General features: G+C 42.7%; 15 protein-coding genes across 30 annotated transcripts; 10 read left to right on the top strand and 5 right to left on the bottom strand.

The window, feature by feature from the left end:
* The first annotated feature begins 11,565 nt into the window (after window positions 1-11,565).
* ddr1 (discoidin domain receptor tyrosine kinase 1) lies at window positions 11,566-50,696 on the top strand. 3 transcript variants are annotated; one of them, XM_070912449.1, is made up of 20 exons: window positions 11,566-11,772; window positions 23,954-24,111; window positions 26,707-26,809; window positions 29,579-29,654; window positions 30,334-30,486; window positions 31,292-31,439; window positions 32,636-32,738; window positions 33,596-33,782; window positions 36,528-36,777; window positions 39,685-39,837; window positions 40,510-40,566; window positions 41,760-41,926; window positions 42,790-42,997; window positions 43,984-44,103; window positions 45,369-45,670; window positions 45,757-45,884; window positions 46,732-46,929; window positions 47,029-47,296; window positions 47,968-48,117; window positions 48,523-50,696. In XM_070912449.1, the coding sequence occupies exons 2-20, from the start codon at window positions 24,012-24,014 to the stop codon at window positions 48,661-48,663; spliced, it is 3,012 nt and encodes a 1,003-aa protein (XP_070768550.1). In that variant the 5' UTR covers window positions 11,566-11,772; window positions 23,954-24,011; the 3' UTR covers window positions 48,664-50,696. The 3 variants fall into 3 exon arrangements, with proteins under 3 accessions (XP_070768550.1, XP_070768551.1, XP_070768552.1); XM_070912450.1 differs by lacking the exon at window positions 40,510-40,566; XM_070912451.1 differs by lacking the exon at window positions 43,984-44,103.
* Window positions 50,697-51,041: 345 nt separating this feature from the next.
* Window positions 51,042-57,684, bottom strand: flot1b (flotillin 1b). Its single transcript, XM_070912452.1, has 13 exons — window positions 57,585-57,684; window positions 56,742-56,792; window positions 56,164-56,239; window positions 55,762-55,852; window positions 55,012-55,155; window positions 54,797-54,916; window positions 54,325-54,420; window positions 54,034-54,186; window positions 53,720-53,901; window positions 53,501-53,546; window positions 53,180-53,317; window positions 52,670-52,834; window positions 51,042-52,571 (listed from the first exon to the last, which is right to left on the bottom strand). The coding sequence occupies exons 2-13, from the start codon at window positions 56,782-56,784 to the stop codon at window positions 52,542-52,544; spliced, it is 1,284 nt and encodes a 427-aa protein (XP_070768553.1). The 5' UTR covers window positions 56,785-56,792; window positions 57,585-57,684; the 3' UTR covers window positions 51,042-52,541.
* Window positions 57,685-60,313: 2,629 nt separating this feature from the next.
* Window positions 60,314-64,859, top strand: tubb5 (tubulin, beta 5). Of its 11 annotated transcripts, none has more exons than XM_070912553.1 (6): window positions 60,314-60,371; window positions 62,989-63,097; window positions 63,316-63,426; window positions 63,522-63,612; window positions 63,716-63,717; window positions 64,351-64,859. In XM_070912553.1, exons 1-6 carry the CDS (start codon window positions 60,315-60,317, stop codon window positions 64,707-64,709), a joined length of 729 nt encoding a protein of 242 aa, XP_070768654.1. In that variant the 5' UTR covers window position 60,314; the 3' UTR covers window positions 64,710-64,859. The 11 variants fall into 11 exon arrangements, with proteins under 11 accessions (XP_070768654.1, XP_070768648.1, XP_070768653.1 ...); XM_070912547.1 differs by having other exon boundaries at window positions 63,522-63,665; window positions 63,897-64,859; XM_070912552.1 differs by adding an exon at window positions 63,897-63,968 and having other exon boundaries at window positions 63,522-63,766; window positions 64,470-64,859.
* Window positions 64,860-66,555: 1,696 nt separating this feature from the next.
* mdc1 (mediator of DNA damage checkpoint 1) lies at window positions 66,556-78,085 on the top strand. Its single transcript, XM_070912542.1, has 13 exons — window positions 66,556-66,578; window positions 67,234-67,371; window positions 67,493-68,098; window positions 68,189-68,267; window positions 68,423-69,708; window positions 70,761-70,811; window positions 70,910-71,524; window positions 71,573-74,295; window positions 74,814-74,951; window positions 75,139-75,321; window positions 75,476-75,601; window positions 76,241-76,351; window positions 76,482-78,085. Exons 2-13 carry the CDS (start codon window positions 67,236-67,238, stop codon window positions 76,683-76,685), a joined length of 6,258 nt encoding a protein of 2,085 aa, XP_070768643.1. The 5' UTR covers window positions 66,556-66,578; window positions 67,234-67,235; the 3' UTR covers window positions 76,686-78,085.
* A 391-nt stretch (window positions 78,086-78,476) lies between these two features.
* On the top strand, window positions 78,477-90,334 carry LOC139290121 (uncharacterized). The gene is made up of 12 exons (XM_070911814.1): window positions 78,477-78,539; window positions 84,111-84,176; window positions 84,522-84,542; window positions 84,672-84,947; window positions 86,349-86,378; window positions 86,799-86,919; window positions 87,041-87,216; window positions 87,455-87,597; window positions 88,131-88,278; window positions 88,537-88,718; window positions 88,827-88,919; window positions 89,639-90,334. The coding sequence occupies exons 2-12, from the start codon at window positions 84,131-84,133 to the stop codon at window positions 90,332-90,334; spliced, it is 1,932 nt and encodes a 643-aa protein (XP_070767915.1). The 5' UTR covers window positions 78,477-78,539; window positions 84,111-84,130.
* Window positions 90,335-94,827: 4,493 nt separating this feature from the next.
* Window positions 94,828-97,272, bottom strand: LOC139290119 (E3 ubiquitin-protein ligase TRIM39). The gene is made up of 5 exons (XM_070911813.1): window positions 97,207-97,272; window positions 96,897-96,992; window positions 96,517-96,750; window positions 95,573-95,636; window positions 94,828-95,381 (listed from the first exon to the last, which is right to left on the bottom strand). Exons 1-5 carry the CDS (start codon window positions 97,270-97,272, stop codon window positions 94,828-94,830), a joined length of 1,014 nt encoding a protein of 337 aa, XP_070767914.1.
* A 2,134-nt stretch (window positions 97,273-99,406) lies between these two features.
* On the top strand, window positions 99,407-102,922 carry ino80e (INO80 complex subunit E). 2 transcript variants are annotated; one of them, XM_070912086.1, is made up of 8 exons: window positions 99,407-99,466; window positions 99,776-99,858; window positions 99,978-100,048; window positions 100,142-100,194; window positions 100,328-100,409; window positions 101,081-101,198; window positions 101,527-101,625; window positions 102,180-102,922. In XM_070912086.1, the coding sequence occupies exons 1-8, from the start codon at window positions 99,439-99,441 to the stop codon at window positions 102,384-102,386; spliced, it is 741 nt and encodes a 246-aa protein (XP_070768187.1). In that variant the 5' UTR covers window positions 99,407-99,438; the 3' UTR covers window positions 102,387-102,922. The 2 variants fall into 2 exon arrangements, with proteins under 2 accessions (XP_070768187.1, XP_070768188.1); XM_070912087.1 differs by lacking the exon at window positions 101,527-101,625.
* Window positions 102,923-104,472: 1,550 nt separating this feature from the next.
* Window positions 104,473-107,515, top strand: LOC139290118 (uncharacterized). The gene is made up of 3 exons (XM_070911812.1): window positions 104,473-104,787; window positions 105,554-106,489; window positions 107,000-107,515. Exons 1-3 carry the CDS (start codon window positions 104,473-104,475, stop codon window positions 107,513-107,515), a joined length of 1,767 nt encoding a protein of 588 aa, XP_070767913.1.
* Window positions 107,516-108,821: 1,306 nt separating this feature from the next.
* Window positions 108,822-120,280, top strand: vars1 (valyl-tRNA synthetase 1). The gene is made up of 29 exons (XM_070911613.1): window positions 108,822-108,876; window positions 109,433-109,788; window positions 109,879-110,022; window positions 110,193-110,400; window positions 110,485-110,600; window positions 110,754-110,829; window positions 111,146-111,246; window positions 111,353-111,480; window positions 111,578-111,742; window positions 111,847-111,928; window positions 112,017-112,136; window positions 112,844-112,952; window positions 113,054-113,233; window positions 113,401-113,525; window positions 113,669-113,772; window positions 113,869-114,027; window positions 114,393-114,483; window positions 114,610-114,715; window positions 114,956-115,026; window positions 115,303-115,428; window positions 115,533-115,637; window positions 116,114-116,261; window positions 116,434-116,561; window positions 116,822-116,977; window positions 117,136-117,360; window positions 117,532-117,643; window positions 119,064-119,239; window positions 119,638-119,787; window positions 119,873-120,280. Exons 2-29 carry the CDS (start codon window positions 109,435-109,437, stop codon window positions 119,939-119,941), a joined length of 3,834 nt encoding a protein of 1,277 aa, XP_070767714.1. The 5' UTR covers window positions 108,822-108,876; window positions 109,433-109,434; the 3' UTR covers window positions 119,942-120,280.
* Window positions 120,151-127,517, bottom strand: abhd16a (abhydrolase domain containing 16A, phospholipase). Its single transcript, XM_070911614.1, has 20 exons — window positions 127,377-127,517; window positions 126,733-126,789; window positions 126,582-126,648; window positions 125,221-125,307; window positions 124,867-124,952; window positions 124,610-124,683; window positions 124,297-124,404; window positions 124,101-124,215; window positions 123,880-123,981; window positions 123,696-123,759; window positions 123,517-123,566; window positions 123,076-123,199; window positions 122,837-122,941; window positions 122,692-122,755; window positions 122,493-122,549; window positions 122,030-122,092; window positions 121,841-121,917; window positions 121,535-121,633; window positions 121,375-121,421; window positions 120,151-120,805 (listed from the first exon to the last, which is right to left on the bottom strand). The coding sequence occupies exons 1-20, from the start codon at window positions 127,515-127,517 to the stop codon at window positions 120,722-120,724; spliced, it is 1,671 nt and encodes a 556-aa protein (XP_070767715.1). The 3' UTR covers window positions 120,151-120,721.
* Window positions 127,518-127,647: 130 nt separating this feature from the next.
* Window positions 127,648-138,977, bottom strand: g6fl (g6f-like). Its single transcript, XM_070912536.1, has 11 exons — window positions 138,905-138,977; window positions 137,533-137,865; window positions 136,152-136,418; window positions 135,814-135,849; window positions 135,129-135,458; window positions 132,424-132,678; window positions 129,343-129,465; window positions 129,061-129,134; window positions 128,749-128,775; window positions 128,334-128,380; window positions 127,648-128,021 (listed from the first exon to the last, which is right to left on the bottom strand). Exons 1-11 carry the CDS (start codon window positions 138,975-138,977, stop codon window positions 128,000-128,002), a joined length of 1,587 nt encoding a protein of 528 aa, XP_070768637.1. The 3' UTR covers window positions 127,648-127,999.
* A 2,650-nt stretch (window positions 138,978-141,627) lies between these two features.
* Window positions 141,628-214,556, top strand: LOC139290428 (nectin-2). 2 transcript variants are annotated; one of them, XM_070912209.1, is made up of 10 exons: window positions 141,628-142,032; window positions 169,622-169,731; window positions 170,606-170,855; window positions 173,052-173,345; window positions 173,518-173,635; window positions 174,275-174,423; window positions 211,739-211,874; window positions 212,038-212,095; window positions 212,341-212,421; window positions 213,613-214,556. In XM_070912209.1, exons 1-10 carry the CDS (start codon window positions 141,945-141,947, stop codon window positions 213,817-213,819), a joined length of 1,491 nt encoding a protein of 496 aa, XP_070768310.1. In that variant the 5' UTR covers window positions 141,628-141,944; the 3' UTR covers window positions 213,820-214,556. The 2 variants fall into 2 exon arrangements, with proteins under 2 accessions (XP_070768310.1, XP_070768309.1); XM_070912208.1 differs by lacking the exons at window positions 211,739-211,874; window positions 212,038-212,095; window positions 212,341-212,421; window positions 213,613-214,556 and adding an exon at window positions 182,165-182,751.
* Window positions 214,557-234,586: 20,030 nt separating this feature from the next.
* Window positions 234,587-255,196, top strand: atp1a3b (ATPase Na+/K+ transporting subunit alpha 3b). Its single transcript, XM_070911298.1, has 23 exons — window positions 234,587-234,699; window positions 234,845-234,937; window positions 245,153-245,269; window positions 245,794-245,853; window positions 246,116-246,319; window positions 246,555-246,668; window positions 247,169-247,303; window positions 247,402-247,519; window positions 247,711-247,979; window positions 248,383-248,581; window positions 248,699-248,943; window positions 249,049-249,241; window positions 249,921-250,096; window positions 250,214-250,350; window positions 250,452-250,602; window positions 251,260-251,428; window positions 251,592-251,746; window positions 251,863-251,986; window positions 252,219-252,364; window positions 252,452-252,582; window positions 252,767-252,868; window positions 252,978-253,069; window positions 253,611-255,196. Exons 2-23 carry the CDS (start codon window positions 234,932-234,934, stop codon window positions 253,637-253,639), a joined length of 3,072 nt encoding a protein of 1,023 aa, XP_070767399.1. The 5' UTR covers window positions 234,587-234,699; window positions 234,845-234,931; the 3' UTR covers window positions 253,640-255,196.
* Window positions 255,197-257,011: 1,815 nt separating this feature from the next.
* Window positions 257,012-260,508, bottom strand: rabac1 (Rab acceptor 1 (prenylated)). The gene is made up of 6 exons (XM_070912170.1): window positions 260,439-260,508; window positions 259,512-259,647; window positions 258,888-259,100; window positions 258,533-258,630; window positions 258,249-258,350; window positions 257,012-257,988 (listed from the first exon to the last, which is right to left on the bottom strand). Exons 2-6 carry the CDS (start codon window positions 259,631-259,633, stop codon window positions 257,900-257,902), a joined length of 624 nt encoding a protein of 207 aa, XP_070768271.1. The 5' UTR covers window positions 259,634-259,647; window positions 260,439-260,508; the 3' UTR covers window positions 257,012-257,899.
* A 444-nt stretch (window positions 260,509-260,952) lies between these two features.
* Window positions 260,953-273,372, top strand: dedd1 (death effector domain-containing 1). Of its 2 annotated transcripts, XM_070911652.1 has the most exons (7): window positions 260,953-261,016; window positions 261,339-261,532; window positions 262,056-262,563; window positions 262,735-262,863; window positions 263,337-263,480; window positions 271,439-271,813; window positions 272,108-273,372. In XM_070911652.1, the coding sequence occupies exons 3-7, from the start codon at window positions 262,089-262,091 to the stop codon at window positions 272,119-272,121; spliced, it is 1,137 nt and encodes a 378-aa protein (XP_070767753.1). In that variant the 5' UTR covers window positions 260,953-261,016; window positions 261,339-261,532; window positions 262,056-262,088; the 3' UTR covers window positions 272,122-273,372. The 2 variants fall into 2 exon arrangements, with proteins under 2 accessions (XP_070767753.1, XP_070767752.1); XM_070911651.1 differs by having other exon boundaries at window positions 271,439-273,372.
* The last annotated feature ends 7,235 nt before the right edge of the window (window positions 273,373-280,607 follow it).

The raw sequence follows: 280,607 nt of genomic DNA, 5'->3' as shown, positions 1-280,607 counted from the left end.
TCTACAGTATTTAGTGCAGGATTTTGGCAACACTCATTCAGCAAGTTTATATTGCTAATGGCAGTACAGTGGGTTAGATCCAACAAACTGCTTAAAAATCAATTACAGGAATAGTTCAACATTTTGTGAAATACACTTATTTGCTTTCTTCACTCTTGTATCTGTCCGGTAAATATGAATTTGGAGACAGGAGAGCTTTGCACGAAGACTGGAAACAGGAGGAAACAGCTAGCCTATCTCTGTCCAAAGGCAACAAAAAATGCCTACCAGGACTGCTAAACATCACCAATTACCATGTTTTTAGTTACACCAAAGTGTGAAAATTAAAATAAAAGAAATGTTTTTATAGGGAGAGTTTGTATTTTCTATTTATGTTTTTTTTTTTTTTTTTTCATATTTCTTTGCCGTGTGCAGTTACTGCCTAGACTCTGCTGGTTGCCTGGTAACCTCGCGGTGATTTAAGACTCCAGGAAGTTAGTGGCCAAGATATAGTCCAGCATATCACGCCCTGGAAAACAACAATATGCCATTTTACACTTTTGTATGGATTAAACAAAGAGATAATGATTCATGTGTTAATTGGTGAGTTTTAAAGGAGTTGGCAGGCAGATTTTGTTACATTTGAACAGAACCAGGCTAGCAGTTTTCCCCTGTTTTCAGTCTGTGTGCTAAGCTAAGCTAACCATTTTCTGGGTGTAGCTTCACATCTACCATACAGACTTGAGAGTGGTATCGATCTTCTCACCTAACTGCATGAAAGCGAATCAGTGTATTTACGAAAATGTCAAACTATTCCTTCAACCACACAGAAAGAGAGACTGGCCATCTTAGCTTCCATCTGTCCATCATTATAAATAGCATTACACACTGCATCTTTGCTGTGTTGTTGATTTTATGAACTCTTACTTCGACACAGTGCTTAATTACAAGGTCAGATCTTGTAATGCTGTTAAAGACACCTGCTGCAAACAATTCTCAGTGTTCATCAACGCCATGTTTTCATCTAATTTTCGGACTATTTCACCGGTCTCTCTCTCTTTCTCTGAAATGTGTGATGGCCCCGCTACAATCCTGAGTGCTGTATTATTGCGTGCTGTTGTCGTACCTCATTCATGGGTTCACTGAGGGAACTCTACAGCACAGTGCTGTGTTACTGTGTAATACATCACACTGCAGCCACATGCAGGCATTTTTACCATTGGTACAATGTAAAGCAATTACTCAACACTACCATGCTGTTAGAAACACAACACACTTTTAGTTGTGTTGATGTAGTTTTTTTTGGAAATATTAAAACTGACAGTGTCTGGAGAGTGTAGTGTGAAGGCTTGAGGTGTGTTCAGGCTATTGGCTGTGTTCCTCATCTCATTCCTGGTATGTCTAACGATGACTGGACTGCTTTCTGCAATAAAAGAAAATAATCCTCTAAACCATAATGTTGTCCATGACTGTTTTTGTATTTCATTTAAAGACGTCTTTAAGGTATTGGCTTGTGACCTGTGTGAGATAATGCATGTAGATTATTAAATGCATTGTCAGGGAAAGATCTCAATGAGATTTCAATGACAAACCCTCACACACACACCATGCCAACTCATTTTCAAATGAACACAATCAAACAGAACAGATGATGTGTGAACTGTTCCTTCTTTAGAGGAGATTTGTGGTCAAAGTGGACAGCTTGGACATGTTTGGGTGAGCTTTGTCAGACTAATTACACTTGCTGCCTGAATGCCAAACAGACAGAGTTATAAATTCAAATGGTAGTGCTTTATGGTTAGAGTTGTCTTGTAATTAGTCAGAGGACTTCCATTTGTGAATACTAATGACAGATAATTACTGCAATGAGATTTACTGATACTAACAATCAGCTGCAGCATACTCGGATCTGATTAACATCCTAAACTACTTAATTGGTCAATATCCAGATTGGCAATATATGAAGCAGATAGCATGAAATGAAGTAATTTCCCCCCAGGGATCAATAAAGTATTTCTGATTCTGATTCTGATTCTGAAAATGTACCCAACAATAAAAACATTAAGAATTCAAGTTATTAGCAAGCTTGGGCTGTCGTGGTATCATTATTTGTAAATGTTCTGTTTAATTACATATAAAACTAATGTTATGCTAAATATTTATGCACATGCAGACACTATTATTAGCTCTAGCTCTGCCTTTAGCCTATTGCATTATGGGATAGACTCCAACCTAACCTGTGTGGGAGGTATAGCTGATGGATGGATGCATAGTCCAATTATTAAAACCTATTCGCTTCTGCAATGCCAGTGTAAACAGTATTAAAGAAAAATATTAAAACAATCACATATTTTATAATAAGAAATGCTTTAAACACACTGCAGTTGATTTATTTGCCGAGTCGTCTGAACTCCTCAAGAGTGAAGAAGAGAATCAACAGTTACTTGAAAAGATGCTGCAGTGGGATATGTTGAGAGGCTGCTTTCATTATGATGGTGTTTGTTTTTCAGAGCACTTCCAATTTTCATTTTAAATCCACTGTGTGTCTTATATCACAACATTTAATAAAAGAGGATATGCATGGGAAGAAGAGTGGCTCAAGTAATAAAACATAACCCCAAGCATTGTCCGCTGCGCCACTGCTTTTATTAACTGTGAAGCATATTTCCAAAGTGATGTGTTAACAATTTGAAACCCTTGAGATTTATGTCCCATCTGAGTATATGTATTGACAGTGTTTGTCAAATCATTCACACCCTTGACGCCTATCCAGTCCTCCTGTCAGAGTAAATCTGGCTGCAGCTATTATCTCATTATGTTTATTGTGACCCATTGGGCACTGTTCATGGGCGAGCTGAGGCAGTGTGATGATAATCATACCATAATCTGCTATAATCATTATTTACGGGATGGAAGTGGGTGGAAATTCCCTCGTCTCGCATAATTTGGATTCAGTGCCAACTTGTATGGCACTCAGAGATGCTATTTGCTGACTAGATAAACTCAGAGGGGGGAAGAGAAGAATCATCTGGAATTGTTTCCGATTTGCAGCCGGAGCCATGAGCTGCTTAATTTCCCCAGCAAGAGCTCTAACTATGTTGCGGCCCTCAAACCTGTATGGCAGTAATTACAGCCAGACAAAGACCCCAGATTTACTGGAGCATGACACCATAAATTTCAAAACTGTTAATTAAATTCTGCTGTGCTAAATGTCTTTGCTGCCAGCATCGGTCACGCCTATAATGCCCATGTGGTTTGAATTTGATCTTTTCTTTTTTTTCTCCTTCTTGGAAAGCTTTCTCATGATGCAATCAGGTTGTTGTGGGGACTCCTGCCCTCCCCCCTCCTCTCTTTTATTTGTCCCATTCTTGCTCCCTATGTGACCCTAACACTAACACATGGGTGAGACCAGGGAGTAATGAATTGGTTTCATATGAGAGCTGGAGCAAAAGCAGAGCAGAAAAATTCATTAGTCTGGTTTTATGTGCTACCCTGGGTGCTGCAGACACACACACACACACACACACACACACACACACACACACACACACACACATGCACGTGCACACAGACACACGCGCACACACACACACACACACACACACACACACACACACACACACACACATACAGGTGACATAGAGAGTGAGTGGGAACTTTTAAAAAGCCTTCAAGATGAGGGAGAACAGCAATAGCCACAAGTGTGTTAGTGTTTCCCTTAAAGACAAAAGCTAAAATCAAATGTCCCAGTTGGCTTTATAGAAACAACCAAACTGCAATAAGTCTTATTATAGTAAATTGTACTTCTTTATCTCAGCTGGCAGGTACACCTCTGTGGTCACTAGAGGGCTATCAAAGCCAGCATAAGTATGAGTCTGTGCTGCAGTTAATAGTCAGGTGCACCAAGCTGATTGTGCACAGGCATTCTCATTTGTGGTGTTAATAGTGTGTATGTGCAGTATGTGTTACATGATATTACAACCATGTTCAGTTTTATCACCTTTAGAAAAGGTGGGTCACAAACTATTACGAGGGTCTGTGGTGGAAGAAGTATTCAGATCTATTACTCAAGTAGGCTACCAATACAACAATCTAAACTTCAGATTCTAAAGAATACACCCTTTCAAGCTGAAGTCCTGCAGTGTCAATCCTTCTGCTAAGTAAAAGTACAGAGGTGTTATCAGCTAAATATACTTTAAGGATCAACAGTAAAAGCTCTCATTTGGTAGGAAAATATCCTGTGAATGATAAATGATTACTATTATTAGGTGGAGCTACTATATATATACAGTGGGGTGACAAGTTAAATCTGAGGGGTCGTGAGATGATTAATGGGAGAGGAAAGAAGAAAAAACAAAGTTCTGCTTCTCAAATCTGAATTCATTTTTTGTACTTTTCTGTTGCTTTTTTGTGAAATATTAGATAATTTGATTTGAGAAGTTTAGACGTGAATTGGCCCTTTGGGTGGAACTGCTAACAACTCATAGACATCCCACACATTTGACAATCCTCAACCAGACGCTTGTTTAGTATTTTCTGGTTTTAGAAGCTTATTACATGTTTTTTAATGTAAAACAGTAAGAAGTACAATATTGAGATGTACAGTTACCATGCATGTTGGAAATGGTGCCAGAAACCCCTATTTTGCTTTGAGAGCAGAGTCACACACCTTTCACTCATATGCAGAGACCACACACACACACACACACATACACACACACACACACACACACACACACAAACTGATTTACAGCTCGGGCAGTTGTCCTTCCAGTCAGCGTCCTGGTGCTCCCGCAGCGCTTTGAAGGGTGACAAGGCCTCAGCCCCGAAGACTGGATGTCCTCCTCTGCTTCATCTCATGTTGGTTTCCACTACCATCATCTGCAATGGTGGAAAGTAACTCACTAACTAACTACATCAACTACAACTCAAGTACTGTATGTAAGTACAATTTTGAGGTACTTGTACTTTAGTTGAGTATTACATTTCAGACTGAAATATATTTTGTTTTTATTTATGTTATCTTATATTTGCTGGTTACATTTCAGATTAAGATTTCACATAAAACAACTGGTCATTGTCGAAGATTAAACCAGTGATTCCCATCCTGTTTGGCTTGTGACACCTTACAGAAAAAGTGTCTAGCTGGGGCCCCTTGTCACGTTAGCAGTTCACAGTTATACCAAAGAGAGATTTCCCCTCTAAACTCTTTATTTTGAATAACTGTTTGAGGCCCAAATAGGTAAAATTACCCATTATTTCACAAAAATGATAGTGAAAAGTCAGAAAAAATGAACAGAAATTTGTGTAGAAGACATTTCTTTGCACCTTTTCTTCCACCACTGATAATCTGTCAAGGCCACAGATTAAAAAGAAAAAAGAAAAAGAGAGAATTTGAATTAAGTGCTGGTGACATCTAAGCGCAGAGCTGAGGTCCCTTGAGGTCACGTCTCTCTTTATCAGGCCAAATGTGCAGACAGTAGAAACAGATTCATCTATACTGGGTGCCATAAACACATCATTGTCACAGAAGAACTCACCCAGGTGAACGCCACACCCATATTTACTGATAATAGCTGTGAAAACTGAGCACAATGAAATGAAAAAAACTGTTAGCGTCTCTTTTCTTCAGGTGATCAACGCTTGACAAACTGTGTACAGAGCAGCTTTCCCATATTCCTCCTGCAGAGGGTCACAATATGGCAGCTGGGTTTGTTTGTTCAGAGGACTTGTGCTTGAGTGTGGAAAATGCCGGCTCTCTGTTTGACATGGAGCTCTCCAAAACACAAAGCACTGCCAATGCAAACTTGGAGGGATTTGGTATTTTATAGTTAAGCTATATGCTGTAAATAGTGGTGGCTTTATTTGTTTTAATTGTGACATTGATGTGTTGTATGTGTGTGTGTTTTCAAATGTATGCTTGTGTGTGTGTGTGTTTCACTCTGCCTGCTGGTGCATGAATGAGACCTCTTTGGTCACTGGCTTGTGTGTTTGTCTGTGACCCTGTTTGTGAGTTGGAGCCCATGTGTCAATAGGTATTTTTAGCACCACCTCTCACTTCATTGCAATGGCACTCATTCGCACCCCTTTGACTCCCCCACCACCACCACCACCATCCTCCTCACCCACCCGCCCCGTCCTCAGCGCCTTTCAATCCACCAAAACATTCACTCTCACTGGAAGCAGCCAGCAACAGTCTGCCTGAAAGTTTAAAAAAAAAAAAAAGAAAGGGAGGGAGGGAGTTTGAGATTGTGTGGAGACGGGAAGCAGATCAGGCATAGGTTACCATGGAGATAAAGTCCTCAGGCGAGGCATTGAAAATTACTCCAGTATATTAGCTGAGTTTTGTTTCTCCCTTGAGCTTTGGCCAATTTGAATATTAATTAAAATAATTAAAGGATAGCTATGATTATATGTCTTTACACACACACACACACACACACACACACACACACACACACACACACACACTAGGAACATGACATGGCTGTTTGAGCCAAGTTAAACTACTGTTTGAGCTAAAGAGCAGGGGTGTGGAAAGGCTAAACATGTAATTTGTAAAGACAGTAGGGTGGAGGGCCAGACAAAGAAGATCAGAGCACATCCGATGGTGGTTATAGTGTACAATTCCCAAAGCTCTATTGTTAGCAGCACAGAGAGACTAGAGAAGAAGAAAGGGAGGCCATTCACTCCACGGCTGGCTCAGACAGGTGAGCAGAGGAAAAGGGAAGTAAAATCCTAGAGGGGCTGGAGTGACAGTTTGAACAGAAGGCGACAGTTGTAGAGGAGCCTCCCAAATGCCATAGCAGAGGCTGTAGTCCTCCAAACTGTCAGATGTGTGTGTGTGTGTGTATGTGCATGTGTACAAATGAATAGCAGGGGATTTCTGAGGGGGGAGAGAAACTTGACACTCAAAAAGAGTCTGCACTCCTCCCTCCTCCTCCACCTCCAGCCATGAGGAAGAGGAGGCACAAGTGTGCTGCTACAGCTGAGAGGGTCTCCAGGGACTCCTGACTGTGTGAGGGGTCATCTGGAACACCCGACAATCCCACCTCCCCTCAGCCTCCCTCCCACCTCACCCTCTCTCCCCACATTCCCCTAACAACACTGAGCTCATCACACTTCACACACCTCCAGCTGCATTGATCACAAGGACACTTAAATATCTTTGAGAGAGTCTGCATGGTGTCAGCCAGCAAAGTGTAAAAGTGCTTTCCTGTCTTTATAAGCAATGCTTGGTTTCAAAAGAGTGAAAAGAATGCTTGAAAAGTGTAATTTCCTCCTACAAGATAATTAAAAACCCAAAATCCAAACAGGACGTTTTATTTTGACAGAATGAAAACGCTTCAAAGGTCTAAATTGCTTTAACCTCCTAAGACCCAAGCTCTATCTTAATTTCTCTTTGCTATTTGGGCTTATTGGGACCTGATAAGTATAAAAACTAAGCATCATCTGTTGACATGACTAGTTCCGCATACGGGGACAATTTTGAATTTCCATATGAGCAGAATTAAGTATTATGGTATAACCCAAAATGTGATGTCCAAGCATGTGGATGCCAGGTCTTAGGAGGTTAAATGAAGACTTTGATGTACTAAGATGGAAATGTCTACTATGTTGGTCTAGTCTGAAATATCTCAACAACTAACAGATGGATTGCCATAAAAGTTTGTAAAAACATTCATGGTTCCCAGATGTATCCTCATAACTTTGGTGATGGTGACTTTTCCTCCAGCGCCAACATGAGATTAACATTTGTGGTTCTGAGTGAAATCTCTCAACAACTGTTTGATGGATCACCATGAAATTTGGTACACACATTCTGGTCCCCCTCAGGATGAATTATAATAACTTGGTGATCCCCTGACTTTTCCTTTTGCACCATCATCAGGTCAAAATTCCCACCAGCTTTCTCTGTAGTTTGTGTTTAGTGGTCATTTGCAAATGTTAGTATGCCAACATGCTCAATCAAGGTGTTTTAGCATTTAGCTCAAAGCAACGCTGTGTCTCACAGAGCTGCTAGCATGGCTGTAGAGTCTTAATCTTGTTAAGGAAATATATCAACAATCTTGAATCCAAAAATAGAAAAACAAACCGAGACGGCAGAAAAGTCAAAGAGCTCAGTGGAAAGCGAGAGAAGCTGACACAATGTTTTCCTCACGAACACCTAAAAAGAGCACTCCAGGGCTGTGATGCACACCCTGACCCCCCAGTCAGGATCCTCCCCCTGGGGCAGACGTTGACCCCTTCACCCCTGACACCTCCACCGCTCCCAGATCCTCTCCAGGGGCCAATCAAATACAACCTGCCCTGGGCCTGTGACACTGATACTGACAGAGCACAGATGAGTCACAGTAAACAGACATTGGGGGGGCGCATGTAGAGTTGTACATTTACACAGACACACACATGCACACTTGCACACACGCTTACATATATGTTTAAACCAAACCTGGACCTGAAGTCACACACACATGAGAAAAAAGAAGGTATTTTGTAGTAAGAGGAGCGGTAGGGTCTCTGGGGGTTTCGTTGACCATTGCAAATCTGAGACATTTATTGGTTTTGGATATTCCCAGTGAAAAAGACACTGGCAGAGAGGTTTCAGAGGGTAGTATGCTTGGTATGTGGTTTTACGCCGGTTCCCAACATACTGCAAGCTTCGCATTCTGCAACTGATCTGTGTTGTCTGAATCCTGCAGCCCTGCACAGCTGTCGGGCCATGACAGGGGGTGGACAAGCTGCCTATGTGTGTGTGTGTTGTCCCATGCCCCTGAGTTGAACACTTCCATTTCTAATTCAGATGTTTGTGTTTTTTGACTAAAGAGAGGTGATAAATTCAAGCTGCGCATTCAGAATGACAAGGCAATAGATCATCTGTCATCCCTCCTGAATAGAAGCTTTGGATGAAAATAGTAATTTTCTGCTGAATGCAATAACCTTTTTATAAAAAGTAGTTTCAAGGAGACTTTCTTTTAACTATTAACACACTTTTTCTCTTTGTTGAAAATACCCTTTCTTCTCCTTGAAAGATCATTCACGTTTTGTGCAACTCTTTCTTTTTCTCTCTCTTTATCTTTCCTTAACTATCGCACTAAGGGCTTTCTTGTCCATGCTGACTCATAAGTATAATACAACTTGAACTTCTCTCTTTCTCTCTCTTTCTGTCTCTGTTGGTCTCTCTCTCTCTCTCTCTCTTTCTCTCTCTCTCTGTGAATTCCTCACAGGATCAGACCTGCTTTTTATGCTCCACTGGTTTTCACTCAAAGCGAGATTGAGTAGAGAGGGAGGAGGGAGAAAAGGGGCTTTAGTGACAACAAACCAAAACTCCACGGAGGAACTGAGCATATTTGGTGAAAAACGAAAGAAATATGAAAAAGGTACTGAGAGTGAAAGTGAGACACAAAAAGAATAGGAGAGAAGAGGCACGGGGTAGAAAGGAAATAATACTGAAAAAGGTCATTATTTCTGCCAGGGGATTTGCAGTTGCCCGGACAACGAACAAAGCAGAGCCAGTTGGACGATGTGCACAACAGAAAAGGCTGAAAAGAGAAGGGAAAGGCTCTGGAGAGTGAGAGAACAAGAGCTGAGAATTACTGTGCTCATCAGCAGGATAATTTCAGGGAATCAGTTGGTGAACGTTGTGGATAATAACCAACCATGATTTCTCCATTATCCCTTTAATTTCAGCTTAACTTCATCACCCTTTTTTATTTGTTGAGCATGATTGGAAGACAAAGTTTAGAGAAAAAAACAACGTCTGTACAAAACAGACTCAAGAGGACCAGAAAACATGAATAAATCATGATCACATCGCAAGCTTAACAGAGAGAAAATGCATAAGATTATTTTTTATGTACCGCACTAAAGGAGGGAAGCTGAACCATTAAACACAAAGAGAGAGAGAGAGGCGTGTTTTGGTTTGGCTTGGCTCTGAATTGAAAAGTGGTGAGATAATGTTAATGACATGCAGAGAGAATGAGGCCAGGCCAGATGAAAGTCTGGCTAAAGTCTTTAAACTTTGAGAGAGAGAGAGAGAGAGAGAGAGAGAGGGATGGAGGGTGGAGGGGTGAGGATGGGGGAGTGGAGAAGGGTGGGTTGAGGTAAAGGTGGCCCAAATGGAGCAGAAACAATCAATTGACAATTGATTGACAAATAGAAAATATTTTTGATTTGGCTTACACATGCAGCTAATGTAGCTTTTGTATCATCTTTCTATTTCTGATTAACTTTTATTTGATTTTTTTCCATTTTTATCATAATAATTCATATAATCACAATAATGAATATATGGGACATCTGTTAGTTCTGCACAAAAGACAGACTTTTAATATCCTCTAATCTCTCATACATGGCGTCGTTAGTGGAAGATGTATTCAGATCATTTACTTAAGTAAAAGGAGCAAGTAGTGGAGTGTCACTGAAATGTACAGTATTGAGTTAATGTGCTTAGTTATTTTCCACCACTGCAAGGCATGAATCTATCACTCTGCTGACTTTATTTCAGTCAAAAACATTTGACTTACTTACTGCCTCATTTCAAAGAAGCCATGAGAAACACATGCACACATACATTCATACACAAAAGTGAACGTTTGGCAGCGGAGAGTGTATCAGTGTTCCTCTTGCATGTTTGTGCAAGGTGGAGCTCAGAGTGTGTTAAATGACCTTTATTGTCCCCCTGCTAAAGTTTCCCTCCTCTCAGTCAGACAGGCAAGTACCAACACATACTGTAACTGCTGCACAGCCTTTTTTTTTTTTCAAAGTCTGTCTTTGACTGACAACTTTTGATGTAATTCAGCATAAACACACACACATGTGACTCTTTTAAAACATGAATTCCCATCTCACTCCTGCCCTGCCTCAGGGTCCCATATCAACAACTCTCCTGGTTCTTGGTTTTACTGCAAACCCTTCAATCTGAGTCATTATAGCCCCGGGGCAGTAATGGTATACAGTTACACCTCCAATACTCTGTAATAAAGTTTCCTTTAGAGGTAAATACCAAGGCAGAGTGTCGTGGGTCTACATTAAATGGACCAGGCCCGATGCTGAGAGACAGAGCCGATAATTCAAGGAGTTTACAAGTTTATACTATCAAAGAATCTGCAGAGCAACATTTTCTAACCTGCAGAGGGTTAACAAGGTGAAAGCACTGTGCGTGCTGCTGTATCAAATGTCATATTCCCCAAATCTCAGTGTTGCTGTAACAAAGAAACTCCCATTGCCCCCAAAGGCTTCACATTGAATTTCATTCTACGGTGCTGTTAAGGTCACAGCGCCCGCCCACAGGGGGCTCTGATTGGATGGCGTGCCTGCTGGAATATTCAATCAGACACCTTGCTCGGGGCTGTGATTGGACACAGCCGGTGCAGTTATGTAAATGAGCACCTGGTGGCGCCTGCTGGCCCGGCAGCGGAGCCCGGACTGAGGTTGGAGCAGCTTGGCCGGAGCTCAGATTCAGAGAGGGGCCGAAGCGCAGGGACACTGGACGCTCTCTCGTACTTAAAAAAAAAGATTTCCCCTCCTTGTCGACAAGTTTTCAAACTATTCATCCTAAGAGCGTCAAGTGAAAGTCAGACTGCGGGTCTAACACCAGCCGGTGAGCTCTGCAGTTTCGGATAATTTGTTGTTTAGTTTTCAGAAGTCGTTCACTGCGCGCAGCAACTGCTCCAGAGCGCCGTTTGGATTATTCAGTGGACGTTTGTTGTTCGGGGCAGAAACACAGTCTAATACAGACTTCATGTGAAAGTTTGGACTGCTGTCAGCACACACTTCTCCGCGTCTTCTTAGGTAAGTATGACAGACTCCTTTAAATCCCTCGCGCGTTTCCTCTCCGAGCACTTCACTCCAGAATAAGCGGCTATAATAATATTGCAGCGGATATTTCCAGCTGTCTGTCTGTATGTCTGCCTGCCTGTATGTCTGTGTGTCTGTCTGCCTCTCACTCTGTGGCTTGGCGTCTACAAGTCTCGGTGTGAGGCGGGCACGGCAGCCCTGGACGCTGGCCACGGGCTGTTGGGGAGCGCATATGAGGTGTAACGTTGCGCTCCGGGTCTCTGCACGTTAGTGTGGCAGATACATTGTGGCATTCAGCGACTGCGTAGCTGAAATATCCTGACGGTGTGCATCATGGTCCAGACTCAGCGCAAACTGTGCCGTTCAACATCTTGCTAAATGTGGTTTCTTGGCAACAGAGAAAACATTATTCAGAGTCCTGATTTGTGCCAAGAGTATTACTTTCACACGTGTATATGTTCACTTATTAAATCTTTATTTCTTCCACCCTGCCAGCCATCTTTTACAATCTTTGATGGCCACTAACTCCCTTACTCTTATATGGGTTTGGTTAAGTTGTCACCAGTCATTCCTTTCTTCACAGTCTGTTAAGCTCATTCTTTTTACATCGCACCTCATTCACAAAAACCTCACAAGTTCAACAAAAGTAATTATTCTTGGCATGTCAAACTTTAAAACTGTAGCCGCCCTGATGAATGGGTCAGTAAAATGTCTAATGTTTGGGATGACCTCCATGCATCCAGGTGGTGGTCATCACACCGACCATTAACCCTGTGACCTCCTATAAGACCATCAGCTCTGGTTTCATTCACCTCTGGCCTTAAATGAGGTGGTTCTCCTTTGAGAGCTAATCAGTCCAGAACCTGAGATCACCACAGGGTGGCCTGGCACCGGGAAGGAGAAGCTGTGTTGATAGAGAAAACATTTTCAGAGTCTGGCGGTGAGCTGTTTGGACTTTGAACTGAATATACATCTTTGTTTTTATGAGCCAGAAGAAAGGACATGGTGAGAGTGAATCAATCATGTGGCGTAATAAATGCTTCTCATCTGCAAGTTACGCTCAGAAACTGCATATTTCAGCTTTCTGCCTTTTGTTTATTTGTGTATGGGAGAAAGAGACAGAAGGAGAGAGGTGAAAATGTGGGTGTGATTGCATCTGTTTCTGTTGCCAGCTTGTTCCCGTGTGTTTGTGCATGCCTCAGAGCTCAGAGGAGGCGGAGGCGGCCTGATGGAGACGTTAACAATGGGCTTCAGTGGGAGTGCAGTGCAGCGGGCAGTCACCTTTCCCACCACGCGATACATGCGGGTAGTTTGTTGGCCAAGGGGGTGTAGCTGTAGCATGGTTAGACAGTTGGGAGGAGGAGGAGGCGGCGGGGGGGGGGCTATGCTATTTGCCAATAGATAGAGAGACAATAAATGGCAATTTTCTCTCTCCCCATCCCTCCCTCTCTGCCTCTGTAGCAAAGGCAGGGGCATAAAGTGAGGAGGAGCCCTGAGTGTGAGTACACAGTCCCTCACGACAAGCACAGGTCTGCTGGATCCCTGTCTAATGGGCATCTGGCGGCTCATTCTCCCTCAGCATCCCACGAGAGCCGTTGGCCCTGCGTAGCTGCTTTTTATCAGCAGTGCAGTCCAGCAGACAAGAAGCAGAATATATTAAATAGTTGGATAGACCAGTTATGTGAGTATAAATGTGCATGCACACACTCGGGGAACAGTTTTGTTTTTTATTGATTAGTCTTTGTCTTGGCACACTTAGGAGAAAATGAAATTAATTGCACAATATTATTTGTGGAGAAGTATACACAGAGCAGAGCAATTTGTCTGACAGTGTCTGTGAAATGGATGTTTGTTATTTGTTTTGTTTCGGGCTCTAGAGGTTTTTAGTCTTGAAAAGCCATTTCTTATGTACAAGACAAGAAAAAATTACTGAGTTCATGCAGTTTTACATTATTGCTGTTGTTTTGTGATTGAAGACACAATCTGTCTCTCTCTCTCTCTCTCTCTCACTCACACTCACACACACACACACACACACACACACACACACACACACACACACACACGAGAAGCGCTGGTTTGTCTTGTCTGGCTGATCATTGACCTCAGTCTCTTGTCCTCTATCTGGGTCATTGTGTTGGTGGCAGCCGGGCTTTGTGACTTTGTCTTTCTGGTTGTTGACCATTCTGAAAAGACTTTTCGCAGGTGGATACGCATTCAAAACCCAAAGGCAGATCTTGCACAATAACTGAATTGTATGTTTTGCACAGTTGTCCGATCTTTATGGCTCGATGTGGCTAATGTGGCTAGTTAACAACATGAAAGAGCGTGACGATAATGGTGTCTTCAGTCCTCGAGAACGGTCTTTTTTACGTCACTGCTCTCACGGCGATCATGTATTAAGCAGCAACTCCACTAAATTCTGTGTTTGCTCGTAATTGGCTCCCAACAGACTGAGCGGGAACCTCGGGGCCAGTGGAAGAATTCATTTAAGTCCAAAGACACGACACGGTTACTTGCCTCCCCTCTCTACAGTCCCCCTCTAATGGGAAATGAAACCAATTGAAGGCAGGACTCCACTGTCCACCCTGTTTTCCTAAACCAATTTCCCCTCAAGTCTAGACAGTTGGACTTTGCAATTGCATTTGCCGTATGTGTGGTCACATGCAGAGCGAGCTCGACGAAACTGACAGAGAAACAGATTCATCGAGTAATGGGTGGTGACACTTCAAAGCGTGATCCCGGGTGTGCTTGGGCTTTAGTTGTCAGTGAGTTCTCAAATCTCTATTTGATTTCCTCCCTGTGAATCTCCATCTCCAAAGTCCTACCTTCTTTCAGATTATCCCTCCCCACCCCTCCAGCACGCCTTCATCCCCCCTGTCCCTCCATCCCACCCTGACATCCAGCATACCTTTGATCCCCTAATTGATCATTCTGGCAATCTGTCCCTCTCTCTCTCTCTACATCTAACATGGCACACACATTCTCCTTCTATCTCTCCATTCCCTTTGAAGCAGCACTAGATGTTTCATTTACCCCCCCCCCCCCCCCCGCCCTCCCCTTCCTCCGCTCATCCATCTCACCCTCAGCCTCCCTTCTGTTATCGTCCCTGAGAGTCTCCTCATTTATCTGTTTGCTCTTCCCGTCGAGGGTGCCCTGGTTAGATAACAATGCTGCTGCTTGGATGTAAGCAAACTGGGGTCGTACTTTGGCTGCTGAGGTTTCTTCTAAAAATGTGTCACAGTATCTTATCGCGCTATAAGCTTTGGCTTGATGCCTCAGGAACCTGCAAAAATGCCTTTGCATATATCCCAAAATTAAAGGTGGCCTATTTTGGAGTTGCTAATGTACTTATGTGATATAATGAATTAACTCTCACTGTGTGGCAAAGTAGGTTTTTACAAGACAAAAGTACAAAGATGTTGTAGAAAGAAAGTTGGCAAGTAATACCTCCCTAATGTATAATTTCTCAACTGTAATGCATGTTTTATGACTCACTAAAAAAGTACTCCACTGATTCGGCACTGCACTGCTATAACACTGTCAGACTCAAGATGGACAGTAAAAAAGTATCAAAATTAACTGAATTTTATTCCATGCATTCTTCTTCTTTGTCAAAACCTGCCTATATTACCCACAATGCAACTCACCGCACTTGACTGTGACTTATGCTAGTAGCAGCTAATGTAGCTTCAAGCTGCTAGCCTCGAGCAGAGATGAGGAGTGGGCTGCAGACGTCTGGTAACCTCACTTTTTTCTCACTCCACACCCCTAGATTTCTTTTCATTTTCAAACTTGCAGCCTTCAACAAACATCGCCTCAAGGACTTCACTTGAGGCAATTCATCAGACTTGGTTTATCTCCCCCTGGAGCTGCGAAAGGCTTTATACAACTTTTTTCCCACATATGCAGTAGTCCTCCCCAACACACTTTGATGTGTAAGATTGGTGGAGTTCCCCCTTAAGTCATATGATGCTTAGTTAATGATCTAATGAGCAAAGGTTGCTGAATCCAGTGAGCTGAAACTGTGAAACACGTCAAGCTCCTTCACACGTCTCGCCAACAACTGGCAGTTGAAGTTATGCCTTCTGGAAAAAGTAGACAAACCTTATGAAAGATGGAAACTCTCACAAACTTGAAAGCCAGTGGGCGCTCTGTTCTCTCCCTCTTGCTTCTTTCTTTCTTTCTTTTCAGTTTTTTTTCTCATCTCTGTTCAAATCCTCTCAGTGTGGTGGTGCTTTTCAGCTGAGTTTCTAGCACAGACCGTGCCTCTAGTGGCTCAGTATATCACTAATAATTACTAATGGCTTCTGGCAAAGTAAGTGCTTTTCAAACCTTGTTGGAACAGGGAAGAAACTTGTGTACAACATCAAAGGTGAATTTCTTTTTTAATATGTTTTCTCTTTGTATGATGAATTTGAGCTGTAACGACATCCACGTTGAGTGGGACGGACCTGTCTGTCTTTCCCTCACAGGGGTTTGAAGGGGCACATTAGCATCAGGAAACTGTTGTGTGATATGTAATTTAGCTCTTTTTAAGAGGCTTTTTTTCTGCCGAGAGGGAGGAGGAGGAGGAGGAGGAGGAGGAGGAGCAGTGTGATAGAGGTAAAGCGCTGACACAATTCTTGGATCCTAATTTGCTTTTATGTGAGTGTATTTTTTTTTTGTTTGTCCACTGCAGTAGCTAAACATTAAACAGCTCAAAGATGGCCTGAAATCTTCTGCTCAGCTGTCGTTCATTAGAAATGAGAAGAAGACATCTGTTAGAGGGCTGGATTCAGCCAGACTGTTTTTCTCACTTTGACTCAAAATGCTGAGTCTGGCTGAACTCATTCCTGTTTGACCTGATCTCTCTGGTTTTCCTTTCTGCTCTGTTCTGTATCTCGAGGCCATCCCTCCTTCTTTCCCTCCCTCCATCCCTCTCTCCCATCTCCCGTTCCCACTCTGTTTCAGTTGCTCCTCGCTGGATGAATAATTGTCATCCTCCTGCGGGCAAAGAGTTGCCTTTGTCCCACGCTCGCTCTGTCATTCTGAGTCTCTACGTTTGATTACTGGAGGGAATTTTCTTCCACCATGACATTCTTCTGCCTGTCTGTCTTCATGTCTCTGGCCGTTTTCTCTCTGCCCGTTGTGAGAGTAGCACTGTGCTGTCACATGCCTCTCCTTTCTCCTTTCACCCCATCCTCCCCTCTGCTTCTCACTTGTTCTCTGACAGGTGGCAGTGAGACTGTGCAAATTGAATTCAGGGAATTGGGATGCGGCTTGCCATCAACGGCCTCTTGTGTCACACCAGAGCCAGAGATCCACATACACTCTGCTGCCATGCTGCCATATTAACATGCTAATGCTGCCACATATCTGCAGGATTCTCATTATGATTTTTACACCTACGCTTCAACTGAGGTCAAACTCAGAGCACATGTTCCCTCACTATAGCGGTGAAGGTTTGTTTTCATGCAGCAGATAACTCAGGTTCACTTTTAGAGAGGAGAAAGGTCTGTCATTAACTCACTTTCACCAGAAAGTGAAATGGCACTCCTTTCATTCCAGATGTGTTATACAGAGAAGAAAGAGCTGAGCACAGTCTAACTACATGTACGGACATGTGTGAAGATTCAAGCCCTGAGAACCTGAACAGAGTCCCAGTTTCTGCCAGTCAAAACCAGTTTCCCAGAAGAACTTATAATACACTTCTACAGTTTTTCCTTTGCATGCGCAGAGAGAGAACTTCACTCTTTGATTCACACGATGCAGCTAATGAACAGCTGACTCATTGTAGATCCCGCTGATTGCCAGAGGTGCTAACAAGGCCTTCGCTTTGTGGGATCTTTTTGGTGTTGTGCTCACCGTTCTTTGTTGTATTTCAGTTCTCACAGAACATCTTCTTTTGTTTTATTTCAGTTTGCTCTTAGTTGTTGTGCATATGGTACAGGCAATCTGCCTCCTTCTGTGCTGTGTGTTGTTACCGCTAACGTATCTGATCAGGCTTATTTCCTTTTGATTGCCTCTGCAGATGCCATAATGTTAGAGCACAATGATACAGCTATAATTAAAACGATCCAGACTAAATTACGTTTGTACTGCAGGCCTGTAGCTTCATAGACAAATTCTGGATCTACCTGGTTGCAGCTTTTTGATTAGTAGCTCACTGTTTTCTTTGATGATTGACAAAAGACAAACCTGCAAACGTCACCTTTTCCACACGCTTTTAATTGTCACAAAGTTTGGAGTGCAGAAGAGGTTCTGGATGAACTGTATTCTGTAGAAAACCAATTAGACACATAGACCTATTTAAAGTGAGACCTCGATGCATTGTGTATTTTTTATTGTGTATCATTTGCAACATGAAGCCTGTTGAAAGAATGCTTAAAAATGCTCATTAAAGATTTGTGACCACGATATGTACTGACCAGAACATTTTACAGTTTACAGAAACATGTTTATTATTACTCATACATATTACTGCAATAAGCTAATACCAGCTGATATATAAACACATCCAATATGACCCCCTGGCCGTAGGCACAGATGACTGCCCACCAGACTCTTAAATAACTAGTTCTTTTAATTGCTCTGGTGTTGGTGCCACCTTGTGCTTTTGAAAGCATTGTGGTTTTAGATATTTGTGATTATTTATATATTTCATAGTTTTAAACTTGTCTAGATGTGTTTTTGGCTGTAATGTGTGCCCAAACAAACAACAAAAAAAGTAAAAGAAAACAGAGAAAGAAAGTACACATGTTTCTGGCTGCCACCTTGGTGTAGTGCTTTGTCCCTACACTTACAAATAGGTTTGTGTGGCTGCTGTTGATAAGGGCATTCTTCATTTGCCAGACCAACCTGTGGTAATCAGTCACCATTTGTTTCTGTCCGCCATGCAGATATGCTGAGCAATGCTGCAACTGGTATGCGCTGAGTAGCCAAGTGGACCTGCTTCCAAGTGAAAAGTAGGCAGCGAAAAAAGAAAAAGATGGAAGTTTCACTCTTCAGTTATGATTGATCAGCTTCAGCTTTTGTGTAGCCGCATGCTAATGAACCCAATTTTATTACATTCATTTTTTACCCGTTTTTGCACTACCCTCGAGCATGGGCTCATGGGTCTCGGTGCTAAACTGACGCCAGTGTTAGCTTGTGAATTAGGTTTGTTGTGAGCTCTGTTGTTGCACAGCACTGCTTTATGATACTGCCCTGCTGTGTCTGTGCCGCCAGGATGGTGTGTTTTGAATTGGGTATTTTTTTCAGTGAAAGCTGAGCTGTCTTAATGAGTCATGCAATGTTTAGCACAAACTAAACTATTCCTGGAAACAGGTTTTGTCTTTTACAATCCCCTTACCATGCTTTCTTCAGCGTTTCATCATGATTCACCACCTCCTTCAGTCACATGCTACACTTTCTCCTTGCCTTGTTGCTGCTGTTTAATTAGTTTCTCTGACTCGGCCACTGTCGCCGTCTTCTCCTTCAACTCTCATTACCCTGTGTAAGTGACTCATCCATTCTTCCCTCCTGCTTCCTCAACCTCTGGTAAAACTCCTTAAAATCAGATTCCACAGTCATGACTGGCACTTCCTTGTGTAGATGAATATTGTGACACACGGTTGTACAATTTGATGACCAGTGTATGACCAACACTATGACCAATAGTAGGGCAAAACACCAGACCATAGCTTCCTGATAAATCATGGATCATCTGTAGATGTTAGTGTAGGTAATTATTACAAGTGCACTGACTGTATAATCAGTTTTAAGAGTGAATAGTTAGTTTCCATCCTCACTGATTAAGGGGGAGTAGTTGTGTTGTTACCTGGCTTAGAGTGAAGGAAATATAACACTGAGGGATATTTTAATATATAACCAAAGTAAACTGAAGGAAGTTCTTTCATGATGAAAAAAGGAACCCCATGGACAGATCTGTGCAACAACTTCTGGCTGCCCTTGAGTGGGTCTTCAGTAAAAACAAGGAAACAGTGGTTCCGCAGGGAACAGCACTTCTCTCACAACGTCCCTGAGACTCAAAGAAACAAGCCTGTTTTCAGGAAAGCATCAAATGACCTTGTTTCTGTGGCTGTTTCACAGTCTCACCCTTCACCAAGTGTTGTGAAGATTGAAGATTAATTTGCACTTCCTTCTCTCCACGACTCAGAGGATAGTGGAGTGTGTGCATGACCTCACCAGCTTCCTCGCACACTGACGGAAATCCAAAACAAAGAACTCACTACTCTCTGTCTCCCAGCAGCTATTAGTCATATCTAACTGAGGCAGTGTGTTACTCTATCTGGTTCTGATTGGAGACTTCAAATGTTGAGGTCTGTGTATGGACAAGAGAGCATATTATCTACAAATGGTCTCCTATATATCACGGCTGACCATTTTCCAAATGATACAATACATTTAGTACAATACACAAGAGCTGGGTAAGTTTTAACAAGACTAAGAGTCTACTTTGGCACAGTATTGCTAAGAGGTAAATGCTATTATTAGCATGCTAACTTGCACACAGTCACAATGCTACCATGCTGATATTTATCAGGCAATGGTTACCATGTTCATCAACTAAGTTTAGCATGTTAGCATGCTAACATTTGCTTATCAGCAATTTGTAGACAAAGTACAGCAGAGGCTGATGGGAATGTCATTCGTTTTACAGGCATTTGGTTATAAACCGAAGTATTGGCCAAATAAAAAATTTGACCTGATGATGGTGTGAGAGGAAGTTAAAGGATCTCCAAAGTGATTCATGAATGTCTGTGCCAAATTTCATGGCAATTAATCCAATAGTTATCAAGACATTTCACTGAAAACCACAAATATCAACCTTATGGTGGAGCCAGAGGAAAGGTAAAGGGGATCACCAACATCATTAGGATATATTGTCGGGGGGGCCATGAATGTTTGTACAAAATATTGTTCCAGTCCTTCCAGTAGATGTTGAGATATTTCACCAGCTAAGTGAAACCTTTTACCTTCCACCTTCGTCAGTGGATCACTAAAGTCGATATAATTCATCCTCTGGGAACCATGAATGTCTGTACAACATTTCATGGCAATCCATTTAGTTGTTAAGATATTTCACTCTGGACAAGGGGTGGACTGATCGACTGACAGTAAGTTTGGCTGCTAAGAATCATGGCATTCAAATGATATGTTGTTCTAAAATCTCAATGGAATAATAACCAATCATTATGAAAAGCATATTGTAAATTTACTAGTTTCTGGCTTTAAAAGTAATGCTCTCTTGAGTCTCCGATGTTGATTATGTAACTGTAACAAAATAATGTGGACTAAATATTGACTGTGATTGATTACCTCTCTTAAATTTCAAGTCTCTGCAAGTAGATGTTTATACTGTTCTGACACAGACTTAAACTAATGGCTGTCTGGAGTGTAGGAAATCACAAAAAAGCCAAAGAGTTATGATATACTTTGGAAAATCCTCAGCGGTGATGTTAAGCATACACAATTCACAATTACTGGGCTAAAACGTGCAGAGCCACCTGAATAATCCTTTAGGTTACTACTGACATTTGGACTGGCTTTATTATACAACTGGAAAGAACAACGAATGTGGACATTAGGTTCCAACACCAGGGGCTCTCTAGAAAAGACGCCAACCCGTGCCAAGGCAGTCCTGCCAGTTTTTCACTGAAGCAATCTAATTATAGAGACTCTGGCAAACTATCTTTAATGATGCAATGGCAGCTAACTAAAAAAGTTTCTGCGTGTCTCCTGGCTCTTGACCCTGCCTCTCTCTTGTCAGTTGTGTTTTGTTGTGCGGAACAGAAACAGCAGCTGTTCGTGCGTATTCATTATTCCTGCTTATGGATTAGCTGAGACAAAATTTGAGAGTGTAGATTGGGCTCCACACTGTGCTGCCTCCTCCAGAACACAGCGGGCCCTTCTCCCTCTCTCAGAGCGCTAACCACAGCTGTTCAACACCACTTGACTTCTCCAACAACAATGTTCTCTGAGGGCTGTGGCCACTTTTGTTCCTGTTCTCCAAAACATTTGTCTGACTGGTTTTCTTCTCTTGTTTGTAATGTCTTTGTCTTTCTCTGTGGTGCACTGGATAAAAATTTGTTCCCGTTTCCCCCTCGTTGACAAAACGGTGAGACGTCGTCGAGGATAATGTTTGTTGACATTGGTTGTTATGGCGATTGCCTCGGATTTGTGGCCCCAGTCATCAGATTCTCAGCTCTGATTTTGCACATGCAGCTTAGTCCATTAAGCCCCATATTTCAGCATTTTGTCATCTGGCATACTCGCACACATACTTACTCATTTGGACAACTTGGGTGTTTTTCTCCAAAGAGAGAAAAAAAGTCAGCCTCTCTTTCTCTCTCCGGTTTTTCCCCACTAGGAACACATGCACCATGTATCGGTTGCGTTGTGGGTCCCATTCAGGACAGCTGCACTGGCTGGCTATCCCTGAGATCTCCTCTATGCCCGCATACGTGGCCCTCGCACCCATGCATACACACACTGCGAGGCCATAAGTCACCCTCTCTACACCACCTCCCCCCTCCCAAATACAGACATGTACCCATGTCATCGCAGCTCTTGTTCCATCGTCTCGGTCCTGTTGTGCCTGAGCTAACTCCACCATTCACTCTGTTTCCATACATTCCTCCTCCCCGACCCCCCCCCCCCACCCCCCGTCCCCCATTTTTCTGTCACTACAGCTGTGTGTCAGCTGTCGGCCTGTCCCAGTCTAGTCAGAGATGAAGCCGAAACACAGAGGGTCTACAGGGAAGACAGCCTGGCCCCTCTGTCTCTCCCAGCTGTCACACCCACTTCAGACTTCCACTTATCATGAGGTTTCTTTCCTCCCTCTTGCTTCACCACTGGAAGTCTCCCTCGGACACGTTCAAAAGTAAAATATGCGCAAGGGATAGAGCAAATACATGTGTTTGTTTTTGCTGTATGATTCACTTATTTGTTCGGTAAAATTATGTTGGTGTTGTCAGACAAAAAGCACACACGTTTTTTGGGGAGGAAAGCGGTAAAGTACATCTATGCTCATTCACCAGTTTATTAGGTACACCTAGCTAAAACTAATGCAGTTTAATCCAGTAGCCTTGCAGTAAACTGATGAAGAGATGTTGATTCACCTTATGGTCATTTTGGAGGCTGCAGTTTGTTGTTTTGTTGAATTGTATTGCATTATACTGAGAGGTGTTTTAATATTTTGTCTTATTTTCCACCTCTTTGTATATCACAACATAATTCAACAGCACCACAGACTGCATCCTCCGAAATGATCATTTAGTTGAATCGACACCTCGCTAAAACCTTCATGAAGGTAGGATTTACTGCAAGGCTGCTGTATTAGACTGCATTAGTTGCAGCTAGGTGAACCTAACAAACTGGCAACTGAGTGTAGGTGTTTTGGTAAGTTTTAAGCTTTAAAGGATCTTTAAAGTCACACAGCAATACATGCAAAATCTCTTTGACGCGGTGTTACGACCAAGTCATTTACTTTGTACTAAACTAGCACACACCATGTCTGTGTCCCCATTAACTCAAGAAAATGACATCTGTCTGTTCTCTCTCGCTCATTGGCTTTCATTTCTTCAGTCTTTCAGCTTCATCTGTTTATTTATTCCAAACAAGCATCTCCAACCGGGTGCTCTAAATATGCTCTGCCCTATTAAGGGAAAGTAGGTTTGAAATCAGTGATTTGGAGAAAATATCGGCATTTCAAATACAGAAGGAAGAAAATTCTCTGGGAGTAAATGGGGCCGGCTAATTATACCATCCTCAATTACCAAGCTGGTTGCACCCTTTGTAAAGGCAGCAAAGTATTATTGTATCGCGACATTCTGCTGCCAGAGAGAAAAACAAATAAGCGTGTGAAAGTGGCCTTTGTTGTATGGCTTTGTGCTTGCTCCTCTGGGGTTTGGCCCATTGCTGAGCAAAACGCTGAGAAGCAAATGACTGTGAGACATGCTACGTGCTTTGGACTAAGAGGATTTGATTGAGAGAGTTGAGTTATCGATGGAGATGGCGAGTCTGTGAGCCCAGCAGCCTCAGACGACAGATGTATGTGTGCGAGTGAAATGTATATGTGGGCATGAAATTAAAATCATTTGCTGTTCGATGTTGGTTGGTACAGTTTCAACAAGCACAGAGAAGAATCTGCATGTGGATGTAGATCTAAATATATGTTTTTCTGCGACAGGTATGCCTGTGGTCATCAGCGCGTCTCCGGACAGGTAACCAGGTGTGTTGCTGCTGTCATGGCCTTGCCAAACCTGCTGCTGTTTCCCGTCACTGTGCTCACAGTCCTGGTGGCGCTGGTGTCGTCTTCAGCGGACCATGAGTGGCACTTTAACCCAGGTAGGATGTCATATACACGCATGCAACAGAGAAAACGTCTAAATTGGTGATGGATAAATTGCTCGTCGTTTTTCTCCCAAAAAAACACCACATTTGAAACAGCTTGGCAGCTGGCACTTGTTTTTTATTCCCACAAACTCAGACATGATTGCATTTTCAAGCCTCTTGCCCTCTTCTTCCCGTCGAGTCCTCGCGTCCACGGGCACAGCAATCGTCCACCCTGCTGCTCCGACATTCTCCTCACATTCTCAGATCAGTAAGGCTCATTCTCCGTCCGCTATCAACAGGCTATCCTGTGTCCTCTCCCTGTCTGCCAGCCATCCGTGTGTAATAGGAGAGTGAGATAGCTGGGCGGTCCCCCCCCCCGGCTCGTCAAGACCGCTAATGCACAGGCAGCTCATGAAAGTGTCAGTCAAAATGTTGGGGAAGGGAGCGCATGAGGGATTAGTCAATGAGAGCCAACCAGGTGTAACCAGAGGAGACTGTTTGCAGTGCGGTCGACCTTCTGACTGCAGCAGCTAGACTGTGAATGAGACTAAGGCTGCAAGTATTGATTATTATTTTAATTATAAGGTGATTTTTTTCCCCGGTTCATTGCTTAGTCTTTAAAAGAGAGAAAAAGAAGCAAATTCTTACATTTGTAGAAACTGGAGCCATCGAATGCTTTTGCTTGATAAATAATAAAAAAAAGATTTATTGATTTGATTTTTTTTATTCCTAATTAGGGCTTAAACAATTGAGAAACAAAAGTTCAATCAATTAGTTAATCGACAAAAAATGTAGCTGCAACTGCAACTCATGTTCTGTCGATCCACCACTTTGGTCCAGGCTGAAATCTCTACTACTGGATGGATTGCCATGAAACTAATGACATCCCCAACCTCGGCTGTACTTTCTGTTCTAGTGCTAGTTACCAAAAGTTAGCATGCTAACACATTAAGGTAGTGAACATGGTAAACATGTTGTCTGCTAAACATCTGCATGTTAGCTTTGTGATTTCCTGGTTCCAGCTTCTCATTTTGAAGCGGCTTTCCTTTATCTTGTGTGATTTTAAACTGAACATCTTTGCAATTTGAAGACGTCATGTTGGTCTTTAGGAAGTGATTGTGAGAAATTATGATTTTTTACACATTATTGACATAATATAGACCAAACGATTAAATGATTAATTGATAATGGTAAATCATTTGTTGCATCGCTAATTCAAACTGTTGTCGACTGTCTGTTGAACGACTTATTGATTTATCGATCAATCCGGTCTGCATTACATTAATCTAGGATTTGTAGCTAGAGGGATGGAAAAGAAACAGTTGGTGACGGATGAACGGACTGTGACACAACATACACACAAACACAGACGACCACACAGTTTGTATTGTGGAAAGAACTGAATAGTGCTCGACAGTGTGAGCAGAGAGGTTTAGTGCGTGGGCTCAAGTTATATGAAAAATGACAAAAAGAGAAGGTGAAAGCAGAGGAGACAGAGAGAGGTGAGAAGATTTCAGATGGCGGGGTGTTGACTGGTGATGTGTGGTGATGATGATGATGTAATGAAATGGGCACCTGTCTGCAGGGCGTGGATGAACTGTGTGTGTGTGTGTGTCTGCTGCACCCGATGGGGTTTTTAGGGTTTGTCATCCAGCCCAGCATTCCTGTCCGCTGACTCAATGACAGAAACTGAGTTAGACGCCCACCCCACCCCCGCCTCTTTCTGTCACCCTCAGCCTCCCCTCCATATCACTGTCAGTACCCCTTTCCACTTTATCACTCCTCAAACCCTCCCTCAGCCTCTCCCACCCCCTCCACCATCTCCTCCTCATGACTGACTTCTGAGCGGATAGCTGGGTCGTTCGGTAATCCCTGCCTGGGACCACGCGATCTGGATCATTTGATAACGCTGCCGCTGGAGCAGAGTTAGCGCAGATATCTGAGACCTGTCTGTGTTCTTTCAGTCGCCCTTCGTCTCTCTCTCTTTTGTTCTCTTCCTGCAAATCCCACAGCGGTGGTAACAGGAACAGGGGCTGTGCTGGATCGCTGGAGCCCTGAGGAGGTGGCTTTGTGTGGGATGGAGAGGTAGCCAGAAAGATAAAAAGAACAAAAAGAAAAAAAAAGAAATGGCAAAAGTGTAGTCTCAGAGAAGACAGGTCACAGTGTCTCACAGGGGGTTGCTGGTTACGCTATATCTCCATTTAAAGATGCGGATAAATTTTAATGACTGTCTTTGATGTAATCACTTTTGACAGGACAAAGGGGACTAACAGGAATAAGTGATGCAAAACACTGCCATTACATTTTACATGAACCATTAGTACAGACGCCATCCCGAGAGATTCTGTAACAAATAGAGGACAGGAACAATTTACTGTAGAGATTTGTAGAGTTTTCCTCTCCCTCCCCTCACTGTCTGTGTGGGTTATGAAGCATGAAGTCCGGAAGTTTTCCCAGAGATGACATAACAACATTATGCTCCGTGACCAATGATGGCTGCTGACACTCTAATGGAAATATTAAGTTTCCCCTGGACATGTGCTCCATATGGATGAGAATGTTGCTCATGTCTCTTCTCTCTCTTTCCCTCCATCTTTTCCCCTACAGCTCAGTGCCGTTACGCCCTGGGGATGGAGGATGGCACCATCCCAGACTCTGACATTACTGCCTCCAGCGCCTGGTCAGATTCCACTGAGGCCAAACATGGAAGGTAGGAAATGTGTGAGTGTGTGTGAGAAGGGTATAAAGTTACTAATTACATAGCCACAGTAATCAAATGGCTTTTCTTCTACTCTTTTTTGTAATTCTGCTTAAAGAGGAACGTAACACCTGGCTGAAAAGTAGTTTTCACTGCTTCTTATCTGTGGTCAGAGATCTGCTCTGTTGCACCCGTAACCACACCCAACAGTGATGTCAAGGTGTACTGACACAACCTAGAGTACACGTCTACATCACTGCAGCAAAGAGAAAAGGTCAACCACTGAAGTTCAGCAAAAACTGAATCTTTTCAGCCTTCAGTTTTGTTCAGATGATATTTCATTAAAAGGTAATAGTGTAGTTTACATTGGTGCTGACCATTTTTGGATGCGTGCCGTATAGTTATTTCAGAAATAAATTTTCTTGGCAGTCATTCATCTGTTGTCATGAGATAATGGAGTGGAGACTTTTCCAATCAGTTTGCAATTTAAACTGCATTACCATGCAATGACGATGTAACATTGACATAAAATAATTCTGTTCACTGTGATGGATTACACAATTGAAGTAAGTTTCAAGCGTGTGCTTATTGCTAATTGATGTTCATACCATATAGAAATGAAAGGAAACCAGTGGAAGCCTGTTGTAAAAGTTAGAAACGTGGTTTGCCAAATTATTAGCTGTGATGTAAAGTGTATGTTATTGGTAGTAAATGGACTAAAACCCACAAAACCGCAGATATAGCACTTTAAATTTGGCTTGAACTTTATCTTTTTCAGTCAGTATGAGAAAGCTTCTTATAAAGAAAACATAATCCCATCATGCTACTTGATAGGGTGTATTCAATAGCTTGGTCCCAGAGCTCTGAAATGCCGCCCATATCTCTGATTTGTTCAGCAATTCATATACAGTAGAATATATTAAGTGTAACAAAATGGTAGTTTGGTCTGATTATCAGGCTACATAGTCAGTGTTGACATTAAAACAGTAAGGGTCGGGGTGTCACATTGGCCGTTTCACGTGACTAGTAACTGAGAAACCTTTAGTCAGAGTGGTCTTCAACAGAACTACTACTGTACTTCTATTTCTGATTTAAGTCAAGTAGCAGTACTTCTAGTACAGGAACACATGCACATGTCACTGTGGACTGATGTGTTTGTCTGCATGCCTTTCTTTTCAGTCTGTTGGCACCACGCTAAAGTAATTTGTCGGCGGTCTATTAGATTATGATAGAAGATGATAGTGTGTGTCTTTGCAAAACCCACTTGGTAATTATATTACCACCTTGTCTGTCTGGCAACGGGGTCGGATTTATGAGAGCCAAGCTAGGCCTGCAACATGCTACAGCCATGTGTAAAAGCATTCACAGGATTGTGTGTGTGTGTGTGTGTGTGTGTGTGTTGGGCTGGATCTCTTGGCTGAGTGTCTAACCATGTGGAAATGATTATTAGCCCTAGCTCTTTTTAAGAGACATCGGGGAGACACTGAGGGAGAAAGCAGAGCAGTGGACATTAAAAAAGAAAAAAAAAGAAAACAAGTGAATGGTGGATCACTGTGATGGTGTGCTCAAAGCTGGAGAGAAATTAATTTGAGGGAAGGTGTTGGGTGAAAGGAGGGACTGAGGGATGCCGAGTTGGTAGGTATTTTTGTCATGGCTTTTATTACTCTGGGGCACTGGTCTGAGCAACCACATATTGGTCTGAGCGCCCAATATACTGGTCTCAGCAAGTGGGGAAAAGATGGAGGGAATAAGGTAATTGAGAACAGGGGAAGAGGAATTAATTCTTGGCTGGTATTTAGGTAGGAAGCAAAACAGAGAAATAGGAGAACAATTAGGTACTTGGCAGAACAGTGTGCTGTAATGTTAATCCCGCTGGCTGGTGCTCACAGTGGACTGAACTCTGCTCAGCCACATTCCTCTCTTTTCTCCTCCTCATCCTCTCCTCCCTCCGCCCTGCTCCATCACAGGACACTAATGTGTTGATATCATCTCGCGGTTTCTGGCTGCATGATCTCACCCACCGAGGGAAGAGCGGGATTGATTCAAATACTAGCGCCACTGTCAGTGCGACCAAGTTGATACAGTGATTTGTTTTGGTGGTCTGAGCAGCAGCTTTCATTTTTAGAGAAGCCCCACAGTGGCCAGAGCGCGGCTGTGGCCTGGCGTCTGTTCCAAAGCTCCTCGTACGAGTTGATCCGACGTCACCAAGACACACAGCCAAGTTTGTGGTCTTTATGTGACCAGTATGTGGTGATAGTCAGGACTTTTCTTCTCAGGCTGGATTGAGGAAGGTCACAGTGAGTGAAAATGTTTTCGCGGTGCATGTGTGTGGTCATGGCAGGCCTGAGGAGCTGTGTGTAAAAATTGGTCCTGACGTTCTACACCAGATCTTGCTGTGAGGTTTGAAGAATGTGGAAGAGCTAGTAATTTTAACTCTGCTCCTTTCATCTCTTTTCCTCTCTTCGTGTGTTCTCTGTATTTTCCATCTGTCTGCAGCCTCTCTCTCTCCGTTGCCTACGGTGTGCCTTTGGCCATAGCCATCTCTCTGATTTTTCTCTTTCAGACAACATTGCCATATTTATGTGTGAATGTTTGGCTGCTAAGGAATCCAATAAGTACAGTGGTAGAGGAGGGTTGAACTGTTTGTATTGAGTTCCCAGTTGTACCTCTGTGGGCTGCCGGCTCAGTGTTGTTGTGCGCGTATTTTTATCTCTGGATGTGAAAGTTTGGGTGTGGGACTGATTTTGTTATTTGACATTAATAAGTCTGTGTTTCTCTCAGGTTGAGTACTGGAGAGGGGGATGGAGCGTGGTGTCCTGCAGGAGCCGTTTACCCCAGTGGATCTGAATACCTTCAGGTCAGATACTCTGTTCACTCTGCTCTGATTTGCTCAGTTACATTTGGAATTAGTACTCAGTACAATTATTACAATCACATAACATTTAATTTATAATTATGAAGCTGATATAAAATGTTGTTAAGACTATTATAATAGACATTTCTTCAATGAGGCTTTAATAACAGCTTTAATCCACTCAATGCCTTGCTTTAGAGTGATTTTAGAACAGCTATGATGTACTGTTGGCCACTAAAATAGAGAAGATTGATACCACTGTCATATCTGTCCACTAAATATGAAGCTAGAGCTAGAAAGCGGTTAGCTTAGCTTAGCATAAAGATTTTGTTAGTTTCATTATGGGGATATATGTGTTACTCTTAGCCCATAGCCAGGAAAACTGTTTCCCCCTGTTTCTAGTCTTTGTGCTAAGCTAAGCTAATGCTGCTGGCTGTAGCTTTAGTTTTTAGGGACAGATGTGAGAGTGGTATGGATCCTCCCATCTAACGCTCTGCAAGAAAGTGAATACGCGCATTTCCCAAAATGTAAACCTTTAAATCTACATTTAGAAATGTAACACGTTCAGCTGTTTATAGATTTTCTCAATCGTATTACTTATTATTATCTGTATGTCAATGTATTTGTCTATATTTTAGTGAGTGACATGTCTTCCAATAATGAATTTTCCTGTCTGCTGCAGGTAGACCTGCACAAACTCCACTTCCTGGCTCTGGTTGGTACCCAGGGTCGTCATGCCGACGGGCACGGCCAGGAGTTTGCCCGCAGTTATCGGCTCCGCTATTCCCGAGATGGAGGGAAATGGATCACCTGGAAGGACCGCTGGGGCCAGGAGGTAAGCGGGGTCTTTTAGCCCACCGTCTCCTTCATTTGAACGCAAATGAAGGAAAGTGACAATTTGAATGTCGTTAAATGAGCATGTGGGGAATCGACACAAGGAGCATATGCAGTTGAGGCTGACTCATTATTGATAGGAAACAGCTTAATATCCTGTGGCTGTTTAATATGAATGCCATATTAAACACAGAGGGCTGTATTATTCATCTGCATTTCATTTATTTATTATTTATTGGGAAGTGGAGCCGTTTGGCTTTGTGCCAGCTAAACTTTCTTTCTGTTCATAGAAAAGCAGCTTTCATTGCCTGAGTTTTCGACACTATGCAATGAATGGCTTACCTTGTGCAGATAAAGGCACCTATTGTGTTTGGTAAATGTCCAATATGTTCTGTGGTGAGTTCTGCTGTGTTTTGTACCTCTCCTACATGATTGCATAGGAATTTCGACCTCCAACAGCCAATGTTTTATGGAAGGAATCACACTGTTTGTTTTCCCCATTTAGTTATTATTTTTGAACGTTGCCACGCAACAAATATTCAGAAATTGCAAGCCGATGTAAATATTTGGGTGAAGGCTGCCCTTACAAAAACTGTGCTTGAGGCTCACACAAACCAGTCCTTCTTTATGCCTTTGTGTTTTAAAGACAAAGTTCAGTCGATTCATTTGGGCTCCTCTTAGATTAATAGAAGACACACACTGAATAATAAGTTTGAGCCTTCAGGCGAGATTCATTCAACCCTACAGACAACAGGGCAGACGAGCGATGTACTGTGTGATTTAATATTTGTACTTCTCTCCCCTAGGTGGTGTCAGGAAATGAGAACACCTATGATGTTGTGTTGAAAGACCTGGGCCCTCCCATTGTGGCCCGCATGGTGCGCTTCTACCCTCTGGCTGACCGGGTTATGAGTGTTTGCCTTCGGGTGGAGCTCTATGGTTGTGTATGGAACGGTAAGTGTTTGTGTGGAGGTGAAAGAGACTGCAGAGATACAAAATGCCCCTTCTTTTATGGTTACTTAGGTATTAATTTGCTCTGTATATTCTGAGACATGCCCTCCAAACTTCAGATCAAAATCAGATCACATTTCATATGGTGAAGGTGACTGACTTCACAGTCATCCCAGATTTACTCCGGTATCAAATGGGAAAAGGGGGATTTGTTCGATGGTAATGATTACGAGTGCGTGTTTTCGTGCCATACATCCCCTGCATTGATTCAAGGCATTGCATCAAATTTACAGCCCAAGTGGGGTTTGGCCGGATAAAAGAAGCCACATGGTGATAAATAGTGTTGGTCCCCATGTTTCCCAAAGCACAACACTGACTAACTGAGTATTTATGGCTGGCTCACCTCCTCTCCTGCTCCATCCACCTCCCTCAGACAGCGTCAGGCTGCCTGTAAATCAGAGTTGTCACAGAGGCTAAAAGCCCCAGTTCCCGGTCTGTGTCTTCAGGGAGACCATTTTTCTAAAATATGCTCTAATGTGGATTCTGAGGCAGAGAAGCTCAATTCGTCCACAAGCCAGAGATTATACAGAATCCTCAGAATGTCAAGTTTTACGCACATTGGGCCTCTTGTCTCATCCCACATCAGATATTATGGCAGCACCGTGTCTTTCCTGTGTTTATTGTTTTACATTCAGTTTGGACCTGCTTGACGGTCATGCACTCTCACACAGGTACATGTAACACACATTTAAGTGCATAATCACATCCACAGACAGAGCATACTGCACACATACTGTAAATCCGATGTGAAGCGTTTATTATGAGTAGCAGAGCGGCGAGCTGTAGTCCGTGTTGCTGACGTCACCTCTGTTCTCAGGGAGCGGGCTGATTAGCTGAATATTGGAGTGGAGAGGCTTGAGTTTCACCAGTTAATGGTGGCTGGGGCTGAGCAGGCCAGCGCAGCCGACCTCTTCGTTTGTTTTACTACTTTAAAAAACATCTGTGGCCATTTCCCCACGGCGGCGATTTCTGTTGAATGTTGGCTCAGTAAACGTGTAGCCACTCATGATGAAAATAAAAAGCTTTACAAATTCAAAAAGTTTGTCGTGCAGCTTGTGCATGTCTTAAATAGAAAACTAAAAAAGTGCATGTAAACAATCACATGACTAATACTGAATATTTTTTTCTCTGTCACTCAGATGGGTTGAAGGCTTACACAGCTCCGGTGGGTCACGTCATGCACCTGTCTGGCATGCCTGTTTATCTAAACGACTCCACCTACGATGGGAGCACTGAGCAAGGGTAAGATATTCAGCCACTCTTGGCTTTTTTATTTTTATGTATGAGTAAGCATCTCATCTCCATACATTCCCTTAAACACTTGGATTTCGTTTGCATGGAAATGTACAGACGCGGCCTTGAATTGCAACACCGCTTTGATCACAAGTGTTACGATCAACAATGTGGACTAAAATGTGGCTCCATCAATGGAATGCCAAAAAGCTTCTCTGCAGCACTCATCACATCTGTTAGCACTGAAGTGGGGTCTCAGCCAAATCCTGTCTTGAAAGTTTATTCTGGTGTCCGCCTAATCGAAGGGGGAATTTGAGGCATGGTTCCTGGCCGTAATGTTTTGGTAGGGAGCAAAGGCGGGGAGAACTAGGAATTGGAGGGGGTCCACACTTGCATGGCTGTGTGGTTAATGGGGCTGAAATGTTTTGCTAGCGGTTGAGCTAACACTGTTGATGTAATCCAGACGTATTTGTAGCAGATGTGTGTGTGTGTGTGTGTGTGTGTGTGTGTGTGTGTGTGTGTGTGTGTGTGTGTGTGTGTGTGTGTGTGTGTGGGAGAGAGTCAGAGGGTTTGGAGTGACACGACCTATTTGGTGACCCTGATGTGTTGCTTTGTGTCTGTTGGGGTGTGTGTTTACATGTGAAAGAGAGGAAGAGGAAAACGCTTTGTAGTTTGTGTCTGTGTGTGTGTGTGAGTATATGTGTGCCAGCATGTTTGCATGTGTATCTATGTATATATCCGTATTTATGCGTCCCTGTATGCCAGTACATGAATACATTTGTAAATAGAAAGTGACAGGCAGTCCACAGCATCCAGCATTCTTTTTGCACATTAACCCATGCAGTGCTGTGTGTACGTGTGTGCAGGATGCAGTTTGGAGGCCTGGGTCAGCTGTGTGATGGCGTCCTGGGAGGAGACGACTTCATACAAACTAAGGAGCTGAGGGTGTGGCCCGGGTATGACTACCTGGGCTGGAGCCGGGAAGCCCTTGGGAAAGGCAGTGTGGACATTGAGTTCCACTTTGAGAAACCACGTGTCTTCCACAACATGCAGGTAGGCAGTGGAAAGTTAGTGTTTGTTTCATGGTGTATGTATGTGTAAATTAATGTGAGAGGGTTATGTAGGACATTTTTATCCCACTGGAATCTCAGACAGCATGGAGCTGCCTGTAAATCAGAGAGGTCATTGAGGCTAAAAGCTCCAGGTCCCGGTCTGTGTCTTCAGGGAGGCCGTCTTTCTAAAATATGCTCTGATGTGGATTCTGAGGCACTGCAGCTCAGTTCGTCCACAGGAAAGCGATTATACAGAATGTCAAGTTTTACGCACATTCAGTCTCTCATCTCATCCCGTATCAGATTCTCGTGTTGTGTGTAAATGAGTGAGTGTTATGCAGGACATTGTTAACCTTTTGGAATCTGGGCATCCTTAGTGGTTAAGACACATACTGAACTTTACAAGTGCAACGTCCCTGATTTGATTCTGGCTGAGGACATTAGTTGCACATCATACCCCTCTCTCTCCATTTTTAAAAACAAAAGTACCAAAAACTAATCTTAAAAAAAAAAGAACAGCACACAATGCAAACTTTCTTGATGTTCCGCCTTCAGAGGAGATGATCTGATTAGATTTCGGAGCACCTTGATGCATAAATCTGCATATTAAATGAGTAAAATGGATTTTATTTTTGTGTAACTAATGAGGAGATCCTGTAAATTATTCCTGTGTGTTATGTGAAGACAAGTATGCAGACAAAGAACAATTTGTTCATTATTATATTGATTTGGTTAATGAATGATCTCATTAGCACAAGACAAGCATGGCATTGTGATTATGGCAGGACATTAGGCTGGTTGTTTCTTTTTGCAGCTGATACTGAGGCTCCTTTTAAATCCTGTAGCTCCAACAAGCGCGACCTCTAAAACAAACTCCAACAGCAGAGTTATGTATGTTTACCTCTTTTATTTTTTTTTTAAACAGCAATAACTTTGCTAATCTCCCGTCTCACCAGGAAGCAACATTTTGACTTGAATAGCTCTGCAGCCATTTAATTAGTTTTAATGTGCTGTTGTTTATCATGGGACAGTGCGTCTGTGCTCGGCTCTCTGGGTGCCACTGAGTTGCATCACAGTCTGTTTGTGCGTCTGTGTGGCTTTTGGGGTTAGTTTGTGGAGCAACGGGGGGGATGATAATATGAAGCAACCCAGTTTGAGTTATAACTGTGTTGTCACGTTGGACGTGGACTGGAATGTCGGTTTGGGTGGGATTCACCCTATACATGTGCATATTAAACAGCATGAATCCCCAGTCAGTGTTATAAAGTGACAAGTAATCATTTAGAGGTCTAGTTTTGACTGAGATCCAACATTTCTGGATGTTCTCGCTCAGCTTTCTTCACGTATTCATTATTATCCTAGTGTTTCTCAGTTACCTTTTTAAATCTTTCCCAGCGGTATTCCTAGTGTTTTTCCAAGGCTTATCCTGTTTTTCCTGCCTTTTCCCCTGTGGTTTTCCCTCGCTAACCTCAGCTGACATACACCGTTATGCTAGCCTGGCAGAACGGATATGTCAGACACACAGGTCAAATAAATAAAGAGTGGGAACCTGAACCTAATTCTGGCTTGACTTGTCCCTGTAGTTCCTTAACCTGCACCTAATCACTCTCCCAAAGGGAAATCTGCTCTTTGACCTTTTGTCAGCCGTAACCTGCACCTCCTACGGGGCCTTTAACAGACTGGGGACACCCTCTGATTTGCCTTTGTAAAGATCCAGTTCTGTCCTTTGGGAGTTTATGTAAAACTTTTCTTTGTGAGCTCATGTGGAAGACGGGGCAACTAAACAAAAAGATCAGAGGGAATTCATAATGTAGGTTAGATTTATGATGAAACAAGCGAAACATAATGAATGCAGTGTTATGCTCTCAAATTAAAATTTGCGCAGGTCATTGGAGCTGTATTCCCTGAAGGAGTAGTGAATTACCTTGGTTCTGTTGACTTATTAGACCCCCACCACTACCACCAACATACAGTGCATACCCTCACCCCTCATTAGAATCAGTTACACGTCAACTCAGCATCTGGTGCAGCTGTTCTTCCTTCCTTCTTCTCGTGTGTGTGTGTGCATTAACACGTGGATTAGGTTAGAGTGGCTGGCCTTGCAGTAAGTGTGAGGTTAATAGTTAACCAGTCAGAGCAGCTTTTGCACCATCCCTTCTCCCTTGGAGGAAAAAAAATCTCATCTATCTAATTTTCTATCTCTCCGATTTTGACCTCTCACTCTCTCATTTTAAACACCCTCCATCTTCCTCCACATCCCTCTCTTTTCTCCTCAAGCTCATCTTCCTCCCTCCAGCCACAGCGACGCCTCATATATTAGATCAGCTTTTATGGATTCTTCTCTCTTTGGCCTTTCCCTGCTTGTAAAAGCAGGGGAGATATATCCTCTGCTCTCCTCCATCGGCCTTCTGTCATACGCCTTCTTTTTATTCCACCCTTTCTGTTCCCATCCTGTTCTAATTTTGTTCATTGGTAGTCCTGCTCAGCTCGAAGTCGTGCCAAAGCAATTATGGTTGAACAGGATGAGAATGTGCCATTAATTTGTGTCTTAATTGAATCTCTTCCTGCCTCTACACGAGTAATGAATGATTAAAGCCTGGATTTTCCCTTAGTTTTGCACAAGGGTTGAGCTAATTCAGATGTGTGGATTGTTAAAGGTTTGTCATGTTGTCGTTTGTCAACATCTTTCATCTCTTCATTTTTCATTTCCCCTTTCTGCACTTATACACTTGTCTCCTTCCTCTAGGTACACAGTAACAACCGTCACACCCAGGGAGTCAGAGTCTTCAACAAGGTAGAGTGTCTTTTTAAGCCTGGCATCCTCCAGCCCTGGTCCTCTCCGGCCCTCACTCTGCCTGTGCCCCTCGAGGATCTAAAGGACCCCTCCTCACGACCAATCTCCCTCCCTCTGGGCGCTCGGCCGGCTCAGATCCTCCGCTGCACATTCTACTTCGCCGACCGCTGGCTGCTCATCAGCGAGATATCCTTCCTCTCTGGTAGGAAACAGAATTGGAGTGATCCGTTTTTTTTCATACGTAAGATATGTGTTTCTGTGGCTCTGACAGGCAGCTTTTCTTCTATAGAGGCTTTGCATGTCACACATATCCTAGCAACTATGTCTGGTCCTGGAGGTCCAGTAGAGATTTGGCTTTTCCCAAAAGATAGCTAAATATAGACAGCAGCAACAGGTCAAGAGATACCTGAAAAATATGTTTTTCTGTGGGTGTCCAATCAGCCTTCTTAACCCTTGTGTGGTGTTAGTATTTTTGTTACTCAGCCAGTGTTCATGGGTCTGGTGGACCCGCTAGAGTTTTGTGTTTTCAAAACAACACAATCAAACAATTTTATGTTAAAATACTCAACAGATGTTTACTTCATCCCAATTACAAGTCATATGAACAGCAAACATGGTTAATATTTGCCCTTTACCTTTGTTAGATCACATTTATGAATTAATGTGCAACTCGTTTTTTTTAATGAAATGTAATAAAAAAAGAAAATCAGTTATAATCAAGTGGAGTGAGTGGAAAAAAACACATTTACAAATGAAGCAAGATGTTTCACAACTATTGATTTTTATTCATTTGAACTTCATTAGACATATAACTGATTCAGGTCAGTTTACATAACACAAGTTGAACACATACAGTAACAATATCAGTCTCAACACATCAGGGATTCTGTGGATTCCCCTTTGGACCTGAAAACTCCAGCAAGGATAAGAACCCCAAAGTAGGCATGTAAATCAGTATGGTCCATCTCCTTCCACCTCTCTTCAAAAACATGCCTTCCTTCAAGATTAGTGCAATCCAGAATAATTTTCTGGATGGAATCTGGGATGAAAAGCTCAAATGAAGACTTGATGTCCTGCACACGAGTATCTTATCTTATCACATTAGCAGCTCTGCGGGGTGGCTCATTTCTTGGGCAAGAAGACCATTCAATTTCACCATTTTTTGACATCCATATTTCTTCACTTGCTATCTGGTGGGCTTGTTCTGGTCCTGGAGCTGGCTGCTGATGGGCTGGTCCCCGAGCTGGCTGCTGACGGGCTGGTCCCGGTGCTGGCTGCTGATGGGCTGGTCCCGGAGCTGGCTGCTGACGGGCTACTCGTCTTCGTTTTGGTACTAATTGGTGCTCAACCTCATCCTCTTCTTCAAAGTCACTGTCAGACTCTGAATTTTCAGAAATGTGATCTTCACATTCTGAAACCTCTTCCTCGACATCATCATCAGAAGCTTCTCTCTCTTCCAAAATCAATTGCAAGGCCCTCTCAGCAGATAATCTTTTGGCCATCTTGATCAGTTGTGATAAGGAACCACACTGGCAAAGCCATATTTATAGTGTTACGCCCCTAATTTGCAGGTGGGATAGGGTATGAGAAAATAAAGTTTGGTTCCCGCAAGACAGAGGGTAAAATGTGCGGGAATGTAAGAGCAGACAATGTTGGGAGTTGAATTTTCAATAATGTTGCAACTTTGTGTGGGAGCAGGAGGGGCAGAAAACACTATCAGTAGCCCCAGAAAGAAGGAAGACAAAGTGAAGGTACACAGGACCTACACTTTCCACACTTTTATTAGCCCCGGGTCCAGTGGACCCAAACACCCTGTATGTAATATAAATGCGTAGGGTGGGTGTACAGTATGCGGTCATTGAAAATGTGTTTTGATTTATGTTCTTCACAGAAAATGAGCCAAAGCCAATGAATTTCAGGTTGAAAAAATAATTAATCGTTTCATTTTTCTTTTGATAAAAACTGAAAACGGGTCCCACAGACCCGAACACCATACAAGGGTTAAATGCTCAAAGTAAAAGTCAAGTGAAGTGATACTCAGAAATCTGATGAGCTAGATTTGTGTCCAGACTTACTGTGACAGAATCACATTCAGAATGAGCTTTTTGTCCTTGCTGTGGGCTTTGAATTGCCAGTCTCTGGCAGGGGTTCAACAGAACAATAATGGTGTGCTCTTCAAAACACAGTTTGAGGAGAAAACATCAGAAGGGGTCATTTTTACCCAAATCCATTGATAGGTTAAACATGTCATTTTAGAAATAAATAGACCTACTGTGAACATAGATGTTATATCGGTTATTTTTATACCCTCCTAATTGATTTTAAAGAATCAGAATCAAAAAGTGTTCACTGGCCTCTGTTGTCTTGTCTTCACTATCTTCCTATTTACAGGCTGAAACGGAGCTAATAGAAAAGGGGGTTTGGATATCTTCTGTGAAGATGTGCCTATCTGATTGGAAGTCAGATAGAGGATTCCTCAGGTGCTCTCCAACTGTGATTGCTCTGACTAATTAAACTGTCCTCTCTACTCAAAAACACTGTCAGTTGTAGCGTGATAAGAATCAGCAAAGTGCTTTGTAATCACGTCGTACTCAGGTAGCTAAAATGTCCCGCCAGTGGTCTGGGTATGTCTGGTTGCCAAACTGTCGCACCAGCACACTGGTCTGCTTCTTGACGCTGGCAGAAAGATAGCATTAGGGCTGCAAACTGGAGTCTGCACCATCAAAACTACTAAATTCTTGCAGTCTAATGTTCTTATATGGCCCAGAGTCCTCTGGTACTAGAACGTGGTTGATTTTTGGCAACAATTGCACCGACCCAATAGTTAGCGAACTATCCACCAGACTAAATCTGTACAAAACAGCTGATGTCACTATTAAACTTAACAGCGAGTTCTCAGTTCTCAAAATCAACATAATTAACATAACCGCCTGTGATGAATACTGTTTGTCTGGAAACACAACCAGCAGTGACCACAACCACTGTTTCCCAACAGCAGAGGACAACCAGACAGTGTGTTGTGCCACACAAAAAAACCCTAAACATATAAAACATGATTCATTTTCATTAAATTGTCTCCCCCTCTCTTTCTCTTTTCCTCCTTATCCAGAGCCGTTTGAGGAGGATGGCACAGAGACTGATTCATTTCCTCCTAATCTTCCCAAGATTCCTACCACCAGTTCCTCTCCTCCTCCCGTCAACCACACCTCCTCCTCTCCCACATCGAGCCACAGCTCCTCCAACACCACCGCCGGCCCATCTGGTGAGTCCTGCTGTTGCCCTTGTCTTCTTCACCCCCCCCCCCTCCATGTATGGACTATCTTTCTTTCCACCAAGCATTCGTTCTCCATCGTCCCCTTTCATCACCCACCATGCTGCTTCATCTACCCCTCCTTACTGCTCTCTCCTGCCTCTCTAATTCTCCCTGATCTCTCCCTCATCACCTCTCGTCTCTGTGCTCGTCTCTTTCTCTCCAGTTGTGATGAGTATGAGCATGTCGGCAGTGTGTGCGCGTCTAAGCCATGTGTCTAAAGCAGAGCCAAAGGCAGGCAGTGCCAGAGGAGGCCCATGTCCAACTAGTCTCGGTCTTTATCAGGAGCTCTGAAATCCTTTGGCCTTGAGCCAACATTTCCTGAACTAAAAAGTCCTCACCAGATGCTTATCTTACAGATTTTATTATACTTAAAGGGCAGGAGAAATCTGGCTTGAAATTAAAGGTCAAATGTTTTGACTTATAATTCTAAAATAAAACTTTTTTTTATCATCCCAGTTTGGCTTTTAAAAAGTTGCGCACTTTTTAGGGATTTTTATTTTGATGGATGAAATGAGCCAGAACTCTGCTATCCATTATTTCCTCCTCCTCATCACCCTCTTCTGAGCCTTCACCACCTCTCTTCTCACACATTCCTCCTTTGTCCATCCCTCGCTCCTCCAGAAGCCCCCACCACCACCTCCTTCATGATGGACACCACTGGTAACTGGACGTTGTCAGGTGAGAGAGCAAAGAAAAAAATAGACGGAGAGGATGAACTGAGGCACAGGAGCTAGCTCCATCCGCTCTGGCCCTCCTCCAGCATCTTAAAACTGTCTCACTGCTCCGTAGAGAGTATGAAGTATAATGGAGGAGGGATTACAGGGACTGGCTTTGGCACTGGGCTCTTTCCCCTGGGTTTGAAGACATACAACTGTAGGAAAAACACTAACAGAGCTATAGTACATTACATTTATGTACAATAACAACTTGGCTTCCTGCGGTCTCACAAGCTGCATGTTATTTTGCGGGGGAACTGGCTCTGTTCTACACAGTTAAACAATAACAGGCCTTTTAAAAAGCTGGAAATGGTTTTCTGTGGCGTGTATGCTGCTTTGTCCTTGTTACTGGCTGTGGTTGAATGGCTTTGTTTGGGTTTATTTATCACCCGCATGGTGTTGAACTGGCCTAGAGAGAGAAAGGGGTTGTTTTCTGTTTTGACAATGTGGTGTGTAAATCTTTGGCTGGGAAATTAGTGTGTGTGTGAGTATGTGCTTGCAGGTGTCTGAGTGTATATGTATTAAAAGCATCATATATGGTATGTGTGCCAGTTTTTTGGTCTTTAACTGAGCTATTTGTTCCAAACCATCACTTATTCCTTTAAAGTGGTTTTAAGAAGTGTTTATGAGCAAAATGTACACTAAACTATACTGAGGAAACTAGTATAATTTCATCCCTCATTCAAATCAAGCATGCCGCATCTGACCTTCAAGGGAGGACAAATAACTGGGTGATTCAGATTAATAGTTGACTACAAAGCTGTTGAGAAGCAAAACAGTGTTAACATTCTGTTCTCAAAGCAGCCGTGTGGTATGAGTGGGCATACTGGATGCATACTCTCACAGACAATCCCCATCAGATGTTTAGTAAGCCTGATGAAACTATGTTTGTGTGTGTGTGTGTGTGTGTGTGTGTGTGTGTGTGTGTGTGTGTGACCCCAATGAGTGCGTGACTGCGCTGAAAGAGCTAATGCTCTCAGACTGAATAGTGCATTAACTCACGCCAGCGTGCAGTCATACACACAGAAGTAGACAGCGCTGCATAGTACTGCATAATACACATCACATCACACCCACAAATAACAGCAAGGTCTCAGACAATCAAGCATATACACATACAAACACCTAACATTTCCTCCTGTTTTCTTCCTCTAGATCCAGAATTTGGTGCTAACACTCCACGGGCGGGGCTTCCTGTCGCCAAGGATGACAGCAGTAATACAGCTATTCTGATTGGCTGCCTGGTGGGCATCATCCTTCTGCTGCTGGCTGTGATAGCAGTCATTCTGTGGAGGCAGTACTGGAAAAAGATACTGGGCAAGGTGAGTAAAGATTGAGGTCACATGCAATGTTTTAGTTTAATTTTCAAGCAGCCGTTCCTATTTGCAGTTGGTAATTTGGCTGTAATTTGACTTTGTTAAGTCTGTTCACCCACATTTTCTTATTCTATCTCTGAAATTTCTGTTACCACCCCAGTACAATGGAGGTAAATGAAATTTAGTTTGTGCTGCTGAAAGCTTTGAAAAACTTGTGCATCAACTCGGTGCAGACAACTCAACTTCAACTTCCAGAAACAATGTCCCAGTTTCTCTGTATAATCCATTGATCTTGCTGCTAGCAGTTTTCATTATAATTACTTTGTGCAGATTAAATAAGCCTAAATTAGAAAATGTGATCTTGTTATGATTTAGCTGAACTGTCCCTTTAACCAAGATTAAATGATTGATAGCAGGCTGAGATAACAACTGCCAGTCTTTTGGCAGAGTACCACTGTATCTCCATCTGGATGTGTTGTGGGAATCCTTGTACATTTACTTCTAATTGTTCCAAGATTAGAGGCTGTTTCCACAGTTGGATCACCATCTGCTTTAGGGATTCAAATGAAACAGTTTTAGAGGGGTGTTGAGAGGCAGTTTGTAGTGCTGTTGAATTTTGTGTTTTGTGTTATACTGAGAGGTGCAGATAATACTTAGCCTACCCTCATTGATATAAGTGGGTTGGACATAATATTAGATCAAGTTAAATCAACACCTCTCTTAAACAGTTTCAGCAAAAACATTTTAACCTTCATGAATGTAGGATTTATTGCAGTGCTTTTGTATTAGACTGCATCAGTTTTACCTAGCTGGACCTAATAAACTGAGGTCATATTACCTGCATTCAAGTGAATCCTCTGCCCTCCCAGGCCCAGGGTAGTCTATCCAGTGATGAGCTGCGGGTTCACCTGTCAGTCCCCTCGGACAACGTGGTCATCAACAACACACACAGCTACTCGAGCCGCTACCAGCGCATCCACACCTTCCCCGACGACCGCGACCACGACAGAGAGGGAGAAGGCGAGTACCAAGAGCCCAGTGCTCTGCTACGACCAAGGGATCACAGAGACAGCACAGGTGAGTTACAAACACACATATATGAGCACACAGCTATGGAGTGCGTTTATAGATATGACAAACAAAAAAGTTAGTTACGTTAGTTTACGTAACTAACTTAGCGTGACTACGTTAGCGTGACATAGAACATGTTGACATACAGTACAACATACCACATGTCAAACACATGGTGACAGATCTGTAGTCAGCCACACACAATGGAGTCAGTGTAAAATGTGAAACAGTACAACTTTACATATGTGCAGAATGTATGTATGTGGTTTGTACAGATTGCTTTGTTTGCGTGCCTGTGTTCGTGCTTTTGCAACCTCTGTTTGATGATCAATAAGCAAACTCCTTTGCAAAGGGGAAACAGCAGGAGAAAAAATGTGGCATGCATATCAAGAAAACACTGGTATTACAATGTATTTCACCACACCAAACAAAAGTAAATCAAACCAAACACCCTGCGACGAAGAGTGCCTCCAAGAAGATGCACAGCGCAGAGGGGGCACAAAAGAGCTATTGTTCTGAGAAAAAGGGAAGAAAAGGAAAAGAGGGAGGAGAAAAAGAGGAGTAAAGAGAGAAAAAGCATTCCTTCTCTTGCATTGCACCACAGGAGGTCTGCATGCCGTTTTTACTAGGCGCCTGTGTGAGTTTGAAATAACATGAGTAACAGAAACATTATTTCATGCACTGGTTTTTGTTTTGTTTGGTTGTGGCCAGAGTTGTGTTAACTTTGCCTGTTCTCACTATGCTTCTCTGTTCTGTGCTCCATGTGTCGGTGCAACCCCTCCTCCTTACCTTGTATTGCAATGGATATGCTAACAGTGTCATGCTAATCGGTTGTTATTGTGTCTCATTGTGTGTGTGTGTGTGTATTTTTGCGTCATTGCCACTTTGTACGATCTGTATGATCCATATCATGGTTCCTGCGTGTACCCCGCCTCGTCCTGTGCGTGTGTGTGTGTGTGTGTGTGTGTGTTTATGTGTGTGTGCCCTCCCAGCCTTGCTGTTAAACAACCCAGCCTATCACCTGCTCCTGTCAGATCACAGAAAAGGCATGAGACCCCTAGTCGTCCCCAGCACCACTCAGGCTCAGGAAAAGAGCCTCAATGTGCCCCAGGGTAAGAGACCTCAGACTGGGCCAACACAGTCAGGAGGGGCCCCTACCTCACTACCTACCTACCTATCTATCCAGGGCTGGGGCGGTAGAAGTGCTCTCACAGCAGCGATATGATCCGTCTATTTTGCATGTGTTTGACCTTCTTCATCCCTTCTGTTACTCACATAGTCACTCTCATTCACTCACCTCTCGAAATAACTTTGTTTGAAGGGATACTTTGGTATTTGGGGAGTTGGACACATTTTCAAACTTAACCCAGAGACTGATAAACTCATAGATGCCTTTGTTAGTGTGACTCGCTACTGTGAAGTGCAGCCTTACAGAGCCGCTAGCATGGCTGTAGACCTGTAGTCTTATTGTCTCTAATATGTTCAGTGGTGAGCTTAGTTTAGCTCAAATCTTGGCTATCTGTAGAATCACAAAGCCACTGCTTGAAAAAATAGCCAGATACTGTACATTAAGGGTTCAGTACTTTGTAGGATACTTTTAGTTCTGGTGTTTTAGTTTTTGTTCAATATTTTTATAAATACAGCAAATGCAGAATTCCTGCTATGGCAGTGTGCGCATTGAAGTGGACTGGGAAGTCTCCTCTCACCTGCATTATGATTTTAACAAACGTATAACAACTTAGTATTCAAAAGCCACTCTCTTTACAAGGTTTTGACTTATGTGCGCTGTCAAAACCTCATGGAAGCTGATTGTGTTGAATGTTAAGTTGTTATACCTTTTGTTGAATTAAAACTGTTGGAGAGAGGTGCTTAAATTGTATCAGCAAGTACAGCAGTAGACCAATACAATGTCCCAAAAAGATTTATTTGAAAACAAACTCATTCATCACAATAAGTGCAGTTATGCATTTTCCTGAGATTAATACGAACAGACATCCAGGAATTAAGTAGGAAAAATAGTAATAGGCACTGCAAGTCAGATCCCCAGTATATGTGTTGTGGTTACGGTCTTTTAGTTGTCCCTGTCCTTTAGTTCAAAACTCCAGCAGATGACAGTTTTGTCTGTTTTAAACTTGTATATTCTGTACAGAAGTTGTTTTTGTAAAGCGTTCAAAAAGTTTTGTTATTGTCAAATGAAATTCCCCCAAATCCAAACTATCCCTTTTATAGCAAGTTGTCTGAATATGTGATATAATCTGATTCTTTCACTCGCAGACCGTGTTAACGCAAAACAAAACTGTTTTTAATCACACACTTCTTCTCTCAAAGCAATCTCTCCATTTCATCCACCCTGTCTGTCTCTTCCTCCTCCCTTCAGCCTGTGGTTTGGACATGAACATGGAGAAGGATTTCCCCCCGACTCTGGAGGAGCCTCCTCCCTACCCCGGCTCCCCTCCTTACCCCTCCCTGTCTCCCCCCGTGTCCCCACCACTGCCTCCCAGCGTTCCTCATTATGCTGAGGCGGACATCGTGAGCCTGCAGGGTGTCAGCGGTAACAACACCTACGCCGTGCCCGCATTGGCCTCCTCGAGCCCCGGGGCAGACGCCGCCCCGCTGCCGGAGCTGCCACGCCAGTGTCTCATCTTCAAGGAGAAACTGGGAGAGGGACAGTTTGGAGAGGTGAGGAATGACCTGAAAAAAGGGCGTGTGTGTGTGGGTGGAAGGGTGATTGTGCTTTAACAATGTCTGCATTTCTTTGGTGAAAGGTGCACCTGTGTGAAATTGAGAGCCCTCAGGACCTTCCTAACTTGGAGTTCCCCTTTAATGTGAGAAAAGGTCGCCCTCTCCTGGTAGCAGTGAAGATACTGCGCCCGGACGCCTCCAAGAATGCCAGGTCTGTACCATCATATACAGCTGAGCCTGGCTTCAGTGTGGTTCACAGTTTTTCTCCTCTTCTCCCCATTCGAATGTGTTCCCACTGGTCACTGAATTTCTGGAATATCAGGATATATTTATAGGCTTGTGTCAGACAGAGGAGTCAGGACATTTGATAGATGGGGATTCTTACAAATAGATTGTACCATTCAACACTATAGTCTTTAAAATCTTTCTCCTGAAATTTTACTTTTCAGGTGATATTTGACCTCTAGGCGGCAGAATGTGGACAAAACAAATTCAGAGCATCCAGCCTCCATGTTCTATCTCACCTTATCAATTCCTTATAGCTAATGTGACATCAACTACCTGACATTACTTACATGTTCAGCAGAAGCAGGGCAGAGACTATTTTCAACTGTCAAACACAAGTCCAATATTTACTCACTTTTGAGCCCTGTTTCGGTCCCCCAGCTCCTAAGAAAAAATATCTGGGCCTCTGTGGTTTTCTAGATGTTTGACTCTTTTCACCAGCTGCTTGTTTGCTTTGGCTCTCTGGGAGTGTCTGTCCACAGGTTTATATGGAAGGTTAGTGAGAGAAACACAAACATATTGACCAGCAAAACAAGTCAATGAGGTGCAGACTGGGATGTTGATCTTAGGGAATCAGCAACCTCCTCACTTGACTCAGTGGTAACATAAAAAATGTTGCTCAATGAAGCTTTAATATTAAAGTAATTTAATTTTACATTAGGTTGAAGAAAGAACCTAAAATCAGTTTCACTCTTTATCCCTTCTGTTCTTTATCTCTTATCTTCTTCACATCCAATTTGATTCATTTTACTCTTCCTCATTCGTGCTGGTAGGAACGACTTCCTGAAAGAGGTGAAGATCCTGTCTCGCCTGAAGGACCCGAACATCATCCGTCTGCTGGGAGTGTGTGTGAGCAGTGATCCCCTCTGCATGGTCACTGAGTACATGGAATGTGGAGACTTGAACCAGTATCTGTCCCACCGAGTGCTTCTGGACAAGACAGGGCCTTCACACAATACCCCGACCATCAGGTAAACCAGAAACACACATATACACAGATGTAAATGCACACACAGTCATAGTTTTGATTTATTTATTATTCCCTCTATCTGTCAACATTTTTCCCCCAGTTACCCGGCACTCATCGCCATGGCCAGCCAGATTGCGTCAGGAATGAAGTTCCTCTCCTCCCTCAACTTCGTGCACCGAGATCTGGCCACACGCAACTGTCTGGTCGGGGGTGAGAAGGGTGAGAGCGGAGAGGATCGGGGCGGAGAGCGTCACATCAAGATAGCTGACTTTGGCATGAGCAGGAACTTGTATGCTGGAGACTATTACAGGATCCAGGGCAGAGCTGTGCTGCCAATACGCTGGATGGCCTGGGAGTGCATACTCATGGTGAGAAGACAGGAATGTGTGTGTTTGTGCATCTGATGGGGTGCCATCATTGCAATATATATGTTATATTGTTGATCAGAATCAACTATATTGTTTTATACTGGTAATGATTTGGGTTTTTTTGTATTTTGAAAGAAAGTTTGTTTAAGTAGTAAAGAAACAGGTAAAATTTGGATTTGCTTACTTGACTTTTCTCCCCCTTTTTCTCTTTGCTTTGTGTTACGGAAAAATTTTCTTGTTTGAACTTGCAACAACAGGGACTTGTTTACTATAAACGATGGTGGTTATGCCATCATGTGGCAGGAAATACAACTTTTGGGTTCAGACAGGAAATCCAGGGGGAAATGTGTTTAACCCCTTCTGTTCCTTTTTTAAAAAGTCTCAATCAATCAAACTTAATTTGTATTGTAGCTTTCCTACAGGTCAGTGCAATTCAGTGCTTTACAGGTAACTGACAAGCTAACAATGAAACATAAAATAGATACAAAGATATAAATATAAACCGTAAAAACAAATGGAGACTGAGCACCTGAAAATCTGTAAAATGCCAAAAAAGTTTTCATGTCAAATAAATCTAGTAAACGTGTCATCCCTTACCTATGATAATGATGCTGATAATCATTTACATACTGATGGTGACAGTGTTGGTCTGTGTGGTCGTGTGTTCCCAGGGTAAGTTCACCACGGCCAGCGATGTGTGGGCGTTCGGGGTCACTCTGTGGGAGATGCTGAGCGTTTGTCAGGAGCAGCCGTACTCCAACCTCACAGACGAGCAAGTCATCGACAATGCTGGGGAGTTCTTCAGAGACCAGGGCAGACAGGTACAACACACACACACACACACACACACACACACACCGGTTTAGGGGTATAAAGCAGCCCATTTTCTCCTTTGAACTATTGATGGACCTTTTATGCTCTAAATGAATCTGTGTGTGTCAGAATTTACTGAAACTCAGAAAACAGTCACTTGATGTGAATGTCTGCAAATCACCAAACTCAGTAATCAGGAATCCAGAAACCTCGAGTATAGCCCGTGCCCATATTGATTAAAAGCAGGAGACAAACTGTGTTAGACCGACAAGAAGTGAAATTAGTGATAGTAAATGTGATAAAATAATGATCCATTTATTTTTCTCTCATATTTACATGTCAGGGTTTAAACATGTTGGGCTTTAACACATGTGAAAAGTCTCACCACCCCTCTCTCGCCCTCTCTCTTGCAGGTTTATCTGAACAAGCCGGCTGTGTGTCCTCAGGGTCTCTACGAGCTCATGTTGAGTTGCTGGAACAGAGACTGCAAGCTCCGCCCGTCTTTCGCCTACATCCACTCCTTTCTTACCGAGGACGCCATGAACATGGTGTAGAGAGAGAATCAGAGAAGCACAACAGGGAGAAAGGCAACGCTAAAGAGGGGAAACGTCTCGTACGTTTACGCATCATTGCTACAGCGGGAAGGTGTGGTGGAGGTGCTGCACAGTGGAGGCAGATGTGGAGGGGAGAGTGGGTTGCTTGCTTTTATACTTTTTTGGGTGGATGGGGCTGAGACACCGCTGGTTCGGTTTTATTTCCACATCAGACCCCAACCCCAAAGGCAAAACTAACCCCAGCTTTAGATAGGAAACAATCAGCTACATTTCTCAGTGGGTTGGTGGTGGGTGCAGTCTGCATAGGAACTTTCTCACTTCTCAGATACTCAACATGCAAGGAGGGTTTGTGTGACTGGTGATTGTAGAGTTAATGACACAGCAAGCTGCAGAGGCTAACTGACATTAAGTTTATTAAGTTTCATGACTTTTGTTTATTCAACATTTCAAATGCAACATGCAGGGTAACAGGTGAAGGTGCACATGACACACAAACATCTCTCAACAGAACACAACCCTAATATAACAGAACATAACCCTAACCCTACACACACAGGGATTGTCTTAGTATTTATAGTATATACACATGTTAATCAGTCTAATTCAGTAAGATTACTCAAAGCTTCAGCCCCTTTTGCCCATCTGAGACACAAAAAATGATAATCCACAAAAAAGATTTGAACTTTTCACACATGGCTAACTTTTCTGTCTGGAACGTGAGTGATAAGATCTCACCATGTTTGTTGACCCTTCATCAATCCTTTATCTCAACTCCAGAATCTTACACAGTGACCCAAAGTTATTGTGGACTAATGTGAAATGATGTGGACCAGACAACAGCAGTCCCCTCTCTGCAGTGCGATTAACCCCCGACCCCCACCCATTGTAGTCAAAAAGTCCAAGCAGTTTTTGAACCCCATCTTTCAGCCACAGAGAGGAGAACTGCATCCCTGGTGCCAAACAGACTTCTCAAACCTGAGGAAACAGGCACAGAAGAGATGAGATGTGACCCACAAACTGGAACGGCGTTTTCCAAGCAGAGAGACAATGCTGCCAGCCAAGGCCGTGGACGGGACATCTTCAGATGTGCCTGCTCAGGTGTTTTGGTCTTTTGTATCTGGCGGTGACCCAGACGCAAAGGATAGATGTAAAATTCCACAACCAGCTGCACTTTAAATCCTACATGCATATCCCTGGCCATGATGAGACTCTTCTCGGCCCGATATGATTCCTGTCGATGTGGATTCTAATTGCATTTTACTTGCAGTGACTTCAGATATTTGCCAAGGGAGATCAAAATTCGGGACAGTCTGTCTGCCTTTTTAAAATCCTCCCCCCACAAGGCATTGCCAAACCATTAAAGCTGTAAAATATTATTTTTAAAAAATGGAATGGCACCATCAATTCATCTCATTTTAAATGTACGACAACCTTTTTGTTCTGAAACTATCTGTTTTGATGTTTTTACTCATCGAACAATCAGACATCGCTCATCCATATGCATTACTGTATTTTAAAATCACACAGTTGTGGTCTGGTAAGTGGGAGTGCTGGGAGTCCTGATTTTAGTGTGAATGTCAACATCAACCTCTGCATTATCCCATGTTAGTACATTAAGCTGATCGTGGTAGAATCAATGCATCTACCTTACTGATTGTATAGCACTGTAAATCAGTCCTGAGGTGATCAAGATTATCAATACATGTTTACCGATTGTGAATGGTTGTGCCATTTGAGTCATTTTTGATACACTGTAGGTCAACTAAACCCATATTTTTATATATACTGTATGTACTCAGACACTCCTTGGTGTCAGATTTTGTCCTTTTGTTTCTTTTGAAGTTGAGCATAATAGTATGTACATATTTTGAGGACAGAATTGTAATTTCCTTTACTAATATATGGAAAACTCTTTGTTACATTCGGGGTCTTCTGTATTTCTGTAGGACGCTTGCTACCTTGATGCCATTGTAATTCATTGTTGTCTATTTTTGTAGATGTTTTAATAAAGTTAACCTTTTCAAATAAATCAAGATGGGCTCTTGAGCTGTGACTAAATTATTTCGTTTGGTCTATAAAACATTAAAAAGTAGTACAAATAATTAATAATTTCCCAGAGCCCAGGGTGACAATTGCTTATTTTGACAGTCCAATACCCAGAGATTCAATTTACAATGATATAAAACAAAGAAGCGCGGCAAATGTTAAGCTTTTTTCCTTGAAAATTGTCTTGAATTATTAATAGGTTATTAAAATAATTGCAGATAAATTTTCTGTCAATCGATTAATCTCTACTGGGCTCTGGTCTTAAATGAAACTTCAGCCTCTTCAATGAAGTAATTTGATGGAAAAAAAAACCCAACTGCAACAGATTTCAGTGATTAAACCATATTTTATTGTCTATAGAACATTTCACTACAGATAAATCTTAGAATATTTGAAACGTGTATACAACTTCCACACTAAGTAAAAACGAATAACTGTACGCCACATGCAACAACACATTTTTAAAGGAAAGTACAAGATTAGTAAGAAAAACATAAAAAAGAAGCAGAGACTGATTTGGCTTTCATGTACAGCTGTCGATAGCGACGGCCGATGGCTTATAATCAGTTGCATATGAGGAAATATTACCTGACAGAGAGGTGTAGGCTTGACTAGTAGTAAGTCAACCTGACTTGACTTTTGTTCTGAGTTCTGACCAGGCACTTGGCGGTAACGAAATGCATAAGGCTTGGCATTTGGAAAACTTTTGACTGTTAGTAAAGAATCTGGAAAAACAAAATTAGCATCCAAGCTCCAGATCAGAGGTACTGAACATAACTTTCAACATTCAAAACACTTCCATAACTGCGAGAGCTAAAATCAGTCAAAATCTACACTCAGCATCGCATTATCATGTAGAGTCAGGACACTAAATTAAAAAGACAACAAAAACCATACTGTCTACCGTACGTCAGTTTAAATTCAAGGCAGCAAGCACATCGAAGCAGCAGGCTGGTTAGTGGGCTAGTTAGTGAGGATCCTTCTTTACTCACGCCAGATAGAGGCTGAGACTCCAGAAGACACTGTAGCAAAAAGTCAGCATTGTTTATTCCACCACAACATACTTTCAACATTTTCAACAGGAAACCACTTGAGCTTATTCCCATCAACCACTTGCTTGACCTTCTATTCTGAAACACAAAGAAACTGCTTCCACTTACAGAACCACTGATACGATTTTTGGGCCCAGAAACACGCAACACATGAAGCTAGTCGTGTTAAGTCAATAGTATAGAACTACAACGACAGCCTTGAAATGCCCACACAGAAAGCTATGAGGTGATGCTGTGATGAAGAGCAATGAATTGAAAGGCACAAAAACACTTTCAGATGAACGACAGCCATAAACACTTTCTACATTAAAAAGTAAAACAATGAATAAAAGTTAATTGACCCGGTCCCTATGCAGGGAAAATGAGGCTGATAGCAGTGAGATAAAAAATAAGAAAGATAGGAATTCCTACTTGCACTATCACTGGCTAGAGTGAGCTGAGGCTTTTTGTCTCCTCCTGGCAAAAAAAGTAATTTCATCAATAACTGTATTCCTCGCTGCTGCTTTTGCTATCACCCACTGCAGAAAGTAAGAGCTCAGATCAAGGTCATGAAAAGAAACCACATACAGGAGGATGTAAAATCCAGTTTAGATGGAGGAGGAACCAACAAAAGAGACACACAAGTGAAACACAAGTGAAACACATGCATGCACACAGACGATCAGACAGGACTACGGTGCTGCAGAGTCGTTACAGTGGTTATAGGCACGAGGAGATGTGGAGCTCCTAGTCTGAATATTGGTGACACCTCTCCTGATTTCTTCAACTCTCCTTCTCTTCTTAATGCACCAAGGCGGTCTTTCCTGCAGCCTGTGAGGTCAATGAGAGACACATGAGATCATTTCCACCGGCGGCAGTTGTTCAGTCTTACACACTTGTCTATTTGCTTTTCACACACATACACGTACCTGAGAGATGTTGATTCCAGTGAGTTTCTCCACAGTGACGGGCAGCCTGGTCATGATATCTAGCACCTCTCCAGCAAGTTTGGCTGCTCCCACCTCTGAGCCGCCACTGGATACCATAGTGACCTTCTGGGCCTCAGACAGTGGCCTGCTGATCTCCTCTGCCATCTGCAGGACAAGACAGAAAACAGAGGAATTAATACAGTGAAATGTTTAAAAGGCTTTGAGGCTGCTTATTGACAAAATAATAATAAAACTCTTCTTATTCAGGAAGCTGCAGTTGTGTGTGGTTGTAATAAAGGATTGTGATGTAAGAAATGATCTTAAGAAGAACTATTATAGAAAATAAATGAAATGAATAAGCTTAATGTGGATTAATCACCTTAAACTAATTTAGAATAAAATAACACTTATATCACATGCTTTACAAGGTTCGATAATCACATAGTATGTCATCACACAGTTCTAACATTTATCTTCATCTATTCTTTCATCCACGAGAGTCAGACTGACCAGTGGCAGTTTCTCCAGCAGCATGTCCACCATGGCTCCCTCTTTGTACTGCTTGAAGGCCTCTGCTTTCTTGGCCATCTGCTCCGCCTCGGCACGACCCTTAGCCTCCAGAGCAAAAGCTTCTGCCTCGCCCTTCATCTACATGGACACACACACACACACACATAAATGTTAAATTAAGATTACAATAGAATTGCACAGGACTACATGTCCTGATAGAAATAATGCTTAGTAAATGTAATATGGTTAACAGGCAGGAAGGGGGGAAATGAGATCTGGAGGGAGTATCCCAGAAGAAAGGAAACATGCGGCAGGACTCACTCTGATGGACTCGGCCTCAGCCTCAGCCTCCATGATAAGCTGCAGGCTGCAGGAGTGAAGAGCGATTGCAAGTTGTTTAAACTGTCTTAAGTGATTTTATATTTAATGTTGTCCTTATTGATGCTGATCAGGTGTTGGATGCACATCACTTGATTTTTATGTGTTTTGTAGATGATCAACTCTCATCAGAAGAAAACAGTATTATGCTCCACTGCTCACCGCTGCGCCTCAGCCAGCCTCTCCAGACGGTATTTCTCTGCCTCTGCGGGCTTCTTAATTTTGGCCTCCAGCTCCTTCTCCTTGCGGGTGATCTCCTGCTCCTGCAGCATGATCTGCTGTGTGCGCTCCACCACCTGGACCTGCATCTTCTCCTCCTCAATGCGCTGCTTGGTCTTGGCCACCTGACGAGGGAAGAAGAGGAAAAAGGAAATTCCAACCTTCAATCATGGAAAAGTAATCAGATATTATCTTTCACAACTTTTAACAACTTTCACAAAACAAAAACACAGCCAACGTAAAGCCCTTGACTGTACCTGAAGCTGATAGGCCATTTCTGACTCAGCCTTCTTGGTGTTGACCTCAACATCATAGGCAGCCTTTTTCAGCTCGTAGTCTCTCTGAGCTTTTGCCATCTCAATCTCATTCTTGTACTGAGCTGACACCTTCTCCTGCATCGCATGAGCCTCCTGTATGTAGAACGTAGCAGGACAGAGACATTTTGGTATTTCTTTTCAAATGATGGATTATTCTTGTTTTCAGATGATGCATATGAGAAAATACGCTAAATGGCAGGGACGAAAAAAGAACAAAAGAGCTTATTTTACCCTCATGACAGAATCTCGTTTGTACTGAGCCTCTCCGATCCTGGCATCCTTCTGCACCTGGGCTGTTCTGGCTTTACCCAGGGAGTGAAGGTAGTCCTGCGAGAGACAGAGAGACAGAGAGATAGAGAGGGGGAAACAGTGACAACACAAGTCAAGCAATGATAAGTGCATTAGGCAAACAAAAACAAGAGATGGTGTGGTTACCACTGAAGCACTTAGACCTAATTCATCACTAATGTACAAAGCGGTTGGGGGGTCTGTTGAGTCAGAGACAGTGAGTCAATATCAATCACGAAAGTGCATTACTGTAGCAGAGGAAAGCATACGAGGCTAAAAGCTTTCATATAAAAAAGATACAGGCTCACAGCGACACTGCAGATTCCTGCTGCTCCAGTAATTAATGTTTGGTGCAGTGTTTTGATCATCAGATTTTAGTTTTAGTACTGAAAGAACCCAAACAGACATAAAGTACCTGATCATCATGAACATCTTTGAGTGTGTAGCTGACGACGCCAATCCCCATGTTGACCAGGTCAGAAGAGGCCACCTTAAAGACCTGCTCGGAGAACTTCTTGCGGTCCTGGTAGATCTCCTGTACACAAACAGAGATATATTCATCATAGTTGTAACATACTGTATAGTGATGAGTCATAAATATAAAGCCCCTGACAATGTCAGTACACCAACCTCCACAGTCAAATGGGCAATGATGGCTCTCTGGTGTCCCTCCAGTGTTTCTAGTGCAATATTGGAAATCTCAGCCTCAGACTTGCCCATAAACATTTGGCAGGCGGTGGCCAACATCTCCTTGTTCTGGCCCTGGATCTTCACCTGGAAAAAGACAGAAAAAGAAAATGTGAAAAAAGCGAGTAGAAGGTTGGACTTGAAATAAACGGTTCTCAACAAGACACAATCACAAAAATAGTAATAATAATTTTCTTCTTTTTCTATTTTGCAGATGTCTAAAACATGCAACTTCCTTCACAAATAACAAACTGCTTACTACTATAGAGATGTCCCATTGACCCTTTCCCTCCAGTGTGGGACCTTTTTTAAGAGTCATCTTCCTTTCCCTTATTTGCTTGAACATGACCTGAATATGAATGCTCTGGGTGTATATATAGTATTGATGAGTCTTTTGCTCTGACAAAAGCAGTTGCACTAGTTAATTTGGTTCTGTTTCTGTGTTTCCTCATAATGTAAATCCTTTGTTACTAAGTCAGTCATACAGTGATGTATGACTGACTTATTAGAGTATGTACAACAACCTGTTTCTGTATTAAGGTGTTAAATGACCCCCTTCCTTTTCCTTTGGTGCCTATGCAAAATATTTTCAATCTATTATAATAACTTTATTTTTTGTGGAAACATGCACAGCTTTTTTATTCCATTTAAAAATAAGCCTTATGGTATTTAAATCCAATTCTCAAAGCATACCTGTGCAATGCCAGTGACAGAGATAGGGACACCATGGCGGGTGTAGACTTTGTCACTCTTCACATTTAGAGTCAGGGTGTTGAGCGTGATTCTGAGAAGAAAGGGCACAAAATAAAAGGAAGAGTAGAACGGATGAGCTTTAATAACAAAGAGCAAGAATGAAAAAGCATAGCTAAAGAGAGACAGAGGAAATTAAGTCAATTATCAGGCGCAAAGACCACTCCTCCATGCAGCTAATGAGAAGCAGCCCGGTAATGGATACAGCATTCATAAAAGAAATCAGTAACATGTGTCTCTTCTATCAACATTTGTTTCCCTTGTTTATAGACAATTACATAAAAGCAGGCAGTTACATTGTGCTTAATAATAGAAAAGAGACATAGAGAATGAAAATGGGATCACCTCTGGATCTGCTGGATGCATGGGAGGACAAATACTCTTCCTCCAGCAATCATTAGAGGAGGAGAACGGCCAAAGCCTGGAAGTAAAGAGAGGAGGTGAGAACAAATAACATTCAGTAACAGCTAGTTACTCATAGAGTAGCTAGTTACTCATAGAGTAACTGGCTCAAGGACATAGTTCACCTTGCAACCCCGTATTACAACAGAGTAGTGCAATTTCTTCATGACTGCTTGAGCTTACATACTACAGCAAGCTGGAAAATCCCTAGTTTACTCCAAAGTCAATAAGTGTTGTTCAATACCATCTTATCACAAGACATGAGATGATGAAATCACTCACATGACACAAGGTTACTAGTCTGCTGTACACATGTCACTTTTTATTACAGAATTATTATGACACATTACATAGTACAGTGACCTCCTGACAGTTTGTAACAATATTACAGCGTCATCGAGGCTGGAGTGTTTCCTTACCCAACAGGAAATATTCTGGTTTTCTACACATTCTGTTTCATTGTGAGAAATAATCATGCACCCATGAGCTGTAGGCAGAGAGAAATCAAGAAAATATCTTACCAGACACCACCATGGCTTCATTGGGTCCACATGTGTAAAACATTTTGCTTCCTGATTTGAGGCAAAAATGAATGTAAGACCATGTCAAAGTATGACATTACATTACCACTACAGTTAGTAAAGAAAACAAAAAAAGTTAAGACAGTATCATGATTTCGTGGATATCATCGGGGTGTATTTGGGTTGTAAAGAAATTGGTAAAATTAGAAAACCAATATATTACATATATGAAACTAGAAAAGCTGGATACCAACGTGTTTTGTAGTAAATATGCACCACCGTCCAATGTATCCGTAAACATGATCAAAAAGACAGAGCCCATTGTTTAGCCCCCGACCACATAAAAATACGACATAACATATGATTATAGATTTGTTCATATTTGAGCATCATGATCTCAAAAGTTTGTTATTGACAGTCAGTATGATAGTAACTAACCTACAACTGGCACATGTCTATGTCAATCATTCAAGCCAAACCCTTTAACAGGCTTCCATATTTTCACAGTGAACGTGAATGCCCCTCCTCCCTCTAACAACCCCCGATACGGAGCAGCCAAGTCGGTATGACTACAACTTGTTCCCCTTTTGCAAAAACCTAACAAGGAGCTATGTGTTGTCAAATATTAGATAAAGAAACACATCGGTGCTCTAAGAATGACGAACATGCAGCATATTACATGTAAAATAACGAATAACAGTCCGCAAAGAAAACTAGCTCGCATGCTAACCTTAGGATGGGTCGATAGCAAAGCTTGTGGAAAACAGGCCTGTGTTTATACTACAGCTATTAACTACAACTACACGATGTCACACATCGAACTGATCGCTCCGTTTAACTTACCGATATCCGGCGATGCAAAAAGCAATCCTTTTTAGAATAAGTCTAGGTCAGTCTTCCGTTGTTACGGTCAAGCAGTTTCCCGTCAACTGGAATGACAAAAATGTCTGTTTGGAGCAGTGTGCACTGACCACGCCCATCAACACCACAATAATGACGTCTTTCTGTCGCCATCTGGTGGTTGATCGTGACAATGGCCCTCCACTGTTGTCGCAATGTAATCACGTCTTGCAGCTACATCAACTATATTATCTATCTAAAAGTTAGAAACACCTCTCAATATAATGTAGTCCAGTAAAACACCACCTTTAACTATGGCCTCATTAATAACCATATAATTTAATTTCACATTTACAACAATGTCAACAAAAACTGAACATTATAAACTACGCAAAGAGAGTTTATGGCGTGGTGGTGTTGTATTGGATTACATTAGATTGTACGGTGTACATATTAAAGTGGTCACTAAGTGGATTTATTGTTTAAAAGAATACCAACACAGACAGGCACATAGATAGAATAGTTAATTTAATAGGTGATAGTTTGAAAATTTCCATTGACCTTGGTCTCTTTGCATCGTCAAAGCTTCAGTTGCTATCTGCCACTAAAGTCTGCAGCCCTCCCTGAATCTACAATCTTCCATAATAATTTGAGCATTGAATGTCTGATTAAGGATACTGCACGTAGCAGACAGAGAACACACCACACAAAACACATGGTTACAGGTCAGGAATACTGATAATTAGGCTTATGTTGTGGTTTTGAAAGTAGTTGCCCATACATTACATTACCTGTCCGAGATGACGACCTTCACCCTCAATGGTGACCTAGACAAAATAAAAACAATTTTGTACATAGCCTCTGTTGTATGTGACTGCACACAATTGATAGAGACATATTAATCATCAACTAATCACTAACGTATCTCAACAGTACTCCTCTACATGACTGATGACTGTCTAAAGTAGGTGCACACCAACATATGTAATGTATTTAGATATGACAGTAATAATGTGCACAATTGCAATGGAGTCTGGCATTACAATTAGACTTAGTTGTACAACTATACTGAGAGAAAAATAAATTCTGTTGAGTAAAATATATTTAATTGAAGTCATTTTAACAAAATATCATCAGGATTTTTTAAACCTGACAAGGCTATTTCATATAAATAAAAATCCCCCAGCAGCAGAGTTCATACTCTGTAATCCACTGTTAAAACTCTAATCTGATTATTTTATAGGCATGGATGGTTTTGGATTTGCTCCTGTTTTTCCTCAGTGTCTGATGGGAGCTGGGAACAGGGGCCTGGCTCACCCATCCTATCCACTCTGACCTGATATCAACCATCAAGCCCAGGCTCTTTGCCACAGGTGTGGGGGTTCCTACTCTTTTTTGTACAGGTCTTTGAGTCAAGGATGAGTGAAATTATTTCCTTACTCTTACGGCACGGCATTGTTTCTGGGTGGTCTGGAGCAGTAAAGGGTAACTTTTATGCAGCTTAATCAGGGAATATATCACACACAAACAAAATGGAAAGCTACAGAACAGCTACTAAATGAACCTTGTAGTGAGATTGCTGTTTTCAAGGCTAAAAATTAACTTCAGCTTTTAAGCCAACATGGACGGGAAGTCCTTTAAGTGCCCAGAACAAGATAAAAGGAAATATGAACTTCTAACTCCTCATCTGCAGATGAAGATCTGATTTGATTTCACTGAAATGTGTCTTGCATCAGAAGACATACACTGTTTCACATAACAAAACACAACATTTATATAAACATATATATCAAATCCAGTGGTTGAACCCAGATAAAACATTTTTAATCTTAACCAGAGTTTAGTACTATTTCACCATTTCTGTGTGTGCTGGTGCCCTACCGCATGCTGCTGGGGCCCTTTTTATTGTCTCCGCCCCTGCCCCTCAGACAGCCTGAGTCCACCACTGATTACATCAGACATTATGATTAAGCAGCTGCAGTGCAAATTGTTTAATCGCCTTCTTTCACATTCATTGCTTAGCATACACGGGTCTTAAAAGAAAAAAAAGCACATCCGTTGGATGCACCAGAGCCCAGTGTAACATGAGTACTGGCCTACTGAGGCCTCAAATTCTGACTTAACAGTTTGACAGACTGAGGAACAAAATAGTTTTAATCGTCAAGATCATGATAAAAAAAAAAGCTCCAGAACAGTTACTAAAATTACCTTGAGGTGAGACAGTTTTTAAACATATAACCCCAGATGTTTCCAAATATTGCCAAAGGACCCCGAGGAGAGGGGCATGAGCTGACTGACCCCATCTTGTCCAGACTTGACACTGAAATTTCTGCCATCTGTCTGCGCTGCAGGGAGTGTTACAGTAAGGAGAGTGATTTAAAACGGCTGATTGCTTATTCGCTTCTGATATCTGAAACAAAAAAAACCCTGTAATACATCTTACTGGGTGTTTCTCGGCACCAGCTGCTGTTCGGTCTCTTTATCTAATTTCCACTCCCTGATCTGCAGCAGCGCCCCTCCTCATCCCGGCTTGGGGTCGGACTTCTCAGCCAATCCCCGTGCGCAGCAGCTGAGTCGGGGTCTAGCCACGCCCCCTCTCCGGCCCCAGCCTCGTTCTGGAAACGCTCCAACATTATAAATACATTGTCCGGCTCTGTCTCAGAAGTCTGCGGTCGGCTCATCGTCCCTGTAGGGTAACACGTCTGCTTGTCATTTTAAACTTTAGCGTCCACAATGAGAGAAATCGTGCACATCCAGGCCGGCCAGTGCGGTAACCAGATTGGTGCTAAGGTAAGAAAAGACATGTATTATCATTTATTTAATCTTTGACAAAATTACGTTTTCCTGTCACTGTTGAAAACGCCTCGGGCTCATTATGCAGGACATACTCTTTAGGCTTCATTTCTGAAGTCTTTATGTAGCCGATTGTTTGATTGTGTATGAAGACAAAGGACTCCTTTTGTCTCACTGTGCGTAAATACAAAATATTCCTTTCATACATGTAATACCTTTGTGTATTTAAACACATCATAAATCAGAAAATATGACTGATAAATAGTAAAAGCTCCCTGCTGATGTTAATTTGTGCGCTTTTCTGTCTGAATCTTGTGCACTGCGGTAACTGGTGGGTGGGTGTGGAGCAGCGGACCGTGCTTGCTCTCATTGACATTACGGTATAACGGGGTTTTTGTGTCTCGACGGGTTTTTTTTCACACAACACCGGGCGTGTCTGCGTCTCAACAGCGAGGATTCAGCTGACCTCAAGACAATGTCTGGGGAAGAGAAAGAAAGGAAGAAAAAAAAAGAACAGTCTATTCTTCACTTGTCAGAGCCCTTCAGTCAGTGTATTCCGCACTCCTCTGGTTTCTTTGTCTTGCACAGGCAGGGATGGCTGGCATTTCAGACAATGACTGGGAGCTGGGGATGGGAGGCCTACCTCATTTTTTTTTCTCCCCCAAATGACAGATGGATCAATATCCCATATTGATTAGATTTTATTTCTGCGGGCTGTGGATGCAGACTGCTGTTTCAGTTACTGAGAAAGCAGGGGAGCTGTGGAAAGGGTGTGGCATGGATAATTGGTGAAGAAAGAATTGTTCCTTTTTAAAAATACTGAAGTGCATTTTTCTGAGAGACATCATCAGTGCTTTTAACAATGGAATACACTCATATACTCGCTTTTGTCAATGTATATATAATTTTAATGCATTTGATACTATAGTCTTCTTACCAGTGCCCTGCAGTCTGCCTGCCAAGTACAATGCATCAATACATCACCCACCCATTCTTACATTAACAATTGCAGTCTGCTACATACATGTCTTTCTGGACCATTATTACCACAGTCTTATTACCTCCTTTTGTTTTACAACGGATCATTTGTTGCAGACAGCATATGTTTAAGTGGGACCTCTCAAATACACACACACACACACACACACACACACAGGAATCTTGCTCTAGTATTCAAATACCACATTAACAATGGCCCATATTTTATGGGATACATCATTATCATAGTGATGCTCTGCTGACAGAGATTTTAATGTTGAGTAAAGCAGGGCCTGTCTTTGTAATCAATTTCTTTCCTCTCCTAACCAAATTAGGGGTAGGGTGGGGGAGGAATGGAGGAAACAGCTGATGCACAGTGGGTGAAGTCACTGGGCCCTGACTTCATATGCATTTGCTGCTAGTGTCTTGGAAGAATAGCTATAGGAAATATACACAACATATATCCATTATATATACTATATATATGTACATATTATATAGATATACAATTTTTATAGCAGTTGCACCACAGAATGCCAACTGCAGTAAATACGTATAGGGTTGGGCAATTGGAGCTAATGCAGTAAATTTATATCCATCTTCTTTTAAAGCGTGGAGTTTCATTTGTGTTTGCCCAATATGGTGTTAAAATAACTACTGGTGTCCTGGCAGTGAGGATCTCCATTTGTTTCCATTCCCCCAGGACTCATTGACTCAGATGTCCAGTGGATATGAGTGACAGATATGCTGAAGGGCTATATTGTGGTGAATTGGGGTCAGGGTGTGGCATTGCTTTCCTGCGTATTGTCCTCATTCTTTCACTATGATTACTTTCAGTCTTTACTGATAGCCATCTATCGTGTCACTGTCAAATATCTGTCAATTTCTTAGTCTTTTGGTTGTTCTTTTTTCAACCCTTTGTTCTTCTCTTTATCCTCCATCATATTAAGGTCACTTGGTCAGTTTTGTTTTACATGGTCTTATTTAAATGTCACGATACTTAGACCACAGCTGACTCCCAATCTCTTAAGTACTGAGCTGCAATACAGCCCGCTTATCCAGATTACTCTAAATCCTCCTATTGCTGCTGTTAGCAGAAAATCACAGGCTGTATAATAAAAATTAAATCCGGAATTGGAAAATATAACAAAAATATGTGCATGCAAATGACTGCCTGCGTATGCTGCAACAGCCACCCGCTTATGGGATTTAATGCATACACGCTCTGAGTGTGGTCTTTAAAGAGTGAACAAGACATGAATACAGATCTGAAGACAATCACCGTCTTCAGTGTAGTATGACAGCCTGCAAATGGAGTTTATTCTCAGTTTTGCCTGTGGAGTGATCTGTAGCCCCTTTGTGCTTCCTCCTTTGCATTTTGCATCTATAAGAACTGCATTCTGCTAAGTCATCAGTCGATGACTCTGGAGAGCAGCTGCGTTGTATTAAATGGGTTAAGATATGGCTTGGTGAAAGGGGAAAAATCCTGTTATTTTCATCAGAATCCAAAAATGCAAACTCACTGCTGTTTTCCTCGTTTAAAGTCCCCAGTCCCATAAACCGCATTGCTGATGGATAGATGTGTACTTTCTTTGCAAGTAACTGTCATGTGATACCTTCCATTTTGTGTCTGCAGTTCTGGGAAGTGATCAGCGATGAGCATGGCATCGATCCCACAGGGACTTACCATGGAGACAGTGACCTGCAGCTGGACAGGATCAGTGTCTACTATAATGAGGCCACAGGTTAGCTGCTGTCCTAACTGATTTTTAGATAAATAAAGGGTATATTATGTGAACATATCTTTAGCTTTGCCATGTCATTTTGAAGTATAACTTAAGACATGTTATTGTTTTCTCATGTTATATATCCTGTGTGACATCCAAGACTGTGGTTTCCTGCTTTATTGAGTTGGTATGTTTTCTCTCCTCTCTCTTTCTCTCTCCTTCTCTTTCTTGCGGAGGAGGTAAATATGTTCCTCGTGCCATTTTGGTGGACTTGGAGCCTGGCACCATGGACTCTGTGAGGTCTGGACCCTTTGGGCAGATCTTCAGACCTGACAATTTTGTTTTTGGTGGGTGGAATAAAGCCATATTCTCATGTTACTGAATTACTTTTATGAACAGGGGGAAAGAAAGGCTCACCTGTATATCATTCCTTCCCCTCCAGGTCAGAGCGGTGCTGGAAACAACTGGGCCAAGGGTCACTATACAGAGGGAGCTGAGTTGGTGGACTCAGTTCTTGATGTGGTCCGCAAAGAGTCAGAGAGCTGTGACTGCCTGCAGGGCTTCCAGCTCACCCACTCTCTTGGTGGTGGAACTGGATCCGGTATGGGAACCCTTCTCATCAGCAAGATCCGTGAGGAGTATCCCGACCGTATCATGAACACCTTCAGTGTGGTGCCTTCCCCCAAGGTAACATACCCTTGTGATAGAGCATGAGAATTTTAATTTCAAGAGTTTTAATTTTAGTTTCTCTTGCCTTAGGTTTTCTCCTCTAAGATCATGAGGCTGAAGAAAGATTCTGTGTGTTTTCTGTCCTCAGGTGTCAGACACAGTGGTTGAACCTTACAATGCCACCCTGTCAGTCCACCAGCTTGTAGAGAACACAGACGAAACCTACTGCATTGACAACGAAGCCCTGTACGACATCTGCTTCCGCACTCTGAAACTGACCACACCCACCTACGGAGACCTTAACCACCTTGTTTCGGCCACCATGAGTGGGGTCACCACCTGCCTGCGCTTCCCCGGTCAGCTCAATGCTGATCTCCGCAAACTGGCTGTCAACATGGTGCCTTTCCCACGTTTGCACTTCTTCATGCCTGGCTTTGCTCCCCTGACCAGCAGAGGCAGCCAGCAGTACCGAGCCCTCACAGTTCCCGAGCTCACCCAGCAGGTGTTCGATGCCAAGAACATGATGGCTGCCTGCGACCCACGTCACGGCCGCTATCTGACCGTCGCCGCCGTGTTCCGTGGCCGCATGTCCATGAAGGAAGTTGACGAGCAGATGCTCAATGTCCAGAACAAAAACAGCAGTTACTTCGTCGAATGGATCCCCAACAATGTCAAGACCGCCGTCTGTGATATTCCACCCCGTGGCCTCAAGATGGCCGTCACTTTCATTGGCAACAGCACAGCCATCCAGGAGCTGTTCAAGCGCATCTCTGAGCAGTTCACAGCCATGTTCCGTCGTAAGGCCTTCTTGCATTGGTACACAGGTGAAGGTATGGATGAGATGGAGTTCACTGAAGCAGAGAGCAACATGAATGATCTGGTGTCTGAGTACCAGCAGTACCAGGATGCCACTGCTGAAGAAGAGGGTGAATTTGAGGAGGAGGCTGAAGACGATGCTTGAAGATAAAAGATGTGAAGGTCAAGACATCAATGCCAAAACAAAAAATAATAAAAGGAACAACCACAATAGTAACCAAGGAACAAACATAGTGTCATTGCTAGAATTAAACTTTAGCATACATTAGATATCCCTTGTGATTCACTTCAAATAAACTTGTCAAATGAAAACGTGTTTGCCTTTCATTAATGCTTGCTCTTATTTGTCTGATAAAACATTAACTACAACTCAGCCATTACATTTCAATCACATTTCAAAACAGTGCAAATGTAAAAGACTGGATATCAAGGCGGGTTTTCAGAGATGGATGACCGTTACCTCTGTTGAGGTCAGCAGTTTCTGTAGAAGAGGATACTTCATGCATTCATGTGCTGTTTCCTGCAGCTATGGAAAATAGCTGCATCATTCACTTTTGTTGTGCATAGATAAGTAGGTTTAATGTGTGTTCCATGAGCAGCAAGCTATAAAACAGTTAAGTGAACCCTCAGTGCAGACATGCAATAGGTCAGATGTGGCTACCAGACATTATTGGAGTATTAAATGAGGTGTAACATCTAGAGGAGTGTCTACTCCGCAAGTAATATGACGGTTAAGGGCGTACAACCAAGTTTTTTCTCTGCTTCAAGCCACATTCCCACAACTATCCCAGTGTTGGGCATGAGTCAAACCTATGAACATATGTTCACTGAACCCTGCAGCTTTTAGATGATGTTCATATACAACTGAAGAAAAAAGAAAATTTGTTGGTTGGGTAGAATACAATTCCACATATTTAGACCCACAAACAATGTTGCATTTGCTTAATTTTCAATTCTTAAATATTTTTGGGACTCAACAAATAAAAACAATTGTATGTGTTCATAGTTTCTTGTAAGGTTTAAGATTAAAATTCATGTACAGAGTGCAAGCTCACATGGACGTTTAGAAGGTGGAGATGCAGAGGCACCAAACACTTTATTATTAGGCCATATGAATATAAGACTTCAAACTATTGCATTGCTGACTTAACATGCAAAGTGTCCCCAGGGCAAAAATGAGCTGCTGGGCCCAAATACCTCCAACATAGACTGCGAGTTTGCTGTGCTGTTGCTTATGCAAAGTATGAGCCCAAAACTGAAATAATGATGGTCTTGCATTACCTTTTGACACAGGAACCCTCTTCAAGACAGGGCCTCAAGGTTTAGGGAATAATGCATCATCCACCTCAAGGGTTAGGGTCAGGTTATGTTATGCTTTAGTGCTGCATATATTCACATACAAATGTTCATATCAATTAGAACAAACCTTAGTTTAGGGCCCTTGATTTCTGGGAGCCAGGGCCATTGTCCTGTTTTGTGTCAAGGTTATGAAAATATAAAATGAACTGTATCGGAGCTGTACTGAAGAATGGAATCACTTCAGACCACTTCATGAAATGTACCTGACAGCAAACTTAAAAGGAAAAACTTCAAGAAGTAAGCTACCAGTGCTACTTAATGATGTTACATTGTTTATAAAGCCTTTACTGTTACTCTTTAATTTAACTATCTGTGAGTTTATTTACCATAGGATATACAAATCTGCGTAAGAGACAGTCGACCAGTTTAGACCAGTTTAAAGTCCAGACCAGGTTGTAATGGTTTCACTCAATCCACTATGTCTGCATGGTCTCTTTAAGAAAAGGGTGTACAGCGCGAAATGTTGGTCCAATCAGAGATTTTTTTTAAGTAAGGCTGGTTTAAATGTCCAATAGCAACAGAGTTCAACTTGAGTGACAGGTGTATCGGCCAATCGCTTGACGGCTAACCCCCCTGTTGTGGGCGTGGTCAAATCTTTCCAGGATGTGAAGTTACATTTTGTTTATCTCCACCGAGCAAGGCAAAGCGTGTGAAGGTGGGTGTCACAGTATAACCTTTCTTTTTCCGTAGTAGAAAAATCATGAAAAAGTATATGTGTAGACACAATCGCAATGCACCCACGATGCAAATTTACATGAGCTCACTTCACCGTAATTCACCCAACTGCATGGCAAAATTGTTCAAGCCAATCGCGTTACTCACTTTCACTTCCTTAATAGTTTTCAATGTAATTGTCCTGATAGTTAATTGGGCTTCCCCCCCCCAATTAGCAACTAATTGGCAATAAAGACACATTTATACAATGAGTAGTTAGGTTTGTTGTAACATGAAATTGTGACGTTGACGTTTGAATTACCCAAACTAGCGATGAACGTCTTCTCCGTTTTGTTTTCAGTTTTGTATTTTATGCTGACCGGAAGTGTGATTGCTGTGAAATGAGGTGGTTTTTACATAAATGTTCATACACGTTCAATGAAAGTTGTATCAGCGTTGCTTAAAGCTTTTTAAATCATTGCAACAAACTGGATGTTAGCAAGAATACAGCGGTAAAGTATAGCTGAAGAGCTTGTCTTGTCTGACGTTACTAACGCGCATACAAGTTCTCAAGGCCAGTTAAGCTAACGTTGGTCGAATTAGATATTAACATCACATACTAAATAGCCATTTTTCTGTGTCTTACCCGGTGTGAGGAATGGATGCAACTCAGATGATCAGTGACTCAATTTTGGAGTCAGATGAGGAAGAAAATGAAGAGCAGGATGAAAATAAGAGGGGACGACCATTGGCTAAACTGTGCATCCTAAAAAATGAACACATCCCTGAGACAGGTGAGCGGTTTACTGCTGCTGTTACACTTACAGTTTGTAAATGTATAAATAATGTCTGCCTAACTTGTATGAACAGGTCTTGTTAATGTATTTCTTATGATGGACGTTCTCTGTCACACAGAGTTGCCCCTCTTTTTGGGAGATAATGTGCTGGGCCGTGACCCCAACACCTGCACCTTACCTTTGCTAGCACCCTCAATATCCAAGCAGCATGCTACCATCTGCATCTCCGTCTACCGTAGAAGAGGTTGTCACAATGAAGTGGACACAGAGGCTTTGGTTTGGGACCTAGGAAGCATGAATGGGACCCGCAAGGGTCGCTTAAAGCTGACTCCTAATGTACGCTATGCCCTCAGTGAAAGCGACAGTTTGGTGGTGGCGGACATCCCATGTCAGTATATCAGCTGCGCTGTAGATGGAGTCTCTTCTCAAGGGGACATGAGAACTCCTGTGAGCAGTAATTCAGGAGTAAAGGCCAGCTTGGCAGATGCCTCAGGAGAAAAAGGAGGTGACACAAGCACAGGCAGCAAGAAATGTGTCAACAGAGGTACAAAGGCCAGGGTGTCCTTACCTGATTTGAAGGACAGAAGGACGACTCCTGTCATAACCAGTTGCCTGTCCTTTGAGCAAACTCCAACCCAGCCACAAGGGACCCTGGTCCCAGAATCTGACTCGGACTCAGACGGAGATAGACGGGGAGGAGGAGATAGGTGGCGCAAGGCTTTAGGTATGTAAATTATGTATATACCTATAAAAATGGAGCCCTGATTTTTTTATATCTGATGTTTTAAAAGTTCATATTTATTATCTTTTATAGTGTCCGATTCTGACTCCTATAAATCCAGTCCCACCTGTTCAACATTCCTGAGTCCCACAAACAAAATTGTCCCTGAAAGGTATATTAGCAACCTCTTATTTTGGGCTTTTTAAAATATGTATATTCATAACACAGGCATAACCAATCCCTGTAAGTATGTACTTCGATACAGTTTATTCCGTCTTTCACTTCTGAATTATAATGCTTGTCGTGTTGTTTTCCACTGTTTTACAGTGAGGACGAAAGTCCCATTACACTGTCCTCCACTAAAAATAGGCCTTACAAACATGTCAGCTTCAGCAAGGAGGAGACAGACAGAGATGTGGGGCGACAGCAGCTGAAGGAAAAAAATGCACTTGCGATTGTGGACGATAGTGAAGAGGAGGAAGAAAGAGCAGCGCTGGGAGGGAGAAAGTCTGAGGAAAGTGGACAACATGTGCCATTGAAACAGGAAAGCAATGTCAGTCTTACAGGAGAAGATGAATTGCCTATATCTACACCGGCAGTCTTGACAGATGAGATTCCTGCATTTAACATGGACAGTGACACTGATATGGAGGGAGAGGAGGGTGGGGAGGGAGAGGAGGCAGAGGAGGCATCTGCGGCTCCTGTGACCTTGAATACAAACCAACAAGCTGATCAGCCACCAAACACAGCCCAGTTTCACATGGACAGTGATACAGATGTTGATGAGGATGATGATGCCTTAAACAAAGTTTCCAAATCTGTGCCTTCCTCCGCTGACCACACCAAACCTCCTCATGTTATTTCAGTTATTCAGCCAGAGGGTATCACTATGGACAGTGACACTGATGTGGATGATGATGCTTTTGTGTCAGACGGTGCTACAAAAGCAAAACCCATGTCATTTCAGAGCACACACACAGCTGACTCTGCTCCTTTGACGCAGCTGAAAGATTTCCACCTAGACAGCGACACAGATGTTGATGAGGAAGAAGAAAAGGATTGTGGAGCAAATAATACGTGCCCTAAAATAGATGAAACCCCGACAAGATTAGCCATGAAGCCAACTGGGGCTGAATCCACCCCTGCTGCTCCTCACAGCCTGCATCCAGACAGTGACACAGATGATGAAGCTATTCCTGCCCCTGCCATCAGTGAAGCCTTGGTGGTGTCTGCTGTCGCAAAATCATGCACCACTGCAGACACAGGAGCTGATTTGGGTGTTCTGTCAGACAGTGACCCAGATGTGGAAGACGATTCTCCTCTGGTTATACCTGTTGTTGTCACAACCTTGTCTGTTGCTCCTGGTGCCACGTCAGAAGCTTTTCAGTCAGATTCTGATGCAGACACAGATGTGGATGAATCCAGTGCGCCCCCTGCTGGGGATGTGGCCAATCCAGCTGACCTTAGAGTGGACTCTGACACAGATGTGGAAGATACGGAGGTGGATTTTGGAGAGGGAGCTGAGGGCCAGATTCCTAGCCTGCGCAGAAAGAATACACCTGGGTTGCTGGCTCCCCTTCTGCAGAACTGCTCTACTCCTGTACAGCTGTCAGGTAATCAGTCAGTCAATCTTCAAATGAGAAATGAATGTTAGGCTGAAACTAAAGATTATTTTCATTATTGATTAATGTGTCGGTCATGTTCTCAAATCATTGGTTCATAAAATGTCATGAAATAGTGAAAAATTGCCGTTATGATTTCCCACAGCTGAAGGTGATGTGTTCCGATAGCTTATTTTGATCGACCAACAGTCCAAACCTCAAAGATATTTACTTTACTCTCATATATGACAAAGAAAAGCATCAAGTCCTGACATTGAAGAAGCTGGAACCAGAGAATGTTTGGTACTTTTACTTGAAAAATGACTGCAATGATTAATGAATTACGTTTAGTAATGGTCAATAAATTTTCTGTTGATCAATAAATTGACCATTTGTTGTAGCTCTAGAATAAATGTCGTAGTCATTTATTTGTATTATTGTTGCAGTTTCTTGCTGTTTTGCTGTTTAAATACACATTATTTACTAATTTATCCCAGTTCAGCAAAACAGCATCAACAGCATAAACAATGACAAACATTAATTACAGACTCCCCATGAGTAAAGGTGTGACATAAAACCTATTCATAATTTAATTAATTTAAGGCCTGTTATATTGCAGTGGGCTCTTTATACTACAACCTCTCGGAATCAGAATCAGAAATACTTTATTGATCCCCTGGGGGAAATTAGACGTGGGATGTGGGAGTGTATTGCAGAGATTCAAGGATCAAGGCAAAAATAAATAAAAATGAATAAAGCAATAACGACGACATGTTGTCGGTGCTCAAACTAGAAAGAGGGTAGAATGTCTGCTTATGAATGACTTCAGCAATCAAGAGATGCTGAGAAGGATAGATTCTCCAAATAATCAATGGAGGGAAACCAGATTTTATTATATTGTATATATTTTTAAGTGATGCATTTAAAGTGGACCTCGGCTTCCGATTTGAAGATGCTTCATGACCTCCTTGATCCAATGATGAATTGTTTGGTTTTACCATGAGATATAAGCATGTTTAAATTGTCTTTTTAATTCTGTTATTTTCACTTTTGGATGGTTCCAGAAGGAGAAGTGGAAGATATGGATACTCAGGCTTTCCTGAGTCCCTCTTCAGGTCCATTTAGACGTGAGTAAATTAATTTAATACAGTCACATTGCACATAACTTTGTGTCTGTTTCTAAGACAGTGGGTATATCCTCTCTGTCTCACAGGTGCAGTAGCCCCTCCTGTAAGATCTAAAGCTTTGTCTTCCTGCTCAGACAGCGAGGAGGATGAGGACTTTGTTGTGGCTGAGACGCAGTCTTTCATTCTTCAGACCAGAGACTGCCCGGACAACCCTCTGGGGGACCACACCATAGACCCCACCCAAGCCTTTGGCCTTGAGTCTTCTGGTGATGAAAAAGGTGAACAGTCCAGCAGAGGAGGGTCTTTCCAACTGGGATTGTCTGACAGCAGCCACCTGCAGTGTCAAGCCCAAGCTGTAGCCATGGAAAGCACCCAAGCTTTTATCTCTGTGGGAGGGGGTGTGAATGTGGAAGACACTCAATCATATGCAGCTATCTCAAATGCCGAAAGAACCTCCTCAGAGAATGATGAGGATGAGGAAACTACCAGATGTTCAGTAAAGTCTGTAAAAGAAGGTTCGGTAGATTTGGCCCTGGAAGCCACACAGGCATATATTCCAGAGTCCTGCTGTGATTCAGAGGATGAAACAGATGAAGATGAGAGAAAAAACACAGCTATTGCTGAGACTCTTCCCACCTCATCTATTCTTGTTATGGCTGAAACCCAACCAATGTCTGCCTTTGAGGAAGAGGAGAGTTTGGATGAAGAAAATCCTGTTTCCTCTGTATTACAAGTTAAGGTAAAACCACAGAATGAAACAGAAGAGAGGGAAGAACATGGGGAGGCAGCTCATCCTCAGGAGAGGCACCTCAGTGAAGCTCTGTCTATAGCTGAAACTCTGCCCATGCGTACAAGTGACGATGAGGACTCCATTCCAGGTCTACGAAAAAGAAAAGCAAAGCAACTGTGGCTCGAAGAAGAGTCGACAAAAACACTCACAAACTCTGAGCTCTCTGCTGTTCAAACTCAGCCAGGTGAAGATGGAGAAAGTGATGAAGAGGACTCAATTCCAGGTCCACGAAAAAGGAAAGCAAAACCACTGCAACTTGAAGAGGAGCAGACACAGTCCCTCACTATCTCTGAAGTCTCTGCTGTTGAAACTCAGCCCATGGGTGTATGTGAAGGTGATCAAAGTGATGAAGAGGACTCAATTCCAGGTCCTCGAAAAAGAAAAGCAAAGCCTCTGCAACTTGAAGAAGAGCTGACACAGTCCCTCACTATCTCTGAAGTCTCTGCTGTTGAAACTCAGCCTATGGTCACGGGTGAAGACGGGGAAAGTGATGATGAGGACTCAATTCCGGGTCCCCGAAAAAGAAAAGCAAAGCCACTGGAAATTCAAGAAGAGGAGACCCAACTGCTCACAAATTCTGAGGCCTCCACTGTTGAAACTCAGCCATTGGAAACAAAAGCTGGCCTGCGGCCTCAGAGGGGAAAGGGGGGACAGTCTGAAGCTGGGACCAGTGACATCACTGTTAGAGGTAAAAGAGGACCAAGAGCTAGACTAAGAGGAGAGGAGGAGCAGGCAGATTGTTCTGAACCTCCCAAGAGACAGACAAGAGGAAAGAATAAAGCTTTGCCAACTACCAGAGGAAGAAGAGGAAAATCAAGGCCTGATGAGAGTGAGGAAGAGGAGGAGGTAGAGCAGGCTATGGGAGCAAGAAGGAAAAAATCTATGAGGCTACAGAAAGATGAAGAGGAAGAAAGGCTTGAAAGGTTAAGACTTGAGCGGGAGAGAGCAAAACAAGAGATAATAGAGAGAGAAAGAAAGGAACAAGAAGAAAAGGAAAGAGCTGAGAGGACACAAAAGCAAAAAGAAGAACAATTGGCGAGGGAGAGATTGGAGAGAGAAGAGAAAGACAGAATAGAAAAGGAAAGAAAGGAACAGGAAGAAAAGGAAAGATTGGAGACGACAAAGAGGGAACTAGATGAGAGACTGGAGAGGGAAACAAAGGAAAGGGAAGAAAAAGAAAGATTAGAGTGTGAAAAGGCAGAAAGAGAAGAGAGGGAGAGATTGGAGAGAATTGAGAAGGAGAGAAAGGAACAGGAGGAAAGATTGGAGAAGGCAAAGAGGGAGCTAGAAGAGAGACTGGAGATGGAGAAGAAGGAACAAGAACACCAAGCAAGACTGGAGAGGGAAGCAAAGAAAATGGAAGAAAGAGAAAAATTAGAGCATGAAAGGGCAGAAAGAGAAGAGAGGGAGAAAATAGAAAATGAAAGAAAGGAACAGGAAGAAAAAAAAAGATTGGAGAAGGCAAAGAGGGAAGAGAGGCTTGAGAGGGAGAAGAAGGAACAAGAACACCAAGCAAGACTGGAGAGGGAAGCAAAGGAATGGGAAGAAAGAGAAAGATTGGAGAAAGAAAAACAAGAAAAAGAGGCCAATGAAAAACAAATAGAAGAGCAACCAGAAAACAAGGAGGAAGAAAACGAGCCCAAAATACCCGCAAGAAGTCGAAGAGCAGCCAGAAGAACGATTGCTGCCCCATGTACAACAGAGCCAGAAATAGACTCGACCATATCAACCAATGAAGATGTCCCAGCAAGGAGAACCAGATCTCGCTCCAACTCTTCCAACTCTGTCAGCTCAGAGAGGTCTGCTTCAAGTGTTAACACCCAGCAGAGCTGGGGGAAAGGCCGAGGAAGAGGAACGAAGAGGACCAGTGAGCCACCCCAGGGCAGCTCCCTCAACTCTGACATTTCCAGCTGCAGCTTGAGCTCTCAGAGCAGAGGAAGAGGACACAGGCAGCGAGGAAGAGGGAGAAAAACAGAGGCAGGCCCCATCCCTCCTATCAATAGTCAGAGTGATCAGAATTCAGCTCCCAAACCTACAGCCAGAGGTAGGAAGAGCAGGAAAGTAGAGGAATCCTTTACTGAGGGTCCCCATGAAGATGATGTTGAGAAGTCTCAGGCTAGTACCACAAGGGGGCGACGGCGAGCCAATGGCTCTGAACCCGTAGATGAGGTAGACCCTTCAAATCAGGAGGAAGGCTGTGCCAGTGAAGAATCACTACTCCCTAAAAGAAATGTTGGGGGCAGAGGCCAGAAAGCAGTAACGTGCGAGACTGTGGAGGCACCAGTTGCTCCTGCAGTCAGTGATGGCGATGCGGCTAAGGAGAAAAGAAAAGGAAGAAAAAGAGAGTTGGAGGCAAATACAGAGGAGGATTCCAGCAGCAGGTCCAAAATTAACAAAGGGAAGGAGAAAGCCCAAATGACAGAGGCAGCAGAAGAGGAAGCAAAAGACGAGATTCCTGTCCAAGGTAAAAGAAGAGGTAGAGCATCAAGCGCTCGTGCAAAGAAGAATGCAAAAGATCCCCCAACTGAAGTGGAGGTGCAAGAAGAGAGTGAGAAGATGGAGGAGGAGACTGTTGGGAGGAGAGGCAGAGGTCGGCCATCAGCGGTCCAGAAAAAGAAGAAAGAGGAGCAGGAAGAAAGTGGAACATCTGTTGACCAGGATGCACATGTGGAGGCATCAGAGGTGACTTAATTACTCCACTTTTAAACATGCAATTGTACGCTTTGAGGTCTCAGGATCTGTTTTGATTGAGACAGAAATCGGTTAGGGCTGAAACATCAGACCAAACAGAAAGCTGAGAGGTATGTAATTAGTATCCAGGAACCTTTGTCCTTGAAAAGGAAGGCTTTTACCTTGGCAAAAGGCCCCAGTGCATTTCTCTCTATGAGTCAGCCTTTCCAACCATTATAATGTACTGCGATCAACATCAGGGACTGTCTCGGTCTCTCTCTCAGCAACAAGAGTGGTCTGACCTGCTCTGCATCACCATTAATACACTCATGAATTAAGTAGTTTAGCGGCCACACAGTCACTTCCTACTCTTCCGTTTTATGATCTTTTCTTTCGTTACTCCGTCTATCCTCACCATTGTCCTTGTGTGTTTCATGCTTTGTCCTTGTCTGTCGTAATTCTTGCACTGTTTTGGTTCTTCTCTCTTAATCCCCCATCCTCCCCTCCCCCCTTCCTCTCCCATTTAACAGCCCCAGACTCCAACCAGCAGTGTATCCCGGAAGCGACAAGCTCCTGTGGACTCCTCGCCTGTGGCCAAGACCCCTCGCTCCTGCTCCGCTTCCCCGGCAGCCGGCGGTCGATTACGAGTTGCCAGCCAGGCCTACAAGGTTTTATATGTCTTTATACACATGTGTTCATATTTGTCAGGGAAATTATGCACAGGAGGGTAATGTCAGCGTGATGATTAACACATTCTAAGGGTGACTTCACACCGATGAAGATTAGAGCGATTCAGTCGATCTTTACTTCTGAAGTTGACTTCTGAACAACGCAGTGTGTCTGTCATTGTCTCAGGCGCTGTTCACAGGCGTGGTGGATGAAGCAGGGGAGAGAGTGTTGGCTCGTTTAGGAGGCAGCATGGCTAAAGGTGTGGCAGACATGAACTGTCTTGTGACCGATAAGGTGCGCAGGACCGTCAAGTTCCTGTGTGCAGTGGCAAAAGGGGTCCCTATTGTCACCACTCACTGGCTGGAAAAGGTTAGTCGCTGTATTACCAGTTAAAACTGGCACCAGTCCATTTTTCTCTCTCTGACAAATGAATGTGGAAGTAAATACACGAATATTGCACTCACATACAGAGGCATACTCCAATAGACACTCACGGCTCTTGTTGTCTTTCTCTGTGTTTCAGAGTGGTAAGGCTGGGAGCTTCCTGTCTCCTAATGCTTTCGTTGTGAAAGATTCGGAGCAGGAGAAGAAGTTCAATTTCTGCCTGCAGGAGTCTCTGAGGATTGCCAGCAGTCAGCCTCTCTTACAGGTACTCTTTACTCAGTCATACCATTTATTTCTGTGCTTATATTTTGCCTCTGAGTGAGGAAGTTGAGTTGAGTGTTATTGTGGTATTTCCCTTGGTAGATGGCACAGGGGTGGTGGATAATATTGACAGTGAGGAATAGTGAGTCATGGTGGGAATCCAGAAATGTGTGTGTCAGAATCATCCTCAGCCTATTAGAAGATCTGAAATCCTTGACTGTTCTACCTACAAGCACCTTTTATCTCAGCCACTTTGTTGTTGAACATATTCACATCTTTACAAGAGCACAGTGTTTGCCATTACACTGTGGCTTGTGGGAAGTAATTTAACATTTATTGTTAATGTACTGGTTATGTTTTATGGGCAATTCACATAGGGAAGCAGCCAGTAATGTTTCCATTTCTGTTACATACTCCTCCTACACTGCACCGTCTCATCAAAGCTGTAAAGGGATAGTTTGATACCACATATTATGCTGATACTGGCTAAAAGTGGGGACCGGTATACTCGTGTAACACCAACTTCCATTCCCAAGAATGTATTGATTTCCTGCGGCTTTGTTGCAGAGATTAAATAAAAATAGAGAGAAATTTGTATTTGTTTTCATGTTGTGTACTGCTACTCTTGTCTTCTTTCTCTCAGGGATATGAGATCCACGTTACAAAGTCAGTGAAGCCAGAGCCAGTTCAAATGAAAGACATAATCACCTGCAGTGGAGCTACATTTCTTCCTAAGATGCCCTCTTGTCACAAGGTACCAGTCAAACTTAAAGCCCTTCTCCGTCAGGTCTCACACACAATAAAGTAACATCATTTTTTGGTCATTTGTCTTCACAGCTCATCATTCAACATATCTGTAATTCCATTCCCTTCCTCCTTTTCAGCCTCAGACTGTAGTGATTTCCTGCGAGGAGGACTGGCCACTGTGTGGCCCGGCTCTGTCCGCATCTCTCCCAGTCGTCACTGCCGAGTTCATTCTCACAGGGATCCTTCAGCAGAAGCTTGACTTTCAGACTCACTCACTCTCTGGCCCTACAAGCAATCTACAACCTGCAGGAGGCAGAGGAAGGGGCAGGAAGAAGACTTAGCACCACCAGGTTAAAAAACATCTGCCACAGTGGGGGGTTTTCCATCGCTCTTAGATTCCCCTTCAAATCAGAGACCGGTAGAAACACTAGTGAGGTCGCTGTTTGTATGAAAGACTTGAAGAATGTATTTGCCGTCGATTGTTTTCTTACATGGTTGTAAACACATGTGGATGTAGCATGTGTGTGATTTTACTGTGTTAGCTGTCAAACGTTAAAAACAAATGGGTGGGAAAGTGGGAAATAATTACCCATTAACTGTCCATGTCACTTTCCCCCTCTCTTCCTCCCCTGTGCTGCACCTTTCTCTTTGTACAACGATAACAAGCAGAGCAGGAATTAACGCTTAATGCTGCTACTCTGTGTGCTGAGTGCTTCAACTCCATCAGCCAGTTTGGCAGGTAACCAGCCATGAAGTGGGAGTTGTATAATCATGTTTTGGGTGGTGAAACAGGGGAACCGATGAGGTCTGTTTAGAAATCCATCAGCTACGGTGGTCAGTGGATGAAAAAAAAGCTTCTTTCCTGTCCTGATAAGAAGTGCATAGTGCCTTTTTATACCGAGGTACTCATGAACCTACCAGTGTGTATGTTCCTCTGTCTCCATTAACCATCACCACCTACTCCATTAAGGCTTCATCCAATCCTATTACCTCCAGGGATGAGACACACAGATAAAGGCACCTGAATGCTGACGCTGCTTCTACATCAATATCTTATAGTGTTTGTCCTTGCCATACATTTACCTATCGTGTGTTCATTTTATGTATACATGTCGTTACGACGACAAAGAACAGTATACAGAACTCGCATCTGGTTTCTTTCCTGACTCACCGTCAGACTCTTTAGCTTGTAATTAAGTTTGATTTTAGAAATGTTAAATAGCTAATATCTCTACACTCAGTTTGTATTAGCATCAGATCATGAAAACTGTCTGTATTACCAATGAAGACATTAAATATTTCTACTATATGTGTATTACTTTTGCTTCTGCATATTTTGGTACTTTTGGATGATGTATTATTATCTATTAGTATCTGTATTGTTTAGGCTTCCATGTGTTGCTCAGTTGAGGAAAGCCTCAAGATTTGGCTGAAAGTGTTGGAAACATTAAGTTGTTGTTGTTTTGAGATTTGTTTTTTTGCCATTTCCAAAGTCAAGAATGAACCTTCAAGCCCAGAAGACAAAAACTTTGTTACTGAGCTCAGGACTTGAAAACCTGGACCTGGCCTGAAACTCATCAACGAAGACCCTTACCTGAGGAGGATCTCGCTTTATCTCTTTACCCTCATATCTTCTGAGGTCCTCTTGCTTGAGGAACACTGATCACCTTTTTGAAGAGGTCTTAGTGAGAGTTTGGGTTATACTGGACAGGAATGATCATTCCTTTATTTCTGGTTTCTTATTGGCTAAATAAAATTTTTTTTTTAGTAGTAGTAAAATGCTTTTGTTGTCTATTCGGAACACATTATCGTTCACTTTTCGCATCATTTGCTTAACTTGTTTATGGACGCGTGACTTTGTGCTGAATCAGCATCCTCTGCGGATTGCCTGTCTATTACCTCATTAAATAACACCCCCTCCTCACCGTCAGATGACCATAGGTGTCGTTTTGGGGGCGAAGGGTGGCCGGTGTTTCCCGACACTAGTCGAGTGGCTCCGAGAGCGAGCCCGACATATTCTGAACATCTTCCAAATGTTGAGCCCGAGTCGTGAAGTGCTGCTCTTGAGGGGGGCGAGGTTGAGAGGGAGGGAGACGGCGAGGCAGAAAACAGGCATCATCCACACAGATCTTCACCTCTGAAAGCATCCCGACGTCTTCGCTGACTGCACCGAAGCTCCAAGCGGCCAGCTGAAGGTAGGTGAGCTTTCTGAGCTGCGATTTTCTTCTCCTAACATGCATGTGCGGATGTGTTGTTCTACATTGGACTGGTGCGTGACGGGTTAAATTCTGCAGTTTTTTGGTTGATGCGCTTATCGGCTATCCCGGCCCGGAGGTGACTGATTAGACTTAGAGCTGTGAGGTTTGTCACCAGCACATTATACTGTCAATGAGGAGAGGTGTGAAAATATGTTCATCATACTGACTGAACGGTCCCGGGATGCAGCCGACGTCGCCCTCATTGGATATTTTAGGTTAATTTCATTGATTCCTCAGCCTCCTGGTGGGGTTCAGGTGGTCTAAAATATAATGCAATGATCTATTTTGTAGGATGCATGATATCAGATGTTTCTAATCACCTTATACCTATGTGATCAGCTTAAATTAAAACAGGTATGTTCAGTCTAAACCGGCCATTAGTCCACCTTAATTGAAAAATTTAACTATTATTGTCACTGCTACCATTATTATCATCATATGAAAATAATATATGATATTTTATAGTCTTATGTCATTCTTCTAATGCTACCTTCTCTTCATACAAGGAAGTTATAGTCCAATAGGCTATATGTTCTTTACAGTTAACACTTAAAAACCTTAATAGCATCCATTATCTGAGAGGAAGCTCCAGGCTGAAGGCTCTCCGGCTGTGTTGCCTTCGCCTGCAGTGTGCTGCTCACAGACTGTGGCCCGAGCTGCATGAAGGCCTTCAGGCACATGAGAGCAATGACTATATTATAAATAATCTTTGAACACCATGAACAAATTCCACATCCTCTGTGCTCTCATAGCGTGTTTGTCAATACTGCACATAGCTCCACCACCCTTCTCGCTGCTCCTCTTTCATGTCCACTGATTTTAATGAATCTGACAGGTGCAAGCAATATGGTGGAAATCTGTCTTATCCTTTAGTTCATTGCAGCCAGCTTTGGAGGAAAATAGGTCAGCTAATGGCTTCCTATCAAAGATAAACTTTACAAATTATACATTTGGATTTTGTCTAGACAAGAGTTTTTGGTTGTTTGAGCCTCTTTTCTCTGCATCATGTCTTTCTGCTGTGCGGATCTGAAACAGGATATGGGTCGTGGTGATGCAGAGGTTGCCAGTTTGGACATTTTGGAACATCAGAGTGGAAAATTTTAAGTTCCTGAATTTTGAATGCACCTCATTTCTGCGTATTTGCTGCACATGAAGTAAACGTTCACCCATTTTCACGTGTGTCTCTTTGCGCAGCAGTGCTTTTTTTCCTCCTTCTTTTTGACGCCTCATGATTTATAAATGTCTAGCGCTGTGAGAAGAGGGTACAGTATGTGTATTTGTGTGTGCGCCTGTAAATGTGTGTTTAAGCTCACTTCTAGCATGCCTCCTCATCGTCGGAGGGACCTTACCCCATGTAGAGCCATTTCTAGTCATCACTAGTGCAAAGGAAAAGAGTAAAGTGAAAATGATAGAGAAATGATGAAGGGAGAGCACACAGAGTTTGCTTTGTTGGGTCCCCACATCTGCAGTCATTGAAGGCATTTCCGCCTCTTTAAAGCCCATGGACAAAGACCTGTCTGTCCTTCCAGTAAGTAGGGAGTTTGGAGTTAGAAGGAACACAGGCACAGGCTTTGATTTCAGAGTGGGATGCACTGGCTTGGATTATATAAGATAAGGAGGAGGGGAGGATGAAAGAGACATAATAAGAAGAGAAAGAGATCCAAAGAAGAGAGAAATGCAAAGAAAAAGGGAAATGCAATAGATGCCCCGAGATAGGGAGCGGAGGATTCGGTTGAGAGGAGTCATACTGAGAAAACAAACTGTGGTGGAAAGAAAACAAGAAATGATACGGAGCTGTCAAAAAGAGACATAGAAAGTTAAGGAAGGCAGCAGAAGAGGACAGGCAGACTCGAGCAGGGTCGTGATAGTGGTAGAAAGTAACACTTGGAGATGTGAGAATGGTGACAGAAGTGTGAAAATGGAAGAAAAGGAGGAAGAAGAAAGAGTGGAGAATCCAAAGTGAAGGGAGAGAGAGTCAGGGAAGGATAGCAGATGGCATAATTGTCTGTGTCTTTACAGCCCAAAGGACAGTGAGTGAATAAGCTTATAATACAGCTTGCATGTGTTTTCATCAGCTTGCATGTTTGTGCTCAGTGAGGCGGCCCTTGAAGTGGCCTCAAATGCTCAAAATTACACAGAAATGAAGGAGAAGATTTTAGATTTCTTGCTTCACAGATCTTGCGTAGAAACACCAGATTGGCTGTGGTGACTCCTTGAGGCCTACTGCTGTGACAAACAGATGGACTCCGTTCACTTTTCTCTTTCTTCAGAGCCAACCAAACATCTCAGATTGCTGTATTAATTAGCTGCCGACAGCTGCAGGGGTCAACAGCCAGTATTTTAGTCGGAAGTTATGATCAGTGCACGATGCAGTGGCCTCAAATGAAGGTTCAAAGTCTGAGGCAAAAATTCCCAAAACAAGGACGGGGACTGCAGTAATAAAAATACAGTGTAATATGAGTTATATAGATGACTGTAGCAAAGGCCAAGAGACACTGTTCAGTGTGATGCAGCTTTGTTCCATATTTTGTTTCAGGTGCAATAAAATCAGTGGGCTTTTAGGCTTTCTGCCCGGAGTGTGGTGTGCAGATGTGGCAGACACAATGCAGAGGGCCTTCTGTGAAATGGCAACTTTGGTGGTCAGATTATGACACTGTGAAATGTTTATTATTTCCATTAAACAATGAGAGGAAATGGCCTCTCTGCTGTTGCTCTTAAAATATGTTCATATGACACGTATACAACAACAGACAGGTGTCAGACATACAGAAAGTGCAAACGTAGGCTCATACACAGTGTGAAGATGGCTTAATGCGTCATCATTTCCAGCAGGAAAGTGATGTCTTATAATGTCTCCTGTGTTACAATGAGACACTTTAATCTTTACTGCATGTTTATTAGCTGCTGCAAAGTCTGACAGTGAACACTGCAGGTGTTCCCTCCCAGTCCCCTCCTGGGCCTTGTAAATGAAAACTGCAGCAAAATCTGCCTTGCACAAACCCTCTTGATGTGTTGTCTGAGTGTAGCAGAAGGCGGTTCACATCATAGTAACCCCCTCACTGTTGCCATTAATCACGATTCTTCTCAGTAACCGTCATAGGAAAATGAGTTTGCCTTGCAGTCCTTCTTGTTCTGGACATTTCCCGTTGGAAAAAAACCAAGCCAAGTCATCATTCAAGGTCCCATATTATGCTCATTTCCAGCTCCATATTTTTATTCTGGGACTCCACAAGAGTAGCTTTGTATGATTCACAGTTCAGAAAAGTCTTTATTCATCTGATACTGGCCCTTTATGCAGCCCCTCTGTTCACCCAGGCATCGCTGATTACTGTATAAAACCACACAACTTTTATAACTTTATTCATTGATTTTGGTGAAACTAGATCATATTTTATGGGGACAATGTTTCTGGTTTTCCCTCTGATGTCCTCCGGCTGCTCTGCCTCAACTCTCGGTTTTCAAGTTTCCTGATGGACAGATAGCTTTAAAGTAACCACTAACTGCTGCTAACTGTAGCTGCCATCAGCTCACAACCGAAAAAGCACTTTCTGCAAGACATACTGAACGATCTCCAAAACCTTGACGAGTAGTCCTGAGCAGAGCGGCCGAATAACTAACAGACTGAAGAAAATATGGCATGAAAGTAAAATGTTAGAAACGTAGTGCTTTTGGCTCACAGGGATTACTTTTACATATGTTTACCTCATTATTTGAAACTTTGGCAATGTTTAATATGAATATCTGACTGTGTAAAATTATATATATGACAAAAAATAGTGAATAGTGAAATTAAAGTTTAATAAAATAATATAGTAATAAAATAAGGAAAAGCATAATATGTTCCCTTTAAGAACCTCACGATTTGATTTATCTTGAGACTCCTGAATTATTCTGTGTTTAAATTCAGGCACATAATAAATAAACAATCCTTCCCAGTGATCCAAAGCCAGGTGGCCCTTGTAAACATGCACATACACTTAAAAGGAAAGGGCCTATTTAAGACATAAATGCCTGTTGGTATGGCCTTTAAACAACACCAACTTTGACTCATAAATCTACGCATGACCCTGATTTTAAATCGAGCTCAGGTATGCTATTAAGTTATACTGGCATTGTCATTGGCTTTCTCAACACAAGTTGCACCACAGGCTGTTTTTTTATGTCTGAAGTCCAATAATAACCTCCAGGCAATGGCTATAAATTGAATTTACCAGAACTGTCTGCAAGACTCCCTGCAGATAGTCTCTTCAGGGAGGTTTTTTAGATTTATAGTGTGATTAGATAGCCAAATTGAATTCTTAATGCACCTTAAAGAACAAATACAGGATAAGGCAAAATGAAGAAAGATAGAAGGAAAGAAAGAAAGACAATGCTGGCCTCAAAGGTATGCAAGTTTAAAAGACAGGACACTTTTGTGGCATGTCGATAACCTTGACTGCATGCTACTTTCTGCACTGTCTGACTGTGAGCACTGCAGGTGTTTCCTCCTGGTCCCCTCCTGGGCTTTTAAAATGAAAACCACAGGAAAGTTTCTTTTGCTCCAACCCCTTGATGTGTTGCCTCTGATGTCTCAGCACAGACGAAAACTGTTCACATCATCAATATTTCCCCTCAGTGCTGGAATTAATCAGGATTCTTCTCGGAAACCTTCACAGTTTCGTGGAAATAATGTTTTTGTCCCAATCCCCTTCCAGTTCTGGACGTTTCCTGTTTGACAGTTACCCAAGCAAAGACTTTTTTAAAACAACAATATAAAAGAGTATTCTTCTGCTGCGAAAGAGATTCATGTCCTTGAATCTTTGTAGCAAGAGGTTTATACAGTAAGGAACATTACTACTTAGATTTACTACTTAGATTAATGTCAGTGACCACTGAATGAAGGAGGACTTCAGAATATGTGTCGTTCTGTTGTTTATTGGCTGCTGACAATAATTTAGCAATATTTCTCAGAGATTCTTGACAGTAAACCTAATTTTACCTCTGTTGTGTGTGAGTGTTTGTGAATGTAAGCAGGAAATCTTCAGAACCATTGAACAGATTCCCTTTATATTTGGTGCAACACTGATCCAAGAAACTACTGATTACATTTAGATCTGGATGTAGGATTTGAGCCAGAAGGTTGTTATTGTATTTTGACACAATGTCCCTTCAAATTAAAAAGTGACTGCCTGCTTCCAGAGAATGGAAAGCAACAAAATCAAACAAAGAAACACTTCCAGTTTCTAAAAGAGTGTGAAGTTCACTGTATGTGTGTCTGTGGACGCTTCAGTCATCATAGGGTGATATCATCCAGGGATGATGTCATACACCAGTTTCACTGTGAAAAAGCAACAGGGTCAAGCTTGTCCTAATAACCGCTCTCTACTGATTCAGAATACACCGAAATATAAAAGCTGAATAAAGTAAAAAAAAGAGTGATACATATGTACAATTCTGAAGGCAATAACATAAGCCTGCCTATTATGTTGACTTTCTATGAAGACATACACCTTCCTTTTTTCTTTCTAGGCACAAAAGCATCAGCCAGGATGGCGACAGTCAGTGTGATCATATTCAGCTTTCTGCTCACCGCAGGTATGTTAGGGAAAATTTCTGATTCTTCTGGTACTGATCTGGAAACATGGAAATTGTGTCTTTTTCTGCGAATGTCAGTGTGCAGTCTTTTGGCAATCTGCTACTCATGTTAGACTGTATTGTGTGCTCAGGAAACACAGTTTTATTTAATGGGTTAAGGTTTGAGGGTGCTGTTTAACAAACAACATGTTAAGTAATTCAGAAGAATATGTGAGAATAAGCCTTAAAGATAGAAAAACAAAATTGTTTTAATGGAGAACAAAAACTCAGACACTGTATTGCTGTTTAATGAATGAAAAGAGAGTCATAACATTACTTAATGTTTATTTTCTTCTTTGTTTAAAGCTCTTTCTGCCCCTGTGAAAGGTAAGACTATAGTGTGCCAGTGCATCATATATAACTCTGAGTTTATCACTCATCAGTTATGAATTACTTTCTTGCCCTCTTATGTGTTTGTCAATGCTTCCTCCTTTCTTGGTCCATCGTATAATCCAGTCACTGAGGACAACATTACCTTGTTCCACGGGGAGGATTTCCACATCTTGCTGCCCTCACTCACGTTGGAGGTCACGTTTCGGAACAGGTCTTTGCCGCGGTCGGCTGATGTGGTCCTGATGCGGGGCGGCATCGTGATCAACAATCGGGCCAAACTCAACCGCCACCTCAGCCACCTCGTTATAGACGCGGTGGGTGAGGGAGACGAGGGCATGTACACCGTGAAGAATCCAGACAAGCCAGAGGACGTCAAACGCATTATGCTTGTAGTTCGAGGTATATATTAGGAATCGTAATGAGGAATAGCCTCAACTGTCAAAACTGAGGTTTAAAATCAGCTGACAGACTCAAATTCAAGGAATTCATATTAGTACCAGTTCCCTTTGGATTACTTTGTCTGTGATACCAAATGTTACACATAGTAAACTATACATTTAATAGTGTTTTTATCCATCACTGTCATTATCATCATTATTTTCTCAATTTGTCAAGACGGAGAGAGACGTCTTTCAGTGTCTCAATGTTGGTCCAAAACCAAAAAGTATTTAGTTTACTATCATAGAGGACTAAAGAACGCAGCAAAAATGTACCTACAAGAAGTGAATTTTGGCATTTTTGATTGAAAAATGACTTGAAAGATTATTCGAGTACCAAAATAATAAAAGTTATAGCCAATTAATTTTTTCAATGGACTAATCTATTAATCGTCTATCCTTTCAGCTCTAGTTTCAAATGGCAACATGTCTAATAAATGGTTGACATCAGTGGTGGAATGTAACAAAGTACATTTACTCAAGTACAGTACTTGTAATTTACATGAGTATTTCCATTTTATGCCACCTTATATTTCTACTCTATTATGTTTCAGGGGAAAATATTGCATTTGCAATATTTTGACTTCACTACATTTATTTGACAGCTAAAGTTACTTGTTATTTTTCAGATTACACTTAAAAAACATGTTATGATCTTAAGATAAGATATGTTGTTATGGATTAAACTACCTAACAGCATATAAAATTGTTAAAATTAGCTGCGCCTTGACAAACTACAAAAGTAAAATGCTACTTACATGTACAAGTTTATTAATCCAATAATATGATATTTAACACTCAGTTTTCTGTATTGAATACTTTTACTTTTGATACTTAAAGTACATTTTGCTGATAATACTTATGTACGTTCACTAATAAATAAAAGTCATATTGTCAATGCTGGACCTGTAATGGAGTGTTTTCACACTGTGGTATTGTTACTTTTACCTACATAAAGCATTTGAATACTTCTTCCAACACTGGATGTCATCAGAGCCACAAACCCTGGGTGAAGAATAAGCCTCTTATATCTGATCTGGAGTGAGAGTCATCGTAGTGTAGGAGCTGTCATTTCACCTGCTTTAATCATGCAGTCAGCAGCCAAAGAAACCTCTCAGTTACACATCCTGTTTGTCCTCAGAGCCTTGCAAGTTCCAGCAGTGTTGACTGTGGACACACACACACACACACACACAAACAAACATGAGAGAAGGAGGGAGTGATTCAAATACGCAGAGGGAGGAGTGGGCTCAAACCCAGCATGGATAAAGGCGACTGTAGCGTAGCAATATGTGGAAGATGTGCCATATGGAGGGAGTAATGTGTTGTGAGGTGATGTGTGTGTTTGTGTGTGTGTTCTCAGAGTGTGAGAGCACACCAGAGCTGCCAGGCAGTAATTATGCAGCTCTTTAACCACCAACCCACTCCTCTCTCTTTCCCTCCCTGCTGTTTTCCTGTCTTTATCTTGTCTTTACTGTCTTTCCCTCTATTTGGTTTGTATCTCTACCCTTTCATCAGCTACCCTGATATTTCTGGATCAGTGCTCCTTTCTCTGCAATCTGTCCCCCTTTTTGCCACATCTGTCAAGCCATTCCCTCGTCCGCTCTCTCCCTCACCCTTTCACCCCTCTGTCCTTTTCCTCACGTAAACTCAATTTCAATAATTTTTTCCCTTCACCAGAAGCAAATAAACTCTCTTTCTTCCTTCACTTCTTTCTGCTTAAATGTCAGGCAATTTCATGTCTTCTGTATTAACCTTGTTGCTTCCTTTTACTCAAGAACAAACTGTTTGCCACCCTGCTTTTACCTTCTAGATTGCACCAACGAGCAGATCATTAAATATGGAGACAGCTACGTTATTCCGCTGTTAGGGGTGACTCCTCCCATCACCCTGGAGTACAAGCCCACTGCTGTGGAGGCCAACCAGACATCTAGGTAGAGTCAGTAAAATCACGCTGAAATTTAAACCAAGAGCATCTGTAATGCGACAGTGTGTCTCAGACTTACCAGGAAAAGGTTGAGGAAGGTTCATCCTCTTCAACTTTCCCTCCTGCAGACCTGCTCTGGTGCTGCTGACCAGCACAGGCATGTCCAGGGAGGGCTACCATGGTCGAATCAGCGTCAACGAGCACCGCGTCACCCTCAGTGGGGTCACGGGGGCAGACGAAGGTAGCTACACTGTCAGGGATGCCGAAGGTGACATCCAAAGGAAAGTGTGTCTCAACGTCATAGGTGAGAGCACAAATGGAGACCGATCATATACTTTTTTCCTCTCCCATACTTGACCTTCCATCAGGATGTTGTTGTTTCCTTTCTAGCTATAACGCTCCTCTTGTCTGCCATAATGGGTTTTTAAAGACCCAAATGTTAATGGGCTCTAGCAGGCTAATGCATTTTAGATGATCCATGGGCAGAGCTGTGATGTATTTATTGTATGTCCTTCCTTCTCCTCTCTCTGTCTGTGTCTCAGAGCACCAAAACTTTGAGACCCTGCCACTCGGTAAAAGATTGAAGATCAAGCTGATACTCAACAGCTCCTTGGTCCACCTCTACTACAGCCCAAACTATGACCCCACTCCCCGTCTGCTCCTGGACAAGGGAGAATTTACAAGTGTAACTGGAGCCTCTTATTTCTTTTCAGTCCCACTACCATTGTGACAATGTGTTTTCCGTATTTTACAGCAGAGATAGACAAAAATAGTGTTATCAGAAGGGCTTTTACTTTTAAATCACTGAGTTACCATTGCATAAGTTGCACTTATGTCATTTCTTTAGTTACAACTTGTGTTTCCAAAAAAAAAAAGTATATGTTTTTGGATATGAACATATAATATCGCCAGTTAACAATAGGTTTCATATACAGCTACAAAACTTATTCCAGGGTTTCCTACAGTGTTTTAGAGCAGTGGACCACCTTGTCTGAAACAAAGATCATGAAAAATGTATACACTTTTATGAAATATGACATTAAGCATTTTAGAATACAGCAGAGGCACTATTTCATGCAGCAAAATCATTATATTTCATGTGATTTTCATTGTTTAGGCTCTCATCTGTCAACTAAATGAAAGCATTCATTAATGTTATATGTATGTTTGCTGTTCAGTGTTAAGTTAATTGTATAAATGTCTGTCTTTTCATTCTAGGCTCAAGCTGAGCTGAGTCTCCAGGACCGTCTCTCTATGGAGGGTTCAATGGTTTTTCTGGATCAGGTCAAGGCTTCAGATGCAGGCCTGTTCAAAATTACTGACATACTGGGCTTCACAGTGTCCAGCATCCACCTGGGAATACAACGTAAGGATGGAGATGGGGCAGAGAAGGAATGGTTGAAAACTGGGCTGAATGGTTTATATTGCTGTGATAGCTGCTAAAGGATCAAAACATAGTAGGGCCAAAATAATACTTTAGTGGCTTCAAAAGAAAGAATAATCCCTTTCTTTTGTCAGCTGTATTCAAACACTGGAATTTCAACACGTCAGTGAAAGGTCAGTTGAATTATTTATTCTCCCACTCCTGTCCTTCTCTCCCCTTTCCCACCATGCCTCCATGCAGCCTACAAGCTAGAGTCACTGTATGTGGCCATCATTGCCCTGTTGGGCCTGCTGGTTTTCCTTCTGCTGGTTTGTCTGCTGTCCTGCCTGATCAAAGTGAAGAAGAGGGCCAAGAGGGCTGCTGCCCTGGAGAAGATTGCCCAGAACGCTGGCAAAGAGGATGAGGGAGAGGCCTTCAGACAGGTTGGAGTGACAAACATACAACTGACAATGTGGTGGAGGTGATGATGATGATGATGATATGTATCCTGACATAATGAATGACTATTGTTTCCGTGTGCATCATCACAGGTGGTGAAGAACATCACGAAACTCAGTGAGGAATCTAAGCATTCCCAGGCAGACAACACAGAGAAGTCTCAGAGCACTGAGGTGGACATTAAGGTGAGGATATGTGATATTCCTTTCTTAAAACTGAGTCTTTAAGAGGTTTTAATCATGTCTCCATCTTTATGCTGTTTTCTGCGTTCAGACAGCTGCAGCTTATTCAGAACGCTGCTGCTAGAGTCCTCACTAAGATCAAGAAAGTGGATCACATCAGTCCAGGTCTCAGATCTTTGCAGTGGCTTCTTGTGTGACAAATGATTGATTTTATAATATTACTATTGGTTTATAAAGCACTGAATGGTTTAGGTCCGAAATACATCTCTGATCTGCTGCTATGTTATGACCCGTCCAGACCTCTCAGGTCTTCTGGGACAGGTGTGCTCAGTCAAAACTAAAGATGAGATTTTATGCACCACATATCTGGAACAAACTCCCAGAAAACCTGAGGTCTGCTCCAACTCTCAGTTCTTTTAAATCTAAACTTAAAACCTTTCTGTTTGCCACTGCCTTTTATTATATTAAATTTGGGACCGATCATTCATATTTTGCACTGCACTGTAGCTACGCTGTGACTTTTATTCTCCTGTTTTATTCAATTTTAGCTTATTATTATCCTCTATTTTATTTACTCTTTTAAAATCCTATAACCTTTATATTGCCTTGTGTTTCTGTTATATCTTGTCTTAACATCTGTAAAACACAAGACTAAACTGTCTTGTTGTTCAAAGGCACCATACAAATCAACTCTCCTTTCCTTGTTGTCTGTTTGAACTCAGGGTCTGGAGGTTTCCTCTAAAGAGGTTGGGGTCGATAACCTAGAGACCAGTGACTCTGGCGTCGGCTTTAACACCGCCCTCCCGCTGGACACTGACACTGATGCCCCTGATCAAATTTCCGACTCTGTGGCTGTAACCATCTCTGCCCCTGAAACCAAACCAAGTCCACCTCCATCTGCTGCTGAGTCCAAGCCAAGTGCTCCGCCAGCTATGGAAATTAAGACCAGTCCAGTAGCTGAAACTAAAGCCTTCCCAGCACCCGAGACCAAGAAAACCCCTGATCAGACAGTGGAAGCAAAGTTGGACGTGCCCAAACCAGCAGATGTTAAGCTTAGCCCAGCCCCGAGCCCTGAGCCCAAGGCCAGGAGTCCAGCTGATCCAAAGCCTGCACCCAGCCCAAGCCCAGAGCCTAAACCAGCTGCTCCTAAAGCAACCACTCCAACACCTGAAAGTAAGAGTGCCCTGACTCCCACACCTGAGCCCCCCAAACCAACCACACCAGAACCTATCACCAACGGTACACCTGAGCCAGGCCCGGATTTCAAACCAAGCCCAGATCACGCTGATATTATCGGAGGCTCAGCTCCAAAAGCGGCTCCCCCTAAAACCCCTGAAGTGGAGCTGAAATCCAGTGGTGCAGCACTGGAGGCCAGCAAAGACGCCACTGTGGCTGAGGATTCAACCACCACCACCTGAGAACTGTCCCTGCAAAAATCCAAGGGAAGCCCCACAGATTTTTTTCCATCTACCACCACCGTAGACAATCGAACACCCCTACCAAATAAAGAAGAAACCGCTGAAACTGGGGCGAGGACTTCGGTTTAACATGTTTTCAATGCCTGAACACAATATTACCTTGATAACAGTATCTCACTTGTCTATAACTAACACGTAACCTTTGAGACTTTCTTATTCAGAAAAACTTCACTCAACAAATGCGGCTTGTTGATTGTTAAACATTTTAGTTGTATGCACCTTGCAGCCTCATGTTTTGGTAACTTCACAGTAAAACTGTCAGACTGCAAATTAAATCCTTTGCAGAGTTTACAATTAAAATGTTAACTCTTTTCTAAGATAATGAGGTAGCCAGAAAGGTTTACAACATTTCATAAAAGTAAGAACATAATAGAATTCCTCATTTGATCTTAACTAACCACTAATTAACCACTGTTTCCCATTTAAATGCTTGTTCCTCTATCAGCATGTGGATAAAACAGACAAAGTGCATGAAATGTTCAGCCAACTGAACTTCATCTCAAACCTGAACTAAAATGTGTGATGACATTCTTCTGATTGGACATCATCAAAACGGAAATGAAAACCCCTTTTGATCACCCAAACAACATTCTGTTGTTGGCATTTTGTACATAGCTGAAATGTGGATGTTATACGCTTGTGCCAGTCCTCTGCCTTCATAAACATCAATCAAACTGCAATACATTTTCACATATAGAAAAATGATTAGTTATGCACTAATTAAAGCACACAAGAAAACATACTAATAATACTAACCCCACTATTTATAGTCTCTGAGATCGAGATTCAGACTCCCAGTGGATATCTCAGATGATCAAAACGCAGACTGATCCCTCAAGTCCGGATCAACCACTTTACTGTCTGTGATCTGGATTTCCAGGTGGCTCTATAAAGAGCCCATTCCTACAGTTTAGTATGAAGCAACTCCAGGCACTTAATGGGACCACCATGTTCCCGCTGTATGTTGGGCTTTCCAAAGGTGAAACACTGAATGAGAGTGTCTGGTAAGTTCAAATAGTTCGAACATGCTTGCTTGTGTCTTTGTTTTTTTTCTTTCATTATCCTTCCCTCCTTCCTTGTCTACTTCTGGTGTTCCTTTTGTCATTCCTTCCTCTTCTTTCCTTCCTCCTTTCTCTGCTTTCCTTCGCTGGGCATCAGTTTTAGCTACTTAAAAACATGGCCCTTGACAGAAATTAGAATCTTGACTTAGTTATTTATTTAAGTATTTTGTTGTGCTGACCATGGCGGAGAGGATTTCTTGTGTCTGTGGCCCTCTAAAATTTGGCAAAAGCTTAATCATTTATGCCACGTATGTTTAATGGCTCCAAAATACTCCTGTGAGGCCTTTATCAATGCCATGACATCGTCTGCCCAGAGCTGTTCTATGTGAGTTCAGAGATGTGAGGATGTTCAGTCAACTCATATTAATCTTAGTTGAAACTCTTGTATGGTACAGAGGAGGTGTGCAGATAAAGTTTAGTGTTACAAAATGCATGTCTCTACCTCATGTTTTAACTGACCACTGAAAAAAACAACGACAGTCCGGGTTTGGTGCTGAAATCAACAAAAAGCATTTTGGATTTTTTGAGAGAAGCACAAAATGACAGCCATGAAAATTCAATCAAATGATCAGTGAAATGTAGAAAAATTGTAAGAGGTCGTACCATCTACAACCAACTGGCCTTTTCTTGGTAGCTTTCCTGACTTATAGATTTTTCTTACAAGTAAATTAATATCAGGCGATATGTCAGCCTTTTAAAAAGCCATATGACAAGATTTAGATTTAGGTTTAGATAGACAAGGTTTAGATGTCAGATTTGATACTAAGATCAATAAATACAATTTATAAAATAAAACAAAAATCAAGGGCCACAATGTTAAATGAACAAACTGTATCAGATAGTCAATCAGATGTATTACACATGGACGAAGGCATTCTAATGTAAAACGTGTAAAACATTGGATATGCACCATTCTTCTATAGCCTCGATCAGTGAAGGAACCACAAACCCATTTTGTCAATGCTAAAAAATGTGTTTATACACATGTACAAGACACACATAGCAGACACACACATTCCAGCCTTGTAAATATTGCATGTGTACGCCAGTTTAACCCCCTTAAGCCTGAATGTTCTTAGTGTATAGAATGGTCGTTGTATACTTAATAATAAAAAGAAAACTAATTTAAATTTCTCACCAACCTTAAATCCAGAATATAAAATATATACACATACAGTACTATATACTATAAACACTAATATTCACTAACCTCTTGAACTAATTTAAGAACCAAATATTGTAAAAATCCATCCAAGCCTATATTAGATCTTTTTAGATCAATTATCTGCTGTTATTGTCGTTCCAACCTGATGATACTCACAGCATACAGCATCTCTCACAGTATTTACATGTTGTATTGAAATGTTTAACCTATGTCACTTGACTGCAGCATGCCCACGACATGTCCTGAAAAAACAGGCTAAAACTGTTTTAATGTTGCCGTCATTGTGTGTTTGGGGTTTCTGTGTTTTAAGTGTGTATGCCTATGATGCACATATGTGTGAGCGTGAAAGATTTATGAGTGTTTGTGTGTGCTGAGTCAATGCATAGGCAGTTTGTACAAACAGCTGTACTTTATGTGTGCTTCTCCATCTGTTGTGAGCAAGGTATTCATGTGCCTGCTTAAATCGTCTTGCAATGTGAAGAAAACAAGTGCTGTGTTGAAGTCATAAGTGTGAATGTGTTTAAAGCCACAAACTACTGTAAAAGATATTGTAACTTTGAGATATTTGAGTGACTCTTGTCTTTGTTTAGTGCCTAAAACGTATATTGGATAGTTGGCGTGTACTCTGTCATTAGCCGACACTCCTACTGGCACCTTTTTCTTAATAGATATGGTATTCACAGACGTCGAAAGCTGTTTGCACACCTGAAGTGACACCACTGACTGGCTTGTGATGCTAATGTGTAGGAGATATGTGACATATTGCATAAAAAATGGTGAAAGTGGTTACGAAAGTCTTTCAGGTTTAACAGATGATTGATATCTGAGTAGCGTAAAGAATGCTGAGTGTGCTCTGTTTATCAGTGAAGATGTTTTCCATTTCATTAATCACGTCTGTGGCACACTCTGGAGTACGTGAGTGGAATTCATGATAGCAGCAGACGAATGACAAAGCTTTGTGTGGGTAACACTCGGGGTCATGTTGTGGTAAGCAATTGATGAGAGACTGCTAATACAGCATTTTCGTGCACCACCACAAGTGTATATTGTCAGTGATTGTAATACCAAGCCACTCAGAGTGAGTAGGGATGAGAGAGAGGCAGACAGTGTGTTGTGGGCGGGACAAGACTTTGGTTTACACATTACCAGCATCTCGAAGACGGCTTAGTCTAATGGGATTGGAATTATTGCATCTAACTGGTTTCATACCCACCTCTGATAACCCACTAATAGAAACCACTACTTTTAATACACTATGTGAGTAGTCTCTGCCCTCATCCTCTCTGTTTACTTCTGCTGTTGTGGCCTGGGTGTGGTGTGACGTCCCACATGTTCTCTCTGTACTCCCTTTTTGCACAACACTTCACACAGATGTTTTGTAAAGAAAATAGATTTTTCTTTATTTCATGTCTAAAGGAATACTAAGAATAAACAAGCGATTATGACACTTGCTGTCCTGTCGTGTTTGTTTTCCTGCTCTCCGAGCAAAAAGACAGAAGAAGAAGCGTCTGTCTCAGAGCTGTCCATTCCATCTCACTGAGTCATCTCACTCAATGTCAGCCATCATTTGTTCTGAGTGTCACGCACCACTTTCCCACTCCTCAGGCCCCGCGTGCCACTCATCCCACTGCCTCGTTTTTGAGCTTCCATAACCTCGCCAGGACGCATCATGGCAGAGCAGGCACAAGAGAGATATTTATAAACAGGCCAAAGGTAACATCATAATGCTGTCAACACCTGCTATGGACCCTGAAGCGCTGTGCTTTGTTTTCCTAAACTCTCTACAAATACAACTGCATCAGAAATCATATTTCACCATATTTATTTTCCTCAAACTCTAAAGCATTTTGTGGTTACAGTAACAGTCATGTTTTTTTGTATTTCATTTACAATCATTTAATGTGGAGTTTCTGTAGTTACAACGCTTTTTCTGCAAGTATTTTATATAATTAGGACCGCAACTAACAATTAGTTTCATTCTCGTAATATGTGTCAATTATTTTCTTAATGATTCAATGAATAATTTTGTCTATAAAATCGCAATTTCCCCAAATCTAAGGCTCCTAATAATCAAAAAAAAAAAATTCAATTGACTAGCAGATTAACTGACTAATCGTTTCAGGTCTAAATAATAATAATGATTCTACAAATATAAAAATTAACAATTTTTGTTGTAAATCTTTGTTCTTGTGACCATCAGTCCCTTGTTATAGTGAAGGGTTAAAAATCTTAATTGCCGCTGCGTTCTTCCCATCATCCAAGTCACATGGATTATAGAAGGGGAACAGACGACCCACGACCGTTTCCATACTGAAGGTGTAGATTGGCGCCATGGTAACAGCATTATAGAAAGACACCTCCTCCTTTTCACAGTCTAAGAACACACCGATGCGGACAAGATGGACAGACACGTTGACCTTGGTGGGCTTTGGGTCGGTGCAGGCAAGGACAGATCCGCCCTTCAGGGCCAGGGTCCAGAGGCCACTGAAGGTACCAGTGGCAGCCATCTCCCCTCTTGGGACATCTTCTCGTGCCACGCCCAACCTCCATGCTGTCTTACGTCCCACCTCCACCTCCCAGTAGTGTCGGCCTGTGGTGAAGCCCTGATGGCCCAACACACAGTAATAATAGTGGAACCGTCGTGGGTTGGCCTGGCAATCCCTTGTGTCCTTGTCCTCCTCAAACCACACTGAGGTGCAGGACTGGGACAGAGATAGATTAGGGTGGGCTGTCTCGGGGTCAAAGGTGACTGATGTAATATCTGTAGGAAAATAGAGATGAAGTAAGGTGAGTTTTGTTGTCGTTTTGCATGTATGCGTTTCAAATGACGTATGCGAACATACTTGGGTAAAGGCAGCTTTTCATGTGCTTCCATATCCTGTACTGTATGGGCCCCACAAACTGGCCAGAGCGCACCTCAGTGTCCACCTCCACTGGAAGAACAAAGCTGACCTGAGACCTGCTTGTACAAAACGGGAAGAGGGGAGGCCTGAATGATGAATGGTAGAATGTCAACCTGGTACACACACCATAATGAGGATTATGGAGATGGATGGAAGTGCAGAAACAAGAGGAAATACCAAGCATGCATGTACACAAGATTAATGAGATGTGGGGAAAACACGCAGAAGAGAAAACCTGCCTTTTTAAGAGATCTTGAATTTCCTGCAATGAGAGAAACATTTTGATTGTAATTGGTTGAAAAAATAGTGTACAGTACTTTAAAAATGACAGAAACGTTACATTACCACGAACAGTTGTCTGTGTTTGGACTCCAAATGCAAGCCACATCACACAGACTGCCTCGTGCTGCTCATCCCTATTTGCTGACTAATGCGTTGGCTGCCTTTTGGCCTTTCACTTTTAAATGAGAAATTGATTTTGACCTGCAAAACCAGGCAAGTCAACTGTTTAGCCAATCATTGTCTATAATTGATCACATAAGTGCCAATGAAGAGGCGCAGACTGGCTAACAGGGTTGCACTGCAGCTCTGGGATTGGGTCCCTTTGATGTAAATCTGCAGAGTCACATTGTTTCCCAGCAGCTCTAAGCTCAAAGGAATCCAAACAGGCGGAACAATTATAGACAGCTATTTTGACAAGTCACAAGTAAGGTAAATAACGCTTTGTCCTGGGACCAGGGGAATGCTTACAATGACCCTTGATAAACCCACACGTGACTCTGCTGTTGTACAAAGAAGTTTCCAGAATGTTTTATGGAGGGAGTCCAAACTATTCTGCAGCTCCTCCTCTGTCCCCACTCACACATTAGCTCACCCTCCAAATTTACATCACCACACCCCACCTTTGTATTGCCATAGTATATTCAAGCCAATAATAAGCCACACTTAATCATTGTCTGTTCACTTTTTTGTTTTGCGAAAACGCCTCCTCACTTTGAGCAGTTTAGGACTGTCCTCCTCAGCCAGTTTGCTGTTGAGCACTGTGATCGCTCTCTCCAGGTCTCTCCCTTGCTCAGCTATTTTCTTCTCTCTTTCCTTCAGCAGCTTCAGTTGCTTCTGTCTCTCTCTCCTCAATCGCTCCAGGTCCTTACACTCCTCCTCATCCAGGAAACGGTGGAGGTTCTGAAACTCGGCTCTGATTTCTCGTGCCAGGGCATCAAAACTGCTCTGAAAGACGGGACGGGAAAAGATTCAGTGTGTGGACAATATGGATTGTCATTTTCAAAACTGTCTTAAGCAGAATTGTTATGTGTATGTACTAATTTAGTTTGTGTTAAACTGGAATTACTGTGAGAAAGATGCAGCGACAGTACCTCTACTTCCACTGACTCTATGTATGTCTCTCTCTCCGCTTCTCTGCACTCATCTACCTCGTGCTTGATGCTTTTAATAGCCTGGACAAGCTTTTCCTGTAACACACACACACAGGAGACAGAGAAGTGGAGAAAAAATACAAATGGAACAGAAATCTTGCTGATTTAATATCCTATCCTAATATCCCTCCCAAACTGTATTTCTTGAAACATGAACTTTCAAATAAGTCACATCATGAAAGAAAATGTCATCTCATGTCAGCTGCTCTAAATATAGCAGCAGGTGAAAACCATAAAACAAGAAGCTTACCTTGTGATCACAGAGAAGGCTTTTATTGCAGTTGTTGTTGGTGTCTTTGGTGTGATTTTGGTACATTCCAGTTCTGCAAATTGGACAAAACAGAAATCAAGAAGACTCTTGCAACAAAGTGCAATAGAAGTGATGGAGGGAGTAAGAGGGAGGGACAAACTGGACGATATGACAACACAACAATACAAAGAGGGAGAGAGGGAAAAACACACATGCCAGCACAATGAAAACAACACTCAGATTACGGTCACACTAATAGAGCAACAAGGACATACATCCAAGCAGAAAATGAACAAGAGAAAACGTATTGACAAGCACAGATCAGTATCCACAGCCGGACTTCAGAAAGAGGAGGAGTGGAAGGGAGGCAGATGACTGTAGCTGCCAGGAGGGCTTGCTGGCTGGCTGGCTGGCTGGCAGCAGCGATTTATGGCAGCAGACACATAAGAGTCTATTTCTGTCTGCCAGTGTCTCTGGAAACAAAGCAGAATCTGGCGGTGGAGAGACTGAGGCAGCCAGTCAGTCAGATATTGCGTTTCATATCGGCAGTTGTTTTGCCTGGAAGGGAGATGATGCGTGTTTATTTTTGCTTGGTGGCTCTCTAATGTCTGGGGTTGTGAGAGGATCCAGTGTTTGCTTTGTTGCATTAAAGGATGCTGTTCAGCTCTTCGTACCCTGCTGGGTTTCATATTCTCTGAGAGGAAGGGGGGGGGGGGGGGGGGGCACTGTTTCTAAATGTACAGACAGCATTTCTGCTCTTTCCTTTTAGGAGTACATATTTGCACCCCACTGCCCAGCCACAAGCCTCTTCTCTGTCCACTTATCTAAACTTTTTATATCTCTACCTCTTCCTTTGTGTCTGCCTGTCTGCCTCTTTCCCCCCATCACCCCCACACACACAGGGGGGTCTGGCTATGGGTACGTTGTGCACTGAAGCAGCATTACTCATCCCTGCAAATGTTCCTCATCTATAATTCATTGTGCTGGGTCCTGGCAAGTGACTGTGCTGAGCTGCTGAGGTTGAGCTGCAAACTCGGTGCACTACAGAATGCGGAGGGTGGAGGGGACACTGACAGGATGATTCAATAAAATACAAAGGCCTGCTGCAAGAAGGTATGGAAGCATGCGCAGCAATTCCTGACTGAGAATGAAAGCAACTGTAAACCAGTGTTGGTTATCAAATGTCAACTTAATGAATTGTCATTTAGTTTTTGTTTATTTTTGATGTCTTTAATTCAAAAGCATATTATAAGATAAAAAAGCTTTCTTTTGGAATCCTATCATATCAACACTTAATAATCCCAAGTTCACAGCATGTGAATTCAACTTTTTATACTGACGCAGAAATATAATTATATATTATAGTATCACTGCTAGACAAAGGCACAGACACAAACACATAACAGTTCAAAATATGTGGGATATATATAGATAAAATAACAAATGTGATAGTCAGTCATAAAGACTATGTTAGCATTACATTACGGTGGTGTAGTCTATGGTCCAGCCTAAAAAACTTGTATTAAGATATGAGCACATGCTCTAAGACAGTATTGTGGAGAAGTCAACCCACCCAGCCATGCAAGTCCTTGCAGGAGAGGTGCCACCAGATATTAGAAGGACGCAGCTCTGCATTGGGTGCAGGTGAATAAACCAGGAAAAGCTTTAATCTGCTCTGACTCTGTTTCAGTCAGCCTGAGATCCTACAATTCCAGCCGTTGAGATATTCTATTCATTCCAGACTACAAGGTATGTCACTTCTGTTTGTGTGTGTTCCTGATCATGTAGTCCTGTAGGGAAATGAGGAGGTCGACAGGTTAGCAAAACAAGCTCTACAGAGAGATGCTATGTATTTTCAAGTCTCATTAAGCAAATCAGAATAGTGGAACGCTGAAGTAAGGGGAGGTTTCTGTATAATTTAAATAATAAAGTCAATCTAACATTTAGAAACTTAGATAGGTCAAGAAAAGAACAGGTCACTTTCAACAGAGTGAGACCCAGGAAGGCTGGAATTCCACATTAATGACCCGTCAAGTGGATCAGGCAGAAGAATTTTCTTCGATTTTATCAAACAAACAGGATCAATGGGTGGGTTGTAATCTCTGGTTCACACTTTGAAGCAGAGGGTGGCGCTAATGTACCGTATACTCTGCTGTTAAACCCAAAAAGAAGAAGAAGAAGTTCCCGCCCGTCACGACGCATGAAAACGACGTCACGAAAGTAAACAAGAGCATGTCGCATAGACAAACTCAAGCAAGAGGTATCAATGGCTTTTCAAGGATAAAAATAGCCTTGCAATTAATCGAAATCATGCTCGCATATTTGAAATAAATGTTGGTTTATTTTCAGACGCCTTTGAGACGAGCAGCTTTGTATCTTTAGCGAGCTAGCTATATAAGCTAACGTTCCCAACTTAGCATACAGTGTCTGATCCAGTATATCACACACCGTAGTAACGTTATGTCGTTTCACAGGCAGTCCCTGTGACGGAAATTATCTCCAGTGTATAACTTCAACTGTTACTAGACGGTAGACTTCATTGTGTCATCATTTGCATACTGTGTTTCAGAAATGAACGGTCAAGCTGACGTCGAAGTTGACTACAAGCGGAAATACAAAAATCTCAAACGAAAATTAAAATTTCTTGTTTATGTGAGTAGAATCATTTTGAGTGTGAACAGTCAGTCTTGAGCAATCATGGTAGCTTATTTTACAAATACATGTATGTGTCCTTATCTGCACTGATTTCGTGTTTGGCTTACCTTTTTCAGGAACAGGAATGCTTTCAGGAGGAGCTGAGGAGGGCACAGAGAAAACTTCTCAAAGTTTCTAGGGACAAAAGGTGAGATTACATTGTGTGTACATGAAAATGTGTGGCTGCTAAACAAAATGATGCACGTGCAGTAAACAGCAATGTAATTCACTTGTTTTCTAGCTTCCTTCTGGACAGACTGCTACAGTATGAGAGGGTAGATGAAGACTCCTCAGGTAGTTATTACACCTCGTCCCAAAGGCTCTGCTAAAGAAGTGTTTATTTCTAAGCCATGCTTTCATTTCAGTCATAAGATTTGTAACCAATCGACTGCGCTGTTGGTTCAGGTTTTCTTGTCTTCTGTTCCAGATTCAGAAGCAACAGTTTCGTCAGAAAATAGCGAAGGAGAAGGCCCCCGGGAGAGGGAAAGAGAACGAGAAGGAGCAAAGAAGTAAGTTGGGCATTTTAACATAAAATTCAGAAATTGGGCCCACTGGCTCAGGGTAACTCTTGAGTAATTAGAGTCTATACCTTGAGTAGGTCAGCACTTTGCCGTTCACCACCCACTGTTGCACCTTGGGTGGCCATTTTAAAAGAAAATATTGCTCTGTAGTAAATATAATCCTGGTACAATACACAAGAGTTTATACAATTTAAACCTTAAAAATATGGAGTCTTCAGGGGTGTAAATTGTTAAAAGGCCTCTGACAGCAAGCCTTAAATCTTGAATTAGTATGTGAAAGGAAGGTACAATAGAGAGACTTAATAATCACAAATCAATACAAATAATTTGTGGATAATTATAGACACTGTTTGGTGGCAGTTGAATTTTCTTCTTTTCTCCTGACCATGACTGTCCAGGCATCATCATTTTCCAAAAGATCTGGGGGGGGGGGGGTTTGACCACGTTAAAATATGATGCTGGCGTTTTTTGATGTATCCACTCTCCACATTAGTGTGGACTGAAGGCCAAAGCGTAGAGAAAATTATGCATTTTTTTGAATTAAGATGGCTTGGTGTGGTTGACTGAACTAAATTGACCAGTGTGGATAACACATTTTGCACTCTGAATGCTCTTGCTGTTATACCCCACACACTGAGTTTCTCATGTACTATTTTCAGGCGAAGAAGTAGTCCTGGGGCATGTCTTCCTTCATCATCCTCCCCTCATCTCTCCCTGCTGTCCCGTCCTGGTGTAAATCCCCTACAGTCATCAGGCTCTGGACCCTACCTCAACACTGTGAGTTTCCATCTCCTTTTCTCATATCTTAGTGTGGCCAGCAACAGTAACATTGCAGCCACTATCATCTCCTCATCAGCAAACATAATCCCTGTTTTTATTTGGCATTATTTATATAATTTCATTCTTTTGTCACTTAATTCATAAGTCTGTTTTATCTCTTCCTTTGTTTTCTGTTTGATGCTTGTAATGTCCTTGCATTGTTCATTCTTCTGTGTATTTTTTTTGTGTTGTTGTGTGTGTCTGTCTGGTAAATTGCCTGTGCCTGTGTGCATGTGTGTTTGTGTGGTCATTTGGCATTTTTGGGGCCTGTGTGTGTGTTGGGCAGATGCCCTTCCCACCAGAGTATTTGGCTCCCCCAGCTGAACGAATGAAGAAAGAGAGAAAAACAAAGACGCCTAAAAACAAGAAAGAGACTACGGGGAAGGTGAGAGAGGAAAAGGGAAAATAAGATGCTCAGAGAAATTATGATAATAATGCAGATATACTGGTTACTTCTCACATCTTGTATATGAATGTGCCATTTATATTAGATGGCACAGTAGGCTATTTCCAGTAGGTTATATTTTGGTCATAGTATATATGCATAAGTGCAAGGAAGTAATATGTTGCTACTTTTATGTTCTCCTCAGAGAGTCCAAGAACTCTGTATTGGATAATTTGACTTTGTGTTGCTGACAGGTTCTGATACATAAACATTTTCTGAACTGTTTTTCTGATCTTTACTCAATATAACCCTGAAAAAATGACATTTCAGGACACTGATGTTGTAGAAGATTCAGTCCCCTAAGACACTTTAAGTTTGGCACTATACTGAAATGACCTTGTGATCAGTATGTCTGTAAGTTCATATACAGGCTTTGTCCAGATTTATTCTGTACATTTGTGATGCAGACATCCATGCACACCCCTCATGCCTCCATTATATCTCCATCCCTTTGTCATTCCTAACATTTTTGCTTTATTCTGAATTTCTCTCAGGTTGTTGCCCCAATGGCAGCTAATTACCCATCAGCCCCTGCGGCTCCTCCGGCAGCCAGCGGCCCCTTCAGCTGGGTTCCCAGACAGATGCTTAGTGGAGATGCAGCTGAGGAGGAGGGAGAGAGCGATGGAGATAGCGACAGAGGAGATGAAGACAGAGGGGAAGGAGACGAGGCTGAACTAGTCATTGACATCCCTAATGAGTGAGCCTGAGTCTGTGTTTAGATGTATTTATAAGCAAGGGGTGGAGGGGCTATACTCGAGTGTGTGTTTGTGTGTGTGTTTGTGTGTGTGTGGGCGTGCATGCGTGCTTGAACAACAGAATGTGACTTAATGTATTTTGTGTATTCAGTCGCCCATTCCACATATTCAAAAGGGGAGACAAGCTCCCTCCTGTGGACTTTTGCTTAATTGCAGTATCTCTGTCAAAAATAACTCCCAGATAACAGTTTGTAAGTTTTTAAGAGAAATCCAGAGCCACTGGGATGTTTTGATACTTTACGTTTCACACAGTTTCAAGCTGCCTGCTGATTATTTTAGCAACAGCAATCTACAAACTGTGACTACAGCTAGGTGTGTCCTGCACAGAGATAGTTATTTGTTTTGCATCGTCTAAACATAATCAGACTTTAGTATGATATAGATGTTTCAATGTTAAGTCTTCTTTGCTTGTTACAGGCAGTTTTTATGCCTGTCATTTGTACTTATACTATGTTAATGTTTTTTTTAAACACATTGTCAAAATTGAAGCTACTTCATGTTAATGGAGATTTATTATTTTTGCACCTATCAAATTGTGTGTGTCAGAGAATAAAAGGTAAAATGTTATCCTTTCAGATGTATGAAGGTTTTTGTCAAGTTAAATTGTGTGTCAGGTTTCATTCTGCATGCTACCTAAAACAACTGGTTAGGGGTGTTGTATGTTTTTCTACAAATGTTTGTCATTGCACCATTTTAGATATTTAAAAAGCTGTGAATGTGTTAAACACACCGTATAGTATGACTTAATGCCCTGCCCAAAATATCACACCCTAAAACTCTCATTCCAGAGCTACAGTCAGTCACTGAGGTATGCAGTCGTTTGTGTGAATGCTTATTGTATGCAGGACGTGTGTACTGACACCATTCACTACACTAAAGCAATGAATAAGGAAAGCTCATGTAAACTTAGTTGCACATGTTTGTCTTTGCTTGCTTGACCTCTATGCAGAGGAATCCTGATACTGCTCTTGACAGAAGCCAAGGGGTACATTTGGCTCATGTTGGCCGTAACTCTTAAGCAACATGAAGGCAGTCTGGCAGGATTCCATCTCCTCTAGATGTCAAAAAGAGAGCCAGATATTTTTCTGCTCACTCTTACACATGGGCTTACACACAGGACTAGGTTATTAGATTACATGTGAATAGCTGTTTTCAGTACGTAACAGTTTTGTAAAGAACAGTCAGTGCCAACATCATGTCCCAACAGGCATGTTTCTAATATTAAGGAAAGCATGCTGCAATCTGCAAGATATGAAGAGGAGTGTGTTTTGTCTGGGAAGTTAGATTTCAAGAATCGCTGCACTCTGGGTGAGACAGTGACCCGTGACGTTGACACTGTCAGGATTAAGCTTTAATGAGGATTTCATGAACTGACGACGTTAAATTTAGAGCTCAGTTGCTCACATTTTACCTGGAGTTTCAAGTGAGAAGTCCTGCTTGATATGGAAGTATTTCAAAGCAACTGTTTGACTTCATACAGAGTCAGCACTTTCAGGAATGTGCTTTACCAAGAATGGACAACAAGAGTGTCAATCAAGGGACTAACCTAGTACAATGACCATTGCTTTGGAATGCAGACTTACAGGTAATTGACAGCTATTAATGGGTGTGAGCTTGGCATGTGTACCTAACAGCAATGGGAGTTAAAGGTGTAACCATAGAGAGTATAAGAGGGAGGGGTGAAGTGGAGGTACAGCCAGAGGGAGAGTCAAAGAGGGTGGAACTGACAGAAGGGGCGAGGTTGTCAGGGAAAGGGAAATGAAGGAGTAAGCAAGATTGTGCCTGCAACACAGATTCACTCTCTCGGAGTACAGCTGACATTAAAAGAGGACAGACATGGTTGGATACAAACTGGAGGAGAGAACGAGGAGCGAGTGAGAAAAACAACAAGCCATCAGCAGCCAACCTTGGCCACATTATCTTTTCCATCTATACACGGAAACCACTGAATAATTTATAAGCCTCTCCCTCTCGCTCTGTGTGAGTGCGAGTGTGTGAGAGAGAGGGGGGATTTGCTGAGCTCACCACCACCATGCTGTGTCCTGCTGCTGTCAGTGCAGCTGCTGCGGCTGTCTGGCTGCTGGCAGTGCTGGGCCCAGGCCTGTCTCTTCCAGCTGAGGACAACTCAGAGCCAGGCTTCAGCCTCTGCAGCCACTGCTTCTACAAACAGATGCCTCCTCGGGGAGCCTCTGAAGGGCCGCTGCTGCGACCACTCTGCCACGGACTGCCTGGGGGACTGGCGTTTGCCACTCTGTCCAAACCGACCTGTGACACAGCTGTCTACTCCGCCTTCCATCTCAGCCATGGATGGACACAGAGAGAGGGAGAGGAGGGGGGAGAGCTCGTGGTAAGGACGCATCTATCATGCTATTTAAAGTATAACCTGTTTTTGAATGATGGGATTTGAAAAATGAACAGTACAAAATCACAGAGTGGTGTTCCAGCATGCAAGCAGTAAATCAGATGTGAAAAGTAAGGAAGTAGTACATTTAAGTTCTGTACTTGTACTTTATGTTACTTTATACTTGTACTCCACAACATTTTAGAGGCAAATATTGTACTTTTTACTCCACTGTGTTTATCAGACAGATACAGTTACTTTTGAGATTAAGCTTTTATATAAAAATATGATAAGAAGAAGAAAATAAAACAGAATGCATTGTAAAACAATTAAAACCAGTGGTTCCCAACCTTTTTAGGATTGTGACCTTACAAAAAAGCTCTTACATGTTGTGCCTATGATGCCTATGAGTTGTTTGCAGTTCCACCAAAGAGACATTTCCCTGCTAACCTTTCTTTAATTTAAAGAACCCAAAGAGGTAAAAGTACCCAATATTCCTCAAAAAGCAAAGATTATAAAAGGCCAAAAAATAACAACCCCTCAGATTTATCATGTGACTAGTCCAGAGGTTCCCAACCCTCAGGATATATATAGACTAATTTAATATGACTAAAGGACCGCTGAACATTTGAAAATCATCAATTAAATCAAATGTATTGATTCATGATTGAAAATACTAGCTGAAGTATTTGTAAGGTAATACAGTGGGTGTACACCAGATTTTCATGCATTCCTATATTAACACTTGGTTTTGATGATTTTTTTCTGCCAGACAGAAGAAGAAGAAGGAGACAACATTAAAGTAGCAGTACCAGCCCTTCTCAGAGGAAGCGGGGATCCCTCTCATCCTGTCTCGCCCACAGACTCCCCGCTTCAACACTGGGACTCAACAGTCACAACACTGGTCCAGTCAAGCATCACTCCCCGATGCAGCACTGTAGGGGGTGATCTCTACATCCTCACCGGGGCGGGAGGTTTCGGGGCTGCCGAGGATGAAGACGAGGAGTGTCAGACGAAGCCGTTGTGGTCTGCAGTGTGCTGCGCTGTCCCAGAGGGGAAGAGTGGCTTCAGTGTGGGGTTAATCAGAGAGACAGAGGAAGGGGAGAGGCAAGTGAGCGTGAAGGAGCTGGAGGAGATGCTCGGAGTGGCAGAGCTGTTCTCAGAAGGCTGTGGAGGAACAGAAGGGGAGACTGTTGGAATCAGTGCGGGTCTTCACAGTGAGGGGCTCCCTGAAAATATAGAAGAGCTGGATGCAGATGTTACTGGTGAAAACACAGGAGCTGAAGATGTAGATTCAAACACTGCTAGCCGAGTCACTGAAGGAGAGGAGGTTAGTTCAGACACCACCAGCAAAGATTCAAATGGGGACATTAAGGAAAGTGCAGAGACGCTAATTGCTGGGGAACAGGCAGCAGGTGTTGATGCTCAGCCAGAGGAAGCTGGTGCTGAAGCTGATGTCGCTGATGTCAAAATTTCAGCAGATGCAGCAACTTCAGAGAGTAGCTGTGAAGAGCCGCATGATGTGACGCATTCAGGAGCTGTCAGATCAGCGTCTCCTGAGTCCTCAGCTGACTATGAAACTGTGGATGAACAAGAGACAGACGCAAATTCCAGCAGCACTCTGGTCTACATCCTTTCCACCGCCTTGTCCATCCTTAAAGCTCCACTGCAGCCTGTGTTCTCCACAATCACACAGCTACCTGGGCAGGTGATACAAGTCACTGAATCATTTCAAAATAGTTTTATTTTATTGAAACCTGAAGGGGATACTCCAGCAATTTAGCATTACACTGCCATAAGGCTCTCACAAGGGACTCATATATCTCTTGTGAGGGACTCAAAGAAAAAAATGAAAATTTGACCAATTGCAGGCAAAATACTGGATAATTAGGATAATATTTTGCAGAAGTTTGCAAAAGGCATCAAAAACACAATTGAAACAGACAAACAAACAACAACAACAACAATAGCAGCAAAAATATCAGTAATCATGGAATAAAACATTGAGATGTTTGTTCAGTGTAGTCGATTTGTAGAGAAACCTTTGCATTTTAACATGTTCAGAGTCGTTTGATAAATCTCCTCATTCCAGTTTGCTCCTCCCAGAGACAGGAATGAGGTGTGGCCTGTAGAATCATTCCCTCGGGTCATTCTGTCGTTTCATCATTCACACCTTTTTATCTCACTAAAGTGGCATTTTTGTTATATCTTTACTCAGGCGACATATGTTCTTCAGGAAGACCTTGGGGTTCTGTCTGCCCTGCCTGGAGACACCTTCTCCCTGCTCCACCTTCTGACCTCTGACCTCTTGTCCTGGATGGGCTCAGCTGCAGAAATGCTACTGGGTATCGGGGAAACATGCCTCTTTGGTGTCTACTACTGCACCTCCTCCATGCTGGGGGCCCTGCTGAACAGCTGCCACACTGGGGTCACTGGTATGGGGACCCTGGCTGGAGACACAGTGGGGATATTTGGTGATGTGTTGGATAATGGTTGGTGGGTGACAAAGTTCTTTGGAGGGCGGCTGTGGGAGCAGAGCGAGGGATATGTAGGAACAGTGGTGTCAGAGATGGGGGGTCAGGCGAAAGCTGTAGGTGGAGGGCTGGGGAGGCTGGTGTGGAGAAGTGGAAATGGGGTGGGTAATGTGTTTAGGCTGGGAGGGGGGTTAATAATGGGGATGGTGGACATGGTTGTTGGAGCAGTGAGAGGGGCTTTTGGGCAAGAGTCAGAGTGAAAAGTGGAGGAAAAGTCTAGACTCCACTTGATGCCATTAATGACAAACCTTTTCAAATGTTTTCTCCAGTTTTGGTTTGTAAATTTCTTTAGCACATAAGAGTGTGAAATAAAGGGGAACTACTTGATGTCATTTGATATGCCTTAGATGTTATAGAAGGATTGTAATCCACTACATCAAATGTTGTGGATTACACAATTTCTTATACTGTAGGTCTTACACTTCACTGTGGCTGGCTGTCTGAATAATATGCTGTATCTGAGATCTGGGATATTGTGACCCAACTGTGATTTAAAAAACACTGTGCACAAGGCTTTTGGATGTAATTATTCCAAACAATTCTTGTATGATACTTGTTATGATAAATGTTTGCTTACATGTACATTTGAATAAAAGAGATTGCTGGCTTATTGTACTGTTTTTATCTTTGTATATACTTGTGTAATGGAAATGTTTAACTCATCAAAACAAGACAGAGCTTCTGCCAAGCAGCTTGTTCTGCCAAGCAGCTATATAAAAAGCAGTCACAATTAGCTCCACCTCGACCGGCACAGCATTGCTACTTACATGTTAAAGCATTAATAATAATAATCCAATAATAGTAATAAAGATATATAATATGATAATGTAACAGTCCATTCTTCATAGTGTGTACTTTGACTTTTGATACTCTCAGTATATTTAGCTGATAATACTTAAGACTTTTACTCCAGTAAATCATTGAATGCAGGATTTTAATTGTATTTCCACACTGTGACATTGCTACTTCTTACCAGAGAAGGAAAATGACTAAACTAAGAAAATAACTATATAAAGTACAAGTATTGTACTTAAGTACATTTTTAAGATACTCCTTTATTTGGGTATTTCCATTTTCTGATACTTTCAGCTTCTTCTCCACTAATTCTCAGGGTGAAATATTGTACTTTTTACTTCACTACATTTATCTCACAGCTGTACTATAACACTTGGTTTTGATATAATGTAATTTAAATTATAACATAAAACTCTGAAAGGAGCCTTTCGGCATAATGGATACATTTTGGTACATTTTGATGATACCATTACAGTACTACATTTTATTATTTATATTCTTTAATCGATCGAATCGATATTGCTTTTACTTTACTTTTTTATGATCTGTATACTTTTTGCCCCATTGGATATTGTTGTTATTGGTGTTGTGTTTTTTTATTATTGTTAAGAAAATAATTTTTTTTTTATAAACTTCCGCTTTGTTGCGGAAGCGGCGGATCAAACCCGGAACACGTTGGTTGCATCAGACGAGAGGCAGAGAGGACTCATGTGGCTCTGCTGTGTATGCTAACTTAAGCTGACGTCTCTTTCTGTTTCTTTCAAAGGTATGGATAACTTCTTACAGACTTTTTCAATACCGAGCCACTGGCTTTTTAAACACTACATTTAAAACGAGTTTAAAGCAATGACTACGCGCGTAAACACGCGTCCAGCACAGCATGCACTTACAAGAACTCGAGTTTTAGTTTGTCTGATTAGCTAAAGCTAACTAGCCTGTTTGGCATGACACTTCATCAGCTTTTGACAGGTGGCAGAGATCAGCTTTACAGAAAGTAAAACAATTAGCTAACCAGATACTTAGCCATCGCACCGGACACTTTGAAACGACGAGTACTAAAACTTGTTTTCTTAAATACGTTTAAACCAGTTTGTTTACAAAGCTTACATTCCTTGTTAACCTTACTGTAGATGTCAGTTTGGAGTGACTCTGATGAACTAACGTGAACAGCGAACACACCCACTCCACCATTGTCAGGCAGATAAAGAATGTTTTTAATGGCATGCATACTTGTTTTGCAAAGTTACTCACTGACAGCAAAAAGAAAATATACACCAGTCAAAATTTGTTCATAGTGTACATAATTTCTGTGTCTCTACCAGGGATGGCCACTCTCTACGTGTCCCCTCACCCTGATGACTTCAGGAGCCTTCTGGCTCTCATAGCTGCAGAGTTTTGTCCATCCTCCCGCCCGAGGACCCTCACAGAGGACCCTCCTGCGTCCCTGAATGCCCGCTCCAGACCGACCCTGTTTCTGGGCGCTGGGGAAGGTGACTCCCTCCTGAGTGGGGCCAGCGCTGTGGCCTGGTACCTGGCCTTACAGGGGAAGAGGGCTGGTGTAGATACAAAGCAGCAGAGCCAGGTGTGGCAGTGGCTCAGCTTTGCAGACAATGAACTCACCCCGGTGTCCTGCGCTGTGGTCTTCCCTCTGATGGGGGTGATGGGAGTGGATAAGAAGGTGAGAGGAGTATCCAAATGCTTACTTGGACATGTGTGTGATTTATTCTTGTGAGGGTTTATTCTCAAATGATTTGTTGTGCACTCTCAGCTCCAGCAGAGTTCCCGTGCGGAGTTGATGCGTGTTCTTAAGGTTCTCAATCAGGCACTGGAACCGAGAACCTTCTTGGTGGGGGAGAGCATCACCCTGGCTGATATGGCCGTAGCTTCAGCTGTTCTTCTACCCTTTAAATATGTACGTATACTGCGCAGCAACAGGTTTTTCCACTTAGCTGATTGTCTCTCAGCATGTTTTCATAATCTCAACAATTTAGTACTGAGAAATCTCCGCCATGTTTGCCTCCTGTCAACATTTGACTGTGCCGTAATGAATATATATCGGTCAACTATAGTTTTTCTTTTTAGGTGTTGGAGCCATCAGACAGGAAGGTCTTGACCAATGTTACCAGGTGGTTCATGACCTGCATAAATCAGCCACAGTTCCTGAAGGTGTTGGGAAAGATCACTCTTTGTGAGAAGATGGTGCCAGTCACACCGAAGACAAATGCTGCTGCAAATGCTAAAGCTGCTAATGCCAGTCCTGCTGTTGATTCTGCCGATGCCACAGCTAATGGTCAGGAAGTTCTGTGCCACCGTTCATGAATATTTCCTGTTTGTGGGGACAGTATTATGATTTTTTTTGTGTTTCCTCCTTTAGGCCCACCAAAGACAGAAGCCCAACTGAAGAAGGAAGCTAAGAAGAGAGAAAAGCTGGAAAAGTTCCAGCAGAAGAAGGACATGGAGGCGAAGAAAAAGACGCAGCCACCGACAGAGGTATGGACACGTAACTTCTACAAATACAATGTCCAAAGACATTGGTGCCGCTTTGAAAAACATAAATATGGCCTATATCAACAACATAGCTTTTTTGCATAGTTTAAAATCACTTGTCATCAAATCACATGTGTTGTGATTTTTGTCTTTTAGAAAAAGGCCAAACCGGAAAAGAAGGAGTTGGGAGTGATCACATACAACATCCCGACTGCCCCTGGGGAGAAAAAAGGTGATTGATCAGTGTGGGAGTGTCTTCTCTCTTGTAACAGGAGGGATACTTGTGATATCACCATACTTGATGATTGTTTGGACAGTTCAGAGTAATATTACTTCCCCATGGTCGAGGTCCCCATAAATGCCTGACAACACATTCTAGTGTCCACAGACCGCTCATTGTCACATTTTGATGGTCTTTAGTGGTGGTGAGGGGGATATTATTATGTGACAAACTGACATCAGTGCATACTCTCTAATATTTATAGTTTTATCGCAATTAGCTTCTGGTCCATATGTCAGCCCGTTCTCTCTTTCTCTTCTGGTGTCAGATGTCATTAGTCCGCTTCCTGACTCCTACAGTCCTCAGTATGTGGAGGCTGCCTGGTATCCATGGTGGGAGAAGCAGGGATTCTTCAAGCCTGAGTACAGGGTAAGGAAGTCCTCCCCCTTACGCTATATTCATGCAACAGAAAATGACACGTTTATTGATAATTTTAGCCTGCAATAACATCCGTCTCCATCACAACTTTATGCAGAGGAAGAGTATCAGTGACCAGAACCCTCGTGGCATCTTCATGATGTGTATCCCTCCACCTAATGTGACTGGATCACTTCACCTGGGTCACGCCCTCACCAACGCCATTCAGGATTCTCTGACCAGATGGTAATGACTGCCTGAAATTCTTTTGTTGCATCATGGGATTTCTGTCTAAATCTCACTTGTTATGAATGTGTATGAATTGGTGTGCTTGTCTGTCCAGGCACAGGATGCGAGGTGAGACCACCTTGTGGAACCCGGGCTGTGATCACGCTGGTATCGCCACCCAGGTGGTGGTGGAAAAAAAGCTGATGAGAGAGAGGGGTATGAGCCGTCACGATCTGGGCAGGGAAAACTTCATCCAGGAAGTCTGGAAATGGAAGAACGAGTGAGTGAAGGAAGTAGTAGAAAGGAGGAGATGTGAGAGATTTGAACTGGGATAAATACTGGAATAAAGACACAGTAACAACTTAGCCGCTTTTGCCTTTTCAGGAAGGGAGATCGTATCTACCACCAGCTGAAGAAGCTGGGCTCCTCTCTGGACTGGGACAGAGCCTGCTTCACTATGGACCCCGTGAGTTTTCTGAAATCCCTGAACTAATTTGAATAGAATCGGAAGAAATATTCCTCATTCTCATGTCTATACTTGTTTTTCTGTCCAGAAACTTTCCTATGCAGTCCAAGAGGCCTTTATCCGCATGCATGAAGAGGGAGTGATCTACAGGAGCAAGAGGCTGGTCAATTGGTCCTGCACACTCAACTCTGCCATCTCTGACATAGAGGCAAGTATTTCTGTTAAATGAAAAGGAATGCATCTCATTAGAGTGATAAAGATCTAGGCCATTTCCTGTAAATCACAAAAGTTGCAAAAATGTGCTCTACTTGTTTCTATTCTTTTTGCATTGTATTATAATTTATTATTATATATTGAAAACTGTGAAGCGCTGAAAGCTGTCTTGGTTTAGATTCTTATATCTGCATTCTTTGATCAGATATTTCCAGATTTAATCACTAATTTTGCACGTGTACTGTATTTCCTCCAGGCAGTGTCTTTGTATGGCTGTTTGTGTTGAGACAAAATCAAACAGTGATGCGTTTGAGAAGGGAAATTAGATTTTGTGGGCATCACGGTGGCCTAGGGGCTAAGGTGCGTACCACATAAGTAATGTCCCTGGTTCAAGTCCAGCTGGGAACATTTGTTGCACACCCCCATCCCCCCCTCCTGTCTGGCTCTCGACTGCATACTGCTAATTAAAGGCGAAATGCCCCAAAATAATCCTTAAGAAAGTAGAAGAAATTGTATTTCATAGGAAAATGTGATTATACTGGGAAAAAAAGTGTTATTTTGGCATTCATAACAAATGTTATCAAATACTTTCAAACCCAGCCCTGCTTTGTTAACGTTATAAGGCTGTGATGGTGACAGATCCCAACACATTTGTCAGCACTGGCCATGCTGTGTTCTCTAAATCTTCTGGTTGGTTTGCAGGTGGATAAGAAGGAGCTCACCGGCAGGACTCTGTTGCCTGTGCCTGGTTACAAAGACAAAGTAGAGTTTGGAGTGCTGGTGTCCTTTGCCTACAAAGTGGATGGATCAGGTATGTGATCTCATAGCGAGCAGAATATTTTGAACAAGGACACCTTCTGTAACTTCTGTAATACTGTTCTTTACATTTCTCTTTCTCCTTCTGTTCCTTAGACGAGGAGGTAATTGTCGCTACAACTCGTATTGAGACTATGCTGGGAGACACTGCTGTAGCTGTCCACCCTGCTGACTCCAGATATCAGCATCTGAAGGGAAAAATGGTGCTGCACCCCTTCTGTGACCGCAAGATGCCGATTGTCTTCGATGACTTTGTGGACATGAGCTTTGGAACAGGTAGGCATGGGTACAGGAAGAGACAACCTATCAGTGGGTCTGCAGTGTGCTGAGAATAAGTAATCATAACAAGTCATTAAGCCAGGCCACTTTCCTTATTATGGCTGTTTTTTTCTTCTCTCTGCCCCTCCTGTCCCCCTTGTCCCCCTGCACCATTTTCTGTTCAGGCGCTGTCAAAATCACCCCAGCCCATGACCATAATGACTACGAGGTTGGAGAGAGACACAATCTGGCCTTCATCAACATCTTGGATGAAAATGGCCTGCTCATTAACGTGCCTGCTCCCTTCCTGGTATAGTGTCTCATTATCGTCTTTCCCCCTGCAGTGTGTGCATGTCCACTGTGACACTAAAAGTCAGGCTTCTTCATAGTTTGCTTGGTGTAGGAGTTTTATTTCCTAATTTTTCATTTTTAACTATTCTGTCTGTCCTCCAGGGCATGAAGCGTTTTGAGGCCAGGAAGGCAGTGCTTCAGGCTCTCAAGGACAGAGGCCAGTTTAAAGAGATCAAAGACAACCCTATGGTTGTCCCAGTCTGCAGGTAAAGTGTGTGCAGAAGTAGAACAAAACAGGTTATTTGTGTTTTAGACCTATTCTGGATCATCCTTTAAGCCCCGTTGTTTATCTGTCCTATCAGTCGTTCCAAGGACATTGTGGAGCCGCTGCTGAAGCCTCAGTGGTATGTGAGCTGCACAGACATGGGCAAGCAGGCCGCAGATGCTGTCAGAGAGGGACAACTCAAAATTATCCCTGATCACCACCTCAAGACGTGGTTCAACTGGATGGACAACATCAGGTAATTATCTCTTTATTTTAAATGCATTTCTTCTGTTTTATATTGTTTATATTTCAAAATGGATCTGAGTGGTTTGGCTTTTTATGGTCAATTTATTTATGGAAGACAGTGTTATCACAGTGACTACTGTTTTGATATATGCATATACCTGTATTTTAACCTGGAACCAGAGAATGTATGGCAGTTTTGCTTGAAATATTTTTTTTAATAGTTGATTAATTATCAAAATAGTTAGCAATTAATTTTCTGTGAATCAGTTAATTGATTAAACGACTAATTGTTTCAGCTGTAGAGATGGATTATTTCAAACAATCCAGTGTGTAGTGAGTTCTGTTTCATATTCCATCCATCCATCTTCCTCTCAGGGACTGGTGTATCTCTCGGCAGCTGTGGTGGGGTCACCGCATTCCTGCTTACTTCGTCACCGTCAACGATCCCTCAGTGAAACCAGGAGAGGTAAGTAGATGTCTGACACTGTCAAGGTCTAGAGGCTTTCAGATGATAGATAAAAGCTATTTGCGTGCCTATCTTTGCCTGTTTCCTTTATTTATTTACCCTTTTCTTGTTTTTATTTCCCTCCAGGACATGGACGGTCATTACTGGGTGAGTGGGAGATCGGAGGAAGAGGCCAGAGAGAAGGCAGCAAAACGCTTCAATGTGACTGCGGATAAAATTACCCTCAGACAGGGTAAACTTCAGTTTTTAATTTAGCATTACCACAATTAATGTAAAGGTTATCTAATCGAGTCAAGTCAATTGTATTTATATAGCTGTCATGTAAATAATAGTATATACAATTATGATGACAAAATGTAGATTGTTCTAGTTGATAGTCAGTTCATGTTTTGCTAATACGCAGATTTACCTAATTGAATTCATTCTACTCCATATTCATGCAGATTAGATAACTTTTGTTCCTGTGTTTCAGACGAGGATGTTCTGGACACTTGGTTCTCATCTGGCATTTTCCCTTTCTCCATCTTCGGATGGCCTAATGAGGTAAAAGACTGAGGTCAACCACCTTTCTACTGACACAAATAGGACTTTTTTTGCAGTAGATAGCAAAGTTATCCTCTGCAGTAGAAACACTGCTCTAAAACTTCAAATTATGTAATAAAGACAAGCGTATAAATTACTCTTTTTTACTTTTAGTAATATATTGAACTGGTTCACGCCCATGTCGCGGTATAGTGTTCTGTATAAAATATGACCTTTTAAACAGTGTTGTTTGTGTATTTCCATCATAAATATTGCTATTTGTGGTTTTCCTTTTAGACCCAGGACCTGAATGTGTTCTACCCTGGCACCTTGCTGGAGACGGGCCATGACATCCTGTTCTTCTGGGTTGCTCGTATGGTGATGATGGGCCTCAAACTGACTGGCAAGCTGCCCTTCAAAGAGGTGAGACCAATCACGATTGCCACAACCCAAAATGTAACATAACAGGATGTAACATTAGTGTTACTAGCAGGACGTGACTAAGTAATGATGATGCTTTTTTACAGGTTTATCTGCATGCAGTGGTGAGGGACGCCCACGGACGGAAGATGAGCAAATCTCTGGGCAACGTCATTGACCCTCTGGATGTCATTACAGGGATCTCCCTGGAGGTAAAGCCTAATCACACTTTGATGCATGTTCAGATACACAGTCACACATAGTCTTGGTTTGTCTTTTACATGGTCGCCACACACTCATTGCACCCCTGAGGCCCATATTCTTATGTAAGCTTTATTAAGCAGCCTTTTCTGCTTCCAATGAGCTTTTATTGAGGCCATCAATCTCTTTACCAGCTGGGGGGGGGGGGGTGCTCAGTCAGACGAACAGACCTGTCCTCTAGAGGGCACTGAAGGACTTTTAGTGAACTGCACTTTACCCTTTGTTTTCCTTTTTTTATAGGTCCTTTCCTGTCCGCACAATTAAAACATCAATAGAAAATCAATACATATATGTTTAAAAATAACAAACAAAAAAACATCAAGCCGTGTCTCATTCTCAAGATGAAAAGAGAAAATTGTTGAACTCAAATTGTTTTGCTTTTCAAATGGTGACATCCCTCCTAATTCTCTATCCCCCGACCCTCTAGGGTCTTCATGTCCAGTTGGTGGACAGCAACTTGGATCCACTGGAGGTGGAGAAGGCAAAGCAGGGCCAGAAGTCAGACTACCCAAATGGCATTCCAGAGTGTGGCACAGATGCTCTCCGGTTCGCCCTGTGTGCATACACTAGCCAAGGTGAACTCATTTGTTTGTTTTTCTTACTTTCTCTCTTGTGCCTCTATTGGCCCACAGCCTTGAATTTATAAAATACATCAAAACACTGTGAAAAAACTGCATTACAATCCTCTCAGTACAAGGTCAGTAATATGTACTGAAATTATTATTTATTCATGTGTGTGTTTCCCAGGTAGGGATATCAACCTGGATGTCAACCGCATCCTGGGTTACCGTCACTTCTGCAACAAACTGTGGAACGCTGTGAAGTTCGCCATGAAGACACTGGGAGACAACTTTGTACCATCAGAGAAAGCCCAGGTGAGACCAGGAGAAAACATGAAGGACAGAGAGCATAAACAAGGGCTGCTCCATACTTATTTATATTCATCCAGTGCCATATTTTAACCAAGTAAATGTTTAGTACAACTGTGTTCTTGTTACCATTATTTCTCTGGGGGTTTAGTTTGCAAATATGCTGCCCTGCTTTGTATTCATAAACTTGTACACGTTGACATTTGGGAGGTACACAGTACAGGAGTCGTGTTTACTGAACCTGAACATGCATTCAATCCTCTCAGTTGTGTGGAGAGGAGAGTGTATCAGACAGGTGGATTCTGTCGAGACTGAGTGCTGCTGTTGGTCTCTGTGACGCTGGCTTCAAGGCCTACGACTTCCCAGCAATCACGACCGCCATCTACAACTTCTGGCTGTACGAGCTCTGTGACGTCTACCTGGTAAGGAACTTTCAGTCCGCTGAGCAGCCTAGGTCCATTCATTAAATTGATTATGTGAGGACATGTAAATGGTGAATGATTTTGCAGAAGACTGTGTACTCGGGACCATTCCACTACTTTTCCCTCATCTCTTTCCTCCCACTCTTCTTGTCCTCCAGGAAAGTGTGAAACCAGTGTTCAGTAAAGCCGAGGAAGACAGCACGACCCAGAGACAGGCTCTGGTGTGCAGACAGACCCTTTACACCTGTTTAGATGTCGGTCTGCGCCTTCTGTCTCCCGTGATGCCCTTTGTCTCTGAAGAACTCTATCAGAGGTTACCACGGCGACGACCTCAGAGTGATCCCCCCAGCATCAGTGTCACATCCTACCCTGACACAGAGGAGGTGAGATAAGGAAGTGGTGAATGAGAGCCGTTAAACTCACTGATGTACAGTCTCACATATTGTCAGAGGGTGGACATCACTTATTATAAATAATAGTTACTGAAGTTCATTTTTTGCTGACGCTCTCCTTCTGTCTTTGTGAGCCCTAAGTTTTTCTGTGATTTGTTGCAGTTCTGCTGGCACAGTGAGGAGGTCGACCGTGACATGGAGTTCATAATGACTGTGGTCAAGACGATCCGGTCACTGAGGGCCGACTACAACCTGACCAAGACCAGAGCCGACTGTAAGACGACACACACAAACTAAATTATAAAAGTTACTCTGAAATAAATGTTGGTTTAAGGCCGACTACTCATCATCATCTCATTTAGAAAGGGAAACTGACACACTGCAGGAGCCTCACACTCATTGCCCTGATGAATATAATTGGTGGTGAAAATAGTACATTTACTGAAGTACTGTACTTAAGTACAGTTTTGAGGTACTTTTCCCTGACATGATTATCTCCATTTTATGCTACTTTATACTTCTACTTCACTGAATTTCAGATGCAAATATTGTACTTTTTACTTCAAAATGTAATTTAGTTACTTTGATGATAAATAATTTACATACAAGACATATGATTAGCTTGATATGATAAAATATGATGTATTGTAATAATTAAACTACAAAATGGTATTTATTATTATTATTATTATTATATTACATTAAATGCTGCTTACACGTTATTGCATCAGTACTAACAATCTAGCAACATGATATGGTGGAAGTTCCATATTTATTGCTTATATTATTCCTATTTTTATATTTCATACATTCACAGTACAGGATTGTGGCTCTTTTTCTCCTGTCTGTGTGCAGGTCAGTTTGACCTTTGGCATGGTGGGCCTTTATTCCAAGCATCCTCTCTTCTTCCTCTGTGAAGCTTCAATATTTTCTCTCTCTCACAGCGATAATTAGAAAACTCTGTCTCTCGAGGAAAGAGGAGGGATAAGACAGCCAGGGATGCTTTTGTCTGTCATTGATCTGTCCATAAAGCTTGAGTGTAACTTCATTCTGTGGTTCGAAACTCTGACAACTGCTCTTTTTGAATTCACTTTATTACTATATATGTATATATATATATGTGTGTATATATATATATATATATACATATATGTGTATATATATATATGTGTATATATATACATATATGTGTGTATATATATATGTGTATATATATACATATATGTGTATATATATATACATATATGTGTATATATATATATATATATACATATATGTATATATATACATATATGTATACATATATGTATATATATACATATATGTATACATATATGTATATATATATATATGTGTATATATATATATGAATTAGTATTATTACATGTATCCTATGATTGCTTACTTTTACCTTTTGACACTTTAAGTACATTTTGTTGATAATACTTATGTGCATTTACTTAAGTAGGATTTGAATGCAGGACTTGGCAGTAGTAAAAGAATATTACCCAGGTTGACAAATACCTGAATTTCCATTAAGCCAGTTGTACATGTAAATGCACATAAACAACAATCTGTTTCTGTTCACACTAATTGTTTCAACCACAAGCTGCATTAAATCCTGAATGTATCTAGTCAACAAGTTATCTTTTATGATGCCTAAACTTGTTCAATTTACTCATTTTCTCTCCCAGGTTACCTCCAGTGCATAGACTCTGCAACTGTGTCGCTGGTGCAGAAGTACAGTCTGCAGATTCAGACCTTGTCTTATTCTCAGGCCATCATCCCTCTGACTGCCAACCAGCCTGTCCCAGAAGGTTGTGCTGTGGCTATCGCCTCTGACAGATGTACTGTCAACCTTGTGCTCAAGGTGAGAGCTGATAGTCTTTTCAATTTTGTTCAGTTTTGTCCATCCCTCTTCCTCTTCTGATGTGCAAATGCATTCGTTCTGCGTTTGTTGGAGTTTCCTTAGGCACAAAATGGGGTAATGTTTACCATAATTTACTTGTTCTTACATTTGCAAATCAGTTAAATTCACTGGTTCTGTTTTGACAAGTTACATGATTAACTGAATAGTCTGAGAGCATGAATGCACCTCACCTACTTGTAATCAAGACAGGTAAATAGGCTAGGAATACTATTTCAACTAGATCTCCTCCACTTGAATTTGAGCTTAGTGTTTCCCCCGTCCCTCCTTTACTGACCCGAAATAACGATCTTAATTTACAACTGTTGTCCTTATCGTCACTTCACCTTTAATTCCCCCAGGGTCTCATTGATGTGGAGAAGGAAGTGGCTAAACTGATGACAAAGAAGGGAGACTTAGAAAAACAGATGGAGAAACTGAGAGAGAAGATGGCAAAGAGTGACTACAAGGAGAAGGTGCCAGTGAAGGTGCAGGAACAGGATGCTGAGAAGGTGGGAAAAATAAATTGACTCGCAGGTTTCTTGGTTTGTAAGACATGTGAATTACTGGTAAATAATTACTTCCTTTTCTCCACAGCTACGACAGAGCCAAACTGAACTTGAAAAAGTAAAAGAAGCCATGGACAACTTCAGGAAAATGATGTAACTCTCCCCTTTAGCATTATGTAAAACAAGATTTATTTCCACTTTTTTCATGTTGGTGTATTCATTTTCCAAGTTGATTATAGTATGAAGGGAATTCAATAAAGCTCTTATGACAGTGTTGTTCTGAGGTAATCTATTAATCTAAGTCTGTATATATGTGCAATTTGTTGAACACTTGTAACAAGTAATGAACAAATGAATTCAGTCCCTTATGTCAAATATTTTATTCAGCATATTTAATAGAACATGTAAGAGCATCATTTTAGATACAGCTTTGTTCATCAAGACACAAAAGAAATAAACCTGAAAAGCTTTTTTGGCTGCATTTTTAAAGATTAAAATTCCTCTGACACCATTAAGATTATTTTATATTATTTAAATTGTAACAGTGTTTCTACTTATAATTGCTTCTTTACAAACACAGCCAAAGAGGGAACAATGGAAGGAGTGAGAGATGGCTCGTGCATTCACATGAAATGCATCCGTTTTTCCTTTTTTTTAAGAGACAAAAACTAAAAAGTATGATTAACGACTAACCTTAAAAGAAAAGATGTACCATATTTACAGGTTAGATACAGGTTTTTGGGTGGGGGTAGAAGGGAGGGGCAATAATAGACCAGATCCTTCCAGATGCCACCACAGCAACACTATACATAACAAATGTCTTGAAAAGAATCTGGAACAAAATCCCTAATACATTCACACCATGCCAGGAACACGCTCTGACCACGGGCCATCCAAATCCTCCGCTGCTCATTTCCTCTCATCCATCCATCTTTCTTTACAGTCTCCAGGGTGAGTGGAACTCCGAGGCGGGGAGGGGAGTGCAGTGTGTCGTTTCAAAGTTTCGCATGTACTTCCGTGCCTGGGAGAGGGAAAAGACATCAGGGATTGAGGAAGAATGAGAGGTGTGGGAGGGCAATGAACAAAAAGTGCAGAACTTGATTATATTAGCTTTGGTCTGTCTGGCTCAGTGCCATACAAATCTCTCCCATCTCTTTAAGGGTCTACACGGGAGGTGAATAAAGCCTAATTCCAAGGTATTACCGAGGGAGGGAAAGCATAGCATTAGCTGTAATTGATGGCACTCCTCTTGTTTGATGTTAAATGACTTCAATAAGCTGAGCGCAGTGAAATATATTATACCAGTCAACCTGAGAGCGCAGGTGAGCTGGTTACTATGGCGACCGGAAAAGTGTTCCTCAGTGGTAATGATGCCTGTGAATAGCTGTGATGGGTTTTTTTGGAGTGCGAGAGAAGGGGGAAGGTAAGCCACCCTTAAACAAGAAAGAAAAAAGGGCCAATTGGAGAAAAGGAAATTAGACTTGGAGAGATGAAATAAGGACAACAGGTGGCTGTCCTTTAAACTAGACAGGAGAAACAACTGTACATCCTGAGATTGAGTGCATGGATAACAATAGATTATCTCCTTACCAAGAAAAGAGCCAGCTGCCGCCTTCCCTCTAGAGTCATATCTTCACCTGGTAACATTAAGAGTGCGTGAGACCATTTGAAAGTACTGTGAGGTAATACATGCTGTATATGTTAATTTAAGTTAATTTGCCTTGTAAATGTGAAAGACCCCGGGGCTTACCAACACTCCATGGAAACAAAACATCTCTGTCTGCTTGATACGACTGCAGCACAGACACACACCAGTCATCGTCCACCTCGTAGCCACTGTACACAGATGCTGCAGAGAAAGTGTGCTGGTATTAGTAGAAATAACTGCGCAAGTGTTCAAATCCTAAATGTAAATATAGACATTTTCTTCAGTTTAATGCAATATGTTTAATTTTAATTTACAAAAACTTAACTTAAAAGGTTAAGCAGAGTTTAAAAGGCAATTTAAAGTGTCCAACACAGTCAAATGGTGGCGTGAACACATGGGCAGCCTTACCTTCTTCTAAGTGATTGGAGGATCCCAGCCATTGTCTGACAACTCTAACCCCTTCATCTGTCATTATTTTGGGGTACCTAGGCAAATGACATCACCACTTATATATGTCTCACTCAACAGTCGAGATACATTGAGCGCCTCCAGCAATGAGAATACTGAAATTACATGTTTAAGAATCAGGAGACTGACCTGAATTGTAGCAGTTTGAGCAGGAGGTCGTTGCCTCTGTTAGACATGACATCCTCTGGACCCCTGTAATACAGTGAACAACTTAATATCATATAGTGTCAGTCTTCTGACAAGGTCAAGTGGATGCTTCTACTTCTGCCTCAACTAGCGAGACACTTAACCCTCACCACATTGACAATTACTGTGTTGTAAACAGCAAATGATTCAAGTGCTGGGTAATTTTCTGGTGTGAACGTGAGTTAATTACATTGGAGCATGAACTATGGTGTAAGGTATATTGCTATAATGTGAGAGTCCTTGAATATTTTGTATTGAATATGTGTATCACAAGTGTTATGCCCCCAATCAACATCCTATTTCAACCAAAATGTTTCCTGTTAACATTATGCATTTGTAAACCCAATGGAAAGCAAACCTGCTATACTATATATTACACATTTCAAGATCAACTGTGGGGACTCACGTTGTGGTGATGATCTCATCTCTGGTTCTCCTGATCAGCAGGACTGGTCCCTGATATCTGGAGGAGGAGTTGTGTTAATTATCAGCCACATCACTGTGAGCTACGCCAACAATTACACTCCAATATGTTGCGTAATGTTCAATGATGCAGACTTTGACTTTTATGATTAGTGTCACTATAAATAGACATTCCCACTCACTTGAGAAGCTGCTCAGCGTTGTTGAGGTTCATGTACTGCCTAACTGTGTGTTGTACCAACGGCCCTAAGAGAGAACACATATATTTCAGTTGCTAAAACAAACCTATCTGCTGAAATCAATTAAGATTTTAACCACTAGACTCACTCCAGCTGTCAGGCATGACCTTGAGGGCCAGAGGTAGGAGGTCATCGAAGGAGGCGTCCAACACTAATGATTGGATCTCTGGGTATGACATCACTGCCCAACTTGCTAATAAAGGAAATGGAAAGATAAAAGATGAAGAGTAGGGATAAATAGAACTAGCAAGGAAGGACTAAAAAACATGATTCACATGTATAGCATTAAAAAAGTGCCCATCATGTATTGTTGTTGTCTTTGTGTACCTGTGAATCCTCCTATGGACCAGGCATATATGATAGTATCGCTGAGCTGGAAGCCCAGCTTGTGTATTGCAAACTGGATCACTACATCCATGGCATTGGCCTCATTCTGGGGGAATGGCACTCCCTGGTAGAAAGATACGAGTAAAAAAGCAATATCCATGCATTATTAAACATAAAAGTAACACTCAAACCACCTACGAAACCATCCACTGCCAAAGAGTTAACAGATTTTAAAATATTTTATTCCACTCCACTGATAATATCAACCATGGGAGTGTACTTGTTCTCTTGTGCAATACTGCCCAACTGAAACCAGAATTTCAACATGGCGTTGTTTTCCACTGCGCTGTCTGTTAGGACTATGTGAAGCACAGGCATACCTTGTAAACTAATGCTGGTTTAAGGATTAAATGTAGTACCAAATCTGACAAATCTGCTTACCGTACTGCCTCCAAAGCCAGGGTGGTTCCAGCCCAGAACAGAGTAACCACCTACAGTGCACATCAACACAAGAGACTATAATAGAAATACAGCAATTTCAGGCTATGCTTATCCACAAAAAATGTAAATAGCTTTATAAATTATCTTGATTCTTGTGTGTGAAGTAGTGTATTCCTCACCCTCCAGTGGGGTGTTCATGCAGCCCACCTCATAGAAGCCTGCGTTCCCCTCACAGCAGATGACCTGTGGCAGAATTCATACATTTCAAGAATCAACTGTAATGTGACTGATGTGACACGAGTTTTTGTTGGACCCTGGAACAAGACCGACGCACAGAAACAACAAATCATTGCAGACATTTACCAGAGTCTGGCCATTCTGTCCCCCATCTCGCCTTCGATCCACAAACATTGTGTCGATCTCATTACCATCGCAGGCCACAAGCTTGTTTCTTTGGCCATCAAACTGTGAGAAAATTGATGGAAATTGACAGAGAATGACAGAGATGATAGATGATGGTACTTATTTGCAAAGTTATTTTAAGTGACAGAGAGTGAGTGAGTGTGTGTGTGTGTTTTCTTTACCTCTTCTATTAACCTAGCCTGGCCTTGCTGGAGCATGGGCCTCATGGCTTTCTGTAGTAAACCTACAGAGCCAGGGTACAGCATCCTCCTCCCAAATGAGTGGGCAATAAGAAAACTGGAGAGGAAGAAAACATGTGACATGATACAGTCAGGCTGAGCCTTCATTTTTTAATCGTGCCGCATACACTGCATTTACCTGATGATGTGGCATGGTAGAGTGCGCACAGAGTTGAGGACACTGTCTGCTGCTCCTCTTAATCTGGGCTCTGGCTTTAGCAGAGAAACTCCAGCCTTGGATAGTTTCCTGAGTCAAAGAACAGAAAACACAAGGCATAAGGCATAAGGCATAAGTCACAAGGCATTTTGACATTCAATGGATGCTTTTATCCAATGTACTTCATAGAGCTTTGAATGCATGTATTTATAATGAACTGACCCTGGTGGGAATAGAACTGCAGTGAACACATGGCCCTTTAAAATGGCAATAAAATATAAGAGCAAAAACTTACGGGTTGCTGACTTCTGTCCAGCTGAAATCCGAAGGCCAGCACGAGAAGTCAAAGTCATAGCACCTCACTTTTTTCTACAAGGAACGCACAAACAAAAAAGAAGTAGTTCCTTGAGTTAAATTCTGATGTATTAATATGGAAACTTACAAACATATTGTGATTATTCTTTTGTCCCATTGTTCCCCAGAACATTGGACTACTAATACCAATAGCAAATCCTGATGTTCAGTGTTTGTACCAAGTTGCCATGGCCTCACCTTGTTTGCTGGTGTGTGATTCTTCTTGGTTTCTTCAAGAATGGAGATAAACTGAAGATACTCTGAGTTTTTCCATCTCCCCCACCCTTGGGGAGACAAGGAAAGAGGGAAGGGAGGCAGGAAGAAAGAGATATACAGTAAGTGGAGTGCACATGAGAAAAAAACAAAAAACATTTTGCTGCAAAGCCTCAAGGGTGCATTTAGTATGCTTTGTGGGTGTAGACCTTGTCCAACTGTCTCAATGTTAATTAAATCTTATTGGCATACGGCATATACAGCATACTTTTTGATATCTAAAGATGAATGAATTGAATTAGTCATCGCCTGCCAGTAAGTTGAAATCTGTAGCCTCACCTCTGAGACAGGCCACTCCTAGAAGACACACCAGCACTGTACCCACATACTGACTCACTGGAGCCAGCTTACTGCTGCAGATGTAACCTAAAAATACACAAAGCAACAGTGACACAGACATCCACATAGCCCCCCTCCCCCTTTCTCTGCCAGACTTAAGCCTTATTAACGGGTACCACTATAAAAAACATTCACAGTCTGACAACTACCCTACAACCATATGCATAAATCAATATCAGAAGCTCAATTATACACTAAGAAGTACCACACAACCTCAAGCAATTAATTTCTATTGATGCATAGTCTTGCTGGATGATTCAGTTGATTAACTTTGTATTAATCCTGCTTGTAGGAGAACAGCAGTTCCCAAGAACATCCCCCCAATGGCAATTTTTAATGGAGGCAGAAATGTCATCCAGAAAAAACATATATACATATTTTGGCATATGTCACTGCCAAACCTTCTGGGAAAGACTTCTACTGAAACATGTCAATGTCACATTTAAAGAGTATAAAGGCACTATACACCATGAGAAAATTTGCTATTCTCCCAAAGCTGGGATTGTTTACACAGAAGTAGGACTGGGAGATGAGGTTGAAATCATTATCATAATATTAATCTCAATATTTTCCAATATACATTATATATTTATATATCATAAATATGTATGCAAAATTACACAGAAACTAATCAAACTGATGTTCAAAGCTATTTACTGCTATACATTAAATTAAACCAAATACTTCATATGTATCAAACAAAATGTTTTAATAACATCTTGCTCAGAACATGGAATTTTGTAGAGAGATAACATGATAACATCACGATTTTTACTGAAATTCAATAAGTGATGATATTGAATTATCACCCAGCTCTTGCCGAGATCTGCCCCTCTTTGTAACATCAACTCATATGATTAGTCACAACTTAGACTACAATGAACAATTATTTTCACTTTGAATTAATCTGACGACTATTTTCTTAATCAACTGATTGACCCTTTGGTCTATTAAACATCAGAAAATAATCAAAAACGTCTATCGCAGTTTCCTAGAGCCAAATGTTATATCTTTGAATGTCTTGTTCTGCCCAACCAACAGTCCAAAATCCAAACATATTAAATATATAAACATGTTATTCAATAGAGAAAAGCAAGAAACCCTCACATTGGAGGATGTGGAACGAGAGAATGTTTGTTGTTATTTCTTGATACGTGACTTATCAAAACATTTTGTGATTAATTTTCAGCTGATTGACTAATATTTCTAATTATTTCAGCTCTGGTCATACCTGCAGTAAATAGTAGAGAAGACATTAGTCTCCCTGTGTTTCCCGCCAAACATAATTAACACAAACTTACCTTTCCTGTACAGATAGCAGAGGAGAAGAGGAGAGCTGTAGTAGGACAGAGACCACAGTGCTGAAGCCTGGAAGGAGAAAACACAAACTTTACTTGACAGAACTTCTCAATTCTTTCCATACAGTATTATCAATCATACAACCATACTGACCCAGCCGAGGATGCTGTCAGTGTGTTTCTCCACACTCCTGGGTTGGTAGTTCCATCCCTGCGAAGAGTGGGAGAAATTGTTGTTCATATCAGGAGCACTGTCGCTAATGTCTGCCGTTGAGATAGCTAACGTTAGCTAGCTAGCTAGCTAGTAGCGCTGACTGTAGATACTTAACGAGACAGGGTGACAGATAATCCAAAAACACATCGTCTATACAGTAGCTCTGTTAAAGTTAACATTTAAGCTTATTCTTATTATTTGTTTTCTGTTCAGCATGTATCATTTCTCTTCCCGTCTTGGCAAAGTTTACTCTCACCTGCCTCTCACTTAGCGTTAGCATAACCAGGTTAATGTCATTGAGGGAAACAGTTTGAAGTTACAGTTAGACTGGCTGTTACTGTGACGGTGAAATGGAAGGGAATTGAACAAGAAAAGATAACGCGTTTAGATGTGCGCCAGTGATTTCATTCATTTACAAACTGCCACCCCGGCTGTACAGTGCAGTGACAGCAGGGTTTCAATAACAAACACCAGACACTTCCGGGACGCAGCGCTAGCTACATCAATGCTATCAGATGAAATACTGTTCAGTTTACGCAGTCGGCTGTACTCAATTATATGCAAAACATTATGGATATCCCTACCCTCCTCCCCGCTCTGCCTTCGGGTCGAGACGGGTCCGGTGACCGGTGAATTCGTTGCAAATGAGGCCCTAAAATACAGCGGAGCCACATCCAGCCGGCCATTCTTCCACTATGAGGACTACGGAAGCCTGTTCTAACCATAAATCTCAAACGCTAAAGAGCTCTGAAGGTTTTTGAAAAAAAAATATTGGAGACAAGCAAAATTACAGACAACAACGTTTATTTATAAATATCTATACTTAAATAAAGATATCCATAGAAGTAAAAGACACTTGGTAGAATACCACATACTTAAAAATAACTAAAACAGTGTCAAGGAAAGCAATGAAAAATACAATATAACATATTCACTTCCACACATTTGGGACAAGGTTTAGAATCTTATGTGAAAATCTTTCCCCTTCCCCTCTATATGCAGTCAAAGTAAATCAATAATAAAGAGCAATAGCTTAGAATGCAAAACCATTCAAACAATTGAGTTGCATTTCCCTGAAGCATTGATTGTTTTTCTTCATATCCCAACTCTGACATTCAGTTGTTACTTTTGTTTATAAAGGCCTTCTGCGGCAGCTGGGAACTGAGCGGATATGACAGCTGGATGATGATGAGATGTGGGTAGGTGATCAGCTCTGACACTGTTCGTATCTGAAAACAGAGCACAAAGACAAACTCGCACAAAAATCTCCAGTCCCCTAGTCTCTTTTATTCTTCCTTAAACACAAACACAGACAGCCCACGCAACAACAACACACCGGCGAAGGAGCGCTGCCTGTCAGCGCATGGCGTGATATTATGCCACTGTGTCAGAGTGATGTTCAGGCCAGCGTGATTGGTGAGTGTGAGAAGAATGTGAGGGGCAGATGAGTGACAGTGGAAACACACACACAGACATAAACACACACACATACAGTTCAATATACAAAAGCTCACACAGGTGATGCAAGGCTTTTTGCTTACCGCTCCAGTTCCTTATAGACATCATCCTCTCCTCTTGGCTTCAAATCCTGGCATAAAGAAGAAAAGGGGGAGGGAGGCAGGGAAAGAGTGGGACAGTAACGAGGTTGATAAAGAGCGAGATCCATGCTACTGAGGCCAGATTTATGTCCCTCTGCACCCTGTATTAGATTGATTTGTTAATACCACTAATGTAAGGGTGACAGTTGATAGGCAATGGGTTTATCTGAGAGCGGGCTGACAGATTGGAGGAGAGGACTGCAAGTGTGAGGGAAGACATATCTGCTGACAACTTAGGGAAGGAGCAATAGCGGGAATGAGAGTCTATATGCATTGGTGGATGTGTGTATTACAACTCCTCACACACAAACATATGCACCACGCCTCTGTGTGCGCAGGGGACAACACAATAACTCACCATGTAGACTGAGCCCTGGGGAGGAGCCTGTTGGGAAAGGAGGAGAATGGAGAAAACAGGTTTAATGAAAAACAAGTGACAGAGAGGGAGGGATAGTGGAAATCAGAAGAAAAGCAGACACAGAGGAGGAAAGCAAAAAATAAAAAGTGTACAATAGAGACAAGACAGAAAAGGGGAGGGGAGGGTTAGAGGAACAAAATAGAAAGTGCTAAATACAAGAGAGGAGCAGTGGGAGAGGGGAAGATGAGGGCAAAATGAGGAGGTAAATTCATCAGAGGATATTTAGTTATTGAAAATGTCTGAATTCGTCACCTGTCTGATATCCTCAGGATTCTCATAGATGTTCTCTGCGTCACCCGAATGGACAGACAGAGACTGTTCAATACCTGAATACAGAGAGAGAGTTACCAATAGAGCCTCACATACACACACACACACGCCCAAATGCACAGGGTTGGGAGGTGGTGGGGGCAGAATCATTACAACAACCCCAGAGGATGTCACGGCCCACATCACTCAGTGGCAGCCGACAGGGGCAGAGGATGGACGGAACACGGAAAGCTGTCAAAAAAAAGAAAACGCCGGAAGACTCACTGCGATCAGAAATGTGTTTCTGTCTCCATAGCAACACACCGACAACCACAGCAACCAGGGGCACCAGGAGTAATAAAGCAGAGAGAGAAGGGAGCCGGGAGGGGGTGGTCACACTGACACTCTCTACAAAAGGAAAAAAAAAGTGAGAGAGAAAAAAAGCATGAACGTTTCCAAGAACAGTGATAATATAAAACTTGTAGAGTGCGCATGTGATTGAATGACATGAAGAGAAGTTATTATTGTTTTGTTCTCCAGTTTGCTCTTTTGCTCAAGTCAACGGGGGGCAACATTTTCTTTACAAAGAACACTTCAAGCTATAGATTTAAAGACATGTTGCAGTCAAGATTTTCCTCAACATGTTACATGCATTTGCATCATGCTGCTGTCAGTCACAGACAATGGGCGCCGTGGAAGAAGGCGAGGAAATCCAGGCTCTGTCAGACAGAGTGAATAGTCTGTACGACAGCTGAGTAGACATCGATCTGACAGAACCTCAGTCTGGACAGTAAACGCTTTCAATTTGAAACATGGACAAGAAGAAGAAAAGCACCAGTATCAAAGAGACCAGATGCTGTCAGATCGTTTCACAAAACATCAGCAAATGCCACTTCCATACGGAGTAGTTTGATCTCACTTTTTGCAAATCCTATCTGTTCCCTGTCTCGTTATCTAAATATGTATGTAGCATAAGTAAAGTCAGGAGAGGCTTTTCAGTGAACACTCCCACACCACTCTTGACATCTGATCCTAGCAACAAACTGCCTCTAGGCAAACTGACAAACAATGTAAATAGCAGTCCTTCAGCCAAACCCTGTCAATGCAGCATGGGAAAACAGGTGGATAGAAAGCGTAGGCATGATTACCACAAACATTACATAAGCACAACATTTGCTCACTGTAGCACCAGTCAAATTTTTGTGGGAAGAGCTCACACGTGCGATCAAACTTGTCGGGTTTGTTTGCATAATGAGGATGACATCAGTCTTGCAAACACAGCCACGGGGTGACACGAGAAGCAGGAGGGAGTTACTTGTTTCCACAGAGACTGCTGTAATTTGGTGTACCTGAACAAGTGTTCTGTCGCTGCCTGCTCATTGTTCATGGAGCACAAAGCAATCAGATCTGTCAGGCATCTTTGGATTACAAAAGAGAAGCCTAATAAACAAAAAGTTACTACAGAACTACCAAAACAAAGCAGACTTTTTATGGAATCATCATTTGTAAATAACTCATACAGTGTCTTTCTGTGGCACCGGAGGTTATCTGATGGACAGACACCTGGCAAAAGTTAAGTCCACTCTCATCAACTTTCCACAAATTCTGCTTATAAAAGGATTGGCCCTCGGGCTTCACCTTAGCCCCGTTTTCACAGCTTTTAGCGGCTTCAAAATAATCAATCATTATTTGCTGTGTGAGGTGTAATTGATTGGTGAGTATGTGTAGAGGTTGCTAATGGAATATTGTGGTGAGTGCTGACCCCAAGACTGACCTGCACTATTCCCCATGCCAGCTTTAACGCATGATTTATGGTAATAGAGTACAGTGAAGTGAGGCATAAATGGTCCCAGTTTCGCACTACCACATCTCTTCTTTCTGTCTGTCCCTCGCTGCACCTGTCTCTCATCTTCCTCTATCTCACCTTTTCTTTTCCTCCATTGGCACTTCCTCCCTACCTCGTCTATTTCATCTCAAATGAGGTAGGAGGTGAATTATACCGGTGCCATTGTAGAGGAGGGTGGCTGATAGGAGGCAGACCAAAGAACTGCTCCAATGCTTTGCAAATGATGGGGCAACTCAGGATAGTAAATGATTGCAGAACATCCCTGACATTTGAAGTATTTTATGTGCTGCAGAACACACTGATTGCTTCAATTTTGCATTCTCTGAACTGTGCCACCGGTGAAAGGATTTTATATTATGCAGTGTTTTTTTTTTTTTTACTTCAACTGGCACTATACTTTTAGATATGGCTTACAGCAAATACGTTATCCTGAAATGATATATATATAACTTGTTGTATTGGTTATTTCCAGTGAACTAAAAAGTCATTTCAGTTCGTTCTTGGAGCTAACCTATTTATAAACCTTTAACAGTCACTGCTTACTGTCATATTATTCATTATTAACCAAGAACTTTTGAGCTATCTTGCACAATTGCAGTGTTTGTGCAACCTGTCACTTTTCAATAGTGCAAATGTAGGTCATCCAAAACTCAAACTCAAACTTTGAACTTCTCACTCTGCTCAGTCTAAATTCCTCATGGCACACAGGACAGATGCAACACTTGTTACCTACTATGTATATTTTTTCCTGATCCAACCTCTCCAATCAGGCGAAATCTTGCTGCCTCTTTTCCTCTCCCTGTCTTTATCACCCACTTTCTCTTTCCTCCATGTCCATTACTCTTGCAGCCGTGCCATGAGTGAGCATCATGATGAGCTCCGGGCCCCTCAGCCCAAGTGATGTATCTGGGTTCGGAGAGTGAGCTCATCTCTGCTAAGGGATCCATTCAACTGTCACATCCCCCTGTGCTCCCCCACAGCCACCAATACAATAAGCCTGAATAATTTAGTTTTTGTGGGGAGAGATGTCCTAAGGTCCTGTCTTCTTATATTCGCATATCAGCTGGGTGAGTGTGATGAGAAAAACAATAGCCTTTGTTTTATATTTTATAGAAGAAGAAGCTGAGCAGAATATTAGAACTATGGTGGATTTATATGAAAAATGGGCACATTAATGGACTGAGTTATTCTGCTGGATATTATCTGCAAATCTCTCTTGTTACACAGAAGTCCTGACCTGTGACCTCTTTAACTACATTAAGAAAGCATAACATATGGTATCTGTCAGGAGTTTGTTCCTCGTAGTAAACCATGGGCTTTTTGGCAGATGAATTGACCTGAGGTTGGCTTGAATGCACCAGAGAACGCTTCATGGAGCACATATCTGAGAATCATCCACATTCATGGTTCATTATCTCCACTGAGTTGACAGGAAGTCTGCCAGGACTCCCATGCTAGTAATAAAATAAAATAAAATCAGAAAACAGAGTAGTCTTAATAACCATAACCGTCTCTCCCACCTTCATAGGGCAGTGTGATGGCTTGGGTTGCCCAGACGGTCTGCCCATTTTTCAGCTGTAGGGTGCAGGTGTAGTTCCCGGCTGTGTCAGAGGTGATGGGTAAGGGCAGAGTGGTGGTGATGCTGCCAGGGCTGTTGCTTAACAACCGCAGCTGGCGACTCTTGTTCTGGTATTTCCAATTGGCACTCTGGACCTGGGACCGCTCTGAGTACAAGCACTCCAACTCCAGCTTTGAGGACAAACGTTTGGTTCTAACTGTAGATGTGATGCATAGCAGTGAGGGGGAGGGGAGAGGAGAGTGTGAGGATAAGGGAGGGAAAATGTTAAAGAGGGATGAAACAAAAAAAAGAAATCGAAGGAAGGATGAGTAAGTGAAAAAGACAGGCAGGAGGGACGAGAAAGGAGAGAGACGGGATGAAAAAGTGAGTTAAAGGGTAGTGTGTGAATATAGAAAAGGCCAAGGACAGATAGAGAGTAATGGGGTAAAGGGAAAGTGATATGAAAAACAAAGAACAATCCAGAGAGGGGTCAAAATAATATATATTCATTAAAGTGATTTGCTGCTAATGCATTGGTTGACTGTGACTGATGCTTAGTGTCTCATCAAACTGAAATGAGAATCCATCTGGGTGTAATCAAGCTCTGCAGACCCCCCCCCCCCCCCCCCCACACACACACACGCATAAAAACACACACATTTCAGACTTGATTAGTGTGATCAGTGTGGGCCACCTACAGCCTTGGTGGGAGGGCAGCAGGTATAATCATACATAATGATACTTATAATGAGGTGGGGTAAAAATATATGCGTCACATGATTGGTGCGTGGGTGGATGTGTGTGTGTGTGTGTGTGTGTGTGTGTGAATGAGGGATGCAGATATGTGAAGCACGGTGACAGTGACAGTGACAGTGACGGATTGGCTGGTCATGTCTGGGCAGCTTTGATGGATGCCAGTGGGACCGTGATTAGTAAAGCCTTCCAAGGCCGCCATGACAGGGCATTGTATGTGTGTGTTGGGTTTTGTGTGCGTGGGTACAAATGTATTCTGCGTGTTTCTGCAAAGGGTGAATACTCCCCAAGGCTCACTAATAAAAATCAACAGGTGTTCTGCTCAATTTCTTTCTCTTTCAATATATGAATCGAGCAAATGTTCCTTTTTATGAGCAATATAGTAAATGTATTAATTTAATAATGTGACATTTTACTAAATGGCTGTAGGAAATTCTCTTCTTGCTTATTCCACAGTGTGTGATCTGTGAGAACAATGCACTGGGAGATAGTAAGAATTCAGTGTCTTGCTTAAGGACACATCAGCATGCTTCTGGAAACATGGGTCCTTTGGCTACAGGGCAGTGTCTCTATTGACTGTGTCCCCCTCTGCTGCTTATTTTGCCACTGTCTTGTACACTGTTTAGATTAAAGGAGTAATTTGACATTTACGCCTAATACAATACGCTTTTCTCTTCCCCTCCGAGAGTTAGATGAGAGGATCGATACCACACTCAAGTCAGTCAAGTGTGGAGCTGGAACCAGAAGGCAATTAGCTTAGCTTAGCATAAAGACAGCTAGCCTGGCTCTGTCCAATGTGAAAATGTCTAACTAGATGTAACTCCCTGTAAAACTGCAAATTGTTAAATGTCCAATTGTGTGCCAATTAAACATACAAGACATGACCTGTTAATTAGCGACATATGCTTCCGACAATCCAACAACCAAACTTACTTCATGCCGTGATTCGCCTGCTGTGCGGAAGTGAGAGAAGAGCCAGGGTTTCTCTCATTCGCTGTCTTTTTTAATTCTTGCCACAACTATTTCTGTCACTTTTCAACAACACGAGTTCAACACTATGAAAATTTCCAGAAGAGACTGTCTGAAAATGATCCCCATATTCAAACATCATTCCTCCCTCTCTCTATGCCAAGTCTATTTTTTCACTCCACCTTCCAGTGTGGCCGTTCAGAACAACTATCAATACTTGATTTTCGACGTGGCCAGACAACGCGTCATACAAACTAATTCTGTTTGGGCATAACCCGACCCTTATGGGAAGCCAAGCTAATGGCCTCCTGGTTTCAGCTCCATACTCAAAGCACAAACATGAGAGTGGTATCAGTCTGCTCATCTAACTCTTGGCAAGAATGCGAATAAGCATATTTCCCTAAAAGTCAAAGTATCCCTTTAGATAAACTACAGACAAGTAACAAATTATAGGAAAAAACTGAATAAAAAAGTGGAGAAACATAACAAATGCAGATGCCTCCAACCAGCTCATGAGGGGTCAATCAATGATTTGGTGAGTATGATAATGCCGTGAGTCATATGTTATGGCTGTTGCAGGCACCAGATCTCAACCCAATTGAACGCCTAAGAAATGATTTAAGATCAGTCCCACCATCTGAGTTTAAAAGACTTAAAAAGAATCTATGCCAAGGAGCATAAAAGCTGTTCTGGGGGCTCCTGATGGCCCAACACCATTTTATGCTGGTTTTTCCTTCAATTTGTCATCCATCTGTTTATTTACCTCTTTCATCACAGGTGCTTTGCATAACAGCATCCCCAAGATGTCATGTTACATAACACAAGTACACAAGGTTATTATAAAAGTGACACCACTTGTCTCATAAATCCATCCCAGCCCCTTGTTTTATTCCTCCTAATCCACCTCCTCCTCATCTTTCTCCTCCTCTTGACCCTGATCTGTACCTTTCAACACGGTGAGCATGGTCCGCTGGCTGAAGGCATTGTCATTGACGAACACGTCACAGATGTAGAGGCCGCCATCTTTTAACTCAGGGGTGAGTAGAAAGGAGAAGCTCCCGGCCTCTGCGTTGTAGGGCGGGCCGGCGAGCTGGAGTCTCTTGCTCTGCTCAGTCAACAAGATGGAACCCCTCCAGCGATTGTATTGGTACAACAGCTTAGTCCGCCTCCTGGTGTCTGGAGGTTGCCAGTGCAGCAGGACATAGTCCCCTTGGACAACAGGACAGGTCAGAGTGAAGGATGTCTGAACCTGAGTGGCGGTGGAGATCATAGAGCCTGCAGGTAAGGAGGGAAGAGCTGAGACAAGAGAAACCAGAATGGTAAAATAGACGAGACAGATTCAAGTGAGGAAGACGGACTAGAGACAGATACGAAGACATAACAGTGCAAGCAGACATATCGACAGTAAATTCAGAATAAAAAGAGGGTGAATGAAGAGTGAGGTGAAGACAGAGAGAGTAAACAGAATAGTAAGAGAGTAGGGAAATGGAGATGGGGGAAAAATTCCTACAACAATAGGGATTACGTTCTTATATGCTGAGAGTTACTTCTTCAGTTGCATTCTGCTCTGCCTGATTAGCAAGCTGCTGACACAGGACTTTCAGACTGCTTGTCTTACAAAGTCACTCACCATGTGTTACGTTGGTGAATGAGGCCATTTTGTCAGCTGTGGAGAGAAGGGAAGCAAGACGGGGGGGCAAATAATGAATAATACATAAATGTAGCAAATATAATATTCACAGGAGGACTGGCTGAATTTGGTATTTAGTGCAGATCAACAGTAGGCTTTTGAATCTTGAAACTGCTCTGTAAAAGTAAATACTTTGAAGAACTGTAGCTACAGGATGCTTAAATAAATAATGCTGCTGCTGGAGTTTCTGGCACTGATGCCCACCATCAACAAAAGCAACAAAAAATGTATTCTATTCCTCAATGCTTTTGCTTTTCTCCCCCTCAAATCAGTCTCACCATCGACAGTCACGTTCACGTAGAAGGTGAAAAGAGTGCTGCTGCTGTTACCCGACGGGTGAACCATACAGACATAGGCCCCGTTGTCACTGGTCTGGACCTGTGGCAGTTTGGTCACTGTGCCTGTGTTTGGCTTTTTCTCGCTCTTCATGGAACTGCCGTCAGGTGCTACCCACGTGATCTTGGTGATGGCAAAGTCAGGATTAACACTGGCCATCAGCTGCAGGGTGCTGTGCTGAGGAATGGGTGCAGCGGGGACAACAGTGACTGGAGATGAGGGAGGACACAGGAAATCAGGGGTGGAAGAAATGTTTTACCATACTTGACAATACTACAATGTAAATATATTCCATCACAAGTAAAATACCTTTTTTTTTAAAGCAGAGAAGCACGCAGCAAAATATACTTAACGTATCAAAGGTAAAAGGACTCACTACGCACACTGCCCCTTTAAGAGTGTTATTAAAATATGAAATAACACGTAAAAAGTGTTTTATTGTTGCATCTGGTCGAGATGGAGCTCATTTAAACAATGTGATATTGATGGATAGTTTCATCTTATCATTATTATCAAGAAATCTGCCAATTATTTTCTTGGTTAATTGATTTTTTTGTCTATAAAATATAAAACAAATGTTTGGTACAATATCCCAAACCGCAAGGTAACGTCTTCAAATGTGTTGTTTTGTTCAGCGAGTAGTCCACAACCCAAAGATATTCAGTTTACTAGGATATAAAACTGAGAAAAACATCAAATCCTCACAGAAGCTGAACTCAGAGAACAATTCAAATGTTTGTTTAAAAAATGACTTAAAAGATTAATCGATTGCCAAAATAGTTACATATGTATATATGGTTATACAAAGTACATAGTTACATGTTGATCGACTGATAAATTAATCAAATTATCGTTTCAGCTCTAGTTTAATCTATAAAAATGCAACATCTATCATGAACTAATCATGTGATTTCGATGTAAAATGCAGAGTAATTAGTAACTTTAGCTGTCAGATGAATGTAGTACAAGTACAATATTTCTCTCTGAAATGTTGTGGAGTTTCCCTCTGAAATGAAGTGTGGCAAGTGTGATTTCTTGTGGGATCAATTTAGCAATTAGTTATTAGTTATGTAACATATCATTAAAGTGTATTTCAAAAGGCTTTTAAAAAATGTAAAAAGAAAAAATATCAAAGATGCAAAGTATATACACATCACTAAAATCAAATACAATAAGCTACAGTGTATAAATATTTAAGTAGACAATATAAAGATATTGATTTACACTATAGTTGGGCTTTACAAACTGAAAAACAGAATATCTGTGATATATGGAGTCGAGACGTTCCTATGAATCTCACATATAACCTGTTGATTTTTCTACCTGTAAGGATAGCTAAGAGGATAATCCTCTGCTTCAGTCTCCTCTCTTGTTGCTTTATCCGGCATGAGTAGAGACCGCTGTCCTCCATTTTGGGAAGAAAGAACAGAGAGAAAACCCCTGTGTCTTGAAAGTTAGGGTCAGTCATTCGCATGGATGCCTTCGAGGCACCACCAGAGAACTCTTTCCTTTCGCTTGCTGAGAGAACCAGTTTCCATTCATCCGCACCAAGTGACATCACCATCCAGTTAATGGACACGGCACCCCTCACTGTTGTGTCAGTACAGAGCAAGGTGGTAGGCATGCCCTCTCTAGCCACCACAACATCGTCCAAGTCTGAGGGAGAGAGGACAAAATGTTAAGCATTATAACAGGTGAATTATTCAGACAAGTCTTTAGGAATGTCTTTTATCTGTTTTAAAATGTAATAGGTTCACATATTTTCAAGTTTGTCTTAAAACAATACTCACATGCCCACATGCACATTGAAAAAGTTTGGTCCTGTAATTGTTCCTTCTGTCCATACTGGCCGCAAAGAGATCCCTTCTTCAAGCAATTTCAATGTAAGTGATGGGGGACAAAATCCACATTCCACTTTCCATGTAAAAATGACATCTTGAGTTTTGCTGAAGCTAATAGGAGGCTTCAGCAGTTGGAGTCAGTCAACTCTAATGGGTACCTTCCAAAGTTACACTCTTTTTAGTGCCAAAGTCCCCTCTTTCTGTTTCCCTGGACAGCAATTATTTGCTGAGCTGTGGTGGCTGGACAGCAACAAAAAGAAAGAATCTTGTACTAAAAAGACTGTAACTTTGGAAGATAACCCACGTGATTTATCGATCACAGACCACTAAAGAATCATATTAGCTGCAATGCATTTAAAATGCATTTTTACACAGAAAAAAAACAGTGGATTTTGTCTTACATACAATGTTGACACTTAGGAAAGGGATCTCTTTGCTGTCAGTATGGACAGGAGGAAGAATTACAACAAAGGAAAACTCTTTCAATCTATATATGAGCATGTGAATGTTGCTTTAGGACAGGCTTGAAAAAATGTGTCTTTTATAGATGGTCTGGGTGGGATTAAAGCCAATACATTGTACCAGAAGACACAAGAGAAGAACAAAAATCCCAAGTTGTCCTTGACTTCTCCTTAACTTGATGTAATATAGTTAGACTTCTCAAACTGACCACCTGGGATATGGAGGAACTCTGTTTATGCATGACTCATCATTTACCTTCAAGGAAACAGCTTCATTCATGTTTGCACTCTTAAAGATACATTAGCTGGGAAATGTAGACTCCCTTCCCTGCAAGATCAGTGCCAAGTGAAGTAAAAATATGTTTCTAAAAAATCAGAGAAAGGATTTCATACCTGTGATGCCAAACTGGGAGGAAGGTATCGCAAAGGCAGAAACAAGAAGAAAGTTGAGAAAACCAGACTCCATCACACATTAAAAGAAAAGAAAAAAACAAAATCTGTCACTGCACCAGCTGTCGCTCCAACAATGTGACCTTTCTAAGTACGCTCCAGAACACCAAGTATTGTGCACTTTCCTGCAATATGACTGGTGTCCCTGACTGACATGTTAACAAGCTTGCTGTGCATCTTTCAGCCCAACAGGATGTGGCACGACCAACACTGGGACAATCTACAGGAAAAGACTGTCATCATTGCCATCATATGTGTGTGTTTGAGGCTGATAAACTACATACACTGGTATTACCATAACCCCACACAAGCCTTGCACCATAACATAGGCAATGTTTTACAACACTTTGGAGCTGAACTTCTGGGCAATTAGTTACAGAACTTCTGGCCCTGACGTTCAGTTTGACAAAAGGAACGAGCATGTATCACAATGTGTGTGTGAAACAGAGAAAATGATAAGAATAGCAGAAAGCGAGGGATTGAGGGAGATGAAAAAGCGAGAAATAAAGAGTTTGGGTTAGTGTGGGTGCACAGCAACCCCTGGGCTACATGTCTTTACATCCCATAAATGTCTTTAATTAAGCTAAAGGTATTATCAGCTCCTCTGAGCACTATTACAGATTTTTCCATAATTACCATTGGGTGAATGGGGGCGGTGAAGAGAGATAGAGAAAGAGAAGGAGAGGGAGAGAAAGCAGATATGTATTGTGGGTGTCTAATGACAGGGAAAGAGGAGAGCTGCAGGAGGGAGAAATGTGGAAGGAGCGGTGCTCAGACAGTGTGAGAGTGTTGCAAGGGAACAGAGACAGTGTGACTTCAAAGAAGCCTGTGGCTGCTGACACAGAGCATGGTACTGATCCTGTGGTCCCTCCTCCATGGGTAAATAATCACCATAAGCCTTGGCTCTGTCTAATGAATCCACTGCCAATGAGTTAATATCTGTTAACTACGCGCTTCATTATCACTGCCACAGACCCCCGGAGAGCACGAGGATGGAGGACGGGATGAATAGCAGCAAGGAATGAAGGACGAGTGGACAAAGGAAATCGAGTGACACGGGAAGAGGGAGAGAGAGAGAGAGAGAGAGAGAGAGAGAGAGAGAGAGAGAGAGAGAGAGGGAGAGAAGGAATGAGGAGGAAGGAGAGGAAAGTGAAGTGTAGACGAAGGGAAGGTGTAAGGGGTGTGAAATGGCTAGAAAAAAGAGGTGAAGCACTGCATAAGTAAAGTGGGTGGTAGCTGGAAAGTGGAAGGTGTGAAGGTCGATTTGGTATGGGTATGAAAGATGGATGAGCATGGGAAGGAAAAGGAATGAACTCCATTCGATGGCCACTTTCTTTAAAGCTCCTTATTCTACTGCATGCATACAATTTGTGGTGGTAGCAGCGGTCATAAGGGTGGTCATATGTTGCACACTTTCTCTGACTGTGCCGGTGCTCAAACATTCAGCTTCAGGGCCAAATTAAAATATGGCACTGCAAAGCACAATCAGCATTTTAAAAGCCACATCTGCTTTGTTTGCATGGCAGATACTTTCACAGTTTCACAGTCAGGAGTGGAAAGAAAACCCCTCCTGTCCCTTCGAAGACACAAATCTCCAAGACATGTTTCAACCGTTAATTTGTTTTTCTGGTGCGCAGAACATTGTTTGACCTCTGATCGTTCACAGAATTTGCACCTCAGAAATAAAGACAGAAAATAAGAGGGTGACACTGGAGGGGAATCTGGAAATGAAACAGAAGGAATCGAGCAGCGTGGTTTGCGGGACTCATGAAGATGTAATTACATTGGCTGTAAAACACTTGGGTATAGGGATTAGACCTAAACCAGATAATGCCTTTGCTATGCTAGTAAGCACCCTGCTCCAGAGGAAAATAGGGCAAAATGAATTGGAAGTCATTCTGTGGAAGGAAAAAAATAAAACAATCCTCATCAACGGAGAGTCTGCCGGAGTCTGCAAATAGATACATGAGAAGCTGTTTCCTCTTGATTTGATTCTGCTGACTGTCGCTGGATTCGTATTTTGCCGTTCATTAATGAATGTTTATTGATTTTGGCATCTGCTGTGCTGGAGTTTATGAGCTAATCTCACTTCTGTGTGCCGAAACGAACAGCAGAGGGCGTAAGAATCATCTCTTTCCACGTACGTCGCCACTATTTCAAAACTGTCTGACTTGGATACATTGTGTTGTAACTTTTAGTTGTGTTTTTTAGGCTTTTCTGTAGATAATATTTACACACCTTGCTGGTAATTTAATTCCAAGCATTTACAGCGAGCGAGATTACTTTGAGGCAATGTACTGGGTGTGTATAAAAGGAGCTGATACTTCTCAGCTGTCGGAGATATATAGCTATATCAGGATATTCCTGGATGTGTGTTTGGGATCATTTGTGTTTCCCATGCATGACAGATATCAAAGTACAAACCTGCTGCGCACGTTAGGGGCCATCTAGGTGCAAGTTTTGTGTTTCAAGGAAAGCTGCTTTTGGCGATTTCAACAAGTTGTTCCCAGAGCCCCCCCCCGCTTCATCTCTCTCCTGCCATTGCTGGTCCTAATTGGTTTTTGGGACGCGGGGCTGTGACGCCTCTCAGCCTGATGACATCACCCAGTCAGTCATACACAGTCGGACAGGCGCGCGCACTCAGAGGAACTAGTTGTTAGAGTAGAGAGAGCGCAGCAGCACTTCATTACGTCCGGAGCACCAGCTGGAGGAAATATTCACCTGTGCGGCGCCGGGACGAATACACACGGATTTCCATTCATTTTATCAGACTCCGTCTTAAAGGCGCAGCGAGGGACACAGACAAGAATCTCTGTCGGACCCCTCGTCTGTCCTGTAGCCGAACAAGTTTGTTTTTGTGTGTGCCTTGTATGAGTGAAATTTTACCCAGAAACTGACCCGCATCTGAAGGTGTTGTTTCGATTCTACATTTATTTCGGAGAGACATCGCGCCTGGTTTCATAGAGAGGACCCGTAACCGACCATGGCGAGACATGACGCCCGAAATTGGCATGACTGCTCAAAAATGATCGGACTGCTCTGCTTGGTGGCGTCGATACTTACTCAACACGGTAAGAAATGACCACTTATTAAAACTTAATAGTGTCCAGCTCACTTGTCGGCAGCACACACGCCTTTCGTCTCTTCTCGGGGCTTTTAATAATTTAAGAGGAGGTAAATTTAAACCTGAGTAGCCTTACCACCTGTCAGTGCGGTGACAGGAGCAGAAAATCCGGCAGGTGATTTCCTCAGTTTCAGCTTTAACCCTTAACATTTCTAAGAATTGTTTAAATTAGATTATGTTTAAGCTAATATCTGATTTCTTTCTTCCTCCTTCTCTCCGTGCTTCCGGCCATGAACCATCTGTATCGCTCTTTGACCCGAGTTTCGGTCGGTTACTCAACGCCATATTTAGTTTTCTAAGGTGTGGCTCTGGAGCAAGGTGTATTGTCCCAGGTGCCTTCCGGCTCTCCTCTTTTTTAAACTGAGTCACTGTTCCAGCCTGTCCTTGGTGCTCCTTTTCCCTAAAGCCGCTCTTCTCCTCCTCAACGCCTCCTTTTCTTCCCTCTGTCCGCACATCATCCTCTATTAGTTACAGTTCAGTTGAGAAAATGGGGCTGAAAACAGCTCTTAATGTACACTGAGAGCAACAGAGTGGGCAACAACTGAAACTTCATCTGCACTGCTGACAAATCGTTTATTCTATGCTGGCTTCCTTTTTTTTGTTGTAACTTCTTTAAGTTTTCATTTAGTGAACCAATCACTGTAGGCCTCTATTGTAAGTTAGTTTACATTGTTATAAACAAGGTAACAGGCTGCTGCTGCCTCCCTGGCAACCTGTTCATATACAGGTTCATTATTCAGGTGTTTTCCAGTCCACTTGAGCTGAGGTGACCTACAGGTACCACTGCCACAATGAGTAAGCCCCAACATGAGAGGAAACATTCCTGGCATGCAGTTAACCTATTAACATATGAATGTGTGTGGCATGAAACCAGTTCAACATTTTTTCTGCTTCCTTGCTGGGCCAGCTATTTGTTTTGTGCTGTAATTGGGGCAAGAATGTAGGACTAGATCTAATATCCTGGCACATCTACAGTATACATTTTCAGGAGAGTACAGTGGTGCGGTTGATTGGTGTTGTTTTAATCACGACTTGTAAGCACAGTCACTCTTTTGACTTATTCATGCAGTGGACCTTTTTTTTGTCCAATTTCATTTTACAGAACATGAAGTGCTCTTAGGGGAGGGAGGGAGAAAAGTGGGGGAAAACAAAACAAAAGGTTTTCCATATTTATGAGCGAGAGGGGGTAAAAAATGCAAGATTTAACCAGTACAAGCAAAAACACTGCTTTTAGTTTTCTTTCATTTAAGTCAGTTTTTCAAAGTGAACCTCTGACCTCCTTTTGGGTAATGGTTAAGCACTGCAACTGTGGGAGCTGAAACTTTTCACTTGTCTACTTTGCATTTTCAGTTCCCCCATTCCCTCTCAAGCTCTGACAGCAACCACTTACCTCCACCTTCCATCCTGTGTCTGAGAGTGAGAGAAGTGATTTAATTCCCTGCAAAGTTTTCAGTTTAATGTGGCCTAGCTGTAATGCAAAAATTCAACGTCGAGTTTGATGGGTTTTTAATTAAGGTGGGCTTCTGTAGTTACACTTATATATTTAACTTAATCAAAGCTGGCAGGTGGGCGTCCAGTTTAAACTCTGAAATTACAATATAATACCACCCCCACCCCCCAAGTCAAGGTTGTGAGGGACCACGGATGTGGGTCAGAAAGGCTTGGCCCATTACCATGGAGATGTTTTTATTGGAAGAGGGGTGGGCTTATGTGAGGGGGAGTTTGGGGTGGGGGGGTATGAGGCTATGGCAGCATTGTCTTTATGGCTGAGTAAGCTGCGTGCGTGCAGGGGGTGGCTGGTTGGCTGGCTGCCTGAGAAACGGGTGGGTATGCAAGGTCAGGGCCGGGGTAGGAGGCTGCTTCCTTCTCGGCTCACAAATAAACCAATGTTTGTCTTTGCATACCTGAAAGCCTCCAGCAAAGCTAATTCAGATGCAAAGATACTCTTGAGTTTCGAGGAAACAGGTGGCTTTTTGGCAGCCTGCTGCAGTGTGCAGGGTTGTAGCTGAGTGTCAGGATTGGCTGGAGAACTAAACAGGCAGCGACTGATTAAGACAGGCGACGCCCCACCTCCCCTCTTTCCCACCCGCCACTTGAAACCTTCGTCTCTCCCGCCATCCCTCGCTCCCTCCCCCACCCCTGCCGTCGAGTACATACAAGGGCCTTGTTCTCATTTCTTTTTATTTTCAGCTATCTTTCATTCTCTCTTGTCCAGTGCTTTTGTTTGAGTGGCGGTAGTCATTGTTTTATTCAGATGGCCTCCCTCCCCCGTCTCCCAGCCTCTCTTTGGACTGAAGGCCATGCTGTTTATGACAGGAGAAACATGCAGACAGACAGGAAAATAAACCACATGAGACCTCACGGTGGTCTGTCACCATGGCTGTAGGATTTCTTGTCAGCCAGAGCTGCATTGGCCCCTCTTAAATGGTGTTTTTCATCCTGCACAGTCATACCAGCTAATGTTGTAATGACTTGGTGAAAATGCTGGAACATTTCCAGCATTTTCACAACACCCTGTCCTCCCACGAACACACATATTAAGTATATGTGTGTTTATCTCTAACTTTGATGAAGTGATGTTTCTTTTGGCAGTCCTACTTGTGCAACAGCTCCAACTTTTCGCTCTTACGTTTTTCCCTCCACATGGAGATATTCTATGTGAACAGTGTGGTCCTGCTAAGCTCCGGACCATTCATCATTACAACAGAGAAAGAGCATTACACTCTGTCTATTAAGAGGAATGTAGTTGATGGATCATGACTGGAGTTTATTTTTTCCCCTCCCTAATAAAAGAAGCAAAAAAAAAGTCCTTAGTATCTCATTAGTCCCAGTGGAGCGAGGGGCTTCGGTCTTGGTTTGGTTTTTGTGTTAATGGCTGTCGTAGTTAGGTCCTATCATTATGTAAATTAGCTGTCCTCGCCCCTTCGCACCGGCCCTGTAAATGTCAGAAGGATTTTGAAAAGGTCAGGTGTGTGTGTCTATATGTGTGTAAGAAAGTCTCGTTATGGTTGTAGCATGCGCTAGTACGCATGCACACACACACACACACACACACACACACACACACACACACACACACACACACACACACACACACACACACACTTACCAAGGGGCCTTCCTGTTTTAAATGACACATCAATAACCTCCTCCTCCCCCTTATAATCACCATTAAGAGTTCGTTGATTCAGACATAAAACCGTGCTTGAATTTACAGCTTAATGGAGATGTGAGAGTGATACCAAGTGTGTGTGTGTGTGTGTGTGCACATGGACACTTTATGGCAAATGTGGCCCCATTAATTTTAAATAACTAAATTGTAGAAAGACTGAAGCAAATATTTGGCATTTCACCAAAGGAGCCTAATGATTTATACAGCTTTCTATTACTACTTGTTATTTCACCAGGTACTCTAGTGAAGAAAAGTGATTTCAGCTTAGTGGCAATATTTAACGGCTGCCCAGAAATGTAAAAAGTACCTCTTATCCAACAATAAACTAGCTATGGAAGGAAAGCTTTTTAATAGATGTATTGAAAACATTTCTGCAGCAAGCACTTTTCATTTTTTTAAAAAACCTTTTGCATGGAAGCTAAATTGATTAAAATATTGTTGATCCTCCACATCTTACATGTTTTTTTTTTTATATACAGATATTTTGATAAATGAGTTTCAGTGAAATCACTTTGCTCTGTAGACTTTTCATTACCAATGACCAGAAACACAAAGGATCCATCAGGTTTATTGTTGACATGGAAAATATTATTAGACAGGACGGATGGATCTGAAGAGAGGGAGGTCGATGAGCACGAGTCACTGCATTTTAGGCCGTGGTATTGGACCACAAACACAATTGAGTACACAGACCCACGCAGACTTACAGCTGGTGATGAGTAAGGGCAGTAACCTGAGGCTGCGCTGGAAGTCAGATGACATTCCAATAATGGGGAGGAGCCGACACATCGCAGAATGACAGTGCATGTGTGCGTTACTGTTTCCTTCAGGAAGTGGTGTATCATCCTCATCAGCAACCCTGTTATCTTCCACAGACATCAGATCTGAGGACATGCTTTTTTCTTATCGTTGCCTGCTCATTTAACTGACTCTCTTTAACGTCGCTTTTCCTCCAACTTGTAAGTAATGATAGTGGCTTTCCTGCAACAAGAGAGCCAAAACTGGAAGCTGCTCTGTGACAGCTCCATCTCTATGTCAGAGAAAAAAAAAAACTTTTGTGCTCCGCCTACATGTTCATGCTGGATAGATGGCGGCCTGTGTTGAGGTCACACTGAGAGCCCCCCACAGGGATGTTTGTGTTTGGCTCCCAGGGTTGCCAGACTGCTGGAGTCAGTCCCATCTGATCCAAAGGAAAATGAGCAGAAATCCTCCTCTTAGAAGGAATGCCAAATGTCATTAATATGAATAGGGGCAGCGGAGGGGTTTCCAAAAACACAACTGTGCTGGGGTCGAGGATGTTCTTGGCAGAGGTGTCGGGTTAAACTGCTATCTATATCTACATCTGCGTGCATTAGCTCGCACACTGCAGGAGACCCTTCCATAATGTACTCTAACCACCCCCATGTTTTAGATAATGGAGAGTTTTAAGACTAGGAGTAGCATGCCAGCAGCTTATCTTGTATAAAAATGCTATAAGGCATGTGGCTTACTTTGTTTTTCAGTCACACACACATTTCCACACCATTAGTCAAGATACCTTCTGCCAAATATGCATTTCCCTATGTTTAACAAACCCCAGATGGAATTTAGGGAGATGCAGGTCAAACCCATTCCAGCTCAACCAATGTGAAGAATGAGCAGTAATTCCAATTGAAGATCCATTGAAAGGCAGCCAAACTCTTTAAAATAAAATCCCTTAATTAACTAGACTCGGGAGATGGGTGTCTCTGTGACCCCGCTGTAGTAAAATCACTGAGGAGGAGGAGCAGCGAAGGAGGAGCAGAGCGGTGGTTGGGGGGGGGGTTGAGGATGTCGACATTTTCAAATTCCTCAGCACCGCGGCATCTTGGCAGAGGGGACGAAGCGGGATTTAAAAAATAAAAGTGTGAGGGAGTGAACCAGGGAGGCCAAGAATTATCAGCTCATTTGTAATTTAGTCGCACCTCCCTCCCCACTTCTTTTCCCTCTCTTAAAGCATGAGACACATATTTAACAGCGAACAGCGAAAGAGCCTTCCGCTGTGGACAGAAGAGGACTGCTTGCGCTAACCTTTCTCTTTTTATTATTGTTACCTGACCTGTATGCTCTCCCTGTCATCTTTCTCCTCTTTCTTCTGTCTTTGTCACATTCTTTTATTTCTGAAATCCTCCCCATAGTGCACTCAGCAGATCTCTGTGCAACTCAGCACTGAGGCCCTTGACTGTGTCCTCCTTAGTGTGTCCATATATATATATATACACACACACACACACACACACACACACACACACACACACACACACACACACACACACACACACACACACACACACACGGCAGCTCATTAGCAGTCACCTTAATGTGTCTAAATGTAGTTTGCGAGGTGGAAGGTGGTTTGCGTTATTGATCCGGTATTGAATGGTGGATGATGCAGTGCCCTTATGTGATATTGAAAACATTTAGGGCTCGCTCCGCCGGCATGACAGCGCCATGAAACATCTCTCTCTCCCCTCCTCCTCTGCTAATCCCTCCCTGTGTCCTCTCTGCCCCCAGTTTGTGAAATGTCGAGCCAGTTTTGCTACATGTTACTACCTCTTCTGTGTCTCTTCTCGCATTTTGCTCCTTTTTATCAATGTGTTTTACCTGCAACATTATAGCCGTTTTGTTACCTATCTTCACACCTTTGCTTCCCTCGCACACAGGCACAGACATGCTGCATCTTCATCACATCTGACTTTGACAAGGTCATGTCAAATTCACACTTATCAGAGGCAGTGGACAGGCCGGCTACAGAAGGAAATTGAATTTGGTGCGACAGGGTCTTGTCAGGGCTCTGGGAGCTGGATATAGAGTCGTGCTCCCCAGAAACCTTCTTCACACCAACGGCTTTCAATTCAGTCAGCTTCCTTGCTGATCCCAGCAGACTTATCTGAAGAACAGGGTAAAATTACACACTGTAATATAAAGAAAATGTAGAATTCTTACACAGATATCATCTCGGAAATATGAGATATGAAAACTGAATATGCCATCGCCGAGATAATGCACAACAAGTTTATTTTTCATGAATGCATGTGGAGGGTGCTCTTGTGTTTCACAACACAAGCAGTGTTGTTGCAACCCCACAACTCTTGCCGCTGATATCAGCGCTATCTATTGTTTCACTTGTTGGTTTAAAAATGGGCCGCCATGCTGATAAACAGGCAGTACAGTCGTCATTGGTCCCCAGAGCCTTGAAATGGCAGGAACATTTAAATCCTCCCCTGAAGCAAACTGCACATTAAGGTCAAATAGTGGCAGCAGGTTTATTCAGTTATCAGGCCTGTGTTTTGTCAACCGGGTGTGTCAGGGTTTGTTTGCTATGGCTCCTTGGGGAGAGCAGGTCCTCCTTCGTTGAAGCGATTTGTCTCATTCATCTCTTCAGCTGATTGCCTGCTCTGTAATCTGCCACTCTAACCCCGTCACATTTGTGCCTTTACCTCCATTCCTCCATCTTGATTCATTCTTCCTCTGTTTACGTCCTCTCCTAATGGTCCCAACTTCCTCCTCTCCGTAATTTGGTCCGCATAATTGATCCATCTGCTCAGTAAACTGCTGTCTCTTACTGTATCTCTTTTCCTCCTCTCGTCCTGTTCTTTGTTCTCCTTCCCTCCGTTCTTAGTCATCAATCCCTTGTTTCTGCTTCTGTAATTGGAATGTCTGTTGCTTTCCTCTATCCTCTTATTCTCTCTCTTTCCCCTTAATCTCTCTCCCTCTCTTCTCCTCTTCTGTAGCTTTCTTCATCTCCCTGTCCCACTGTCCAATTCTCTAGTTGTCTCTTCCACCTATGTCACCCCCAGAGTTTCTCCTTAAGCCTATCCAAACTGCCTGTGCTACTTTCCCTCTTCTACTCTCATTTGCTCCCTCTGTCTCTCGCTCTTTTTACCTCTCATACCTCCTTAACAGCCCCCGCCCTCCCTACAGACATTTGTATTGCAGGCATCTGTACCTTCCTATCCCCCCTAACAAGGTCTTCTGTTTCTTTTTTCTTCTACATATCAATCATTCTCTCTCTCTCTTTCTCACACACTTTTCCTCCTCTCCCTCTTTCTCTCCTAATGGCCAAGAACACCTCCTCCCACTCCACCCTGGTGGGCATTTTTTGAAGGTTAAGTTGCTGTGACACTTTTACAGTGTGTCACCCCACCTCGCCCCTCCCCCGATTATCTCACCCTCCTCTCCCTCTGTCTCCCTCGCCCAGGCTGCGGAATGACACTCATCAGCACCACCTCCTCACACACAATCACAAAAACACACACGCGAAGCACAAACAGTACATAGGTTGCGGACACATGCACACAAACTCTCAAGGATTTGATGGTTGAATCACTTGATTACAGTACGGAGGACAGGAAAGGAGAAGTGACAGAACAAAGTCATGTAAGCGAGTGAGCTAAGCGTGAGAGGTAAGACAGGAGGGAAATGGAAACAGATGCAGGGCTTTATTTCATTTCAGCAGAGCTAACCTGTCGTGCAGTGCTGGGATCAGGCTGACTATGTCCACTCCCCTGCTGCTAGAGGCTGTCACTCACCTCCCCCGTAGGCCTGTAATATAGCTTGACTCATCTAACAAGAATCTCTCACTGAAAGGGTGTTACATTTGAAGAGTTAATTCCCAGTGTACAATTGTCATAATACATTACTGACTGTATATGTAAAGTCTGCTAGACAGAATGATGCACTTGCTGTTCCTGAAAACAGAGACACTATTGTTCTCCGCCCAAGCTTAGAGACCCTCCTCCTCCTTCCTCCCCTCAGACTCTACCCCCTAATCCAGGTGAGCCGAGGGAGACCATTGAAAAGGCCATCTATTGTCCTCCCTCCTCCTTCCTTTTCCTCCCGCTGCACCACACCTGTATCAATGGACAGACCTGCCTTTGAGTAGTGGCCCTAGAGGGAAAGTGGCTGTGTAACAAGAGATGATTGGGTAGTTTCTCTTGAAATGGAGGCTGATGGAGGGGCTTTTTTTGTTGTGTAGATGGACCACTGTGGTGCCTTCTTAACAGGTTTTCTTGGTACACAAGGCTTTGATACGCTCCTCAAAGGGCATTTGCGACATTTCCTATGCGATAGGCATGTTTACGCCGTGCATGTATCACACAGTTGCTTGTTACTTGGCTGCTTGCTGTTTTGGCTTTTTATCTTGGCCTCTTTAGGAAGAGCCGGGAGGGAGGGGATGAGAGAGGAGAGGGAAAGAGAGAGCAAGAGAGACAGTATCTTCTCTGCTGACTAGTACTTGTCACCGAGGCCCTCTGGGTGTGTGCTCGCTCCCTCAGGTTGCTGGGAGCCATCTCCTCAACCCTCCTCCTTTTTAAAAAAAAAACAAACAAACAAACAAAAAAAACCTTTTAAAGGAAACACTTTAACCGCTTAGTTCTGTCCTTTTCCTCTCTTCCTGCTTTCCTCCTCTTGCAACAAGCTTGCGGCTGATTCGTGCACCAGTGATTCATGAATTTATCTCTGGCACGGCACAGTCATGCAGGGTGCACGCATGAGTGTGTGTCGAGTGTGCGCAGGGTCTGAACGACAGAAGAAGGCTGCATGCCGGGGGGGAGGGAGGAGGGGGGAGGTAGGGAAGGAGAGAGGAAGTGTGTTGTGATGCCAGCCGTGATTAGAGCAGCAGCACTTGCCGTTTAAACACACATTTAAATAGACACAGCCTCGGGAAGATGGGAGGAGGGCGGGGGGGTTGAGGTGAGGAAGAGGATGTGGTTCCTCTGCTTGTGTAAACTAACACAAGTGTTCTCAATTGTTCTGGTTTTAAATAGAAGTCCCTCAGGCTCCACCTACCAACTTTCCCTTGTTCATTTGTTTATCTCGCTCTCTCTCTCTCTTTATCCTCCACTGTCACACTCTCCATTTTGTTCTTTACTTTCTGAGACACAGAATTGCTTTATCTAGCATAGATTATTGATGTCCTCCATAGATGTTTTCCTCCGTGCCGCCCTTCTCTCTCTGCATTCTTTTACACGACTCCCTCTTGTGTGTCCGCTCATTTGGCTGTCAACCCTGTGCCAGTCAGTTCCATTCCTCTCTTCCAATGTATCTCTCCTACTCATTCCTTCCAGATGACTCTCTTTCTCCTGTCTCTCCCCTTATCACCTCAACCCATTGTGAGTTTGCTTCCTGCCTCTCTCCCTCCTCCCCTCCGTTTTTCAACTGTTCACCCCCCCCCCTCCTCACGCGTCACTCTTCCTTTTCCTCTCTGAACTTGACTCGGCGCCCTGTTTGTCTCAGGTTTGAGTGTCCTACTTTGATTTCACCCCTCCTCCCCACCGCTATTTGCTCCTCCCCTTGTCTTTCTGTTGTTTATTTACATAGAGAGGGATGGAGGTTTGGCTGTCAGGATTGATTGATGGATGGGGAGAGGCCACGGGTGAGGGAATCTGGGCGTTTGATGGACGTTCCTGTCAGTCAGGATACTACTTAAAGAATTGGCTGGTTTCGTTTATTGTATAAAGGTCCTCCTGTGGAAGACTTGCAAGCTATATTAAGATATTCACTTCCGAGAGGCCATTCTTCTCACCACTTGTGTCCTTGTGGCACTCATAGATCTAACATTATTTCCATAATGTGGCCTTAAAGGTCCTAACGAGCTAAAAGTAAACCATTCTTGAGACGTATATTGACATTTTAGAACATAGTACCTCTCCGTCTACAGAGATACTCTGCTGCGCTGCATGTCTGCCCTTTAAAAAAGCTCGTCCCTTGTAGATGACATAATTATGCAGTGTCAACGTGTGACAAGCTGAGCTTAGCTGCATTAGAAGAATTAATATGCACGGCGTAGGAGGGAGCCTGTCCATGATCTTACAATGCTTATAGCCACTCACTCCCCTCAGCTCATCTTGGGAAGCCATCATACTCTGCAGCATGGTATATCTGAAGCCATCAAGGCTAATGTTCGACTGTCCTTTTTCCCCCCAGTAGTAGATTTTCAGACTCGTATAATTTCCAACGGTATTGCATTCATTTGTCAAGTCTAATGAATGCACTTCAGTTTCCATTTGGTCATTTAATGCTGACACTAGGGTTAATTGGCCGTAAAAGAATCAGATATAGGCTATGATATCATAGTTAGGCCCGTCTGATTACATATTTAATGCATAATTCAATATTAGACTGGATTTCTGTGGAAGTCCCAAACCTGAATCGATTTAAATGTGACATTTTGATTGGATTCCAGCTAAATACGCATTAATTTTTTTATTAATATATTCATATGTATTAACCATTGATTTTATTCGGTTTTTTTGGAGACTTTCCATCCTTTATTAGACCTGTTGATAGAAAATGAATATGTTTCTTTGATATTAAATGAATAGATTGGAAGATATTAAACTGGCAATGACAGATTGTACAGTGGAAGATTGTTAAGCAAAACTTTTCATTTCAGTCCAGCAGGGCAGCTGCCTACGGTGCCATATATCATAACGGCAAGTACAGGTCAGCACAGTGAGTCTGTAGCTGTTAAAGCATACAGTTTGAAATGTTACAGCAGTACTCAGGCTGAGGTGATAGACTGTTGAAAGAAGTGAACTTAAGTGCTATTTGACTGCGCCTCCGCATTTTTCACGCGTGGTTATCTCAACTTGAGCCAGTAAACACTTGATGCTTTGATAATCTTTAGCAAAGCAGTGGCATCACACATTTTTCCTCAGTCTATTGTATTCTGTATTGTGGAAGTAACAAGACCAGCCATGCACTAGGCTGTATAATGTCTGTGTCATATCAGTAAATACGGTATGTGTAGGATATATCTAGAGCTGAAATGACTTCCTGATTTCAGGCAAAAATGCCAAACATTTCCTAGTTCTAGCTTCTCAATTATGAGGATTTGCTGCTGTTCTGTGCCTCATGTGATAATAAACTGAATGCGTTGGGGTTTTGGTACACAACAGCAGATGTTTTGTAGACTTAACAATGAATCAATTAATCGAGATCAATCTGCAGATGAATTGAGAAATAAACGTTAGTTGCCCCCCTAGAAATCAAAGCATTTTCATAATGAAAGTATGGGAGTCACATTAATGCAGATACCAGTATTATGCCCAATATTTACAAATGCTATAAAGAGATGTCCTGTTCAAGTGAAAGGCTGCTTGGAGGACTTCCTGACAAATTGGAGGCACAAAGTCATGAGATCCAACTGCAAATCCCACTTGTGCTGGGTCTGTAATGGCAGAAGCGACAGGAGAAGCAGAGCTGCAGAGATCATGTGAATGGCATGCAGTGGGATGAGCAAGGGGAAGAGGCGAGTGCAGGTCGTGCTGTTAGAGGTAAATGTATGTTGGCAGTAGCTAAAGGGAGGAAAAGAGTGAGAGCACAATGGTGAGGGGAGAGAGAAGCCTGTTACCGAACCATCAGTGGCGATAATGAGACACAGGTGCAGCCCATGGAACCACATCCCCTATCAGAGAGGAGGATGGGAAGGCTGGAAAGTAGTCAAAGATACTGTAGAGCTACAAGACAGAAGACTCAATGCAACATTTCACTTTGATAGAACATTATTACTTATTAGCATGCACACCCCCATAGGAGTTCTTGAACAATCGCCTGAAAACAGTACGCACCCTGGGGACATGTCATTACTCTGGGAGCCCAGGCTTTTTCTAACTCTCCATTCATTTGAATCTATTTTGAGCGCCTAGTTAAAAAATCGTAAGTGCAACACATTAAAAACAAACATGACATGCAGCCTCATCATAGGAATAATTCTGGGTCTTTGTTTGTAGTTCATCATCTCTGATCATTTCATTTAGACTTAGTTTTCAAACATATGCTAATGAATGAAGAGCCAGGAAAAGCCAGAGCTTTGCAACACTGATTCCAGCACTTGATTGTTAATGAACTTATATTTGGGTTTGCTTGCTAAAAACAGAAAATGTTGGATTAGTTAGAAAAGCGGCTTCGAAAATTGGATGCAATGAGGAAAAGATTAAGGAGGACCGAGGGGAGAATGTAAGGTGACAGATTGAGATAGGAGAGAGAGAGGAAAAGAGGAAAGAAGGGCACAAGCTGCACAGGAAAAGGTGTTAAGACAGTGTCAGGGGTATTGAATCAGAGGGGTGTGTGCAAGGATGTGAGCAGCACATACACACTCCCTGCCGCAGGCAAGGTGGGGGTGACTACTGTTGCTGCTATACTTGTTTTTCTTCACCAACTTTGAGATCAGTCGAAGGAATGAACCAGATGAAAGGTTTAGGAAGGGTGGAATCCCCACAGTAAACAAGTGTGTGTGTGTGTGTGTGTGTGGGGGGGGGGGGGGGGGGGGGGCATGCATGGTGAAGAGAGAGAGGAAAAGTGTGATCCAGAGCAGGTGCAGTCACCAAGTGCTTGTGGGTGCATGGTTTGTTTGAATGTTAGACATCAGAGAGAGTAAGAGAATGGCCTTTGTGTGCAGCCAATACTGAGTGAGTAAATATTTTGGAAGGGCATGCTGCGTCGGTAGATTGTTCTTTTAGGCAGAGGGGGTGACGACGGAGGAGGGCGAGATGAGACGAGAAGGCGAGCTAAAGGAAACGGCGAAGCTGCAGCTATGTTTATTCCACCATGCAGAGACGTGAACACAAACTGAGCTTTGTCCTGCGTCTAGGCTAACTTAATGTTAGAGCTAGTTGTGAGACCTCGGAGAGACGCTAGCATAAACTGCTTTGCTCTTTCCCCTTCATTTGCTGCCAAATGATCACTTACTCTGCTACGGGGTTGCCCTCGCTGCCAGTGGCTGCTATCATGAATGAACAATGTGTACTTCTCAGGGTCCCTACCTCTCCTCGGGGTGCTTCTCCGCAGGCTGAAGGTGTACGCTGCAGGACGTGAAGCTAGGCATAAGATGATATTCATGCTGAGGCAGCCTTGTTAGAGCGATGTTTGATGTGTCTCACTTTCTGCTGTGGGAACATGTTGCGAGTACGAATAAACACGTGAACCACATGTACATGCATGCCGCAGTGTGACCTCTGCGCTGCCCTGTAGTGTGGTGTGTATTTTTTTTGCTATTGTGAGGGCAGGACGGCTCCAGTGGGGGATGAGGGATAAGAGGGGTCATTCATTCATCTCGCACACCCTCAACACACACACACACCTCCCTCACAGGCCTTTCATCTTTACTCTCACAGGCCTCTCTTGTTCTGTCAGTCTCGCTGAAGAGAAAGAGGGCGAGAGAGAGAGAGATGGAGGAAGGATGTCAGGGAAGGGGTGAGAAAGGGGCGGGTAAAAGTGGAGTCAGAAAAGGACAACAACTGATTTAAAGTTTACTGTTCCCTGCAAAATCATTTACCAACCTGCCACACCCTGCTTCATCACCTCCATTTGGGGAAAGCGTAACAGGTTGCAGAGGCTCTCTCTGTGTCTGTGCACTGCCATCTTTTTTTCCACCCTCCATCTCTTTTAATTGTATCCCTCTTATCTCGTCCTCTTGTTGCCTCGCCTAACCCCCACCCCATTCCACTCTTCCTCTGTCCATCCCTCGCTCTCCCTGGGGCTTGCCTCAGTGGGTCGGTTCCAGTCTGTCTGTTTGCTGATGACTCCACTTGGAGCAGATGTGATGCTCAGCAGCTGTTGCTCTGCAGCATCACCCCCCCCTCTCTCTCTCCATATCTCTCTCTGCCTCCCCTCCAATGTCTCTTATGTTCTTATTTGTCTACACGTCTTTTTGTTCCCTACTACACTGTTGCTCAACTGAAAATTGGCTAGTTTAATTTTATATTTTACTCTCAGATCTCTTCTCTCTTCTCTGACCAGCCTCATCAATTCGTTTCACTTTCCAGCCTCCCCGATGCAGCTGTTAACGTTCAAAGCATATTAGGATTTTTGGATAATAGTAAGACTGGAATCTCTGAGTGTTTGTCTACCACATGAATGCGAACTGTCACACTGTAATCATCTGAAACAAATGCTGGCCATTGATGGTAGTTTGCGGAGGGCAGAGGGAGGGTATTGTACCACCATAAATCTGGCAAAATGAGAGAGATGTGAATGACTGTGTGTATATCAATGCGAGTGTGTGTTTGTGTTGTTGGTTATCCACCTAATGACACAATGTTGTTCAAAGCTAAGCCCAGAGCTAGAATTAGAATATCTATGTTTAGCTTGATGCTAAGATGTATGGAGACGAAATGGGACTTGGACACTTGAAGAGGGTTTTATTTAGGCTAACTCCCATCAGTGGCCTGCGCTTCTTCGGATAGACTTATTAGAATCTTTATTGGCTCTCTGCTTTCATTTGTTCTCTCACTGACTCTGTCTCTGGGAGGATTGGCTAGCTGGTGAACTGAGCATCCTCTGACAGGTGCCCTCTTGTCTGAGATGAGAAGAAGAGAGGGTGAAAGGGGGGGGGTTCACATCACTTTCATGACTTCAGCCTGGAGAAAAGGCGTTTCTGGACAGGCGTGTGGTTGCATGTGTGTGGCGAGGCACATGTGTGAGTGTGTGCGTGTCACATCTGTAATTGGCTGCCGCAGCCGCCGCCACGTTTGTAGCTCGGCCTCTGATCTTGTGGAAATCTGGGATCAGCGTGGCAGATCCGCCTGCTAATCAGCACCCAGAGCCCGCGCACGGGAATATCAACCTGTGCTCCGCTCTGGAGGCTGGAATATCACCACACTCGGGATTTAATCGCTCCAGAAATCCCTTAATGGGAAACGTTACATGCAGTCTAATTTGAGGATGTTGAGATAAAACTTGTGTGTGTGCGTGTTTGGGAGGTTGTGACAGCAGTGGTGTTTGTGTGTGTCCTGTGCACATGACCGAAACGCCGATAAGAGATATCGAGTGCCACTTTGCCCCTGTGCTCTCAGATGATAAGATTACAACAAGGCCAGATCTCACTTTGCACTTTACCCTCTCCGGTCTCTCCTCTCTGTGACCGGTAAGTATTCATGGTGGCATACGGCTCAGCGTCATTGGGAAATTCAGAAGGGGGAATCATCACTCATTCCTGGTTCCCCTTTGAGGACTGCGCTAATTAGCCGGCGTCTGTGATTAGTTGGCTTGTGTTTGATCTGCTTCACTCCTCTCCCGCTCTGTCGAAAAAGGCTGCCTGCACCGCAATTTGGCTGTGAGGTGCAGCAAACACACACAGGCAGACACACAAAGACTCACAAACAGACACACAAAGATGAACACAGCGGCAGATTTTTTCCCTGCCTTTTGGAGACACTGCAGGTGGCCTCAGAGACACAGTATCATACCCCAGCAGACAGCCACACACACACACACACACACACACACACACACACACACACACACACACACACACACACACACATGTGAGCTGCAGTGCTCCAAACCAAAGCATGCAGCACTTCAGTAGAAAGAGTACAGCTGTTAATATTTCACTACTGCATACCAAGAACTATGTTTACTTTCACTTTGAGAGTTTCAGCCTGTCAATGAAATTCCCCTGAAAAACCAGACATTACATTGGGCTTACTGTGGCAACATAGGGCGTGGGTGGCTAGCTGAGAAGTGGATTTACTTAACTTAACCCCGAGTGATTACAGCTAAAGATGGGCGAATTATGAATCTAATTAAATTTGTACAAATCCCCCTTTGCTCCCCTTTTGCATTAGGTCTCAATGGCAAAGCACAGTAGGGGATATCCATGATGCGTTTAATATGACACAAATAGGAGCAATTCTTTGGTGCGTGACAGAGCACTGTCTAATTACACAGAGGCTGTGATATTGAAGGGCCCGTCTGTCCTTGAAGCTGGCCACTGGAGCATGGCAGGGCCATCTCTGTCTGTTCATACCCCCATCTATCTATCCCTCACTTTTCAATCCTTTATCTGTCACTCTGCCTTAAGAGGGTAGATGGTAAACAAAGGCGGCTCCAACCCAATGTAATGACGACCTGACAGGGGACGGCTCCAGCAGCTTGTGTGTTTCCTGGCGTGTGTGTGTGAGTGTGTGTTTGCTGTCGCGCTCCTCCTTATGATCTCTGGGCTTCAATCTTCTGAGAGTCAGATCAATTGTAGCATCATTGTGACTGCTGAGCCATTACAGGCTAAAACCACCGTTCACGCTGTTATCGAGGGGAAACTCGATCCGCCACTGTTCACCTCTCAAACAGGTAAAGGTATTTGTCCTCAATATTAACATTAAGAGAAGTCACTGATCGCAGACTTTTTCTCCTGCTCTTAATATGCAACTGAATCTTTAAATAGAAAGATTGGTTCTTGATTGGGTTTGATTTTAATTAACCTCATTAATTAACCTCATTGTTTCATAGTTGTATTCTATTTTTTTTTTTTTGACTGAGAGACAGCAGAGGTTTCCTGTGAATGGCATTGGACTGGCTGACGACCTTTTACTTTTCATCATGTATACTGAAGCACAGAAGCTGTGGTTTTGTAATTTTCTTGGTCAATACTTTATTGTTGCCTCGCCTTAGGGTACAGAACATGGTTCTTTATGGTCCACTGGAGCATTGTTGCTGTTATAATCTATATAGCCAGAAGTATTATTTTCATCACTGATTAAACTGTTGATTATTTATTTTGATAGTGAAAATAGCCAATCAAAATGTCCCAGAACCACTTATGGTCAGACTAACGGTCCAAAACAAAGATATCTAATTTTTAAAAATATAAAACAGAGAAATGCACCAAATCCTCATATTTGAGAAGCAAGAGCCTGTAAATGTTTGGCATTTGTGCTCGGTAAATAACCTAGATAATTAATAAATTATCAAAATAGTTGATGATTAATCAACAACTTGTTTCAGCCCTGCTAATCTATCCAAAGCTAAAGGTTTAACTTTAGATTCAACAAACAAATAATACAGGGTGAGAGCATTTAATTTATCAACAAGTTAGTCCAGGTAAGTGCTTGACAGTCAGTTAAGGTGGGATGTAAACACAGTAATGGTTAAATGTTGCCAGCAGAGACATGTCTTTATTGAAAATGAGTCGGCTCCATTATTCTTAATCACTTTTAGCAATCTTTTCTGGAGTCTTTTGACCTTCTCCTTTTATTTGCAGGTTTAATAGCTTATCGCTGAAGGACATAAACAAGCCTGAGTATTGTTCACACCTTTTTGAAGTTTATGAATGAAACACAGGGACTTGGATTCTTTTGTGACCAGAAAATTACAAGAAAAATTATGTGCATACTGAGCCACTTTAAGCGAGCACATTTTTGCTGCTGTCATCAGCATGTTATTATACTTAACCTGCTTCTTAGAATATTTTAGTCCTTAATCTCCTCTGGCTATTTAATGGTGAGTCGCTTTTTTTCATTCATTATGAAGCTTTTAACCATGTCTGGTCTGATTTTATATTCATGAGTAGTTTAGTTAATGTGTATTATTTTATATGTTGTGCTGTATGTAGGTCCAGATATCTGCAGAGATATCCTCTTTTATTATTTTACCTGTGGCCATACAGCCTGTCACACCTTTTATTTTGTTCAGTTTTATTTAATAGACTGACTTGAGAGGAAATATCAAGTTATGCGCCCCTCCCTCTTTGATCTGTCTCCTTGAGCTCTGCGTCTGTCTGCCTGCCTATTAGTTGTTCATTCATCCGTCCATCAGTCAGCATCAAAACAATACACCATGTTCCCAAGGCAAGTTGTCATAGTGACTGTCCTTCAGAGAATAATCAAAGTTGATCTTAACATTCAGTATAAAGGGAAGAGATGGAGGGAGGACCGGAGAACAACCCTGACCACAACCTCGTCATAGATTCCTGCTGTTTATTGCTCCTCTGCTCCATTGAACCTTATAGAAACTACAGTCCAAACCTTCCTTCTGTTTTCCTTTCTAGCCCTGTTTTATCCCCTCCCTCTTCAGTATCACCTTTCCCTTCCTCCTTTGTGGGGGAACTGATCAGGGAGGTATGTGTTGAAGTGCAGAGTTTCATCTTACCTGCCTCCTATTGATGCTTGAAGACAATGGGCTGTTCACCTTCGCCCTCACACCTCACTGCAGACCTGCGGGAAGGAAACTCAGACTCACACAATGCAGCTTTTCTGATATACAAAGCGTGGTTTCTTTCTGCTTTTAATTGCGTCAGTTATCTATTGTCCTCCACTCCTATCTTTTTGTTCTGTTTCCCTACATCCTACATGCCTGATGTTTACTAATTGTTGCCATCTTCCCACCTCATTGTAGCTCTCATTTGTCCTTTATGTAAAAAAGATCCAATTTAAAAGCTGTCGCATGTCCTCATTGTATTGTATACAAAACGCAGGTAGACTAATCAGTTCTCCTTATCTCTGACATTTGAGCAAATATACTGCAGTGCTAGTAACATGAGTCATAATCATCATAAATCATAACTTTTGCCCCCGTGTTAGCAATACTTTTGCAAGAGTAGACACACACTACATTTTTTTGAAGTGGTGGGCGTCGTATTTTGGAACTTAACTCGCCTGTCCTCTCAAATCTTTCCCTGCAGACTTCTTTTCCGTGCTCCCACACAGACTTGCCATCAGTAATTCAATCCAGCTGGTTGTCGCTGGGTGTTGTGACGGACACAGTCATCAGTTTATCATAATATTGGTACGCACCTCCTCGTTTGTTTGCTTGTGTTGCCTGACCTTCTGTCTTCCATATGGCCGGCATTGATTTGGTAACATGCTGTGTGATCCTCCTGACAGATTGACTGTGCTAATAGCCGTCTCCCTCATATCACCGTACTGCATTTTAATCCTTTAATGTGCAGCATAAATTGGATTGGTCTCTCACCCCCTCAGCTATGAATGAGCTACGTGTTGACAGCGTTGTTGACCAATGGGCTAGTCAGTAGCGGGCTGAATGGCAGCCCTGACACTGTGGGAAGAGCAGCTGGGAAATGAAGACCCCCACAACCCCCCTCCCAAGGTGAAGTAAAGGTGAATGTTGCAGACGAAAAAACCTGGAAACACAGCTGTGTTTGGGTCCGGGGGCGGGGTTGTCATGGAATTCCTCTCACTTTAACAGGCGGCTTGGTTTTTAATTCGGGGAAAGGATCACACCCAGCCTGAAATATCCTCTCTGACACCTCGGTAGACTCTCACATCCAAGTGTTGTTAGGGAGGTGAAAATAGGACGCATAATCACATTACGTTAACAACTGACATACCGAGGGATGGATGTATACACACGCACATACAGGAAATGATGGATGAAGAGAGGGACAGACACACACACACACACACTCACACACACACAGCCCGTCTTGGACACTCGTAGAAGTACCTGGCACTTTTCTCCAGCGGTGCACTTCTGACTTAGCCTGATCCCTTAATTCATGCCTATTTCCGAAGTGAGATGCTGCCAGACTCTGGAGTTTGCGCACACACACACACACACATACACACACGCACACTTCCAAACTCATTCAGATAGTGATTTCTGAAGGATTTTTTTGGTGAGCTTACTGCTAGACCTGATAAAGAGGTGCAAGGCCTCAGCATGCATAATGGGGAATAGATCAAGATATTTCTTAGACACTGACCCTAGACCTGTCTGAAAAATGTTTTCCCAAAGCCTCAGATTTACATTTCATGCTTGCGCACTGACTGCAGATCTGTCACTATGGTCACCCGGCAGTAAAACCCAAAATTACATGCAGGGCTAAAATAACATGCCCAGTACAATTACCATGAGGAACGATGGCACACAGGGCTAGAATGAAGAAGTCAGACAGAAAAAGAACTAGCAGAGTAAAAAAAAAAGAGTAGTCAAGGAAGAGCAGAATGAGCCAGAGGGATGAAAAGGATTTATTCCAAAATGAAAAGACAGGACAGGGCTATGGCACAGAGGGGGGAAAAAAAAGAAGAAAAAAAAAAAAGAAAGTGAGCGATGCCGAGAGAAGGCGAGAGCTGTGGAGGTAGAATGATGTGCAGGGCCCGAGCAGACAAAGCAGAGCCAGGAGCCGCAGGGGGAGCTGGGTGTCTGTCAGCCATCCAGCCAGTAAGTTATTCAGTCACTTATTCAGTGGGTTGGAGCGATAGCGGTAGCAAGGCAGTATAGAAGCAGTAGTTATTTGTTTGGCTCAGGAGGGCTGTGTCCTTTCTGTCCACAGTAAACTGCATGTTACAAGCAAGACTTTACTGACCCTAAACGGGCTCAGCGCCAAATGAAAACATACAATACCATAAAACCGCACTTGTGTCTTATGGCCTTGGACATTTTCTTTTTTTTTATGCTTTGTACACCTCTACTTTACACAGTTGCTGTATTTCTTCAGAGTCATTTTTTATCGCAGTCTTTTCTCTCTGACCATCCCCCCCCCACCCTTCCTCTCTCCTGGGTCAGGTACAGTGTAGATGTTGGTGTTTATTAATAATGAAGAGATAAGAGGAGGAGGAGGAGGAGAGCACACTGCTTTCGTTCTTACCCGGGGATGAATTATTCACCCAGTGGAGAGGAGTGCCTCTCCACCCTGTGTGTGTTTCTGTGACTGCCTGTCTTAAACGTGGTTATGCTTTACCTAGCAGTTGTACGTGTGGAAATGTGTTTTGTCTCGCCACGACCACACACACACACACACACACACACACACACACCATTTTGACTACTTTGCAAGTCATTTTTATCTCTTATGCATGGTTTTCCCTTAGCTTGGCAGATGCTAAATGATTAAGCATGTTGTGTATGTTATCGGTTGTAAGGTTCATCCTGTTGCGAGGTGCGAAATAACCCACTATGTATGTTTGATGGATGACTCCTGTTTTTCCAATTCAATTCAAACAAACACGATTCCCATTTCAGACCACTTTGACCGCCTGAGCTTGCCACACCTGAAATATTTTCTTTGTGGTCTGAGAATGGAAGATAGAGGATGAGGTCCACATGAGAGGTCCACAGAGAGATGTATGCATGGGCTACTGTGTATGCAATTTCATGTCAGAGCCCCTGTAGTTAAATGGCTGGGAGATCCCATTGTGAATTCCTCTACTTTGCCAGTTTCCTCTCTCTCTTAAACTCATGCATACTGTATAGACTTAGTCTCACGCCAAGACTAAGGTCATGGTCCAGCTTTGGATGCAGGAGGTTTGGGCATTTTGAGCTAAGGTTTTCACAGTTTTGAGAGTATAAACTGTATTTTCTAAGGTTTTTTTTTAACTTCCCTGCTGGGTCTTTTTTCATTAAGATGATACACTTAATTGAATTGGCAAATGCTTATTTTTGCAAATGATATTCGCTCGAGTCCTAGGGCATGTTTGTAATAAACAGGCAACTAAATAGGAATATGCATCAGTATACAGATGCATGTGTATACACACATTCGCCAAACACACACACACACCTCCCAGTGCAGATTTCTCCTCCAGCTGTTCATTTCTCCTTGGCACTTTGAAGCCTGTTCATGTCTCCCTGTGTCCCTCCCTCCAAACCCCTATTTCTCCTTCGCTCCCCTTCTGTTACATTTCATGCATTCCTGCCTCCCTTCCTCATTTCTGCGTGTGTGTCTGATTCCCCTTCTCTTTCCACATTCTCTGTCAGTTATCAAATATTTCATCATGTCACTGTGAACAAAGTGAAATGTAGCACCCCCTTCTTCTTGCACCTTTTTTCCTCTGCTCCTGTTGCATCACAGGGGTTGGTTTTTTTTACCTCCCGTCTCCTGCATGCAACCTAGCTGTAACACCAAACCTCTTTACAACTGTTTTTCTTTGTTACATTTCCAAGTAAATGGAACATCGATGGTGATTTTTGATTGCAGATCTCATGCAATAGCCTTGAAGTGTGCTTTTTCTCCCACTAGTAAAGCTAACAGCATGAATGGATTATAAAAGGATGTCATCGGAGAAGTCCATAATGAGAAGTGGCTACTTCTAAATGTAGCTTTCCCATGTGCTATCGATTGGCCCCTTATAGAGAGCCCAGTGGAAAGGTCAATGAGAAGACGAGACACGTCTCAAGTCTTCATTTCCTAGTTTTATTCTTGGCTTGTCAAACTGCCTCGCCTGTCAAAGCTAAGCTGCATTCCCTCTCTGCTCCCTGCATACCAAAGTATCCACATCTAAATGTGTGTGTGCGCTTGCGCAGTGCATGCACGTTCATTGTAGGTTTGTGTGGCCGTGTGTGTGTGTGTGTATGTGTGTGAAGGTCAGAGGAACCAGTTCTGCAACAGTGTCGGGTAGCTGCAGCAGACAGCAGGTTCAAGTTGGTACTGTTCCAGACTCCAGCTGATTACGGCTATTAGTACACAACAGCAGCAGTTTGGACATGACACGCAGCCACGCTACAGCCGTGTCACTGTTTTGGTTTGGACACAATAATGGCAACATCTCACAGAAATCAGAGTTATAAGGGCAGCTACACAGGCAGGCCATTTTCACTAGGATATCAGATGGCGTGCGTCAGCTTTAACGCGTTTGACCGTCTCTGCTCATGAGCTTTCAAAGCTGCTCAAGGCAGTTAATGGAGTTCCAAAGAGATGAACTGTCATCACCCAAATTACAGGTGCATCAGTCACAAAAGCAGCAGTATTCCAGTGTCTGAAATGATAAAGGAAACAGTATTGAAGATTTAGTGAGGAGGAACGGTGGCCACAAGCTGTTGCTCTTCATGAGGGATAGACAGGTTAGTTATAAAACATTTGTACATTCACTGTTCAAAACTTGGAATTGTCTATGTACAAAAGGCTGACTGCCACACAGGAGGTGAACAGTATGGAAGCTCTCAAACAACCTCAAAGTTGAAAGTCAGCACTTTAATCTCGGTTATTGTTTTATTTCAAGTCCATTTTGCAGGAGAACAGAGCCAAAACAACAGAAAAATGTGTCGCGTCGCAATACTTACAGGCTGCACTGTACGAAAGTACAGCTCCAGTAATAATCGTGGAATTGAATCGGCGTCTCTGAGCCAATGTCTCAAAAAAAACAAAATTGCACATCGGGAGCCTCACAAAGCTGGTATTTGGCAGAGCTTTCATTTAGAAACCACTTGTATCCAAGGCCAGTGCACAAACAGGCAGACACCGTCGTACTGAGAATAAAGCCTAGACTCTTGAACAATGGAAAAGTAACATGATCTGATAGATCGTACTTAACCATTATTTCAACAATCGGGTTCAACACTCAAGGATGACTTCGACCCACAGTGTCTTCTGGTTACTGTTAAACGTAGTGGTGAATATGTAATGATAACATGGACACTCAACATGCATTTATTATGAGGGAGGAATTTTATGGCATCTTGCAGTCCAAGGTACGCCATGTGTTGTAGGCTGACAGATAATGAGCCTTCCATATGCGCAACTGAGCAGTTTCAAGGGATGTCATAAATAAGTGATGCGAAACGTGGCCTAAACAAGATCCAAACATCCCTTTTTTAATGGACATTTATTTATTGAACACCGAGCTCAAGGATAATTCATGCCTGTGCATCAACCCAAAGAGGTTTGTAAATGTGGTGTACTCATGATTAGGTGTTCCCATTATTTTGGTCATGCAAGCAAACATTAAGCCGCTAAGACTGCAGAGGTGGTTATATACCGTACAGACATTCTTTATTTTGTGAAGTCTGATCAAATTGGGTCTTGCAGTATCAGAAAAACTAATTTCATTACATCACAAGTGCCATCCTCAGGTCCAAAACTGAAAAACATGTACAGTTTGAAAGGTGGGCTGGGAATCGTTCTAATTCCCCTGTAAGAAAAATATTATGTTTGAAGAGGAAAAGTCAGAGGCAGATTCTATCAGGAAAGAATTGTGACGCCCCACACTGCACTCCATACTACCTGTATTAAAGCTATTATTCTTCAGGAGTGGAGAGGGTGCGCACAACAATAACAACAAGAGAATAATAGAAATGGAGAAACTCGCACAGACCTGGAAGAATAATGAAAGCCCAGCATGCTTATTGAGACAGCAGTGCGCTAGAAAGGCCAAAGGACAGCACACACATTCTCTCTCACTCACTCACTCACTCACTCACTCACTCACTCACTCACTCACTCACTCACTCACTCACTTACACACACACACACATCGAGTGCTAGGAAGCAATCTTCAAGAACATGGAGAATGGGGAAAGCTTCATTCTAGCCCACCTGACAGTGCATAGCCACTAGCTTGATGAAATGGCAGAGCGTCAGTGAGCTCTGAAGGCCATTAGATATTTTAGGTGATGGCCTGCACTCCCCGTCCCCCTGACGTTGTGCTTTTCTCGACTATAGTGGGGATCAGGCAGAGGACATGAATGCCATTAGGCGTCAGAGTCAGCCAGCCAGGCAGCGAGGCAGGCGGACACAGGCTGATAAGCGTATGTTCGTTTTATAAGCCACGACTGGCTCAAATGGGCTGCAGAGAAAATTAGGATTTTGAGTTTTTTTTTTACTCATTCTCTCGCTTCCTGTGGCTCATTCATTCCGTTTCTGTTTTCTGTCTCTCTCTATCTCTATTCACAGCCACAGTGTTTCTCACAAGGTCAGGTGTGGAGTCTACCCTACCTCTCGCTGCTTCACACCTCCTGCTCTTCTCCCCTCATCTGCCTCTCCTCGCTCTGTTTCTCTCTACCTGTGCCACCCCCCCCCACCCCCCACCCCACCCTCTCCATTTTTAGTTTCTCCCATCGCATCTCTCTTGGTCTCTTTTTCACCTACTTCCTCTCACACTCCTCTTATTTCTCTCTTCTAAATGTCTCTCTCTTTTGTCCCTCAGTTGTCTCCTATTAACCTTGTTTATATCTCACACCGTCTCCCCTTCGAGATCCTCCTCTCTCTCCCTCTTCTCTCACCACTTTCTCTTTTTGCTCCCTCTTTCATTCTCTATTCCTGGCACTGCGTTCTCTTCACACACTTTCATCCCCACTTTCCTTACACCCCCCTCCCCTCTCCTCTCCTCCGCTCTTATCCTTCATCACTTTGGCATTCCCAGGCTGTCTCTTGTCTCCTCCTTTCATCCTTCCATCTTTCTAGCACACTTCCTCTCCTCCTTCCTTCCTGATTCATTTTCCTCTTCACAGACGAATGGTGGGAAATATGGAAATGTCAGCGTGACCAGGCAGGAGATCAGAGAAGACTGTGTTAATATGGCAGGGCTGTCGCAGCCCCATCAGCATAATGTGTGTGTGTGTTCACATCATGTGGGTGTTAAAGACATAATGATAGGTGACAGTACGTGAGGATGTCGAAGAGGGCAGTTTGTGTGTGTGCATCCATTTGTTTGTTCATGTGGGTTTTGGTTTGGTGGCGTTTCTTGTATGTCACCTGCAGGCAGCAGAGCTACTGTAAAGTAGAGCAGCCATGACACAAGGCTTCTGTTCTCACTCTCCTCCCCTCCAACCCTCTTTTTCTCTCCCTCCGTCTCTCTCTCCCTCTGTCGCTCCTCTTTTCTTCTCAGCCTTACCCTTGAACCGTCTTTTATTCTCTAATTCCCTCAGTTCCTGTCCCCCCCTCTGCCTTCCGTCTCTCTTTCGTCTGTTTAATATGACCAATGCTCTCTAAATATTTATACTGGCAATCACTATTTCAAATGTCGCCTTGCCTCAGCATTTCCAAAAGTCTGTTGTGTCCATGTACATGCACACGCATGCACACGCTGACTTTTTCTTTTCTGTGTCTGCTGTTCTAATGACACGAAGTCTCTGAGTCTGCATGGCTGGGGTTTGGGGACCAGCATGGAGGATCAGGGCATGCACAGTCTTTGTATGTCTTGTGTGTAATATTCATTTCCCTGGGGCTGTATAGAGTCTCATAAGGCCAGCCTGTCTCTCATCCGAGCTCTGGCAGGAGTTGACCTGTGTCGGCTCTCCTCTTATTGCCTTCGAAATGACAGACAACAGGCCCAGCCTGTGTGGACACAATGGCTGTGCATGTGTTTTTGCACACGTGCACACAATTGAAATCTGAGGTGGAGTAACTTATCTTCAGTGCCACATTGTGTAACGACCTCTGACATGTCAAGCAGACTTTGTCCATAAACCCCAATCAAGACTAGTAATCAAGGGTTTTAATAACCCCTCACCCCCCTTTCCCCTGCTCTGCTACATCCTTTGGTAACCAGAGTACAGCCCCCCATTCCCAAAGCTAATCTGTTGTTTGTCAGACTAGTTCAGGTAGATTGACAAAAGGGGTGTAGCTTGATCTTCACTAAATGCTGCAGACATTTGAAAGATCACAGGCCAGGAGCTCGACAATAAAGCTGTCACGAGATGTATATGTGTATGAATGCGTGTGCACATGCTTTTGTGTGTCTTCTTGCACAGATATGCTCGTGTATGTGTGCCCACGAGAGAAAGAGAGAGAGAGGAGAAAAGAAAAAAGAGCAAGCTATTCCTCTTTCCAGCCCAATAAGGCTCTCTGCTGCTCCCACGGGCTGTTTAGTGGTTGTCCAGAGGTTCCTCTGTGGCTACAAGGGGGTTGTTTTGTGGTTGTAAATTGGGCTGGTCCTGGGAGAGCTGGTGTTATTCTAGGAAAGGCTTGTTTTCCTCCACTTTCCCACTTAGTCTTTCGCTCCTTCCTCCCTCTTCTCTTCCCCTGTATTGATATCTCAGATCTCCCCAGAGAAGACAAGGTGTGGTGTTTATTGCTCGTCAAAAGAGAAAGACAGCGCTGCCCTTTCCTCTTATCTCCGAGCATATGGGTTTCGTGTGTTTGAGTGTGTTTTCCATCAGCCCTCCAGATCATATTAGTTTCAACACAACAGCTTTGGCTCAGCACAAACTGGTGGAACTCGTTCTGTAAGTAATTGTTTGTCTTTAGAAGTTGAGTTTCATTAGTGCTGTTGTAGGTGTGTAGCTTGCTGGTAAACACATTGTGAGCACACACGCATTCGCACACGTAGCCCTGGCTGCAGACATTTGAAGTTGTGTATCCGCAGGTAATCCAGTCTTACTTAAAACAGGTGCCATCTTGCTGACATACACTAATGCGCGCTTACTCATACAAGTAATTACATTTTCACAGAGACCTGGATTACACACACATACACACATATACAAGGACAGATTGTCGTTCTAAAGCTCTCTCGTTCTTTCTGTTTCTCACACGCCCACTGACACAACACACCAAGAAAAGCATATTTATTCTGACTCTTTGCTGTAACACAGGAATGTGTCGGTACAGCAAATGGCAGGTTATAGAAAAGCATCCACATGATTTATGACCTATGTGCAAAAGAGAACTGGCTTTCCTCTTTTGCTTTTCTGAGCACACATCCCCCTTTTTTTTCTGCCACTCCGTCCACACACGCACAGTCATGGAGAGATACCAGACTCTTGGCCTACTTGCCTGGGTTCACTAATGCTGTCCTCTGTTGTACCAGACACTTCTACACTGTCCTCATTTATCATCAGGAGGCTTTGTACCAACACGATTCCTCTGCTCCCTTTCCTCGTCCCCTCTCTCCTAGCTCGGGAAGGAAGGAAACAGACATTAATCTTTCTCTTTCTCTGTTTCTCCCAGGAGCGTCAGGTCAGCGGGTGAAGGTGGAGCCAGAGGTGTCGTCGTATCCCGGCCAGACAGTCAACCTGCGCTGCGCCTTCACTGATGCCACAGGGATTCAGCTCACAATGGTCAGATACACACAGATGACACAATTGCTTTCTTTTTTTCAGTAAGGATTTGATTACTTCTTTATACCACCACACTCCAAACTGGGTTTGTGGTATGAAATTCTAATAAAAATGTCAGTTTCATCCCGAAATTGCAGCTCATTGTGCTGACTTGACACAGTACAATTTGTTGAAATTGCTTGGGACTACAATTTGCTTTCACAATTGAAGCAAACAGACATTTGACATAAAGCACACACACAATTTAATATGTGTCAAACTTGTGTCTATTTTCCTGTAAAATAAGTATTTGTCTATTATGCATCGACCTGACTGCAGGTGTGTGAAATTTAGTAGCACAGGTGGACAAGAGCAATTAATTACAATTAAAAAAAATTAAAAAAAAGATAATACAGGTCCATGTGCCTTGTTTACTTAGCACATTAAACCTTAATCTAACAAATCATAGCCCACAGAAATAATCCTGAGGCTAGTAATAGGTTTTTTATCACATTTAGGCTTAATGTTTTATTACTCCAAACAAACAATACTAAGCTTCATTTTGCTTTAGGGGATTGAATATGGTAATGTGCACACTTCTTAGTCGCATCTCAATGAAGTGGGAAGTGCATAACTCTGCTTGGTTCTGCTAAGAGCAGCTGAGAGGGAGAGAGAGAGTGCTGCTCCTGAAAAACTCACATCCATATTCATACCTGCTCCACTTCTTTGATTGTGATGCTGTGTATGCTGCCCCGTGGAGTTTACAGCAAAATGTGGATGTCTTTAAAATGCTCCCCTGAGTCGCTTATCAATGCCATGATAAATGAGGCCTGTCGTTTCTTTCTCAGTCACTGTGCGCGTCCTAACCACCGGCCCTGTGCCTCCTCCACCACAGGTCACTTGGATCTACGAGCCGAAGGAAGGAGAAAGGATCAACATCGCTGTGTTTCACCCCAACTTTGATCCCAACTACCCCGACTCACCCGTGAAGGGCAGGGTCAGCTTCAAGCCCAGTCCCCCAAACCTGGCCAGTCCCTCCATCCAGATAAGCAATGTTAGGATGACCGATGAGGGGAAGTACATCTGCGAGTATGCTACCTACCCCAGTGGCAACGAGCAAGGCATCACATACCTGGTCATGCTGGGTAGGTCACAAGTCATAATTTATATGTGTGTATATACAGATAGGTGACAAATTATAGGAAAAATCTGTGTGGGCTCATGAATGCTTTGAATATGAAATGTGAATAATGTGGCTGAATAATGATCTCAACCCAGCTGAACACCAGTGGGATCTTTTGGACTGATGTTTTAGACAGCAACCAGGGGATCCACTGTTAAGACTAATGTTACTCCAAAACAGGACCGAGGATTTGTTTCAGTCTCAAGCTTTTGGTTTTACTTTGAAACCATCGTCAGGAGCAGGTAGAGGTAACTAATAGATACGAAAGCTTGAGTCCGGAACAATACCCATGTCCTTTTTTGGAGTAACGTTTATCTTTTATGTAATGCACAGTGCTATGCAACACCATTAATAAAACACCAAATGGAAAAGGAATATCTTTTGGAAGAATTTTTTTTTTTCACCTTATGAGATGCAGAACCTTAAATCACACAGAACTACAAGGGTGTCATAATAAAGTCCAAAACCTACTGTATTTCCATTCTGGTCCTTGATGTAACAATAGCAAAGATGCAGATGTCCAGGCAACTAGGCAACAATACTATATCATCAATAAAAATCACTCCATATTAAGCACCCAAAACATAAAATATCTAAAATTACAAACAAATTATCACTAAAATGAAAAGCTTTCACTTTCATCCTTCCTATCAGCCACAATTTAATCTTCTTTTTGATGGTAACTTCCAATTTCTGGCACCACAGAACTTAAACAAGAAGTACCCATGTCTGTATTACATGTTGGCATTACTAGCTCTAGCCTGGTGTGCAGAAGTGGACCTTAGAGATGCACAGAAGCTCTGTTGGTATAAATATTATGCACCACACTGGCTCGTGGTTTTATGGCTCTGTCTGTCAAGGGAGACACCCAAATTGTTGGAATTGTTCTTTACCAACATGTGCTCTTAGGCTCAATCCTCTCACAGGGCTCGGCCTCCCAAGGACTGGGGACATTGTTAAAATTTCATTGCATTAGGAAAAGTACCACTTTTCTAGCCCAAATTGGCTCTTTGCCGGCCACAGCAGAATTAATCCCGACACAAGCCTTACTAACCTGTTCTGAAAGATCTGTGTTTTGAGTTTTTCCCGTACGTAATACCATGAATGGAATGAGTAGTCAAAGCAATTTACAACAAGTGAATTGGCCAACTCTCTTAAACTACCTTTATCAAAAAGCTTTTGTGCCCCATGCTGTTTTTCTCTCCAGTAGAGATTCTAGAGACTTGTTGAATCTGTGCCAAGGTGCGTTGAAGCTTTTCTTTGTTGTTTTTTTTCCCTTAAATTTGTCACCCATCTGTCTGTTGTAAGTGTGTGCGCACTTACCTTGCTTACTATATATAAATGCAAAGTAGTTTCCGCCTACCTCTCTCAGTCTGTCTCTCGAGTTCTCTCCCTCCCCCAAAGGTAGCATGCAGGTTAAAAGCATGTCCAGCTAGGCTTAATTGCCATTATAAGTGGTATTGTCAGATCAATTGTGTTCTTGTTAATGCAATGGAACCATTGGTCTAACCTTGGCCCGGCACCAGTGCCTCTTCTGCGCTCTCTTCTCTCTCCAACGCATCATGCCTCCCTTCCTTCCCCAGGGCACTATATTGATCTGGCTGCTTGTCATGCCTGCTGTCAGCTCCTGTCCTGCTTGCTCTCCTCTCATCCCACACTAGTATCAGAGAGGGCAATTGAGGAGGTATGAGGAGTGAGGTAGAGTAGAGGGGGTGGGGGGATGACAGAGTTCTTGTAGTGATTTAGAATTTGTGTATGGAAATGCACTGGACCAGTCAGGGAAATTGTTTATCAATGGCGGGTGATGGGGATAGAGCGGGAATAGATTAAAGAAATGGAGGGAGAGTGAAAGAAGATTTAGGGATTGGGTGTGTTTGCACTGGTGCTTGTAATTGTTTATCAATGTAGGCTCTGGAGAGAAAAAAGACAGGAGAGAGAGCGAGGGGGTGAGTGGGGGGACAGAGGATGTTTGGAGATTGAGGTTTTGGATTTTGACAGGCTGGTGGCTCAAATTGTTTATCAATAATGGTGCACATTATCTTTTCCCTCAGCTGTCTTATTTCCATTTTATCTATTTCTACATCCTTTAATCTTCTCTCTGCCACTCTGTGTCTCTTCCTCTCTCCACCCTCCGTCCTCGCATCAATCCATCCATCAGCTAAGCCCCAGAACTCGGCCTCCATCGTAACAGTGGAGGCAGGCACTAAGCCGGTCGTCGTGGCACGCTGCGAGTCTCTGGATGGCCGCCCCGCAGCCCAGATCTCCTGGGTGACCACGGCCAATGGCAATGCGACTACAGTGTCTAAGCCGGGTGCCGACAACACCGTGACAGTGAGCAGCGAGTACCGCATGGTTCCCACGGCTGCAGACAACGGGAAAGACATCAGCTGCGTGGTGGCGCACAGGACCCAGGTCAAACCAGAGAGCTTCCCATTGAAGCTAGCTGTTCAGTGTAAGACACCACACACACACAGACACACTCACAACTCATCGCTTATTATTCCATGAATTCCTTTGCTGTTCACGCTCTAACATGATTTTTTTAAACAAGGGTTTGCCCATTTCAAACCTTGGAGTGATTAATTTAACTCCTCCCTTCTGACATTGATCTGTCCTTCCCCCAGACGCCCCTAAGGTGACAATAGTGGGATACGACAATAATTGGTACGTTGGTCGTACAAATGTGGTGCTCACCTGCCAGGCCACTGGAAACCCCGTCCCGATCTCCGTCCTGTGGAAGACGTGAGTATCAGCACATTCAGCATCCCCTTTTGTTTTGTCATCTCTTTCTGTGCTTTCTCTTATCTCTTTTTCTCTCATTTTCCCTTCCTTACCCTTCATTCCCAGGTCCACAGAGCTGTAATCAGCGCTTTTATTATTGCCACCACAGCCCTGTGCACTGATTATGGAGATAGCTGTATAATAATTCTCATAATGGATTCTGTGACTCAAGATTTAACCCTCGCATAATGAGAAACACAATTTGACTCCCTCTCTCCATTTTTCCGTATTATCTATTAATACAACTGTGACAGAATTTGACGGAAAGTCTGGAACTTTAAAATGGGAGAGATGAGATTTTGGGCCCGGATCCAGCAGTTTTTTCCTCCTGTCCCCATCGTATTTTCCTCCACTGTGTGATAATGGATTGCCTTTTGAGGAAAGAGGAAACTGATTGGTTTTGCACTGCTGATCAAGATTAGTGGAATTTGATGACATTGCACAATATAGCACATTTCTGTAAACGTACATCTGTCTCAGTGCTCTCATTGTGCCCAAAGTCAAACAAACCTTAATCCTATTTTCTTTTTTTGGTTTTGTTTCTTTTTGGCCTTCTCCCTTTTCTTCTTTCTCAATGCCGATATATTCATGTCCCTGCAGTATGTCGGGAGAGATGCCAGACACGGTGCAGATCACAGGCAACGAGCTGAAGGTGCTTAAGGTGGACGATTCCGTCAACACCACTTTTGTCTGCGAGGTCAAGAACCGCATTGGGACCGGCAGGGACCAGGTCACAGCCATGGTCAGAGGTGAGTCGAAGGACACAAACCAGCACACGCCCCAACACATGTACACGGAAACAACTATAAATACATGGCACGTGCATACACGGTCCTCAAGATGTAGGTCAGATAACATTTAAAAACATACTTTAACCTGCTTGGAGTTCAACATGTGGGGTGTTTGTCACAAGTAACAGAAGTGATCTTTTTGTGCACTTCTCTGTGATGATGCATAAGCATTAGAATTGTTCCTGTCATCACAAATCCACCCATCTGCTGCTCTAAGTAGGTTGAAACCAAGACGAAGTGTGAAGTCCTAAAACACTGATAAATTGTACACAGCAATTGATTCAGTAAAGCAGTGAACATTTCAGAAGTGAAATGAAAAACCCATTTGTGGCTCACTTGGGTCTCGTTCATCATCGAGACCTTCCCCTGGCTTGTATATGAAAACATTTATACCCCATGAACTGATGAACTAGAACCAAGAGCACTTTCATCACACATGCTACACTTTTCCTGGTGTACTATGCTCTCATGTCTTCCCCCAGGGATACACTTTGTTCCGCCTCACATGTCACATGAACACACACATATTATCTGTGCTGAGGACTGTCTTGGGTGTGTAGTGTAGGGTTAGAGGGTCCAGCTGCTCTGTCCGTGGTGTTGTATGTATGTGTGTGAAAGATGCTTTTGGGCTCTCTCCTTCAAATTTTCATCTCTGTCTTTCTGTGTGTTTTATGAAGAATGCATGTCACTTTTCAATGTCTCTTTGCATGCCCTCATTAACACTGCATTATCAAAGTTTCTATGCCTCAGTGGCACTGAAGGTCTGTCTATCTGCCTTTACAAAGTGGTTTCTCGCAAGGTTTTCAGTGGTAGTCCACATTGTGAGTGGTGCACGTAGACGAGATGGTCCTCACTGATCTCACTGACATTTCAGCTTTTCTTCTATTTCTCTAAAAGCAGTTCGCCCCTCTAAAGTCATGATCACAAAAGCGAGTGAGTAGCTTCTCAGCAGTACCCTTGGTACAGTAATGAAGGGAGAGACTAAAGCAAAGCAAATGAGCAGCATTCATTAGAGTCAGTGTCTTGAAGATACGTCTGCAATCACTGAATGTGATACATTTGACTCCCAGTGACACTGTTGACTTTGAAGTGGATGTCAGTGTTCCCTTGGGTTTAGCTGATACACTGTCTGTGTGTGTGCGTGTGTGTGCTGGTTCGTATTTGTGATATGTATGTATGTCAGGCGTATGCATCTGTTTGTGTACTGTATAGCTTGTTGTACCACCTCAGGTCTTACAGTTAAACCATCCAGAACGGTGCCACTTAAGATGGAAAACAGTCCATACTTTGATTCCCCACTTTTCCTCAATAGTTTTAGCTGCACCCCTCAACAGGGTTCACGCCTACATTCCACCTCATACAAAATACATCCTCCTCCACTCTTCTGTCGCATGCCTGCACTTAACCGGAAGTTATTTCCTGCTGACATGGGGGTAAACCCTGCCCGTAATGGGGGAAAGTGCATTTCTCTAGTGGCTACATTTTAAGAGCAACCTAGCTACTTCTTGCCCTCATTTTTCTCTTTTTTTCATGTCCTCTTGCTGAGTCTCTCCTTGTTTCATTCCTTTTTTTTCTCTCTCACCCCCATCTTTCTTCAACTCCCTTGGCTCCTTATGGTGCCACAGCATGTGTCACCACTCCTCTGGGGCCACTCTGTACTGCTGCATAGTAGTGTAACTGTAGCACAAAGGATGTCACCATCTCCAGCTGTGTATTACAAGCAACCAGCAAGGAAGATACAAAGATCCAGGGAGCAGAGGGAGGAAGATGGAGGCTGCTGCTTTTAGACTAAAAAGCCAGGAAATGTGCACCAGGATAAATCAGTGCCAGCATGCAATCCTCACACTAAGAGGGGTAGAGAGAGCAAAGGCATGAGGGATGGAGGGAGAGAGCAGATGCTGACGGCATTTAAAACTCCCATGGGAATCTTGTGCCACTGCATCCTATCTCCACTGCTATTGGCCTCCACTATCTCTCAGCATAGCGTGTGTGTCTGTCTGTCTCCAAGCCTCTCAGAGCGGATCAGTCACCCTTTGCTGCTTCAGCTCCTGGCTGCTTCTCTCCTCATTCCAGCATCCGTTTCTTTCTCGCTGTCTTTTATCCTACATTTCCACTCCCATTCTTCATCCCGCTTTCTCCCTTTTTCCCCCTCTTTGTCTCTCCATCTAATTCTTTCTGGTCTCTTCCCACAGTTTCCTTGTCCTGTCATCTCCCTCCTCCATCTCAGCTTGCTCTCTCGTGGCCGACCACCTCCTCCCTCCTTCCCACTCCTCTCTTACTCACTGGCAGAGGAGGAGGAGGATAAGATGTGAGCTAAATTTGCCGGCAGTTAAGAGGTGACTGAGGCAACCAGCGAGTGTCATAGTGAAGGAGGTTTGTAGAAGGAAGATGGCGCTCAGAAAGAAAGAGAGTGAGTCAGTATTGGTTGAAGTGAAATGAAAGAGTGGATGATAGTCAAAACAGAGCGAGAGAAAGATGTGGAATGACTCCAGATGGGGATACGATGCAGACCTGTGGAGGCTAATGTGAATGCGTGTAGACAAACAGGGCTAAGAGGGGCCGACAGGCGTGAAATGGCCAGCACCTGCTACATAGCAGGTCCCCCACTCCTCTCTACCCCACAGCTGCATGACACACAGACACACACATATAAATCTACCCACTAGTGTGTGTTTGTGTGGGTGTTTGCCCGTGTCCTCTGCCCTCAGTCTTGTCCTGTGCTCCCGGAGGCAGAGAGAGGGATGGATGTCCTCTCTTCTCCTTGCCTCTCCTCCTCTCATCTTCGATCGTGCTGCTTAGTCACACACGCAAACGTATCCTACCCTGCTCTCCCATCCTCTTTCTTTCGATTTATCTCTCCCTCGCTATCTCTTTTGCTGCAGTTTGCTCTTTTCATTGCATCTCTCATCCTCTCAGTTAGCATATGCTCTCTCCTCATCCTCCTTATCTCTCTCAGGTTGTCTTTCAGCCTCCGCAAGTCTGGCGCTGATCTCCCTGCTCAGAGAAGAGACTCCTGCCCCCAGCTTTCTCTCTCTCTCTCCCGCTCATGCCCATGCTATCTCCCTCTCTCTCAGAAGCTTAACTCTTAAATACCAGTAGCTCTTCCTTAATCACAGCTTAGTAGTCTCCATCCCTCCATCTATCCCTCCATCCCAGGCTCCTCTCTCGGGGGTTCTTGTGTGGCTAACCCAGATTCACTCCATCTTCTGTCTTGCCCCCCCCCCCCCCCGTTCCTTACAGGGGTGGCTCAGCTGAACCTCAAAAAGTTAAATGTCCCCAATTGAATCCCCCACATGTTCTGAGAGGCCTTTCAGTTCAACGGAAAAGAGATTTCCTCTCAATTTTGTACATTCTCTCCCATTTTCAGACTCATCTAAGGAGACAGTTCAAGGGCAAGGGGCTTGGCCAGTTGTGTGTGTGTGTGTGTCTGCCTGTATCTGTCTATGTCTGTCAGTGTGTGTCTCCGGCCATGCAAAAACAGCCAGAGAACAGGTCTGATGGAGCCAAGTCTCCCTCCAGCTTGAAACTGGCCCCCTGCCCACCCCTCATTAGCACACACACACTCTCTCATGCGCACATATACAAACACACACAGCTCTGTTCAATAAGTCAACATGCTGACAGAGAATACTACTAAGCTATGCTCTAGGTGCAGCCCAACCCAGCGCCGGACCACTGGCGGCCATAATGGTGTGTGTGTGTATGTGACCGTGCATGTTTTTGGGAGGCTGCAGTAGACGTTTCCGCTCCATCTCCTTCATTACTTGCGGTCACTTGGAGCTTACGGTCGTGCTGGACGTGACTTCATAAGAAGCATGCTGTTTTTTGGCTTCCACAGTATTGTGTGCGTGTGTGTGTTTTGGGGGGCGGGTGTTGTGGTGGTGGGGGGGGTGCAGTTACTGTAGTTATGCATGTTTGTTTTTCAAAATTTTTTTTCTCCCCTTGTTATCCACACAGCATGCATATTGCAGTTTTTCTGCTGGTTCATCCAACAGCATGTGTTTATAAGATGTCCTCTCCTCACCCACTTAAATGAATTCCTCTGGTGCTTTGTTAGGATGTGTCTGGGTCTGTAGTGGGCCTGTACTGGGAGCCTGGGGTGGCCCCTTTACATCCATCTCTTGAATCTTTCAAGTGTCGTCTCCAGAAGGGTAGAATAAAACATGAATCATCATCCACAAAAGGGTTTACCAGCATAGACTTTGAGAGAGACACTTAAGAACTGACTTGAGCGACGCATTAAAAATAATTGGATGAGTGGAATTTAGGGAGAATTTGCATTAAATTTGAGTGAAATTCCCTTTGATGTGGCAGCGATGTGTGGCAGCATCTGGCCCCCAGTTTGCACAGAGATTGTTGCCACGTCGCATGTGCCAGAGCTCCACGGAGCCCGAGGTGATAATGCATTTCTTGTGTTCCTGTTACAAGTGGACACTGAGGGCTAGCTCTCACTCTCATGTGTGTGAACAGGAATGTTTAGCACAGCTCGGGGGAGAATAGAAGGGGGAGAGAGAGTGCTTGGGGAGGCTGAGAAATTGAAAGAAAGAAAGAGAAAATATAGCCACATGAAATTATTTTTTCCCTAGGAATATGTTGAAAGTGAAGCACAGAGGAGGAGTGCAGAGAGAAAAGTAACATATGACAGAAATACAATGTAAATTAGAGAGATGGCAGGGAAAATGGATTTAGAGGAGATGGAAAGAATGTACGCAGGAGACAGCTGGTGAAGTGGAGGCAGAGATGGAGAAAAGCGAAGTGGAGGAGAGGAGAGGCAGAAATAAAGAGGAAGAGAAGAGCGGAGCACAGGTGTAGACGGCAGTAGACGACCATTTTCTCTCTTGACAAGAATCAGTGTTACAAGAGTAATTCTGTCAGCTCCCTGTACACTTAACAAGAGGGGCTAGCTTCTGTTGGATTTCAAATGGGAATGACAATAAGAATCAGGCTGATTTGCTACTTTCAAATTTAGGCAGGGATTTCAACACCAGCGTCTGCTGGTTAATCCTCTGCAGCGGCTGGTGAAAGTGCAGCGAGTGGAAAGGAAAGCTGGAGCAACAGAAAGGATGTTCAGCTTAGCTAAGGGTTCTTGATCACTTTCAACCAGGGACTAAAATTAAAAAATTCATTTGCTCACCACGACTTATTTGGTTTTATTGTGTAGCATACAAACATTGTGTCATGCGTACAAACCTGAAGGAAGCAGGAACACTTCATAATGATGAATAATAAACAGACTTTATTCCGTAGGATGATGTTTCTGCAACAATGTGCCTTCTTGTGATTGAAAGAGTAACATGAAAACATGAAACAAAATACATCATAAGCCTTGAACTTGAAACCCTGTAAAAGTGGGAATAATATACATTCAGGCATCAATCTTCCCTTCTACTATGAGCTGGCTTACTTTTAAAGCTCTGAAGAAGGCACATTGTTGCAAAACAGCTTGTGGAATAAAGTCTAAGCTGTATATCCATCATGCTGAAGAGCTCCTCCTCCTGATAGAAGTTATTATACTTGTTATGTTGTACATATGTCCTTGTAAAATATTTTTATTGGAAGTGCTTCACAGTACAGTGAATGCAAACAACATGGGTGGAACTGACCCTTCACTCCGGCCATGTTAATGCCATACTCCTGCCCACTGAGTTATAGATGATGACCACATAGGGAAAACAATCACAGGGGTCTGCGGGGAGTTGTCAGAATCCCAGAAAGCACTTAGAGACCTGAACTCGTGGCCCCGAAAAGCCTGTGCAAAGCAGTATCACTTTCATGGTTCTCCAAGAGGCTTTACTCGCGAGCAGTGTCTTAACTAGGCCTGATACTTCTTGAGTATTGAAAGTATTGAAAGTACTGTCCTCCCGGAGCCATATTCTTCATATATGTTCTTCATATGAATTCTATCTATAATTGTGTCACCCTGAGTGTCCATACTGTAATTTTTGCAATGTTGGTCTGTTCCGTACACCGGACTATCTATTGCATGTCTGTCCGTCGTGGAAGGTCCTGATGTATCTTGTTTTTTCCCCATTAAAGGGGAGTTTTTCCTTATCCTAATCGAGGGTCTAATAGAGGGTGTTCGATCTTATCAGATTGTAAAGACCCTTGAGGCAAATGATTGGTATTGGGTTTTATAAATAAAGTTGACTTGAATGCTGGCATTGAATGCTTGGTCAGATTTTTAGTGTGGTTTCCTTCATTTTCATCAGATATTTCCTGATTTAAATCAGAATTTTGCTGCTGTCTGACTGTATCTGTATCCTCTGTATGGCTGCAAACATAACTAATGCAATTAAATGGGCTAATTTTGAGAAATAGAAGAAAAGGCTCGAAAAACATACTTACATTCCTCAAAGTAAGGAATCATGAAAAGTATTGGTAGTATTGGCACTGAAAGTTGGGGATGTTATTGCCACTGTAATTGATACATTTCAAACAATACCCAGCCTTAATCTTAACTTGTGGTTTTCTTCTCTGCAAAAGCAGCATCTTTTGCTGTTCAAGTACCTGCTTTAAAATATTGCTCTAATATCACTGCCGAGGGATGTCGAGGGAGTGGGAAGTGCGAGTTCAGAGAGAGACCACTATATGGCTGACAAGTCATATGGGACGTCTTCACAGCCCTGATTTAGACACCACTACTTCTCTCTGGAGTTTTGAAACGCAAACAGAAATACTGTGTATTGGATGGTGGAGCCCTAGTTTTACTTATACCCTCCTTAGCCACTGTGCGCTTTAAGAAAGCCTTTGTTTAATTTAAAATCAACTTAAAATGGCTTCTGTGTGTGTGTGTGTGTGTGTGTGTGTGTGTGTGTGTGTGTGTGTGTGTGTGTGTGTGTGTGTGTGTGTGTGTGTGTGTGTGTGTGTGTAACATGGCAGTCGTGACTAAACCAGTAGTGCTGCAGTAAAAATGGACATTCATATAGGGCCGACATGCACTCAAGCAGTGCCTGTGGTTTACAGAGTTGGAGAGGGGTGCCAATCTATCCCCGCGCTCTACATTCATGGCTTCCAGGAGGAGTTGTCATTCCGCTGTGTCACTTTGTCACTCACTTACTCCGCCACCTCCTCCTCTTCCTCTAATTTCCACCCTCCACTCCTCCATCCATCATAATCCTCCTCCTCTGCATGGCCTCCACCTGTTCTGCCCTGAACACGCCATTCCCTGCTCCTTCAGAAAATGTGTGTGTGTGTGTGTATATGTGGCTTGCACCGCCGCACCGCCACTCCGCCGCCTTGCCTTGTGATTTGTGGTAAGCCTTGGACAGACCCTGGCCGTTGAAGGGCGGCACAGGGCGGCACAGGGGGAAACGTGCCTGCGACGATGTTGTGACGTGACTGTGGGAATGGGGACAGGAGCAGCTCTGAGGGAGAGGAGGAAATGTCAGAGTAGGAAGAGGCTCGGCACACACACAGACACACACTTGACTGTACTGACACCTCAGCACTCTTACACACTTCACTGAATACAGTTCAGACCAGCACCACTGACATCATCCAACTCCTACCTTCTTTCTGTGTTCCCCTCTCCCCTTTTTCTCGTTTTCTCCTTGACATGACTCTTTCTTCCTTCTGTTTTTTATGCTGTCTCTATTTTCCCTCTTGCCCTCCCTCCATGTTTCACACTGTTCGCTTTTTTCCCTTTCTCAACCGTATTCCTTCCTTTTTTCTCCCTCCCTGCCTCTCCTCCCTCCTACAGAGCCCTCAGTGAACCCATCCAATGCCGGCGTGGTGGCGGGAGCTGTGATTGGCTCCCTGCTGGCCCTCCTTTTGGTCGCCGCTCTCATCGCCGTGCTTGTCACCCGTAGCCGCAGGCAACAGCAGGGTTACCGTGCCAATGGCGGCAGTGACATGAAGACACGCATATTTGGCGGCGGCAAGAAGGCCAGCAAGAATGGCACAGGTGGAGGCGCAGCCAGCGGCGGCGGCGGAGGCAGCAACAACAATGGCCCCATCTACGTTTACAACGAGAGCACATCCCACCAGGGCCTTGGAGAGAAAAACAACCACCACCAGCCGCTCACCATGGGGGGCCGGCCTGAAGTTGTTGCCACTACACCTACCGCCCAAGATATCCTGCTAAGCAATGACTTAGATGACGTGGAAAGGAGGAAGTTTGATGAGCTTGAGGAGGAGGAGAGGTATGACCACTTCACCGGAGGGGCCCCCATCCTTCAGCTTCGCCCACCGCACGACCAGGACGATATTATTGGAGATTACCTGGATGATGACATGGAGTCCCAGCGGGATGGCTCTGTCATCTCGCGGACTGCTGTCTACGTATAGAGGAGGAGGAGAGGAAAGGGGGAGGAGAAAAGGGAGGGATGGAGGATTCCTCCCTAAGATTTTGTGGCTCCAGGGTCTCATCCCTGTCTGATAGAGAAGAGAAAATATTACCGCTTTTATTTTTGAAAATTGATTTGAAATATAGCCAATTATTAATCACAAGCCCCAGAAAGGACTGAAAGAACAGGAGGAGGGTGTGGTGGGATATTATGAAAGGAGCGTTGCTGTTATCTTGTCCCTAAGAACTGAAAATCAAACAGAGAAAAGAAACAACCTGGCTCCCACCGCTTCTGCTCATGCTATTGCTATCACTGGGACCTTGACAAGGACTCTTGACAGACAAAGAGAGAAACTATATAGTGTGGGAGTAGCGTAATGGAATCATGATACAAAGTTGGCTATAGAGAAGGCAACTCACTTGCATATTCACTCTTATCTTCACCAAAACAGTAGAAGTGGAAAGGGTTGTCAAGCAGTTACGTGTCGCCTGCTATTCTCAGTCCTCCTGTGGGAAACCTTTTTGTTTTGGTAACGCGTTGTGCTCTGACAGCTTGTGGGTAGTTAGTAGCTAGTGATGGGTTGGGAGGGAAACATTTGAAGGTATAGACAGTAACCATCAGGTGATTTTTAGAAAAGAGAACAATGTATTTGCTCATGTCGGCTGGCGAGTTTTCATTTCTGCGCTCTGCCTTCCTCTCAAACGTAAGTAAACATCTCTGCAAACTATCAGCGACAGTTGACATTTGTCTTGAATTTACAAATTTTTAAAAGAACATTAGGTCCTTATGTGCTGCGCAAATACAAGAGCCGCAGAGTTTAATAACGTAAGTTTGCAGAGAGTTTGAACTAAGTTCTTAACAAGGTATTCCCATTCAAACTTTTGTACTGTGCCTGGAGGTAAGAGACGGTAAACAAGAGATGAGGGAATGAGGTGTAGCCGATCTGACAGGGTCAAGGGATTTTGGGGGGGGGTGCAGTGCAGGAGGCAGGAGGACTGAAGAGGAGCACGTCTCTTCTTTTCTCTTCCTCCTCATCCCCGTCTCTGCAGAGTGCTCCTGACAGGAGGAGCTTGATTGGTAATGAGCCGTGAAGTCATTCGCTTAGCCGGGACCAACAGATTGCCACCACTTATCGTTTATGACGTGGCGATCCCCCCTCCCATCCCTATCTCTCTATCATCCCTCCGTCTCTCTCTCTCTTCATACCTCGCTCCCAGTGTTTATGGGGAGTTTATGATTTATCCAGGATAGTGTCGAGGTCAGGGCCACAGAGAGCAGGGGAGTATTTTACTGCTCCTGATGTGTCAAACGCCCCACTTACTCTATTCCAGCCCCAGCCTGCCCTGACATGCCGGGACTGACTAATCCACCTGGAGTGGCCACTCCACTGCATGGACGCTACCGCCTCCATCCATACTTTAGTAAATGGCCGGATGTAACAGAATCCCACCTCCAAAGTACGGCCGCGTTAGTTAGATAGATTTTCAATTAAATCATCTAATATTTCTTTCCATTAGAGGATGTTGTTAAATGTAGTGAATTGATCAGGAAACATAAAAGGTTGTGTCCACGGCGAAGCTATGGGAGTCATATTGACTAACAGGCAACAAGCAATGAAATGGCCCTTTTATGATGCAGCTTCAGGGCTGATTGTCTCCTGACTGTTAATTTATCCTTCTAACGAGCCACCGGAGGCCTGCTCAGGCAAATATTACTCGTGGCTACTGTGCACTGCTGTCTTGGAGGCTCAGCGTGTACATTTTCATGCGTCACTGTATCTATGTAGCCACTGGATGACTGTGATGGACAATCTTGGAGAGAAGCCCTACTGTAGCTCCTCTAATCATGCTTTTCCTGGCCTTCTAATCAACTCCCCTCTGACCCACCGGGAATCTGGTGAGTGCGGCTCTCGATGACTGTACTGACCTCTTGTAAGGCCCAGCTAAGATCTGGGTTGCAGTTCGCTGCAGGTCATGAGGTCAAATGCAGGGTGAGCCATTGCCAAGGGCAAGGATGACTGCGCTTGCCTGCATTTCTTATCATAGCTGCTTATAACCTTAAACGTATAGAGGTAAGAAACTCTCGCATACAGTACAAGTATCTATATAGGGTGAGACAGTTCATGTTAACCTTTTAGAGAGGCGGAGAGAGATACAGGAGGCACATGACAAAAACTGAGACAGCGTTCAGTGTTTGAGCACAGTCGAGCATATTGTAAGCCAGTGTGTTCAATAGGATTATCGTCTAATGGCCTTAGCTTATACATAAATGCAACTCCTGTCAACCTGGGGTACAGTAAATTTACTGAACACAGCTGATTTGTCACAACCACTCAAAATAAAAATGTATTACTTATTTTTGCACTTGTGTGTGTCACAGCTACAAAGAGAAATATGAGTGTAATACTTGGTTTCTGGGGTAAAAAATAGCGATAAGGGACAAACCTGTTGTATGTACATTTTGGTGTGAGGTATCTGTGTACTATATATGTAAGCATCTTTATTTTTCTTGTGAAAATGTGGATATTTATGAAAATGTAAATATCAGATCGATGGAGCCATTGTTGCCAGTGTTGTGGAAGTAAAGAGGAAGGTGTTCTGGGTTGGCTAAGCCTAAAGTTCAAATGTCTCTGAGGGCATTCAGAATGTAATTTTTAATCTAATGAAATCCTCGGTGGTTAGGGTGTTACAACATACTGAACTGACTGAGCCGAGTTTACCTAAAGCCGAAGAGTAGATTTCTATTGGGGGGGGGAAAAATGTATATACGCTTGTATAATTTTTTTTGTTCCATTTAGCCTTGCCTGCATTTCCCCATAATAAGCACACCCTGTTTTTTTTTCTTTTTTGCACAATTGGCTTCTCCTTGACGGACACCCTGCACAATGCAAAAATACCCACAATACTCATAATTTATCAGGTAGACCGTAACCACACAAGCGATGGTCTGTGTTGCGTCTGAGTCAGCTCAGAGTGTGTGTATATATAGTTGTGTGTCAGTGTGTATTTTCGTGATGCTCGGGGGGCTTTGGGACATCTCTCACTGCCATTGGGGCTGTAACCTGAGTAGCCACCCTTTGTCACCATGGAAAACCGGCAAACCGAAGATATTATTGTGCATTTCGCACTCACTTGCACACACATACTGTACATATACATACGCAGAATGCAGAGAAACATTCGCCCACACACAAACACCCCTCAGTCACTCTCATTATGCTCACTCCCACAGCCAAACTGTGCAGAAGACACCTCATACCTGACAACTCTGCCATCTCCTGACATAAGCCCACACAAAGATGCGCTCGCATAGCTGCACACAAACACACACACAAAGACACTTCTTCTTTCTCCTCTTCTTGCTCAGTGGCTCTGTCAGGACATATACCGTGTCCTGTTACTGTGGAAAGAGCCGCAGCATGATGTGTCCCCTGCTCCACTGCTTTCTATTCCCCAAATAGTCCAACCCGTTCCCGAACCAATGACCATGTAGAGCAGAGACAACTACACATTCAGGGACACACACCTTTCACCCTGTGTCAGAGAAACTGGCTTTTTAGGAAACTGTTTGTCCATTCTGCGTTTTGTTCTACGCGGGAAATATAGCTTTCATAAAAATGCCACTGCGCTGACCTTCTCCCCCTCCCAGATCCCTTTGAATGCTTTTAGAGAGTCACAACTTCCTACTCATCTCCAAAATGTTGTTTTCGACTTCTCTCACTTCAGCCACCTCCGCCAACCGTGACCGCCTCCACACACACACACACACACACACACACACACACACACACACACACACACACACACACACACACACACACACACACACACACACACACACACACACACACACACACACACACAACGTTGCCACCCACCTTGGCACCCAAGTAAGGCTTGTCAGACAAAATGCTTTTAGAGAAATCCACGATCCTGGCCTGGGGTCTTGCACAAGGTTAGATAGTCAAAATACCCAATACTTTTCTTTTCTAGAAAGCCACATACTGTTGCTATTTCTTCGGCTCCAAATATCTGATGACTAATCAAAGCCTTAACATCTCCCATCTCACTCGCATAAAAGGAAAAAAAAAGAGAGAAAACCTTCCTGTGTACATAGTATAAATATATAAATATGTAGCAGAGAAAAAGAATTACTAATTTATGGTGTCACGTTTGTGTATTTCTCAGTGACAGCAAGCATGAAGGATTTATTTTCTCCTATTACAGTTTCTCCTCTTTTCTGTTATTTTGCAGTGCTTTATAATTTATGTTTTCTGAGTGCTTTATTCTTGACTGCTGCGCTGTGATTGCTGCCAAAACTGGCAAATGTGCTTCTTCTATACAAATGAACTGTACACACACAACAAAACAGTCTTACCCCAAAATGTGCTTTTTATTATTGACTGCTCTGTGTAAAAGTTGTTTTTGTATTTTTTCATTTTAAATTTATTTTGGTCTTTGAAGAAAAAAAACGGAATTAGAAATGTTGTCACCATTTTGTCGTGTCTTTCTATATTTTTTCGTATTTGGTTGCTATTAAAGATTCCTTGATTTTTGAAATGTTCCAGTGTTGCTGTTGTGTGGTATCTGTTTCTCCTTTTTTTCCCTCTGCCTCTTTAACACTTGGTGTTAGCTTGGATGACTGAGGAGCCAGATTGAATAGAAGTGCCAGTCATTGATTCTCGCTGATTAGATATATAGATTAATTGATTGGGATATGAAGTGGCCTCTCTGTCTCTTGTCACCCATCCTTCACACTCCAAACACACCACCCCCCTGTTTTTTTTTTCACTCTCATTTCCTGGTCTGGCTGTTCGTCTCATTTCAGTTTTGATAAATCTGTCTGTGTGTGTGTGTCAACAGAGGTGTGATAACAGGCTTATGGGAAACGGAGCACAGGAATAGGAGAAGCCATTTTGTGGGTTACAATTGTCCTGTACTCAAGCTCCACCTCCTCCCAGTCTCTCTGATTTGTCTATGTGTCCTGGTTGGCTGATGTTAACTTGCTGCCTTGGTAACAGGTATGTAGGAGACTGCTGTAGTTGTTTAAAGGGCACTTTTTTCTGTCAGGTTTTTCACCTGAGCATGTGGATAATGAAGAGTGATGATACAAAGCGCTCATGCACTCTTATTTCAAGATGCACATATATAATCATTATATTCAGTGGGCCCCCAACGCCTCTCAGGCAAATACTGTGCACATACTCACACAGAAAAGGAAAGAGGTGAGGAATGCAGTGCTGTAGCTTCAGTGGTTTTCCTGGAGTGAGGCAGTTTGTGTTTTCAGTTGGGGAATGTGCAGGCCAAGCTGAAACTTGGTGAATGGAGCGCCTCTCAAAGGCTGCATTGTTTGAACTCTGACTAAACCAAACTGGTTTGGTTAAATTTTAACAGAAGGGCATGTAGAGAGTTGTCTGTGTGTGTACAAATCTATGTGTGTGTGTTCATGCGTACATGTGCACCTACCTCGTTTGGTTTACATACGAGTACCCCCTCTGTGTCCCCATCAAACCGCACAATCAAGTTCTGCTGTTAACATCGCCACGATGGTGACAGTTGGTTTATGGCGGTTGTGGCAGAGTGTCCTCGATATTTGCCTGGTGCTTTGATGTCGTCATGTATCTGTGTGTCATCCTGGCTCCTTGTCACAGTTCATTTTTGTTGCAGGCTTCTTCTGTCAATGCACAGCTATTTACTGCGAGTCCAGCCCACCATCTGGCCTCTCTAATTGCTTTGGATTTGAGGCTGGCGAGATGGAGAGCACTTACACACGCAGACACACACTCGCACACAAACAGACACAGACTCCTTTGGTTTTCTAGCCCAAATTTAAAAGACTCAAGCACAGCAGAAAGGCTTTTAAGCTGCAGCTAGTAATAACAGCTTGTGCAACACTTGCATTTTTTTGTCTGCGTTTGTCACTGAAACAAAGTATGTAGCTCATGTGAAAGCGGTGACCCCGTAACGCAGAACCTGGCCTATATGAGCTCAGAGCAAATAACCTGGATCTGAAGCCAAAGTGACAGCAGCTACGCCAAGCACAACCACTGTGTTCAACATTAGCTTACAGTGATGAGACATGGTGCGGTGCCCCTGGGCAATCCGGCGAGCTGGTAGTGGCCCTGTTTATACCAAGTCGTGTGTGTGCGTAGGCGTGTTATTGGACAAAGAACGAGCATGTTCATGTGTTTGGGCACCCGTTGAGTGCTTTGCTGGGTTGCAGACTGATCAGATTTTTGCAGGATGTTTCGTGTGTGAAAGTATATATGAACTTGAGTGTTATAAGATTGTTTGGTATATGTGTGTGTTTGCGTGTTAGTGCAACCATGTGATGAGCGTGTGTGTGTGTGTGTGTGTGTGTACTGTTTCACACATGCGTGTTTGTACATGGCTGTATATTTAACTTCCAGCTCTGGCAGCTACAGCCGCAGTGTTGATTAAACATCTGATTGTGTGTGTGTGTGACAGAGAGAGAGGATTAGCACACAGACCCACTTTGGGCTCTCTCTGCTGATAACCACTAACACAATGCTCCTCATTTAACCTCTCACCCTCCGGCTCCAGACCTGACTAATAAATCCCAGAGTGAGTGATGAATGGCCAGGACTGTTGCATGGATGTCTGAGTGATGAATGTGCCGACCTGGGCCTTCACAGGGATTAAAGCAAGTGTCTACCTCTGACCTCAATTATGAAAGTAGGTTTCTGCATATTTTTGTTGGCTTTGAAGCAACTGGCTTTTCTCTTTCTCGCCTGTGGTGAATCATCAGCTCTCCAGCTGTGTGTGTGTCTTCTGGCATATTTGTATCAAGCACTGTATCCTTTGACTGGCTCTTTTTTATTAACTCACAGTGATATGTTTCTCATTATTTTGCTTCAGTACTCCAGCATATTGGGTTTTACTCATTGCTTTTAGTATAGTACATAGTCCTGCAGTTTTAGGACAATGATCCTCAGCATTTTATGGTCAAATAGTGGAATGTTCTTCAGTCATCTGACCTCAGTCCAAGCATGCGTTTCTTGAACATGAGGACATGTTTCGACATGAAGACGGCTGCAGTACAGACCTGACAGTACATCACAAAGGGGCATAACAAGTGTCTGAAAAAACTAAATGCTAATGTCAGCATGCTAACATGCTCACAGTGACAATGATAACATGCTGATGTTTAGCAGTTTAGTTTGGGTATAATTTCTACCAAGTTCACTGTCTTAGTTTAGTATGATAACATTTGCTAATTAGCACTAAACACAAAGTACAGCAGAGTCTGATAGGAGTGTCATATGTTTGGTATTGTTTGTTGAGATATTTCTGTCTGGACCATCTCAGTCATCTTTAGAGCTCACTTGCATGGCTCAACGTCGTTACAGTACCTGCGTTGTTCATCTGGATATAAACACCCTCAAATTAAAGTTGTGAGTCAGTACTCAAAGTCATTGTACGAAGTCTAAACATGAAACTTGTCTCTGTCCAAAACATATAGTCGTAATACTTTCTGACTGTGCTGTATTTCACACATCCATTTATTGCATTCACTGTTAATATTGCCCACTTTCACACTCACTGTTTTATTGAAATTAGATTTAAATCAATATTTTTTTTAAGAGTTGAGTTCTCAATTTCACACTGTCTGAGCCAGTTTGTGACAAATTGGGGTTTGACAATTTGGGAGTCAGCATGTAACACACCAATTTGGTGTCTGACTATGGTGGTTTGTAAAGGTTAAAGTAGGTTAAGGTGCTTTTCAGTGGCACAGGATTTAGTGCCGTTGGAATTATTTCAGTTTATTTTGCGGAAAGGATGATGATGTCTGCTCTAATCTACCGTTTTCACTTAGTCTGGTTACTTTAATGGAGTTTGTTTTGGGTGGAAGCTGGGATGGCAGCAGCTTCAGGCAACAACCACTCATCCCCTGTTTACTCTGGAAACAGGCATATTACCTAAGATGTTAATGAAATGCAGATGAAAATAAGAGTTCTTCCACACCTTAATATGTATGCAAAATGCAGTGTCAAAGAACAGTGATTGACAACGACAACATCAATCTAACCTTCATGTCGAACTAATAAAGACACTTTTTAAACAAGGGAGGGTGCTTTAAAAGTACCTGGCAAATGTATTTCTTCGATCAGAGTGTAGTTGTCATGTTGAGCAAGGTGAATGCAGAGTACAGAGGTTACATTTGTAAATAATCACAGGAAATTGGAAATTGTATCATTCCTCTTCTTCAAGCGGTAAACGATAACATCTGATCTTCTGGCTTCTGGTCATTCAGTTTTGCACAGATGTGTGTCTGCTATACACACAAACACACTCTTGTGGATACACACCCAGGCAGACAGACGGGGGGAAGTGGATGCTCCTGTTTCCCCTGGAGGCCCCTGGGCATTTACTCTTCCTGTCCCGTGCTGACAGGGCTGGTGGTAACTGGGTGGTTGCAGTGCATTGTTGGGCGGATGAGGCACGTCTCCCCCAGGATAGCACATGCTCGGCCAACTGCTGGGAGGGCAGAGAAGGGCAGGGAGAGAGGTAGTATGGAGGGAGGGCAAAGAGGGCGTTATGGTACGAGGAGAGTGGAGGGGTGAGATCTGAGGCTTTGTGAATTGGCAAAAGCTACAGAGACCTAGCCGCTGTATAAATTTAACAGTGACTAATGCAAGATTGACTAAAAGTGAAAAAGAGAAGAAAGAAGGAGAGGAGCAGTCAGGGAGGACGGAGAGAGCAAAGGGGCAAAAAGCAGAACAGAGAAAGGGAGGAGAGGCCTGATTAAAGATGGAGTGAAGATGGCTGAGTGAAGGGTGGAGGACGATGAGGGCTGAGTTGTTGCAGCTGTGTTGATTTAGCTTCTCACAGATCAGATTGTGTGTGCGGGGGGGGGGGGGGGGGTCTTTGACGTCCTCAAAACGCCGCTGACCTCGACACACCTGCACAAACACCCATCATCACCAGATGAAAGATGCAGCGTGTGTGCATGCGTGTTTGTGAGGTAAATAAGCCCCAAAAGGTCTTCATGCTGTGACTTACCTGGAACAAATCCTGTTCTAGAAAATACAAAAACAAAGAACATTATGTGAATGCATTATGACCACCAGGGAGTGTAGCTTTGAGCTAAGTGCACGTGTGTGTGTGTTTGTGTATGTGCGTGACTGTGTGGGTATGAATAAAAGAGATTTATATCAGGGAAAGAATGGTTTGTTGCTGCTCCTAAGAATAGATTCTGTGACGGAAATGATTTTGATGCTGTATGCAAGCCTCTGTGTGTGTGTGTGTGTGTGTGTGTGTGTGTGTTGTGTGTTGTGTGTGTGTGATTTTGTGTATTTGCCCTGGAGTGCTTTGCAGATCAAATGCACTTGCTGTTTAATTCACCGTCTCAACAGGCAGCTCTTACAAAGTACATGCACGCACTGGCGCATGCACGTCTGCATAACTTCAGACATAAACATACAGAACGAGAGATGAATATGGAGATAAAAATGAAATAAGTCTGCAAATATTTGGTCTTAGGGACTGGAGTCTTCTGGGGGCTGCCAAGTCTGTAGTAAATGGTGGATGATTGTGTTCATGTTCATTTGTGCATGTAACTGCTGTGCAGATGTTTGCCTGACTGACAGTACGGGATGTGCATGCAAATGTATGTTTTTTTTCTGTGTGGGAGTTTATTGCGAATGTTTTGAGTGTTGTTGAACAACTACTGTTTGTGCTGCTCTTATCTTTTTCCTCGTAAGATGTTTCGAAATCAGAAGTGATGTATATCAAACTATTATATTTAAAGTAGCCTCTGTGGTCATTACCGTTGTGTATGTATTTAGGGCGAAATAGCTGAAATCACTGTCATGATATAAGAAATCCAAATATTTTCTGATGTCTGTGACCACATGAGAAATGTACATTTACATACAAATTAATCAATGTTCAATGCATAAATGACATCTGACAAAACTAAAAACAGAAACGCCCATTTTTAATGTCAATGTTTTATAAATTTGTTAAGATAAGATAAAACTCCATCTTGAAGTAAATAAAGTAATATATAATGATACATGAATGTGATAGATATATAGATAGATAGATATGGCTTGCTTTGCTTGGTTATTATTTGGAAAAAAGACATTTGTAAAACCCCATTAAGATTCCACTAAATGTTGATAAATGATAATATTGATTCATCCCCCAGCTCCATATACATTTATGGGCTTCCTTGCTGGTACATACAGTATGGTGAAGTGATGGAGCGTACTGGACTGTGTGCCCTCATCAGCAGTCCAGGGTGATGTTATCTGCACTGGCCGGTTTTCTGCTTTCTTTGTTTGACATTAAATAACAGCCATAGTGAGGAAAAGACTGTCAGAACTTCATAAAATTGTGTGTGTGTATCTTTGTCTGCTCATGTGCATGTGTCAGCTCCTCCTTTTATATCCACAGACTGCCTCCCCATTCACCCGTCTGTCATCTTATCTAGACATCTTTTTTCCTGTAATCACTTCTTCTGCCCCGTCCTCTTCTCTGACGCTCCTATCTCCTTATCGTCTGCTGCGGACTAAATGTTAGAGCATTGTGAATCTGTTAAAGGTGTGTGTGTGTGTGTGTGTGTGTGTGTCTGTGTGTCTGTGTGTCTGTGTGTGTGTCTGTGTTTCTATTACTACATCCAACACTGTCCAACCAGTCCTGGGGTGTAAAATCCTCTCTAATCATTCCACTTCCTCTTTTCTCATTTCCAACACATCTCCACTCACTTGCTATTGAACCTAGAGGCATCATTTTAAAAGGGAAATACATTATTGATTTAACCCATTAATTATTACACCAAGAACCAGAAATCTGTATGCATGACATCAAACCGCTCCAAGCTGTTAAGTCTTTGGCTCAGACACTGGCCTTTGCTTGTGTGTGTGTGTTTACATGTGTTTGTCTGTGTGTGTGCCTCATGTAGAGTGGTCTGTGACCACAGTGCAGCACCTGCTGGGGGTCTCCTGTATCTTTGGCCCCTTGTTAACTCCTCGTCTCCTTCAGGGTCCTCTGTGATTTCAGCTACGTCGCCTGTCACTCAGCCCCACAGCCAAGGCATCATGGGCAACGGCCCTGACTCACAATTGAAGTGCACTACAGTGTATAATGTGAGAAAGGGAGAGAGCGGAAGGGTTTAGAAAATAGCTCAGCATTGCCATGCGAAGCACAGCCACGCTGCAACATCCCCTGTCCGTTTAACTGTCAGCTTAGGGCAGTGATAGAATAAAATAGTCTTGAACGGACAAAAGGTCTTATCTTAGAGGAGGAAATTAAATGTTATTCAAATTTGGCTTTTGGCATCACAGGGGCTCTACGTGAAATGTTTATAAACACGAGTTGATTATTGCTCTCACAAAACGTGGATATAATCTTAGCCACCTTGACAGTAGTAACTGGTTCATCCCAGCCTCAGACCTCTGATCTAACCAGCTGGCCTTCAACAGGAGCATTGATGCAGAATTGTGCCCTGTTCACTGTGTGTAATAGCTTCTTTGTTGTGCGCTAACAGGGTATAAATTGCAAAAATAGATGGCACTGAGCACTCACAGGGTGCATGAATGCAGGTCTCACATCTTGATTAATTTATGTTCCAGTACATTTCAGTTTTCCTAAGTCATTACCCTCCCAAACGATGTCATTCCCGGCAGATTGAGACAAACAACACTTTCATAAACCAGTATGTGCTGTGGTCCAATCTTCATGTTTCTGGTCTCTTTATCGTCTTGTGTTTGTGCGGCGGGTTTACATGCTCTTTCCGGGAGAGAGTGTGTGTCATCATATGTCTCCCAGTTCCCAGTTATTTATCTGTGTATTACGCACACTGTCCAGGTACTGCTCGCAGCTCGTTTATCCTCCATAGGTCCCCACCTTCCTGATATATGGAGCTGTTAGGTTTCTGCCTGCAGAGCAAACACACTTACATACGGTACTGTCTAGCAGCAGGTTTACCATGGTGTGTGTCTGCGTGTGTTAAAGGTTAAGTGTGTGTGTTGTCTTTAGTTTTTCCTGGTCATTTAACCTGTTTTAATGCCCCTTACTCTGCTGTCCTCCTCTTAATACCACATTTATTCTAGTGCTTCAGGCTTTTCTGTCGCCCAATTGCTATTCATTAGTGTGGATAGGTGGTAGAGGTAGAAAGAGACTCGGAAAGAGATTTGTCAGAAAATTGCTGACAAATTATAGACCACATGATGAATTGCGAAGCTGAAACTAGGAAATGCTTGGCATTTTTGTTTGAAAAATGATTTTAACGATTAAACGGTTATCAAAACAAATGCCGATTCTTTTTCTGTCCATCAACTAATGAGTTGAGATCTGTTAATTAGGAATATTATTAGGATATGGATGTGATGTTTTTCTTTTTGTTTAGGAAGAAACATGCACATTTTCATGCACGTGTTCCCATGTAGATTATATGTTCATCACAAGCAGTAGAAATTTGTTTTTGACAACTTTGACTGTAATTATAGAGTAAAAACAAATTGGATAAAAACAAAATTGTAAATATGGAGTTGGCCTGCTTGTACATTATGGATAAAAATGCAAATTTTTGGGCTTATATTGAATTTGTGTTGGTGGTAGCCAAGTGTGTGTGTGTGTGTGCGCGTGCACGAATCCCCCTCTCAGTGAGTAGGCAGCGTATTACTTGTCTTGGTGCAATGAGCCAGGCCTTGTATTAGGCAGGTTGAGCTGCAGGGGGAATTTTGTAACACTTGACCTGTTTCACTGAGTCATTTGTGTAGATGGAGAAAGAGAGGGAAAGAAGAGCAGGGAGAGAGCAAGCGAGGGAGGGGAGGGCACGGGAGAGGGAGGGCAGCACAAGTAGTTAGGGGTGATTGGAGGGATGAGTGACAATGAAAAGTGATTGCGAGGGGGAGAGAGAACAACAGCTGGGGGAGCCGGAGGGAGGAGAAGTGAGATGACAGTGCCTTCATATTTCTTCTTTCTTACTTTCTCTCCATCTCTCTCTCTCACCCATCCCTCCATCCCTGTCCTTCATTCAGCAGCCTCTCAGGCGGGCCTGGCTGAGTCGCCCCGCTCCTCATTACTCACCCCTTCAACCTTAAAGGTCATAAGCACAAACTTAGCACTTTAAAATGCAAGATTATCAAACTTTTTTTTATGTAACTATTGCTGCTCTGTTATTGGTGGAGTCTTTGTTTATGTGTATGCACATGCACAGTTCTGCTTTCTGTGTGTCTTGGTGCATCTGTTGAAAATACTTGATGCCAGCTCTCCACATAGATATTAATAGTGTAGTTTTTCATTTGGGGAGCTCAGCTGGTGGTCTCCTGCCTTGGAGGAAGAGTTAAAGCCATATAAAAACCATATCACTGGCTACTTATTCTCTCTCCATCCTCTCTTCCTCTTGTCCTCGCATTCCCTGTGTGTGTTTTTCTCTTCCCATTTGGAGTAATGAGTATAAACTAGTGATAAGGACAATTAAAGACTTATTAGAATATGTTAAAGGGTCAGTTCACCCCAGTAACAAAAAAAGCATTTAGTCACATACCCCTCGTGGTATCCAGCCGTGCAGATAGTCTTGACTTTGAGAGATTTCAATGTTTCCACTTTCCACTGAATAAGCACCACAGATACATGTAGCATCCCATTTGCCTCTATTGTGTTGGGGTGGCAGTAGAAATCTGAGACAGATATGTAGAATTCGGCCAAATAAAAGTCTTCTTTATTTGATACCACAATTGTTTTTTCATCATTTCGGTAAACCAAGCTTTTAATACTTAATGTCTTTAACCTTGTTGTCTCAGAAGTGGGTCAATCAAACTCATGCTGTGCAGCCAAACATGGTTCAAAACTCTTGCTATTTCAAAAGTGAGTGGAGAGCTACTTCAGGGGAAATAAAAGGGTAAAACTGTTTGTTAATTCAATTATGTTAGAGGGTGATATTGTTTCTCTTTTGCAAATGCATCAGTGTAGGGGCAAAAAAAGTAAACAGAAATGCAAAAAAAAAAAAAAAAAAAAAAATCCTCTTGTCTCACTCCCTTCTCCTTCAAATCTGCTTTCATTACCCTCCTTGTCCCCCGATCTCCCTTGTCGCCTACTCCGCCACTCCTGCCACAACTGCGTACAGTACAGTTGTGGCCCTTCAGTTCTGGTGTGACGGCTGGCATGGCGACTGCTGGCTGCCAGCACATCCTCTGGTGATACGAGGCCCGCCGTCAGTCGAGACAGAGCCTGGTGTTTGGTGACATTTAGCATTTTACCGCAAAAATTATGCATCAGTGTTGACATTCAGCCTTATGCATAAAATTCATGATGTATGTGGCACTTCCTGTAGGCACTGCAGCACAGAGAGAGGCAAAGGAGTATGTCGCAGCTGAGGCACGGACACACACATCCCCCACACATACACACTCGCACCCAGAGCACATATACAAAGCTCTACTGCATACACACACACACACTTATAATAATGATAATAAATGCCCACACACATCCTCATGAACCTAGATCATCAAGCTTTATGAATACATTTGAAAGTCGTGTGTTTTATGTTTCTTTCCTTTCTTGCGTCTTCATTATGGATTCAAGAACAACCCCCTACTCTTCTACACACACACACACACACTTGCACACACACTCTTACACACACCTCTCCCCGCGGTACTTCACTTTATTCATTCTTCGCAGATTAATTCTGCAACACTTTTTATGATCCCCAATTTATGTCAGCAGTCAGGCAGGCCTCCCCCCTCCGCTGCCTCTCTTATCTCCTCTGTCTCATGTCTCTGTCTCCCTCTACATGTGCGCTCAATGAAACAATGGTACTTTCTAGTAACGAGCAATGAGTTTGTCAGGTTTTAAAAGGAGAGGAAGACAAATGAAGGGAGGGGACGGGAGGATGTGAAGATAATGGGTTTCTGTGGTGATTAACATTCCAGAGTGGCGCGTCAAAGAAAGTGTGACTGTCCTATTGTGTCTTCACTGACAGCCAGATGAACGGAGGTCTCCAGACCGGTTTCGTCTGTGGCACAGAGGGTAATAAACATACCATGTCTAATCTACATCTCGGGTGCAGGGTGTCTCTGTGTGTCTGAGCATCTCCACATGTATCTGTGTGAAGTGAGAGTGACACATTCACCCTTTTCTTCTTTGGAGAATAGACCCGCGTTTACACAATGCAGCCGGCGGGACGGTGAGTGAGCTCTTATCCTCTCGGTCAGTGAGTCAGCCGGCTAGCTGACTAACCGGTCATTCACTCTGTCGGCTGGGATCATCAGGTTCCTGCCACGCTGCTGTGACACACCTGTCACCTGGAGCAAGAGGGACTGAACTGCATAGGTGTGTGTTTGTCCAAAGCAGGAAATGGTGTTAAGCAAGCCGCTGTGCTATTATACTGAGATTGACATCATTCCTGTTGAGTGAACAGCTGTTGACATATAGGATTTACTGAAACGGTGGTAAGTGTTTCGCACACAGGTTCAGCTTGCACCTGTCGTTTCTCTCATTAATTCAATAGCAAGTAGTTCATGAATGTGTATGGAAGATAGATACACACGACTCCTGTATAGCTTCTCCCAGCAGCCACTTAAGCTGCAGAATCCAAGCCTATAGTGACACGTTCTTCAAGAAAACTCCATGTTATTCATTTCAAGTAGAGCTGAAAAGATTTGTTGATTTAATCGATTAGGCAATCACTATTTTGAGTCGTTTTTCAAACAAACGAACTACTTCCAGTCACTCAATTGTGTGGATGTTCTGCTTTTCTTCGTGTGAAAACAAACGTGTCTTTGGTTTTGGGGCGGTTGGTCGAACAAAACAAGCCATTTGAAGACGACACCTTGGGCTTTGGGAAAATGTGATTGATGATTTTTTTTAAACTGTTTTTAAACCCTTACATTTTATAGGCCAAAGATTAATCAAAAAAAATAATGGGCAGATAATCAATAATACAATAGTTGCAGCTCTAATTTCAACTGTTAGAAAACAAACATGAAGCTTCATCTAAATTGACCAACAAGTAAAAACAAAGTAATTGTTTTTCTGTTCTTATTAATTAAATATAACCCTATTTGTAAATATTTCTCTTTTGTATTAATAGAGCCAACTAATATTTGATGGAAGTGTCTGTCAAAGCACCCGATGAAAATCAATCCCTTAAACTTGACAATAGTTTGTGCCATTTTGAGCTATCTAAAGGTCCTAGATATAATTCTGCCCCAGGCTTTATCATCAATATTCCTGTCACTTCACTTATGCTGGATATAGGCCACAAATGCCTAGCTAATCAGGTAGTCCGTCTGGAGGTTGCTCATGGATTTAGCGCTAAGATCAGTAGATTCTCCCCAGTCCGCGGCTTTGATCCTAATGTCTCATCCACCCTCAGATCAAAATGTACATCCGACTGTTCCCTGCTGTTCCGCTGGGCCGCGCATGCACCCGCACACAGTCAGGTGTGCTTTGAAAGCTGAGCAGAGCAGACAGGTTTTTGAGCTAAGCTAAACCAGGGATTAAGGAGAAATTTGCTGCCCATCTAGGTGTGTGTAATAGTATCTATTTTTGACTCCCTTCTGAGAGAAATGCCTGGTTTTCCTCAGAAAGGCATCAAAACCCCTTGCATCATCCCCGGCTTTCACTTGCTCCTTTCACACAGGTGCTTTTGTAATCCACACACACTCGCAGACACTTTGAGTGCACGCTGTGTATTCTCTCTATTCATGAGCATTTCTGTGTGTGTATGTGTCTGCACATGTGCTGTGTGTGCACATGCATGTGACTGAGTTGGGTGAGTATGTGTGCTCCCTCTCTTCTGCCGTGCCTAACTGGCTCTGACACATCTGTGGCTTTTCCAGGCGAATCAGGGCCGGTGCCAAACTGCCAAGAAATCAATGCAACAGACTCTGCTCTCCTCCTTTCCCCTCCTATTCCTCCTTCTCCCTCCACTTCAGTCTTGCCCCCCCTCTTTTTCTCTCTCTCTCGGTCTGTCTCTGTCTCTTCTCTGTCCCTTTTTTCTCCCTCTGTCTTGCTCAGAGCCCTTATTAAAAATGGAGTGAGTGTGTGCTGCATATTTAAAATGGTCATGGATGGATTTAAACGGCTGATGGTATTTAGTGTCTCCTCAGGGAGCTGCTATGAGCCCTTAAGCTGACTCCTCTGACTGGAGCCTGACTGACTGGTGAGCACACACTAAACCTCTAATAATGACTTGTGTACACACAGTGAGCCCAGCACATGCATGCACGCACACACAGACACACATATAGGCAGGCATGCACACGCACACACACACGCTCATTATAGCATGCTCTGCTTAGTTGTGACAAGGACGCTGGTCACGTCCGTTATGCGTAGAATGGATGCATTGCGATGTGCAATATATGGTGTGTGTGGGTGTACGCTCATCGGTCAATAACTCATTAGTTTGCCTGTGTGTAAATGTTTTTAACTATATTTGAAGCCCCTCTAATGGGTTCACAGGCGTTTCTATGTGTATGTAAAGGAGTGTGTGTGTTTGTGTGTGTGTGCGCTCTTGACAAGAGTCAGGGTAGATGTCACGCTGAGCCCCTTCAGGTCGAGCAGCAAGTGTTTCTGTCATGTTGTCTTTCATGCCGGCTTGGATTTGGGTTCCTATCTGCTCCCAAGTGTCCTTCACTGAAACGCTATTGATTACCCCACACACTCTCAAACGCTGAACATAAATACTGCTGCTGTGAAACGCACACAAACACAAACTCCCTGATAAACAGACGCCCCCGCACAGATGGGAGGGCAGGAGGATGTGAACAGGCAAAAATGAGAGGTGGAGGAGATTAAGGAGTTTGGTAATATCTGAATATTCAGATGAATAGTGCATGAAAGAGCATTTCCAATAACTAACCTGCGCCTGCAACCATTTTTGGTTTGGAACAATGAAATCAGTGACATTGCCTTCAGTGCATTCAGTACACGGTGGAGGATGAGAATGTGGAGTTATTTATTATTGATGCTTCAAGGGTTTTTAACAGTGGCTACTTGGTGTAATGTCGTTTGATGTATGTATGGCAGTTTGATATTTTTCATCCAGGACGTATGTGAGGGTTGAAGGAGCGTGTCCAAATGATGTGAATGTTTGCATCTATGTGCATGCATTAAAGCGCGTCAGTTTGGATGTTGATGTCTGTGTGCACTTGTGCTTTTCTGCTCGTGCGAGTCCTTGACACGTGTGTGTGTGCCTGCCAGCATGCATGCTCACATTTATGTCTGTATTTTCACTTTAAAGACACTGGCCAGTGAGTTTCAGCAGCGCTGTAGTGTGATGTATTGTTGACAGAGCTGTTCAACAGTCAGCAGACTCACTGATGACCTTGGAGAATTGTGACACATGCACAGCAGTTGCAGAAATCAAAGGAGGTACATGTTTTTGGTTACTAACAGCAGTTTGTTTTCTTTGTTTTCTTCTTTCAGATTTTAAGTGTAGTGAATGTGTGTAGCGAGTGTGTGTGTGTGCGCGCGTGCATCTTGTGCCACAATATAGGTGGCATCCTTTTTACCAATGCATAAATCACCAGCACTCCATGCCAAGCAGCTAATCAACCGCATTTAAACACTAATGAAACCATTCTTTATTCCCATACAGATAAATTGAAGTCTGAATGCTTTCTTCTCTACCTTCCCATCTCTTCTGTATGCTATTGTTTCTGTCCACCCGCTCCCAGTGGCAATGCATAACTGAATGGCAATGGAGGAAACGTCTTTCTTAATGAGCGTTTGAATTTGAGTTCGGCGAGAGCGTAGTTTTTGGATGTCTCGATAGCTCGCATTGTTGTGGTTTCTCTCCAGGGGCATGGGATGAAGAGGAAAGTGAATGAATGTGGAGAGCACGCGGGGCCATTATGGCTCTGTGTGTCATTAATCAGTAGCTGATGAGAGGCAGTTTGAGGGAGAGATGGGGCCTATTACTGCTATGGCACTCTCAGGACTCCGTGTGAGGCTCTTTAAGGCTGCCTACTTTGCGGTCAACAATACAGCAGGTACAAACACAGTAAACAACACTCGAAAAGGAAATCATTATCCCAAGAAAAAAGCACAACAAATTCTGAACGAGGATCATTAATTTTATATGTTATCAAACTGCGAGTGGGACATTTGCAACTTTTCTTGTGCAAAATACTTTTGCTCTTCTTCTTCAATTCCTTTCCCTCCCACACCTTCAGCATCTACTTCTACACCCTCCAGCTTCAATCTCCTATTCTCTCAGTTCTCCATGCTCTTCCCTATATGTTCTACACTCTCTCCCCTCCTTCACCATCTCTGTCTCTTCCTCTGTGCCTTGTTTCCTTTCTGGCAGTCTGTGTGAGGAACTTGGTAGGAGGGCGACATGAAGAGCACTCTCATGTGAGTCCGCGAGAGTTGAGAGAAATGAACGAACTGACTCTCCGCGCTTTAGAGAAAGGCGGAGGCAAGGAGCGGTAGCCAAGTCTTAGACGTTATTTTTTCCCCTTCTCATTATATCTTACATTTCCTCACAGCAGGTTGCTGAATAGATTGCAGTACATGGAGGCTATTACAGTGTAGCATCCTGGCTGTAGGGCAGAAATCTAAGAGGATAGCAGAGTTTGAGGTTGTATGTGTGGCTGAGTGGTGGGTAATGAGGTGAGAGTCCCTTCTAGCCAGAGGTTAGCAGTGGTAAGGAGGGCAGGTAAACATACCAGCTGCTCCTGACTGCCTGGCCTCAAGGCCGCAGTGACACTAGTAGAGGAGGAGAGAGTGGTGTTGGGGGTGGGGTGAGGAGAGCGGAAAAAGCAGGGCAAGAAGATGGATGGGAAGCCTACAGGCATGTGAGGTAAAATAGGTGGCTGGATATTCTACGATTGCAACATTTACTGTAAACTACAATATTTATCCAGGTGGGTAGGTTACCTTCCAAAATCAGTTTCCATTACAGCTGCTAGTTACCGCATCTTAAATTATAATCTGTAAATGGGATCTAAGATATCATCACAATAACCTCATTACATTCAGATTTACATACAAACACATTTTGTGTTGAGTGTTACATTTATTGAAAATGTGGGACACCTGCTGCTATTTGAAAGGCTCTTTTGAATTTCTCGCTTTCACTCTTACAGTACTAGTTTGACATTTTGGGAAAGACGCTTATTCGCTTTCTTGCAGATACTTAGATGAGAGGATCAAACAGATTTCCAGTCTGTATGGAGGAGCTATAGAAGCAGGATGTGATTATTTTATCTTATCATAGAGAAGCACGGGGGAACAGGCTCTCTGTAAACTTCAAAAATCCATCCGAAGCTCAATAATTAACACGTCATATCTTGTTTGTTTTAATCAGTACAAAACACAAATGTAAAAATGAAAGTTTGGTTTTACTGTGGGTTTCCTGCAAGGGCTATTTCTTGGTACCCAGATGCTGCTCTGAAGTGCTGTGTGGAAAAGAAATACATCAAGAAATAGTTACAACACATAACTCACTGTAAACTAATAACTGTCATCTTGACATTTCTGTTTTTGTACAGATTAAACAAATGAGATTCTTCACAAGCTTTAGAGGTGTAGTCCCATTTTTTTACCCTCAGACAGAGCCAGGGTAGCTGTTTCCCGCTGCTTACAGTCTTTATGCTAAGCTAATCGCCTGCTCTAGCGCCGTACTTAACACACAGACATGTGAGTGGTATCGATCTTTTCATCTAACTCACAGCAAAAAAAAAGCAAATAAGTGTAATTCTGTCTAAGTATTCCTTTAAATGTCAAACCTAAATTTACATATTTCTTTAGGGCTGGGGAAAAATCAGTTTTATGATTTATTAAGTTTCAGTGGAATAGATGGAATTCAGTGGAAACGACTATATGATGATTTATTCTTTTACAAAATTCTATTGTAAAAATGAATGATCCCAAGTCAGTTGTGATTAAGAATTAACTTGGTTAATTATTTATATGTTTTTCTTCTTGGATGTATAGAGTTTTTCTAATGTAATACATAACAGTATAACTCAGTTCATTTTATTGAACAACAGTTTATTTTGTGATGTGATTTCGCCACATTTTACATAACATGATATAGGCTGCTTTATTGATATTGGAAAGACATTATTGTGTTAATGCATTAACAGTATCTTCCAGCTTGATCGTAATTGAAATGATAGACCTATTTTACTGCTGTGTTTTACAAACAATGCAATCAAACCTTTAAAATGTTTACATTTAGATATTTAAATGTATTCCTAGAGGTAATGTTCTATGGATCAGAGCATTATAATCAGAAAATAGAATAATGAAGAATTGGTGTTATTATGATTACAAGTAGTCAGCGTTTTAATATCACCACTTTAGCTTTGAGACGGTGGTGTAATGTGTCATAATTAGTTTAATGTGTTAAAACTGCTGAAATGGGTTTAGACTTTTAATGTGCTCCCATGGATGTGATGGCAGGCTGACCTGTGCTTTGTGAGCACTTGTTACTCTTCTGTTAAGTATGTGCTTGCTGTTTCCAGCTCTACCTGTTACCTCCTACTCTTCTCTATGTGTGTGTGTGTGTATGTGTGGTGTGTGTGTGTGTGTGTGTGAGAGAGAGAGTGTGTGTGAGAGAGAGAGAGAGAGAGAGAGAGAGACAGAGAGAGAGAGACAGAGAGAGAGAGAGACAGAGCGAGAGAGAGACAGAGCGAGAGAGAGCAACAGAAACAGAGTGCTGCTTGTAGTACAACAGATCATTCATGTCCTGAGTAGACAGCTACATTTGGCTAATGCAACCCCGCTTTCTCCGCTGGCTGCAGCCGACCACCTCAGTGCCAGTGTAAAGTGGACTGTAAATATTGACTGGGAGACAGCAAGAGGCGAACAGCGACCTTGTCAGAGAGAGGAAGAAAGAGAGGAAGATGGAGGCATGGAGGGAGAGAGGGAGAGAGAGTTCCTGCATTCTCCCAAGGCAACTGAGTGTGCTTTGATGCACTGTGGCAGGGAACACACTGTCTCCCCAGAGAGGGAGAGGGAGAGCAGCGCCACACACACACACACACACACACACACCATACAAAGTTTTCACATTACCACCACACAGCTTTTTAAAATGTCAAAACTCAACACACACACTTGCATGCACCCTGACACGCACACACTCACAGTATGTACACCCAAACACGGTGTCAGTGACATGAATTTAATCCTCAGACAGTTGAAATGCACGAGGTTGAGCTCTGAAATCACAGTAGATTAGAAATGACCAGCATCACTGATCTGCCCAAACCCAAAACCCTGGCAACAGCACACACACACACACACACACACACACACACACACACACACACACACACACACACACACACACGCACACAATTCAGTCAGCATTTCCTTCAGTCACATCGGTAAAGTTTGTCCTCTAGTCTTGTCCGAACAAGCACAATCTATTTGATCTGATATGTTTTGCGCTGAAATGAATTGTAATGGCATCCTGAGTGCTGTGAATAGTAAATGATGGCGACGATGATTGTGGTAGTGGGTGTAGCAGGTCTTCAACTGCCATAAAATTAATGTCAAAGGTAGCTGCAGCACTCAACACTGTAGCACTTGCATTGATTGTGAATAATTTAAGTGTGTAAGCATAGGTGTGTGTGTGTGTGTGTGTGTGTGTGTGTGTGTGTGTGTGTGTGTGTGTGTGTGTGTGTGTGTGTGTGTGTGTGTGTGTGTGTGTGTGTGTGTGTGTGTGTGTGTGTGTGTGTGTGTGTGTGTGTGTGTGTGTGTGTGTGTGTGTGTGTTCAGGCCTGCAGCTCATGTATGTACCCTGTCAATGTTAGGCACAAGCTTTACTTTGCTCTATTTTTTCTACCTTTTTTGTTTTTCCCCTTTTTCAGCCTTCTTTCGCTCACTCTCACCCCTCCTCACTCCATTCAGAGCAGTTATCTATGCCGTTGATTATTGGGTTACTGTGTTACCAGAGCGTTGGGCAGGTGTACGCACAGCTCAACCTGAATTGGATGCGTCAATAGATGGATAGGGTGTGTGTTTTACCAAGTTAACCCCAGAATCTAAAGGCTGGGATTTCTCTTTTCTCTTAGTGAGCAATGAGATTACGTGTACTGTTCTTTATCTTAATCTCTTTCAGAGGCCATCAATTCATTCGGTCCTAATCTCATCTCCAAGCACTCTGCTGTGACCGTGGTAGCCTTGTGTTTTTCTATGCTGGGAGGTACTGTAGCCTGTGTCTCAGCTGAGTTCAAAAGGCTCGAATTTCAACTGAGACCGGTTTGCCTCGTTACATTCAAACTTTACATTAAGGGTGAACCTCTGCTGAAACTATAATGTCCACTGACATCCTAGAAACAAACAAAGAAAAACTAGCTAATATTAAAAGGGAATTTTAAATCAGAAATGAAATGTTTGCTCCTTCAAAGACATAAATGGTGGTGGGGTGATCAAACACTGTGGATTTATATAATTAAATCTCACTTTACTGAAAAGCATACTGGCGAGTGACTTGAAAGATATGAGGGAGATAAATAGGGGGGAAATGACACACAGGGAAATTCACAAGCGGGACTATCCCCAACGTCACCGCCACATGGCCATGGCTGCAGCCCGCTGAGCCGACAGGACGCCTTGGGCTTTGGATATTTTGGTCAACTGTCCCCTTTTAAAAAGTCAAGCTAACCCATTAGGAATGTGTTTGATCATCAGCTACAGTAGGATTGTTTTCCTAGTGACCAGTGGCCTGCTAATCTCTTAAACCAAGACCATCCACATGTATATCCCAACCTTTTCCCCAGTGGATCTACGGCATTGTGGATGTGGAAATTTCTGATTTTAAGGTTGGTTAGCAGGGATTCAGTGTAGTAAAAAGTTGTGTAGGTGTGTGTGTGCCTGTGTGTGCACAGATTTGTGGAAGAGGTCAGGGAGGGTAATAAAAACAGGCTTATCTCTACTCGTTAGGCACAGGAGATAAGAGATGCAGAGGGAGACGCTGCAGATTTGTGCTGTCGTATTACCGGGCCAAACAAGCGAATACCAAATTACACCGGCGATGGAGCAGGATGACAGGAAAGAGGGATGATGGGAGTGAAGGAGGGATGGATGGATGGATGGATGGATGGAAGCAGAAGGGGAGGAGGCAGAGATAAATGCAGCAAAAGCCCGGCCCGTGCGGGGAAGCTGAGGATAGGCCAGCAAGTTAACCTTAATCCCTTCAGGGAGAGGCGTAAACACACTGGAAGAGAGAACAAGGGATTGAGTGGAAAAGAGAGGGATGTGAGATCTTTGTCTTCCCTCTCTCTCCTTCATCCCCTCAGTGTGTGATCAGCCAGTTGCAGGCAGCAGCCGGGAAATCCCTCCGTACTCATCTGAAGCCAGCCTCTTAATCACAGCCTTCATCTCACTTGGCTCTTCCTGCTGCCTCACCCTCTTTTGATTCCTCACTTCTCACCCCCCCTCTCTCCTCAATGTCACTCTCCCGAACTCCTCTGTTTGGACCCCGCCGTCTCGACTTGACTCATCTCTCAACGAATCCTCTTTCGCTGAGTACTCCCTTCTCATTTCAGCTTTCCTGTCAGTGACTCATATGCACTAAGTTTTTTTTAAGGAGTGCTGATCTGTCTCCTGAATTTCTTTCCCCTAAAAGTATTTTGAGACAGAAATGAAGAGAATAAAGGTAAAACTGAAAAACTCTGCGGCTGGTATTCAACCATGCATCCTAAAGCTCCAGAGATTCTGGTGGCATTTTCAACTTGCTGAAGTGAGTCTGTGGTAATTTCAGACGGTTTCAGCCAACCATCCAGCCCTGTCTCCTCTTCCTTCACTCCCACTCCATCCTCCCCCTCCTCTGTGCCCCGTGGGAGAGTGGTGGTCTACGGTTGACTTGCTGGCCAGGCAGGCAAGGGTGAGCAATGGAGGGCTCACGTATAGAAAGGGATGAATGTGTATCTGACTGGATGGTCCCTGCATTGATCTGCTGACAGTAACGGAGCTGACCTTTAACTGAGTTTGAACTGTGGACCATCTCCTCATTCACAGTGAAGAGAAAACACCACATTGTTAGTTTAGAGAACTGCGCTCCGCCTCAGGGCTCCACTGAAATAAATTTGGTGCTATTTTGTGTCATGCTTGTTTTTGTGTCTGTTTTTATGTTTAAATATGTATGTAAATATGTCTTTGTGTATGCACGTGATGTTTGTATGGAGAGGAAAGGCAGCAGGGCAGAGGGCACGCTGCAGACCAATGTGTTAGTGTAAATATGTCAGACTGAGTGACGAGGTTACAGCAGAGGATGCCGGCTACCTCTTAATACAATGTGTGTGCATGCATGAGTGTGTATTTTGTGTTTGCCTGGGGGTATGGTCTTAATGTACTCTATATGTGTGGGTAAGTGCGTGTCTGGTTGTATGTCCTTGGCAAAGAGCTGTAGGGATTTAAACAGGCTCGGCAGACGTACAGTACACGTACACACACACACACACACACACACACACACACACACACACACACTCTCCCTCTCTCTTGGTCTTGGATATTTCATTAGCGCAAGACATGGCTGGTGTCCAGGGCCAACACAGAGGTCACGCTCTCGAGTCAAGTCATTCACACACAAGCACCACACCTCTTTTCTTAAAATTGGCCTCTTTTCCTGCAGCTCTCTCTTCTCCATCAGAGGTTATCAGAGAGGAAGGAACAGCTTTCTACCTGAAACCTGCTGAGTGAAAATGACTTTGGTTGGATAATGACACCAAAGAGATAAGGCAAGGCAAACTCTATAGAGTTTTAAAAAGGAGCGAAAATGGAGGCGGGCGGCGTGATGATAAACAGACATGGCACTGGAATGAGGAAGCAGTAACACAAAAACACTCGAAAGACTAGGCAGGTATCAGGTTTAGAATGAAAATGCCCTGTAGCTGTTCAGTGCTTTGGTTTTAAGGAGACACAGCACCACCATGTGGAAGACGGTTTGCACTGCATACACTACACCACCACCACTACGACACCAAATTTCAGTCGCAACAGTTGGAAATCTAATAGAGAATGCCCGCTAATATGTCACATCCAGTCTGTCTCTAATTCTTCAGTCTTTGTGAGGACAGCCTGGTCTTTTATTCTTCTTCTTTTTCTGTACAAATCGTCCCTCCGTTCCCATTAAATGACAAAATGCAAAACACTCCCTCTGCAGAACCATCGCAGCTTTGAAAATGCCACAGTAAAATGTTCTCCACCCTCCTTCACGACAGTCCTTGTAAAAGAAATCGGACTAATTGTAGTGCATTGTCCATTTTAGTTCATAATTTTTGTTCTTTTATAACCCAAAGTCTGCGTTTTATGGGTGAGCTGAAACAAAAGTATGTTTTACAAGCTCCTGGTCAGACACTTTTATGATTCAGACTGTTGAATGAATAATTAGTTTTCATTTCCTGCAGCCGAGCCTGAATTTTCCTCGCCAGCAATAATAGCTGCTTGTCCTCATCTCTTTATTACAGAAGTGTTAGAAACCATGAGTAACTGTTTTGCTGTAAATCTAGTGTTGGGTGATATATTTTAACATATATTTTGACCAAATAACTTATAATTTGATATTTTGGAGATTACTTATTATTAGAACAGACTGAATTCAGAGAATTGTGTCACTTTGATGCAACCTTTTAAGAAGAAAGATATGTTGGTAATATCGTAGTATTATGCTAACTAATATCCCAGAAAATGTCTAGTGTCATGTCACAGTACCAATAATGTCTCAACACCTATCCTCCACTCCATTATGCAGTAGTACAAACTTCATAAAAATGTATTTTTATTCTGTTTTTATGTTAAATCTACTAAATGTGTACCACATAATTGGCAATGTGTTAAAATAGTCACAAAATACAGCCTATTGTACATAGTATTCATTATATTATAGGTTGTTAAAATATTAGGAAGGTACTTACTGGAAAATTCATGTTTGATTTGAATCTTGAGGATGAAGCACATAACATGTAAATGAAACACGTATTCCGCTCCATGTATGAGTGCCGCGGCAGTTTGTGTCCCTCCAGAAACCGAAAACTACTTTAGATGCAATGAGGGCACCACATGTTGGTTTTGCTCCCAAGATAGGAGCAATATAAGTTTTGTGCTGAGGGGGGAAAAAAAACAATGGAAAACTTATTTGTACCCCACAGAATAAATCCAAACAACATAATTAACTTAGTTCACTCCATCAAAAGGAGATTTTCTATGTATTATATCCAGGGAACCCTTTTGTTTCAACGTTAAAGAGTTGGAAAGCTTAGTGATGATTGTTGCGACTCTGCGGCTTAAGGTGCACATTGTGCTTTTGATATTGAAGGTTAAGATCCACTTTGAGTTTTTTTTAATTTCATGTCTCTCATTTTATCATTCCCATGTCTTTACTTTCCAATGTCTTCAATCAAGTACAACAAAAACCCAAGATAATAACAATGACCCAATATTTATGTTCATGAAGCCCGTTGTGTCGATGTTACACAGAAACCTCCAAATACAGGCTTCATGAATTAAAAGCATAAAAGAGAGGAAATCAAAGCTGGTGAACACTGGAGAACACGTAGGGTCAGCGGTGAAAGATGATGTGCTGGGTTATAATAAGTAATAGGGAAAGAGATGATCATTAGGACACTTTTGTATGTGTGAAAGAATGAAAATTATTTTAGGAGATATTCAAAGTAGTCTATTGTTAGAGGAGAATTGTAATTAGAGGACTAAAAACATTCAATCATGACCCTTCCAATTACTAGGACCAGGGTTTGTTCTCATCAAATGAGCTTCAGATCCTCTCTGCCCTTTACCGCCCCCTCATTAGCATAATCCTCTGGGAATAGGGGGGATAATGAGCCGGGTTGCACCTTCAGTAAATACACAGTGTGTGTGTACGTGCATGTGTGTGTGAGAGTCGTTATATGTTCAGTGTGGTCATGGTTCATTAGTGGAACCTCTGCATGATTCCTCTGGTTCATCTTAATCACCCATGTGACTCAACGCTCTAATCAAGACACTTTCTGTACTTCACCACCACAGTGCTGTATGTAGGCGTGCGCGCATGCACACACACACACAATTATATACTCATCCTCATTGCTGAGTCTTTTTTATAAGGCCACCCTTAGTCATGGGGGTCTCACAGTGTGGAGTAACTTCAGTTGTCTCACCCACAGTCTTGCACTATATGTCTTCGATTAATGTTTTCTATCAGTGGTTTCAAACCTGGGGGGCTGTGAGATGATTAAAAAAATAGGAAAGATAACGAAACATAGTTCTGCTAAAGTTTTTTTCTAAATTTCTCTGACTTTTCTTTAATTTGAGGGCTGAGAAAATGTATGTTCATGAAGCCCATTGTGTCGATGGCCATTGTCCAAATACAGGCATTATGAATTAAAAGCATAAAAGAGGAAAATCAAAGTTGGTGTACACGGGAGAACACGTAGGATCAGCCGTAGAAGATGATCCATTTCTTAACCTTGGGAGCAGATAATACCAGGATAAAAATGTTGAACTTCTCTTATTTTGGCATTCCCAAAGCTTTTGAACTCGATACCACTCTCAGGTGGTAGACAGATTTTAAGGCTGGATGGAGTCAGACTTGCTTGCTACTTGTTTCCTCCTGTTTCCAGTCTTTGTGCTAAGCTAGCTAACAGGCTGCTGGCTGTAGCTTCATATTTAATGGACAGCCATGAGAGTGGTATTGATCTTCTTATCTAACAGCAGAAAGCAAATAAGAGTATTTCCCAAAATGTCAAACTGTTCCTTTAATTGCTTTTTAATTGCAGTTTTACCGCCTCTGGTTTTATAAAGTGAGTTACATGTAACAATCTGAATCACTCCTCACAACTTCAACGAGTGATAAGCAGCTCAGAGTTGACAAGGCTTTATTAAGGGTTCATAAGGCATAAAGGTTGTGAACCATTATGATAAATAACATTTAAAGAGTGTGTTATGGAAAGAACTTTTGCAGTGCCCTCCAGTTGAAGAGGAAATTCATGTCCTCTTCTGATCTTGGCTAATGGTATTTTCTCTCTTCTCTTCTTGTTATTTTTCCAGGTACTCGTCTTCCAGAGAAGGGCGCTACTACAGGCAGCATCATAGGAGCCATCATTGGAGTCATAATACTCTTGGCCATCGTTGGAACAGCCATAGCAATGTACCGCAAACACCGTAACAACAAACTCAACGGAGAGTGAGTATCAGTTCACTTCAGTTCATTTCACTGTTGTGTTTTTTTTCATGTCTGGGTGTTTGTTCTATGAGTTATTTGCAAATTGGTCCATTAGATGAAATGCCACGCTGCATGTCTCATATTTTTGTGACTCATTAGACGGCTGTGTGTGTTTGTCTTTCAGGGGTCCACCCAAGTACAAGCCCCCTCCCCCTAAGAAGACCAACAGCTCTGCTAACAGGGTGAGTCACCGCCGACAAATGCCTGTCAGGACAACAGTATCCTTAACCACACTACTGGGTCAGGTTGTTCTGCACATAGCAAAGCTAACAGACTTGATTATATCTCCTGAAACATACTGACTGGTGTGTGTGTGTGTGTGTGTGTGTGTGTGTGTGTGTGTGTGTGTGTGTGTGTGTGTGTCTGTGTCTGTGTCTGTGTCTGTGTGTCTGTGTGTGTCTGTGTGTCTGTGTGTGTGTGTCCACAGCAGCCGAACACCAGTCACGCCCCAGAGGACAGACCACTACAGAACCAGTACTACTCTACCCAGAGTGCTGAGCCAGTCACGGTAAGACAACATGTTGCTTAAAAATGCAGAGGTGACATACAGTCTGATTACTGTAACTCAAATGTACATTATTCATGATGTTCACAGAGCATGGATCAAAATGAAAACAAGTCACATAACTATCCTCCAGTACGCCATGCTTTATTTATTGTTTAATATTTTCAGCCATCTTTCTTTCATCAGGGTGGTATATGAGGTTCTGTATAGATACTAAAACAACATTACCACTATCTGAAATAAAAAAAAATACAATACTTCTAGTAGATATGTTATTCATTATGTAACAATTTCAATAAACATTAATTAATTATAACCAGGCCAGATCCATCAATGGGTTTGTTATTTGTTATATAAAGGTTTGCACACCTTTATAATATAATGTAACACAAAAGTATTCCAAAAAATGACATCCTCAAATATCAAATATTACCCAGTGTTTAATTAACACTGTGCTTCTTGCAAAATGTGGGGAAAAAAATATTTTTTAATTCTTTATTTAGGGAACCTTGGGGTTGAAAGTGTTAATGAAAAATCAACTTTCAAATAACCAGATCTTTCATTTATTTCAACTGGAGTCAATGTGTGAGTGTGTGTCTTTTTATTTGACTTATTTTACCATTTCAATATCCCATCCACTAGAATGAAATATGAATTACTGTGGATCTTTGTTTCACAGAAGAGTATCTCAAATTAGCCTGATATTCAGACTGAATTTAGTTACCACTCTGTTTGTGGGCAGCGAATCAGAGGTCTGGACTGAACTAACTAGGTCTAATCTCAGATGCCACTGATGGAGTTTGATAAAATGTTGGGTAGTGGTGTGTGTCACTGCACAACTGCAGTACCGATTAGCTTGAAGAGGACAGTGGTTATCTTATTAGGTTTTGACTACTAGGTGCTTTTTTTCTTTTCAAAAAAGGGGGGCATTACACAGTTTGTTTGGTATTAATACTTGAATTGTCAAATCATCTGCATTAGATGCAACATTACCTTTTAAACGTGGACAGAAAACTGCTGTATCATGTCCTTTCCTTTCAGAAACTGATGAAAGAAACCCTGTCTGCAAAAATCCATTGTGCTTTTGAAACAGAAGCTAGTGGGATGAGACCTCAGTATTTCTGTTACTAAAACAAGTCGACACGCAGTATTTGTTACAGACTGACCCGCATAGAAATGTCTTGTTGCTGGCAGGACCTGGATGCCTACCATGATGATGAGGATAATGGTGAAGATGAAAGGGAGCATTATTACTCTGCTGCCCCCTCTGGCTGGGATGATCCCGGAAACAATGAGGTCCCGCCTCCCTACATGCGCACTGACAGCGACCCCCAGGACTATCATCACGGCCCCAATGTCAACCGTGGGGATAGCTTTGTGTCGCCCGCCATGTTTGTGTGAGAAGACGTGTGTGTTCGTGTGTAAATATGTGTGCATGTATGAGTGTATGATTGGGTGCGTGAACATTTCTGCAGGCTTAAATGAGAAAGAAATAACTTGAGCTCTGTGAATGAAGTGTGATGACTTGTGAATGTGAACATTTTATGCTTACCTATGAAAGTATGTGCTGCAAAGAGTGTTCTGCTTTGCCTTCTTGTTTAAGAATATTTATCTGTGACCAGGTTACCAGTAGTCTGTACTATGAAATCATCGAGTTCAGTTGTGTTTTGCTCTTTTGAGAATTTGACTATTTTAAAACCCCAATCAGCTTGAGCCAGCAAGGTACAGGGTTGCTGATGTACTGTATGCATACAGCTACAAGAATATAATTAAGTTCTTATCCCTGAACTGTAGATAAATCAAAGACAACATTGTTTTAAATACCATATGCTGTTGAATGCTTTATCATACTTTATCCAAATTATCATACTGCAAGAGCATGAAGCAGATGTATGTTTAAACACTGAACTGCCTTACATTATTGAATGTGCAGCTGTCACACACATTGTGGTTACTGACGGGGCTTGGTTAGCAGAAGCACAATATGTGGGTATTCTATGTTGCCTCTGTCTAGTTGTATCTGTCTGCTGCTGTTGTTGGTGTACAAACCCAGCTGGCATGAAGTCAGTGTAAAACACAGGCGCCCTGTGGAGAAGCTATTAGCTGCAGTTAATCGGGCAGCGCCGAGACGAGACTCACAGACCGTGACATCAGGGTGTAATCTGCTGTGAGCGAGGGGGGGGGGGGGTTAACTGCTGGAGCAATACTTTATTTGTGTTAATGTTTGTGTTTGATTTGAATAGTTTTTGATTTGTATTTCTTGTGTCTTCTGCATCTGGCCTTTGCCTTCCTTAGCTCACCTCAGGTTGAAGGGAACAAACCTTAAGAGCTAGTGACTGATCGAACTTGATTGGCCTATATCCTTCTAGCCATAACATTTGATTTGTTTTTACTTGCTTACATCCATCCATCCATCCATCCATCCATCCTTAAAGCCATAGTAAAACAGTTCTCAGTTGCTCAAACAATGAGTAGCCACAGTGCTGTATTTTTGGGGATATCTGTTACTTTAAAAAACTGAAAACTTTTGTGCCTATTTCTTTATTATTGACTTTGTCTAGCAGCATGCTCAGATGGATTAGGATAAATCTGGATTATGTCCATGAAATCTGTTGCAATTCATCTCTCTAGTGGAGGATTAAATAGTTTTTTATGGAGTTCAGAGAGGGGTTGACACAGAGCCTGCTAGTATACCGATATGTCCGTCCATTATCAGGGTCAGGGGTTAAACAGGGCAGTAATATTACTTTTTTCTACTCCATCATAAACCCAGATGTTTCTCTATGTGTGTTAGTGCCAACCACTTTATTTTTTTTTATGAAATAGCCTTTTGAAAAATGTGATCTGTTTTATCTTTTACTGAATGATGTTAGTTTTAATGTTTTTCTCTATATGCATTGTATTTTCAAAGTCATCTTGACAGTTCAAGTTGTTTCAATAAACATTTAAATAGTGATTCTGGTTAAATCCATTAACTGGAGGTATTAATTTCTTTATTCTTTGCAGCATCAGATATTTATCACCTCAGTTGTAATTCTACCATTTCACCATGTGGTAGCAGTATGGACTGAAAGTATAGGAGGGTTTAGCACAGCAGAGATTTTCAGCTGTGGCTAGTACATGCTAACATCTAATACAGAAAACACAAAAGATTTGGGGAAATAGGAGTGCTGTAGTTATGAGTGACAAGTCACTTCATTACATTTATCAGTAAATGATAAAGGAGAACATGTGCACAAAATGGCACCGTCAGACTGCAGCTGCGGTACCTACAGATGTCCATGTGAGGGCTCTAGATTTTAAAGGCTGAAACCGGCTGAAACTGCAAGAGGCTTTAGCACACCTGATACAGAGGCAGGCACTTGTTCTCTGCTTCCTCTCCTCTCCTCTTGTCTGACTCATCTCTTTCTATCTTAAGATGCATTTCCTCCAATCCCGTACTCACAGTCCATGAAAAGTCTACTGGCACAAGAGGAGGACCATTTTTAGATCAGCGTGATTCATTTCCAGCACCGAGATTGCAGCAGAGGAGCCAAAATGTACAGTCTTAAAGATGCAGAATATAAGGATTACATACATCATCTGCCTGCACCACTGACTCACATGTTTAAACCACTTGTGTCTTGCAGCTTATCCATATTAATTGGTACGGAGTGTAGCAGTGTCCTGAATGAGCCAGGCCTGGTGCAGATTAACCTCTGGTACTGCAGACGAAGGTGAGGCCTGACTAGCAGCCCACCGTGACTCTGCAGTCTGTTCCCTGCCTGTATTCTGATCACATAGGAACATGGGGATTCTAAGAAGTGGTGAGTGTGTATGGGGTTTATTGCTGACATAATATATTGTGCAGCTGAAGGCCATTCAAGACTTAACACCAAGGTCAGCTCACTGCAGAAGCACTGAAAGCTCACACTGCTCTAATATGGAGACTGACTTTCATCCTGTGTTTCACCTACAGTTAAAGGCTTCTGTGAATGTGATTATCCATTAATGTCTTCTTTCTAATTTTAGTAGCAGCTGCAGTACCCTATGCTTACTTTGCAATGTACATTACGGTGCCTTCTCTATAAACATCTGGGTCAATAAATATGATCTGGGAATCGAGCAGGAGTTGTAAATCTCTCTAATGGCTCTGTGTGTATTGATTGAAGGAGTGTTATAGTGGTATGGTGGGAATGCACACACTGTCAATGGAGTACCCCTGTAAAGATAGGGAAGATAGGCAAAGAGGACATATCAAGATTCAATAAGTTGGTTCAAAGTATTTCGAATAGACCAGAATAGAACAAATTCTCGAAGGGAAACTGTTCTCACACTTTTCTGTAAACTAGCAGTGATCTGTGCAGTTCCAGCATTATGGGATTAACAGACTCTGTGAATCGCCAGGTAATGAGTGAGGGAGAAGGCAGAGAATAAACCTCTCATGCCTTCAATGCTGCTAAGCTGGTTAAAAATAGAGGCAGAAGGGAAGGATTGAGAGAATCGCAGTGGACAGAAAAGATGGGGGATGGAGGAAACGATTGATTTGACTCCTAGCAAAGTAGGTGAGGAGGGATTTACCAGGTGACCTTGACTGTCAGTAGAACAAATGTATGGCAACACAAAGAAACATGCATCGTGCATCCATGTTGGTCCTGAGTGCTCTCAGCAACCTGACCTGATGGACAGACTCTGCCCAGGCTCATCATGTGTATGACAATGGTGAGCATGATTGGCTGTATGCTGTTGGCTTGGTTGGTGAGTACACAGAGACACCCACACACACACACACACACACACACATATTTATAAATACAGGCCTGTTTTAGCCTGACAAGGCTGAGGACACCTTGAATGACCTTGAATATCTATTTTAAGAGCTGGAAAGAAAAAGAGATTAAAGCAAACTGTTAGAATTAAGCAGCAATTTGACACAGTTGGATCACATTCTCTTCAAAGAGAATCAAGTGCTGCTGCACTCATTGCATGTATATCTGGAACCTTCAACGGCCTCTAAGAGGATGAACACATGACTGGACCCCCATGGAGACAACATACGTGTGTATAGTTTTTCATGTGCTGATAGTGACAAATAGAGTTGTTAAAGTAGATTAAATTTAGGTATCCATGATTGTAGCCTTGTTTTCCACTGGCTTTCCAGAAAGTAACCCAAAAGCTCACCACCTGCTCTCAGCTTCACTTCTCTACATCTCTCTCTTTTATTTATTTCATCCCTTCTGCCATCATGTCTCAATGGGGTTGATTCTGTAAACACCAGGCCAGAAGGACACACTGTGTGAGAGGAGAGCAAGAGGACGAGGGAGGCACGAACACTGGCACCATGGTGAGTGACACTGTCGAGACGCCCTCGCAATAGGAAAGGCATGTGAGTCTGGAGAGGAATGGAAAGAGAGAGAAACTGATAGAGCGGGTGGAGTTGATAAGGGGCAGGCTGTGAAGGGGGAAGAGAGAGAGAGGCTTTGGGGATTAAAGAGGAGATGAAGGTGGAGGGCAGACAAGGCCAACTGACAGCTGGGAGAGGCCTGGCTCAGCTCAGATTGGTTCAGATTTGTATGTTGCGTATTTCCAAATGTTCTCACTTTGAAAACATATGCCTTGGGTCACTGAAATTACGGTTAATTACATGCTCTGTTATGAAAACAGAAATGTATGAAAATGTGGGGAAAATAATGTTGTTCAGAAATGTGGGGTCAAGTAAGGCTTTAAATATCTGTCTGTAAGTGTTGCAATGTTCAAAGATCAAACTATCTGATTGGCCCATGTAGCTGTTTCACACATGCACACACTGTTTCAGGAAAAATAGCAGCCTTCTTCAAGTGAAAACTTCACACAATTGTAATTATGTTAAAGTAGTGACTTGTAAATTTCCCTGCAGTGGGATTAATAAAGTCTATCTTAATTTTAATCTTAGTGTTTTTGCAAATGTATGCAACAGTAAAAGATGATATTCAAACAAAATACAACTACATACTATGACTGAAAGAAACAACCAGAACAAACAGTGTCATGCAGCAGACAGACTGATAATGGTCCTACAGTGCTATTCAATATTATAGCACTTTGCTCTCTACTTGCCTAAGGCAACACCAGCACTGACAAATAGTGAATGCAGCTACACTGTGTTTTGTATTTCTCTACACAGTGATGTAACTCACAATTATACTGTATGATTGTAAAACTATCTAATTTGTGATTAAAGCGAAGGTTTTAACCCAAATTGAAACATTTGTGTCTATAAAAAGGTGATGACAGTTGCTGTCATGAAGGAATGATACTCATAGCAGCGTAGATGAACTAGTATAACTATAAGATATAATCATCTGTCTCTGAAGAGATCAGGCAAATTATCTAAAAATGGACAGTTAAAACGAAGCAATGTAAACAGTGTCACTCCGGCCGCAAGTGGTAATTACAGAACTACGGTAAATGCTAAAACATTATGTAACAGTAGTACAAAGACCAAGCTATCTAAAGTTTGCTAACATTAGCTAGCATTAGCCACCATAAGCTACTGGTCATACCAATTACGAAAAATACAATTCTGATTGCTGAAATACCTGTAGAGAAAATAAAGTGTATGATATTACACATTTAATCCAGGTGTCAATGCTGAGAGATTAATATATGTTACAAATAGTAAGCAAAGACAAATTAAGCACAGTATTCCCTTTTGTAGGTGAAAAGTGAGTGTGTTTACATGGTGTGTGTGTGTGTGTGTGTGTGTGTGAGACATTTGCAGCTTGTTTCCCTGGGGCAGTCGTGATGCCAGTTGGTTTAAAATGATGGTTAATATTTAATGCTATCAACTCAGGTTGCATCATTCTTCTGTACCTGCTGAGTGACTCCCTTTAACCATCTCCACGTTTTCTCATTTAAAGGGACAGGATGTCCAACATGCCCTTTAAATGTCTTCCTTGGTGATCTCAAACCTCTCTGAGCTCACAGCTAACCCACAAATTGTGTTATCCACAATCGTAACTACTTACGCAATTATTATCAGCACAGGGCTGCTGGCTTGTGCAGGACAACATCCGTCCCGTGTTGAAATGTAAGTGTGTGAGAGGATAGTGTGACAGAGAGCGAGAGACAGAGAGGTGGCTGTTACATTACACATTCTTCGACTCACTCCTCTGCTGATCTGTAATGTCCTGTGCCTGCAGTACTTCTCTCGTAACACCTCTCAGTTTTTCTCCCCATATTCATCTCTCTTTTCATTTTCTCTTTGTTTTTATTTTTTATGCTTCTGTTAACAGAGACAATGATCATTTTCAACGAGCCCAGCAACATGAGAGTCCTCTTAACTCAGTCACGTTGTGCTGAGTCTCAGCTTGTCCATTCAAACAGGGGTGTGCTTTTCTCTCTCCTCCAATCACGGCCATTAGGCCTTCACTGCAGATGCAGGCAGTGGGCTGATGCACACAGATGTGGATGTTACACTGTTAAGCAGCTGCTTCACATGGACAGGATGAGATAGAGAGATGGGGTTTAATTACCTTTATTCGTCCTGAAATATAGCCACTTAAAACAAATGAATATGTTACAGCGGAGGAGAAATATGTTTCAATCAGCAGGATGAGGTGGCAGATGATGATGGCGTCATAAAACTACCCTTTAGGTTTTCATATACTCTGTGGTAATTCATTGTATGATGATGATCAGTCTTGTTGGCCATTTTGCATACAAACTAACAATAGTGGGTTATTAGGGACATTGTGGGACATACAGCTGGGTGATGAATTAGAGATGTTAGGCTACCATATGCTGCCAGAACAGCTTCAACACTCCTTGGCATAAATTCTCCAAGTGTGTGAATCTCTACTGGAGGGATGACCTGGGGGAGAGCGCTGTCTAACTAACACCTATTGTCCAAAATCTCCCATAGGTGTTCAATTGGGTTGAGGACCTGGTGACTGTCTTTATGGAAGCATATGCACTCATTATGTTTCTGCACTCATTTATTAATTCTTCATCCTGTCAACTGTCTGTAGCTACAGGAGACAAACAAATAATCAAAAGTAAAGCCACTTGAATCAGACCAAAATCTACTTGTACACCTCATGTTATAATGGATTAATAACGGCAGTTCATTCAAATAAAATGACACAAAACAGAGTATTTGTTTAATCAGGACCACTTACAATAGCGCTAGCCCTGCGCTAAGAGAGACAGACTTCCCAATCAGCTGGGGTTACTCTATGCTTGATTGTGTGTGTTTGTGACTGAGTGAGTAAATGAGTAAAACCAGCCAGTCAAGGCCAACACACCACCACAGTGCCAGATGTTTCATTCCCCAGTGATGACACAACATTTGAACGACTGAGTGCCTCTTGGGTACTCATCCAAACCCCCCCCCCCCCCCCCCCCTTCATCATCCCTCATTTCATTCAATCTGAAATCACATTTCTGGGCACACGTGCAACCTTGCCGTCTCATACACAAACACACACGTTCAGACACACCAATACATTCAAATGGCTGCCAGGGAAACACTTGAATAACAACATGTTTTCACAGAGTGATGAATGGCCCCACTGATCATTCTGTCCAAGTAAACAAGCCTTGATTTAGCAGCACGACGTGTTAGCATGTTCTAGCTAACATGGCATTCTCTAATGAACCATGACTTATTTGTGAGTTAGAGCTACTCAAGTTAATGAGATGTTTGTGGTTGTGTGTGTGTGTGTGTGTGCGTGCGTGCGTGTGTGCGTGCGTGCGTGCGTGCGTGCGTGCGTGCGTGTGTGTGTGTGCGTGCGTGCGTGCGTGCGTGCGTGCGTGCGTGCGGCCTATTAGCCTGGTGTCCAGATGTTTGTTTCAATCTGATCAAGCCTGCAGCCACACCCACATTTCTCCATAATTGTCAGTGAAACAGCATGCCAGTGTTTGAATTTATCAATGAAGTCTACAAGCACAGTCAGCAAATGTCACAAGGACACAAAGACGTCTGTCCTAATTATATTCATGTCTGTTCCTCAGTTCTATTGTCACGCAGATTGAGTTTAACCTTTTAACATTAGGGGTCCACTGTAGGTCAACAGTATGTAATATGGCAGAACTTAATCCTAATTGACCTCTGCCACTGCCAGCGTCCTCAGGCCGAATAATGTGGCTAATGCATCAGCATTAGTTAAACAGCTGGACACGGCTAACAAGTAATGCTGCATTGTGGGTTATCTGAAGTAAGTGTTGCCAGGCACTCAATATGGGCTGTATAGATAAATAAATCCATTTTTGAAAATATTGTCTGATGTTTCTATTGTTTAATAACAACAAAAAAATCCTAACTCAAGGTCCTCTTACTAGATTTTTCCCAGACCTTTCAATTGTGTGTTATGGTCTTCATCAGTGGATAGAGTTTGCTCACTCATGGGGATGACCTGTCTTGTCAGTTGTTCTCGGACAACTGAGCAAACTTTGTCCACTGATGAACGCCATGAAATGTGGTTGAAGGTTCCAGGAAAAAAAACTAGTAAGTGGACTTTGAGTTTAGACTTTTATTTTAATTATTTGTTTAATGGCTATTTCCACAGATTTTTTTTCATTTCGTTCAGCCTATAAAATATCAGAGAATTACAGAGTTATGTGCAACCAGGAGTCCAAAACCCAAAGATATTTATTGTTTATGATATAAAACACAAAGACAGCCAATCCTTGAGATTCCTGACATTTTTTGTCAATTCATGTTTCGGCTGTATTTTTGTTCAACACAAAACAAATACAAAAAATATACAGTTGTTTTTTTCAACAGCTTTGCTTCCAAGAGCATCTGTTTATGGTTGAGCCACACTGTCCTCTCTCCGTCTCTCACCTTGCTCTTCAGAGGACGTGAATGACCTGAGATTTACTGCTATAACATGTCTGTAGCAGTTTAAATGGAAATGTGACAATCCCCCAGGCTTTGCCAAGGATAAGACTGCTTCACTCGTGTGTGCGTGAGTGCAGTTGTGTTGCGAGCTGCAAGTTCCCCCATGTGTTGGCATGCATAACCTTGGGAGCTATCCTTCCTCTAAGCATCCTGGGATGGCTCAGAGGACAGGGAATTAGCCAATCAGCCGTTAGGGTCACCCCAGTCAAATGACCCTGGAGATGCGATGCCTCCCACCCCCTCTCTCTTCATCTCACTCCTCTCATCACATTACTCATCTGTTCACACATGCTCCACACACACATCCACTCAAGATGGTCTATGTGAAAATGCATATGTAAGACACAAATATCTAGGCCAAAAAATGTCGAGTGTAACTGACGTGTTACAGCTAAAATTAGACCCACCATTGAGTCCACTCGCGAGGGAGAAAGAGGGAAAGGAGGAGAGGAAGAAGAGAGGGAGCCGAATGTGGGAAAAATAATCATGATCAGCACAATAAATACAGAATAAAAAAAGCATAGCATGCCCTTGGAAGCAAGGGCGTGTAGGGTCAATTTAAAATGATTAACAACCTATACCATAACTAATTGCTATAATAATAATAATGCTATTCATAGATGTGGGAAAGTTCATTTCAGAGGTTGGGATGCAGTGAAGCTTAATGTCTGATTTCCCCTGGTACAAAGCTCAATCAAGGGGGGGTGCAAAGTGACAAAAGGACATCGGATAAGGGGTTGGAAAATCAACCCTCTCTCCTGGAAATTACACATGAGACAGGCAGGTGTATGTGTGTAGATACAGTTCACTGATTGGTTAGGAGACAAATAAAAAAAACTCTCGATCTGAAGGAGACAGTAAAGTTAGAGGAGGAAATCGGTGGTGTAACCAGTCTGTCATTAGTATCCGAGCAGCACGCTGGAGGCTCCAGGCAGGAATCCAAAGGCATAGTACATTGCAATAGTTCCAGCCTTGAGGAGATAAATGGACCAGCTTCTCTGCTTCAGGGATGTAAAACTGGGATGTTTGTCAATGTTCTTGAGATGATAGAAGAAGGTTGTGCAGAAATCACAACCTTTACTTCTTCCCTCTCCTTTCCCTCTTTTTCCAATGCATGTGGAGTTATGGTGCATTTCATTTTGGCTCTGAAACACCTGCTACACTGAACGTTTAGTACATTACAGACTTGTATCCTACAAATGCCCCTGTACTCTGAACATCTTGTGTGGATGTGTGTGTGCCGCATGTGTGACAGATGAGTAATGTGATGAGGAGTGAAATGAAAGGGGGATGGGAGGGCTGGTAGTTGCCAGGGCGACCTCCTCCAGTCTCCAGGGTCACTTGACGGGGATGACAGCCAGCGATCCCTATCACTATTCAATACTACACCTTCTGAAGCCGTTGAATGACGAGTGCTTCAGTCATATTTACAGTACCTCCCATACAGACGACATGGCTCTCACAGACCATCAGCTTACATTTGGGCTACAGCCTGTAACTGTACGTGAGAGTGCACATATAGGGGACAAAGCAGTGACCAGTGGAGAGCCAATTGCCCAGTCACACACACACACACACACACACACACACACACACACACACACACACACTCTGCAGGAACAATGTCTGTGAGAGTCTTACAGTAACGAGCACACAGCAGCCTCTTTCTGTCAGAACAGAGCTCAGGATAAGGGCACAATACACATCCGGCGGACTAGCCTAGGGCGCAGAAGACACAGAAAGACGCACTTGGGACACACACACACAAAGCTACCTATGCACACACAGCTGACACACACTCAAAAGACAAATGAGCTACTAAAATTAGCTTGCAGAGTAGAGGCATATTTCTTTTTCCGCAATCTTTACCTTTTAGTTATATATATATATATATATATATATATATATATATATATATATATATATATAGTGCCCTTATATGTGTGTGTGTGTGTGTGTGTGTGTGTCAAGGGACAAGTTAACTTGAGAGGTCCAGCAGAGAGGGACTGTGGGACAGGGAGGGGTCCCACGTCTGAGGTGACTGGGTGCAGCGATAATGAAAACACTGCTAAGGTTGCCTAGCTAGTGTAGCGTCGGGCTAGCACTCCATCACACTGACTCATTGGGGACAGCAGCAGCAGGCCTCCAGGCACACACACACACACACACACACACACACACACACACACACACACACACACACACACACACACACACACACACACACACACACACACACACACACACACACACACACACACACTACTACTACTCCCACAGCTAGAGAACACATACAGATGCACATGGTGAATGTACAATTATGCTGACGCACACAGGCACCAACATATTAAGACACACCAGGGTCTTAGTTTCTTTGGTACCATCTCTCACTTACCTTCACGAAGGCGGACACACACCCGCAAACACACACAAACATACTCTCACTCTGTCATCTGGAACAGAATGGGGCCACACACATGGCAACACATCTGGTGGGGCCACAGCACTGCTGGGCCTGCTGCTGACACCACAGGGAGGAGGCTTGGAAACCTTACTCGGCAGTCTGCAAGTGAACGCACTGTTGTCAAGATTAACTAGGTTATAATCAAACGCAGTTAAATTAAATTATGTGTTTAGAAGCATAATCCCTCTTGTATCTCACTTAAGTTTAAAATGTTCTGTGTAAATTTTATTCTTGAAGAAATAGTTAGACCTTTTGAAAATACACTTATCTGCTTTCATGCCAAAAGTTGCATAAGAAGATCGACTCTTTGACTGTAGGGTAGATATAAAGCTACTGCAAGGAGAAATAATTTTAGCTAAGCATAAAGACTATAAACAGGGGGGTTGTGGGCTGGACTATTTCTTCAGGAGTTACTGCTCCCAGTCGAGAAATAGTATGGTACATAAACCCTGTAAAACACAAAACTTTGCCCTTTTACAGTTTGGTTTTTGTATGGATTAAATAAAAGAGATACTATGTGTTAATAAGTGAGCTTTAGAGATGCTGGTAGGTGGATTTTTTACCTTTGGACTGAGCCACGCTATCGGTTTTCCCCGTTTCCTGTCTTTATACTAAGCTAAGCTAACCGTCTACTCCCTGTAACTTCATATTCACCGTACAAATAGGAGAGTGATATCAATCTTCTCATCTAGCTCTCAGCAAGACAGTCAAAAAGTAATATTTAAGTTTAAATCGTTTTTAAGGACTCTCCCATTTTCCTGGCAAAAGAGACTCAAGATATCTAAGACTCCGTTATCTTCCTCCTCCAGCTTCAACCACAATTTCTGTGCGCACATTATTACCACCTCTAAATCTGAGCCCTATTCTTATTCCTCTCTTTCATCCCTTTCAGATAAATTCTTATGCAATGTAAGAGTGTGGCATGCTGTCAATTTAATCTGGACGGGATGACGTCTGCATGTCTGCCACAGAGGGGGAGAGAAAGAGAGAGAGGTGGAGTGAGGCAGAACTACGCAGCTGAACTTTTAATCCTCTTAGTGTCCTCAACTATCTATCTCTCATTCATCTGTCTGCTATCTGTCTGCATCTAACTATCTGTCTATTTATTGTATCCATCTGTCTGTTTCATGAAGTAGTAAATTTACCCATGTGGTAGAAATTAATGTATTTTATATCTTCCTTGCTGTGAATTTTCACATGCTCCTGCTTCATCCATCCTCCCTGCACTCTGTTCCAACCCCTCTTTTACTCTCCTTTATCTGCCCCTTCTGTGTGCTCTTCCCTCTCTACCCTCGCCATCCCTCGGCCCCCCTGCAAGGTCGTTCCCAAGGACGGCCTGCTCCCAGCATCCCCAGCCTGATTGGCTGGTGGGTATTAAAGGGCCAGTACCCCCGCCGAACACATGGCTCGGCTCCAGCTCTGCTACGACACTGTCATCATTCCCACCACTCCTGAGGCTGCTTACTGTACTTGCTGCCCACACAAACACACACATATACCAGCTCACATGCACATGCAGCAGCGAATCCAAAGACACACTCAGCTAACAATGCTGACAAAATATCTGACATACTCACATTCATGGACTATCCCGTCTCGTAAATCAGGTTGGGGCTGGCTCGCTCCACTCTACATGACAGGCCACTTACCAGAGTGACAAAGGATGCTTGCCTGCAAATATGGCAACGCACACAGGCTATGAAAAAAAACCTAACCCATGACCCGTGCTTAAAGACAGCTAGCACCGTCTGAACTCCTTTACGATAAGTGAGCATGACACACTACAAGCTCAGCAGACCTGAAAAACACAAAGCAAACTGCTTCAAAGCAGCTAGAGCAGATAGACAGTCAGCAAAATGGCCACCACAGTGAACACATTTAGCAAAAGGCGCTGTCTGGAATGAAAAGAGGATTTAAGGGCGATTGATAAAACATAACAAGAGTACAATTCTGAAAAATTCTGAAAATTAACTGCACCACTCAACAGATCCATTAGTCCCCATCTTAGATGAAAAGCTCATCTGCTACTCTGCTGAATAATCATAGTACTCAAAAGCCACTTCCCCTCATTCCAGTGACCCATCCCATCCTCATTTATAAAGCAATTTGACATTTGGGCATTAGATACAAATGACTGTGCTTTGTTAAGTACTTCAAGAATTTCATCTCATCATGAACAATATTTTTATTTGACTTGGCCAACCATAGAAATCAAGTACCTCCAACTTGTACAGTCAAATGACTCGTGGAGATGTACCACTGATGATAAATTCAACCTTGAGTTTGAGCCTGTTTTGACTGTTTAATTGTTAAATGCCCGTTATGGAAGTTATTCAATTCATGCTATTGTGTCCCTGAGTACCTTGAGAATTTCTGTTGGTCTAATGTCAATAGTTTGACATTTTGGGAAATACACTTACTTGCTTTCTTGCAGAGAGTTAGTTAAGATGATTGATATCGCTCTCATATCTGTACTGAAAATATGAAGCTACGGCCAGCAGCGGGTCAGTTTAGCTTAGTGCAAAGACTGGAAACATGGGGAAACGCTGGCCTCTGTCCTAAGGTAAAAAAAAAGTCTGACTACCAGCACCTCTAAAGCTCATTAATTACCACGTTAATCTGTACAAAAGCTTAAGTGTAAAAATGACACATTGTGGTTTTGTGTGACTTCCCAGAGTCTTGTCGTAACCGTGAGGTTGCCAGCCAACCAGGGGAGACTCCAGGAAGTTCATGCGCCACAAATTGTAATTTGTACACTTAAGGTATAAAAAAAACATTCACAGTCTGTTAGGTGAAAACCTGTGGCAGAGCATTACATTTCAGCTATTAGAAAATAATGAACTACTAATATTTTAACTTTGAGGATTTTCTAAAATGCAAAAAACAGAGGTCTTTCTGAAATCCCCTGTCTCAATGAGGCATTTGAACTATTGTAAGAACTAACTTACAACATCAAAGTAAGTATCTGCTTACAAAGTACGAATGCTTTTATATAAACTTTATTTAATGAGGTAGTCTCATTGAGACAGAAGAGAGAACAGAAAACAATTACAAGAGTCATAAAAAGTACGGAAATCAGTAAAGAATTCCATTCAACTTTGTAAAACAGAGAGCAGAGTGATAAGACGTAATGCACTATGAGAAAAGGGGGTTTAGTTTGGAAGTAATGATGGGCAGTGTGATGGTACAGAATATCTCAATAATCAAGTGCAGACATTGGAGTTGACTGAACAATGGTTTTAGTTTTAGTCTGTAATTCGATACAGAAAGCCTAGTTTGACTTTTGAGTCAAATATTGAATGTGAATCTTGAATGACAGTCAGCTGTCAAGCCAGATTCATGAGTATTTACGTGACTCAGAAAGAGTTATATGGGTGACATTTCAAGTTTAATGGCAGAGTGTTAGCATATTAGTGTTTATGAAGTCTTAATGGAAGTTTGAGCGTGCTTTAAGTGCATACTGAGATTAAATACCTACTAAAAGTCAGTTATATAAAATGGAAAACAAGGGGATGGATGTTTGCCTTCTAATGGCCTTGCAGACTGAGAGACTTCATTAAATGCTCTTCAGTTTCACTCATAAGTCTTTCAAACATTACTCTGTGTTTATAAAAAGATGTTATGTTGGAACCACTTGAGAGCAAGAAATTAGCAGCTGATGATCTTTCAGGGAAATGTATCGATATCAATATTTCAACAATCAAATCCAATTAAATCAGAAAGTGCAGATCAACTGCAACTCAACATTAGAAGCATGGTGTTCCCGATTCTTTGTTTGCTGTTTCCAGAGATTACTCAGACTGCCCTGTGGTATTATGTAGCTAAGATGTAGGTGGAGTAGTAAAAAAAAAAAAAAAAAAGAGAGAGAAAAAAAAGAAAACATGGTGCTAAAGGTAGAGTGGAGCAGGATTTTGCTGCAGTGGCAGTGGAGCTGAGAGGACAGCTACCAGAGGAGGAGGAGGAGGGGTCAGGGAGGACGGTGGGAGGAGAGGAAATGCTGTAGAAACAGGCGGAATGAGAGAGGAGGTGCCTGAAAATGATTTACAATAGTGGCAAGTTGAAGTCATGTGTGCATTTGCGTTGATTCATAATTTACTGTACATGTATGTCCATCTATGTGTGCAATCAGTTGTGTGAGTGTGTCTTGAGAAAGTTCTGGATGTACTGAGAGCTCTCTTTGAGTTTTGTGAGACTTTACCTCTTGATGTTGATCAGCTCCTCCGGAACAAAATGTACCCTTACCCCCCCCTCCTTTATATGTTTCTTCAGTTTGAATCTTTCACTCTCTCTTTCTCAAACTCAAATGGGCCTTTTTCATGGCAGAAATTTTGTCATGTCATAGTAGGAAAAGCACAGGTGTAATTAACAACATGATTAAAGGCTGCATTAGGTGTCCCAGGCGCCAGGCCTTTGTGCTGTGCATGCTGGCTTTCTGGCGTGGATTACTGGGACACTCAAATGGCTTGGAGCCATCGTTAATGTTATTAGTAACACCTGCTGAAAGTTTCCCTGCTATGACATGTTAAAATGTTTGCTGTTGAAAAGGTCTGCTCGAATTCAGAGCTGTTGCCAGGATTTTAAAGTACTGAGGTCATGAGTGTAAGTCTCTTAATGTAGCCCACAAAGACACCAAAAAGAAAAGTGTTTATTTAGAAGTAATGATGGGCAGCGTGACAGAACAGAATATTGGAGTTGACTGGCATTCTCTTCAATCAATGAAGTTATCCACCCATAGCCGTCACAGCTCAACTTTGCATTGGGTACAGATATCATTCCAGGAATTCCGAAAAAATATTCCAGTAATTCACAACATTCTTTTAGAGTATGGGTGATATGTTGTTGTTCAGTTGACTGAACAATGGTTTCAGTTTTAGTCTTTAATTCCATACAGAAAGCCTAGTTTCACATGACTCAGAAAGAGTGATATGACTCAGAGTGTGATATGCTGTTTATTTAGATTTTTCAGATTTTATTTATTCATTCAATGGTTCAATTATATCTTCATTAAGGTCTAAATGCTGTTTCCAAGCCATCTCTACACTATCAGGAATCAAATTCTTTAAAGGCCCTGCACACTCATGGTACACCCACACAGGTGATTTTCAATTCTTTTGGTTGATTAGATGTCCTCTCAGCACTGTGTGGGTGTGTACAAACCGGCCTTGATTGACATCTCCCTCACTCTCGTTAGCTTTGCTGCACCTCTTAGGGTGAGAAAGGGGTGCCTTTGTTTTTCTTTTCTAATTTGTACAAAGAGGTTGGTTAAATTATTCCCACCATAGCTTTTTAGGACAAAAAGACAACAAAATGTTAAGCACATTGCAATATATTATACTATAAAAAGAATATATGTTAACATGAAATATGGTTCAACAACTGAATGTAATGTTAATGGTGAAAACAGAATAAAAATCAAAGAGGAGGCAGAGCCCAGTACATTTCATGTGTTGTTCCACTTGTTTTTTCCCTTAAGCTGTGACTTCTGACATAGTTTGTTGCTTTCACTGAATCGTTTTTTCTCCAAGTATATATTAATAGAACTGATAAATATAAATCTTCTTTTCCCTTTCTTTCTTTCTAGTCACCAATCATGTGCCTGTACTTTCACTGATAAAGATTCCAGACAAACCTACATTACATTATTTTGACAGATTCCTGTTTTCCCTTATGCATCTTTGCATTCCTCATCCAATTTCTGATTACAGACTCTGCCCTACCCTCCATCTCTCCTCTCTTGCCCTTTACCACACATCTGCCATTTCATGATAACTGAACTGAGCCCTGTGTCACTCTTTCCACACTAAATCCCTGAGGAATTTTCCACCACCCACCTGCCTTTCTCGACCTTCATCTCTATCATATATCTTGTCCTCTACATCCCCTTTCTTCCTTCCCTCTCTTCTCACGGCTCATTTCTGTCATAATCCTTAACCTCCATCTGCCTTTCCATCATCTTTCCCCTGCGATCTCACCCCTCTCCTCTCTTTGTTTTTGTCCTCTTTCTCTCTCTCCTCCCCTCTTCAATCTGTCTCTGCCTCTTTTCTTCCCTTCTCCCTGTTCTGGACTCTGTGAGTGGAACACAGATTATGTCAGACATTTATAAAACCGGATTAGCTAGGATCACCTTCACACACACAGACACACACACTTTCACATGCATGCACACACACAAACCCTAATTTTGACGGTCCATATAAAATATGGCCAAAAGTATGTGGACAACCACGTTTACATACTTTTATGTACCTTTGGTCTGGGGCTGTTTTTCAGGATTTGGGCTACGTCCCTAAATTCCAATAAAGGGAAATCTTAATGCTATAGCATAAAGTGATCTCAACATTGTACAAAAACAATTTGGGTATTGGCCTTTTCTTTTTCAACATGGCAACGCCCCCATGCACAAAGTAAGGTCCATAAAGAAATGGAAGAAATAAAGAAATTTGATGTGGAAAGACTTTCCTGCACAGAGCCCTGACTTTAGCCCCATCCGACACCTTTGGGATGAACTGGAATGCCGACTGCAAGCAAAGCCTTATCACCCAACATCAGTGCCCGACCTCACTTAGTGTTTTTGTGGCTGGATGGGATCAAATCATTTCAGCCAGGCTCTAAAATCTTATGAAAAGCCTTGTGGAGGCTGTTATAACAGCACATTAATGCCCATGGTTTTGGAATGAATTGTTCAACAATCACATATGAATGTAATGTACGGTTGTCCACATACTTTTGGCCATATAGAGTATGTACATATATATATATATATACACTAACACATGCTGCATGCATATTCTATTTTAGTCTTGCTCACTCATATTTTCCTAAACCATACACACACAGCCCATTACACTAAAACCTCATGACATACAATATTCATCTGCAGCTCTGACTCATACGCTACACTTTAACATCATACTTTCCAATATCACTGACCACGCATACTATCAGGCATGCACAGGGCCCTCTATCTCTCTTGGCTGAGTCCTGTATGGACGGATACTCTTGGAGAAACACAAATCAGCTTCGTGTAAATTAGTATGACACAGCACTGTGTACATGAGCAGCATCCACAGAGCCAGAATCAGTTAGAATAACAATAAGCACCACCTTTCTCTCTGTGTCATCTCTCTCTCCGTCTCTTTCTTTCTCCCTCCTATTCTTTCCTCCCTGCATCCCCCTCACCCATCCCTCCATTTCTGACTCAGCAGAACAAGTCGGAGACAAGGTCATCTGACTGCTGTTGCTGTGGAGACCGAGAATTGAGGGATTTTTCCCTCCCCTCCTTTCTTGTACTGCAAGGCGGGGAGGTGTGGGGGGTGGTGGGGGACAGGAAGGAGTGAGAAACATGAAGGTATGACAGAGGTTAAGAAAGGATACTACTGGCAGCCATTTTGGTTGAGATGAGATTGAAAATAACTTTATTAGCACCACCGCGGTGACAAAGTCACCCTCATGGGCATCACTGTGGGCTTCAGGATCAAATTCTATCTAGTAATCCTTACTGTGTATACACGTCTCAACACTGATGCAAGGATTATGTGAAGCTATATAAATCCATATGAATTAAATAAATGAGTTGACAGAGACAGGAAAACAGTCATACTGTAGACAATGAGGTAGGCATAACAAATACAAACATTTGGCCCTACAATAAACATCAAATTCAAAGACATTTAATGGGATTTTTGTTACAGCTTTAGAACTGACCATCAAATTAAACCATGATCTGTTACAGTCACAGTCAGAAACCATGGATATTATGAGCTTCACCAAACAGTTTTTACTGAAAGCCTATTGAATTTCATTGTTTCTGTTATTTTGTACATCCCTTGTATAGCTCCCTTGTATGCATATTTATGTTACTTTTCATAGTATTAGCAGTGAACTTTCTACATAGTGCTAGCCTCCCGCAGGCAGAACAGAGGGTGGTAAAAGGTTAACAACCAACATTAATCTGTATTTACATGCAATTGCCTGCCATTTATATAAGCTGTGCAAATTGTTCTTTAGAAACCAGACCTGGGTCAAACAGTAATGTACGTAAAAGTGTCAACATTTGCTTTCACATGCTATGTTATGGGTGGCGTTTAACACACTGAGAACAGAATGTGTACTTGAAACGTTACCCCACCCATCTGGTAGTTCAACAAGGTTACAAAACATAAATAAAAACACCAAAAACCACAAACATGATTACTCACAGCGAAATTAGATTTGGGCTATTTGTTAGTCATCTGCAGTATTTCAAATGGCTTACATAATAAAACCAACTGCACTATAGCAGCATGTTTGAAGACGGTTGTAGCTGACTGTCCTCTAACCCTGGGCTAACCCCATTCTGATGCTCTGGGGTTTCATGGTGCTGCGTGGTCATCGTCTGGGCCTGCAGCAAGGAGGGCAGTGAGGCATGGCAACAATCTGCTGCAGGGACAGCAGGCGTGACTCTCAGCTTTCCCTTGCAAATCAGGCATGGCTTCATATGCATGCATGTGCGTGTCAGTGTGCGTGTGCAACTCAGTGACTCCGCGTGTGTGCTCTCACTGCTGCATCGTCCCTTCAGTGAAAAGCACGGAGGAAAAACGTGACCAATGGCCTGCAATGGCAACTCACTGCTGCATATGAGCCAACTTCCTCCCGTTCTTGTATGTCCTCTGTCTGTTTCTCTTTTACGCTGTCTGTCTTTGAATCTCTTTGGCATTGGTACAGAAAAATAGACAATCTGTCCATCTAGCCATTTTCTGTCTTTCCCCATATTTGGTTCTCTTTATGCACACTGTCCTTGCCCTTGGTAACCTCCCTCTCTGTCTCTTTTCTGTCATTTCCGTCCCTTTCTCTTCCTGACTGTCCAGTGTTTAAAGAATGCAGTCTGATTTGTTAGACTAGTTCATTCCTCTCTCTTTGTGTGCATATTTGCTGCAGCTGTCAGTCCCCCGTGTCAACAGTAGATAATGTTTTTTTATAACTGTCCTCATAAATGTCAAGCACAGCTCCAAAGACCTCAAATTATAGTGCTGAAACAAGCCAGGTTTGATTCTTTGCTTTCACTATAAGTTACAACCCTTGACAGTCTTTTACCTTTGTCACTGAGAGCAAGTCTCTCCACATCAGCTAAAGCTGCTGACTCTGCATTGTTAAAACTGTTCACCTGCTGATGCACTGGCAGTCAGGTTGCAGGTTGCTGTCTGCAGCAGGCCAATGCCCCTGATGTGCAGTGATACACTGATGACTGAACGTAGCCTGCACACAGTATGACAGTATGGCTGTCTCCTCTGTCTGCTACACCCAGGCCCACTACTGAAGTGACATATGGGGGTGCACAACATGCTCATGACAGGACCAACACGACCGATGAGACATCCGAGGGTGCTTATCACATGCAATAATGCACACAAATCCACTATTTTATCTTACATAAATACATTACATGATGAACAGACACAACCACGACAACTACAATCTAACCTTGTGCGTCCATTTTTACAAAAACTCAGCCTAGAGACTCGCGATGCTGCTGGCTGCAAGCCTCGGAATTCTGCAGTAAAGCAGGAGGGGCAGAATTGGCCTTCTATTGGCCCGCTTGGAGGCTGAGATGAAACCAATTGGTCAGCGATCCTTTCACCGATGAGACGCTCCGAATTATGATTGGCCAGTTGCGTGAGCGGTGGGCGGGTGTAACTGCCCCCTCGGTTCACTCATTTGCTTGAGGCGGCGCTTCCTCCACTGGCGGAGTGTTGCAGATAGAGGAGCGGAGTACTGCGGCAGCTGGCAGAGCCGCGGAGGGAGACCAAGTGCTAAAAAGGTAGCTGTGCGGCTCGTTAGATTCGCCGGTCTTTCACCGCAAGTATCAGAGAGCAAAGGAAGGAAGCGCATCCCCGCGTGATGCTCCGCTTGAGACCGCAATATTTCATTTGAAAGACGTCTCACTGGGGGAAAAGACTGTAGCCTAATCTTTTTCAAGGTTTGAGAGACCTTTTATTTAAACCTAAGAAAATTCTTTTGTCAGACCTATTTATTGATAACATCCCTGACGTCGTTTTCCTGGTAAATTTTTCATTTAAGCATCCCTGAAAAAAAACTGAGCATATTCTCTTTTATTTTTCAAGGCAAGGCATTTTGATATAATTCAACGTGAGGGGCTGACACCTCTCAAGCCGTGCATCACCTGAGAGGAGAAGAGTGACTGCGCCAACATGGGGGTAAGATTGACGATCCCAACTTTCTAACTGCGTTGTGTCCACCTGAAGTGGCCTGAGGAGTGAGCGGTAGCCTGATATATTATCCCTGACGAGGAAGGGCTTCAAACTGAGCCGTGATGTCATTCTTTTTTCTTTGTGGAAATCCCGTTTGTCTGAGTGACATTGACTGTAATGCGGAACCGTGTTTTACCCTGGTCTGCTAGACTGCGACAGATTGATGTAGCCGGTAGCTCCTCTCTAGTGCAGCTATAGAGAGCAGCGGCATTTAACGGCTGTCTTTGATTTGACTTTACCCTGGTTTTGACTTGAATAGAATATCATTGGCTCGTGTCCTTTGCTCTGATTCTCCATTTAAATAGGCCCGAGAGTGAACATAAATGAAAACAGCCTCAGAAGAAGAGGAAGTCTGCGTGATTTAGAGGTTATCAGTGTGTCATATGTATTTCATGTCTCTGATCGGCCTTACTGTGACTATAACCTTGCCAGCCATGGTAGGCCTAATCGGTTTATTCTTACCGAGAGCTCTCGTGTGGGAGAGAGGGAGGGCGGGGGGTGCACGTGTTAGAAACCTATTCTTTTCGCTCATCATTAACCTGTGGTTTTAAAAACTGAATTTTGTTACATTTGAAGGCACAAACGTACATAGTTATGCTCTATGGCGTGATGGATGAACACGGTGTACTGTGACCTCCTTCATGCCCTCGCTGTCCCCCCGCCCCCACCCATGTCCTCCCCTGCTGTAAACCCCGTTGGCACTGCCCTCTCTCCGGTCTGGTCCCGCGCAGAAGAAACATCTGGCGATGAACCGGGGAGATGCCGAGCCCATCGCGTCCTCGCAGTGGACGTTAGCAGCGGAGCATCCTCGGCACCCTCGATGACCCATGCGTCATAATGCGGTTACCGCGAATAAGCGCCTCACCAGCTTATTTCCCCTTTAATTTGTGACATAACAGGGACTCGATAATCACCAACAGTGAACACATTTACACACACTGCAGATTAAAGAAACGATGCGTTCAGTACACCAGGAACACGACGATGTGCTCGAACATTTGTCAGTATGGCTTCAGTGAGCTCTCATCTGCTGTGCGCACCGTTAAACCATTAAAAGCATCTGATCTGTTTCCAGTTATCTCGACAAACGTAGCCGGTTAGCCATGCAAATGAATCAGAGGAGGCTGGTGGAAAAACACAGCGACTGTCGATGTGGGCTATTGCGCAATTTCTGCTCCAACACCATCCTGCGGAAGGAGTTGTAATTTTTAATCTCCGACCGCGGTCTGTCAGCTCAATGCTGCGGTGGTGTGACGCTGCGGACAGGCGGCCATGCGGTACTGAGAGATATCTGCCGCTGTGGAGGCAGTGCAGGCCGATGTCATCGCAGTGACACCAGCTGATGTGGCCTCCGCAGCATCTGACATTTCTCTGCCGGCAGAGGCGTTCAAGATGTTAGATTTGGGGGGGACGAGAGCCTTCGGTCCGTGTCATTTAGATGTGAAAGCCAACCCGGCAGCATAAGTGGGCACTGCGTCAAAAGGGATGAGAGTGCAAAAAGTGCTTACGCATGTACTGCTGCTGTTTTGGAGTTTGGTAAAGCAGTGTGAGGGAGAGACGCCGAGTGGAAGTGTTGTGTCATTTCGGAAGATGCCGTTATAAAAGAGAATATGAGCGCCCCTGGCGATCTGTGAAGGTTGTTTCCTTGCCTTTCACTGGCTGCGCGCTAAGGTCACCCTGAATGGGGAAAGGGATGGATAGATGGCTGAAGGGATGGAGGGGTGGATGGATAAGTGTACCGCGTAAATTGTTATCACGCCTATCACGCGACTACACTTCCTTCTCTCGCTTTCTGTCTTTCTTCCACAAATTTCGCACTGGCGCACTGTGCGATGGCACAGCCAGCTGTCCTTTCCCAAGGCCGCAGGGGGCATCGCTTGCGACGTGCCTTCTGCGTCAAACCGGGGGCGGGGCCTCTGGTGTGGAAATTCCCTGTAAAGAGCTGTGATAGGCTGGCACGAGGAGTCACGCAGAAAGGACCGGGTGAATAGGCAGCAGTGATGCTATAGAGCAAAGCTTAGGCACAGAGATAGATGCTCTAAATATGGCAGAGCATCTCTAAAGGAAATGTCTTTGAGGTCTTTTCACTCACACACCTCCTCATCTTGCTCATGTTCATTGTTCTGCTCTCCGCATTGATGCAGCTATACATTACAGTCGCTGATGCTGATGAGACTATAGGAGGAACGTAAAGCGAGATGTTGGTGAAGGGCTGCATGCATGGATCGACTGCTGGTTTTCACCTTCAGACACGTGACGCTGATGGGGGGAGGGTGCCACTGCTGAGAGAGCAAGAGGGACAGAGAGAGAGAGAGAGAGGGGAAGGGCAGATAAGAAGGGACCGGTTTGCAGGTGTAGAGAGAGAAAGAGAGAGGGATTTAAAGTGACGGATGAGGCGTATGGAGGGGGAGGGCTGCCTGGCTGTATATCCTGTTACAGGATAATGACCTGAGGCTCACATTACCATGGCTCCTGTTTCCTCTTGCTGCGCCTTGTGGGATTGGTTATCAGGGGGACAGGAGACAGATGGGACAGGGAGAGAAGGGATGGGGTTGGGAGGATGATCCTCATAGGACATTGACTGAGGTGTGGTGGTGGAGAGGTTGGAGAGGTGTGGTGTAGGTGGGCTGGTGCCCCAGGAGAGATGGGGCATTAAAGAGAGATGAAGGTGTAGTAGTAGCACTGAGGCTTTGTCAGAAGGTCATACAGGCTGGTGACGAGGGGTGTGGTTGAGCTGCTTTGAAGGCAATATGGCTGAGGAGAAGCTCCTGTTCCCTCCAGTTCCCTATAAGACTTTGATTAGACTTACTAATTAGCTATGTCATGATATAAAGGTTTCTAGAACAGCGTGTGCTTTTACATTGGCTCTAGTGAGAAGTTAGAAGGTGTTGGTGGAAGGTAGTTCAGGATGTGTGTGGCCTCTGCAGAGGCCCAGCCCTCAGTTTGGTGCAGAGTGCTGCACATCCCTCCCTACTGCACCTGCTGCCTGATGCTGATAGGCTGCACTGTACCTCAACTGATTGGTCCCACGCGTTGCAGGAACCAATAGAAAAGCATGTCCAGGATCTGATGCCGCATGGTCTCTCTGACCACACAGCCAGCTGGGATTGTTTGGCCCTGTGGGTCCTAGGGGTCAATTAAGGTCAATATGGTGACCCTTTGAAATGCTCCTCCATTGTCCCTTTCAAGCCTCTTGAGGGTCTCTGATCAATAGATAGCCACTGGTATGAAGACATTGTCCTTAATGAGAATACTGCTGAAGGACAGAGTCCAGATTTCTCTAGTGCCTCAGCAAAAAAAAACCTGGAGCTAGCCTCTTGGCTAATGTGAGACTAACAGGACAAAGCCTGAGCTGTGAGCTCAGTAGCAGCTTGTGTAATGCTAATAAAATCCAAAGGTCAGTCCTGTCTCATTCATACATTGCTTTAAAACAAGATTACAGTAGACATAGTGATTGATAACAGTTTTCCAACATTAATGTGTTGATGGTCTCCCATAATGAGAGCGATTCAGAGGGGTTAGGTTGCCCGACTACAACGACATGACTAATTCAGGGTGTTGTCCTGGAGATGTGTGTATGTTTGTGAAGTGTGTGTGAGTGTAAATGTGTGCGGCTCTGTGTGAATACACCAAAGCACAAAGTGTAACACTGGGTAGCCACAATAGACAAAGGCCTGTTAAAATCAAAAACAGATCATTTTACAACATCACGCTGCATTTCTTTTGTATTCTGTAACCATGTAATGCTGCCAATCAGTGAAAAGTTCTTCACATAGTTTTAAGATGATAATTACTGTACATCCTGAATAGTGAATGATTTCCATTCAATCAAACATACCGAACATAACAGATCCTGGTATGTAAATGGGTATTTGGTTAAGCTGGTTTAGTTGCAGTTAGCAGCTGCCTGCTGAGGAGTCCTAAGGTGCCCACTCTCACACCATGGCGAGATGCCATGTTCACTACAAGATGAAGAACCAAGATTTACAATGCTAATCTAGACTAGGCCACATTTAGACACACGCCAAGACACACAAACTACAGAGCATGTATATCCCTCAGAGCTCACAGGGGTGGACAGTGCATTAAACAGAACTAAAGCTACACAGTTACTCTATTGTGTCTGAGGGATGAACAGATGAAGATGATGATAGGACAGATGGACAGGATGGAACAGAGTGGAGAGGGCAGGAGGGGTTACAATTTAAATTGGGATTTTCAGTTTGGGTTGTGTTTGGTTGCGTCTCTTGCCTTTGTTTATTTTTAGGTTTTGCAGAAAGCACAACACTGATTATTTGAGAGCTAAAGAGAGATAATCTCTCTCTGTCTCTATGTGTTTATGTGGTTTAGAGATTAAGATTTTCTCTTACTACTCTTAAACGGCCACAATCTTTTTACGTACGTATGTATTTACGTATACTATTCCATCGGATCAATCCATTACGTGTACTTGTACACCTTGTGTTTGATTTTAACTTCCTCACAGTAGGAACAGAATGTCCCCTGGGACTGTCGTAGTCACTGTCTATTTCTTCCAGAAACATTTTATACCATCTTTTCCCTTTCATCTTCATGTCTGATATCTGGAATCTCGTCCTTTTGAAGTCTGTTAACTTCGTCGAATAGAATGATAAGAAGCCTTCATATCACTCTCTAGGATGATACAGATAAGTGGAACAAATATCTCTTTTGCAAGGTATTCAAAACCTAATCACCTATTCACTTACTCAGCCATTCACAAAATCCTTTTTTTCACCAGGACCTAATGATAAATGTGGGGAGTGCATTTATGCATGTTGCGAGAGAAAGAAGAGTAGAGAGAGACAAAGAGAGGAAGAAGCACAGTGGGCTAATCCTGCATAGTAATCAGACTAGCTAATCCCAACAGCTATGTCCCTTGGCCCCTGGCCTGTGCCCCCCCCACTGTGGCCCAGAGCCCTGCCATCCTGCTGCTAGAAACAGCAGATGGCCCAATGACCTTGCAAGGTCACAAATGCACACGCACACACACACACACACACATGCATGCATGCAACGCCACACCACACGCATAATAGTATGTGTACAGATGCAGAAATTTAATTAAAACCAGCACGCATTTTAACATGGACTACTCAAATATTTTTATTAAAATTGTGTGTTCATACCTTTTTACACCTTTTTGCATTGTCATAAAGGTGTCTTAAATGTTGTTATTTTTTCCCTTTTTTATTTAATAATTCATAGAGAGGGACAGCCAAGTCCTGTGGAGATCCAGTTTTAATAGATTGAGTCTCAAGAATGCCTTAATAATAGAAAAACATACGTTATGTATGTACATTCTACAGTCTACTACTAAACTAAACACACAATAAAGCCATGATGTAGCCTTCACGTGGTCAGTGCAGAGAGGAAGTGTGAGTCATACGTATGTATGACAAATACTGTGGCGGTTGCAGAATGCTAAAAACAAAACAAAATGTGGAGCCTGGTGGTATTCTTCCACCTACAAACCACGAGTTCCACATGCAGAGAAAGAAATATCGCCCAACAGCATTCTGTCAGCTTGGAAACGTTTTTTCAATCAGTTCTTTAATCACTTCCTCCTGTTGCGTGCGATTAAAGGGGAAGAAAAAGAAGGCTACACCCCAGTCCCAGTCAAACCCACCATCATTGGGCATGCCTCGACCCGCTGTCTTTAACGTGCCACTCCTAACTTGAACATGTGACTTAGTGGGTACATGGTGTGCACAGTGTAACAGAGTAGTATCACTTGATTTCACTCTGCCAAATGCCAAAAGAAATTACAAGTATGTCGTTTTATGGTACGTAAGAAGTCCAGATTTGCCTTGAACGTGCTCAGTGCTCATTAAAGTTAGAAAATACACTGTTAACTGCCACTCTACATTTCAGGAAGATCTTGACAAGCTCCTTCCTCCTCCAGGACTCTCTGACTTTTTAAATTGTGTCGTATAATATAATTTCACAATCACTAGGGCTCTCTCTCTCATTCACTCCCTCACTCTCTCTCTGCCGCAATGCGTGTAGACGCTGCTCATACGGACTGTAGCCAGCACAGTGACTCACCTCTGCTCACACAGACACCAGCACACACAAACACACACCAATTCCTTGAATCAAATGCCTGTTTGTGTTATACAGCAGTGAATACAGTGTCCAGTTACAGGTGCATCAATTATTACTCATCCTTGATCACATCAGGGGATTCTGGGAGTACTTGGCCACTGCTGAGCTTCGTCGCCATGCCAATGGCCGTGCCGGTCACCATGGTTACTTGCCCTCCAAACACACTCACTCGTCAGAGTTGTTCACATGAGGACGAAATGCAAGGTTTAGCCTGGTTAGCCAGAGCAGGTCTACGGAATAATTTATGATCAAATCAAACACAAGCAGAAACGTGAAGCATCAGCTTTATTGAATTATTGATATTTTGAGCAGATTCTTATAAGCCAATATGTAACTGGATGTGAGTGATTGCAGTATGTAATTCGTAGAGGAGCATCCAGCGTTTTCATTTCCTGATGATGTCAGAGAAGTGTTCGTCTGTGTGCTTGTGGGAGAGCGAGCGTCTGTAATTCCAGCCACGGGTCTCTGTTTCCTTCCTCAGAACAGAGGGGGCTCATTACATTACCCAGAGCTGTGTGAGACAGCTGGACACCCACACAGACGCACACCGGCGGGCGCATTGTGATGTTTTCTGCAAATGAAAAGATACTCAGATTGTATAAGTACAGAATATGGACTCTGCTGAACTAAGCAATCAAGATGGAGATAATTAACTACAATAATAACAGATGTCAGGTAGACAGACGTGTAGTTTAAAGGCTTTAACTTACGGTTTTTGTTTTTAAAAAAATGTTAGCAACATACAGTAGGTGCAATATGGTGCAAGACACATCTTATCAGGTAGCAGGGTGTGCATGGAGGAGGGAAAAGGAGAGAATTAATGACTGAGTGGCAAGAACACTCACAAAGCAGCTATGCACTTAACATACTCAACATACTGTAAACACAGACCAAAGATAAATCAGCAACCTGTCTTTTTTCTGTGAGTCATGCTGATAACTACTCATTCATATCCGCAAATGTATATACACTTAAGGACAAACACGGACACCCAGAGTGAGAAAATAATCTAGTAGTATATGAGTGCTCAAAGTGACACACACACACACACACACACACACACACACACCATAAGTGAGGTTGTGCAATCTATTAGAGTGGGGTCACTGTGGGTCAAACACTGACACAGAGCCAGCAGACAAAGACTGCTGGTCAATATCTAATTAGAAGCATGATAGATGGGTGACAACAGCTCGTCCCTCTCTCACTCTCAGTCCCTTTCTCCACCTGCCTCTCTCGCTCTTTATCTGTCCCAGCTTCTCACCTCCCACTGATGTCTCCTTTTCCATGTGCCCAATCCTTTCAGTCATTCAGTGTCTTTACTTTTCACCACATATTGCTTTGTTTGGCACTCCTCTCCACCTCCCTGCCACCCACCTCTATTGTCTGGGCATATGTGTGTGTGTGTGTGTGTTTGTGATCGGGAGAGAAAAGAGAAAGACCTGTGTGTCCAAATTTACAGTATCAATTTCAGTGTGCATATGCTCAAAAGAGCAGGTGCACTGTTGAGCTGACAATGCTCCCTAATTATATTATATTTGCAGCGTTCCTCATTGTCTGTGGAGAAATTAGCCACAACAACAATATTATACCTCCAAACGCACACTTACACACCTGCCAGTCTGTCATCTTTGAGATTATGGTGCTTATTTGACACCTGATTAGAAGGTAAATCTGTAACTTTCTATGTCATTCAACACCTTTGATGTGTAAATAGAGGTATGGCGTCTTCATTCATTCAGTTAATCTCCAAGGAATGATACATACTACATACCTGTGGGTTTGCTAACACACCCACACACATCCTCTTTTTCAGTCAAACACACACATACTGGGTCTGTCTCAGAGGGGATGTGCAGCAGTACTTTTCCACTGCATCAGTCTCTGCTTTATGCAGCCTCTACCTCACCAGGCCTGCCTGGTCTTGCTGCGGCAAGATATTTGCTCACCTGCTCTTTTGTTGCAGAACTCTACATGTGTATGTGTATTTGCATGTGTGTGTGTGTATTCACAGTCAGGTCAGACAGCTCCCTCCCACCGACATGCTGCCCTCTGCCTGACATGCTTGAACGAACGGTTTTATTGTTTGCTTTGAATTCAGAAGCGATCGTTGAGCAGCCCGCACTCCACTATTAAGTGAGTGAGTGAGAGTTGACATCCACATGTTGTTTCACGAAGGCTTCTTTTTTTATGAAGACAAACCAGAAACACAGGTCTTTGTAACCACATACAAATTCAATAGGTAGAGGCATGATTTCACAAGGGTTTCACACAACAGCAGTACAATTACAGCTCCAGTGGGAAATGAAGTGGTTTTTTGACCTTTGGTAGTCACATTTTGACGCACTGCAGGTCTGTGTGTTTTGGTGCGGTTTAGTTGTTTGAGATGTGTGGAGGATTTGGGATCTCAATTCATACTTCCTCACTGGTTCCTTTGTAAATATGTTCGTTTGGTTAGTGACATTTTAACCAATTTATTTTAAAGTAAGCATACTTTTAAGCGTCATGTCAAAGAACAGATCAGTTTGCTTTCTTTGTAGTTCATATCTGTACTAAAACATCAGATGCAAACAAAGTAGTCAGACAGCAGATGCCTTTACTCTTTGCTCTCCTGAAAATGTTACTACCTGGTTGTACCACTAGAGGGTGCTTAGTTTATTTCTGGGAATTTCAGCACACAGTTGTTTTTTTATTTCCTGAGAAGAAACACACTGCCAGTACCTCTTATCTAATTTATCAATGAAATCTAAACCTTTAACCTCATCCACTGATCTTTTGACACACATGCCTTAATCAGAAATTAAGATTATTGTTGTCATTGATTATCAGTTGATAGGTATTGATGTTTCTGTCTGATTCAGGGTAAATGATGTGGCTTACATATCAGCTGGACTCTGCCACTCTCTCTCTCTCGAGTCATCAGTGTATATCTGACTATATTGATCTGCCACCAAGGGCAGTTTCCTTGGTCTGACCCACTCACACCTCCTGGGAGGGATTCTTGCCTCTCCATATCACCTCTGACCTTTGATGAGGGACATTTGTATTGATGCGGCCCAGCAGGCAGGCTGCTCTCCATCCGGGCAACAAGCTAGAGTTACAGTTACAGACCTAGAAGGACTAGAATGTGCAGTGCTGGAGAAAACCTGGGTTATTAATAGTCCACTTACATCTAGTTTAACAACATAAGCCAATTTCTGAGGGGACAATTATAGCAAGGAGGGTACCTGGAACAAAAGGCAGTGCAGTAAAGCAGAAGAAGACAAGGACATTTGATGTGTCTGTGCGTGTGTGTGTGCATACATGTACTTGTAATCTTGACATCAAGGTGTCTCTGATGTATAGTGTAGAACATACTAGAATCTAATCAGAAAGGCTTTGATGTGTATAAACAATTTTTGTCTGCTCTCCCTCATGTCCTTGATGCTTGCTGCTAGATTTATGAAGAAGACCAGGGAACGATTATTTAAAACCTGCAGGTTAAGCCATTTGCACTTGATTATGTTTTGATGTGTCCATCAGGCTGTTGTGGACATCAGAGTGACAATAGTTTGAAGTTCATATCCACGAGAGCAGACAGGAGGTGCATGCTTTAATGTTCGGTGATAGTGCCCTCTTAATGTAGATGTTTTTGTTCAGAATAAACAGAGCTACCAGGGTAATGCATTTACCTTCCACGTCTTCAATAATTCTTATGATAAAAGGTTTTTATGTTGTTCATCAGATGAAACGCTGTTCATCTAACAACTTCCTCATGAACTGAGAATAATTGAATATTACTTTCTGAGAAGTGCAGGCTACCGCACAAGGCCACTTCACAAGGACGCAACATTATTCACTGTATAGTGAAAGAGAGAAACCTCAAGGTCAATATGTCAATAAAGCCCACTGGCTTTGACAAAGTATAGTATTTAGTTAATATAATGTACATGTACAAGTCCAGAGAACAGTTAAGATTATACACAAAGGCGAACAGGCTACTATCTCCGTAATCTAGTCCGAAGGCATGTATAAAACATGTGTGTGTGTCTGTAGTATGGGCGGTCAGACAGTTACCGCGTTGCCACCACACAGGACAAAGATGACCGATCCCCCAAGAAGAAGAAGGGGGGAACCAAGGACATGGATGACCTGAAGAAGGAAGTGCCCATTGTAAGTAAAACCTTCTCTCATCTCTGAATACTTGTGGAACTGAATGTGGCCATAAAGAATGTTTGAGTTCCCTTTTTGATCCTGTCAGTCAAAAGCTGATTAATTTGACAGATACAATGGAGCTTATAGTAAATGAAACCAGCTCTGTTGGAGAGGAGGGAAATCTTTCTCATACAGGCCAAAACATTTTATTTTTGCTGGTAAGAGGGGTGACTTGTTATCAGGAGGTCGTCACTCAGATCCCACATCCCAGCGCAAGAAACAGACTCCTGGGTCGCCATATCTGGCTGCTCTGATACTCTTTTCTCTCAGGTGAACTGCATGCCTGGAGTAAATTTCTAATTAGCTTGTTTGCCATTAAGTTATTGGAAGTTCTGAAAAAGCTAAAAAGCTCAAAGCTCTTTTTCATCGCATAATTCCATGACTACAAATCTCTCAAATTTTCCTTGCATGCAAAACATGGCAACTACTAAACATACTGAACTACGCAGAGTCCTGATTATCTCTGTATTGTTTTTTTCCAGACGGAACATAAGATGTCCGTAGAGGAAGTATGCAGGAAATTCCAGACTGACATTGTCCAGGTGAGTTGATGATATTACGTTCTCTCAGTATGTACAGCCATGGTTTGAGACTGTTTTTCCAGTTGGCCACTAGGTGGCATGACGGTACGTTTGCAGTTTTTGTCAACTGACTATCCAACCTAACAGTCCCCTAGACTCCAAAGTCACACTAAAGAGATATGTGACTGTTAAACAAATGTGTGTTTTTGTTGGCTTTGCATCAGTGCAGACTTGCCTTTCCTCTGCTGACTCCACACCCCAACCCCCTCTGTGCTCCCTCCAGGGACTGACCAATGCCAAGGCAGCAGAGTTTTTGATCAGGGATGGTCCCAATGCTCTCACCCCTCCTCCCACCACCCCGGAGTGGGTCAAGTTCTGTCGCCAGCTGTTCGGTGGATTCTCCATCCTGCTGTGGATTGGCGCCATCCTCTGCTTCCTGGCCTACGCCATCCAGGCAGCCACTGAGGACGATCCTGCAGGAGACAATGTGAGCAATCCACATACACACAAACAGTCACACAGATTTTGCACACACACATATTCACATCTGCCCCATCTACACCTCATTAACACATGCGTCACACTCCTGACTCTGAGGTACAGACACAAATAACACCTCGGCAAAGCTATTTTAGCATCACACATATTGTGCCCAGTGCCTTCTCACAGCCCACACTCACATATGTTTGACTTTGTCTCTCTGTCTTTGTCTCTCTCTCCAGTTGTACCTAGGTATTGTGCTCACAGCTGTCGTCATCATTACTGGTTGCTTCTCATACTTTCAAGAGGCCAAGAGCTCCAAAATCATGGAGTCTTTCAAGAACATGGTGCCTCAGGTAAATATGTGTTTGGTCAACAGAAACCGACTTATGTGGAAAAGCGACGCTGATCATATAGCATTAAAAGTGAATACTATTTTTGGAAACAATTGGCAGACACCAGAAATTATAGGTCGTAAATACCCAGTTAATGTGACTTTATGTATATGGACACTTGGAAGCAGAAAAACTGTTGCCTCTATTCATGTGAGACTTCACACTTTACCACTTTGCTTGCCACTAAGATAGAGGGTAATTACTGCACATTGCAAAAGGAGGTGGCACAGCTGGAGGCTGCCACTCTCATTCAGCAAATAGTTATGCATACTGTGTGTTTTGATTGCGATTACATTAAATTTGATGAATTCTTTGTTCACGGTACATTTAGTCAGACAGTTTTTTCACATGCAGGGATGGAAAAGGTCTTTGCTTTCTGCTGTAACTGAGACCATGTTTCTCTAAATGATGTCCAATGAGTGTGTGTGTATTTTCTAACCATCACTGGTGCCTCCCTGCAGCAAGCGTTGGTGATCCGTGAGGGTGAGAAGGTACAGATCAATGCTGAAGAAGTGGTGGCCGGAGATCTGATTGAAGTGAAGGGAGGAGACAGGATCCCTGCTGACATCAGGGTGGTTTCTGCTCATGGCTGCAAGGTACACACACAGACACACATACATATACACACACACATTCAAAGTCTTGCTTCTTGTCGGATGCAACTACATGTTTTACTTTTTCTGTTTCCCATTAGGTTGATAACTCCTCACTAACAGGCGAGTCAGAGCCTCAGAGCAGGTCACCTGACTGCACCCATGACAACCCCTTGGAGACCCGAAACGTTGCTTTCTTCTCCACCAACTGTGTGGAAGGTACTGTCACCATGGCAATAGTGTTACACGCTGTTATTAACTTGTGTGCCTGTGGTTGGATTTTCTTTGCTCTTAGACTAACATTTAATACATAATTGTGCTTTGAACTGAGAAAATGTGTTTATATGACTAGTCACACAGGTACAAATGATATTTCACAACATTATATTTCTGTCCTTTTTCCAAACCAGGCACAGCGCGTGGCCTTGTTATCTGCACTGGAGACCGCACAGTCATGGGTCGCATTGCTACTCTGACCTCTGGCCTGGAGACCGGCAAAACCCCCATCGCCAAAGAGATCGAGCACTTCATCCATATCATCACAGGCGTGGCTGTCTTCCTGGGTGTCACGTTTTTCATCCTCGCCATCATCTTGGGTTACTCCTGGCTGGAGGCTGTCATCTTCCTCATCGGTATCATTGTGGCTAATGTGCCTGAAGGGCTGCTGGCCACAGTCACTGTAAGTGGGCTTCTAAATTAACATACTTTGGTGCCATATGGTATCTTTTTTTTGCAATCTGTTGTTGTTCATTTCTTTTGGACAAATAACATTTTCTTGATTTTATTCATTTCTTTATGTTGACCATCTCTATACTTTCTTTGTTTGTTGTTCCGTTTTGTTAAATGTACTTAAGGGTCTTAAGTATTGCGTAGCTTTGGTGCTATTTTTATTGTATTTCTCTTTCATTTTGAAAGTTGTTATAGAAATAAAGACTTACTTGGTCACTTCTTATTTAATTGTTCTGTAAGCTCACTTATTTTAGCATCAAGGAACAGTGAAATTCTGTTTTGGAGCTTCATAGTTGATACATCCAAACAATGATAATTAACATAGTTTAACATCATCTTGTATATGCCTGCAGGTATGTCTGACCCTGACTGCCAAACGTATGGCTAAGAAGAACTGCCTGGTGAAGAACTTGGAAGCTGTGGAAACCCTGGGCTCCACCTCCACCATCTGCTCTGACAAGACAGGCACCCTGACCCAGAACAGGATGACTGTGGCCCACATGTGGTTTGACAACCAGATCCACGAGGCCGACACCACTGAGGACCAGTCTGGTAAGTGAGGAGAGGGCATACAGACACCTCTGAAGAACTATGTTACCACTGTAATAGATAAATGATTACTAGAAATCCTGATGGTTAATAATACCCACTCTTACATTCTTTCTGCAGGTGCCGCTTTTGACAAGAGCTCAGTGACATGGCTGTCTCTGGCTCGCGTCGCTGGTCTGTGCAACCGCGCTCAGTTCAAAGCAGGACAAGACTCATTGCCCATCCTGAAGCGTGATGTGGCCGGAGATGCCTCAGAGTCCGCTCTGCTGAAGTGTATCGAGCTGTCCTGTGGCTCAGTCAGGACGATGAGGGACAAGAACAAGAAGGTGGCTGAGATCCCCTTTAACTCCACCAACAAATACCAAGTAAGTAACGGGTTGGTCCATAGCTGTGTATGCAAGACAAAACCCACATATGCACAAACACTCTATTCACTATATCAAATTTTCCTTTCCGTTCTCCTCTTCTAGCTTTCAGTGCATGAGACAGAGGATCCGAATGACAACCGTTACCTGCTGGTGATGAAGGGAGCACCTGAGAGGATCCTGGACCGTTGTTCCACCATCCTGCTACAGGGCAAGGAGCAACCTATGGATGAAGAGCTGAAGGAAGCTTTCCAGAATGCCTACATGGAGCTGGGAGGACTGGGAGAGAGAGTACTGGGTAAGGACAGATAGAACTGGAAGGAGGTAAAGATGGATGGTCAAAAAAAATTTCCACTTTGCTTAGTAATTCCTCATTCCATAATACACTTACAAAAATTATACATACAAAAATGCCACTACTGTTTGTGAAAACCATGTATCTCTTAAAATGTCAACTTTTCATTGGCTAAGAAAAACAGCTTTGTGACAACACATTTATCATATTGTCTAATGGGTTTTTAAATGGTTTCTGCAACACAAGAGGAAGAAGAATTTTGTCAACCCAAAGAGGAACATCTACATCCACAGAGAAACATCTTCCGTATAAAAAAAAAGTAAATCACTCAAATCAAATTAGGAAATACTTTTTTGTCATTGGACAGCGACAATATGTAAAGGACATCAGTTGCAGTATGTCTAATAGTGGTGTACTTTCATTAGGTCAAAAACTTACCTTAAATTGCGAATCACAAAGTTTGCGACGGCTCAAAATCACACGCAAAGCAGTTTTTTTTAACTTAAGATCTGTTGAATTATTAAAAATAGGTACTATTCAAGTGTATTTTCTGAAGACTGAGTATTGGAAGTCATGTCAGAGGTGAAGTAAGGACAGGGATAGAAGATCTGGGTTGATCCTTAGACCTTATTAGGCATCACAACAAGTCAAACACTAAATTACACATTTCTTTTCCTGCCAGGTTTCTGCCACCAGCTGCTGCCAGAGGACCAGTACCCCAAGGGCTTTGCCTTTGACACAGATGATGTCAACTTCCAGACAGACAACCTTTGCTTTGTTGGCCTCATGTCCATGATCGATCCTCCCCGTGCTGCTGTGCCTGATGCTGTTGGCAAATGCCGATCTGCTGGTATCAAGGTGAGCACGCCTAATATATGATTTCTTTATTCCTTACAGTGTTTTATTATAAGGTTCTATTTGTGCCTTTGAGATCATGTAATGAAATGTCATTTTCGTTGCTCTTGTTGTTATTAGGTCATCATGGTCACTGGAGATCACCCAATCACAGCCAAGGCCATTGCCAAGGGTGTGGGCATCATCTCAGAGGGCAACGAGACAGTGGAGGACATTGCAGCTCGTCTCAACATACCTGTCAGCCAGGTCAACCCCAGGTAAAGACTTTTCACAGAAAAACACAGAAAAACAAGCACACAGTCATATAAATGCCGGTGAATTATGAGACCTGCATCAACGATTCAATGTCTGTTTTCAGGGATGCCAAGGCCTGTGTGATCCACGGTACAGACCTAAAAGATCTATCTCAGGATCAGATGGACGACATCCTGAGGAATCACACAGAGATTGTCTTTGCCAGGACCTCCCCACAACAGAAGCTCATCATTGTGGAGGGCTGCCAGAGACTGGTTTGTAGCATTTTGAGATTGTTTGATGAATGCACAATAAATGTTTGGTATAACTTGAGCAAGCAGAAGTCAAATCTCTAATCCAAGCCGGTTGAATAGAAGACAATGTTTTTTATTTTTCTGGCAATTATATTGGAAACATTCAGAGACTAGACTTTTAAGTGTCAGTATACTTTTACAACAGCAGATGGCGCTAGTTATCTATTGAATGAGGATTCCCTGACTGATGCATAAAACTGTGAAATGGTTATATTGTATTTGATACCAGAAGGCTTTAGTTTCATTTGATTAACATTAAATTCATTCATTTGAATATATTTTATTGAGATTTAAATGTGACAATTTCATTTAAAAGGTGTAAAAACAATATATATTGGCCTACGGTGTTTTATTTAATGGGTTATGCTCTTGTTAAATAACATTCAAGTCTTTATAAAGACATCTACTTTCCCCAAAGCAGATCTTGAAAACATTGAGGTTGTTTTAAAATGACACCAATACAGTTTATTCATGACGTCATATGAATGAAGAGTATTTATTTTGTTTCAATAAGTAGGTCTCTCTAAAAATCAAGGTACCTGGTTAGAAGAGGGATAAATAAATCTAACTTGTATTTATTTATGCTATATAACCTAACTCCTCCTTCTCCTCTCCCAGGGTGCCATTGTAGCTGTGACAGGTGATGGTGTGAATGACTCCCCTGCGCTGAAAAAGGCCGACATTGGTGTTGCCATGGGAATCTCAGGCTCAGATGTGTCCAAACAGGCCGCAGACATGATCTTGTTGGATGACAACTTTGCTTCCATTGTCACAGGAGTGGAAGAAGGTGAGAAGACCGAAAGGACAGAACTGGAAGACAGTGAACATTTAAAGCAATGAGAGAAAGTTGAAGTTCTAGAAAATGTGACCCTTGATTGGCTCTATTTTTTGCCACAAGAGCCAAACAGTAGGACTTACTACATAATGTGACCTGTCTTTTCACCCTTCAGGCCGTTTGATCTTTGATAACCTTAAGAAGTCCATTGCCTACACTCTGACCAGCAACATCCCAGAGATCACCCCCTTCCTGTTTTTCATCATCGTCAACATTCCCCTGCCACTGGGAACCATCACCATCCTCTGTATTGACCTGGGAACTGACATGGTTAGAGCTGATTAAACACTCATTGTCTACAGCTTTATGCTCGCACCAAATACATCTCTTGTTGCTATGACACGTCATGCTGTACTAAAAGTTCACATTTCCTCCTCTTCCCTCAGGTGCCAGCTATCTCACTGGCTTATGAAGCAGCTGAGAGCGACATCATGAAGCGTCAGCCCAGGAACCCATTCAGGGACAAGCTTGTGAATGAGAGGCTTATCAGCATTGCCTATGGACAAATTGGTAGGTGAAATGAAGACAGCTACTGCTGATCCAGTCTGTGAATTGTCTTTGATCTGGATTTGAAGTTTGATCTTGGTTGCCTGAAAGTGATTTTGTGCTAAAATCAACTTTATTCCCCTTTGCTGTTCACAAGCAACAACAGCTGTATTAACTTTGAACCTATCTGCAATGTTTTTGCGAAATCTACATTAGGGAAGTTAGAAAACGTCAAAATCTGTATGTTTTTCCTCAGGTATGATCCAGGCTCTGGGAGGCTTCTTCTCCTACTTTGTCATCTTGGCTGAAAATGGTTTCCTGCCCAGTCGACTAGTAGGCATCAGGCTCAACTGGGATGACCGCTCTGTCAACGACCTGGAAGACAGCTATGGGCAGCAATGGGTAAGTGTGTCGTTTCTGTGAACTTGTAGGTGTGTTGTGGGTTTTGTTACTCTATCTCACTGACTGTCTGTCCTCTCCTGCCCTCAGACATACGAGCAGAGGAAGATTGTGGAGTTCACATGCCACACCGCCTTCTTTGTCAGTATTGTAGTAGTGCAGTGGGCTGATGTCATCGTCTGCAAGACCAGACGTAACTCTGTATTCCAGCAGGGCATGAGGTGAGTCCAACAGCTGTACAGTGATACCAATATATGTATACAGTTGCTAGATTTCAAGAATCTTGGCACTTAATTTATCTTTTTTGCTGATAATCATCAGCATGAAATTATCTAAATTATGGTGACATGTATCTCAATTTCTGCATCATAATTTCTTCAACATTTGTTGTGTTTCTCAACCCAGGAACAAGATCTTGATCTTCGGCCTGTTTGAGGAGACAGCCCTGGCTGCCTTCCTGTCCTACTGCCCAGGCATGGACGTGGCCCTCAGGATGTATCCTCTAAAGTGAGTGCCATTACCACATGTATCACAGTCACTCTGATATTACGATGTATGGTGTTATCTGTTTACTTGATCATTTTTAATCCTTGTGGTTCTCTTGTCTTGCCCACAGACCTACCTGGTGGTTTTGTGCGTTCCCCTATAGTTTTCTCATCTTTGTTTATGATGAAGTCCGAAAACTTCTCCTCCGCCGGAACCCTGGAGGTTAGTAGCTTTTTCTCTCAATAAGCGCATTACCCCTTAAGCCAAAGTTTCTTTCAAGGAATAGTGCGACAACAACACGTTGTGGTTGTACAGGGGTAATGTGCTGGACTTTTTCTTGGTTTGGCGTGACAACTTCCTGGAGTCTCAGCTGGTTGCCTGGCAAACTCACAGCACTCACTGCACCCAGCCCAGATATTGTCCTGCACATAAAACCTGTGTAAAAACCACAACATGTAGTTTTTACACTTCAGTTTTTGTACAGAATAAACAAGAAAACATGTTAATTGGTGAGCTTTAGAGGTGGTGGTTGGTAGAGATGTTACCTTCGGACAGAGCTAGGCTAACTCTTTCTCCCTGTTTCCAGTCTTAGATGAAAAGTCAGTTAGCTTAGCTTAAAACAAAGTCTCTGGAAGAATAAGCATATTTCCCAAAATGTTGAACTAGTCATTTAACTAATGCTTATTCAATGGAAAGTCTTCATAAAATATGTAAATTAACTGTGACCTTTTCCTTTGTGTTTTTCCTCTCATTTGCACTCCAGGTTGGGTGGAAAAGGAGACATACTATTGATCGATGGAGCATCTTTGCTCAAACCCCCTACATCTTCCACTTATTTCTCCCCCCAGTCACTCCATCCCTGGCAAGACACACCTCCAGATGCCCCTGCCCCTTAAAGACAAAAACCGCTTTGAAGCAATTTTCATCACAACTGCCCCAAAGATTAAAAACAGCAAAAGCACCTTTACAACTTTCTACATTGACCCGCCCCCCCCCCTTCTCCCCCATCTCCTATGATACTCTTTGCATGTGTTCTCTCACTGCTGTGTACATAAACCAATATATCTACCAAACGGCAGCTGCATATTGTGTATGTAGATTTGAATGAGCTAAGGATACAAAGGGAGTGTCTATGCTCTGCAAAAAAGGGCCATCCAGCTCCTTCCCCCTCCCCGTTCTTCCCCTGCTCTCTCCCCCTCGTCTTTCTCTATACCTTCGTTCCTCTCTCTTTTCCCCCCTCGCGAACCCTTTGCTTGTCCTCCAATCACACACAGATATAAAGATCACACAGTGAGATCCCACCGCCGACACCACTTCGACTGCCACCTCTCGCCTCCGTCTCCTGTCTGTGGAGGACCAGCGGAGTGGTCATCTCCCTGTCGTTCTCCCTGCGTCCATTTTTCCTTCTCTTCCGTTCTCGACGGCCACAGTGTTGTTGTTTTTTAATATGTGGGGTACGGGGGGGTTTCAATGATTTTACTTGTCTTTTTTATTTCTAAGACGAGAGGGGGGGGGTATGTGAGAGCTGCTTTTCCTCATTTAGGCCTAACAAAGCACACCCCATGGCGTCCTGTCCCTCCTCTCTCCCCCTCTGTCTCTCACACCCCTCCCCTCCCCTCCCTCTTGCCCCATTTGTCTCTGTTTGTGTGCACTGTGTGAACCATTGTCCTTGTTAATAACTATTACAGTACACCCCCCCCCCCCCCCCCCCAAGTTGGTAAATACAATTCAATCTTTCTGTGTGCTCTAGGAAATCTATATAATTCTATACTGAATTTAAATGAAACAATAAAAAAACTCATGTTGAAAAACAGCTCAAGAGAGACATTCATGAAGAACATCAACAATATTGATGAGATAGGAAAAAGCAAGAGATATGTGTCTCTCTTTTTGTTTTTTGTTTGGTTTCAGTTATTTTTGCTGGTTTTTCAGGAGGCTACTCTAAAACTGTAACAGCAGAGCAGGGTTTTAGGCTGTGTTTTTACCAAAAGACCCAAGACACCAACCAAGGCTTTCAGGTTCCTGTCACTGCAGGTGTGCCGGTATGATGTGGTGCAGTGTGCTGTGATGTGGTGAGTGGTGATGATGAGTCCACATGCCTGGGGTCTATTACCGGATTGGGTCCAGCTCTGGTTAAGTCCAAGTCCTGGTATAGCCCGGTCCGGCCTGGGTCTGTGTGCATGTATGTGTTGGAGACCAGTGAAGGGCCAGCGGTCTCAGGCTGGGTCTATCTCAGATGGCTGCAAGAGTTGAAATTCAAGAAAAAAAAAATACACGACTAGTAGAACATGTGTGTCAAATAAATGAAACCAACACCAATAAAACATCTAGAACATTTAATACAACCTAGACCGGTCTGTGTGTCTTTCTGTCTCTGTTTTTACTCGTAGAAAACTCCAATTTATTAGAGAATAGAATCATTTTCTTATCTTTTAAATCCCTCAGTCTTTGTCTTTCTTTCCTGCTCTGTCTTAATGGCCTATACTATGCATCATTCATCAAGATTGCATATTATGAAAAAATATAAGGAATTTTAATGCCATTTCTTACAACAGACCTGCAACAAATACAGCCTTGGTGAACACCTTTACATGTTCCAATTTTTGTTAAGACTGCACAAAAGAGGTGTTGATTCATCCCTATGGTAAAAGTGAATTTATCACATTAGTTAGGCCTTATTACTGTCAATTTTAAGATGTTAATGATTTTACACCCTTGCCCAGTGTCTACAGGATAGCTTCCATCATGAACTGAAACATCAAAGTAATTGCAATACCCTATATATCAGACTCACTATTATTCCAACAAATATATTCAAATATGAGTTTGAACTATCTGACGTTATTTTAACACACTTCTGAATGGACTTGGATACACACGAGTGGTGTACAGCACAGCAGAAATGAGAAAGTAGAAATATGAGGATGGGGTGCCACCTAGTGTTGTGAATTCATATGCACTTCACCCTGCATACTGCATAACGTTGAACTGCCATAGGAGGAGGATTTGGCAGCAGCCCAGGGTAATGCACCAAACCACTCTGTAAATGTGTCAGCCTTGTCTGACATCAACATTGATGAGCTACAGGATGAGAATCGCTGTCAGCAGGAGAGTCTTATCACAGGGAACAATGTCCAACCATATTTCAAGACTATAATAAATCAGAAACAGTACATGAATGATGTGTTCAGGAAGGAATAGCAACTTTTGTGATTAATCAAAGTTGTTATTTCCAAAAATGTTATATTCCTGCAAATAAAGCAAGGCAGTATATCTTTTTAATCTTAAGGGAACAGACCGTAATTGGGCTACCTCTCTCTGCCACAAGGGTCATCTATTTTAAATGAACCTCTTATTGCTCACCTAGTACACAAATCAAATACATTATACACAGTATACAGCTCTATCATGTGAAAGATAAGGACTGGGTGATCTGAGAGGTCACTTTGCCACATCCTGTGAACATTTAGGACATGTCCCTTTGAGTGAGAGACACAAAAACTTTCTGGCACCACTCGACCACTGTCCAATGACAAATGCAGTGTCTCCCGCTCATACATACACACACATGCACACCCGCTTTCTGTCACTCTCAGTGACAAACACACTCACACTCTCCCCCTCTCTCTGATTTCCCCTGTGTCTCTGCAGTGAGCTCACTGCAGTGCGACTCTCCTCTCTCCCCCTCGCCACCCTCCGTATAATAGAATATCGATCGCTCGCCTTTGCCGCAGTGTGTAAGCAAGTGTGTCTGTGGACGAGTGTGTGTGTCTGACTGGGGCCCTCCAAGGTCATTGCCATGGCAACCTGAGCATGGGGTCCTCTTGCTGCGCTGTCACAGAGCACAGGTCACAGGGGTCACATGAAAAGGGGGACAAGAGGGGGACAAGAGGGGGTTGGCCAGTGCTGCAGTGTTTGGCGTGCTAGAGATAGAGAAGAGGAGCCACGAGAATTGCAACTGTCCTATCCCGCTGTGTATTCAGACCGGACCAGAATAATAAGAAAATGTACTAACTACGTGCTAAGGGCCACTGAGTTCACTACAACTCCTGCCGTGGATGCACAAACAGGAGCCAACTGTAAGTGAATAGAACAAACTTAACTTAGCCTTAAAAAACAAATGACAAGCTATCTTTACATCAGGGGTTTATTGAACTTCCAAAATGTAATTTAAATACAAAAACACCCAACTTACTTTTAAATGTAAACAAAAGAATAATGAATTCCAAAAAAGAAATATTTCAGGTTTAAAGAATGACCTTCACATCTGAATGTTGTAAGTAGAGCTGATAAATATGCATACATATAGTCAGCAAAGTACCATACTACCCCCAATACAAAACACCATTAACACTACAATATGTACTGACCTTTTAAGATGCCCTCTCATCAACTTACCTATGTTAAGTACCCTGTCTGAAATACTTTTTTTTGGTATTCTCCTGAATAAGTATTTGTTTTATTTGTGCATTGTCATTATAATGGATACATTTTTGAAGCTTAAAATTGCACTTTTCCTTTGGAAAATAAAATTTACTGTATACATTATCTGTACATAAGAAATCATCGATCTCGTCAGATGGTTTAGACACAGAAGCTATTTCTGAAGATATCTACAGCAGAGGGTATAGCACAGATAAGAGATTAATAAATTGAAAGATATGTCGCTGTATAAGGGAGGGAGAGACTATTTGACACAAACCAGAGGCATCCAAGGCATAACATATGTAGAGCAAGGCATAGAATCTGTATGATAATGTGCTTAAATACTCATTAACAAATTAATTATTTGTGCATATGGCAAGTCATGTGTATGAATGAGTTCCAAAAAGGCAATACAGTCGGTATGTAACAACAACTACTGCAGAGGCAAGACAAGGTGCTTTCTTGGTACACTGGCATATGTAAGATACAGGGAATAGAGGATGTACACATATCTAAGGAACCAATCTAGAAGCAGTTTTTCCTCAACCCTTCTGGGATAACGTGATTAGAGGGTCAAAATGATGACTGATCCGTCAACCAGCACCTGCTGAGAGTTCAGCCTGCTCTTCAAACAGGCTCCATGAGGAGCTCTTCCATGTCGGATCCCTCCAGCTCACGGAACGCAGCGTGAGAGCCAATCACAAACAGCGTCGCTCCTGAGAGGAGACATGACAAATGGAAAAGGGGAATGTGAAGGGAAAAACAATGAGGAAGAACGTTTTTTCTTAGACAGAGAGTGTCCGTATGCATTTACAATTACATTAAAGTAATCTAGCAGACACAAATATGACAGTAGAATATGCTTTAATACATAATAATACAAGAATTAAAGTACCCTGACGAGCATTGCAACAAATATCCCTGCATGCCCAGAATAATAATGGATGGCAAGAGCAACTAATGTGGTTTGGCTTACCCAGAACCCAAAAGACTGCAGCTCCAGCTCCGGCCAACCAGAACACAGGTAGAGAAACAGCCCCAGCCAGACTCATCTGGTGAGGGACAGTCAGCTCCCTGCCTGGTTGACGACACAAAAAAAAAATTGCACTGATTAGAAATATTTTTGTGTTTTTTCACACAAACACAAAGGTTCATATTACATAGAATATGGTTCTGGTGTTCCAAGAGATTTTAAGAATTCCTTATATTTAGCAGGTATACAATTAATGGATTGCAAGCAGACCGGACAGCTTCACTCACCGAGGACAACCAGTTTGGACTCCAGGGACTTGAGGTGAATTATGTAGAAGGCACCAGCGAACACAGCCAAGGCAATCAGGAGCATGGGAGAGCTGATACTGAGGAGAAGAAACAACAACAGTCCAATCAATTTGGGTTAAGCAGCATTTTTGGATTTAGTTTAGTCTTGGTTTATCTAAGCTAAACTTAAATTATTGTACATTTTACTTTTCAATCAAATCTCTCACAGATTGTTCTGTTTCTGTTTTTTAATATACCCATAGGCCAAAACAATTCCTGTGTTGCTGAGCAGTGGGAAGAGTAAACATTCCCACTGACAAAACAACACAAACTAATTCCTCTTTGTTGGCCTTACATGCAGTAGAGGATGAGACCCAGGAAGATGAAAGTATAGTTGCTGTTGTAAATTTCCACGTTTTTCACCACCCTCTGACACATCTCTCCAAAGTTGCGAGGTTTTGAAAACTTGCGTTGGTCCACGAAGCTGGCCCAAGGTCGAATGGACACTCGACGCCTGTCGATCCACTCTTTAGCCATGCTGGCTGAGAAGCCTTTTGGGAGCCAGAGCCTATGAAATAAGACAAATCCATTAAGACTGAACACATAGAGAAGTATTAAGGAATTCATAACTTAACATTGCGAACAAGCCTACAGAGACTAGTTGCTCTGTTTATATGTTAGCTGTAGAATGTAAGTACCCTTTAAAGGCCCTTACATATCAGTTTAGATATCATTTGCCTGCATTGTAGACTAATAAACAATAGTAGCTGATGCTTCAGTATATTTCCACAGGGTAACATAGAATCACAAGCCCTTCATATAATAGCATTACCATTACTATTGTGTGAAGAATTTGGTGTAGCCTGGGAACCTGACAAATCTGCAAACTCATGTTTTATTTTCTCTGGCAGATGCATTGGCAATGCCAGGCTAAATTCGGTGCACATCACACTAAAAACAAAAATATATGTGCCCTTACTTTGCCAAGATTCCAGCTCCACCTGTGCCAGTTGGATGAGCATCCTCAGCACTGAACAGATCTCCAGCCTTGTTATCCATGTCTACAAGACAGTTCTCCCCCTTTGGAGCTCCAGACGGCATCTACAGACTGTTTGCTGCAAGGCAATAGTAATAGCACAAACACAAGAATTAATACCATTTGAATATCATTTTCATTGCTGAAACCTTTTTTGTCTACAGGGTTAGGTAGGCATGTAGCAATATGAAGACAACACTTGGAATCCTGTAACTTGTGATGACTGTTATTATTTCATGTTTTTAATAATAGACTAATTTATTCCTCAATTAGTTGAAATCTGTCATTGATAGAGTAATCGATTATGATTATTAGGGGGATTTGTCATTGTAAGTGTCATCAAAGACAGTTTCACATTTCACAAAAAGAAGTATCAATTGTAAGCTACATCAATAAGAACATGTAACTATTTTGTTCATAACAACAGTTAGATGCCTACACTTCTCGGTCATGCAGGCAGAGTATACTAAAGAGACATAGCTTAGCTACAGCGCAGTATTTGTGTCGTGGAAAAACTTAGTAAACAAAGGGCTTGGTCGCTGCCACATCGCTTAACACACAGGATGTTCAAGAAATTGCTGCCAGCATACATCCATCAAGCATTAATTTATGAAGTAACTTAGATAACGTTACTAAATTCTGTACATGTGCAAATAAAAAAATAATGTAACGTTACAGCAAAGACAACTTTGCTGGTTGTTCAAAAGATTGTGCCAGCTAGCTTCTCTGCTAACGTTCACGTCCACTACAGCTCCAGGCAGATCGATAATTTTTACAACGCAAAACTGGGTGGATGTTTCAAACGAATAGAGAGAACACCAGAGCTGTTTGAACTGTCAAATCTGTAATCGTTTAACCAAATATACTTACAGCTGAACTTCGATGGGACTGCCTGAGATCTTTTGTTGCTCTGATCTGGTTCACGGATATGATGTGGATGTTATTTAACTTCCTGTTGTTTAGGCGCAAAACACCACCACCTACTGACCGCACCGAGGACTGCCCATCCTCTGTTGGGGTGTTTAATGTTATGTGTTTGCTCCTAAAGGTACTCCTAAACTGTGTGTGTCTTGATTCTTTGATGTTCTCTGTTTTTGAAAAGATGTATATTTGCGTTATTCACAGTTCCTAATGATAGTGAATAATAGAGTAGAAAGCGAAGAAAACTGGGAGGACATTTTATTTTTTTTAAGACACAGCTGACACAATAGAATTAAAACAACCGACTTGGGATCGGCTGTCTTCTTTCAGTTGTTCCGACTTCATTAGAAGCTAGTAATGAGAATCTGACTGCAGATCAGTAACGTGACCAAACGTCATCGAGCAGGCGGAGGGCTGTGATTGGTCAGTTTCTCTGTGTTATTGTGTTGCTGTCAGTACTGCATGGTGCTGAAGGACTCGTCAGATCGTCCAACGCCAATACCAAGGAACCTGAGTTGTACATGAAGGTACATGAAATGTTTAAATATCGCTGTCAAAATGCATTGCACACCTTTGCATCCGTTTGATTTTACGTTATCATTGATATCATCCGGGGCCCTTGTATAGCTAACATCAGCTAACAACGTCCTTGCTAGCAAGTAATTTCCGTTCATATCCGTTATTGTTAGTTTCTGTCCATAATGAACGGAATATATGTTATATATGTCATATTACACCAGGTTTGCCACTAGTTTTTAATCTAACTTGTTAATTTGTTTGGTTATTTTGCCAAACAGCTGTTCGAAGTACGAATTTTTTTAATGCTTGTTGTTTTTTTTTTTTCCTCAGAGAAACGTGATTGCGTAACGTGACAAGGGAGTAATTTACCCAACCAGTTGCTGCTGGGCGTCTGAAGAACGCTGGTCCCTTTGGCTTCAAGCTGCTTTGTAGATATTGTTTGAAACGACAACAACATAGCACATTCACAGCTGACACTTTGCACTGCATGTTTCAAGAAAGCGTCGAGCTGACACCGAAAATAGGTAGGACTGTAGCGCTGTAACATTGACAGGAACATTGTAGACTAGAGAACGTGAGTGACGCTGAAATGTTACGATAACATTGACATTAGCTAGCTAGGTTAGCTGTGCACAGAGCGCTTGCTGTTGGTTTTTGCTAACTGCTAGTTTACGAGGAATGTAGCAAACTTGTTTTGCCTGTCATTTGTCGAGACGTAGCTACTATTTTAATCTTTTAAGCAACTAAATATACGGAATTGAATTTAGGAGTACATGAAATAGGAAATGGAGGTAAAAACCTATGTTAAATAAGGAATTATTCTCTACAGCAAAGAGCAAGTACAATTTAATTTACTTACTGTGCAGAAAATACAGCATAATGTTATTTATATTGGTGATTTGATGCCTCATAATGCTAAGTGACTGGACACTAGAACCGTATGCTGTTATTTCTTAACTTCACAGTTGGAGAATTAGAGCTTTACCTGTCTGTCAAATGTAATATTTGTATGTGTTTTTCTTTTAATCCTGAACTGTCTTGACACAGGTGGGAAGGTGGAGAGGGGCTATAGGCTGACCCATGGCTGCAGTGCATCACCCAGGGTACCCACTCAGGGACTCACTTTACTGGGATGAAACAGAGTGCTTAAACTACTATGGGATGTTGTCTCTCCATGAGGTCTTTGACATAATTGGTTCTCAGCTGTCAGAGACTGACATTGAGGTGTTATCATTTCTTCTGAATGAAACCTGTCCTGCACCACATCCTCTAGATCCAGCAGGCTGGACAGTTGAGCCCTGTGTGGGTGATCCAGATGACTCGGGTGTGTCCCAGAGTCCAGAGCTGTTAAAAGCTTGGAGGCGGTTAAAGCCTCAGAGCTCCCAGTGTCACTTAGTGGTCTCATATAAACCCACAAGTGGCCTTGAGCTGTTGTTAGAGCTGGAGAGACGAGGATACCTCAGTGATGGCAACCTGGAACCACTACTGCAACTACTGAGAGTCCTCACTCGTCATGACCTGCTGCCTTTAGTGTCCCACAAGAAAAGGAGGACAGGTGAGGATGAATCACAGGGATGCTGATGATCAGATTGTGAGATTATGTTGAGTGCTTTGACTGTTGCCTCTTGATACGATGGCCTGCTAGAAGATATCAGCCTTAACTCCATTCCTGTCCTCATAGCCATGATGACTAATGATTGCTAATCTATGTTTTTATGCTTTTCAGTATCTCCAGAGCGAATTGACCAGAGTTATGGAATAGAGAGCAGAGATTTGGTGTGCGCCTCTGGAATGCCACACAGCTGCAGACAGACAGAAATATCTCTTCCATCTTTCACACAGCAGTTGAGAACTGGTAAGTGCACTGTAGTATAGTATTTAACTCATTGGAAGTATAGGCTACAGTGTTTCCACAAACCTTTTTGTCAGTCAAAGAGGTGGACTGTCCAACTCCAGTGTTTATCATTACTTACAGCATGTAACATATTTACTCTACACTTAATGCAAGTACTTATTTTTTGGGAAGAGGCACCGGCATCCTTTCTGACGTGGAAATTTTGTTTGTTCCATCCTTGTGTTGTGTACATGTACATCTTTTAAGTTGAAGAGGTATTTCTCAAGGTCAGAATTACAGTACACTCAGTTATAGAATTAAATGTCATTTTGGTGCCTGGTGACATACCATACACTTTATGTGAACCTTCCATGGGGGAAGAAAATTATGTTTTGACCAGATATCAGCAGAAACAGGACAACAGCAATCCCTCACAAAGAAACCCTATCCATGCCTTTTATCCTATCGTCCTAATTCCATGCATGTTCTGTCAGGTAATTACCCTCCTATGCCTGGGCCAACCGCTAGAAGGAGGAGGAAGAAGAGGGGAAATGGCTGGAGCCGCAGGCCCAAGAAAACAAGCAGACAGGACCAGCCAATGCCTCCACCACCACCCCCACCACATAAAGTGTCCTGCAGTAAGTGCACCTCCTGCATTCTTAACCTGTTTCTTTTTTATCTCTTGCCTTCCTATCTTCATCCCGCCATTTTCTCTTACAGATAATTTCCCCGTCTTTTCATAACGTTATAAACTCCAATTTCATTTTCAATCTATTAATATCTTTTCCTGCATCACCACATTTTCTGTTTTGTCTCCTTAATTCTGATGTTGTTTGTCTATGCTGAACTTTAGCTTAAGTTAAGGAGTTTGCATACCAACTCTCTGAATTTTTGAAACCTTGCGTGTCCTATGCTTTTTAACTCCTCGTGAAAATTTGTGTTACAAAGCTATGATTGTGTAAACTGTGTTTATTTAATGTGAAGAGCAGGGAGAAATCTTTACTCACACACTTCAGAAGAACCCGAGCAACTACTTTAATCCAGCTGACACCACAGCCACAATAACACAAGCATAACAATGAAGGGAGTTTGCCTGCAAAATGTCAGCATACTTTGACTGTTAAAAGGCCTGAACTGCACAGAATCAAAGTGAAGGACACCTTTGCCAGGTGTGCCAGTGTTAGAGGAAAAAAACGTTTTTAATCCCAGTGTCACATTCACTGAAACACTAAATCCTGGTGAATTTAATTAATTTGGTGGTATCACCTGGGTATACAATCTGTCTCTGCTACATAAGCCACGACTGTGGTACTTAATTGTTGAATACAGTATGAGAATTGAGTAACTCAATTTAGTGTCTGATGGCACCACAAAGTCAATACCTTATTCACTGTCTGTGCAGCAGATGCTGACTTTACTTCTCAGACACATCGAAAATTCAAGGGCTCTGTCTGATTTACAACTTCAGCAAAACATGGTTCACAACAATTGATTCAACTGTTGGACACAGAAAAATTAGCTTGCACTTCCCTTTCTGACATCTCCTTTATTACTGTTACACATGGTATTTTCATGTCCCACTGACTATGTTTAGACTTACAGGATCTCCTTAACTGTCTTAATTAAACATGCAACATCAGGGAGATTTTGTTTCCCTATCCATTTCTCCATCTGGCCCTTCTTTACATTCTTTTCCCGTCATTTCATCTTTTCTCTAACCCACTGGACTATGTTCTTCTGCCTTTATTTATAAGAGTGCAGACTGGTAGGTTTTCTCCTGTCCTTTTGTCTACTCTATTTGAAGGAAGTTGTTCAGTCACCACTAGATGCAGCACTTGTTCTGCTTTATTGTCAAGCTTGATACAAAGTTGTCACAAGCCAACTGTCAAACTTCACATATCTTCCTGAAATATAATTCGAGCAGTTGTTTGAAACAATCTAACTCCTCTGGAAAGCTGCACTATGTAATCCATTATCAATGTCCTGTTCCACGTTTCAACTATTGCCTGCAATCAATGCTAGTTTCTCTCAGTACAATAGGATTGAGATAACACTAACAGTAATTGCCCTTTGTGTGAAGTTTGTTTAGTCATTCATGCAGACCTTCTCAAACATTTCTTTCTAACGTCCATCATTGCCTGTTGGTCAGAAATACTTATTACAACAAAGGACTGATGATTCTGACTCAATAAAAAAAAATCATCTTACAAGGGAGACAGCCCTTCTTAGCTGTTCAGGATGAGTGATGTGCCTGTGACTATAAACCTGTTGCTGTCTTGACTCCACATTTGATTCCACCAGGTTGACTCAGGATTGTGACTCAGATCGAGTAACCTAAGACACAATGGATCATGGAGACAGAGGGGGAGACTGAGGAACAAAACAAAAAAGTCTGTCACTCCACTCAGTCCGTACATACTGCAGTGTGCGTGATCAACTCAGTCATGCGCTCTCTCACAAGTCTGAGCCGATGCCTAAGGTAAAAGAGGCTCCCCCCCTGTTACAACAGGGGTTGGTGCTGCCACTTTGCTCTGTATTCGATGCTTATGTATCATAATGTAGCTGCCCCCTACCCTATCCCCCTCAGGAAACCTAATTTGCTCTCAAAACATCATCCTGTAATGTTCTTAAGTATTGTGCACTGTGGATGAGAAAGTATGCTGTTTGAGTTTCCTTATTTATCTATTTCTGACAAGGGTTGTTGGTGTCAGTGTTTCACAGAACTGACCGAGTCCTCAGCAATAAGCTTCAAATATTTCCAAAAAGTTTGCAGCTGATGTTTAAGGAAAACATGCCAAAGTATCTGGACAACTCAAAGTTTATCTGATCTCACTAAAACCATAATAATTGGGTTGTATGTAGAGAAAGTCTATTTTGAATTCCTTGATATTCTCTGCAGATAATAACCCTGGTAAACTTGACTCATTTTCACAAACATGGCCAACTGCTTCTATGTCTGTCTTAGCAGGGCTGTCAGTGTCTTCGCTATAAAAGTATGACACAGTACAGGTGTTGACATCGACACAAAAAGCCCAGCAATAATTGTCAGCATTTTGTTATCCAGTTAGTATTTGAGACCCTAGATCAAAACCCATTTATAGTTGTGCAGTCATATGACAATAGTAACGCAAAAAGAAATGATTATAATTCAGTTTTATTGTTTTGTATACTATATTGGAAGGGAAAATAATTTATATTAAATGTGTCTGATGTTACAGCAAATTGTCTGCTTAACATTGCTGATAATGATAACAACCTACCCAGCTAGGTTAAGGCTAAACTGAGCAGCTAAGCTCAGTGTACTATTTTTCTGTTTGAATCTTGCATGTTCTCAAATGCATTTAAATGCAAATGGCAGTTTACTCGCTGTGCCCTGAGGTCTGCCCACGTTACAGGGTGGAGTTTGCAAATCGTGTTGCCACAAAGGAGAAGATGACACAATATACAATCACGGTGGTGAAAATGGAGAGAATTAGCTTCGTGGTTAGGGTTTGGGTCTTAGTGAAGCACACTGAATTAATACACTGTAGAGCTTTACTCGGCACAATAAAGCCAGTTTATAACCTGCAAAGACAAAACTAAAAAATGTTGGACATGTTTGTGAAAGTGCCAGTTATCGCCACGTGGGAAACCTTTTGGGGCCATGCTTTCCTCTCACGCCATCCTCATTACAAATGGTTGTAAACATCTGCCTTAAGATTCAATCCACTCAAATCATACTGGCTAATTAGAACTTCACGCAAGCCAGCTCTGGAGCCTCAAGTTATAAAAAATGTTTATTTGGCACAGATACTCGTCCTTTCATAAGGACCGGCCCCGTATTCCATTTCAGAGAATCTAAAATGGCTGCCAACAGACAGCTGTTTAAAGAATGCCCCTGTAACCTTTACTCAAGCAGTTCTGAGGAAAATAACCCAACAGTGCTCTGCTGAAGGAAGCTCCTGCTGTATCTTATCTCTGTGCCCGTGTGAGCCCTGGGTGTGCGTTTGTCAAGAGGGAGCAGAGATAGATAGGGCGGTTCAGTCCAATGCTGGCCCCTAGCATTTCAACAGACCTCAAATACTCTTTCTTGTCATGATTCATCTCTCAGATCATTCTCAGTGAAGTGTCTCAATTACATTCTGACAATGACAACTGTTGTTACAAATACCCATAAGGTGTTTGTACCTTCAGCTCAGTAGTGGTTTTGTGTTATCTAAATGGGGTGCTTGTGAAGGCCCTTACGTGGTTTAATGGACATATCTGATTAATGTTACGGTAGGAGCTTAAATAATGGGTTGGTGAAGGTGAGGGTAAGGGAATTGGTCAAGGTAAGAGTAGTCCCAAGCATCCCACTTAGACACTACCATGTAATATTGTAGAGCTACAGTAAAGGCATTTCTGAGCTGATGAACTTGTCAATACAAACTATTGCCCTGACTGAAACCTCATTACAACTAAGAGAAGTGAGTGCTCTGCCATGCCTGCTTGATGTTGAAAAAAACAACCCAGTCGACAGATATCCAACCCACTTGTGCTTGTCTCTTTCTCTCTTTCTCTCCTTTCTCTGTGTTCGCAGTTCTAAACAGACCAACCTGTGTGTCAGGAAAACAGTATCCTTACACACAATGAGAGGGAGAGAACGAACACTAAATGCTCAAACTACGCAAAATTGTACAGAGAGTGATTTTTGTCTATGGGGAAAAGAGAGAGTTCTGTCTGCCCGTCTCTCAATACTCCCCTAACTCTCCACTCTCTTGGTCAGTCATTCGGCAGAAAAATGGATCGATAAAGAGTTGAAGCTCTCCGTGCCAAGTGACTCCTCGTAAATGGGTACTTAAACTTTTTTTTTTTTTTTTTTTGGTGAGGTGAGATGGAGGAAGCCAAACAGGCTTGGTGTTTAAAGTGAGAAAATGAAAGCTGTGCTTCCTAATGTCCTGTCTAAGTGGATGTCTCTGTGTCTGATGAAGCGTGAAGTGCTCTGTAACCCTAACAAAATGACTATCATTGTGTTCCTGTGGTTTTAAATGGCCTTCTCCTCAGTGCCACTATCTCTACCTCCATCCTGCTCAGTATGAAATGGGAAGGCAGAAATCGAGGCCATCCATAAATACAGTAATTGCATGAAGGGCAGGTGTTTATCATAGCCACAGCCCTCACACAGTGTAATGATCCAAAAGGTCGAACTGTGCTTTAACTTAATTTTTCACTGAGCCCATACTGAATATTGTATAAGAGTGCAAAATGTTAGGTGATATGAAGTATTTTGCCCCCCTTTTAATATACTGTAGATGCCACATTTGACATTGTGTGATAAATCAGAATACTGAAATGCTTAAACACATCCCGTCACTGCTTAATATGCTTGCAAGGATTTTATACAACGGAATGTTTTCATCCCCCCATTTTTATGTTTTAATGTTTTGCAACATTGAATCACAGTGGATGTGTTTTTGACACTGATTAGCAGATATAGACTTTGTCAAAGTGAAAACAAATCTGCACAAATTCATAGGTTATTGTGCTGAAAAACACATCTGTGTCACAGTTCTCGTGCAGACTGTAGCAGGTTTTTCCTCCTGGATTTCTCTGTATTTTTCTGCATTCAATTTACCCTCAACCTTCTCAAGCATGGCCTGCTGCAGTGAAGCATCCCCACAGCATGATGCTGCTACCACCACACTTCATAGTGGGGATAGTGTAGTTCTGTTGGTGAGCGGTGATTGGCTTATGCCAAACATAGTTGAAAAAAACAATTTTGGCTTTGTCAGAACATAAAACACCTTCGACTTTTGATTCAAAGATGTCTTGTAATTGTTGTTCAATACTTTTTTTCTGCACCTGCCTAACAGTTGTCTGCACAGTGTCTCCCATCTCAGCTCTTTCAGAGTTTCTATAGGCCTCTTGTTGGCCTTCTTCATGAGTTGTGTGTGCCATGCTCTATGCAGATTAGCATAATTTTTTCATGATTGATTGTACTGTACTGAAGGCAATTGTTGCTTTTGAACATTTTTGTACCCTTCCCCGGACCAATACTTATGAGTGACCAATCAGTAACAGTTGCAAATTTGTTGTCTTGAATGAATGTTTGTCTTCATGAAGCAGTTTTTGCAATGAAATAGACTTACCGGCTGCTAGCAGCCCACTGTTAATAAAAAAAAGAAGGTCTCTGAGGACAGTCATGATCTGTGGTGTGACAAAAGGTTTTACAACCATAATGTATCAAAACTTTTATCTGTATGTATTGTCAATGGATTGACCTGAAGAACGGTTATTAGACTAGTATCGTTAGTTATTTAAGACACTGTAATAGAGACGGTTTAAAAATTTGTCAAATCACAAACAAATGTCTTATCCCTGTAAATTGTCAGTGTTTCATATTTTTGTACCATAACGCCATCATGAAGAAAAACGTTTTGCCTTCATTCTCTTGTGTGAGCTAATTTCAAGTGGATCTTATTTCCAACCCTGCATATTTTAGAAATTTCTTAAACCTTATTGATTATGCGTCACCTTTGATCCAGTCCTCTGTTTTTATAGTACTTTAATTTCAGCCTTATGAAACATGAATGCAAAAGCCAGTGTTTGCTTAGTGCTCTCCTACAAATGTTAAGACAGAAAATCAATGCCTTAATTCAACATTTGCATTTCTAATGTTGGCATTTTCCAAACTTTATCCCTCTTGAGTCTTGCGCCATTCCCCATATCCCCAAACAAAATGTGAATGGAGAGAGGGTAAACGTGACTCTTTAGTTGAAACAATCATCAGTGGAATCAAAGCTACTGTATAGTTCACCATCTTGATAAGTGTTCAAGTCGAGTCCTTGGTACTCTTTTGTAATGATTCTGTACCTTACTTCAGACTCTGGTCATTGTCTTCCTGGAAAGAAGTTTTCTACGCACCTTAGCAATGAGACATTGATGACAGTGTTTCTAGTGAAATGGATGTCATTGGTAGTAAATACTGTTCAGGGGTTTGAGTGGGAGGGATGGATTTTTGTTGCAGCAAAAGTCGTCAGCAGCTGGTTTCCACTTGAAGCTCTGGAATAATGACATGGGGGACGATCTCAGCGGTGCTCTTGTTCAGTACAGTATGTATCCTCTGATCTTTCTTGCTGTGCAGTTGCATGACCACCAATCCTGATACTGCGGAACTCCATCAGCTATCCTCACCATTAAACATGTTGATCAGAATGAATCAGTCATTTTGAACACTGGGCCGGAACGAAATGCCACTCTAGGGCTTGACACTGCTAAGTTGCTTTCATTACTTCCACCACGATATTTGCTCAGGGTGTCATGTTAATTTGAATATATTCATTCCATGAACTCTATAGCCATGATTTATGTAGACCACACAGGTTGTCATACTGAAAATGCATCAGTTCCCTCTGATTACTGGCATCTAACTAAAATGGAAGGCGTCTCTGTTTGTATGTCCTTATTTTCTCAACAACCGTTCATCTGATCGACCTCACACTTGGCAGGTGCATTGCTGAGGACCCAAGGAAGTGGTAGCAATTGATATCTACGGGGCATATTTATTGGTAGTACGTTACTACCGTCAGAAGTACACACTGTAGTGTATTGAGAGGGGACTCCTATTAACTGTTACACCTCTGAACACCATGCTGGGTGCAGCTCACTCTCCGTCGCTCGCTGTACATTTAAGAAGAAAGAGATGTTTGTGTGAACTTTTGCACTCAAATGATGCGTATACTCCAGCCTTGCTAGGGGACACAACTATGGCATGGCAGGTGTATTGCTCAGGACCCAAGGAAGCACAGTGTCGAGTGTGAAGTTGTTTGGATGAGTGGTTCTCGAGAAAAATGCAAGCAGTAAGACTGGAGGCCAAGCAATCGGCCTGTTCCAAACAGGCACCTTTTGAACGGGCATTGCACTAGTCAAGTTAACAACAGAGATTTATACTTATAATTATGGAATTGTGCTACTGGTTCAGTTGCAGAGTATTTCTCTCAATACTCTAAAATGTCAAATTAATTGTCACCAAAACCAACTGAAGGGGTTGAAGCAGTATTTAGCACAAAAAATGCACACAGTTGGGTTGGTCTAACTCCAGTGCCCCACATAATTAGTTTGCTCTGCCTTGCTGCCACATTATATTTGTTCTTTTGTCAGGCTTTTATCAAGAGAAATATCCTGAAATATTTCAGCGGACACTTTACAGTCCAGTTAGTAGTCAGCCTAGTGGGTCACAATCTCCTTTTGGGAACTCGGTGCTCTTGCACCCCTTTTTTAAATCCCTACTTAATGTAATGCACTAACGTAGATAAGCTAAATGAGCTTTTAATGATTTTGTCTTGTCCCTGTTTCTCCTCCCTTTGTTTTGACTTCATGACCCCTCCCTTTCTGTCTGCTATGTGGGCCTCTCCAATTTGACTGTTCACTTCTTTTAACTTTTTCCGTAACCTTTCCTCACCCTTCACTACTGTCTTTTTCTCTCTTTCCTCCATCCTTTCCTCACTGTGTCTTTGCCTTACCCTCATTATTCACTTTCTTCCCTCTACTCTCCCTAACATTAATTCACCCTTCAACTCTTCCCTTACCTTCACCCCTATTTTCCACCACTGCTTCCTCCTCCCTCTTCCATTATCAGATATCCGCCTGCGCGTCCGGGCCGAATACCTGGAGCATGAATCGGCACTCCGTGACGGTGTATCCTCGGACAAACAGCAGCCCCTGGAGCGGCAGTTTGAGTTGTTCAGCCAAGCCAACTCTCTTCTTCGTGCCAGAGACCTGGGTTCCATTGTCTGTGACATCAAGTTCACAGAGCTGGACAACCTGGAGGCCTTCTGGGGTGACTACCTGAGTGGAGCTCTGCTGGAGGCCCTGAAGGGAGTTTTCATCACTGACTCCCTGAGGATGGCGGCAGGCACGGAGGGCGTCCGCCTGCTGATCAGTGTGGACCAGGATGACTACGAGGAGGGCCGAAGGGTGCTGAGAGTTAGAAGAATGCTGTCATCCAGTAATGGTGGGCGCACAGAGACTCACTGGGCTGTATAGACTGACTCTTTGGGGTGTATTATATTAACTTTGAATAATGGAATAGTAGGGAAGGCAATTGAAAGTTATTGTTTCAGGCAAATTTGGAAGGATTTTAAGGCCTCCTTTTGTAGTTGCAATCCATGTAATAACCACTAGATGGAAGCACTTACCATTGGTTGTTTGTATTCATAACAGGCCTTTGCTGAAACATTACCATTGTTTGTGAAAGATAAATGAATAATAATGGGTCAATGTGCTTTCCCTTTGGATTCATGCACAGGTGCTACTTTGTAGGACACCAGGATGAAACAGGATATATCAAGAATTTTCTTCTTAGTCTCAGTGAGAGCAGGAGCAAGCAAGTCTGTGCCACAAGATCAAGTGGTAAGCTTCTCATAACATTATATATCTTTAATAAATAAGGTTAAGACAACTGGGTTGCCACTAATGATGTGATGAGATACAAAATGCTACTAATAACTATATAGTGTTGATTCGCATGGTCACGGTCAAGGTTGAGACTACATAGGCTAAATGGAATCAGGCCAAACTCCCAGTTAGGCATATCTGAACATTCAGATTCCAACATGGCTCTTGAAATTCTCAAATACAAACACACCATTATACCCAACAAATCATGCTCAGTCGCTTGGTTTTCACTGACATGCTGGACTTGAAGAATAATGATACTGCTAACTGGCACTTAAACTAAAAACTAATTTAAAGGACAACACTACCAAGAAAAGTTTCTGATCTTAATGTGTGAGAGAATTGAGCACAGATGGAAAAGCGGGCTGCTCTCAGTACAGATTGACCTTTGTGTCTAACTTTGGAGAGCCTAGTCCACCCATATACACCTAGATAACAAACACTGGGATTCTCAGCCTTGTGTACCACGATAACCCGACTTGTGATTGCCGTGTTCAGTGGATACGGCAGTTGCCAGTAGATGACAGCAGTGATTAAGGCTAGGCCTCAGCAGACCATGGAAGATTCATCATCCCAAGCTTGTCAACAGCAACCTGGATAATGCAATGGTGGCTTGTGTCCGGGCTTCCAGCTAGGCCTCGGCGAGTGCTTCTCTCAGCAAGTAAAGCACAGGACAGTGCGTCGGTCAATAGAAGTGATGTTGGAGAGATCAAAATCAAAAGTGCACATCCCAGCTCCACTCAGCCCTGCTATGTAGGCCCAGTAGAGTGGCTCACGGACAGCTGTCTACTCACCCTGCTGGAACTAATGCCTGGACTACACTCATAGAAGACGATCAATAAAGCCCCTCCTCTAAGTCCCTTCATACAGGCACGACTTAAGCAGGCAGACTTGCTACTGTCTGTAGTGTAGGGCTCTGCAGGGCCGGGGAGAGGGAGGGACAGTGGATGTATTTCCATGTTTACTTTTTGTGTTTTTGATATATGAATTTGTTAATGTATGCTTGTATTGTATTGGAGGAAAACATTAATTAATTCAGGGGAACATTTTTGTTAAAAAAAAATTGCTTTTGGTATGGCAATTCTTTTTGTGGAAATCTTTATATATTAAACATTATTTCTGGTGAATAATAAAGGTTTTACGGCCTAAATCTGTGCACATTGTTATGACCTTTTCTTTTAATTGACAAAACAAACTTCATTGTACCAGTAACTAAAATTGCCACAATTTTAATCTTTGCTGCCAACGTTGTGTAAAAGAACTTGAAACACACCGGTGTTCGTCTTACATTCGCTTTACTCAAATTTCCCAATAACATTTCACTCCAGCACCAAAGCTGTACATATCAAATTGGAAACAACATTTTATAGACCAGCTGTTGTATACCTATAGTGCTTGTTGAGGTAGACCAAACCAAACAGACAACCTAGTACACATATATGGTGTTAATTGTGGGTTTAGAATGTTACAGTTTAAAAATTATAAAAGGCGTTAAGATTTTTTCCGTGCAGCACAGTGTGCATGTAAGTATTTTTCATCTATTGTGCCTGTGTGAAGATTTGAAAATGAATATTTCACAAATCTAACTGAAACCTCTTAAACCTAGCACCACTTGTCATCTTCTGAAATCCCTCTGTCTTACCTTGAATCTCTTGTCTAACATTTTGTTATAGCGCTTGTTTTTGTTATTTTTCTAGTTTTCTGAATTGTCATTTTTCCCGTTTCTCCACCCTCCGTACCTGTATTAGTGGGATTGTGCCCTCTCCCTGCCCCCAAATGGTCTGAAGAGGTCCATCGAATGCAGGTCACCGTGGATCAGATCCTTAATTATTTCTCCTTGCTCTAAGCTGTCAGCATGATGAAACCCCAGAATGCCGTGTGCTTTGAACATCTTATCCAACTGCCCACCCTTGTGCTATATTTTCTTCCTTGTACCGTTCACCGTCTTGAAGGCCCAGTAATTACAGTGGACGTAACGGCACTGCTGGTTTGCATGTTGAGTTGTATGACACATTTGTTTGCCAGAAAATCTGCCTTTGCTTTTGATATATATCAACACTACACACTTACAACATTTACACTTACAATTTTTTGAAACTATGTAAAATATTTTCAGTTAATTTTATCTATATATTTCATGTCATTTTCTCTCTGCAAGATAAATTCCTATAGATGGTACATAAATTTTGATTTAAGAAAAAGTAGTTATATTTTAGACATTTAGCTGCCATTCTTATCCACAAAGTAACAAAGACTCTAGTCCTGAAAACTGATGTTGGGAAGGATCCTTACCAAAAACAAAATGAGTGCATATATTAAGATCTATTTTCCTCTAAGCTATTGAATGGATTTCAAGATTCTTCTCATTTTGCTTTCAAATACCTTCATAGCCTTAGCCATAGTTACATTGCCAACATCTTTGCAGCTAAAGTCCAGTCGTCCTGTGGATTTGAGATGGTGTGCTGGTCTTTCAGCTTTTTAAAAAAAGATTGATGTCATGCTTTTCTGTTATGACGTTATATTTTTCATTCATGTAGCTCTGTAGTACAAAATGTATGGCAAACTCTTAATCTATTCATGGAGAGCAAAAATAAATAAGGAGCGTTTTATTCTTGTATACTTTTAGGATCAGAGTTTTGAGGATGCAATATTTATTTTAATAAGGAATATCAGAGATTAGTCAGTTTGTTTCACTGCAACATTAAGAAATGTTATTCAAGTGTTCTTTTTGATAGCGAGTGGGGTCTTCGACTTAATCACCGGGTCTCCTTGGACATAATTAAGTCCTCTGATGAAGACCACCACAGTCCTCAAGCACATTAATAAATAATGTAAATGTCGGCTAAAGGGCACTTTTGAAGAGTCACCTCATTTCACTCGGAAATCTAAGCAAGCTGGCGCTGTGACAGGTTTTAGGAAATCTGTGACTCAGGGTTATGTCACACAGTGCAGTGATACGTAATTTAGAGATTTTTAAGTACCTCAAGAAAAATCCATCATGAGACACAGGCAGCATGTTAGATAATGAACGCTTTTAATGCAATAGTCCATCTGCCTAAATGATTTGTAATTTGCGTTTAGTGTTTTCACTTACAAACCAAACCAATGCCTCAAACAACAACTTCTTTTGCTGCGGCCACGTGGTCAGAAACACTTCTACGCCTGACTTTTTCTAATTAGGTCATAATGGCATTTTAGACCAGTTAGGGATCCTCCAAAATATGCGATATTAACATCCAAAGACACAGGGGAATAAACACATTTATTTATGATTTTTTGATTTTGATTGAGTGAAAGTTTATCTCTTATTATATTTATTTAATTCATGGTGCACAAAAATTGCAGCCATCGATGCTATGCAACAAAGCTAGATTAATTGTCATTTCTATTGACATTTCAGGGCCCTTTCTTGTTGATTCAGTTCTCCTCTCAGATCTCGCTCATGTTTCTTTTGTTTTAAATATTTAGTGCCCTGCTACTTCCTTGTCACTTACTGGCTTAAAGACGCCCCCATTATAAGGTCAGTTAAGAGCACTCTGACCACACCCGCCCTTTAAAAATGCTACAGAGTGTACAAATTAAGTTTTATTATTGACTTGCCATCATGGAGAACAGTAAGCGGGACCAACCCCCCCCCCCCCGGGGAAAAACCTGATGGGGCCGTTTCTACCCTGTTCAGAGTATGCCTTGTTTGATGGCCAGCTAAACTGCCCCAGGCCTGCCTTGGGGAGGACTGAGATTTTTGAAAGCACAGTTCTCACCACACCCAGCCTTAAAGCAAGACCAGCGATTTGATGCCCACAGGGAGACCCAGGCACTGTGTCTGAGAAGTCTGCAAAACTATAGAGATCCAACTCAAAGGATTCTGCCGTGTTCCTCCTCTGAACAATGACTCCCTCTTGGATGACCCTGCCACTATGAGAGATTTGTTTCTCAAAGAAATTGGGACGCATATCTAGAGCGCTCTGGAACATTACGCTCACAAATATCCAAGGACAAGACAAGCAGAGCACCGTCAACAAGTCCCACCCTTCTTTCCGTCAGGCTGCCCTCTCCCAGAGGAATCAGATCTCTGAAGGTTACTGAGGTGTCTCCATCAGGCAACAAATCTACTCCAACAGCTGGACTTCTATATGCTGGACGCAGCTCTACACCTACTGACATTTCCCCAGCCCTCTTATTTCATCTTGCTGTAAAACTTAAGAATATCATGCTGAGGCTACTGCACCAGTTGGTATGATAGATCTGTGCAGGCGTCTTTCCACAATCTCCCAATTAGTGTGGATGCTTAAAGTGGCGATAGAAAGTGTTTTGCTGTAACTTATCATTATGAAGCAAATGTTGATTGCACAATGTAATGACACCATCTGCGTTTATATTAGTTTCCTCACTGTGCAATTCTGTCTGCCACCAGGTACGATCTCCCGGGAAAATGAAGGCTCGATTAACGGCACAAATGAAATGCTTCAACCATTGCGCAACCAAAACAGAAAGAAGATAGTGCTTTGACCTTTCTCTTTATACATCCATGGCTTTTACATAAGCTGTTGTAAACTTGTTGTACAATTGTGTCAACAAAGTTTTTTTTTTTTAAAAAAGGAGGATTGCGCTTATGTTTTCCCCCAATAGCTTTCAGTAGCACATGTAGCAGACGGAACAACCGAAGTAACAGCGGAAACTCTACCCGGCAAAAGAAAAAGAGCCCGGTTGACGGAAGAGGCAAAGAAGGCGAAGAGGGAGAGAGATAGAAACCGAGGACAGGCATTCGTCGATGGACAGAGCTTTGGGACTTGAGAGGGTTCCAAACAGACATCAGTTGGCATTCTTTCTACTGGATTAGTAAGTAACAAAACCTGCCTACTTATTAATACTGTTTTAGATCGGGGTTTCTACTTCACTTTGGGATTCTTATGGTTGTTTCTTGCTTTGGACAGTAGCCAGGCTGCTAGCTGTAGTTACTTGTTGGCACTAAGCAATACTGAAACTGTGTTACTACTAAATGTAAAATGATGACAATGTCACTTTACCTCTTCCGCTTTAAGGGTGCTGGTAGGTGGATTTTATTATCTTCTGACAGAGCCAGACTAGCTGTTAACTTCATGCTAAGATAACTGCCTGCTGGCTCTAAGTTAATACTTACAGACGGACATGAGATGGGTATCGGTCCTCTCATCTGACTCTGCAAGAAAGCAACTTCGCATATTTCCCACAATATCAAACTATTGCTCTAAAGAACACCCTCATTGTCCAAAGCTACAGTGATCAAGGTAGAACAAGCCACAGCTGGAGGTTTTAAGTCTAAAAGTACAGGGTTTGAGCCTGTCAGCCGTAGCGGACCCCAGGATCCTGCCATCTTCCCTGCCTGCTACTGACCCTCGGAGCTCACACCCCTTCACCACCACCACGGTCACCCCTCCTCTGCAGCTTCAGCACAGCAGAGGTTTTCAGCCAATAGGTTCCGTTGATGCCATGCTGATCTACATCCAGGTCAAGGATTCCTCAGGCGGGGTCAAAGATCCTGTTGCTATGGTGACAGAGCTGGGGCAGGACAGCAGCAGTCTTGTGATGCAGTTGGCTGGGGACCAAACAACCAGGGGAAGCCATGGTGAGAGAGAAACAATGATGGAGCCAAAATTGCAAAAAATAAAATCATATTGTTTTTTTAATGAATCGATCAGTTTGTGTTTGCACTTTCTATTACCTGCAGCAGGGAATAATATGGAGTCAAATATATAAAGCGGCCCTTTTTTTTTTTCTTTTTTTTTTACACCATAGCACACTGGTAACATTTGGTGACTGTTCGGTTTATTGCCTAAAATACTTCATAGAGACATCAGCGGTGGGTTTGTGTTCCATGGTGCAAATTGTATTGGGCGCAAAAGCTAATGTAATGCTGGCTTGTGTGGCAGGACACTGGTCATCATCCTCCTGTAGACTTTATTCCACTGTCCGCAGGTGTTCTTCGCACCTCCTTGATTGGATGGAGACTCAAGTCATCTTGCGGTAGCTCAGGCCTAAATCAGTCTCCTATCGAAACGTGTCATCTAAAGCTGATAGACACTACAGCCTTCTGCCGGCCCACTGGGGCTCCCTTTATTATATGTATACCCTGCAGCATATGGTACATCTCGCTGATGGGGGAAATTCTACGGCTTTTGAGGAGAGAACATTAGATTAGGTGATCTTCTCGAAAGCCTTCCTTGGTTTATTTCTGCACTGTGTGTGGTTGTGAAGATAGTAGTCAGTCGCAACAGACTTAAAAGAAGAGTTTTTAAAAGACAACATATGAGCACATTTTTTACACATAATTACAAGAATGTGAGGTGGAATTCGTCTTGGCTTATTTTATAATTATTAAGCCATTAAGTATATATTTTTTTTAATTCAAATGTGTGTGTGTGTGTGTGTGTGTGTGTGTGTGTGAGCAGAAGGAATTGCTCATGCTGAGCAGGAAGGATGGTGTTTTCTGTGGCCTGCAGGTGGCAGCATATAGAGGAATCACCAATTTGAGGAGGCCTCATATTCAAAACAGCAGAGCTGCTGCTGAATATCCACTGTGTCACGTGAGAAACACCTGTCAAGTCATGAAGTTACAGGACCTCCCAAAACACAGACAGATTTTGAATTTCAACTTGCAGAACTTCATGGTTTGTTTGTACACACTTAATGGCATTATTATGCAGGCCACTCAGCAGCTGGGTCACACTGGGCCCTTTAAACATCTTGCACCTACAAAGTAAATCAGCAGCACACAGATCACACTGGCAAACTGGCATCTTTAACAGGACACATCATGAGGTTCGTGCTGTGATATTTAATCCTCGAGGTGCCTCTGATTGCTAATTACCTTAGATGTGTCACGATCCCCTCCTCGCACTTCAAACGACCGTCTCGCCTCGCTCCCTCCTTCCCTCTCTCATGCACGCGCCTCTTTTTCCTCAGCAGCAGCGCCACAGCCACCGGGTCGCCATGGAAACCGCTGAGAGACACGCGTCGAGGGTGAGAGATGGAGAGAGAAAGAGGGACAACGAGAGACACGGAGAGAGAGAGCGAGAGAAAAGGGGGACATGAAAGGTTAGGGTGTTGCCATATGCCCCCCCAAACCCCCCCTCACCTCTAACCCCTCCACCTCTCAGTTTAATGCTGAGCCCCCAACCCAGATCAACCGCCCCGCACACTGGCCCCTCTTACACGCACCTCTGCCCGCCCCCCCTCCGTACCCTCTCCCCCATCTTTTTGCTCTCCATCCCTCTCTTGTCCAGACAGGCTGCTCGCATGGCGGGGATGGAGACGTTCACCGATGGAAGCACTGGTAAATTTTCACATCCACAAAAACACACACAAAAAAAACTAGAAAATGATTGTAGGGGCGGCTCAGATATGCATCCTGCAGACTTAACTTCTTTTCCTCCATGTGTCTTTTCACCATTCCTCTCCTCAGCTGTACTATACACTCCCACTTTTCCCTTCTCAAATCACAATCTTTCTGTTCTGTGTCAATTCAAAAAGCGAAAAAGATTTCAGTCCACTTGCAGGGGAGCCCGACACTCCTCATGGCAGCGTCCTGGGGAAAGGCAGGGGAGAGAGGAGAGAGGGGCTGGAGAAATCCGTCCTAATGATTTTTTTGTGCGGGGATGGTCTTTTTCTTTTTTATTGATTAGATAGAAATTAATTCACGGGGGCAACCCTCGTGTTCTGACTCTCTCACTCTCTCTCTGCCTCTCTCCCTCCTGTCCTCCCTTGCTCCTTTGCTCCGTGGACGAATAGCGTTGTGTCTTCTTGCCTGCTCTGCATGTTGTATGATCGCGGGAATATTTGATTCGGAATATGCTCTGTGTTATGCATATACGGAAGTCACGCTGCAGCTCCGCGCTTGCAATGCTTTTCTCTCATCGTCTGCGAATATCATGCACATGATTTGCCACACATTAGAGAGATGAGTGAGTGAATGTGTGGCTGCTGTCATTGTTGCTGAGTGCAGTGTTTTTATTTTGCCGCTCACATTTGAATTCATGCACATCTGGCGGCGTGGAAGTTTGGCTCGAAGGGAGAAATTGTGGATGTTGAAACTGAGAAACTGTACACTATTTCGACTCTTTTGTTCCGGTGACGACTCTTCAGTCGTTGTCCTCTTTGTTGTTTGATTCCTAATTGTGAAAGGCCACGGCTGACGCGAGAGCTCTTTAAGCGCAGGTGTGCGTGCAGGCCGGTGTGTCAATAGGCAACCTGTCTCTTAATTTGTGCATAATGCGCCTGTAGCACAGCAGTTTACGGCCAAAGTCACCCGTGCTGTGAGGTTTTTAATCACTGTGGTCGATATTTGCTCGCCGGTATCCCGATGCCCGCAGATA

Source organism: Enoplosus armatus, chromosome 9 (genome assembly GCF_043641665.1).
Source record: "Enoplosus armatus isolate fEnoArm2 chromosome 9, fEnoArm2.hap1, whole genome shotgun sequence".
NCBI classification, from domain to species: domain Eukaryota; kingdom Metazoa; phylum Chordata; class Actinopteri; order Centrarchiformes; family Enoplosidae; genus Enoplosus; species Enoplosus armatus.
The sequence above is the reverse complement of the archived record's forward strand: the minus strand, read 5'-3'. Positions and strand labels throughout refer to the sequence as shown.

Coding starts and splice junctions, on each gene's coding strand:
- LOC139290121 (XM_070911814.1), top strand. CDS start 84,131: ATGGCGACAGTCAGTGTGATCATATTCAGCTTTCTGCTCACCGCAG. Junction 86,379..86,798: donor CACACCAGAGCTGCCAGGCA/GTAATTATGCAG, acceptor TTTACCTTCTAG/ATTGCACCAACGAGCAGATC. Junction 87,598..88,130: donor ACAAGGGAGAATTTACAAGT/GTAACTGGAGCC, acceptor TTTTCATTCTAG/GCTCAAGCTGAGCTGAGTCT.
- g6fl (XM_070912536.1), bottom strand. CDS start 138,977: ATGGAGTCTGGTTTTCTCAACTTTCTTCTTGTTTCTGCCTTTGCGATA. Junction 136,419..137,532: donor CCTCTTAGCTATCCTTACAG/GTAGAAAAATCA, acceptor CCTCATCTCCAG/TCACTGTTGTCCCCGCTGCA. Junction 135,459..135,813: donor ATTCACCAACGTAACACATG/GTGAGTGACTTT, acceptor CCTTACCTGCAG/GCTCTATGATCTCCACCGCC.
- dedd1 (XM_070911651.1), top strand. CDS start 262,089: ATGGCTGCAGTGCATCACCCAGGGTACCCACTCAGGGACTCACTTTAC. Junction 262,564..262,734: donor CCACAAGAAAAGGAGGACAG/GTGAGGATGAAT, acceptor TATGCTTTTCAG/TATCTCCAGAGCGAATTGAC. Junction 263,481..271,438: donor ACCACATAAAGTGTCCTGCA/GTAAGTGCACCT, acceptor TTCCATTATCAG/ATATCCGCCTGCGCGTCCGG.
- tubb5 (XM_070912545.1), top strand. CDS start 60,315: ATGAGAGAAATCGTGCACATCCAGGCCGGCCAGTGCGGTAACCAGATT. Junction 63,427..63,521: donor ACCTGACAATTTTGTTTTTG/GTGGGTGGAATA, acceptor CTTCCCCTCCAG/GTCAGAGCGGTGCTGGAAAC. Junction 63,767..63,896: donor GTGTGGTGCCTTCCCCCAAG/GTAACATACCCT, acceptor TTCTGTCCTCAG/GTGTCAGACACAGTGGTTGA.
- vars1 (XM_070911613.1), top strand. CDS start 109,435: ATGGCCACTCTCTACGTGTCCCCTCACCCTGATGACTTCAGGAGCCTT. Junction 110,601..110,753: donor AGACGCAGCCACCGACAGAG/GTATGGACACGT, acceptor TTTGTCTTTTAG/AAAAAGGCCAAACCGGAAAA. Junction 115,638..116,113: donor TTACAGGGATCTCCCTGGAG/GTAAAGCCTAAT, acceptor CCGACCCTCTAG/GGTCTTCATGTCCAGTTGGT.
- LOC139290428 (XM_070912208.1), top strand. CDS start 141,945: ATGGCGAGACATGACGCCCGAAATTGGCATGACTGCTCAAAAATGATC. Junction 170,856..173,051: donor CACATACCTGGTCATGCTGG/GTAGGTCACAAG, acceptor TCCATCCATCAG/CTAAGCCCCAGAACTCGGCC. Junction 174,424..182,164: donor GGTCACAGCCATGGTCAGAG/GTGAGTCGAAGG, acceptor TCCCTCCTACAG/AGCCCTCAGTGAACCCATCC.
- atp1a3b (XM_070911298.1), top strand. Junction 250,603..251,259: donor TGGAGGGCTGCCAGAGACTG/GTTTGTAGCATT, acceptor CTCCTCTCCCAG/GGTGCCATTGTAGCTGTGAC. Junction 251,747..251,862: donor TTGACCTGGGAACTGACATG/GTTAGAGCTGAT, acceptor CTCTTCCCTCAG/GTGCCAGCTATCTCACTGGC.
- flot1b (XM_070912452.1), bottom strand. CDS start 56,784: ATGTTTTACACATGTGGACCCAATGAAGCCATGGTGGTGTCTG. Junction 55,853..56,163: donor TGCATCCAGCAGATCCAGAG/GTGATCCCATTT, acceptor CTTTCTTCTCAG/AATCACGCTCAACACCCTGA. Junction 54,187..54,324: donor AACGAGATTCTGTCATGAGG/GTAAAATAAGCT, acceptor TTCTACATACAG/GAGGCTCATGCGATGCAGGA.
- rabac1 (XM_070912170.1), bottom strand. CDS start 259,633: ATGCCGTCTGGAGCTCCAAAGGGGGAGAACTGTCTTGTAGACATGGAT. Junction 258,631..258,887: donor GGTCTCATCCTCTACTGCAT/GTAAGGCCAACA, acceptor TCTTCTCCTCAG/TATCAGCTCTCCCATGCTCC. Junction 257,989..258,248: donor TGCAGTCTTTTGGGTTCTGG/GTAAGCCAAACC, acceptor GTCTCCTCTCAG/GAGCGACGCTGTTTGTGATT.
- ino80e (XM_070912086.1), top strand. CDS start 99,439: ATGTCGCATAGACAAACTCAAGCAAGAG. Junction 100,195..100,327: donor GGTAGATGAAGACTCCTCAG/GTAGTTATTACA, acceptor CTTCTGTTCCAG/ATTCAGAAGCAACAGTTTCG. Junction 101,199..101,526: donor CTGGACCCTACCTCAACACT/GTGAGTTTCCAT, acceptor TGTGTTGGGCAG/ATGCCCTTCCCACCAGAGTA.
- LOC139290118 (XM_070911812.1), top strand. CDS start 104,473: ATGCTGTGTCCTGCTGCTGTCAGTGCAGCTGCTGCGGCTGTCTGGCTG. Junction 104,788..105,553: donor AGGAGGGGGGAGAGCTCGTG/GTAAGGACGCAT, acceptor TTTTTCTGCCAG/ACAGAAGAAGAAGAAGGAGA. Junction 106,490..106,999: donor TCACACAGCTACCTGGGCAG/GTGATACAAGTC, acceptor ATCTTTACTCAG/GCGACATATGTTCTTCAGGA.
- LOC139290119 (XM_070911813.1), bottom strand. CDS start 97,272: ATGTACCAAAATCACACCAAAGACACCAACAACAACTGCAATAAAAGC. Junction 96,993..97,206: donor GCCTTCTCTGTGATCACAAG/GTAAGCTTCTTG, acceptor TGTGTGTTACAG/GAAAAGCTTGTCCAGGCTAT. Junction 95,637..96,516: donor ACAGTCCTAAACTGCTCAAA/GTGAGGAGGCGT, acceptor TGTGTGTACCAG/GTTGACATTCTACCATTCAT.
- abhd16a (XM_070911614.1), bottom strand. CDS start 127,517: ATGGTTAGAACAGGCTTCCGTAGTCCTCATAGTGGAAGAATGGCCGGC. Junction 124,953..125,220: donor AGGAGTGGCCTGTCTCAGAG/GTGAGGCTACAG, acceptor TGTCTCCCCAAG/GGTGGGGGAGATGGAAAAAC. Junction 122,550..122,691: donor AACGCTGAGCAGCTTCTCAA/GTGAGTGGGAAT, acceptor CTCCTCCTCCAG/ATATCAGGGACCAGTCCTGC.
- ddr1 (XM_070912449.1), top strand. CDS start 24,012: ATGGCCTTGCCAAACCTGCTGCTGTTTCCCGTCACTGTGCTCACAGTC. Junction 36,778..39,684: donor CGAGATATCCTTCCTCTCTG/GTAGGAAACAGA, acceptor CTCCTTATCCAG/AGCCGTTTGAGGAGGATGGC. Junction 46,930..47,028: donor CACAATACCCCGACCATCAG/GTAAACCAGAAA, acceptor TTTTTCCCCCAG/TTACCCGGCACTCATCGCCA.
- mdc1 (XM_070912542.1), top strand. CDS start 67,236: ATGGATGCAACTCAGATGATCAGTGACTCAATTTTGGAGTCAGATGAG. Junction 67,372..67,492: donor TGAACACATCCCTGAGACAG/GTGAGCGGTTTA, acceptor TCTGTCACACAG/AGTTGCCCCTCTTTTTGGGA. Junction 71,525..71,572: donor TGAGGAAGAGGAGAGTTTGG/ATGAAGAAAATC, acceptor AGGTAAAACCAC/AGAATGAAACAGAAGAGAGG.